The 255,214-nt window shown below is 41.6% G+C and overlaps 7 protein-coding genes across 10 annotated transcripts; 4 read left to right on the top strand and 3 right to left on the bottom strand.

Annotated features, from left to right (window-relative positions):
* Nucleotides 1-15,988: 15,988 nt before the first annotated feature.
* Nucleotides 15,989-28,648, bottom strand: CRABP1 (cellular retinoic acid binding protein 1; the record flags this gene model as incomplete). Its single annotated transcript, XM_084213384.1, has 4 exons — nt 15,989-16,039; nt 25,228-25,341; nt 27,974-28,152; nt 28,579-28,648. The coding sequence occupies 4 exons, from the start codon at nt 28,646-28,648 to the stop codon at nt 15,989-15,991; spliced, it is 414 nt and encodes a 137-aa protein (XP_084069510.1).
* A 25,835-nt stretch (nt 28,649-54,483) lies between these two features.
* Nucleotides 54,484-61,636, top strand: SKIC8 (SKI8 subunit of superkiller complex). The gene is made up of 10 exons (XM_084213379.1): nt 54,484-54,566; nt 54,673-54,700; nt 55,058-55,163; nt 55,958-56,130; nt 57,159-57,307; nt 57,626-57,719; nt 58,491-58,584; nt 59,244-59,336; nt 59,949-60,027; nt 61,403-61,636. Exons 1-10 carry the CDS (start codon nt 54,555-54,557, stop codon nt 61,490-61,492), a joined length of 918 nt encoding a protein of 305 aa, XP_084069505.1. The 5' UTR covers nt 54,484-54,554; the 3' UTR covers nt 61,493-61,636.
* A 402-nt stretch (nt 61,637-62,038) lies between these two features.
* On the bottom strand, nt 62,039-68,514 carry DNAJA4 (DnaJ heat shock protein family (Hsp40) member A4). The gene is made up of 8 exons (XM_084213890.1): nt 68,417-68,514; nt 68,189-68,329; nt 66,098-66,278; nt 65,106-65,210; nt 64,146-64,373; nt 63,824-64,054; nt 63,217-63,317; nt 62,039-63,132 (listed from the first exon to the last, which is right to left on the bottom strand). The coding sequence occupies exons 2-8, from the start codon at nt 68,318-68,320 to the stop codon at nt 62,914-62,916; spliced, it is 1,197 nt and encodes a 398-aa protein (XP_084070016.1). The 5' UTR covers nt 68,321-68,329; nt 68,417-68,514; the 3' UTR covers nt 62,039-62,913.
* A 7,359-nt stretch (nt 68,515-75,873) lies between these two features.
* Nucleotides 75,874-162,709, top strand: LOC311158484 (calcium and integrin-binding family member 2-like; the record flags this gene model as incomplete). Of its 3 annotated transcripts, XM_084213898.1 has the most annotated exons (19): nt 75,874-75,953; nt 84,682-84,764; nt 93,092-93,309; nt 93,953-94,041; nt 94,836-94,956; nt 96,677-96,757; nt 99,398-99,547; nt 101,900-102,076; nt 102,554-102,735; nt 103,349-103,582; nt 104,148-104,365; nt 106,087-106,226; nt 107,230-107,476; nt 125,399-125,418; nt 138,949-138,983; nt 148,099-148,210; nt 155,606-155,753; nt 155,842-156,037; nt 162,595-162,709. In XM_084213898.1, 19 exons carry the CDS (start codon nt 75,874-75,876, stop codon nt 162,614-162,616), a joined length of 2,553 nt encoding a protein of 850 aa, XP_084070024.1. In that variant the 3' UTR covers nt 162,617-162,709. The 3 variants fall into 3 exon arrangements, with proteins under 3 accessions (XP_084070024.1, XP_084070025.1, XP_084070026.1); XM_084213899.1 differs by lacking the exons at nt 75,874-75,953; nt 84,682-84,764; nt 93,092-93,309; ... (9 more) ...; nt 107,230-107,476; nt 125,399-125,418 and adding an exon at nt 129,603-129,653; XM_084213900.1 differs by lacking the exons at nt 75,874-75,953; nt 84,682-84,764; nt 93,092-93,309; ... (11 more) ...; nt 138,949-138,983; nt 148,099-148,210 and adding an exon at nt 129,603-129,653.
* On the bottom strand, nt 109,753-123,595 carry IDH3A (isocitrate dehydrogenase (NAD(+)) 3 catalytic subunit alpha). The gene is made up of 11 exons (XM_084213878.1): nt 123,438-123,595; nt 121,294-121,356; nt 119,530-119,613; nt 118,283-118,397; nt 117,202-117,389; nt 116,859-116,992; nt 116,164-116,266; nt 116,011-116,075; nt 113,815-113,899; nt 113,196-113,348; nt 109,753-111,392 (listed from the first exon to the last, which is right to left on the bottom strand). The coding sequence occupies exons 1-11, from the start codon at nt 123,462-123,464 to the stop codon at nt 111,309-111,311; spliced, it is 1,101 nt and encodes a 366-aa protein (XP_084070004.1). The 5' UTR covers nt 123,465-123,595; the 3' UTR covers nt 109,753-111,308.
* Nucleotides 162,710-177,815: 15,106 nt separating the features above from the next.
* On the top strand, nt 177,816-207,751 carry TBC1D2B (TBC1 domain family member 2B). Of its 2 annotated transcripts, none has more exons than XM_084213644.1 (13): nt 177,816-178,143; nt 184,921-185,074; nt 188,533-188,698; nt 191,886-192,043; nt 193,055-193,230; nt 194,680-195,072; nt 196,338-196,448; nt 197,400-197,593; nt 198,431-198,925; nt 199,984-200,101; nt 200,802-200,987; nt 201,330-201,451; nt 203,905-207,751. In XM_084213644.1, exons 1-13 carry the CDS (start codon nt 177,820-177,822, stop codon nt 204,098-204,100), a joined length of 2,793 nt encoding a protein of 930 aa, XP_084069770.1. In that variant the 5' UTR covers nt 177,816-177,819; the 3' UTR covers nt 204,101-207,751. The 2 variants fall into 2 exon arrangements, with proteins under 2 accessions (XP_084069770.1, XP_084069769.1); XM_084213643.1 differs by having other exon boundaries at nt 193,004-193,230.
* Nucleotides 207,752-211,309: 3,558 nt separating this feature from the next.
* DAPK2 (death associated protein kinase 2) lies at nt 211,310-246,413 on the top strand. The gene is made up of 10 exons (XM_084213645.1): nt 211,310-211,422; nt 217,699-217,795; nt 229,440-229,661; nt 235,067-235,205; nt 236,633-236,762; nt 237,891-237,939; nt 238,625-238,651; nt 242,265-242,417; nt 243,814-243,859; nt 244,748-246,413. Exons 2-10 carry the CDS (start codon nt 217,734-217,736, stop codon nt 245,381-245,383), a joined length of 1,464 nt encoding a protein of 487 aa, XP_084069771.1. The 5' UTR covers nt 211,310-211,422; nt 217,699-217,733; the 3' UTR covers nt 245,384-246,413.
* Nucleotides 246,414-255,214: the final 8,801 nt, after the last annotated feature.

The following is a 255,214-nucleotide window of genomic DNA, read 5'->3' as shown; positions in this document are numbered from 1 at the left end:
ATGAGGCATACTGGGGGAGAAATCTGCTGTGGGAGCAGACAACCCCAACCTTTCTCCTTAATAGTCAAACACACTTTTACTGGAGATGGGAACCTCAGCTGTACAAGAAGAGGCCTTCAACTTACACCCTAAAATAGGCAGGGTGCCTGAGCAAACTAATCTCCCCCAACCCTTAGACCCTGGCTGAGAGAAGTGGTTTTCATGCCACCCACCATGGCAGCTCTCTCCACAAAAAGGGGCTGTGCTTCCTTCCTGGGGTGCAGGTAGGGAGGCAGATGGAGTCTCTCTTCTGTCATCTCTGACTATTAGAATTAGATCTTCCCTTCGCAGCTATTGTAGCTTGCAGGAGGCTGGATCAAGTGGCTCCTGCAGATGGCATCTGCATCCTAGGGATGGAGTGAAATCTAGGCTAGAGCACGGCAGTGCATTAGAGAGATATCAAAGGAGCTTAGACAACTCTGAACCCTACTTTTGTCATTCTGTTGTTCAGTATCCCACTGGGATCACCCATCTGCAGCTCTTTAACAGAAGAGGAGCTGCTCCAGTTCTGCTGGCCTGGCTTCTTCTGCACAGACACTCTGAACTATTTTCTTTTAAATTTACACTTTCTTCCAAGTGCAGTTAGAGTCTTCCAACCCCTCTTCATCTCTACTTTGCTACCAGAGATTTCTGCACCGCTTTGTCCACAGCAGAGGCAGAAACACCTGTTCTTGCTGGTTTTACAGTCCTCACTAGCTGAAAGTTTCACTTCCACGTGGCATGTCCAAGGAAATAGCTGTCCTGCCTCTACTGAGCAGCTCCCTGGCACACAGGGGGATTTTGGCTCCAGCAGGGTTCACCTGTTTATCAGTGCAGGAAGAGCCAGGGAGAGCATCCAGTCCTGGTGCCCAAGCCCAGTGCAGAGGGGAGAGCAGAGCAGGAGTAACCTGGCATCTCTCACACTCACAGCCCCACTTGTTCTTGTGGGCAATTCCACGTCTTACTGGTAACCCCCACCATCCCACTCATCAATGTTGTGCTGAAGGTTGTTGCTGGGAAGTGCAGGGGATACAGGGATGGAGACTGTTGGGTCTAAAGCAAACACAGAGGGAAGGAGGAGGAAGAGGAAGGGGAGGAGGGAGTAGAAGAGCAGGCATTTGAGGTAAGCTAAGCAGGATGATGCAGCTTCCAGAAGGAGGGACAGCAACAGCAGGAAGTGGCATTTATTGGAAGCATTTTTAAAGTCAGTTGGGGAACAGCTGTGCTGATTTTAATCCAACAGGACTGAAGTGGCTCCAGAAGAGCCCAAAAGCCCTTTGATACCTACCGCCCAGGCAATAAAATGTTAATCACGGTTGAAAGTCTTTGTTCTCTTAGTAGCAGTATTTTTCTGTTTAGCAGAAATGTACCACTGCCTCCAGTCCCAGAGCCCACTGTAATAGGGACTGTGCCCATGGAACACAAACTGCTCCTGCTGCAATTGCCTCAGCATCTGAGGACTGGCAGGGAGCTCAGAGCACCAGTGACCATCAGGAGCTGTGGCACGGCCCTTCTGCCCCCACAGCCCTGCCCTGTGTGTCAGAGACCGCTGGGCACAGGCAGGTTTTCTAAGGATGGGTGATACTGTGGCTCTGGGGGTTTTGCAAATGTGTGAAAGTCTCAGAGAGCTAACAGGGCAAATTTTAAAAAATGCAGGCTGAGGTTTGAAGGTCAGGTGTGAAATAGATTCTCAAAAGTATTTGAAATGAATAATCAGTAGAGGAGAGGCCCTGAAAGGCCTAATTTCTAACCCATCCTACTGAAGTTAGCAGTTGGTCTCCCTCTGGGAGGTCACAGGCTCCTGTGATATATGTAAGTTCTCCTTGGATAAGAGATTAAACCTTATTAATACAAGCTGCCAGCTGCTCTTTCAGCACTGATCTCTAAGCACAGCTATTCCAATGGTGCGTGTCCCTTACACCTACAGCCTTGTTCTTACCAGGCCTTAGTGACAGCTTTGTATGCTTTGTACATGGAACAGGCCTGCCCTGCTGCTCAGGGCTCCTCAGGGCTCAGGCAGTGCCTGCATTATCATCCAGGAATGCTGTGAGGAGTTTGACAGAAAAGAACCAGGCTTCCTACTTCCCCAGATGGTTCACCCCATCCTTGAATTTTCTCAGTTCCCTTTTTGGCTCAAAGTATGCTTTTTCTATTCAGTTTAATTTAAATTATGTCCCAAATTTTCTTAAAAATCAGAGGAAATAACACAAAAAGACACTCCAGCCTTGCTGTGTTATCGGACAGCATTAAGTGTGAACTGATAAGGTGACCAGTATTCTGTTTTAGAAGTGCATATAGTTTAGATTTCTTTCTCTCAGACCTTTTCATCACTTTCAGGGATTAGGAGAATCTCCAGGCTGCCAAAAAGCTCTTACCAAAAGCAGGCATTTTCTATACCATCCGACTGAAGCTCATGGCATCATCTAAACAGGAAGAGGAACTTGGAACAAACTTTTCCGTGTCTCTTGTAATACTGTTGAGTGCCAAAATTACTGGGATGTTTTCTGTAACTGGCTGTTTTTCAGTAGAAATACTACCCTAAACCTATTGAGTTTTCATAGTTCATCCTCCATTGCTGACAGGAGAAGTTTGGGGCCTGACTGATGTTTCTTGACAAAAAGAAGTATATTTCTGAAAACATTCTGACTGTTTTCCACTTGATGCTCTTTGCTGAAATATCTCATTTTGCAGAGGACACTAGAGATGCTACTCCTTCTATCTGCAAATAAAGGTAGGTCATAAAGTATTTCTGATATTCATCATGACTGTTCATGCTTTCATGATCTCAGTGGTGATTTCCTGCCTCGGACTCTTTTGTATACATCTCTTGGAGATTTTAAGTAACCCTTCATCCTTGCAGTTTTTGTCTATTTCTGCCTCTTATTGTATTAATAGCCTCCTTTATACTCTTACCTTTGTTGCCACCAGAATCTAAAGCTGAGGTGAATTCTAGGCATAGCCTGTTTCCATTATTATCTTTATTTTGAAGGAATCATTTGTCTTCATTATCTGCAGCTGCATCCTGAAGGATTTTTAAAAGGTACATATGATATTTTCCACTTATGGGAGCTTGGGCTTTATGCAGGGATTTCCCCCTCCTCCTGCCTGTTAAAAAAAAGAAGTTTCCGCTCCACTGCTGGCGTGACAGTATAGAAAGTGTCTCACAGACAGACTGTCTCTCAAAGAAGCAAGAATCCCAAAACCCAGCAGATTCATGTCTAAACCTCATTCTTTCCTTGCTGCTTTATGAATCAGTGTACCCTGCTGCAGTTCCTTTCCCTCTGCAGTTTTCAGCATACTCCACCTTTTTAATTTCCTTTGTAGCTCTACCTACAGCTGGCAAACTAATCAGTTTGCCTGAGCAGTGCACCTCAAAATATTTGTTTATGTGGAATGAGTCTAGCTGCATTTTCTGTTTCCCATCATCTGCTGGTCATCTTAATCTCTTTCAATGTTTGGTTCAGGTACTAAGCTCAAAGAACAATTATTTTATTCAGGGCAAGGAAGTGACGCACTAGAAAAAACATAGCATGAGCTAGCTGTGAAAATGAGTGTTTGGCACACTTTTAGCATGAAGACAAGCAGAGACTTTTAGCAATAGCACAAGTAAGAGAGTTACGAGGTCACTGTGTGGATTTATAGAAATGCACAATTCAATTTCTTCCCACTATAGGGTCTACATTGCTACAAACCTCTGTTGCCATAGAATATTTAATGTTGCAAACATCTGGCTTAGACTTAGACAGCTGTTGAACATAGGCAATTTCAGCTTCACTCCTTTTGCCTTCAGACAATCCCTCCCACAGCCTTTGTTGCTGTGACCTACATTTTGAGCAAATGCTTTCTGATGGCATTTCAAAAGAAACTAATCTTGCACTCAAACTGAATCATGGCTGGATTGATCTGTGCTCCATATTCTGTGCATATGTAAGTTTATTTCTGCCTCCATCCCAGAGCAACAAATCCTTAATGATCTGTCCTTACACACAAGCTCACCTGCAAGGCACAACTGCCTGGAAGGAACACCTCCAGGGCTTTTCTTTCTCCAAAAGCTAAGCTGCTGCTGGCTACAGGCACTAAAGATTTATTAATGGCATCCAATACTTTTCAAAATTCCAAATGTGCAAAGGAAGATAAAAGCTTTAATTAATAACTTTAAAAACATGCCATGCTCCAGTAATTACCACATACGCTGGTTTTACCGTGCTAACTAAATTCCCTATCCAATTGTACTGTCAATAAGACACCATGTGGAGAGCAGGATACCAGTGTCAGTGTTTTCCTTGAAGTGAAGCATCCTCACAGCCTCCAGAGCTCTAGGATCAACAATGAGACAGAGTGAAAGAAAAGTTTAAGAAAGGCAGCTACTCAGAGAGCTCTTTTAAGTTCAAGAATGTCCTGTAAGATTTCTGCATGGAAATGGTGACATTGAAATGGCCATTTGAGAATGATGGATCAATATTAGTCTCCTAAATGTGTCATATACCTACACCCTATGAGGCAACTTTTTCTTTCTTTCTTTATTTCTCCAATGTCCAGTGCCTATTCCCTTCCTGTTAAAGGCGCTGAAGCATCTACTGCTGCAGTCCATAAACTTGTCCTTATTGTTTTTACACAGACACTGCAATTGTCCTGTTCAGGCATTATTCAAGCCTTGCTATTACAAGGGGACGGTCTGATTCAGACTTTGCTGGCACTGTCCCATTTACACAAGCACTCACTCCATAAGAGGGACTGCTGCAGAGAAAGTGCTACGTTTATGGACTTGAACCACGCTCTACCACACCCTCAGGTGTGGAAGGGTTTGAGTTTGCATCCCTCTGAAGCATCCTCTCATAGACTAAGAGCAACATATTAGAACACCAGTCTCTTCCCAGGACATCCCTGGGATTATCCCTGCACCCACAGGCCCCTTTACCCGAGTGAAATGCTTCACGCTGCCACCGAAGCTGCAACGTGGAAGCAAAGGGAAATGAAATCAGCTGTAATTCCTGGCACTGAGGCCCAGGGCTGATGGGGTTCCTCCCAGGGACATCTGGTCATTAACCCTCACAAAATAAGGGCTTTTAGATCCTTTCAGTCAGGACAATGGGCTATATGCTAGGAAACGGTAACTTTGTGCAGCAGAGATTTAATCACACCTTTTGGGACCTTAAAAGCTGGGAGCTATTGATTGAGGCAAGGGTGATGAAGCGCGGTCACAGCTGCCTTCATCTTTCACATGGGGTCCATGGAGACCACACGTAGTAGCATGCAGAGTTCCCCATTGATTCAAGTGGCTTGGCAATTAAAAAAAACTGTTTTCATCCTTTTGGTCATTTACCTTTCACCAGATGAAGCCAAGAGGCTCAGCCAACCTCAGCCAGTGGCTGCCCAACCAGGGTGGATGCACTCAGCTGTAACTGCAGATAAAGCTGAGCACAGCTTCATTTCATGCAAGTGAGAGTTGCTGAGACACACAACCCCCCAACAGATGGGGCAATGTTTCTCAGACACAGACTGAGGCCAAAAACCTGGTGAAGTGAAAATGGTGTAGCTCTGGAGAAGGGCTTTGCTCTGGGGAGAGCTGAGAGGGGAGGCACTGAAGCAAGGCTGTGTGAATGATTTTTTTTCTGTGCTGCTTAAATCCCCCTCCTTTCCCTCCAGCTCACCACTGAAATTCAAGAGATGACAGCCTCTGTGTGGATCATTTGAACCCCGTGGGGAAGAGGAGTGTGTCTTTCTGTCCCCAGGACTGTTGTCCCAGAGTGTTTATAAAGGCTGAAGCTTGAGAGGGCCTCAAACCATCTTTGTTCAGCATATAGCCCAGTAGAGTTGGGGGCAGTAGTCCTCCTGTGCACCCTGGTAAATACCAATGGTGACATCTATGGCAAAGGTGTGGCCTCAGCCCAGTCCATTTGGGGGCTTAAAGCACACATGGACTTTCCATCAGGGAAGTGGATGTGTTCTTTCATAAATCACTTTGCTGCCTAAATAAAATAAAAGGCCATTTTTTTTTTCTTAGCCACAGTTTCATAAAACAATAGACAAGAATGTCCAGTTTATCATGCACATGGAAGACAAGACAGCAGAATAATGCATTCAAGCTACAAAGATTCCCAGAAACAATAGAGGACTTTGCCATGTGTTGTGGAGAAAACATCTCTGGTGAAGGCTCACGCAGGCTGAATGCCTTCTGGCTGTTCTTGCAACACTGCGCAGGAGAAGACAGCAGTTATACCAATATAAGACAAATGATGCCCTAAAAGTCACATATAAGAAAAAGCACTGTTGCTATTTTTAGAGTTAGTGTCTCAGTTTGAGAGGAAGTGGGTTTTTTGGGATGCTGTGGTCAAACCAATAGGTGCTCAGGTTTGAATCCTGGCACCTGGTGTGGCCCCTGAGGACATGGATACGCCTCTGAGAACACAGGGGGTTAAAAGCAGAGAACTCCCAGGGGAAAACTCTCTTAGGTCTGTAGAAGAAGTCAGAGCTCGCCTGCCCGGCTCTGGGCTGGGCAGGGGAAGCCACGAGGCCTGAGTGAGGTAGGCCAGGCCTTAGAGAAGGGAGGAGAAGGCCCTGCAGGATGGAAGGGTGGAGGAACCTGGACAGCCATGGGCAGCCCCCCAGAGAGAGAGAGCTGGTGTCTGTGCCTGTGCCACCTCGAGATGTGATAGCACGGCCAGCCGAGAAGGAGAAGGGGGGAGTGCAGGGAGAAGGTGCTGGCAGGGCAGCCATGGGAGTTCTGCACAGGCAGAGCCTGAGACTTTGAACCCTTTTCTTGGATGATGGGAACCTTACAAATGCTGATTCTCCTGGAGCTGAATAAGAAGAGAGATAGATGAGATAACAAGAAATGAGCCATGAGAGAAGTTGAGAAGAATCCTAGGTGGGAGGAGATGACGGAGTGGCCTTTGGCTGGACTTCTCTTGTATAGCCATGGACAGAACCAGTTTTCCTGTGACGCAGAGATTCCATTTAGGGGGAGGCAGTAGCTTGGAGCCAAGAGAGTGTGGTGGTGTTATGTGAAGGAGTGGCGTGAACAGAGACGACGGGTGAGGAGGGTGGTGGTGCCCTCGATCTTCAGTGAAGAAGAAGATCTCTGTTCTTGAGACCCCTTGGCCCAAGAGGGTGAATTTGGGGGGGACTGGTGTCCCAAAAGTGAGAGACTGTGCTTTTTTTTGGAACTGGGCAAAGCATCCTTAAAAGGGGAACCCTAGAAGCAGCCCTGGTCCATGCACAGTGGTGAGAGCACTGGGCATGGAAGGAAGATGTCACAATGGCAAATGTTCTCTGGGTAGTGCCGTGTGTGACATAGAAACAGAAGAGGTTTCAACTGTGTTTCCTGGGGAAGCCCATGGTACAAGAGAGACTCCTCTCTCCTTGATAAACTGAGAATTGATTATTTAAAAGATGGTGATAGCCTGAGAGTTGATGATCGGAGGGGTGGATGTATTAGAACTTTAGTAGGGGGGGAGGAGGAGTGTTTTTAGAAGGTTTTCATTCTGAGTTCTATGTGTGTTTCTCTTTATGTATAGTTGTAGGTTAATAAAGTCTTTTTCCCTTTGATTCCTAAGCTGGAGCCTGCTTTGCTCTATTTCTGATCACATCTCACAGCAGGCACCAAGAAGAAAGTATTTTCATAGAAGCACTAGCATTGTGCCAGAGTCAAACCATGACATTTTGAAATGCAGCTGGCACTCTCCAAATGGACTTTGAAAGAAATCCTTTATGCCTACACCCGTAGTTTCCCTGAGCAGCCTTGCACCGAGATCTCCTGGTGCTGAAGTGTGTGTGCTTGGGCAGCTTTGAGCAAGGAACCATCTTCCTGTCAGGAGAGCAGCACTGAACACAACCTGCAGGACTGAAACCTCAGCTAGGTGGAGTGAAAAAGCTGTGTAAGACACCTTAAATGGCAGGACACCCTTGCATCTATTCTGAAGGGATAAAAGTGTATTCCACACAAACATCTTCTGTTCATGGGACCATTCCTGACCATTCACCTTCCTGTCATTTCCTCCATTCCTGAGCCTTATTCCTCGACTCAGCCAGAAAGGGATATCTGGACTCTGTTCAGGCAGGGGCAGAGGAGGAGCAGGAGCTGCTTCCTTGAGCAAAAGCAAGTTTTGGGCTGCTGAATGGCACTGGCTTTGTGCATTGCATCCCTGTTGCTCCATGAGCCCTTCTCACATTTTGTTGCCATGGATAACCCTCCAAAGCCAGCCAGCTCCTTCCATCTTCTGTTAAACTCCGGACAGTGCAGAAACTCAGTGGACTCCATTGGGATCATCTGCCCAAGCTACAGAGAGAAAACTTCATTTTGAAAAGCACCTTTACATCTATGTGGGTAACTATGGTAATAAAATTCTTGCAAAGCAACAATGCCACTTCATAGGAACAAGTGTAAAATTGCTGCCCAGAGTGCAATACAACAGGGTGATTTTGTGCCTCCAGGACTGTTAAGTGAGGGGGAGATTCACACTATTCCCAGCTGCTGAGCACTGTGATGTTTGTAGGTTCTCATCCTTGAGGCTGATCTCCTGTTTAGAACCAGCCATGTGAACTGTTCTCTTCACCAGCTGGGCTGCCATGAGAGGCTGGTGCTGTGCCCAGAACAAAGGGTGGTGGCCCCCTGGCATCCCCAGGGGCTGCCTCTGCCTCAGCCACCCAGCTGTGACGGCTGCAGCCTGCCAGGGCAACGCTGGCACTGTGGCTCTCTTGAATCAGCTCCAGAAACTTAACAGTTAACTCCTGTCGTGCTTATAGAGAAATGTATTTTAAATTCTTATCCCAATATCTTCTTCTTCAACATACCAACTTTTTCTCCTCAATTTCCCTCTGTATTTACTTTGTGTTATTAGATGATGAAATCTGGCTAATGGGCACCCTAATTATTGCAGCATCCGAATGACAGGCTTCAGGCAAAATGATAATTACTTATTCAAAAGTATTCATAAAATTAACATATCCTGAATAAATTCAGGTTTAATTTAACAGGCCACTGCACTTATTAAAAGCATTTAGCACATGCAATTGTTTAAACTTAGTAGAAAGCAACTTACTCTTTCAAAAAATATCCCGGTCAGAAGCAGATGTAACCGTAATTTGCCCTAACAAGAGCAAATGTCAAACAGTTTAGGGAGCTATTCAGCAATTTGTTCAAATGCTTGTAAGTTAAAAAGCCTACAAAGAAGCTCCTCCCAGGCTTTTAATTATGGCAAACTATCCAAAGCCTTCCTTAAATTTTGTTTCTCAGCCAAAATCATGAAGGAAACAAGTTATAGAAAAAGTTATAAATTCCCTTTCTCTCCTCCTCCTCCCACCTTGGAACAGATGCAGGGCTTTATGCTGAGATCCTTCTATGGTTCCAAGTATGATATTTGAGATTTATTAAACTTTGATATGCAATGCAGAGTGTTCCCCACTGACATACTAACACTAAGTACTAGCTCTGGTGAGAGGGGAAAGAGCTATTTGTGTTCACATGAAAAATCTTGTGTGCCACAGTGTCAACCCCCACGGCAAAATCCAAAAGCTTTGGGAAAATAATGGGATGGTTATGTCATAGCACCACTCACCCTACCTGCAGGAGTGTCCAGCGTTCCTTCTGTCACCACAACTGTGTCCCCCGTACATGTCTCGTATTTCAGCCTGGTTTCTCAAGACTGGGGGGATGTCTTTCAGTCATGCCATCTCTCTCTCATGCCATCTTTCAGTCAGGGAGAAGTGAATAACTTTTGAACAAAACGGGTCACTTTCCAATCAACAGAAAGAGAAGCAGGCAAGCACTGTGTTCATCGTTAGCTAGGGCTGCTAGAACTGTGTGACAATCAGGTCCTGTGGCATGCTGGCTGTTTCACACACAGACAAACACACCTACACCCTTCTTGCCTCCTCCTTCCCTTTCTTGAAAACACAGTTTTGTCCCATACCACTTGGGACCCTGACTGTGAGGTCAGGAGAAACATTGCAAGGTGTCCCCCATCCTGGAGTATGTCCTTAGGTATTTTTCCAGCAGGATGAAACATTGGCAGCAAACCAGTGGATTAAGGAATTCTCCTGTTACGTAAACAATGGCAAGGAAGAAAGCTCTATCCCTGAGAAAGATCCTTTTACAGCACTCTGACCATTCCCATAGCTGCCCTGTGACCTGTATTGAAGATTTCTATTGTTGCTGCAACAAAATCAACAGCAGCAACATTTCTGCATAACCTGCACTGGAAATGTATAACCTGTAAAGGAAACTATTACAGATCCTTGCTGTTTATTCCTCCTGTTCATCAGATAGTATTGATATCCAGTTCATTTAAAGAATTATGGAGTAAATCACACTTGAAAGAACAGGATACCAGTCAGGTCCAGATGCTTCCAATTTACTTCACTAAAATACTTCTGATTAAAACACATTACTGGTGACGTGTCTTAAAAGGAACTTGGACTTCAAGCTCCGTAATAACTGCAATATGTTCCCAGTCTCTAGCCTCGCCACATGCCTAAGCTCAGTGTTAAAAACTCCTGCAAAAAGAGTTATTAGGTGCTTCCTTCAGAGACAGGCTTTCTCACTGCAGTCATTGCTGATGTCCTGGCACACCCTAAGGAGGATCACACAAATTAATATCATTATTTGGATTTTCCAGACTCACTATGCATCATTATGGCATAGTGTCAGTTCTACACAAACTTCCACATATGGAACATTTTAAATATCTCCCAGCTCCAGCAAGAGAAATGGAAAGCAACAGCTTCAGCAATCATCAGCATCTTAAAAGCAGCAGAGTCTCAGCACTGACATGGACTATGTATTAGTGCTCAAAAGATCTTTCTGAGTAACTTTGATATGTAGGCTCCCAGAAGTCTCAGGCTCTGAATTCTGGAGCAGAGAGGACCTTTACACTGACCCACTACAGCTATTCCTATCTACACTTCTGTAAGAACACCAATTCCAATTGCACCTTTACCTCCCAGCACCAGCAGCCACTTAGACACGAAAGCTTCGGCACCTTGAAAACTTTCTGTGAACTCATCAGATTTATGATGAAATCGCTCCCCCAGCTTCAACATCCTGTGAAGATTAATGTCAAGATACTTATCTGCAGGGCTTTTAAGAAATCTGTCTCAGACAGTCACCTAGGCTGGTACATCCTTTCTGCTTGAGCAATTGAACTGCCTCTCCTCATGACCCACTGGTTTTTGCAGGAGGGAGCAACATCTGGCAGAAGACTCTGGTATTGTCTGCTGCAGAAACCATTCCTAGCCTCACCACCTTCTTTTCTGGCTGCAGTGGGGGACCATACAGCAAATTCTATGGCAAATCTTACTCAAGCTTGTAAAAGAGTTTAGCTGCCTTGTTCCTCTTTATTCTGAGAACATGGCCAAAGAACCGTGTGCCTGCCACAAATCATGTTGGCAGAGCGTCAGGTGGTCCCACTTCTGACATGGCAGTGCTCAGAGAGCATCTATTCTAAAAATATTCAAAGACTCTGGATTCTTTAGCCATGTGGGATTTGGGGCTTCCTGTTAGCAGCAATGTTCTCTTTGCAGTCAGTGTGCAAGAAGTGATCACTTGAGGTAAAGCAGCATAAGGTGTTCAGAGCATACAGCACCAGTGGGACAGCCTGATCCACACAGAAAGAGCTGGTGGGACAGATCTCTGTGAACTGAACTATTCAATGCAGTGCCACATTTCTGCTGAGACCTTTTTTCATATTTTGAGTTTCCCACTGTGGATTATTTTGATTCCAACTTCACTGTCTGATCTGTTTGCTGGTTGTTTATTTTTCCTGAAGAAAAACAATAAATGTTTTATGAAAACAGCTTAAGAATAAAGTATAGAAAATCAAAGGAAAATCCTAAAATGAACTCGTCTTGCCTTAGGGCAGAGAACGTGGCCGCTGGATGCTGGTGTTCCACTCATGTGGGCAAGAATTGTTGTTGTGAAATGTTCCCCATGGTGCTGCAGATACCCCCAGAACCCTTTCTTTGTCTGTAGCAGCTGCTTATCAGCATGGCCTGGGCAGAGCTCAGTCCCAAGCCTGCAGGCACAGAGGCTGGCAGCCACTGGCCCAGTCACAGCCACCCCAGTTGAGATTCCCTCAGGCTTTGTCCCTGCTCTCTTGCTGTCCTTCCAAAAAAGATACAGCTTCCCTGAGGATCCTGCTTTGGGCAGATGTCTTGGATACAGAGGATATCTAAACCAGCTGTAGACAGTTGTGTTTAGGCATAATACTGAATACTCACTTGTACTGTACCCATTCAAGGACTGTTCAATGGCAAGACAAAGCCTTTAAACTTCAAGGAGGAAGACTTTTCACCTTCTTATCTGCCTGTATTCTGCTGCCTTTGTGTGGAGAAATGCTCTCAAGCATAAACAGCAGTATGTAGTACCCCCACAAGGAAAGTTCCCTCATGCATTCATTTCTGCAGTCAGAAGTTCCTTGGCCATCAGCATTATCCTGCAGAGCTCAGGAGTTTGGCTTGCAGGGCACAGGGATGTGCCAGGCAGCAGAGGGGGGTTGGTGCTTCTGCACCCAGTGGTCAATCAGCACATCTGGATGGAGGTGGGCCACGTGTGTCACCAGCCAGTGCTCAGAACCACAGAGGGCTCCAGCCCAAGTGACAAAAGTGTTGCTTAGAACACAGAAGCACGAGGGGAAGGTCCTGTGTGAGCCAGGATCTGTCCCTGGCTGATTGCCTAGATCCACTGACAGTGTCTCTTTGACTTGAATCTGGAAGAAAATACCTGTGAAATCCCTGGGGGCCTTTTTCAGACATCCACAGCTGTCAACTAATCAACCAACTACCTATGGAACCCTTAGGTGCTCCCCTGTCCTTTGGTTTTATGGGCACCTTTGCCTAGAAAAGTCCCTCCCTCCTGTGCGCCGGGAGCAGCCGCCTGCAGCGTCCAGGACCCCGTTCTGCTCAGCAGCCATTGAACACTCAGACTTCATGAGACTCAATTTTTGTGGATGCAGCACAGTACAGTAACTCTACTCTTCTTCCATCACCTCATCTGTGAGGTGTGTGTGTGAATTCATTACTTTTTGCACAAAAATTGGATAACGCTGTCTCTGTTGGCTGCCGTGGCATCATTCAACATCCATGTTCCCAAAGGAGCTTAATCTCAGCAATGAAAAAAAAAAAAAAAGCAGGAGACAACTGCAAGGCTTTTGGCCAATAAATACACTCCAAATCCTTTACTGCCTAGATTTGAAGGCTTTTAAATCCAAGAGGACTCACAAAATGCAATTTGGCCTTTGCACTTTCAACAATGAGCCATAAAACTAACACCCTGGACCAGTTCTAGTCTCCGTTCATAGGAATTTACCCGGGCACCAGTAAGTTTATTATAACTTCACAAAAGTCAATCAAGTGGTAAAGCTTCCACACTGAAATTATTAAAGAAAGGAACTTCTGTCATGCCAGACTGCAAATGAAGCTTAGGAGAACAGCTTCGAGCCTGTAAGAAGAAAGTTCCCAGTTATTCAGGATTGCTCACGTCTCCAGAGCCTGTTTTTAATCATAACTCCTGCAAGCTCCTTACATAGCCCATGCTTTACTACTTGGATAGCACTTGCCAACTGGATGCAAACCTGCCTTGGGATTTTCCAGTTGATGGGAAAGTTTTCTGAAGGAACATTTGCTTGAGCAGCACAACAGCTCAGCTTGAGCCTTCCTAGAAATGAAACACAGAAATCGCTGCTTCTATTAAATGCCCTCACTGCCTTTAGACATTTTGAGGCCCATGCCAATACCTTGCTGAACCCTCCCAAACTGTGCAGTGGGGCTGTTTTACACACAGGTGGAAAAGGTAATTGCTAAGAGTGGCAATTTTTCTTGGAATGGCAAAACAGCCCTGCTGCTCACTTGCTTTGTCTCTACTTCTTGCCTCTTCAGCTTGTACCATCCTCTGCATCCACCACACAACTTCTTGGAGGTGGAGGCAAAGCCTTTGTGGTGTTGGTAGGCTCCTGGTGCTCTGGGATATGACTTGTGCCAACGTGTCCTGCAACACAGCGTTATTCACTGCTCAGCCTTGATGTGGCAAGACAGTTTTGTCTGCATCCCTGAGCAGCTTTGAGCAAGCTCAAAGCCTGGCACTTCTCTGTGGAGTCCCTTTGGCACAGCTGATTGCACAAGCAGATAGAGATACTCCTGAAGTGGAGCTTGTTTATAACAAAACACCCAACTATTTGAATTTGAATTTTAAAAGATGATAGAAATTAAAGACAGATCCCTCTCTTCCTCCCTCTTGGTTTTGTTCTTACAGGGGGGTAGTGTAAGAACAAAACCAAGAGGGAGGAAGACAGGGATCTATCTTTATTTTCTATCTTCTTCCAAACCTCAATGAACTAATTTCAGCCCCTGCCTCAGTGTTGGCCAGCATGCACTCTATTTAACTGATACCAATAGGAACAGGATTTGGCTTAAGGTGTGTGGAAGAAAAGAAGCCTCCTTTTAGATTGCTCCTTTCAGCTGCAATATGGCATCTTGAGTGTTGATGGCTCAGAAAGCAAACATGACCTGTCTGAGCAGAGGAGACAGAAAACACTGTGTGCTCCTCTCCTCTGGTGCTTCTGCAGGCCACACTGCAATAAACAGAACAGCTGGCTGATTTCTTCATGGCACTTCAGCAATCCCATCAGAGGGGATTTCTTTGCACAGCTATGTGAGGGGTGAAGAGACAGAGTAATTTTTCATGAATGTCCCAAGATGTGTAAGCTTTGGTCCTGTTTTCCTGTTGTGAGTAGTGAGCAGAATCCAGTGAACAGGGCATATATTCTGCTAACATTGAACCTCTTAAAAATCTTTTATTACTGTGTGACATGGAGCAGAAAAATTACTCTTGCATAGATAAAAGCTGGTCAGATAATACTGGATATTGCAGTGAAATAATTAGTGCTCCTAGTCTCAACCTCCAAACACTTCCAAGGCTGAAAAACTGAAAACTCTCTGGGTCATTAGTGGAATGTCTGCTCAGCTTGAATCTAATACTTGATAGTGCTGCGGCCAGAACTCTTGAGCCAGAATAAATACATTAAATGTGGTGGGTTTTTAATTCTTGAACTATGGCCCTGGTTTGTGAAACACTTAGTTGCTCAAAGAATTAAAGGTTGAATCAGCAGAAGTGAGAGGTGTGACACGGAGGGGGAGTGAAGCCATTGGAAATTCTCTTTGTCACAGGTGAGAAAAGCAGCATTCCATAGCTTTATTTTTTTATGGCCAAAACAAGTCAAGTCTGTCAGATTCTTCTGGCTCTCTGATCAGGCCTGAGGTGCTTGGGTGTGATGACAATGAGTGTTAGTCATGATCATGATGTTATTTGTCCTGTAGCAGGAAAGGGAAAAGATCTCAGCTTGTCTTGTCTGGTTCAGCCTAACCCCAGTCCCAGCAATCACAGCATACATGAATTATTTCTCAACAGGGAGGAAGGGAGGACAAGAGAGAGAGAGGAGGAAGAAGGAGAGAGGACAGAAAGAAGGAAAGAAGCAGAGCTCTGGGCTCAAGAGAGCAGCCTGCAGCTCTTTGAAAGGCCTTGCCATCCCCTTGCTCTCCCTCCCTTTGTGCTGCCCAGGGAGGGATTCCCTGACAGCACAGGACCTGTGCTGGCTCCCACAGCAGGGAAGCTCCACACTGACTTCAGCAGAGGGTAAAAAGTGTTTCAGTCCTAACCAAAGCCCTGCTGGGTTCTCAATTACAAACACCCCCAAAGAGCTGTGATTATGCCCAATACGTTTAATAACCGAGGAAACCATAGCAAGTGACAACTACAAAATACAAAGCAGACATGAAAACTGACGGCATAAAAGTGGAGAGGAACAGTGTCTGAAATGAAAACTGAAAGCAAAATACACTCAAGAGAGGATCTGGGTTCAGCTCTAGCACACACTGTCACATACAACACTGCGGGAGTCACAGCACACACAGATGCTCCTTGCACTGGGGGGGTTCACAGTTCTCCACTTCATCCCAGATGACAAGAACATGGATGCTTTCATTCTCTTACATAAATTCTTGTGCACACAACGTCATCAGCACCAAAGGTCTGGAAAAGAAATAAAAATCAATCAAAAGAGACGGAACCAGCAAACATTTAACAGCATTTCAAAGTGTTATTTTTACTAAAGCAACTGGTTCTACAGCAGAAATACTTTTTCTTATGTCTTTTGACAGATAAGAGTAAAGAAAGAAATCATTTTGAAAGAGGAATGCAATGTAAATGACCTGTTTTTCAAGGCAGGGTGGATTTTGTCAGAATGATAAATGATGCATAAATCCTCTTTTTCGGCAGTTTCTTGGCATGAATTGATAAATAAACATGAGAAAATAAAGTGAATTTGGAATGTACTGTTGTTATATTTAGAAACAGTCGCAGCACTTTGAACTAGAAATGCTGAGGGTGGAATTCAGCTGGCATGTTCCAAAGGTATCCTTTGATATTGGCAGGTATAAGTCCAAGCAAGCAAATGAAGTCAGAGGAGGAAAGATGAAGAGCAGGAGAACGTGCACCTGTAAACACAGCGCTGCTGCAAGCAGGGACTGCCCCTCCTGGGGTACCAAGGGCTCTCCTGCAGGCTGGAGCGTGGGCAGGGTCAGTGACAGCCTTCCTTCAGGACACTGAGCCCTGAACCAGGGAGTTTGTCAGCCCTGAGAGGGATCTGGAACGCCCTGGAGATGATCAGAACACGTAGGCAGGACAGTGGTTGTGGGGCTGTCTGAGAAAGCCACCTGAATCCCAAAGGGTTTGTGTGCAATCTCAGATCTGGTAGGCTAAAATTTGAGCAGTGAAGCATGAAGGAAACGAGAGGGGCAAATAGAGACTGCAAAAAACTTCTTCCCATTCAGCTGTGCAGACAGGAGGTTTTGAGCTCAGCACTAGCAAGGTCTGAGTTGGGATGTCTGGCTGAGGTCGCTGCCAAGGTCTCACTGAAAAGCATGCATTACCCCAGTGCATCATGAAAATTCAGCTGGGCTATTTGTCTTAATGCTTTCCACACCTGTTTTGGCCAATAATTTGAAAAGACTTGGCTTTAAAACTGACTCTGGCTTATAGTTTGTTCACTTTGTTGTGGACACAAGTCTGTTAGTATTTTGGAGACGCAGACTTTGTTTTTATGAATATCAATATCATATCAGTACTTAATATATATTTTTTGATGGGTAGCTCTCTAATGTTCACAGCACCAGCTGCAAATACCCTTATTATGGCTTCCTTCAACATTTCCAAATGATCCACAAAGACAAAATTATTTCAGCAGGAGTTTTGCCAGAGGGAGGAAGTGAGAGTCAGGAGCACCCAGGGCTCAAGGTTTTCTGTGTAAGATCCCTGCACCAGTGATTGTCTTTCACACTCAGGCACTGCTGAGCACAGGCAGGCTCGGGTCCCCTGCTGCTGCTCCAACACAAATCACAAACAGTAGTGAAACAATTCCTGTGATGCTCTCCCAGAGCTGTCAGAGCCCCAGTCTGAGAGCTGGAGCTGCACAGCCACACCGTGAGGTGGGAGTGGATGTCACAGCAGCCAATTTAACGAGAAAAGCTGCAGCAGCCTCTTGCCAAAACTCCCTGACAAATTTATGTCTGCTCTTCCAGGCAAGGTAAGAGAGAAAGTCCTTCCCCTACAGCAACAGCAGTTATTCTCAGAACAGCTCAGCAGTTCTGTTGAGAAGGAACACTGCAGGGAAAAGTAGATGGAAATAGATGTGAGTGATCCTGCAAGGGAGCCACTGTAGATCTGAGCTGCTGAAATTGCAGTGCCCAGCTCTGAGATTGTGCTCCTGGGCAGAGCTTGCTCCTGAGACATCAGTGTAGTCTGACTGGCAGCTTTCTTGGAAGATTTACAGGAGGGAGTGTGGAAATAAAGATTAAAATTTGTGGAGGAAGAAAAGAGACGTAAGAGTTTCTGGGAAAGCTCAGTAGCATGGGTGAGTAGCACCACAGACTGCTGGGCACTCAGAGAGTCACAGCTCAGCATGTTTGTGACTCAGGATCCTCACTTTGTACTTCCAGCATCCAGCTCCAGCTAGACTTCTGGACTTCTGAAAATTTCAGGCAAAGAACTACACTCAAATTACTCTGGACAAAAATGAAGTGCAGAAAATATGGACATTTTCAGGGAGTCCAAATTTTAAAAAATAGTTGCTACACACAAGGACTCCACAACACAGCATTCTCAGAGTCTGGAAAACCACTATAATTTAATACAATGATATCTTTAAACCTGGATTGCAAAGAGATAGAAACCATGCAAAGCACAATAACAACATGTAACCACTGTGCACTTCTCAAACAACCAAGACATCTTTTCCTTGAAGGGCCAGCTTAGGTTATGTGGCCTCTGACCTGTTCCAGGAATAAACTGCATTTTTTAGCACTTGGATTTCACACCTTATACACATTCAGATGATTAACAATGTAATTGGAGCACATAAAGGGCTTTATTATCATGATCATGTACAGGTCTCAATGTGGACTTACACAAAAGGTGTTTTCCTGGCTTATCATGACTCACTATCATTTGTTCTTAAAACTCCACTCAGTGTTACTAAAGAAAGCAAGGAGGAATATGTTCAAACCTGCTGCATTCTTTTTCTTGTGGTAACTCACAGAAATGTCTAATGTACAGCTGGGCCCAAGGTCAGGGGAGGATCCAAATCCAAAGGGTGCTACTCCTCTATTCTTCACATTTAAATCCTTGCATTCAATGGTAGGATAAAGCAGTTTAGTGTCCATGGTTTTAACCCTAGACTCAAAAGAAGAGATAGTTCCTGCCCCAATAGGCAGGACCCAAACAAGTAGAACTTCCAAATGAAAAGAGAATGAGCAATCCTGGCTATTTGGTGGTGAAGCTTCATCAGAGCAACTGAAAAAAGTGCAATGCTACCAGATTGAAATTCAGATGTAACAGGAAGATGCAGGATTTTCAAACACCACTTTCTCATCGGCTTGGAAAGGTCCCACTTCTTTCATAAAATGCTACAAGGCAAGGCTTCTATCTAAATCTAAAATAGGATTTTAAATGTGCAACAACTGCAAATTACAGAATTGTTTTCTTCGCTTAGCTTGTCATAATCTGTAGCTAAGAGTCCAAAAGCACACTGCAAACAAAGCCCTGTGCAGGGGATAATCCAATAAATTGACCTCTCTCAGTTCACTCAAAATCTGATGACCACTGACATCATGAGAGATTAAAAGAGAATTACAGGGTAGTAATATATTTCTGTAGGAGCAAATCTCCTTTTTGAAGGCCTTCTTTATAAATATTTGCTGAGGAGGCTTTGTGGTAAGTGGAGTACACAGTATAAGGAAGAGTGTCATTGAAACAATCACTGGGGAAAGATCACTCCTGCCAGTGTATGCAAAAATCCCTTTATCTGCTCATGACTGATCAAAATGCAGAGGCAACTCACAAAAGGAAGACAGAATCCATCAGCAAACTGATGGAGAAAAGAAGGTATTACTTAAATGAATCCTCAGAAAAGGCTTTGTCCATGTGCACACTTCCATGTTATCTAGAACAAAGATATAAATCTTCACAAAGGCATCTTGCCTATTTCCATTCTCCTCCTGACTCCCACAAAATTTTAAGAAAGAGGTTGATCCTTGCAAGGCCATAGTCACTGAATGTGCAGCTCCCACTTTCAAATTTGGCTATTAATAGCAAATCACTCAATTCAAAACCTCACATTCCCCAAGGTATCAATTGATAGCACCATGCAAAATTAGGTGATTTCTCAAGGGGCTTAAATGTCAGTATTTGTGTTTGAGCACTGCTATATTATACTTGCTTAAAAGTTATGGAGCAAATGAATGACAGAGAGCTGAGACAGTGCTGCCTCCCAGTTACAGCTGAAAGCCAGGGCACAGAGCACATCTCAGCTACAAGGGATATTACAAAAGGCTGCATGCAGGATGAGGTGCAGCCAAAATGCAAAGGGCTTTGGCATTGGCTTCTTTTTTTGTTTGGGATGTGATCCAGACAAGGCTGCAGTAATGAGCAGGGGCTATAGATCCCTAAGCCCCCTGGTAAATCTGCTCATGGCAAAGAGTAAATTAAAGCATTAGGCCCATGCAACACACACGTGTGCATTATTGCAGATTTCTGAACTGCTGTCAAGGCTGCCCTGATGGGAACAGCAGCAACCCCCTCAACCTGAGCTTGGGATGACCAGACCCTTCTTTTGATGATTGATTTTATATAAGATCCCTCTCCAGAACTTATAGAAAAGTTAAACACTTAGGCAGTTTGACACTGTTTGATACAAGGCTTAGGCACATCACACATTTCAGTATTCTGCTGCAAAATCTCTTTCCAAATCTGCATTGACCCTTCTCACATACTATGCTTAATTTCAGAAGTCAGCAAAATAATTTAAAAAATGTTTGCTCACTCATCTAGGCACCACAGTTCACTAGTTTTAATCAAGGATGGCATGATTTTTCTGAGGAGGGAATGCAGAATAGAAACCATGCTTGAACCCCCACCAATGTTCTGATCTTTGACCCTTGCTACAATTGATTCTGAGAACCCCTGTGTGACAGGTGAACTGTGTAAAATGTGCTCAGAGGCTGTTTTTAAAGCCCCTCTTCAGTAACCATCCACTTAAAAACGTTTGTGTGTTACAAATTAAACTTAAATCGATGGAGGCACGAGCAGCTGTGAAAGCAGCAATGCACCCAAGGTTTGAATATAAATGTATCTCATTTGAATAGCCAATATTTGAAAGCAGTATCCTTCAGCTTTGCAAAGAGCAGATCTTTTGTTCTGCTGACTTACATAAGTGATTGATAGCTCATTAATGTCCCTGACAAAAACACACAGCAACAACAAAAACACTGGGAGTATAAAGGGAAGGAAAGGCACTTCATTCCAGGTCATCATTTTCAAACAAATAAAAGAAATATATATTTTTTGTATTATATTCCAATCTTGATTGCTCAAATGTTAATCCAAGTACAGTTTATGAATGTAGAGTTGGAAATGCAGATATCCTGACTCCGTGTATGCATTACAAGCCCAAAGTGCAGCACAATATAAAGATGCAGTCAAGACAAATAAATGTGGACTTCGGTGGGGAATTACCCTTCCCACCCTCCCCTGCTTGCACATTCCATGTAATTTTTTTCAGCATGGTTCAGCATTCCAAAAATGCAGCGCTGAAATCCCAGCAAGTGCATCAGATGGGATTAGAATAAACAGCTCTGATAAAAGATGTTGCAGTGTTCTAGCTTTAGATCAATGTTCTGGTTTTCAGATCATCTTTTTACAACACAGAACTTGATCCTGCCCTTCCTGGGCTAAAAAAATTATTTTTCTAACATGACTTCAGGCCTACATCTGTCATTGTATGAGCCAAATATTATTTATCTACTAATAAGAGCAATTTTGTTCTCCATGCTGCAAGGAGCTAAGGAGACCTGAAGGCAACTGAAGGTAAGGAAAACCTTTGCTCACTAAATAGTGTGTTCTCAGCATCTGTGTATCAGAGGACATGATGTGACTTGCAAGGCCATCATTTTACTCCAAGGAAATATCTTTGAAGAACATAAGGAATTCTTCTGCCAGGATGCAAGAAAGATTGATAATTAGAGAGTAATATGGTTTCTATTTTAGCTCTGTGGTAGTCATGGCAATTAAACACTGATTTGTTTTAATTAAATGGGCTAATAAATCCTTTTTATTTAATAATGCTGCGTTGGAGAGAAAATTATCTCCTTCCACTAGGAAAATCCCATAATCAAATGGATTCCCGAAGCAATGCAGCATTTTAGATCAAAATTATGTGGCAATGATCCAACATTTATGGAGCCAATACCAACACAGTAAAACAAATTTCTTACCCCCTGCCTGATACCCCAAGCCTTTCTTCAACTCATGCCTCAGTCTAACACAGTTTACATTCTTTCTTGCAACTTCTTTTAAACTGGGTATGACTCTCCTTGATTTCTTCTGCAACTGCATCTAATAGTGATCAAGGAGTCTCAAGACTTCTTGAAATAATTTTTTGGATAGAGAAACAGAAACAGAGTCTTACTGAAGCACATCAGAGACATCAAAGGAACAGATAACATTTCTTAGGTAAGCAGGGAGATTTGAGAAGTGTGAAGATGGGAATTGTTAAATATTTGAAGCAATATGGACAGCAAAAGTGAATGAGATTTAATTTCAGGTCCTAAAGATCCCTAAAGAAAGCTCTGAGGGTGGGAGAAGAAAGAAATCGATTTAACTTTAATCTGTAACACACAAACATTTTAAAGTGGTTGATGAATGATGAGGGGCTTTCAAAGAAGAAGAATACAGAGATCTCTTCTTCTCATTGCAATCTTGGTTTTGAAGAAGTAAGATATAAGTGGGGGTTTGCAGACTCAGATCCAAAGGAATTCACCAAGCATAAAATAAAATAATCTGATGTCAAATCTTTGTTCACTGGAGTGATGAAAAACCCAAACATAGTGGATGGGCAAGAGATCAATAGAGTCTCCTCACTAAGGGCTTTTGTTCCCTTTTACATCTGCTGAACACACCTCAGCCAATCCCTCCAAATAGTTCAGCTTCTAAAGCCCAATTCTCTGAAGGAATGTTCTGGGGCTTTAAAATGAGGGACCACAGACAAGAAAATGTAGCTTCTTCTCTTCTGTCTCTCTCCAACCAGTAGAACCTTTTGTTGCCTCCCAGAAGTGTTAATTTTCAGCTTTTTTTTTGCTTTTGATTTTTTTTTTCCCCCAGAAGGGCCATTTCAGCTTCTGCAAAGGACCAGAGGTCTCACACCACCCTTACTCCCAGAAACCCCTCATGGCTGAGCTTTCAGCTGTCAATCTTGAACATCAACCCACGTACTTAAAACATCTGTGCATTCAGTCCCACCAAATGCCATGAGAGCTTGAAAATGCTTGTCCTGAGGATGAATTATTGTCATTATACTTTTTAAAGCAAAAGAGGTCACTATGCTCCAAGAGGTAGGAGAATGAAACTGTATTTCATATTGAATAGTAAAAGTGAAGAGAGAAGGATCTGGATCACTGGGAAACAAATAGAAACAAATACCAAATTTTCATAATGGCCACAGTGAAATCACACATTGCAACCAATGAATGCAATTCCAGCTGGCCTGAGACAGGAAGGGGATCAGTCTGGGGAAATGGAATCCAGAAAAGAGTTAACAAAGCCTTTGCAAATAAATCAGGATCATTTTAGATAGGAGTAGGGAGAGGAAATCGCTGTAACGTCAGGTGCTAGATCGCTAGCAAAACAGCACATTTGGGTTTTCTGAGTTCAGGAGGGAAATTTGTACATTGGACAGGTTAAAAAGCACTCAAGCAACAATTCAATGAAAGCTTTCTTTACATTGAAAGACTCGAGGTCTTCCAGTGGTTTAGCTTCACAGCCAGAAAGTTCTTCTAAGAGGTGGCTTGATTGGTGGTGTGAAGACAAGTATTTGCAAGAACAAATTCTAGGCATATTATTTAGGTTCTTTTATACACAATATGTAAGGACTGGAAGTTGAATCTACACATACATAGATATGTATGTTCTAATGGCAAGAAAATTAACCAGGAAACTAACTCATTGAAAGTTCTGAGTTCCTATAAAAGGACATATTTTAATAAGAGGCAGGTTGTTCTAATTTATATCCTAACTGGAAAAATAATTAATTCACAAAAGTTCAACAGACTGTATTAAACAAGAAAAAAGGTTAGATGGCTTTAAATCTTTGAATCCCTCTAGTTTCTTATCCAGGTTCTTTATTCCTCCCCAGCAGGGTAAGTTCACATCACTGCTAGCAGGAGGCAATTGTATTATGAGCAGCTTTCTTGCTTTGCTCGGAGCAGTGCACTTAATTTAACAGCTGCCTCTTCAGCTTGTTGCTTAAATAATAAACTACAGAAATGTACTGTTAGAAAGCTGGAAAAGTTATAGGAATAACTTTTAGTTAGAGAATATATTTTGTCCACTGCATCTCATCTAAATATGCAAAGAAGAGATCAAAGTACTCTGCCTCCTAAAGTTTGGTGATAATATAAAACATTCCGGTGGTTGAGTCAAAAGGAATTATGCAGCATTGGAGTATTCATTCATGAGAAACCAGTGTGATTTCACTAACAGCACATGTCCTCATGTGGGTGAACAGTTCCAAGATGTCTGGAATAATATTAACACCTTAGAAGCTTTTTGTTTATGCTTGGTTAGGTTTGGGTCCTGTTGTTGTTTCAGATACAATCTTAAAAACAGAACTCCATCTGCTTTAGAGAAACGCTCGGGAGGCTGTTTGCTTTTTAAAGTGCAGAGATTTAGTGAGTGTGATAGAAATAAAACCTCCCTGCTTTGATGTTTTCTTACCCACCACTCCAGGAGTCTGTCTTCCACGTCCAAACTGATGAAGCATAACAGTCTAATCAACGATTTATCCAGAACTCACTAGTCAGAACATGTGCAATGAAATGATTCTGAACTCGAGCTGAACTGTGCTACTGTGTCTTTACTCAGATGTGGATTAATCTGGAGTGACTACTGAGCAAAGGTGCAGCACAGGGAACTCTAGCAGAAGTGAGCACAATGTGAATAACAAACCCGGTGTGACCGAGGGTGGGCACGGCCAGGAGGGTGCAGAGGAGCTGCTCAGAAGCTGACACAGCCCTGGGGGGAGAGGGGCTGACAGAAAATGTGCAAATATCTGTATTTCTAAGAAACTCATGAAGGCAACTCTCAATCTGACTCGGGAAGTGGGGAAGGTGGCAGAGGTACGGGAGGAAATGACATGTTTTTCACAAACAGGAGGGATTAGAGCATACCAACAACATGCCTATCCTTCCTGCTATATGCCATGTGACCATGGATAAGAAGAAGTATTATGCACATGTTTAAAAAGAAGATTCTCCAGAAATGAGGTCAAATGGCTTGATCTCACTTTCACCAGAGAAAATCTGCAATAAATCAAGGAAATTCTTTGATGATGTTGTGAATTTACAGAGCAGAAGTGGCCAAGTTGTGATTATTCTACCAGTGAAAGATTAAACAATCAAATGCAAATCAGAACATGCATACATATCCATTTGCTTAAAAAAAAAAAAAAGAAAGAGAAAAAAAGCAATGTAGTAATTGTAAGGTAGAGGATTATAACAAAGGTAGTCTTCCAGATGGATTTAAGTAAGGAAAAATAATAACTCATACTATCTGTTAACAAAAAAAAATCCTGATAATATGGTGCACACATTGAGGGAGTTCAAGGTTCTTACCAAAATCAGCTCATCATTAGCTAATTCTCTAGTCCAGTATGTTTTGGGACCGTCTCCCTCAATGAGAGTTTGTTTGCAGTAGATCTTGTTTTCATTCTCCCAAGTGGCCAAACTCTGTAGGCAAGAAAACCATTAGGAAATACATTAATTATATTCCCCAGCAGCATGAGACAGAGACAACAATGAGCAGTGGTGAGAATAATTGCTCCACTAAAGGAGCAACACACAGATAGTCAAAGGCAGAGGGAAAAAGTAATCAGTGGAAAGTGGTGAAATAAAAATTTAGGTGTGATGGGGCATTTTGGAAAGAGGAATATATTAGTAACAAAGTAATTGCAAATGTGTCTTTTCAGTGTGAAGAAGCTCAGTTTCCATCAATGCTTGATGTTGGAAAGTGTCATTTAGGAACAGGCTAATGTAGCTCTACATTCCCAAGCATCTTTGTAAAACTGATTTGATCTGACATGTTATTTATCACTACAGTCCCCTAAGAGTAAAAGCATAAACAATGGTATATATCAAGTTGTAGTCATAAATAATGCAGTATTTGTCACTTACAATCTTTCCTGCTCTATGGCACTGTGCCAAGTTAACTGTGTATTAAACATGTTGAGCTAACAAACTAGAATAAATCACAGCTAAATTTAAAAAAATGTTGTCAGAACTCAACTGTTTGTGACATTACTTTTTTAAGGTTGTGAGTCTGAAGATTGAAATACCCTTGGGCATTTTTCAAAGCATTTGAATAACCACTATGAAAGCACTGAAAAATAAAAGACCCCGAAACAACATGATTTTGTTAAACTTTCACAAACAGGCAAGCCCTGACTCTGTTGCTTTTCACTTGAGCACTGAACTCTTACTCCACAGTGTAATGGAACAGCTGTGCAGAAGGATGCCCTGTAATGAATGTTCAAGTAATCACTTTATAACCACACAGGGGAGGCATTTATTAGTCTGTGATTCTATACATGCACATGTGTGTGTGCATATGTGTGCCTAAATTCAAGTTAACACTTCCCAGACTTTCCAAGGGAAAACCCCTTTACTCTGATTAAAAATCAGCTGTTTACTTTTTAAATAGATTTCATAAAGCAATAAGCCATCTCAGATGGCAGTTATAGAAGCTGTGCCTTGAAGAACAACCATACATGATGCCCTCTTTGTCTGCACAAACAATGGATCAAGTTAGTTGGCAGCACAAAACCCTCCACCCCATAAAGTATCTCAAAATCTATCACCAGTCAGCAGTTTTGCCAGATACTGCAAACTACATTCTGGAGTATTATTTTATTATCTGTCAGTTTCTGCTCTGTGGCCACATCTTGGTTATATATACGACTTATTCCTGAGAGTGGACTATAAATAATTTCACAACACATGGAAAAAATTTACTTCTTCACAAAACCCATTTCTTTCAGGTTTTTCCAACTTTCATAGCTTACAGCCATAATTATTGTTTTTCCATCTGCAGCAATAAATCCTTCTCCAGAAAGCAGGTCACATTTATTGTATATGCATTATGTATGACGACACTTTTGTCGAACAAGATAAATTAACAAAGCCTGCAACATTTCCTGGACAAACTGTTAAATATATGATAACTCATCCTAGAGAGCAAGTGGATGTTCTAAATATTCGCTGATTCCCAGAATCTGCTTCTTCTTTCATAAATTTATGTTGACACCAATTGCACTGAAGACAGTAAGTTCTGAATTTTTAGTGATAGAAACGGTCTCAAAAGCTGACCCAAGAATTAGGAGAGATCATATTTTGGAAAGTAGATTATTTCACCAACACTGGATACTTTTAAAACTGGATCCTCATTTGAGACTACCTTCTGATAATCTTTATTTGTACTCCTTTTATAAGATTTTATATATACTTATACATACTTCTTTATGAGAGTAAACTGTCTGAAGAAAGCATAACTAATCCATGCCCTCAATAATGGTTTTCAAAAGGCAGCTATGACCACAGCCCAGCTCCCCAAATCTCAGATTTCACATATCCACACCAGCAAGAACCTGGTGTCAGATGCTGCCGACTTAAATCCCCCTCCATGGCCACAGAAGTGGTAACAGAGGTAGAGGAGGGGGATTCTGTCTCACACACAGAATCAAGCCCAAAACACTCCAGGGAATGCCCTCTAATGCTCTTCTGCTCAAGGAGATGGGGTAACTGTGGCTGGTGTAACACCTGCTGAGAGCCTGTCTCACCCTGTCTATCAGTGAACTGGACACACGCACTTGGCGAGAGTGTGAAAGAGGATTTCAGCCCCAACCAACCAACAGTCTGTGGTCCTGCTTGAGAACTCATCTGATTCAATCTAAGACAAAAGCTATGTCAGATTTGTGCACTAAATCCTGACTCTTGAGGTCTCTCTTGCTCCACCATTTCCCATGCTTGTGTCAGGGACAGAAGCTGGGGAGAGCTTTCACTGCAGCTGAGGTCTTCGGGGGAGAGGAAAGCACAAAGAGAACTAAACCCAGCCAAGCTGGAAACCTGAACTCTGCTTTTGGGACCTTTCATGCCCTGTCGCCTTGAGATTTCAGTTTTATCCCAAAAGAGGGACAAGGGAAGGGTGACCATCAAGAACCCCAAGAGTGCTCCAAGAAGAGGGTGGAGGGCAGCAGTGCCCCTGTCTGGGGACCCGAGCGGCAGATGTGTTTGTCCCATCTAAAAAGCACTTGGTAACACACACGCACCCTCCACACACACGCACATGCCCCGGCTCTCCTCCTACCCTGCACTTCCGTCCATCCACCGTCTCCTCCTCAAAGCTCTCCCCGACTTTGAAGTTGATCTCAGTGGTGCGGACAGTGGTGGAAGTTTTGATGTAGAACTGGTCCCCGTCCTGGCGGATCTCCACGTGCGGTTTGGAGGCGGCCGCCACCGCCACTTTCCTGAGCATGGCATTGACACCTGGGCGAAGCGGGGAGGAAGCAGAGCTTGAAGTCGCCAGCCTGCCCCGGCCTGAGCTCGGCCAGCATCACACGGCTCAGGGAGCGGGGCGAGCGGCCGGGGCACGGCGCGGATCCCCCGCACGGCCGCGGTGCCGGGCGGCGGCGGCGCTCCCGGCCGGCACTCGGGGCTCTCGCCGAGATCCCTGCGGCAGAACCGGGCCAGCGGCAGCCCAGCTCCTCGGGCAGGACGGCCGGTGAGGCGGGGACCGTGCCGTGCCTCGGCCGCCCCTCCCCGGGCAGGGCTCCGGGCCGTGCCCCGCAGCGGCGGGAGGCTCCCCTGCCCGCGGCCGCCGCACGGAGCTCTCCCGGAGGCACCGGGCACCGGAGCGCGGCTGCAGCCGCCGCCCCGGGTCCCGTCCCGCTGCCCGGCTCCCCCGCCACTCACCCAGCGCCTTGAGCAGCTCGTCGAAATTCTCGCTGCTCTTCATCTTCCAAGTGCCGGCGAAGTTGGGCATGGCTGGTCGGGCGCTGCGGAGGGCGGCGGGGACGCGGCGCTGCTGCTCGCTCTCCGACTCAGGCACCTTGTGAGTGGGGCGGACCGCGGCGGCAGGGGCAGGGAGAGCCGGGCACACCCACCCGGCCCCCCACCCCTTCCCTCGGGCCAGCATCACACCGCCAGACAGCCGGCCCCCTCCCAGTCATGGCCATCCATCCATCCATCCATCCATCCATCCATCCATCCATCCATCCATCCATCCATCCCTCCTTCCTTCTTCCTTCCTTCCTGCCCTCCCATCCATCACCGTTTGCCGCCTGCCTTGCAGGCTCCCCGGTCCACATCTGCCCCTCCTGGGGCTGCCCAAGAACGAGAGCCCGATTGACATTTGGCGGACGAATGAGGCGGACAGCGAGGACCCGATGAGCAGCCCCGAGGCAGGCAGGGCAGGCAGAGGGCTATCCCCGCCAGTCTCCCCAGGCTCACGCTGGGCTACCCCAGCATGGCAGGGCCGAGCTCCGCAGCCCATCGCACCGAGCCCCAGCTGCCAGCCTGACCCCAGCACTGCTCCCTGGCACAGCCAGCGGGTCCGAGGGGTGGAAGGGAGCAGAACACTTTCCAGGACAGGGAACTGTTGTAAGGAAGCTGGCACTGCCCTGTGCCCAGTGTCCCCTTCGAGAAGGGTGAAGGACGAAGGGATACCCAGTGCCTGAGGCACTCCCTGCCATAGCCACGCACTGCCAGGGCTCTGGGCGCCACTGGCAGCAGGAGGATGTAGGTCCAGAACTTGCACCACAAAGAACAGGGCCCGTGGCAGACACAAGCTTTTATGGGGAAACACAGCAAGCTATTTCACACTTACTTAAATCAGCACCAGTGTGCTGAAGATTAGAGTGCTGTTCTGAGCCCCTCGTACTTCCCATGACCATTTCCATTGTCTTTGCTTTGAATCCCTCGGTTTCAGGTCAAAGATGCTAGATTAAAGTTCCTTATTGCAGCTGATTTATCCACATGATAAAATGGAACAGAATTTGCCAGGTTAAGGTTATGGAGTCTTTCTGCTGCTGTTATGCACAAGGAAATAGTCAAAACATTCAGAGGCCTGTGATTTCCCACACAGAACAGAGCCAGATGTATTTTAATTATAGGAAAACCTTTGCTGAACCAACTTCATGGTACGTTCACAATCATTCTTCACTTGTTAGATTCTGTAAAATGAACACGAAGGTTACTTGAGTTATGTATAAAATGTGTTTACTCCTGGAAAATGAATAGTTCTGGGAGTTACTTTAGTATGTCAGGCAGGATTCTATATATGCTGAAATTTGCTTTCATTTTTTATTACAGGAAGAACTTCACCTGAGTAAGAACCATAGAGCAGAACTAAGTATTTGTCTGTTGATTGTCACTCTTTTTCTACTGATTTTTGTTTTTTCCTTTCCAGAAGAACACCCTGGAGACCTGGCATAGCTCTTTAATGGAAATATTTTGATGAAAAATCTGGGTTTTTTCCAGGAAATGAACATTTCAGAGAGGAATATATGTTTTCAATAACAGGGATTGTCTAAAAAGAGAAACAGAGCAATACAAACCCAAAACAAAAACCAGAGCACAAAGCATCCTTCAGTTGTTTTAGTAAATGACAATAAATTCATCTCCATTTGAAATACTTTGTTTAAAATTTCAAATCCCCTCAAAGAAAAAAACTTCTGAAAAAAAAAAAGACACGCAAACCATTTCCTATTGCAAGTAGGTTTAAGATTTTCAAATGTAAGGCTGCAGGACCAACAAACACATACCAAGCCTGTAGATCGTGTGGAACACTGAAGAAAAGCCCTGCTCAGACCCTCAGTTTCAACTTCCCTGCTGCACAACTGAAAACATGCTACTTGCTTTGCTTCCAGAATCCTGCAGAATGTGCATGCCTGGAGTGGCAGTGTTATGGCTCACTCTCTGCAGGACAAAGTCCTCAGCTACCCACGACAATGAGTATGAGCAGCATAAACCAGATGGGAACTCCTATCTCTGCATGAGAAAACAAATCTGCTCAGAAGATTTTAAGGAAGGACAACTTCTTCTTTGAAGGACCATTTAAGCTCTTTTGTTTGCTGACCTACTGATACAAACAAGAAATATTCCAGCAGATGTGACCTCAGAGAGTCTCTAAGATGCAGGACCCACGTTCTAGGTGTTGCACTGTGGCCATTGACCTGTTCCATGAGGACCAAGAGGGAGCCTTCAAAATACCCTTCATCTAGAAAGTGGACCAGGCAAGAAGGCAGAAGTGCCTGCAGTCAATAAAGGCTCCATTCCGCAATGGCAGCACATTGAGCTATTTATCCTAAATACAGAGATATGAAATTACATTTTGATGTACGTTATGATCTTACCTAAATACCACGAGGCACTGTTCTACTTAGACAATACTGCTTCTAAAACAGAGCCCAGTTACACTCTAGGGTGTCTAACTGCCTCCCTGTGGCAATGTGAACGACTTCAGACCTTCTTCACACGGAGAGGCAGTTTCCTTCCAGCACTGCACAATGCAGACTTAGCAACTATTCAGAATTAGACTTCAAAGTTCAACTCCAGAAGAAGTTGCTCCCCTCTGAGAGTGAGGGTCCACTCTTGCCAGCACAGGCAGGAGACAAGCAAGTGCATTTCCAGAGCCAAGGACTTCCCTCTCACCCATAGTTCTCCCTGTACATGTGGTAGTTGAACTGATCACCAACAGTCATTCCCCCCTTAATCTTTGAGTTACACTTCTTTTGGTATCCTTTCTGCATGCTGCTTCTCTTTTCTTTTAAATAATTTATGGTTTTCCTCTTGATCTCAAAAATAAGCCTTCATGTTTCTCTGGCTTTACTAATTTATTTAGAAGTCACAATGAATTAAACTGCAAAGTCAAAAGGAACCTAACTTTGCTCCAACAAAAGTTTAAAAGCAAAACACCTCTAGTATTTATGTCCCTTAAGACAGCCAAAGCCCAGTGAGAAAAATGATCTTTCTGTTTTTCCATTTGGTGTTTCATGAAAGCATTGTGGATTGTAATCCCATTGCATGGTGGAACACAAATCCCACTTAGGCTGATAAGGCAACAGAGTGAGGTGTAACTTAAATGGCAACAAATTTCACACAGTTTATGCACTAGTTAAACCAATTTATTATGTATAAACTAATAAACAATATAAAAGTCAGGAAGAGCTGAGTTTCTGTTTTACAAGCTGTAAGCATATCAGTTAGCTCAATGCTGTGAGACTCATTTGCATGCTGAACTGTTAGAAGGAGATGGAAGGAAATATAAGGAAGAAAATATGGACAGAAGCTTAAAGGAAAGGAAAACAGAGGTGTGATGTAAGACCCATAAGCTACATAGCACCGCTGTAATAAAAAAAAATGTAAGACAGAATGTGAATTAGGATCAGTTTACTGCACATTGGACACTCAAAAGAAGGACAGAAATAACATCACTCTGGCAGACATGACTCAAGTCTCTACTGTTATAAAGTGAAGATCAGATAGTTATACTGATTTATATTAGCTGAGAATGTTGCCCATGGACTTTTATTTTAGCCCACTTCATAGATCCTTTTTCCTACCACAGCAGCAACAGGATATGTTTATCAGGTCATGCTGAAATAACCCAGACTAAATGACAGTTTTACTTTTCTTTCAATCTCCTTCTGTATGTAATTTCCCCATTAATGTTACGAAAACCAGTTTGATTTTCAAAACACGCCCCTCAGCACTTTTTCCCCTTGTCATTTATTTTATTTACCTGAATCCCTTAAGGCTGATCCTTTCCTACAGATGGACCTAATTAATCTTTCCAGCAGCGCCTCTAAGATAAAGGAAAGTAATATATGTACAGATGGGACCAGGGTACTCCATCATCTACACAAATAAGTGACCAGTAATGTGCCCAAAACTATCCCCTTGAGGTTATTGACTGACCACTGTGAAGTCACACAAGGCTCAGGGTAAACAATAGATTTTTTTTTACTAAGGTGGTACCCTAGGAAGAAAAGAAAAAAAAAAAGAAAAGAAAAGATTGGTTTAAGGGACAATATAATAAATTATTTCTGACATGAATAAATTGTACAACTGGAAGGCAAATTGCCATCGTAAATTTATCTGCCAAATTAATTTATAATGGGCTGCTAGCATGACAGTAGGTGAAATGTAATATGATGTGTGCAACATCAACAACATTTCTGCAGTGTTGCACTGTATATTCTACTGCATTCTTATTAAGTTGAAAGAACACTGACTACTCCCAAACTGAAATGCTAGAGGGATTTCCAATACCAAGCTATCCTTTTTGCTTTTGAGACCTAACTCATAGGAAAGTAAATGAATTCTTGCATTGTTAGGGCCAAACAGTAAACTTTTTGCCAGTTTTATGTTCAGTAAGAAAAATATATATTATTATCTTAATTCCTTCCCTGTAATATTCCCTTTCACGGGGAACTGGTTGATCTCTGTTCTTTCCCACAACCAGGCTTCAAGCTGGCCACCTGCTCTATCTTCTGATGTGCTACAAGGATACAATACAATTGAGAACTGTTTCCTTAACCAAAGTAAAATTTGCTTCTCCGACTCTGAAAACAAAGGGAGTTTGACTGTCATTTCACTTGGGCATTAATTCTGCAGACTGCTGAGCAACTTGATCCTGATCCAGCAATGTAGTAACACAATCACCATGAGCTGTGCTTTAAAGGTGCTCATGAGTGTGTTTTCCTGGGCAAGCACCAGAATAAAGCCACAAATATCAGGAAAGAGGAAAATCAAGATCACTCCATCTCAGACTATTGTTCTGTCTGTAATTTTTGGAAACTGTTTGGAAACTGCTTTGGAAAAAGACTTACAAACTGTTAAATAATTTTGTAGAAGGGCCATACTGAATAACCAACATCCAATATAGATTTTCAGTAGCTGGGCCTTTTAACATGCATTTGAGCATTTGTAACATATCGAATTTGAGCATTGACTGAGAGTGTGAGGAATGTTAGTGACATTACCTTCTGTCCAAACTGCCTGGCTACCACCAGCTGCCTTGAACAATTCCTGCCTCCTGAAAAGTCAGATCCTGCCTGTGGCTTGGCAGCTGAAAGGGAGTCATCAATCCCCGAGCCCCTCTGGTTCAGACAAAGCAACATGGCAGAAAGTGACAGCTTAGAAGCAACATTAACAATCAGCCAATTTTAAAATACAGTATTGTATGAACAGGAAGGAAAAAAATGTATTCACATGATTAAACAGAGATGTTTTATTGGGCAGAACAATGTTATTCAGAAAGAAAAAACTAAACCAAGGATTTATTGATTTCAGAATCTATGGCCTGAGGTGAAAGGCATCCTCTGGGAAGTGCATTACACATGTTTAAATGGATTTTTTTGTGGAACTCTTAGTCAAGGATGGCTCTCTGAATGAAGAAGGTTGTGGAAAGTCCCAATACGTTTTTTCACAATCTAGTAAATAAGACATTAGCGCTCTTTTCTCTTTCCTCAACTTTCCTTTTCTTTAGCTGAAGGAAGCTATTCAGACTGATTTGACTAATTTTGGGGGTGTTCCCCTTCAGCACAATACCTTCACAAGATAACAAACATCTCTTTAAGCAGTGGAATTACTGCACCTGCTCACAGGCAGCTTAAGACAAGGACTAAGCCAGGAGAGTAGAGGATCTGAGGCAGGAGTGAGGTTGGGATACACAGGTCTACATAAATCTCAAGGAGGTAAAATCAAGTGGGCTCCAAGCCAAAGAGTCCTTCATAGGTATGTCCAACAGTCAGGAGCATAGTTCCTGTTCCCCTGTCAGAGGCTTTTAAGGAAATAGCTCATAGGATGTATTTATTTGACGTCTCCAAATCTGTGCTTCAGTCAGGCAAAGAGCAGAGGTGATAAAGCAGCTCTTAAAACCCAACCTTTCCTTTGAGCTACGTCTGGTAGTTTCCCGATGTGGTCACTACAAAAATCTGAACAATGCTAGAAAAGTGAGAGCAGTGCTCTGGGTGTCACAGCCTTGCTTTGCTATTTCAGACTGTGACATTGCTGAAGCTGTTAAATTGGAAATGCTCCCCGTAATTACTAATACAGAAGAGTTGTTTCTTTTTCATAAAGGGGTTACCACGACATTTGAAACCAGGGATTTTCATAGAGGCTTTCAGGAACCCAGCAAGTCTCCTTTTCTTGAACAAAAGGCATTAATAAAGCCATAGCTGTCAATAGAAAAGTAATCAAACTGTGCCAGCTCTCTGAAGACAATGCAGGTCTATTAAGAGTGGCTCAGGCAGATGGACCGAACTGATGCGTGGTCATTAGAGATTCTTAAAGGACCTTCGTCTCCAGGGATAGAGTACCGTGGCATTTTTTCCAAATGTCCAGAAGAAGGATGAGTGAATTCAAAGGAATATATTCTCATTTAGGTCTGGACTGAACTCCCAACAGGGCTATGTCCTGAAGCTATAGAGGCCGTGCCATTTGCTCAACCGGAGGTTTTACTCTGGTGCCCTGACCTTTGCGTTTGTGCTAAATTCAAAAGCTTCCCACTACATCTGGCAGACAAAAAGAAGATGAAGAAACTTCATTTTCCCTTTCCTAGCAAAACAGAGTATTTAGCATTCCACATAAATTAGAACCAGGAAATAAGGATCTTATCCATTAATTCAATTTAAAATTCCAAATGTCTTTGAAGGGCTTTTCATCAGCTTATTTTGAAGCAATAACAAGTCTAAGCATTTGAGCTAGTTCTTACCAATACAAACAGCTATAACTGTACTAGTTTCAAGGAAGATACCACAATTTATACTATGAGAAGACGAGGTCCAGAAATATGTAAGTTGTAGGTGTTCTAACTCCTATCAATTCTTCTCCCAGCTTTGTTTTGTCCTGCAAACTTTGCTCAGAAAATGACCTTGAGTACAACTGCTCTTTCTGTTGTTAACCCTCTGACCTTCTAAGCTAACATCCTTTGCTCTTTCTAATTCAGAAGGTTTCTGGGGCTTATTAAGTGAACAGGCCAAGTGACCGTTCCCAACCGAAACCAGAGTCCCTGACAAGGAGGTCATTGTTTTCCAGGCTTCCTCCCTAGTACTAGATCTGCAGATTTCAGACTGAAAAAGAATAATGCAGACATTCTTTGTCTAAACATTATCTGGAAAGCATCAAGATAACTCAAGCCACTTCCTCGCTTATTAAAATTAGAGGGGTCATCTCTCGGGACCTAAGTGATTATGGCCACAGTTTTCAAACTTGGATGATGACATTTATAGCAAACTATATCATGAGGCATCTAAATAAAAGAACCTCAGTCTTCAGAATTAAAAAATAAGTTGAACTAATGTCAGTCAAAAGAGAGGGTACTCAGCATTCCTATCAATTGCATATTTTTACTTACGTCCCTCACTATATACTCCAATGAATAGCCAAAAGCAAAGCAATCAAATTTGGAAAGTGAAAACAAATTTTTCAAAAGAAGAGGCTGTAATTAGGCTTCTAAGTTTAGGTTTAGGATTCTTATATAATACATCCTAGAAAAACAGAAATTCTAGCCAAGACACAGGGGCATATCACTGTGGACTTCAGCCTGTCTGTAACAGCAGACCATATTCATGCAACCCATTAGTAGAAATAAGTCACTTTCTACAGCATTTGTCTCGCTTTTCCCGAGAGCCCCTCCCTCCCGAGAGGCCATTAAAAAGCTAACAATCTAGGGAATCAATTCTCTACGTTTTAAAACCTGTTTGAACCCCTCTAGTTCCAAAGGTGATGGCAGTAAGTGCGCCGGTTCCCCGAGGAGCTGCAGTTCCTCCCAGCAGCACCACCTAGTGCAGAGCTCGCTCCGCATCCCTGCGCTCCTCCATCTGCATCCCAGATGCACTCAGCCCTGAGCGGCTTCCTACCAGCGCCTCCCATCAATAATATTAACAGCAAAGACATGGCAGAGGGACAGGATGTAATTTCGAGACATAAACTCTCGAAGTAAGGCTAGGTGAAATACTGCAGTTGAATTCCAGGAGGGTATTTTTAGAAAAGCTGACAAATAGAAAGTTCATTACATAAGGTACGCTGTCAAAAGGGAATTGCTAAACTTTACACTCGGTGGTGCCTTTGCAATCTCTATACTTTTCAGAAGAGCTGACGGAAAAAGGGACCACAGTGAAACTGCAGGGATATTAAAATTTTTATTTTAATGTAGTATTGGTTTATTTTGCAAAAAACAGCAACATCTTTCCACGCCAGAAACCTAAACAGCAATCCCGAACCACAAATTTCTAGAGAAAAGTTAAACACCATTAAGTATTGTGGGTCACTGACTAAAGAGCACTCTCCTCATCTGAACTCAATTTCTGACTGCTGGGATGGCTGTGGCTTTCCAGCCATACAAGAGAGTCTCCCTTTAGAGAAGACAAAGAGAAAGGCATTGGTTTTTATAACATTTGGAGTGTTTGTGACTGGGCAGATAGTTTATAAAAGCAGAAATGTCATTACATGCACATTTTTAAAGCAATAGTCTACAACTAAAGAAAAAAAATTAATAGTTCCATGTAAACAACCAGACCTAAATCATAAAAGGGCGGAGGAGCACAGACAACGCTCATCTGTATCAACTATGCACTGCTCTCTAATATTGCATTTAAGAGGCCCTCCCAAGATTAAGGTCCCCATGATGTCAGATGCTATAGATGTGATTCTGCCTGCATTTTTCCATTTGTAAACAATAGTGAATGCTATTTTCTTGGTAGAAGCAAATCAGTGTGCATATCTGGGACCCAAGCTGTTAAATCTCTGCTAAAATGAAGGCTACAAGCCTAAGCAGAATCTCTAAAGAGAAATGCAGCCCATATGTCAGAGACACAACTTCAGATTATCACAGCTGGAAATGAAGAAACTGTGGTGTATTGATTAATTCTGATTTTGCTTAATGAGCTATGACAGAAAGCCACTAAGATGAATGCATCTTCCTTTCTGGAACAGGAGGGGTTCTGCTCATAATATCACTGACTTTGAATGGGGTCTCTCTAATGGTTTTTTGGGATTTGTTTCTGAAATTCCATGATCTGCTGCAGTAATGAATACAGACCAACCAACCTAAAGAGTAATGGAGGCTACTTTTGTGAACAAAGAGATGTTCCAGTACCAGAAGCAAGCTTGCTGGGAGGGCTATCTGTGATCTAAAACAGCAGGAAAAGTGAATAATATCAAGGCAATTAAACTGCATTCAGGAGCTTCTTGTGCTCCAGGAACAGGAACTCACTGTCCAGATTTCAGTAGACTCTGGCATAGGTGTAGCAAAGATGTGGCACAGGTGGCAGAATGCTTAAGCAACCTATGGGGTACCAAATACCTCTGCTTCCAAGTGCCACATATGGGAGCTGCAAAGCAAGAAACTGAGGAACAGAAGCCTTGATCAAAGGAGGGAACTAAGGACTGGATAGGATTCAGCACCTTGGATGGACTCACACTCTCCAGACCAGCACACAAGGACAGATTGTGACACCAGCTATAGTTATGTTTGTGCAATGTTATATACGTGACAGGTTTGTTGGTCTTTTCAAGCAAAACAAACCTCCCTGCAAAAGAACAATACCTTGCTGCTTACAATTTTGAGATGTCCCAGTTCTAGAAGCAGTATTTGCCTTTAGGATGTGGGCTAAACATCATGGACTTAATAATGAAACACTTCACTCATTAGAACAATTATAAGGATGAAAAAAAAAGTTTACCCTCCCTTTGAAGGTAAACACCACATAAACTCCCAACTTTCTGCTGTTAAATAGGACCTTCATTCTGATGATTTATTTCTTGCTTTGGAAAGACACTGCCTGTAGCTGTGATTAGACAGAAAATACTTTCACAACAATCTCTAATGTGCTTCCCATGGTTTTTAGACTGACTGTGGCAGCATAGTTTGCTGCTGGCTAAAGGTTTCCAATTCTGTTTTATCTGACAGTTCTAAATGCTTGGTTATACCACACTCACGAGCAGTGAGGGGTGTGACACTGGCTGTATACACTGTGGCCCACAACAAGTCACTCTGGGGAGGAAGGAACCCCACAAAAACATGTATTAATGGCTTAAGCCATTCTCTGCCCCATCTGAAATGACCTCTGTGCCCAGCTCAGCTCCACCTTTCATGTGGAGTCCCCAACCTTGGGAAAGGGTAGGCAGGAAATAGGTGAAGTATTTGACCAGTAATATTGTGTGATCTTGATGAGGGAAGCAGTCTGTGCAGTCAGCTCCAAAATGTCATTCCTTGCTGTGGATGCTGTCACACTAATCACATGTGACAAGAAGAGTAGACAGGCCACCATGTTAAATACAAACAGACTCACGATAGCAATGAAATTGAGAAGGGAGCAGGAAGGATAAGTGACAGACTGAAAAGACAGGCTGACAGCTGACTACCTGTGTGGGATTCTAACAGAAGTTGTACCCAATGTTTGCCTTCTGAGGCAAGAACTAAGAGCCCTCAGTAACTTGCAAGATCTGTAAAACTTGATCTTTTTTTTTTTTTTGGGCACAGATCTTAGCTCTTCAGAAAAAACCCACCAGTAAACTGGAAAAAAAGATCTACAGCATTGTGTCCTGATTCTAAATGTGCACCAAAAATGCAATGTAAGGCCAGCTAGAGCTCATATAGCACTAATTAAGTGCATGACAGTCCTTACTATTATGTCCAGAAGCCTGTTTATTTCTGCTTGTCACAGCCCAGCAGCAGCACATCAGCAACCCTTGTTTCAGAATAAATTAGAACCTTTCATTTTCTGGCCTTGGGCACTGACAACAATAAAAAAGAGAAGGTCATTTACTCATGATACCACTACTTGTTTTGGAGTAGCTGTGCTGTACTGACTCTGTGGTCTCTAGACACCATGTAATGTTGTAGTGGATGAGTATATGAGGAGAACACCACGTGCATGTGTAGAAAGATGATGGGAGTGTTAGAAACATTTACTTCACAAAGCCACCAGGCGTACAAACCAACACATTGAAATGGTTTTTAAGTTCTTGGCATCTCCCCCAGGCTAATTGTTTCACTTGTGGGACAAAAAGAAATAACTGATATTTGGAATCTTATCAGAAGATTATGAAGAAAAATCATGTCCCTTTGTCTGCAACTTAGAAGAAAGCTGCTGTAGGAATCAAATGCTGTATTACTGCCTATCTGAGTATTATGCTTGCATAAAGCTGACACAATTTAGAGGCGCCACAAACTAAGAAAACAAATCATACCTGTCTGTGATTTTCTTGCAAATTCCTGTAAATGTAGAAAAGCAGAGAGAGCATTATTCTGATGTTCTTTACAACTCTTTTACTCTGTGAGCTGTTGGCTCCAGTTAAATTCTGGTGCTTTGCTCAAATCCTCTGTGGAGGCACCTCAGCCCTGTAGGGTTAGTTTCAGTTTGGAGATGGGAGGGAAAACCTTAGCCAGGACTATGAGTGTTCACTATGGTCACCCATGAGCATGCAGGAGCAGTGTCACAGCAGTCAGGTGTTCCACATCCCCTTTTATAGCTTTACCAAATAAACAGTACAGAGAAAAGCATTTAAAAAAATCAGAGAAGTATTAACAGAACCACAGACTTGCAGGAGGACTCCCTGCTGCACCTACTTCAGTTTTAAACTCATTGCTTTAAATTGATTTGGTTTTCTGCCAGCTGTATCTCACTAGGGTGCCTATTTTCAGCAATAGCATGAAAGCAAGCTCACACTTTTAAGTGAGATGTCAGAGTTGGATTTAGTAAGGAAAAAAAAAAGGGAAATTAAAATTTAAAACTCCTTGTTATATCCCCATCTTCACATGAAAGTACAATGTCAGAATAAGCCTCTGGGTCAGGCAAAAATAGAGAATAAAGATGAGACTACTGCACTTCACACTTGTAGAGGAGCCCCTGTGGCATAAAGCTCTGTGTGAAGAATGTGGCAGAAACACAGACTCTCCCTGCAGATGCTGATATGATCTGCTGCTTTAGGAAATCATTATTTCTCTACCACTTGGATCAGTTCTATGAAGATTAACTCATACCAGAATGGACGTCACTGTACTGATATCTAAGAACTTCATCTGACAAAACCCTAAATTTATGTCTTTCACATATATAAACTTTTGTAAACAGCACCTCCTCGCCATTTCTCCCTAATACACAGAAGAGTGCACAAGAGAATAATAAAACTTTATCTGTGAGACTGATTGATGCTCCTCACTGGAGATATTAAAAATCTGAATGCAATCCTGTACAATATTCTCTAGAATGACCCTGCCTGAGCAGGGAAGTTGAACCAGATGACCCACTGTTGTGCTTTCTAACCTTACCTATTCTGTGATCTGGTGATCTCACTGTTACACAAGCTTTTAAGAAAAGGCACTGTTTTATCTGGAGCATTATGAAAAGTCAGCCATTTGCTATCACTTCCATTAAATGCATGTTACATTCATACACAAAGAATATTTTCCAAAAAGCTTAGAAAGGCACATGGATTTAAAATACACTCCTAAAGTAATTGAAAATGGGGGAATCTACTCCTGGGGAAAGATAAGGAAAAGCAGGAAACTACTTATTTATGCCACTTTCAGAGTTTTAGACATACTTTTTTACATCAGAGTCTACATAAAACATGTTTTTCACCCTACAACATTTTAAAAATAAACTATATGAATCTTCAAGTTTTTAGTTATTATCCATTCCAAAGCAGTCAAGTGCTAACTTTCTGATAAAGCATAATACACACAGAGAAAGACCTCTTTGGAAAGACACACAAGACAAATAGACAAACAAAACAGAGAAGTATTATTCTTCATCATCAATGAATCTCAACTGCTATTCTAGGAAGGTCTAAATCTTGGACTTGAAAGGAGCTGTTTTGTTCACTGAAACTGTTAAATCAAATAATCTCTCTGTGACTGCATGTTTCTCTGTGACCACAAGAGATATTTCTAGTTTATTTCAAGAGATATTTCTAGTTTATTTAATGATAATTAATTAGGTCTCCATTAATGCTTGTTCTAAAACAGCTTCATCATTACCAAGAATGACTGCTATTAACTGCAAAGAGGGTAGCCCTGGGCACTGAAAGATCAAAGAGTAATAAATCATCTTATTGCTTGTGCAAGGCACTTTTAAATCTGCCTATAACTGTCTTTGAAAACTTTCTAAACTTGCTAATGGTGCAGTATTATAGTTCTGATTGCATTTGAGTTTATTTAATTATGGTAATTATTCACAGTTTTCTTACCCTGGTTGTTACAAACCATGAGCTGATCGATGTTACAACAGTTGGGGCATTCATGCACAGGCAGATATTTACTGCATTTCTAATGCATGCTAACATGCTGATACATCTGTTCTTGTTACTTGACTGTTTCAAAGGATACTGATTTTGACATAGATCCAATTATTTCATCTGGAGATTATTTATTATATAATAATAATAATTCAGAGCAGGTCTTCCTACCGGACAGACTCAGGCTGGGCTGTCTGCAATCTCTCAAGTGTGCCCAGTGAAACCAAAGAGGCTGCTCCAGGAGTAATGTACTCCTGCATGTGAAAAAGAGAAGCAGACTCCAGCCCATTGTTACAGGATTATTGCAGAACCCATTGTGCTGAGTGCCAGATGACAAAAGGGAAGCTAGGAACAGTCTTGAGAGTGAAGACAAGCAGCTTATGCTTAGCAAGATACAGTTACAAAAGCAAGTGAGTCTGTGCAGATGAGTCAGAATTGTGATAGGAGAATTGTGGATAGAACAATCCAAATCATCGAGAAAAAGAAAAGACTATTACAGCAGCAGAGACTCAAGTCCCAGGATGAAAGTTTAGCCCTGTGGCTCTCATTATCATCGAGATGTTACAGAGAAAATCTTTGAGGGCTTTAGAGACAGGCTGATAAAAACACAGGAAAGAGGCAAGTCAAAAATTAAGTCTAAGTCTGGAAACAGACCTGAGAAATACGCTGAATTATGGTGTTTTCCTCAGTGACTGGGAAAAACATAGGGAAGATAATGAGCTCTTTTTGGCTAGCTTGAACTTCAGCTGGTTGTGAGGCCTTAATGAAAAAAGGCAGGAACAAGTATAGTGATTCCAACTGAAATTATAGGGGGAAATTACATTACTCAGAGATATGCAAGAAAAGAGATTTATTTCAACAAATATGCTTTGATAATTACAAGATGTTATTAATTTTGCATTAATTTTACAAGGTCACTTCTACCTACAAACACAACTGAACAACTAGAGCTACACACAGGATGTATTTCCCTTGAAATAGTGGGGAATCAGAAACATCAAGGGGACATTGACCTTTACAGAGATCTTCAGAAGAAATCTACAGTCACCTACTAGAGTGGGGTCCTTGGATTCATTCTGAACCCTCAAGTCTGTTCTTGCTTTTTCAGGTATATGCTTAGAGTTCTTTTTTCTGCAATGCTTATTGTCTTGTGGTGCAGACTTCATTTACACTCCACATGACTCCTTTATCACACACAGCCTGACATAGGATACAAAGGGATGCCAGTTCCACATTTCTGGACCTCTCATATCAATGTTTTTCATTATAACAATTTTTCAAGAGAATAGAAGTGCTATTTACTATAAACCACAAGTACTATGCCTAAGGCAAGAACTTTTCTGAGTATGTGTGTTTGCCTTGAATGCATGGCAATGATGGGATAAAACACTTCTGATCAGAATTCAGTACACAGATAATGTTTCAGAACACAGGACATGGAGATTGGTTTCATCAGAGATGAAAACAAAATATAGCCATTCTTAAAAGGAAAGGTTATAGCTGTTCAAGTGAGGAGTTTGGCATGACATAAAAAAAAATTGTTGTCTCGATTGGATTGCATTAGGGCAGGATGCTCTAGGAAACACAGGGATTTCTCCTCTTTTGTAAGTAAATACATGAAAGAGTAAAGAGGGATGAAGGAAACTCTGGAAAAGGGGTAAACACATTCCCCAGCCACCGTGTATGCAGCACCATCAGTTCATGGAGAGCAAGAAGCAGCAATATCATGTAGCAGAGAGCACTCTCTCTGCCTTCCCCTCCAACCTTCCTCTCCACCAATAAATGTGGCAAAGTTCTGGCTCCCTGGAGACCAGAACCTGCCTATACTGCCCAGTTTGTCTCCTCTTGCCTCAGCAGAGAGGTTTAAATGGCTTGCACTAGCTGGATTTCACCACAGGGAAGCTGGTAAAGAAAGAAGTAGACAGGGGCTGTTTCCTTTCTTCTTGCACAATGCAGCAGTCTGAGAAAGTTCAGATCAGCCTGGCAGGATGGGCTTTTCCACAGTAACTTGCTGTGTATCTCAGCTCTCCCTGCTCGTTTTCCTCTTTGCTTATGCACTGCCTCCCAGATCTCTTTACCTATCAAAACATAGTCCAATTAAGTTTTCAGCAGTTTGCTGAAAAGTCAGTCAATGAAGAGCCTGGAAGGACTCGAGACTGTTTTCCAATAGATTAAATTCCTTCAGGGGCAGAGCCTTCCTTGGCTGCCTCACACCTCCCTCTTGCAGACATTGAAACATTTGGGGAACTGTCACATTGGATATTGCTACCATGCTCTAATGCAAGGAGACTGGAAAGTGACCTGATTCATACAAAAAGAAAAAACCTCAACAGACCAGCAATAACAAAATGAATTTGTGCAGACAGCAATGCAGAGATGGCAAAACAAAGGGGATTGTGTTTACTTAGCAAGCTGATATTTTCTTGAAGGAGCTAAACAATGTAAATCCTCAAAGGCAAGCTCACTGTTGAAAACTGGATTTGCCCATTTGCATTTGGCAGAAATCTAGCTCTCAAATTCAAGATGATCATTACTCAAGGCAATCAAAAACACTTTTGCTTTTGTTCAGTCTCTCTAGGGTAAAACTGTCCACTGAGACCATGTCATACAGTCTGCAGTCTTTAGATCAGCATCTTAGCAGAAGTTACTATAATATATTTTTATTACCACATGTAATAAACCCAAGAACTTCCTATCTCTGGCAAAGAGGCTGTTCCTGCTGTGTTTCTGCTGTGATTTGCTCAGAAGAGGTTAATACACAATGTAGCATCACTGGCCAACAGCTGCCCTTACACTGGGGACAAACAGCCAGCCAGGTTTGCCACCCTGCCACACGGGCTCAAGAGGATGAGGAGATTCTGGCTATGCAGAGCTTAGGGCTCCAAAGGGTACCAGAGTCCATCTCACATTACTGAGTGTCTTTTAGCTTTTGTGCATTTCTCTCCCAGATGAGGCCTTTTCCTGAGCTTTGCTTAGTTTCTCAGAAAACAAAACCTGGCACAGGAAGCAGTGTATGGAAACAAGAGAGGACTGGTCCTTCATACTTACACTAGAAATCTGTAATTTGTTTTTTCTTCACATTGTAAATTATTCCAATTCTAAACACGTGCTGGAAAAGCTGCTTTTCAAAATCTAAAACTGCTGCAGAGGATCATGTGCCAATGTTTAGACCACCAGCTGTGAAGCTGAATTTTCCATTTTCTCTTCTGGTGTTTGATAGACCACCTTTTATATTGAAAAATGATTCTTCTCAGAGAGGGCCCCATAGCACACACATCTTTTATCAAAATGTATGGAGACTCTACTAGGAGCAATCCCATCTCAGGAACTGACAAATCTGACCCAGGCAAAACATCAGTCTATAATATCTCCTTAAAACAAATTCTTCATGATTTGTGCAGCAACCTTTGCTGAGACAGTCTTCACTGAGGAGATGGGAGAAGGCTTTTGTTACCTTCATCTCCTGAGAACCAACAAAATACTTAAACATCAGGATTCCAAAAATTTGTATTTCAATGCTAAAACACTTAGTGCATGCTTAATACTGTGCTGGCTCAGGACTGGAGCACATTTGTGTGTACCCAGCTCAGCAGTGCAAAAGGGCCAGACAAACCCCTCCACCTTCTGAGCACTCTCCTGTAAAATCCCTGTTTATAACGTCAGTCCAGACAGGACCACTGCTGTCCCTTCTCTGGGCCAAAACTCTAGTTCTCTGCTTTCTAACACTGTCTTTATGTTGTCTGTTTGCACTAGACTAGTCAGTGCTATGCTGTCCAACTCACATATTTTTACCACTACTGTGCTTGGTGTTCAAACTCCTATGATAGAGCTTTTGCTGCCAGTTAGGGGCTTGTACCCATCCCATACACCCCTGCTGTGATCATTGCATGTCACAGGAACATTCAGTGGTGGCACTCAAATTCAAAATATCCCGGTAATTCCTAGGACTGTAGCACTTGGAACGATAACCTGCTAAATCTCTGCCTTTAAACAACCCACTAAGACTAATAAATGAGACCTACTGACTGCACTTTATGGAATCTGGTGGTGCCTTGCAAGGGCCTAAAAGATCACTCCCTCCCCGACCTCGGAAGTGTAGGGGTCAGTGTGTAATTGTTTTCATGCAGGATCAGCTCTGGCCTAGGTGTCATTACTGAGATGTGCATGACTTCCCTCCATTAGGCAGCACCAAGAGCTGCAGCTAAGTGGGTCACAGATGCAAACAGAGCTCAGTGCAGCTGCTTAAATTCGTTGTTCTCTTTCAGCTGAGCATGGAAAGCACTGACTCCTGTGCACCAAAAAAGCCACTTCACTAGCACTTGTCAAATGTCATATGATGAACACATTTAGGGATTCCTCACTCTTAGTTCCTCTGAGTCTACCCTCAAGGGCCAAGACACCACAGGGAAAATTGCACTCTGAGTATTTTCAACGTATCAATCTCTGCAAGCAAGCCTTTCCTCAGCAGTTTCCCAATGTGGTTTTTGAGGATTTGCAACCTCAGTTTCGAAGGGACACTTGCATTTTAGACAGCATTTCCAAACCATCAAACCTGAAAAATCAAAAAGCACAGGGTTCCAGGTGCCACTTCATAAATTAACTCAAATATCAGAAGTGTAAAAGGGAAGGTTTTCTTGCCCCAGAAAATACAAAGAACTGAAGATTTCCTGGTATCACAGCATCCAAATTCCTTTACAGTGTTATGTGATTTCAGCAACAATCCTCCAGTCATGCAATTGTTCTGAAGTTCACAGAAATCAGGAATTGTTTTTCCTCTCTTTTTTTTTTGGTTCTATGTCTGACTTAGAAAGCTTGAAACCCAGAAGACAATTACCTTACATACAAAACCTCTTATTTCCTCATGCCATGTCTCTGCTAATGTCAGTAACACATCACTAAACATAGGGGGACCACAGCAGTCAAACAATCACCTCGTTACAAGTCTGAAATTTTTTTTCATTATATGAAACACCCATCACTGATCCAATGTCAAATGTGAATGAAGTATGTATGATGGGAACTCACAAAAGTGTCTAGCATTTTATATGAGGTATTTATGGAACCGATTCAGTAGAGATTTGAGTATGTGTTCAGGAGCCAGTGAAATCCATGAGACATGAACACATGGTCCTGCTGTGCAGGAGCAGAATGTTGAATCACCACTGTAAAATGGGCTCAGCAACAACACAGTGATTTAACCAACTTGTATGGTTTGAGTCAAGCATCTCATCCAGAGGTAGCTGAACATAATGCTTTATGATGTGCCATACTTAGTCCTTCTCCCTCTGACTTCCATGAGAGCCAGAGCTTGCAGAGCACTGGCATTTATCCTGCAGCACAACTCCTCTGTGGAAGGTTAATACCATCAATTTGATTCACAGAGGTTTACGAGCCAGACAGGCAAACTGAAGAAGAAAAAGCCTCTCTCACAAGGAGACAAGGACACGTAAGAGGTTGCCCAGCAAAGTCATCAAAGCAAACAGCATGAATGAGACAGTGTTGATGAAGACAGAAGTGGCATTGAAGGCTGCAATAACAAAGAAGAGCAGTGACATGAAGATAAGTGGCAAAGTAATTGTCTGGTTGAGCCAAGTGTATCCATACAGTCCATCTGCCAGCAACCCATGCAAATGGACACCAAGCACTGAAGATCTGAGCACCTATTTATGTAAATATATTCCAAATGGTGACACAAAGATACATAGGAACAAATAATTAGTAAACACAACTGAAAGTTTTTGAGAGTATTTGAGCTAATTATTATGAACAGTCTTAGCATCTACTGCCAACAAATAAAGGGTTTTCTTCCTGGTTTTTCTTACTAATTATTCTAAAAAGCCAGAGCTGTGTCCTCAACATTTGATCCTGTAAAAGTTTAGCATATAAAAAAGACTCTTGATGTTACAAAGGTGCCACATTGCCAGGCCAGTTTCTGGATCCCCACTCCAGCAAAAAAATTGTCTAAAAGCCAATTTTAGCAGCTAAGTGCATTATCAATTTCGAAAGAGTCTCTCTAAGAAGAATAAAGTTAATAACATTTTACAGTGGAGTAAATAACATATCCAGAGACTGGATCCATGGTGCCTTCATTTCATCCTTCATGAAATGTAAATAGCTTGGTCAGGCAGAGAATGTTACACAGAAGATGAAGAAAACCCTTCCCTCCTCTCTCCCTCCCAGTTCATCAGCCTATTCAAGCCTTTATCTGCATGGATCAGAAAAAGAAAAAAAAAAATAGTGCTTTCTCTTGTCTTTACTACCACTCATCATAAGCTCAGGTGACCCAGATGCAAGTAGAGCCAGCATTCTGGGTAGAGAAGGGCAGAACACCCCCCCATGCCTTCCTCCTCCTACTCTGTGACAGCAGCATCTCCCTTCACACAGGCAGAGACTGCAGACATTCACTGGCACTTGGGGGCTGAACAGCACTGGGCTGAGGATGGCACAGAAGAGCCTTCTATCACACATTATGTATGGATGCCAAAGTAAAAAGGACACAGTCAGGCTTAGAAGAGAGCCTTAGATTATGTGGTCAATACTTAGTAGCTCACAACTAAACAGCCAATTACTAATTGACAGCCAAAAGTGTTTTCCTAGAGCTCAAGTGGTTCAGTTTTGGGGCATAAGGTCATCAGGTCATCCCCAGCTGTCATATATATCTGAAGCCACAATAGCAAGGGACATACATTAATTTTGGTAAAACATGTGAAATTCATCATCCTGGAGAAAAAAGTTTTACTGCTAGTCTTGATGTATGGGTTGAAACTTTGTGCCTTCTGTAAGTCAGTCCCAACTACATGCATGATATTTTAAAGGGCCTTATTTCAATCCTGACAAATGAGCACCAGATGTTTCTTTTATCGTAGTTGCATTCTATATGCAACTATATATTCTATATATCCAACATTTTGGGCTCATGTTAAGGTCTGAGAAACTCTTTCTGATCTATCTCTTGCTCCTTAAAAAAAGAAAGCTGTGCGAGAGAATAAAATAAAGAATAAAATATTATAATTCTGATAAAGTAAATAAATGAATGAAGAACTGAAGTCTTCTCACAGGGAGAAAGAGAAGATAGCTAGAAAAAACCATCTGGGTTCAGTTATCATCAAGCACAGACCAACTTTTCGTTAGAAAATCTCTCATGAAGAACAATTACTTCTGCTCTTTCTTTTGCTTATCTCATTATTCCTTTCAAAACAACTGTACTCTGAAAGGTTCTCTTTGACCTATGCATACCATAAACAGGAGGTTAAAAGGCCTGTAATTACATCTGACCATTCTGGCTTCTCTGCAGATGACAGTGGGGATGAGGTTCCTTCCACGGTGAAGAGAGTCTAGTTTTTAGGACTCTAGTCTAATTTATTTCTTTAATTAACTGTTTTATTTTCTTCTTTTCTTCCTAAAAGCAGCTGCTCATCCACTCCACTCTCACTTATCCACTCCAAAGGACCCTGATCCATCTGAAGGAAAGTACCCTCCAGGCTAAGCTTTCCCCTGACCAGAAGCCTACCAGGACACCTTGGGCTGGGACTGCATAGTGCCAGCCAGAGAAAGATTTGTTCCTGCAAGTGCTGAGTACTATTTTCATCCCTGTTAGGCCGAGTCTCTGGAAGTTTTAATTTTCCTCTTCATTTTTGTCTGTCTCAAGTGCTTTTCCTTGCTTGTTGAATAAATACATTGAAATACTTCCTTTCTCATTAGCACAACAACGTAGTATTTAAATGCAAACTTAAAGCAATGTCAGTGTGTAAATACACACTGAGCTGGGGCACATACCAAGAGGCTGAGAAATTGGTTCCATTCCTCAACCTACCACTGACCAAATTAGTCACCTTGCTTCAGATTTCACCCATCTGTGAAATGGGATAATGATCCTTCCTGAACTCATAGCGCAAGAATGTCATTAATATTTGGTCTTGGTTTCAGATTCTTGAAGAGCTTTTCCATTATATCATTTCCCTGTTTTGGCCAGCCCTTGGACTCCAGTTGTGACTGTAGTTCCAACTCTACATCCTGTAAGGTGTGATGGCTGGGTTTGGTGCCACCACTTGCAACACGCAGTGCCCTTACAATGAATGTTTTTCTAAATAAGACAAGAACTTTTTTAAAGCAAAGCTTTTGTTTGAAACTCTTCAAACTTCAGGAAAGTTAACACTTGACTCCAGATCCCAAATCAGCTGCTTGGGACCATCAAAGAGAAACCTATCAGTGAAAAAGTCTATGAAGTTGCAAGAAAAGGAAAGAAAGGGAACAGCAGCTGACAAAAAGATATAACAAAGAAATAAGTGAGCAGAGGAAAACCAACAAAAGCTGAAAGTCCATCAAACCTGCATGCAAGGAACTGGACTTGTTTCCAAAGTGGAACTGAAGACTGTATTAAGACTCAGTTTTCTGTGGCTCCTGTCTTTTGCCTCAACTGCCCCAATGCTAATGCACTACAATACTGACACATGCTACACAAAAAGCTGTAGATACTCTGAGTGACTTGGTGGAGCAGTCAGAGATCTGAAATGAATGAGCAAACAGTGCAAATGCCATTCCAATTCACTCCCAGGAACACAGTCCCTTAAGTGTTTCCTAGGGACACAATAAGCAACAGAAGCAGAGGATTCTTTGCTCCTGCCACAACTGTTCAGAGTCCCCGGACACAGAAGGATGTGAAATGATTAATGTTTGACTCTAAATGCCAGCCTCCTGGAAAGAGGATGGAGATGCTCTTGCTGCTGCTGCCCCACAACAGGGAGATGGTGTACATATGTATATATATATTTTTAAAAAACCCCCAAACGTACATACATACATACATACATACATATATATATATATATATATATATATATATATATATATGCACACAGGCTCTGTCGCAAGTCGCCCTTTGTTTCTGCAGCACCTGTGGGTGACCAATCCTACGCTGAACCCTAAGATGGAAAAACAAACCCAAAACTGATGGATCAGTCCTGAAAGAAGCCTGGAATTGAATCCAGCTCTCCACAGGCACAGTTGTAATACACAGTCACTTTTCGAAACTGACATGGCCTGACGTTAGTCACCACAAAAATGCATATCCCTATATTACTCACTTTGGCAAACACCACCACAAAACTTAAGTACCATTCTCATCTTCCTCAAACTCACTAGCAAATGAATGATTTAGTGTGGAGCAGGGAGAGAAGATGACAGGTCTGGTACTTGAATGCTGCAGTGCTCATGTACCTGCAGGGCTGGAGCTCCCAGTTAATGATCTAGCTTTCCTGTTTCGTGGAAGTTCATGTGTCTTCAAGACCTTAATGAATCAAGGCTTACTTGGCATTCGTCTGGTGTGTGAGGCTGGTGTTGACCTGTGAAGGCTGATCTGAACTGGGGCTGTAGTACCAGGCCACAATGGCACTCAGCATGTCTTCTGAAATTGTCTTGCTCTCAGTGTGTTCTCTGCAATTGAACTTTGGGCTAGGAGGTGCCTTTTGCAATGTTCATGTGGCATCCAAAGTCATGACCCAATTCACCTCTGTGTGTAAGCACAATATGAGGGTGATCACAATGATCATTTTAATGCATCAGGTTTCTTCCCTGTTACACTGTTTTAAAAGCTATTATTTGAACCCAGAGGCACTCCAAAGGCACTGTTGTGACTGGGACTGAAATAACCATACTGACACAGTGCTCCACAACAAGGACAGACAAACAGAAACCTGCTCTCAGTTACTATTCCACAGAGGCAATTTATCTGTAAATCAAACATGTGACATACTTTGCTTCAGATTATCCTCTTGATGCACCAAAGCAGCATCTAATCAGCTCTCACTCTATCAAATACAGATTTGTGTCATAAGTGATGTAGGAAATAATGCACAGTCTCACTCTGCCCTCTCACAGGAGAACAGGAACAATCTTTTCCCATGAAGGCCTGAGGTGTTCACTGCAAAGAGTAAATACCAGTGCACAGAGAGAACTTTGAAACCTCTGGAGGGATTAGAAACACTTTGTCTGTCAAAGATTATGTTACAGTCCTGCAGTACTCTATACAGAACTGCAAGCCCAAGCTCGATTATTTGAACATAAGGTGAAAGTAGTACATCTTAAGTGCACATTTAAATGGAAGAATTCTTAGAAGAACCCTGGCAAGAAATAGAATAACTTCTTTTACTTTTGGAGAATGTTTACCATTGCGTCATTACAAATGAGAAAATGAGGATTTCTGAAATTCAAGACATTGAAACTGTATGCCTCAAAATCTTCTCAAAGCTCAACCTAATCTGAGAAGTAAGGATTCTGTAATTATATGTAAAAGTCTGTAATTATGTGTAAGAGTTTTACCCAGATTTTCATTCTTGACTGCAGAACTGTGTTAAGACACATTCAGAATTCCTGTTTTGGTTGTTACTCTGCTTACTCAGACAAGTTCCATTGATCTCAAAGAGCTTTGTGTACATATGAAAACTGATTAAGAGCTCTGAAAGATCACTGATCCTTTGTCTTTAGTTTTAAGCCTCAGGGAATCTGATTAATTCTCCTGAACTTAAAGTCTGACATTTTTTGCACTTCTAACTCAAGCAGAGACAGCAATTTGAGAAACTTCAGCTTCCAAAAGAAAAGTCATACCTTTTCTTTTTTTTCTTTTTTATTTTTTTATGATCTGACACAGATGATTAGCAGGGAAACTTCCTTTCTGGAGCAGAAGGAGTGGCTGAGGTCCCTGTGGGGGCTCAGCCTGGAGGAGGCTTGGGGGTGTGAAAAATGCATACTTTATGATTGGCTTTTCGCAAATATTAAAATGAATATTATATGTGTTGTGTTAGAAAGTGATGCTGTATTAATTCTCTTAAGTAGTGTGTTAAATATAGTTTTGGGTCATAACAAAATGTTAAAATAGAAACTATGCTATCTAAGATACTTTTTTTAAAGAAAGGACTTGCAGTGAGCTAGCAGCCACAGGACACCTCAATCTTTCAGAGAAAAATAATTTATTGCCCTCTTATCAGAAGGAAGGAACTTCTTCCTGCCTCAAAGGCGCTGTCAGGACTCAGAGGAAGAAGTTGAGGATGACCAGACCAAATCCTTTGTTTGAATGGAATTGATGCATCATGTATGAAGTGTATGAATATGCAACAGGTTATTGTTTTTAAGGGTTAATCCTTGTGTCCTTTTTCGGGCTTGTGCTACCCAGAAAAAGGTACCCGGATGTCCGTAACTCTTTGTTTTTTGTTGTCTCATATTGTCCTAATTCAAGTTGTCCAAATTATTATTACTCTAACTGTATCACTATTTCTATAACTATTACTATTAAACCTTTGAAATTTTAAAAAGAAGTGATTGGCATTTTTCACAGGGGGACCTTCTCGCTCTCTGTAGCTCCCTGACAGAAGGGTGTAGCTAGGTGGGGATCAGGCTCTTCTCCCAGAAAACAAGTGACATGACCAGAGAAAACAGCCACAAGTTGTGTCAAAGGAGGTTCAGGCTGGACATCAGGAAGAACTTCTTCCCAGAAAAGGTGGTGAGGCATTGGAATGAGCTGCCCGGGGAGGAGGTGGAGGAACCATCCCTGAAGTGTTCACTTCGTGCTCTGGCCTGGTTGCTAAGGTGGTCAGCTTAGGCTGGATTTGATCATCTTGCAGGTCCCTTCCAACCTTAATGACTCCGTGATGCTGTGGTTCTGTGAAGTTAAAGCCCGTGCCGTGGTGAGAGCCATGGGCTGCGGCCCAGGGAGCGTGGGGTCGGTCGGTGCGGTGCCCAGCCTGCCCCTCAGGCAAGGGGCAGCCAGCCCAGCCTTCCCTCAGGAGCTGCCGGCACGGCTGGGCCGGCGGACCGGAGCGCAGGGCACGGCCACACCGTCACTGCAGCACCGCAGGGCACCGCCGGCACCGGCACCACACACCCGAGGGCTGCCGACACCGAGCACCTGAGGGCTGCCGACACCTGAGGGCAGCCGACACAGAACACGTGAGGGCTGCCGACACCTGAACACCTGAGGGCTGCCGACACCTGAACACCTGAGGGCTGCCGACACAGAACACCTGAGGGCTGCCGACACCTGAACACCTGAGGGCTGCCGACACCTCAGGGCTGCCGACACCGAACACCTGAGGGCTGCCGACACCGAACACCTGAGGGCTGCCGACACAGAACACCTCAGGGCTGCCGACACCTCAGGGCTGCCGACACCGAGCACCTGAGGGCTGCCGACACAGAACACCTGAGGGCTGCCGACACAGAACACCTCAGGGCTGCCGACACCGAGCACCTGAGGGCTGCCGACACCTGAACGCCTGAGGGCTGCCGACACAGAACACCTGAGGGCTGCCGACAGCGATGGCGCCGGCCCCGCGCCCGGCCGTCCTGTGGGTGAGCGGGAGGGGACGAGCGAGAGGCGGCGGTGCAGATGTACACTGTGGGACGCACCTGCGGGACGCGGGGCCGGGGGCTCTGTCCCGCGGTCCCCGAGGGCGCTGAGGGCAGGATCGCCGTTCCCGCCGGGGGATGTGCCCGCCCGTTCCTCCCGGCCGCAGGGCGGCGGCAGAGCGCGGAGCCGGGGCCGGGAGCGGCGCTGTCGCTGGCACCGAGCGTCATCAGGGCGCGACGGCGGCGGGAGCTGAGCCCGGCTGCTCTCGGCGCGCTCCCCTCGGGATTGTTTTCAGACAGACATGACCACACAGGTAATTCAAAACATAGCCTTAGCTAGGCTAATTTCTGCCTTGAGGTGTGTGTATGTGTATGTATATATGCTGCTCGTGTGTAATATGAATTGTTTTTTCTTTCTAGTACGGTATTCTCTTCAAGCAAGAGCAAGGTGAGCAAGCGCTAACGGGTACTGAGCAATATTGGTGTTCTGGGATGATGTAGAGTTGATAATGGCAGGTATCCGTGTGAGGAGACCTGGTTTTGTTTATATTAGGCATGAATCTGAGTAACTCAGAGGTAGCTGTGCTGCTTTTTCAGCGGTGACGCTGGTCACACAACACCTTGCATATTTTGGAACAAAGAAGACAGTGACAAGGCTCTCAGAGCGCTCAACAGGCCTGAGGAGCAGGGCAGGGTCTATTGCCAGCATTGCAGCTAGCCAGTTCAGCATGACCAAAACCAGTTGTGATCTTCTACTAAAAGAAAATACTTAATTTTTAATTAATGTGCTTATATTCTCCTTTAGCTCACGATGATGCCATTTGGTCAGTTGCTTGGGGCAAAAATAAAAATGATGGTTCTGAAACAGTGATCTCTGGCTCTTTGGATGATCTGGTAAAGGTCTGGAAGTGGTAAGTGCCCCACATTAATCTGTGTTAGGCCTTGGAAGGGGTCAGTGTGGAGCAGCCTTGAATTTCCACAATCTGCAGGGATGTTAGAAGAATGGCACACAGAGCTGCTTCTTTGAGCAAGTTTATCTCCACTGGTGTGCTTTCTCTTGGAGTGGTGGCATTCTGGTATGCTTTCATAAACAAAAATAAAAATGGAATCCTTTTGAAAATGCATTTCAGAGAATACCTAATGTACTTCTAAACCAAAGCATGAGAAACGCATCTTTTGATGAGACAGTGCATTTGGACATATGTGTTGTGAAAGAAAAAATGGGAATAGTGAGAAAGAGGAAATGACATCTTCCTTTTTTATTGACAAAAAGATCCTGGTCATCCTTATGGAAGTGTGCTTTTGCAAAGAAGTTATTGTCTCTTAGGCAAAGCAGTGTGAAGGATGTGCTTCACTTCAGCAGTAGGTTTGGCTTGGGTGGGGTGGCTGTGAAGGTGTCAGCCATGGTACTTGGTGCTGAGCTCACAGGTCAGCTCTGTGAGCACCCACAGACTGGTGTGTGATGCACATTTTTTGGTGGGATGGCTTCCAAACTTAGGATGAAACACCTGCTTGGCAGGAAAATGATAAATTATTGATTTGTCAGTTCTTTAAGTGCAGAGAGTTTGTGTAGCCCTTTACATTTCACGGGAGGACTGGGATTGCCGTGTGTTGAACAAAGGGAGGAATGTGGATTGTTTGTTTTGTGTGAGGCTGGGCATGCTCAGCCCTTCCCCACGGGGCTTTCCTTTCCCTTGCACGGCAGGAATGATGAAAAGCTGGATCTGCAGTGGACTCTGGAGGGGCACCAGCTGGGGGTGGTGTCTGTGGACATCAGCCACACGGGTGCCATTGCAGCCTCCAGCTCCCTGGACGCCCACATCCGCCTCTGGGACCTGGAGACTGGCAAGCAGATCAAGTCCATAGATGCTGGTCCTGGTAAGACACCAGTGCTGAGAACAGGGTGACTCTTCCTGGCAAATACTGGGGTACATGAGGGCATTAAGGTCTTGGGGGGGTTTAATCTTTCCTGTATTTGCAGAAGTCTTAAAAGGTTTTATGAACTCAACTCAACACAAAGCAACATCAGACAGTTTTACATTTATTTTTACACGCTACTTGTGCTTTCTCAGGTACACGTGTAGGCTTTTTGCTGCATGCATAAAGCAGAAGCTTCTCTTACACATGTATTGGTAAAGGGATATTTGGAAGAAAGAATTCAAGTGCTTATTCAGATGGATTTACAGAGAAGCTCTGAATGTTCTTCATAACGCTGCAGTGAATTTGAGCCATGCATGTGATCCTTTTTTATCCAGCATGTCCAATCCTGAGCAAGCAAGTCAAAACAGCTCTCAATGGTAACAATGCTGATGTTCTCCAAGCTGGAATTCAGAGCCTACTTGGAATTCTTATTCCAACTGTTTCATGAGTCCACTGGAACTCACAAATTTAAGAACAATCTTGCAGTGTTTTAGGCAATTAATATTTAACTTTTAGAAAAAAAACTGCAGCTTACATTGTGCCAGATAAATACATTGCACTGCTATGAAAAACGATGGGTTTTTACATTCAGTCACAGGAATTGTTATCTGTGTTACATTTGTATATCTACATTTCTCCTGCATCTTCTGTGCTTTGCTACATACTAGTGTTGCTTTTTTCAGTAGTTTCAGTCTTTTGGTGCCAGGAAAAAAGTAAGAATTTTGACTCAACTGGTGCAGTCTTAAATTCTAAATTTATTGTTACTCAAGGGTCTCATAAGGTCAGGGTCTTACAAGAAATGTAGTCTTTTACAAAATGTAAGTAAATAGCTCAAGATAGGCTCCATTAGTTACATAGAAGGGTAACTTGATGAGCTTGTACACTCTTAGAGGGTTACACATCTAAACAGATGCATACAGAACTGACACTGTTGAATAAGAACCAGGAACAGGATCCAGCTAACTGGTTTTTATTTTTTAATACAGTTGATGCTTGGTCCCTGGCTTTTTCACCTGATTCCCAGTACCTTGCAACAGGAAGTCACGTGGGGAAAGTAAATATTTTCGGTGTTGAAACTGGAAAGAAAGAATATTCTCTAGACACCAGAGGAAAGTTCATCCTTAGCATTGCCTATGTAAGAAGCACAATTGATAATTCCTTATGAGAAATGCTATTGCTGTAATATGTTGTAAATAGGTATTTTTGTTTCCATCTAGCAGTTTATCTCTGCAATAATACTAGGTGACAGCCATAGTTCCAATACAAATTGTGTGACATTTCCCCCTGCATATCTGGAAAATATATGTGGATCTTGTTTATAGTCCTCAGGATTTTTGGAGCCCAGGTATCTTGCATAGATCACTATTTGTGAAAAGTTGCCAAGGGACTATCAGGGCTTACACAGCATAAATATATACAGATGTTGAATCACACTTTTTGTGTTTTATTACAGAGTCCAGATGGAAAATACTTGGCCAGTGGAGCAATAGATGGCATTATCAATATTTTTGATATTGCAACTGGAAAACTTCTGCATACGCTAGAAGGTATGGTTTGGTTATTTGCAGTTCCTAATTCTGACCTAATTTCTGACAAAATTAAGGGATATAATGCAAGTCAGAATAAGCTACAACAACCATGGCAAAAGTGAGTTGACATATTTGTCCATTAGACAGTATTTAGTTATTTAGTGTGCTCTAACCTAAACCACTTAAAATATTAGAGGCAAACTGTAAACTCAGGCTTGCATCATAAATGACTTCTTTAAAAGATACAGTCAGTAATGCTTAACTAAATTCTTAAATTGGAGCTCCTTGTATTGTAGAAAAATACAAGGGAATGAAGCCAAGCCAAATGTGTGCTGCCTTGACATGGTTTTTCTTTTTCTTACATTATTTGTTCTAAAGCAATTTTTTGCTGGTCTTAAAAAGTAACTGAACATTTTATTTTGTAGAATACATGCAGTTTTTTAACAGATAAATGGGCTTTTCATGTTCATGCAGTTTCTGCCCAGTTGTAACCAAATACAACTTAAATACAAATACAGCCACTTAAATATGCAATCATACTATAAAATATGACATGATTTCTAATAGAGATCCCCAGCTGAAAGAAACCAGATAGTCTTTGTGTTGCAGACATGCCTTAACATTCACAGTTGAGAAGTGCTGTTTCCATTTTCTGTTGTGGGAAGAAGCCTCTAGAGAGAAGGAGGCTTCAGAGGCTGCTGTCTCTGAGCAGGCAGAGCTGCTGCAGCTTGCAGGGTGCTGTGTCAGTGAGAGGAGTGCCAGTCCTGCCCTGTGTCCCTGTCCCTGCAGGCCATGCCATGCCCATCCGCTCGCTGACCTTCTCCCCTGACTCCCAGCTGCTCGTCACCGCCTCCGACGACGGCTACATCAAAATCTACGACGTGTGAGTGGGGACTGCCAGCACTGCTGGCAGGACAGCAGCTGCTTACAGGGGCTGATGCTGTGAAACATAGATCAAACCCTCGGCTCTCCAGAATTCCTTTCAGCTTTTGGTGACTTTTTATGTAATAAATAATCTTAAATCATAAAATACTACATCCTTAGATAATTTTTGAAAGTGTAGAGATAGAAGAAAGCTGTGAATTGAGAACAAATTACTTTCCTCATATTTACCTGTAGGTAGTAAGCTAATTCTTCTGTGTATCTGTCATGTGAGCTTGTGTTCACCCTTCCTAAACATCTGTTCTGTACACAGGAAATTATATTTATGACCCATTTCTGTTGCATCTTGCAATACCTTGCAAGACCCTGGGGAGGAACTGGCCCTGCTTCAGTGGTCTTCACCCCCTAACCCTGCACTGCTTTGCCCTTAGTGAAACTCTTTGTCCTCCAGTCCATCTTCTTAGTGACTTCTTTTTATGTTATGTTTTATGTATTTGAAATGGAAAAACAGAATCTGCTGTAACACCAGTTCAGCTTGGATGAACAAATGTCCAGAAGTCATCTTCTAATGAACCATTCTTGATTGCACTAGCGAGAGTATGTTTCTGTTGCTTTTTCCCTGGAATTCACAAAGCAAATGCTAACGTGTTCTTTCCACAGGCAACATGCAAACTTGGCTGGCACATTAAGCGGTCACGGATCCTGGGTTTTAAATGTAGCATTTTGTCCCGATGATACCCATTTTGTTTCCAGGTATTGAGGATTTTTAATTGTTTATGATTACTGAAAAAAAAATATGTGTACAAATTGCAGTGGGATCTGTAATGAGGTAACATAACATTTAAAGGCTCGAGCCAATCTGTGATGTGATACCAGCTGTAGTGAGGGCATTTTACAGAGTAAGTAATCCCATTGCAGTGTAGTTCCTAACAAGTGAAAAACACCTAACCCAGGAGAATGGCAGTTTGATTCTAAATAGCTGAAAAATTGCTCTTGAATCAAGAATTACAACCTAAAGTAGTAGTACAGTAATCTACTTGAATTTTAGTATTAATTCTTAAAACAACTGAGGCAGCTGGGGGGACCAAGTATATGTAACAGGAATTTCCTTATCCAAAGAACTTGCCTCAAAGAAAGGCATTTGGCCAAAATGGGAATCTTCATTTTCACATTGCAGATGTTGGAACAGTAAATTTATTTTAAAGGTGGAACCTGGCAGAAGATGCGGTCCTTTGCTACTTCATCCCTGTATTTGATAGGTGAAAGAGGGTTTCTTATGTCCACCATATGAGACCCTTTAATGTTTGCATTAAACTTTAGTTAATGTATTAATTTAATCATTAATCAGTATTATTTTGCTTTCAGTTCATCTGATAAAAGTGTGAAGGTTTGGGATGCTGGAACGAGGACCTGTGTCCATACTTTTTTTGACCACCAAGATCAGGTAAGGCTGCTATTCCCTGAGTCACCACGTTCCCAGGAGAGCTTGTGTAGTTGAGCACATTTGTGCTTCACCTTGGTGCTGCAGCTCTGGGCATGCAGTAATGCAGCTTTAGCCTGCTATAATGACATTTTAGAAGCTGTGGTTATTTAGCACTTAATATTGAACTAGTACTCCCAGGTGTATATGCTGATCTCTTCCAAGTAATTAACATTTTTCAGGCCCAAATAAAGGCAATCCTGAGTGGCCTAAGTCTCACCAGACTTTGTTACCTTTGTCTCTGGTTTTACTTATTTCTGTGATTAACATAGCATGTGCATGTGTAAGGGTGAAAATACTTACTTAAAAGGATGGAATTACTTACACAGATGCTTGAAAGGAGCCTGGAAACTTGTGGGTTTTTCCTCCTTCAGTGTCTGTAATACTGTGGGTTTTTAGTTTACTGTTCAGTGATAGCTGCTTGTGAGGGAAGCAGATAGGTTTCTACCCATTCACTCTTTGTCCAAATGTTAGGTGATAAACAGAACAGTGTTGTTATATTTTAATGGACCACTGAGCAAGAAACAAAGGATCTTCTTCCAGATTTTATTTCAGTGTTTTCTTTTGTAGTGCTTTCTTGCTGGTAACCTTCTTTTCAGTTACCTATAGTTTTGGGGGTTTTAATATTGAAGTACCAAGTGGGACTTGATTTCCCCTGTTGTTCTAGCTTTTGTGTATCATCTCATTTAGTCTGTGGCAAACAGAGATGTGCTAGTTACTGGGAATGCTGGGTTTGGTATTAATGCAAAATAGTGTACAAGATTACCCAAAACATACTGTTGTCAACACAGCCATTCTGCACTCCACATTAACGTGCTGGGTAGCCTTCACCCTTCCTGATGTCATTCTGATGGAGATGGCTGTCAAGAGCTTGTGTAACTGTCTTAGATCAGAGTGACCTGGATTTTTCTGTTTTGTACTGGCAGGTAAATGGTTCTCTGAAAGAGCTCAAGGATAAACCCAGTCGTTCTTCAGTCTGTCATGATGTCTCAGTCTGCATGACAAATACTCTCTTTCTTTCCTGCACTGTAAAATACCCTTTTCAGAAAGGGCTGCAGGATGGGCAGGGGTGAAAATGCTTGGGTTATTTATGCAAACTGGGGCAAGCACTTTTCAGCCCTGACCGAGTGTCTCCAGCCAGTGTAAGCAGGAGTCAGTGGGAGTGGCTGTAGGAGCTCGTCAGGCTCCTAGAGGGCAGTGTCCTGCTCTGCTTCGGCAGCCTTGGCTGCTGGTGAAGCAGAAGCCAGAACTCCACCAGTTCTAATTAAGTGACTTTTCAATAATTTTTCCTCTACTCCTTTGTTCTCTCTGGATAAACTTGCATATGTCTTATTTACAGGTTTGGGGAGTGAAATACAATGGAAGCGGGTCCAAAATTGTGTCCGTTGGTGATGACCAAGAAATTCATATTTATGACTGTCCAGTTTAAATGTCTTGACTCAGATGCTTCAGTAAATCTCTTGTAGCAGTTTCAAGGGACTGCTACTCTCCTATGTAATTTTTTAATATGATAAAAGCATTCATACTGATCTGAAAAACCAGATCTAAACTTTGATTTTGCTTAGCACGACAGAGAGCCTTACTTTTTTAAAATAAAAGCTACAGCTCCAAGTCCTTGTGTCTAATTCTTGGGAAAAAAAGTATTTTTGGAAATAGGTAGTCATGGGTGAAGTAACTGCTCAGTTAATCACCCCTGCTTTAAACATAAATAGACCAGAGCTGGAAAGCATGGGCTAAGTGTTACAGCAGCTTATTTTAGCAGAAGGAAAATGACTGAGGCTGTGTTATGGACATGGGAAATGACAGCCCAGCTTGTCCTGGTGCTAGAGCAGTGAGTGCAAGAGGATCACTTAAGCTGAACACCTGTTTCAACAACTAAAACATGGACATAGAACATTCATCCTGGTTTCATTTCACTAAAGGGGACCACTTGTTTTCTAACCCTGACTTAATACAAACACTACCAGCAAATAGGTAAAGTGGAAAAAAACTTTAATGGGATTGCTGTACTGTGGTATCAGGTACATTACAAAACAGCAGCAGTACACCCAGTGCAGGTGGTTTTGGTTTATTCATTTTAGTTAAGGCACAAGTATACAATGCCTAGGAGGAAGTAAAAACCCTTTCTAGGGAAGGCTGAAATACAAAGCTTGAGCTTCTGAAAAGTCAAACTTTTATTTGCAAGTATTTGCTTGTATGTAACACCATTAGAGGACAGCTTGTAACCTTAGGTCACACACAGAGAAGCAGCTGAAGGAATGCTACTGTAAACCCACAAAACACAGGAAGCGGGCTATGAGGCAGAGAGGAGGGCATGCACAATATGCTTCTGAAATACAAACTGGACAGGTTTGAGTGGTGCAGTGAACACAAATAATCTAGACTAGATGACAGGAGTCTGAGCTTAGAAGAACTTGTTTAAATAAAGGGGGCTCCAGAATGGCTTAGAAAGTACAAGAGAAGCATGAGAAAAGGTGAAGTACTATTTATTAGAAGTTATTCTGCTATGTTTTATTCTATGAAATTAATTTTCCAGTATGAAAGTATTTACATAAGACACTCCACTTAGCCTCTACTGATATTGCCAAAGTCTTATAGAAATAGCACAGGTGAATACATTGAGAACCTTCACAGCAAGGAAAATGCATACCAACTTGGTTCTCAGCTGTATGACATTTGCTTTATATAGAAAGACTACAAGAACACAATATAAATTAGTTACAAAAAGGTGATACTGACAGCGCAGCAACTCAATTTGCTGAACACAAAAACCACAAGCAGTGGCTATTACAGCCATGCAGTTTTCATTGTGAAAATTTACATCTTAGATGACATCCGCTTCACCTTGCTTTAAGATGCCTGACATTGTACTCCTGTTCTTGGACCCTCCTCATCTTCTTCATATGCTTCTCCTGCACTGTTACGGTAGGTTTGCTCATTTGGATCAAAATCTTCAAGGTCTACCTGATCCATCTCATCTGTAACCATAACATCTTCTCGGGAAGGAAGCAGAGCCTCCAGCAGAGACAGTTTCTCCCTTGGGAGCCAGTAGTGCTCTGGAAACTGGACCTACAATTTTACATATTTTTTAAAATTAGTATTTATTCATGTGCAAAAATGAATATATTGGCTACAGAAAAGCATGCAGCTTACCAAAAATTGTATGATCAGGCTGCCTTTGTCCATTGGAGATTTGTAGACAGGCATCCCTTCATTGTAGATACACTTCAGGTCACCATGTTTTATGACTTCACCTATAGAGGCAAGAGCTGTAAGTGGGCTGCTGGGATGGGACAGGCATTTCACAGCCACACAAGGCAGGGCTGTACACTCACGGCACCTCAGGGAGATGGTAACCAATTCACAGCAAAGACCTAAACCCAAGCTGTACACAACTAAGGCCATTTAGACTATTTCCCCTGCTATAAGAGAAATCAGCTTTTCTTGGCACTGCCTTCAGGCTGAATGAAGACAATTTAGTAGAATTAAGATTCTTTCCTCTTTAATATCTTCCTGGCTATCCACCAACTGGGGCTGAGGTTTATTAAGAAGTATTTGACAGCATTAGGTATACCTCTGCATGTTTTAGAAAGCATAACAACAAAGAACCAACTAACATTAAGTGACTGCCTCATGAACCTGTTGCATCATCTGGTTAGAAAAGAAAACCCCAAATAAAACCCAAAAACTCCAGTCCAGGTACATTTAAACAGGCAAGCAGACATAGTATTACATAGTATTAGTACTCTTAACGACCTACCTGGCCTAGTAGATATGACAAGAACTCTGTTGTCCAGAGTTTCAATTGTCTTTCTGAAACCACATAAAGCCTCTGAGAGTTGAATTCTCATTTTTGTGATTAAGTCATGCCCTCGTCTCTGAAAGACACTGTGATCCTTTTGATCAAGCACAATTATAACATCACCAGGCTCCAAGTCAGGCTCCTGGTCACCTTCTCCATGAAATACTATCTTCTGACCATCTTTCATACCTGAAGAAAAGAAACCCATTTATTCTCTGCAGAACTATAGACTATTATTGGCATTATTATTTGGGAACCAATACAAATATACAGTCCTTACCTTTATCAACATGAACTTCTATGATCTTTTTCTCTCTTACAACCTTACAGCCATTGCAGTTGTCACATCTGTCTTTCGGATTTATTCTTTCACCTTGGCCTTTGCATTCTGGGCACACAGTTTGGATTTGCTGCACCATGCCAGGTCCAATCTGCTGAACTATAACTTGCATCCCTCTTCCTTTACAGACAGGACATTTTTCTACTGCCCCTCTCTTCCCGCCATAACCTTTGACAAAAGAATTAAATTGCATCTCAGTCTCAAAAAATTACAGTAGTCAGGCTGGAACTCGCTGACTGCAAGAGCATATTTAGGGTAACTTAAGAGTGGTTCAGTAATGGAATTTAGCTGCCATCACAAAACATACCCCACAAGCTGGAGGTTTCTACAAACAAATGTTCATACAGCTTATTGTATTAGTCTCTGCCCCACCCCCCAGTAACTCCTGGTTCCCAAGGAACTGTCAGCATACCAAATTCAAGACATAAATATTCCATTAATACTTGGAAAAGAATCTGCTTACTAAATATTTAACAGAGTACTAAGATATAAAACCTTATTAAAATTTGCCTCAAAGGGGACCAATCTAGGGAGTACTTAACTGTAAAATTAGTAGCGTTAACACAAGCTGGTCTTCAATCCGCAGCAATTAAAGAAATTTTACAGACTAAACATTTACATCCAAGTTCTGGGTGAAGATAATTTTAATTTAGGTACCCCTAACTGCAACTCACAGTGAGTTTTAGTTTGCAATTAGAACAATCACTTTGTAACACTGTCGAGAGACTTACTTTTGGATAAGTGTAAGTAAGAATTAAATACCCTGGCAGACTCTCAGGGATCAGGCAAAGAATGAAGACAGAGAAAAGTAAAAAAGCCTTCAGACTTTCTTCTCAGCCTCAGACAAGCCACACAAACAACTTGGAAGAGGGATCTGAAACCACTACTTGTGTTTTTTACCTTCACACTTTGCACAAATAACATTCTTTTGCAGTGCCAGTTTCCTTGTAATGCCATTATATAGGTCTTCAAGAGATACACCTAACTGGTGCACCACATTTTTGCCTTCAGAAAAAAAAGAAAAATATTAATACTTATTCAGCTCTTGTGAGGACAAATGTTCATGCACAGTCTCACTGAAGAAATGCAGAGTTCATTCCAAACTTTGAACACAACTCAGCCCCCTTAAAAGCATTCCATCAGCTTCCACTAAGCTCCACCCATTTATTTCCAAACATAAAGGCTGAGCTGTAATTAAGCAAAGCATCATCAAAGCCACCCTATCCCTGCTCCTCCTCCTAATTTTATAAGCTTAACTGAAACAGCAAGATGCAAGGACACTACCAGCTTCACATCTGTCAATTTAGAAGTTGCTATTTATGCCTGCCTATGAATTTCCATGCCACTTCATAGCATAATTTCAGTGATTTTACAGCAAGTTACTACTTGCTCCTTTAACAGGCATTGGGCTTGGAAAAGACAAAAATCATATCATGCTTTTGGCAATACACTGTACTCAGTTTCATGTAATTTCTCCCAAATATTTTAATGGGATTTAAAATTACTGAAGTTTAAGTTGATGGTGTCCTTTGAAGCAAGTTGCCCAAAAGCATATGAGCAAGTGAGGCACAGACTTGGAAAAAAGGTAACTTAAACAGGTCTAAATCAACTGCTGACTCACTGATGTTTCCCCCTCCCCTACAGACTACCCATTTCCCCTTCAACAAAAAATAAATAGAACTTAGCAGAAAGATGGCTATGGCTAAGCCACGTTATCTACTTTATTAGACTCTTCATGCTAATATAACTAGAAAAATCAGTTTACTTATTCTATTGTTGCAACAAGTAATATCCACGCTATGTGCACTCAGCAGAACAGCAGTACCATAGCACAGGTGTTTTATGCTTAAGTGCATGGTTAGAGTTTCTAGAACTTGTTTAGAACTGTGTACCTCTTCTCTCTCTATTCATTCGGCCTCCACCACCAAAGAACATGTCAAAGATGTCCATGGGTGAAGAGAAGCTGCCGCCACTCAGGCCTCCTTCTTTAATAGCCTGCTCCCCACCCTGGTCATAGAGGTCCCTTTTCTTTGGGTCCGACAGAACTTCATATGCCTGGGATATAAGTTTAAACTAAAAAGAAAAAAGAAGCTCTGAACAACTATGACCAAGAGGAAAAGTAGCCCTCTCATATACAGCTCCATCTACAGATCGAGCCACTACAACACCCTCTTGTAGCAGGAGGAAACTCCCTGGGTAACACACTATAATAGTACACTTTTGTCCAGGAAAACCACCCCTTTCCTCCCTCTCCCCCCTCCTCCCATGTTTTAAGTGGGCTTAATTCAGTCACACCCACCTTACAAGTATATACCAACTACATTTTGCTGATTGTGGTAGTTGCAACAATCATTATAACCTCTAACAAATCCATTTAGAAAGGAATATGGTGCTATCCCTGAAGTCCTGCAGGCGCCCAACTGCTCATGGCCACAGCAATGCTAGTCAGCCTAGAGCTACACAGAGATCCTCCATGCCTGCTGAGCTGGTACATCCAGCTACAGCAGAGATTTATGTGACCAGACACTGGTGTTGCTTACTCATCACAAACACAAGGACTTCGATACAAATCAAAACAATTAAGGAATTCTCTTAAATAGCTATGAAGAATTTCCTATTACTAAAATTGCCAACTGAATTTTTAAAAAGAAATTGCTATTACTGGAATGACCCCTTCAATTTTAAATTTCATTTACTCATGGCCATGTAAAGTGGTGTAAGCAAAAAAAGCAGGCCCAAAATAAAAGCAGAAAAGGTGAACTAAAAAAGTAAGAGCAGAAAAGGTTGCCTTTGACTAGGCTACTGTTTGAGTTCTGTAAGTTAGTATTCTAGACAGTAATGTAAGGTAAATATGGACCTTCTATTCCTATATTAATGTATTAGTAGACCAGCTTTTAGATAAGCTATCCCATCATTCACGTTTTCCTTTGTTCCCCAATTGTGGTGCTTGTTTATCATCCAAGTCAACACAGGCAGCTGAGCGGGTCTGTGCTGATATCATGTAAAACAGTTCTCCTGTAAGCAGTACAGTCCAGTGATTTCCCAGGTATAGTTACCTTGGACATCCTCATTAGCATTTTTGTCTGAAGAAAACCCATCCTATTCAGGGGCACAAACCCATCGAGCACAACAGTGCTGGCAGCTGGATCCACCACCAGCCTTTTAAACATCTGACAGCACAGTGGCCACTGGCACACTAGAAATCCTTCAAGCTCTGCCTGTTTTAACCAGCTCCTCTAAGGACGATCTTCCACTGTAACTACAGGGAAACTAATACACGCCACATCCAAAAAAAAAAAAAAAGAAAAAAGAAAGAAAGAAAAAAAAAAGCTGCATCCCCTCTTCCACTTCTGGGCCATCAGACCAGCTGCACAGATCTGAATAGAGACCTGGAAGCAGGGGGAGCCTTCACGTACCGGCACTACACTCCAGGAAAGGCAAAGCAGAATTTGAGCTGGGACTCAGGGCACGCTGGCCGAAACAACGGCCTGTCTGTGGGGGAGCCGCAGTGCTCCCGCGGGCGGCCCTGCGCCAGCCTCCGGTTCTCCCGGCAGGGCCGCCCACTGCGCGATCCGGCGGCGCCTGCGGTGAGCCCGGCTCGGCCCCGGCCCGCCGGAGGGCCGGACGGGGCCCGCGGGGAGCCCGGCTCGGCCCCGGCCCGCCGGAGGGCCGGACGGGGCCCGCGGGGAGCCCGGCTCGGCCCCGGCCCGCCGGAGGGCCGGACGGGGCCCGCGGGGAGCCCGGCTCGGCCCCGGCCCGCCGGAGGGCCGGACGGGGCCCGCGCGGAGCCCGGCTCGGCCCCGGCCCGCCGGAGGGCCGGACGGGGCCCGCGATGAGCCCGGCTCGGCCCCGGCCCGCCGGAGGGCCGGACGGGGCCTGCCCCGCGCAAGGGCCGTAGGTGTCGCCTGGAGCGCGGCCGCCTCACGGTGGGTAGGTGGGTGGCCCACAGGCCTCGGCCCAGCCCCGGCCCCCACCCCACGTACCCGCTCGCCCTCGCTGGGGTTCTTGTCGGGGTGGTACTTCAGCGCCAGCTTGCGGTAAGCGCGCTTGATCTCCTCGGAGGAGGCATTGGGCTTCACCTGCAGGATGTCGTAGTACTCCGTCTCCTTCACCATGGTGGGTGCCTGTGGGAGGACGCGGCACGTTACCCTCGGGTTACCCCCGGCTTATCCCGCCCAGCGCCCCGCCGAGCGCTCGCGGGCCGCGCTCACCGCTGCGGTCGCTCCGCTGCACAAAACGCCGCCAGCACCGCCGCCCGCTCGCCAATCCCGGCGGCCCCGCCTCTTCCGCAGGCTTTATAGCAGCCCCGGCCGAATCTTCTGGAATGACGCCGCGCGTGACGTCACGGGGCTGGAACGGTCTAGAACGGCGGCGCGTGACGTCACCGGCGGGGCGCGCGGGGGAGGAGCCCCGGGCCGGGCCGGGCGGTCCGTGGTCAATGTGGGGCGGCCCGGTTCCCTTTAATCGCCCCGGCTGCCTTTAACCGGCCGGGCTGTGCGGCGGGAGCTCCCCCGGGGCCGCGCCCGGCGTTCCCTGAGTACAGCTCCCACACACTGTGCTCGGGCAATGGGCTGCCCAGGAGTTGGCATTGGATGGGAGCTGTACATTATTATCTATGCTAATGTGGTAACGCGCGTCTATTCTTTCCTCTTGTTTATTCCTTTTAGACTTACATGTAATACTATTTTTCAATAAAAGTTCCAAAATAATAATAGTTTTATTGTACGGAAGCTTTAGATGCGCTTTCCATTGCAGTAGAAGTGTGGCTATTTTATAGAGCTAAAATATATTTTATGGAGCTAAAATTTTACATCTTTGTGTTGTAGACACAGTCTTTTAAATCTAATTTAGAAAGCTTCTGCCTGTGTCAGCTTTAGGCAAATCTGAAATGCCGCGGGCCCGGCAGGGCTGAGAGCTCTCCTGAGGGCCCCTCATGGCGGCCGCCTCAGCTGGGGCCCGTTTCTGTCCCTGCCCTGTGAAATCTCACAATTCACCTCCGAAATCTGATAATTCACCTCTGAAATCTCACAATTCACCTCCGGGAGAGGCTGGCCAGCGCCCTGGTACAACCTGCCCCATGCTGCGTGTTAGATCTTGTTCTGGTTAATTAATAGAAGGCTTTCCTGATGCCTTGTTCCTCAGTGTTTCGGGCCTTTTCAATTAATTTGGCTCATGTTGTACCCCTGCTCCGTATCTGTTATTTGTCTTTTCCTCAAGCCAGCCTGCCTGGAGCAGACTTGGAAGCTGGGCTAGTTTCCATCTTTCTCCAGGTAACCAAAGGTCCTCAAATAATTATTTACTGCTCAGGGGAAAGGAGATAACTGGTACTTGTGTGGATCTGAGCAATAGCGTATTTTCCTAGAAGATGGCAACTTAATCTGAAAAATCTTAAGTGAAAAATGCAGAAAAGCTGCATGACCTGAGAACAGATTTTGCTCAAACTTGAGTTGAATAGGAATGTATATGAGCTGCTTTTTTATTCCAGGAAACAGTTCCGTATTCCTGGGAATAAAAAAAGCAGAGCGTCTCCTGTGATTATGATAACCCAAAGGTTCCAGTGCCCTGCCCTGCCAACCACAGCCTGGGTAAAGGGTCAGGATGACTGAAGGAGAGGGCCCTGCTGTGTTGTCTAACAGTGGGAAATGGGGAAAAAGAAAAAGGGGGAGGGATCCGAATGAAAATTTGTCATCATTTAGAGCTCTGGTGCCACTATAATGACCTTCCTACTGTATTTCAGCTAAATACTATTAGAAGATTGAATTAGTACAATCTACTTATATTCAGCATGTAAATTTACTGAAGAATGGGCAGCTAATTACAGGAAATCAACAGAAAATGTCAATGAAAGGAACAGTTCAAAACCACAAGAAAGATATCAGTGTTGGTAACTGTTATTTTCTCCAAGTGTAATTATCAGCAGCTGAACATGTAAATCTATGTTTTGCAATTGTGAAATTATATTGACAAGTAAATGCAGGAACTCTTCTCTAGAAATATTTATGGTAAGTTACTCTGTAAACTTGTAGACCAGGAACTAAATATCTCCTTTTTAATGCAAAGAAAAGGTTCATTCTCAAATGGTCTCCAACTTAAATTACCTATAATCTGTTGTCCTGAACATAATATTTCCTTTTAAGAAGAAACAGTAAATCAGTTTGTAGCTTTGTAGTAGCTGAATGCTTTAGTAGATGAGAAGCTTTCAAAGCACATAATGAATTTTAGAGATCCATTTTTAGTGTGTCATACAAAGAGTATATCATTTCTGTGAGTAGAAATCCTCCTGTAGGTGTGTGTAGGTACTGGTAACTATAATAAGAACTCACACTGGTGGATGGTTTTTTACTGTTAACATTTGTTACTTGTAAAAACAGCCAAAAACTTGGCTGGTTTGAGTCTTTGCTTAAGAGGATTGAGCCTCCTACGTCATTTACTTTCATTTTAGTAGGGCAACCTATCAGGTTATGTTTACCTTCATATGCAGTATTTGTTTTCTCCGTCTTTGGTTCCAGTTGGTGCAATAAAATCGTTATTTATTCCAAGAATTAGCGGGAAAAGTAGTCAGTGTTGGTGTTTGAGATGATAAAAACAGGAGGTACCACTCAATGGATATTCTTTGCATCATCACGTGCATCTCCTACATCACTCTTGTCTGAGTGATGCCCTCATTCTGACACCTGAGGAGAATACAGTCCTACAGCTGTCTGAAGCAAGACTCTTCCTATTTATCAATACTTTATTGATGTATTTATGGAACAGAGTTAGAATCCTCAGCAGATGGTTTTGTCATGATCAGTAATAGATGTGATACAGCCTTTACACGTGCAGACACATTTCTCAGCAATTACAGTCGTGGTTCCTGTACTCAACCAGCCTGGTGATCAAGGCTGTATATTCTGTGTCTTGTGGTGCACACCTTGCCTCCTAAAGTTTGTGGTTGTTGCTAACCAGCAGTTGCTCACCCATTTTTCAGATGAACAGCTAATTTCTTTTACTGTTCTTCCCCTTTCTTCCCTCCTGCCACACGTAATGTGAATCACCTTGTTGCTTCTTACTTGCCCAGTATCAAATTAGCGTGTGGGTGTCAACAGGAAAACAAGCAGAGAATTTCTGTTCTCTGCAGGGAGGCAGGAATGGACTGGGAATGGGGAGTAATTAGATCTGGAGCCTGTTTTATTTAGCCACCAGAGGACTCTGCTTCTGAAACAGGTTAGCACAAAACAGGAGTTAAAACTGCTCCCCCCCTGACCTTGGGACCATGCAGCATCTTTATATCCCACAAGGATTATGCATTTATCTTTGAATCCCATTGTACAAATCACTGCTTGAATCTGATTGTTTGCATTTTTTTTATCTGGCTGTATTGCTATTTCTCATTCTTGTTGAAAGCAGGATCCTGGAGACACAGGTAAGAGAACAAGCTGCTGAACTGCAGCTGCAGCTTCTTGCAGCACCCTTGATTTTTGTTGAGTATCAAAAATAAACTTTTATTACAAACACTGGGAAAAAAAACAAGTCAGGAATCTGAGGGATTGTGTCTCATTTCAGTCACTAAATCTACTTAAAAGAGCTTCAGTATTTCCTCTATAAAGTGAAATTAGAATCACAGCAGACTTTCCTTTGTGCTGAGCTGGATTCTTTGAAACATCCAGATCTCAAAAGTTAGCACAATTTCTACAAACTTCTTAGGGAAATATCCTTTAAGTAATGTTTTTTAGGCTATGATTTTTAGTCTTATTAAAAATATATGTTAAACAATAAAGTGTGAGAGTTTCATTGAATGAAGCTTTAATGGCCCTGGGCCCATAATTACGATACGAAAAGGATATTTTCTACAGAAACAAACTGTTAGAAAAATCATTTTGCTATAGATGAAAAGTAAAAGATCGGTATCTCCAGGAAAAATGTAAATGATGGCATTTGTTTTGAGCTATTTTAGGGTAGTGTGTAGTGAGTAAGTAGCAGTCACAGGTTTGTCTAATCTGAATTCCTGCATTAGAAATGAATTAGTATAAAAACCGTATGTGAGTTTAAAAAGCTGTTGCTTGCCTGAAGCTTTTCATTCTGGAATCTGCCCTCAGCATCATCTTCTTGGCCCAAGGTGGCATAAATTGGTTGATCCTTAAGGTGTGTGTTGAGACTCACCTGTTTAGTAAGATTTAATGGAGGCTTTGGCACTAATATTTGAAGACATGTTTGGATTTAGAATTTTGCATAAACCCTGAAAACTACTCTCATTTAGTAGATCTGTGGAGCTTAATTTTTTTTAACTTTAGCTAAAATGTTTTAGACATTGCATGAAATTCTTAATTTTATGAGAAAGTAGGAAAAAGAGAGCTGTAGATAATCACAATAAATGTATTTAACAGAACATAGCTGCAATTAGTAGCAAGCTGAAAAGCTGACAGGCTCTAAGAAAACTGATATGAAATAAAAAAATATTAGAAGTGGTGCAATTTATGTAAAGAAATGTAACAAAGCCTTTGAAACAGGCTTTGAATAAAGGTTATGAGATGTTCTCCTGGTAGTGGTTGTGAGGTAAGTTTTGGTTTTTTTTATTTGATTTGGATTCAGTGCTAGAAGATGGGAGGAACAATAGGACTACCAGTTTAATGTTTGCACCAAAAAGTATTGTTTGACACTATTTGTTACCAGTTATATGACTAAAAAAAGGGGCCCTGTCATACAGTTGCCGAAACTAACTGTGATGACTAGCAAGGAGCATCCAGAACTAGTCCAGCCCTCTGTTCATTTTAAGTAAATACAGTTTTATGGTGAAACATTTCACTTTCTTGCCTTACAAGTAAATAGATGGGGGAGTACACATTTCCATAGTCATACTGTGGGGAGTTTCATGTTTCCATGGTCTTACTGTGAATTAAACCTGAAACATCCTGTCCTGTGACGGTGTTTGCAGGGCTCTCAGGATGAAGGAAGAGACAAGAATGTTGACTCTGTTTTAAAAGGTTTGATTTATTATTTTATGATATGTATTGTATTAAAACTATACTAAAAGAATAGAAGAAAGAATTTAATCAGAAGGCTGGCTGAGAATAGAAAAGAATTAATAACAAAGGCTTGTCATGGACCGAGACAGTCTGGACAGCTGGACTGTGACTGGCCATTAATTAGAAACAACCACATGAGACCAATCCCAGATCCACCTGTTGCATTCCACAGCAGCAAATAATCATTGTTTACATTTTGTTTCTGATGCTTCTCTGCTTCTCAGGAGAAAAAATCCTAAAGAAAGGATTGTTGAGAAAATACCATAGCTGCACTGTCCCAAGCATGCTCCACCCACACCAAGGCTGGTCTGCCTTGCAGTGCTGTTGGTCGCTGCTGGACCTTAGTAACAACATGGCTTTGGTTTGGCCTCTCTGATATTTCTGTTTGGGATCTTGTGACTGTGCAAATTGTAATGACAGTGTCTTCAACTCTGAGGTTGCAAATTTCTGAAAGATACCAGTCCTAATTGCAGAGCAAAGGATGTGAACAGTATGGGAGTTTTATTTGGCGTTTATATTCTTTTATTGCTTAGTGAGCCTGTCATGCCCAGAAATCTTATCCTGTAGCTGCAAAAAGAAGCCCATCCCAGCTCAGATATTCTGTCTGGGTCTAGTGCAGGCTTGTGCAACTTGCACGCAGGTAGATTTAGGCATAAAAGAAAAGGATCGTAGCATCTTGTAAGGTGTAACATGTAAAAACCATTTCAAGATGAAGGTTTTTTCTGCTGAACTCCATGTAAGTTGCTGGCCTCATTTGTTAGGATTTATTTCTTGAAACTTGAAGTCAACCTAGAAATGTAGCAGAACTGCAAAGGCAGGTTCTGTGTAGAACTACAAAGGCAAGTTCTGTGTCAAACTATTACAGCTTGACATTCATGAGCCTATTGTTCAAGTGACAAGACCGTAGCTGACAGTTGCAGGAAACAGTTTATCACAGTGATGTGAGTTTTCTGTTACAGTCACACCATAGAGAGTCCAAAGCAACTCTTCTCCACCAATTCCCACTGATAAATTCCTCTTACTTCACAGCCTGGCTTCCCTTCTGGCAGTAACAAACCCTTCTGGCAGTAACAAGCTGCCCTTGTTACTGGAGGAGTGATCTGCCTCTGGAGAATGCTTGATTGTGTCAAAATAATTTGCTAGCCATCAGCAAGTTTAAGGAAAATCATAGGAAAAACAAAACAAAAAAATCCTTCATAAACACAGTGCACACAGAAGACACGTAAATTTGAGGTTATCTCTTTATTCACTGAAAGTACAAGACTTAGAGAATGAGCAGCCATTTCCTTCCAGGAGCCCAGCCTGTTACCCAGCCACTAAACACCCAAGATAACTCAGTCAAGGTAACTAGCAGTTCTCTAATTGGTTTCCTTCATATAGCATCTAAAACACTTTACATGACCTGAAGAAGAAAAAGAAGAGTATTATGTTACTGGAAAGTTGGTTGCAAGGGAGAGACCTTGTGGCTTTCTGCAGAGAATTGTTGGAACAAAGCCTTTGGAGAATTATCCCAAAATGAAAGAGCTAAGTCAATCCTGACAAATAGAGTTTTGCTGCATATGATCACAAATTTTTACCATTGAAATATCCCCATTTTGTGTTCAGAGATTTTCAAATCTAGTTTCTGGTGTTGAGAATAGATTCCTTAGAATCTCACTTGAAAGTTTATTTCATTTCAAGTTGCACTGTCTACAATTGTATGTTTGGATATGGTACAAGGCACTCTGGAATAAAATCCACACTTTCTACAAAGTTAATATTTGCTATCTTAGATACTCCTAGTCGCTATGACTCTCTTTGTACCATGAAGTAAAACATTTTAGATTATGTTCTGTGGCTGTGAAGGCCGTGGCACAGCATGGCTTGCATCTCTGTCCCTCCTCCAGACAGGGCAGTCATTGAGATCATCTCCAGTGACAGCCCCTGCCCTGCATTGTCCCAGGCAGGTGCCAGTTCATACAGAACCATGCCAGGGAAGGTGCTCACAGTGGGTGGCCTGAGCCAAAATTCTCTGGATTTTGTTTAGTTTACCAGTATAGAAGTAGCCTAAATAGCTGAACTGGTCTCTCTTACATCCTGGGAAGTCATTTGTTCAGTCATATGTAGAAACTTCCACATTATACCATAGGCCTGCTCTGGTGAGGTGCAGAAGTGCTGCTGTAGTTGTGGTGCTGGAGGAGGTGCTTAGCTGTTGCAGTGCTGGGTTTCATAGGTAGAGTTGACTTTAAGATATTTCCTAATGTAATTAGTCTGTGTTTGCTTTAAGAAAATAGCTTCACTGAATGTTCTTTTTCGAAACTAGACTTAGTAAAATTAGAATTGCTTCAACTTGTGTGAATGAATTTGTGGAAATCTTGGCAGAAGAAAAGATTTGCATCTTAAAGCATTGTGAACTCATTAAAATTCTTCTCATGGATAATTAAAGTGAATTAAAAAGAAAGTTTAACAGTAAGCAGCTCACAGGCACTGCGACATTTCAAGCATGTTAAAATCAGAAAGAAATAGCTTTTGTAGCAGTAGTCTCCTCCTCTTGTATTACGTGTTGTTTTTTCTAACAAATAACCAGTTACTGTTGGTTTCTTTGGTTCTCCAAGTAGCTCATTTATGCCTGATCTGCACAGTTCTTCAGCATATTTGTGACCAGCTTTGCAGGGTTTGTCAGCATGCCTAACAGTGGAGAGACTCTCACGAAACAATTGCAGACTGAAAATGCAAGGAATGTTTCAGGAAGCTGTGAAAATGGGTAAAGTAGCTTGAGCATTTATTTTAACAAACTCATATACCAATTTTTCCCAGCTTAAGGTTCTCTTGTACTACTGTGCAGATCCACAAGAATTTTTCCTGGCATATCTACTATCTAATGAAGAATAAGGTGTATCTTTTGAAGCTGGAATAAGAGAAACTTGTTAATGAAGATTATAAATAGGTTTATTCTCCTATGCTAAATCCCACTTTGACTTTAAACCTAACAGCATCATTGAGTCGGTAATATGTTGCTTGTATCTTACTGGCATATAGGATACACCTGTATAATGTTTATCTTATAGCACAGAGGCTATTTAGCTGCTTCTCTTCTGGATTTGGGGGAGTAATCCTCAGGTAATAATTGATCTTTTTGACAGATCATCTTCTTCCTGTCAAAGGCAACAGAACTTAACCAGGTAACCCATCTCTTACAGGTGGGAGTGGGGAAGTGAGTTTTAGAAGAGTGTATTTGATGTTTATGTTACCTTTTACAAAAGTAATCCTGCTGGGCGCTGTCTCCTTTCTGTCCTAGGCAGCACAGAAAGAACACATTGTTTCTTCTACCTGTTGATCTATCAGTGGAATGGTATCTTCTGAGAGAGAAATCTCCCCAACTCTCGGGTTTTTGGAAGTACTTAAGATAGAACAAGACATCTCATGGGAAATATTTTATCTTCTGGTTGTTAGAAGTTTGTCAGTATTGCTAAGGACTAATATCCATTTCCAGAGACTGAATTTAGTCTTCTGTTAAGTGAAATCTAACTTCACATTTATTTACAGAATGACTTGCATGTTATGTCTCTGGAAAGATTTGTTTGATCCTTTCAGGGGAAGGATTGGTTATTGGGGTAATTGCTGCGACAATGGCTTCTTCTGTTCTGGGCTTTGTAATCCTGGATAAGAATCATGAGGAGCAATCCAAAGATTGAAGGTTTTCAGAACAGGAAGAAGTTTTAGAAATCTTTGAAAACTTTTGAATGTATTGTTGTTGCTTCTGGAATCCCAATGTAGTTAGTAGTAGAATTGTCATTTTTTGGTTTAACCTGTTCAGAGATCAGAAACCACTATTTGACTTGTGATCCATATAACTATATGTACACTCTGATTCATGAAGGTTTGGATTTTGCTAAGTTAGTAATAATGCCTCTATTTTAGTTCATGCATGCTTCCATTTGTGACATACTTAATTAAAAAAAAAAAAATCTGAGTTATTGTTAAAAAAGTTAAAGGAGAATTTAAAAGTGCAGTGGTTTGCATCCACTGCCAACAGGAAGTTTAAGCTTCCTGTATTAGAAATACGTTTAGCATTTGGGTTTTTACTGAATTTCTATGAAAGAATATCATACCCTAGAACTCAAAATGCTTTTGATGCTTTCAAAGTCTTTGGCATACATCTGTGTTTGTGTGTGTTTGAACATGCCAGTGTGTGTTACCATGTTAAATGCTGTTGTTTACCTGGTGTGGTTTGAAGTTAGGTAGCAAACTTCTGTCCCTTTTTTAGTATGCTATGGAAGTAGGGTTCCAAGTAGAAAGGACTAGACAAAATAAAATTGTATCAAATGGAAATAGGAAAGGAAGATCTTTTATAAGGCTGAAATTGAATCAGTATGACCTAAAAAATGAGGTAGAGATGAAATAATGAGTTCTGTGTGACCTAACTTTGCTGCATTCCCTGCAAATAGCCATACAGATACTGGGAGATTTCTGCTTCAGGTCAGGGTTTTTGCTGGGCAGGGGAGGACAGAGCCAGAAAATCTGTACCAAGGTCAGGGCAGGGTTGTAGTATGCTCCCAACTGCTGAATAGAGCCTTTTTGGGGGGAGAATAAAAAAGGCTCGTTACATTGTTTATTTCTTCCCGTTCAGCCATGAAGTTCTCAGCTGTCCCTAAAACTGCTCTGCTCACCAAAATAAATGACCTGATTTTTGAGGATATTTATTCTCAACAAGAATAAAATGATTCAGCTCTGTTTTTTGCAGCCAGAGAACAGCCAGAGAACATAATAAAGTAAAGAAATAGGTTTTACTAGAAGGTGTGTGCCATCATATGGTAAAATAGATCTCAGCTGTTAACTTTATCACTAGTATTTTGTTCTTTATTCAGCATTTGTTTAGCTTTTAAATCTCTCTGTGAGAGAAGAGGTTGTGTGAATAATTTGACGAAGACTGGTTTCTTGTGCTCTGTGAAAATCACAGCGATTGTTGAATCAGCTCAGCCTTTTTGCAAGAATAGGATCATATCTGGGCTGATCTATGGCCCTGTTTTTAAGTCTCATGAGGACATGGAAACCAATTAACAGCTAAATCTAACCTGTTCTTCAAGGGCAAAGGGGAGCTTTTAAATAGAATTAATAAGGAATGTATTATAATATTGGCCTCATTTGAATAGAGGAGTAATTAGTAAATAAGATGACCAGTCCTAATAGACAGCAGTGTCCTGTAAAGGGCCATGGGGACTTCCTGTGACTCTTTACTCATTATAGGAAAAATATTACATTACAGAAAATGAGGGTTTAAAGAACTAATGTGGTGTGGCATTACTGTGGGGGTTTTTTCCCTTATGTCATAAAAAATGAGAAAACTTCTTCAGAACATCTTGGGTAACAGTTGGCAGCACCTCAGAGTCTGGAGACAGAGTATTTTCTTGGCTATTTCTGTGCCAGTCTCTTTAGCTGCTGATCTATCAAAGTTGTGGTGCTATGTTGATTTAAGTCAGAGTGACTTTATTGTCTTTGTCTAGGACTCTAGGTCAGATCTGTGATTCTGAATTTACTGTCTTGTGCTCATTTCTAAAATCTGTCCCTTGAGTTCTGTTTTAACATACTGGATTTGGTATTTTGGTCTCTTCTGGGATGCATGGGGATTTGGGAAAGGATTTCTCATGAATGGGATCCGGATGAAGATATTTAGTTTCTGAAGTCTCTAGGCGAAATACCAGAATCATTAGTTTTCAGAGGTTACCCGTGGGTAATTTAAGCCATTGCTTTTTCCTGCCAGAAGAGTTGGCAGATGAATACTTAATGATTCCCTCTTGAATTTAAATGCCCCAATGAGCTGTTGAAAATGCCTAACACCCAATGAAAAATTTTTAAGAATGTGCAGATGTAGACCCAAAACACTCCCCAAAGCAGCTGTAATGCAGAGTAAAGCTGGTGGAATGTATACAGCTGGGCTGGCCTGGAGAACATGCAGCAAAAGCTTGGAGGGGGGAATTCCTCAGTGTTGGAACAGAGATCAATACTGAGGACACTTGTCACCGAGATGGAAACAGCACAAGATGGGCACTTGATTAGCAGAAGAATGTTTTATCATCCACTTTATAGTGGATTCCTTAAATAATCAAGCCACCGAGATGCAGGAGTTTAGAGAAGGAATTCACTAAGTTCTCCTCAAGAGAAGCAAGCAGTATAAGATTAAATCAAAATTTATGAAGAAGTTCTGTCTTGGAAAAAGGCATATTTTCCACTCCAGCCTATTTTTTTTTTGTATTTATTAAATAGGATTAATATTTAATAGTTAGGAAAGCCAGTTCAACAAAGAAGTGTTTGAGAAAAAAACGCTTGTGTAAATGGGGATCTGCACACATTGCTCCGTGAGATAAACACCTGTGTCTTACAAAATATTTCTTTGGGCAAGGCAAGCAGAAAAAGAAGTTTAATTAAAAGGTGAGGACTTTGTTGTAAGAAGTATGAAGTAACATGGCCACTGCCATGAGAATGCAGTCTCTGGTGAGCTTGTAGGTGAGGAGGAGCAGCAAGGCAGAGGAAGGAGCTGCACTGCTTTGGATCATCACAGTGAGAGCAGAACAGCACTGAGCCTTCCTGAAGGCCACCGAGTCTGGAAGCAGTGCTGTCAGAGCATCCCCAGGAGAAGCTGAACGGGTTTGCTTTGTGGAAAAAATCATGTAAGAGACAGAGAAATTGGATGCACTCCGCAGACACTGTAACTGAGCATTCCCTCCCTACTGGCTGTGTTCTCTGTTGCAGACAGTCTGCAGGATCATTTATTTTGACAGGACAAAAGCTGAAAAATCATGTGAGTTTTATAATAAAAGCTTAGGAAGTTAAGTAGACCTGAACTGCAGTAACATGGCTGACCACAGCCAGAGCTTTGCACCTTGAACATATTGTTCTTCTAAACACAGGCAACACATCACAACCTCAGCTTATCCGATAATGAATGCAGCACCTTCAACAATGACCATGTCTCATCCATTAAACCAGAATAAGAATAATTAATTAATAAAAATATTTTGCTGCATGGTGATCTCACATGTGCTACACCAGTACCAGGATGAGGGTGGGAATGGAGAAGCTGTGTAATGAAGAAGCCTCTGCAACAGGAATACCAAGAAAGGGAGGAGGAGATGATATCTTCGTTGTGAATCTGACAGCACAGGTCTGGAAGCTCAGAATATGGCTCTGAGTGAATGTGTGGTCTGAACTACCCTCTGGTTTCATGAGGAAAAAATGTTTGAGTCTTCTTTGTGAGCAGTTGTCAATGTGATTTCCAAATGTAAAAGTACTTTGGCTTGCTGTATGTGCGTAGAGGGTTATGAGTAAATGTTCTGCCACCTAAAGGAATACCTTGTCCTAAATAATGTATTAACAATTTATGTATGTGATTATTTGTTAAACAGCTTATTTTTGCAACTTTATAGAAAGCCCCTCTGTCTCTCTAGAAAGGTTGATCTTCTAAATTTTTGATAATTCCTGTATAGAGCTGACTGGTAAAAACTTAACATTGACAAGATTGCAGGAGTTGAACAACAGGAATAGGATAAGGAATGGGGGATACCAAAAGAATGAGATGTCTTTTTATTTGCTCCCATATGTAATCTGTTTAATGAATAGGTTCCCCTTAGATTTCATAATATGGTGGCTGCATAACAGTGTTCATATTCTCTTGGTGCAGTTTGTGATAGTAGAACTCAGTCTGCAGAAACAAGGCCAAAATGTATCCTAGGACACTCAGTGTATTCTGTAAGGCTTATTCAAGTGTGAATTTCTGTAAAATGTTTTTTCCAAAGAGGAAAATTATTTATTATCATATTAAAGACTGACTTAGTAGATTCTCTTCAGTTTTATTGTTTGTAATTTCACCAGATTTTACTATGAGGAAACAATTTAGATGACAGCAAATATCTGACTGTATCTGGCCTAGAGCGTGAGGTGTAAGCAGAAATTCCAATTGCCAGAACAGGAAACAGAGCCTGTGGAAGGGAAAGGCTAATTCCAAAGTCCCTTAAAACAACAATAAAAAAATATGGAAATGAGTATCACGGTAAGTAGTGCCATTAATCACTAAGCATCATTATGGTAACAGAACAAACAGTTTTTCTAGTGGGCAATTAGCAAAAGAGCACTCATTTTGTAATGATAAAAGCAGAGAGATTTAGCTGTGGCATTTAGTTTCTGTTGTTACAATAAGAAGTGATCCTGTATTCAGTGGTTGCCATCAAATACACTCAGATAAAACCAGTAATTGCTATGACAGCAAATCCAGATTGGATGCTTCTCCTCTGGCGACTCACACCCAGCAGGAAGGGCTGTCAATTACATCAGTCATTACTTTACCTCACACACACCTTGCTCCCTGGCTTGCAAAGATTAATCTCACTCGAGCTGGTACAGTCATGGAAACACAGAGGGAAAGGAAGCTCTCCCTTTGTTAATAGTGCATGTTCAGGTTCTTGCTTTTCAGGTTGGCCTGGTGTGTGAGAGCAGCATCCGTGTGGAATAGCATCCAGGGAGCTCTGGGTGGGGTGGGCAGTGCTGGGCTTTGCCCCAGAGCTCTGGATAAGCCAGCCAGCCTGAGCTGTGCTTTTGTCTCAGGTGAGAGCAGCGTGTTGAATTCAGGCAGCAGGTGAGGTCATGTTTTCCAGAGGGGTACCTTGAAATTAAAGCCCAAATTACATCAGGAAATGCTGTCATTCAAAAATCACCCATGTTTATGGAGTTATACAGAAATATGCTTTGGTTAGTTCTAGCTGGTCAGCGTTTTGGAACTGTATCTCAGTTTGTCCTAATTGACTTGTTCAAGTGACCTCTACTGTTAAATTCTTGCTCCGTGTGATTTGTAGAGGTTTTTGCTTATTATCTTTGGAATTGTAAACTTGCAGAAATCAGATGCAGAAACTCCACCTTTAAACTGGTGGTTGGATTTTGGAAGATGCCGGCCCTGCACTAATAACGCTGAATAATTTATGCAGAACCTCAGTCTTAATAAAAAATTTAAGAGCCAAAGTCCAGATCTCTGAAGCATTTTGGTTTTGCTGGGGCCTCTTGGCACCATGCCATGGTTCTGCAGTGCTTTTTCTCCTTGCTGCAATTTATGCTTGGTGAGCTCTTGATCAGGCAGCCCCACCAATTCTGCTCAGTTCAGTCTTGAACAATTCCAGATACCATAACCATTTTTGGATATTTACTTAATTTTTAAAGGAATAACTCCTAATAAAAGGTTCAAGTAGAGTCATCAAAGCCACATTCATTCTTTCACTCAGAAGCAATGGTTCTGAATATACACAGAAATTGCTGTTGGAAGAAAAAATTTCTTGATTGTACTTTCAGGGCAAAAAAACCTCTCTCAAATGAGCTGCCTGATTCATGGGGACAGGTAAGAACTATGTAGCATGGAGTGTTACCAACTTTAACACTCACAAAGATACTTAATGTGTAGGGGTCCTCCTGGAAGTTTTGCACATTGAAGCATTACCAGAGGAAGTCCAGAAGTTCAAATGTTGGTTGGCTCTTTTTCTATAAAGAGAATATAAACTGAACCAGTGTGCTATGATAGATAAGAATAAAGCAAGCTAAAGAGGTATTAATCTGGGAAAAGTCTTTAATAATGTTTATTATGTTCTGAGTATCATCAAATGAGGCTCTTCTGATGCATTACTAATCAGAGTTGTTTTATTCAGAAGGCTTTTCTGCTCTTTGTTTTCATCAAAAAAGTTTCAGTTATCTTTGGACCAAGACTTCAGGTTATTTGTTTTGTAAAATAATAGAAAGCTTTATTATTCACAAGATATTTAAAGGAAAAGGTTCCACTGGATTGTTAAACATCAAATATAGTTTTTCTTTAAAATAGGAAAAGAATCAAGAATTATATCAAGTGTTTTGAGATGGCAGACCACCATATGTTCTTATTTCAGATGGGGATTTTTGGTTTATTCCTATAGAGATCTTCCTGGTCTTTCATTCTGCCTTTGCAATCCCACTTCATTTTTTAATTAAGTCACCATTTCTTCCGCATATCAAACACAGGCTTACCTTTCAAAATGTGGGATAACCCATTTCTATATTTAAATTACTCAGTTTCTCATCAGCATCTGCCTCCACCAAGCCAGTGACTATTTTCAGATCCTCATTTTGTTTATCAGACAAGCCCTTTCATGTTTCATGCCATCATGCCATTAACAAGAGAGGAAATATCCTCAGAGGCAAGATTAGTGATGACTCCTTGTTTTCCTTCAGCTGCTTTTGGGCCCTGCTCTGAGGGTACCTGTGGGGAAGAGTGAGGCAGGAAAAGAACTGTGCTTGTCACTTCTGAGGTGTGAAGAGTTCCCTGGTCTGCTGCATCATTGGAAAGGAGACACAGCTTGCTTAAGGCTCTTGTGACTAACAATAATAAATTCTAGGAGTGTCCCACATATATAAGTATTTTACAAGTGTGGTTGTTAATATGAAATGGGAAATAGTGCCTGATGTAGTGTTTGGTCCTGCTGATGCTCCCTGTCACCGCTGTATAAAAACTGCTTTTGAGGTTGTATTTATCTGAAAGCTGTGAAGGGTATTGTTTCAGCTTTCTTTTTCTACATTTTGAATTAATTTATTACACTGTGGAGGGGAAGGACTTCCTGAGCTTCACTCAGGACTCTTCTGTTGTCCTTATGGAGAAAGAATGAAGGAAGTCCTAGCTTCTTCTTTGCCTCTAAAGGCTTCTGATTCCCACCATTTGTTCTAGTAAATGAAATTAGCTAAATGAAAAAATCTTTGTGCTGCTATTCTTGCATAAACTGTAGTGCATTGCTATATTTGGTAATTTCCAAATGCTTATTGTTTAGATATTTTGCACATGGAATTCTTAGCAGTCTGTCACCTTGCAGACTCTTTGGGTTGGAGTTTGTATTTGTACTTTAAACTCTGTCTGTTTACTTTTAGGAAAAGTTAATTTCATTCATGTGTTAATGATCATTTGTTGTGTTGGTGACATTGCTGAGAAACTTTATTATTATTATTATTATTAGTAGTAGTATTTTTAAAATTGCCTTCTCTTCCTGTTATAAAAACAAAGCCCTGACTTCAGAGCTTCAACAGGTATCAAGAGTGACAATTTACAAGGTGTCATGGTAGCAGTGTCGGTATGATCAGGGTTAAGATTGGTAACTCATTCTTCACACTTGTATGGTTCATGGCATCTTTGTGGAAGTTCAAAGTTAGTGTCTTCATCTGGTGTATTCCATGATGTTTTAACCAAAAGTGTGAAATAAAGAATGTCATTCTTAGGGCGGGGCATTTCCATTTCACTGGGTCATAGTGGAGTTTGCAAGAGTCAAAATGTATTTGATAGCTCTGAACTTTCTAATTCCACCTGCTTGTATTTCAAAGTGCTTGCAAGCTGTGTTTTTGTTTACCTTTTCATATCTATTTTGCATATTTCTATGTTGATTGTAGTAGATCCTGCTAGTGTCCCTGGATAACATCTTAATAGTTCAATTTTCTTTTAGAACCTTTACAGATGCAGAGACTGTCTGCAGGGATCTGCTGCCTCATTCAGAGGAGACCCAGGCTGAAGGCATAGAGCCAGCAGGTAAACATGTAAAAGATGATCCTTGGAAATTTGAGCTCCTCTTAGTTTTTGGGGTTTTTTAAATGTAATTTTTATGTCTATTCTAGCAGGTTTTGACTGACAATTTCTCAAGGCTTAGTTCATGAAAGACAAAATTAAAACTGAAGTGAGTCAGTGCAGCTGAAAATTCTTCAGGAGTTGCCTGAAAATTGGCATGTGTTTCTGCCAGTGTTTGTCTGTATTTGAAATGATGACTAGATAAAAATTAAAAATAGATTGATCCTATTGAGAAACCTGCAAATTGTTGTGTTACCTTTGGCATCACAGCCTACTCACCAGCTGTCACCTGGGGGGGATTTGGTGTGCAGTGAGGCTTTAAAGGAATATCTGTGCTTTGGTCAATTCTGTGTTGCATCAGAGCATGTGCACACTGGTGTCATTTCATCCAGCTGCAGTGCTGAATGGCTTGCTGAATGTACTACCATGTGTCTTAAAGGAGGTTTGCTACCAGAACTTTCTGAGGTTCTTTGGAAGGTTTGCAGCCCTAAGAGAGTTCCCTGTTGCCTTGGAGAGGCTGCTACTGGTATCTAAATGTGCTCATTCAAACAAAATATTTGTTCTAAGAGAAAAGTGAAGCAGTGAGCACGTAGCTATCTGATCTATGTAGGAATCTTGCATGCAGACTTTATAGTGTGTATAAATATTTATCTGTATGGATATATAGTTACTTTTCAATAGGCAGGTCTTTCATACACAGCAGGGTTTTGTCCAAGTGAACTGCTGGGTGTATGCTTTCAGTGAGCAGGAAATAAATCTGGATGAATGAAGGCATTAACAAACTCCTGTTTTCAAATTTCCAGGGTATCTTATTGTACTGTTTGAGCTACATGTTCTCTGTGTAGATTGTCACAGAGACTGATTCTGCACAGTGCTTGGGTGCTTGTGAAGGCTCTGACCTATTTTCCTAAGCATTTATCTGGGACAGTGGTTAATGCTGTCAGCTCCCTACCTGCTTCTCTCCCAGAGGCTGCTGCAGTTTAGAGAAGTGAGCTGGGCTGTCAAGCAGTGCCCCAGCAGGAATGCACATGTCACAGCCCCTCCTGCAGGGGTGACCACAGCTCTGCCACAAAGGGGAGGTGAACAGATAAGGATAGAAGCCATTCCAGCTGTTCCATCATCATTTTCCTGCAAACACAGGTCACACCTTATCCATTTTAATTAAGCAGTTCCTTTATTGGTGTTTAGATATGTTTCTAGTTGATGAATCAGGAGCTTACAATTTGTTAGACTTTGACTTTGGGAATCTGTTGCACTGCTTGTTATCCATTTAAATGGGAAGCAGTGTTTAACTTGGAAACAGATGCTGAGTGGTGAAGTGAGGGCTGAATTTCAAAAACTCCTCCCAAAAGATCTTTCATGAGAAGGAAGTTCAGTGACTGGTTGCAGGAGGTCTACATTGTATGTAAAGAGAAAAGGGGGAGAGTCTGATATTTTCTAGTTGTTCAGAACTGACTTCCTCACTTTATAATCGATACTTTCTGCAACCTCAGGAGTAAATTTATCTAATGAGGACCACAGGTTGTTCTGTAATTTTTCCCCATGCCTTTCTACCGATGTATAGAAGCTCATTTCTGTGGAAGCAGGCCAGATTTGGGGTTTTCTAATGCATGTGTAAATCCAGAGTACCTTTACTGTTGGCAGCACGCATTATATTGACTTAAAACCAGTGTGAAGTTAGAAGAGAACTCATCCATGCTGGTTTTATACTGATGGAATTGAAAAAATAATATATGTCAGAAAAGAGCACAGGAGAGGAACTAGGACATCTTTCTGCTCGTAGGAAGCCTTGTGGCTTTGTTCAACTGAGTTTTGAAAACCTCCAGGGAAATTGTACAGCTTCTCAGTACCTCTTCTGGGACTGACTCACCTACATTGGGAAATTCTTGATCCAGCAAGAATTTTCCTTGCTGCAGCTCATGTCAATTGCCTCTTGTTCTTCTGCTGTGTACCTCTGAGAAGAATTTTGCCTCGTAGTACCTGCTTCAGTGTTTGACAAACTGCAGGTGGATTCATTTTTTATCTTCTCCAGACTGGAGAAACAGTTCCTGCAAGGATTCTTGTACATGGTGTGCTCCAGGCCCCTGACTGCCTGGGAGTATTTTATTGGGCTTGTGCCGGTTTGCTTGTCAGGATCTCTCTCTTGCCCACGGTCTCAGGGGCAGCCTCAGGGGCACTGAGTAGGGGGAAATAATCCCTTTCCTTAGTCTGCTTAATCTTGCCAGTGCAGCCAGGGGTGTAGTTAGCCTTCATCTCCATTGGGGCACACAGCTGAGTGACAGCCAAGCTGTTCAGCAGAACCATGGGGGTTTTCCTGCTGAGCCAGCTGGCACCCAGCCCATGCTGTGCCATGGGGCTGTCCTTCCCAGAGTGCAAGACTTGGCTTCACCCTTTTCAAGCTTTCAGGTTGGGTCAGCCTGTTCACCCAGTGTGCTGAGGTCCATCCAGATGGCCTCCCTGCCTCTTGTCCTGTTTATCACCTCCTCAAGCTGGCTCACTGAAGCTGGTGAGGGTGCATTCTCTTGTCCAGGACAGCAGTGCCATCATTGCACAGTGTCATTCTCACAAGTAACCCCTGGAGAATGTCACTTGGAATTTACTGCTCAGAAGACTTAGAATTGCTGACCACTGTTCTTAAAGACTACTTGTCCAGTCAGTGTTTTGTCCACCTGTTCCTCCAGTTGCAGCTGGTTCAAACCCCTTCCAAGGATGCTGGGCCATGCAGAAGTTGTCAAAGACCTCGTTAAAGGTAGAGTAAGCAATGTGGTGCTGCTCTCACTGTGTCAGAGCTAGTCAACTCATCTTGGAAAGCAGGTGGGTTATATTTACAGGGCCAAGTCAAGGGTGGCTGGTTTCAGTCACCATTTTATAGCTCAAAATGATTTCTAGGAGAGTTTGTTCTATAGCATTTCCATGGGCTGAGGTGGGGCTGATTGGCCCTTAGTTTTCTGCATCCTCTTTCTTCTGCTCCCTGAATACAGGTGTGGCATTTACCTTTTTTCTTGTGGTGGGGACCTCGCTGTGCTTTCTCAAAGATGACAGAGAGCAGCCTTGGGATGGCTTTGCCCTGGTTTCTCAGTGTCCACTCTGAAGGAGCCCATCTGGTCCCATCAACTCTTGTATGTGTCCAGTTTGTGTAAGTGGTCTCTCCTTTGATGTTCTGCTGCTGTAGGTAAAACATCTCACCTTCCACTAGGCATGGAAGCTTGCCAGTAAATACTGAGGTGAAGAAGGCACTGAGAGCATCAACCCTCTGCCTGCCTTGTGTCAGTGAGCTGCCCACAACATCACAGCTTCTCCCTCTGGTTGTCACTGTACCTGTCAAAGCCCTTCTTGTGACTTTTCACATTACTCTCCAATTTCAGTTCTGAGTTTTGCCTTTCCATTCCTGCATGCCTGGGCAATGTTTCTGTGGTGATGTTTCCTCCTGATTACACCCTCCCCACGCTCTCATTTTGGTGCATGGTAATCAGTTTTAGAAGCGTCAGGATTGTTATGAAGCTTGTTTTGTACTTGTCCTGGTGCACCACTCCCTCCACGTCAGCTCGTGGAGGCATTCTTTGGAGGATATCTTATTTCTCTGGTCCACACTGGGGTTTACTGATGTGAGGAGGGGTTTACTGGTGTGAGGAGGAGAATGTTTTATTGTAATTAACAATTGTTCCCTTTTTCTGAAGTGGAAAAAGTAGAAGTTTTCATTAATTGAAATATTTTTGTGTATTTTGGCTAATTGAAAAATATTTCTTCTATTTATTGTCTTTTCTGTTAGAGAAGGTAAAATTATTTGTTTATTGTGGAAAACTGGTAATATAGCAGAAAACCCTTTTCTTCCCCCAGTTGTGGCAAGACAAGCCACAGGAGCTAGTTTGTGTGTTTCATTAGAAGAATCACTGTGTGTTTAGGCTGCCTGAGACTTTCAGGTTCTCTTGAAATTCCAGAGTTCTGTACCTTTGTTTAATCTGTTTACTGGCACAGACGCCGAGCTTGCAGACTCCAAACAGTGTGTATTCAGCTCCAGCTCTTACTAAAATGAAATTAATCTTTCAGGGTCACAGACATCTTGAAGAAAAGTGAAAAATAGTGGGTGAGAGGAGGAATGGTGTATTTCTGTTTTCAGCAGAGTGTGGTGGTGTCATAGCTGTGGAATCTTGGATGATGATTGACAAGAATGCCTCCAGCAGAGAGCTGAATTCCTTCTCTCCTCATTAGGGCAGAGTGATGCTTTGCAGCATCCAGCATATAATCAAGACCCTGTTTTGTGAGTTAAATCTGATTAATTTTCAAGCAGAAGTTAAATTACTGGTTTACTTCTTGCTTTGCAGGGCATATCTATGGAATATCACTTGGAGTTGCTCGGGTCATGCAGCAGGGCCATTCCACAATCAGCCTGTTTATCTGTCTGAAAGGTGACCTTGGGTCTTTTGCATTTTATATGACTCTCAGTGCTGTTCTTCCATAAACATCTGAATTAATTTACATTCTCAGATCCTTTCTGGCAGTCACCAGAATACTTGCAGGTCAGGTAGTGAACAGAGAGAAGGTTTCACTAATGATATTAGCTTTAAGCCGTAGGATTAGTGTATTTCTTTTGATTTCTCTTGACCCTTCATGTATCCCAGAGGTCCAGCAGTTTCAGCCAGACTGATTATACATGGGGAAAAAAAAACTGTTGTTTGTCTTTTTGAAGTAATTTTTCATATCTGGGCTTGTACCATGTCAGAACTTCCCATTGTACATGGTGGAAGGAATAAACTGGCTGTTAAAACCCACAAAATGTAGTTTTTACACAAAATGTGTATGCTGTGTCCAATTTCAAACTTGGTATAAAATATTTGAATAACAAATGTACTTTTATAACACAATATTCACATGCAAATGGTTCATAAGTTTAGGATTATATTGTAAAAGATCAGTTGAAAACTGCAAGTGTGTCTTGTAAGGGATTCTCAACTACTTTTTTCCTCCTGTTAAGTTTCTTGTTGAAAATTTATGCTTTAGTTCCCATCTTGGTGGGAAAACTGTCCTTCTGAAATCCCAGGTGTTCAGATCAGCTTTTCTTAGAACAGTTCCCAAGGCAGGCTGCAGTGCAGTGATGCTGTTATAGCTGATGAATGGCACTACCCCAAGCCATCTCTTCCTTCAGCAGGTGAGGCAGTGAAAGATGGAAAATGAAGTCTGATTATGGGCTGACTATGGTAGGAGAATGACACAGGGAAAAAATGTCCTTCCAGAGCCTCAAACAGTGACAGTCCAGATTCTATTACCTGAATAAAATCTCAGTTCTTCTTGTTTTATCTGACAATATAGCCTTCTTTAAGCAGAAATCTTTTTGCAACATCTCTGACCTTCAGAATTCATATGAAGGACATGAGCCAAGGTCACATAGTAGTGGATGAAAAAGCATTTTGAGTATGAAGTATAATGCAGGTAGCAGGAGTCAGTGGAAGAAAGAGGAAAGGAGCAACTACTCTTTGCTTGCATACAGAAAACTTTCAGTGGCTTTGAGCTGGAGTGCTGGGTTTTTTTCCTTGTACTCTGTGAAGCTACAATTATATAATGTATCAATGCTTAGAGTTCATATTGAGGGTTTTATTCTGATCTCCACTTTGGTTTCAGGAGGTTCTGAGTTGATTTCCAGCCTGGACATTGCAGTTTAAGGTTCAGATGCTGCTGGGGCAGAACGCCTGTTTTGCTTCTCCCAACATTTGTAGTTGGTGCATTCAGTATTTAGCCAGGCATTCCTTCCCAGACACTTTCTATGAAGAATGAGCCCTCTGCTCAAAATCCCTCTGCAAATTGACAGAGGAATATATTGTTCATGTTCCCTTTTTTTACTAACTCTGGGGACAGACAAATTAGATTTTTAGAATTATTTGCCTGAGATTTCAGAACTGTTTTGAGGTTTAAGTTCTACCTGCAAACACATGCAAAAGCAGACACCTGGGAATGGGCATTCAGGTTTATATTTGTTTGCACTGTATCTTGAGTATTGTTAAGGTGATGCACAGAGTCTCTGAAAGTGATTCTGTTCCTTGTCTTTGATATGAATCAAAGATGCCTTTTTAACAGCAGAAAAACCTGCATAAGAAAAACAAAAGGACACCCAGTTTTCAAGTACATTTTGGTTTCTATGTATAGATATCTCAGGGATTTGATTGATTTTCATTATTCTCTGGGAGCAGTGCTGTTATCTGCTGCACATGTGACGTGAAAAGACACTGTTAATGCAACTTCTGTAATGTTACTGTAGTAATTTTGCTAATATTTTCTGTTTCCTTCAAGAGAGGAACATCCTTATTCAGGAACATTTTTAGTATATGGACCAGAATGTTGTATTTTAGCTCTGTATGGTATGACTTTGCTTTGAACAGAGCAGTCACCTACCTGTGTCCAGGCACACCTGCAATCCCTGATACCTTTGTTTTGGAAGCCAGGACATCCATCCATCCATCCATCCATCCATCTATCTATCTATCTATCTATCTATCTATCTATCTATCTATCTATCTATCTATCTATCTATCTATCTAATTTTTCATCTGTGTCACTGCATACAATAAACATTTGTATTAACAATAGCTTCTGTCTCTGACAGCTCTTACCTCTCATCCTTTTCACACCTGCTTTGGGGTTAAGTGCAGAAACAGCTGCTTTGCCTTCTCAAATCATAAAGTATTTATTGGGTGCTACTGCTTACACTTTGATGAAGTCTGTCTATTACCTAAGCTATTTGTTTCTAAACCATCTGGATTTATGATGCCCTTTCTCCACTGACCTAAGCACAGCTGGCACATATGTTTTGAAAATCATTATGTGCCATTTACACATGAGAAAATGAAGGTGTGTGGAGATGAAGCAGCTTAATTTATGCTTATTGTTGTCTATTAGCACCTTCTGTTTGTCAAGAGAACGATGCAAATCTGCCAGCCAGGAGCAGGAATGGAATGAAATGTTTGTGAGCTTACAGTACTTTGCTCTTGGTGCAGGCTGCAAGTGTGTTCTGAAGCACTGCTGTGGATCCTGTAGTGCCACAAGTGCTCAGAGAGGCAGTTCCCAGACCTCTGAAGCAACTTGAATAGCATTGGAGAGGGGTGTGATCCATGTTGTACTTTTGAACACTCCAAAACTTCTCTTTTCCAGACACTGAGGTAGCGGGAAACATCACAGATACTGACTGAGCTTGCTTTACATAAGCATAGTAAAATACAATTATGCTTATTAACTTGTATTAGGAATTACAAAAAGCACTGTTTTCTGTTACTCTTAATTCTTACAAGTCCAAGCACTTTGGTCTGAAATTTTTTCACCAGCTCACTGTAGAGTATATCCGTTTTTATGCCTATGCTAAAAATATCGCTTCATTTATGTAAATACATCTAAGGAAAAAAAAATTCTTTAAAATGTTCTTGTACTGTTTTGTTCATAAGTATGGGAACTGTTTGATGGGGGGGTCGTGGGAGGGTTTGTGCTTTCCTTGTGAGAATTCACCTGAATTTTGCCAACTTATAACCCCTGGATCCTCTAAGGAGTGCATTCAGGGTTTGCAGGCGCCAAGGACGGTCTTGGAGGCAGACATTTCTCGTGAGTGCCAGGGACTGTCCCAGTCCTTGTCACCAGTGGTGGGAGCCAAGTGGCATTTGTTGGTGCTCTGCATCTTTGTCCTGTCAAAGAAGGGGAGAAAAAAACACAGGGAGAAGCAAATGGATGGTATAAAGACAGGGTGAGGAGGACAAGGACAGAAGGTGAAGAATGGAACCATGGAACAAGGGCAAGGCAGGAGTGAGTGGAATGGACACATCAGAACATGGGACAGATGACCAAGGGAGAAACTGTGGGAAGTAGTGAGGAGCAGGGAGAGGATGAGGGAGAATAGCTGGAGGGGCAGGAGGGAGGGAAGAGTCATAACACTCAAAAGGAGCTCGGATACTGAACGGGGGCGGAGGTTTTGTGTCTTTTGGGTCTCTCCAGCCTTCTGATTCAGCAGAAGGCTGAGCACAGGCACACAGACTCTTCTGGAGCTGGGGGTGTGCCTGCAACACACAGATCATCAGCATAGTTCTGTGTGGCACTCTCATTCAAGATGCAGAACGAAGTACAGGAAATAAAGATTTCTCTTTCTACAAGGTGTATGCGATAATAAGAAAATTGGAAAACCCTTCTCTCAAGAGCTGGGAAGTGCCAGAGTTGTGCTTAGTCCTGTGGTCTTTATTCAGTCCTCTTGTCTTCTGGTGCACAGTCACATGGTATTTTTCAATTGCAGATTACCTTGACCATGGTGCTTTGCCTTCCAGAGTGTCTGTGGACTTCTCTTGCTGATGGCAGAGTCAGACTGAGAATAGATAACTCGTGCCCACAGACTCCCATAACGGTTCATCAGATGTTCAAGGAGAGCCTGGAAAAATATGGATCCCTTAATGCTTTGGCCAGCAAAAAGAATGGAAAATGGGAGAAAATAACTTTTTCAGAATATTATTGCCTCTCTAGGAAAGCAGCCAAGAGCTTCTTGAAGGTAGGTGCAGGAAACAAAACCAATGCCTTTAATCCTTTTGTCTCCTTTAAAAACCCAAAAAAGAAATTAATAAAAAACCCCAACCCCAAACCCCACAATATATAAGAGGTTTTTTGCATTACTTGAAGATCAGTATTCAATATTCTTTATTGAAATGATAATGATGAAAATGACTCTTGGTCAGAGGTAAGACTGCTGTCAGGGAGCCTTGACTGCAAGGGAGGAGCTGCTGTGTTGCCCTGTGTCTCTGGGACATGGGTGCAGAGCTCAGAAGAGCTCAGCAGCCTCAAGATCAAAAAAGAAAAATAAGGGAAACCTACTGAATTTGGTGAGATAAAGACAATCTTTAAAACATCATAAATATAGGGTAATATTAGTACTTATTGTGCTCTTGTTCATATTGAAATATTCTGGGTCTTGGGATTTCTGAGCAGCAGAGTTCAAGCAGACAGGAGAAGGGAGTGGAAAATTCACATCCTATTAATTGCTGATAAATACCAGGTGTGCTATGGATACCAAAACATGCCTTCACATGCCTTGTCAGTACTGTGATAATAAATCAAAAGTTTTCATGTTTTTATTTGTGTGTATGTTTCTCTTCAGTGGGCCTATGTTATATAATCTTACGTATATTATTTTTAAGCTTGGTCTGGAACGATTCCATAGTGTAGCAATCCTTGGATTTAATTCTCCAGAATGGTTCATCTCAGCTGTTGGAGCTGTTTTTGCTGGGTAAGATTTTTTGGGGGGGAGTTAATTTTTGAGGGGGATCTGGGGATTTCTATTTTGCTAGGTCTGGGAATGTATCGAGTCAATATTTTGTATCACATCTTGGAAGTTGTCTTGCTACTGATTGACACTTTCAGCAACCTGCTGGAGTCTTATGTCCCAAATAGTTCAGACACTCATAAATGGATCCTGTTTGCCGTGGGTTTAAGCACAACAGTCACACAGAAGCTGTTGTACAGGATCTTATCAATGGAAGATGTGGGAAATAGATGAGAATCCCAGTTTTGTATTAATGATAATAATACAGTATTAATGATATCTACAGTAAGATATATTCAAGCAGGTGATGTAACATATGAATATTAACTGCCCTGATTTCTTCTGTCCTGATACGTGTTAATTTGGATTTTGCTTCTTGAGCTGTCCTGTACCAATGAAATCCAAACTGGTATCTGTGCACAGCTTGAACAAAAAGAGGACATAAGTGAGGATTTTTTTACCACTTCCTGAGCTAACTCCTGTGTAACCTTAAGTGAGTTAAAACACTGAGTCCTAGCATCTTCTACTGAATAGTTTAGAGACTGGTTTTTGCAATGAGCATAAATCAGAGATTCATGTATAGCTGAATATGTGAATCAAACATTAGAGCTGTCCTGCTGTTTGCTTCCACATCTTCACACCCCTTCAGGTTTCATTTGATCTTTGATTATTATTCTCTGTTATTATTCTACATGCATGTGTATGTGTGTGTATGCATATAAGTGTATGTTCTTATCTATATAAATGTTTTGATGCAGAGGAATTGTCACAGGGATATACACAACCAATTCTCCAGAGGCCTGTCACTACATTGCCCATGACAGCAAGACTGATATCATGGTTGTGGAAAATCAGAAACAGCTGGACAAGATAATGCAGGTACAAGGGGGCTGAATGATTACTGAAAAGCCACGGTTTTTTATGTCTCAATGCTGTGTTGGTCCCAAATGCCATGTGCACTCTGCATCATGAAACCTTTCTTTGTGAAGTGTGTGTTGTTACTCAGAAATCTGGTACCTGGTGTCAGAGCTCATGGGTGGCTCTGACCCTCTGCAGTGTCAGAGAACTCACTGGATGGTTCACTGCAGGCTTACCTGAAAAAACTCATCTTTTGATCCCATATTTTTACTGTCACCATCTGATTCTGTTTGGAAAAACACAGTGCACTTGAATGGAAGAGATTATGCTGATGCAGGTTTGTAAAGGTCTGCCATTTAAATATGAAGGATGTCAGTGTTCAGAATCTTCTCTTTGCAAGGTTTTGCTTTTTCCTGCTTGTAATATCACCATTAAGTAAGTTCACTGCACTTTGGTTAACGTGAGACAGAGCTTGGTGAGAAAGCAGAGCCTCCTCAAGTGAACAGTCTCAGTTGTGACAGAACTCTTGGGCAGCTGGGCAACAGTGCCAGATGGAAAGATCAATATGATGGCAAGGTGACTTGGGAGAGGAGCACAGGCAGCTCTTGAGAGGGGCCTGTCTGTCTGTCTGTCTGTCTGTCTGTCAGATGTTAGGGAAGCCTGTGGATTCATGAAACTTGCACCAAAGGCACCCTTTGCTGAAGCAGGAGGGCCCTCCGTGGTGGAGCTTTCTGCCAAGGCCACATACCTGCAAGAGAGAAAATATGCAGGTTTTTTTTTTCAAATGTATTTAATATAAGTTGTTCATGAATTACTTTGTATTTTGTAGTTGTGTTTTATATGCAATATGGAGGAAGAGAGATTTTTGTAAACATTCTGTAAAAACACACAGATGAGCCTCCTTGCAGTGTCATTGACACAATACCATGTTGTGAACGTGGAGAGAAGAATCCAAATGCAACAACTCAAGGGGTTTGGTTCATACTCATTATGTAGAAAAAGGGAGCTCTGGCCAGCACTGCTTTATCCAGCAGAGGGTTTTTTGGAAACTTTTTTTCTGGAACCCAAGACTGAAATAACAACATCTCAATTGCTATCCTTCTAATAATATGTACATACTGGCTACCATCAAGCCACTGCTTTTGTGTTGGCAAAACTCAGTTCAAAAATGTGATTGATTGAAAGGTGTGTGTGAGGCAAGGGCTCTCCCAGAATTCAGTGAAATCAATGCTTCCTATAGCACACAAAGAGCTGCTGAAAGCAGCAGCCACTGCTGTCTGCCTGTAAGCCTGCAGCTTTATATTTTTATTTATCCTTACAATGTGCATGCAGCTTCCTTTGATTTTTTTCCTTAAGGAAGTAGAGCTTTTTTTAGCACTTGAACATCACTTTTTGCTGAGGGACTTTATTGGTAATCCCAAGCCTGGGTCAACTGTTCCTTTATGTGCCCTTCTGTGCATTGTGAGAAAGGATGCTGAGGAGCCATTTCTGGTGGATTTTTCATTTTTTAAACCTTTTGACTGAAATGAGATTTCCTGGGGCAGACTGTGTAGTTCCCTTCCCTACCCCTCGCCTCTAGCTGAGCTGGTTGGTGATGAGTTTTGGGGAGAATATTTGGAGGTGAAGGAAAAGGAGAGGTTTTTGTGCCTGTCAACCCATTGCAGTTTTGGCAGCGTTAGAGGGGATAAAAGCCCACACAAGATGTGAATAATAAATAACTTTGTTTTGAAAAATGCAACAGATCTGGAATCGGCTGCCCCACCTGAAGGCTGTGGTGCTGTATAAGGACTCCACTGCAGAGAGACACCCAAATCTGTACACGGTGAGTACCAGAACAGAGGCATAACCAAATAATGCTTGGGGTTACACCCATGTGTTACCAGTTAATATGTGGGCTGTTATTTATTTGATACATTTTTACTGTGCTTATCTGCCTTTAGAATGCATTGCTGTGCTCCAGCAAACACACTCAAAAACTTTATCAGCTTTTTCTGTTCAATTTACCTTTGATACTTCACATTTAAGAAAAGAGCTGCCTTGCTTTACTGTCTGTCTTGTGTCATCCTAATTTTTAACTTGACCGGGTTATTAAAACACCTGTAGGTTTTAGGTGGGAATGTGTATGCTCAAATGGTTAATAATAAAGTTGCTCCCTGGTGCCTGTGGGTTCGGTAATTTTTTAAAAAAAATCCAGTATTTTAACTGGACTACAGACCAGATTTTAGGTTGAAAAAATACATTGAAGAGAAATATAATATATTCAGTATATAAAAATATAATGAACGGTGAACAGCATAGAAATATTTTTAAATACTTGCAGTTTTGATAATCTGATAAGAAAAAAAGTCTTCTGTGCCTTTTTTTAATATCTTGCATATAACTTAATATTAAACTGGTATTGTTTATTGTTCCAATACTATGCATACTGGTATAGAGCATGCCTTCCATCTTGTGCAATAAAAATGTTAATACAAAGATGATTTACTATTTTAAACGATTAGCTGCTAGCATTTAATTCTCGAACAACTTGCACTTACTGAAACCTAAATGTGTGAGAATTGCTGTCTTTTTAAACAGTGGTTCAGGTGTCAGGTTGGACATTTCTCAGACAAGCAGGGAGCTGTGAGTGTCTGACAGGTGCCGTGGTTTGTGTCATCTCAAGATAAAGTGAGAGCCCAGATGAGCAGAGGCAGAAATGCTTGTGGTGCAGAGCACAGCCCAGCCCAGCTCCAGGGAAGGGATTTGTGCCATGAGCAGCAGCAGGGGCTGAGCCCCCTGAGCAGGGCGTGTTCCAGAAGGCCAGTGCAGAGTCAGGAGTGTGCTGGGACTGTTTCTGTACCTTCCACACGTGCTGGAATGCAAACACCATCTGCTGCAGGTGCTGCTCAGTAAACAAAGCCTGCACAACAGATTCTCAGCCATCAGTGCATTCCACGGGGAGAGGACAGTATGGTCAGGAGAGCAGGAACAACTGCTTGGTGACATACAAACAGTGACATCCTTCACACCACCAGGCTTTCCAGGGGCTTGGGAAACTGAGGCAGCCACATTCTGTGGGGCAGCAATAGAACGTATTGTAATCTGACTGACTATTGTAATCTTAGTAGCCCAGGGCAATGCCAGATGTCTGAAAGAAGAAATTAGCTATCCTCAAGCAGAGGGTCTCCTTTTTGTGGAGGAATGGCTAAAGGACAGAGGTCACTCTGACATACTTTTGTTAGCTGTCCAAGGAAGGACTGGGAAAGTACCAAACCCAGCTAATGTGAGTTTCTGCACCTGCAACACCATTGTGTCCTTGAGCATAGCAGTAGTACGGTAACAGCAATGAGGATGAGATGGGAGAAGCAGAAATGTAATTTCTCAAGAATGAGGAAGAGCTGATATTGTAGTATAACCAAGAGATTGTTTAGCTTACAGAATATGCATGAGCTTATTACATGTTGTGTATAAATGTTTGGTGCTTATCAATAAACTTGGAGCTTGCTGATTCTTACATTAAGAGTCCCAAGACTTCCCTCACTGTGACACCTTTTTTACCTCTGTTTTTCTCATCATCCCCATTACTGCTTTGTGGTCCCAGATATAGCTCCAAGAAATTGCTGAAAAATGAAGGTGCTGCACCTTGCATTTAAATAGTACACTTCTGTAGCACAGCATGGATCACATGATTGCAATGGGAAACTGACCATTTAGTCATCAATTTTCTTTTAAAATTCTGGGATACTCTAGTTTCCAATTAGCATTGCAAGCCATGTCACACCTAAGACCACATCAGGGGTGTGGAGGAGAAGTATTGGGGAGCAGCCCATATAATACAGAGGAGCAGGTTCAGCATTCTTCTAGGCCAGTTTGTGTGGCACAAAAGTCCAGTGTCATAAAAGTTTTATCTCACTCTAGAATGAGCCAAATTTGAGTGGAAGTTGTGACCAGCATCATCTCATGCTGTTTCCTATAAAAGAGCACAAATTTGGACAAACTTTCACACACCTAGATAATGATGCTTTTGCAAAGAAGCTTTTGTTCAGTTGCTTTATAGTTATATTTATATAGTGTACAATGAATGATAGATGAGCTGTCACAAATGTACCCTTAAAAATGATGCATCCAGGTTCCTTTAAATAATACTCAAAATCATTCTTACAGTGTGAGAACTAACAGAGTGTTAGCCTCCGTGACTTATGCAAAGTATCCATGTTGGAGGAGGAACAGTATTACTATTCCTTCTCAGACACTGGAAAGACTCATGACAGCACAATTTTAGAGAATCTGTTTGCAATTCCATTAAGCTCTAAGATGGACTCACCATATTTCTCCCATAGTCAAGGTCTGGGGAATCTTGCCATGGACATGTGTTCAGAACAAGGCATTGAAACGTTCTAACATTTTTGAGACAGGAAAGATACAGCACCATGTCAAAGTAGGAAGCCATTTGGTATCCTGTGCTTTCTGTTCCATGTTCTAGATGGAGGAGTTTCTGGAGCTGGGAGGTGACATCTCTGACAGCACTTTGGATGACATTATTAACTCCCAGAAGCCGAATCAGTGCTGTGTTCTGATCTACACCTCCGGAACCACGGGGAAGCCAAAGGGAGCCATGCTGAGCCATGACAACGTGGGTACTTCAGGCTGCTCCTGCAGCAGAGAAACAGCAAAGTGTGGGGATATTTATTCCTGTGGTTTGGAATGGCTGGTTAATCCTAGAGCCCTGAAATGCTTTTGCTTTTACAGCATGGATAAGGTACTGCAAAGGGCAGTCAGCTGTTTTCTGGTAAAGTACACACAAGGTGAAGAATGAAACTCCATTCAAACAGACCTTCACAAAGCTGAACAGTTCTTTATGAATATGAAATTTTTATTCACTGTATTTCTTGTGAGATCTAATGCATGAATTCATAAAGACATTTCACAGACTGCCATAAAGTCTCTCTAGTGGATGTCATAGGTCACTGTGAAATGAGCAGATCATATACATCAGCCAGCTACTATCAGAACAGCCTGATGGACTGCTGCTGCAGATTTTATTAAAATGGGGGGGGTGGGTGTGTGCATTTTTTACTTTGGTGCTTTTTGTTCCTGAACTTGTGTACAGGTTTCTATGTCTGTCACTGGAGGATAATACAGCTCTAGTGCTTAGTGCTGGTGCTGACAGCAACCCCACCTGTGTTGTGGCAAACAGAAAATTTCCAGTTATAGACAAAAGCAAAGTTGTTAGCTAAAAGGATTTTCCACAGAGGTTTGCTTGGAAAGATACATGTTTGGTGTCTGAGCTGGAGTGGAAGGAGGTAGGAAGCCTTTCTGAATACATAGAGAATCTGTGCAAAGGGATGGTCTAAGTTGAGGCCTCACCCCTTAAAGCAGAAATTATTGCAGACGTGCAATGTGGAAACAGAAATTCATCCAAATGCAGGGAATTAGTGCACTGGTATCTGGAAGCAGAACATAATGAACTTGGGAGACAAAAAGACTGATTTCATGTTACAAATCTGTGTTCTTTTATATCAAAGGAGTCTGGTCTCATTTCCATGCCAGCTGACAAACTATTCTTGGCTGCTGATCACAAACAGGCTATTTTTATGTTGACAAACAGTGGAAAGCATGCCATGCCTGTAGCTTCGCTGCTGCCTTCTTTAGTCAAAGATGTTTGCTACTGTTCATGTGCAAAACCAGGGCTGAATCAGTCCTGCATGACCCTCACAGATCTGCTGTGTGTGCCTGTGTGCTGTGAAGCTTGAAGTAAAAGCAATGAGTGCAGACACATCTTAAAGACATCCTGTTCTTCCTATGTGTGAGTCTCCCCTAGCTGCTTGTCCAGTGCTGCCACCTAAACTTGGATGGCCTGGCCTGGCAGCACACTGCTCCTTAAAACCCTCTCTTGAGAATCTCTGTTTCTTTAGGCCAAGCCTTCACTTGTACTTTCTAATTTATTCCAAAGGAGTGTGCTGTGATAATAGGAATACCTGTGGTTTATGTCTGTACTCTGCCATCTTGAATACTCTCGTTTCTCTGTCCTGCACTACCCAGTTTAGGTTAAAGAGTTGTCTGAGAAAGAGCTGTTTCTTTTTGTTGCTCGGGGTTTTCTGGTTTTTTGGGGGGGTGTTGTTTGTTTTGGTTGTTATTTTTGTGCACGTATATCTTCTCCATTGTCTCTCACACCATCACATATATTTATGTGTCTTCCATATGCTATGTTCTGATAATGAAGAAATGCATATTTAGCATCCTTGAACTGCATCTTCTGAGATAAAGTGGGAAATGGGAAGAAGGAGGGGGAAACATCATCCAGGTTCACTAAGAAGTCAAGCAACACAACTTCAAAACAATTCATGCATGTGCTGCCTCTCATGAGAGGGGTGGGTGTGTGTGTGTCACTTGGGAACCACTGCAGTGAACATCCCAGAGGCTCCCAGAGGAACAGAGTACAGCTGCTGTCTTCCTCCTGAGTGCTTAGCCAGGGGATGATCAGTACCAGGCCAAGAGCTTGTGGCTGATTCTAAATTGTCCTTTGAGCTCACTGATCACTGAGTATTTATTGTTCCTTTTCTACCTTGCAGATACAGCACTGGTGGAAGGTGCCAGTTTAATAGAAAGCCTACAAAGGTGGAGAGGTGGAAAGGAAGGGACAGATCAATTTGTTTCTCATCCATTCAGTGCATGGCTGCCTGGCTGAGTGTGTCACTAGGTCATGGGGAGCTGCCACAGCCCAGGCAGGCAGCACAAATGCTGTATTTACTTATGTTATCTGCTCTTCTGTATTGCTGCAAAGGTGATCTGTTTTTGGCAGTGTCCCCAGAGAACTGGCAGACTGGTGTGTGGTCAATACTGCAGTGTCTGTCTGTGAGCACAGATTTTTCACAGTTTCATTAGCATAGCAAGAGGATAACAAGTTTGTGTTAAGGAAGAAGGGAGAAAAACCCAAACCAAAATCCCGACCGTACCTAATGTGTTGCACTATTTATTTCAACAGATAACTTGGACATCAGCCCATTGCAGCAGAGCAGGAGGTATGCAACCTGCAGAGGTGCAGCAGGAGTCTATAGTCAGTTATCTCCCACTCAGCCACATAGCTGCACAGATCTATGACCTGTGGACTGGAATCAAATGGGGAGAGCAAGTTTACTTTGCTGAGCCAGATGCTCTAAAGGTACCTTGCATTACATCTAGTTAAGATTGCACTTCTTTCTCTTAGAAAACATCCCATGCAGAGAATATGATATTGGAAAAGTTGTAGAGGATGAAGACTGACAGTCCATTGTTGTAAGAGTTATGAAAAAATAAAGCTCATTGTATTTGTGACCCAGTGCTCTAGATTCTAATTAAAATATATAACTCATATTCGTAAGGTTCTTTTAAGGCAAAAGAAGTATAAGCAGTTTTTGGAGAAAAGGGAGGCTGGAGGAGCTAACCATATGTGTTTTTCTCCTTGTGTACATCCCTCCCCCAGTGTGTCAGACTGACACACATCAGTGCACATGGGTGACTGAAGGGGGCTCAGCAGCCCTTCTTTATGTTCCACATATTTAGTGATGTTCCACAGACTGAAACATTCAGGTTTTACTTCACCAAAACTCTTTCTCTCTGCTGCGTGCCTTTTATTGAAATTATTTCTTTATTATAACAGGGCAGCTTGATCAACACACTAAAAGAAGTGCAGCCAACATCTCACATGGGAGTTCCCCGAGTATGGGAGAAAATCATGGAGAAGTTAAAGGATGCTTCTGCTCAGTCAGGATTTATGAAGAAGAAAATGCTTTCCTGGGCTATGTCACTTAGCTTGGAGAGGAACCTGAATGGCTCAAACAGGTGTGTAGGACAGAGTGAGATTTCCAGCAACCTAAAAGTAGCAATTTGCTTTTAATAGACCATGAAGGGAGACTCTTGGTGTAAGTGGGTAAAATCTGGCTTGGCAACACAGCAAATATGGTGCAGGGGGGAGGTGTAGTTATCGATTGCTATTGATATGAATGATTTTACAATTAAGTGGGGGAAATTTCTTATGCAGAATGGTATTCCAAAATGTCATTCCATGATATTCCTTTGCTCGTCTTATCATTCAGTTTCTCAGATAGATCTTGCAAATTTCAGATTTCAGTGGTGTAGGCTCTCAGAGACACAATTAACTGATAAAAAAATCAGGTATACAAGGGCTGTGTTGTATAAAATATGTTTTTATAGATTCTTTATGTATTGTTGAATTCAGATACCTCAGGAGTTGGAAGTAGGAAAGCTCCAAAGGTAGGAGAAACACAAACACCGAATAAATGAGAGAAGGATGAATGTGTCACCTTACTTATGTTCTAACTTCTGTCAACACCCAAAACCAAATGACAAATACATGTCCAAACAAAATCTGTGCCTGATTTTGTTTTGAAAACTTCCTGGATTGCTCTGACTTACTTGTGTATTTTGTACTCAGCAGTGATCTAAAGCAGCTCTGGACAAGATTAGCAGACTACTTAGTGCTTGCAAAAATCCGTGGTGCCCTGGGGCTTTCTTCCTGCCAGAAGCACTTTTCTGGTGCTGCTCCTCTCAATACAGAAACACTGAATTTCTTCTTGGGTCTGAACATCACCCTCTATGAGGCCTATGGGATGAGTGAGACCACAGGCCCACATTGCCTCTCTGGCCCTTACATTTACAAGCAGCACAGGTAATTTTGCTTTTATTACTATTTTTTAACATGATCTGTTTCATTTTATCGGTGAAAAAAGTATTTATTAAAGTCAGCCAAGATACTGCAGGTTATTTTATTTTCACTGAGTGCATTGCCACTCTGTTGTGACTTTGGGAGTCAGAATAATTTCCAGGTCAGAATTTGAACAGGTTGACTCCAGAGCACACTGTGCCAGGAGCACTGAAACTGAGTTGCAGCATTCTAGCCAAACACAGTGACTACCATCTGACATAAACCTTGCCTCCCTTGCCCAAGGGAGGAATGCAAGACCTCAAAAGCAAAAATGCTTTTATGCCTGCAGATACAGGGGGGAAAAGCAGCAAGCACAGGCCAAGACAGACTGCCAGAAAGTGCTCAGACACCCTGACAAATCTGCCTTAGTGAAGGAGTATTCCGTGGCTGCTGGACAGTTACAGCATGGTGATAATTGCAGCCATGGATACTTTGACAGGTTCAGGGATTTGGCACGTTGGCCAGCTTATCAATATCATGTTTGATGTTTCTGTGATCCTTGTGGGGTTTTTCTGCTCTTCTCTGGTAGCTGTGGTAAACCAGCACCTGGATGCAGAGTGAAACTGGTGGACAAAGATACAGAAGGCAATGGAGAAATCTGTTTCTGGGGAAGGACTGTTTTCATGGGTTATTTAAATATGGAAGACAGAACAAAAGAAGCCTTTGATGAGGAGGGGTGGCTGCATTCTGGAGATTTAGGAAAGCTAGACAAGGATGGCTTTCTCTATGTCACTGGAAGAATTAAAGGTAATAGGCAAAATCTTGCTCTCTGTTGATGGTAAATGTTCAGCACTATTCAGTCATCTCTCAGTTGGAGTCCATCTAATGAAGTGTCTTTCCTCTAAAACCACAGGAAGGTAAAATAAACTTTCCTGTGAGAAAACCACAGTGTGCTCTGTGTTCAGGGAAGGTTTCCCTCTAGTCTGTAGTAGGTGGAGATGATTCAGTTCCTGCAACCAGGCTTTTCATCTCCCACACCTTTACTCAGTATTAATTACAATTAGCAATATAAACTACTAACACGGGTTTAATGTGTCGTGTTTGATTTGAATCACATCGTTAATCTGTCCAGTCTCCCTCTGAATCTTGCCAGTGTCTTTCTTAATTGTGCATTAAAATGTTTAGGGGGTAAGGAGAGGCATGCTCTGCTGCAGAGAAATTGCTGCTGTAGGTCAGAGGTTGGTTCCTCTGGTGCCTGAGGGGAAGTGTTTGCAGAGAGCAGAAGGGAAAGCTACAGCTGAACAATGCACCCAGGTGTTACTGCAGGGCACTGGCTGGAGGCTCATGAGACTGAGACTGGTCACTTGCTGACTTGGGGGCTTTCTTCATGATCATGTTCAGACAGTGGGATTGGGCACAGACAAGATGTAACTGAGGGAGATTCAAGAACTGAGTAAATATCATCTTAGAACTTCAGATGAATCACTAGGGAGGTGACACAGAGGAGTGAATTCATCACAGGTGGCATCACGTCCTACTAGGAATCAGGACTGTAGTTGGTAGTATGCACCAAATGCAGCTGTCTTGATTTTAACTTTTTATCTTGTCTGACTCATTTTCCTTTAGCACAGCAGTAACAAACCCAGTATCAATTCATAACATTTGTGTTTCTCTTATATCTGTCTGGATTGCTGAACTACTAGCAGTGACTCTAAATTACAGGATAAGTAGACAGCCTGAGATAAAATAACCATATGTCCAGTTTCATTCAAGTTTTAAATCCAAGTCCTAATAAGGACAATGAAGAATTCAGGGCCAGAGAGATTGGTGGAGGATCTGAGACACAGACAGGACTATCACCAAAGGAGGGTGGAATGAAAGGAAAAGATAGACTGAGAAAAGTGTATCTCTGTCATTTGTTGAAGCATGTTCTCACCTGCTGCAAAGACAATTGGAAGTCACCAATATAACAAAAGCAAAGAAATGCAATTTACTTAGAGAATACTCAAGTTTGTAATAATTTCATGGAATATATATACTACACTTCAGAATAAATATTGCTTTCATCAAGCCTTCCTCCAGTAGCGACTTATTTTTGTCTGACCCCTCTTGGTGGATTTAAGAATTGGTTTTAATCATAATAACAATGAACTTGCTTTTTGTTTGGTGAGATAGCAATTATAGAATAGTGGGTGTATCCTATGCTAATTTGGAAGATATGATCTCTCCAAGAAAAATTCCAGTTATGTAACAGTCCCTTGAGAATGAGCTGTTACTGGATAATGTAAAAAATATCTGGAGCAAATATACTGAGGGACATCTGAGAACTTGAGCACACATTTAAATAATAGTAGCATTTTTGTTTTGAAGATAATTAATAGGACATGTGGTATTTGAAAAATATTATCTTGGGAAAAAAAAATCTCGTATTTTTTATGTCAGAATAAGAAGAGCAGGTTGAGCCAGATATCAACCTGATCTCTGGAATTTATTTGAATGCAACTAATAGCCTTTCTTTTTTTGCCTAGATTTGATTATTACAGCTGGAGGTGAAAACGTGCCTCCAATTCCAATTGAAGATGCTGTTAAAAAAGAACTTCCAATTGTTAGTAATGCTATGGTGATTGGAGATAAAAAGAAGTTTTTGTCAATGTTCTTGACCCTAAAGGTAAACCAGTTTTAATATTGCCTTCAGTGAAGTTCTACACCTGCACCTAACAAAAAAATAATAATTTTGAACCATTTGTAAAGAGACCTAAAATTAGATAGGAAGATGTTAGCAGGGGGGAAAAAACATGTAGCAACTACAGACAAATCCTGCTGGGTCTAAACCTAGGGTTACCTGATCTGCTAAACATCCACGTATTTACTGCTGTTTCTCCTACATGTACAATAAGAGCTATTTTCTATTTAAATACAAATTTTTATATAAGAAATGCTGGAAGATCGAGAAGTCTTTGTAACAGAACACAACAATAGCTTTTATGCTTACACATGAGCAAAACTAACAAATGTTTCTGTTATGGGCAAACTCAGAAACCTTCCAACAGAAACGTTTCTCTACAATTTGTTATTTTTATAACACAAGAATGTTGACTGTGGAACAAAATAATTAATAGCCTTGCTGTAGTATAAGCTTCAATTGAAAAATCACTGTTCTCTTGAAACATTTGCACTTCAGTTCTGTGAACATACCTAGTGAATGGCACTTAGGTGTTCTGAGGTTGTTTAACCTCTATGACTGATACTGCCGATCTTCAGGTACAATAGAAATACTAATTTAAGAAGTCCAGGAACACTTCTATCTCCAGCTATTTACATTACACCATAATAATTCCATTGAACATGAGCTAAATGTTTCCCTGTAACAATGGAGTCATTTGGAAAATATGGCAGAAATTCAAGGTCAGAGATGGACTCTCTGGCCTAATTCATTCACACGTTTTAAGTCTCTTCATGACATCTGCATATAAGCCGAAAATATTTGCATTTGGTAGCCAAGTGGAAAGTAAAGCCCTTTATGATTTGTAGGTGTTTCTGCTTTTTAAGGCTTACAGAATGTTTGTGTGTTTATCTTGAGCCTTCTTCCCAAGGGGGAGGGCCTGGTCAGAGAACCTGTTAATGCCTTTTAAGAGAGAATGTTTAACGATTCACTTCATCTGATATTTTAGAATGTGCTGGACCCAGACACATCTGATCCTACTGACATTCTCACAGAGCAAGCCAGAGACTTCTGCCAGAGGAGTGGCAGTAAAGCCACCACAGTGTCTGAGATTGTAGCTACAAGAGACGAGGTGATCTACAGAGCCATCCAGGAGGGAATCGACAGAGTCAACAGCACTGCTACCAACAGGGTTCACTGCATCCAGAAATGGATCATCCTGCCAAGAGATTTTTCCATTTCCGGGGGAGAACTAGGTAAGACTTACTGATTTATCCTGAGGTACACAAAGTTAAGAGGCTGCTGATCTAAGAATATTCAGTACAGAAGGAAAAAATGGTTATGCAGTGTGTGGTAACCAAACATTGGATAGTTTTTGCTGTGCACACATTTATGAATCTGTGCTCGTTTGCATGTAGAGCTCTTCAATTTCAGATTGTTTTGGGTAATTAAGCCATTTTGGTTAATTCCCTGTGCATTAAAAGTATTAATAACTTCCAGTAAAATACTGAAAGTGCTGCCTGGAATGGCTGCCTAGAACAGAAGCTAGACAGAGTTAAAAGGAAAGTATAGGTTTTTATTGGAAGGCCTTCACAAGGTGCACCTTGGGCAGTGCAGGAGTGTCTCAGAGACTACACCCAAGATGGACAACAGTCACATGCTGTTCAGGCAGATGTGAGTTTGCTCTATTTGCATATTGGAGGTTAATATCCAGTTCCAGCTTCAGGTAGTGGAGTCTCATTCCCCTAGTTTGTCCCCCACCACTTCACTGTAGTTGACATTTTTCAGGGCCTGTGAAAATAATGTAACCTTGGCTTTCAGGCCTAGAGAGAAAGTGTTTTTTCTGAATAAAGTGGGAGAACAGTAGCTGATAGACTATGGAGTTTGGGAGCTATACAGTCCTGATCTGGAAAACATAAAAGCTAAAACTTTACGCATCAAAAGTTTCTATTTAAAAGAAAACAAAAAACAAACAAACAAAAAAAATCAGCAAGATAATGGAAGGCTGATAATGGAGCCCAAAGCACATTACCAGGCTCTTTGAATAAACTGGGAATTGTTTAAAAGCTTCCAAAAACATATTTTTAGAAAAAAATAGTAGCCAGTTGCCATCTTCTTATCTCAGCTCCCTTTGAAGTCCTCATGCTTATGTGGAGGCAACCTCATATACCACACTTACTTCTCACTTTTAGCATTTACCTGTGCTTAGGGGAGGGCATGTCCTTCCCAACAGGCTCTTCAATAAAAAACTCAGGCACCAAAGCTCAAACTGAGTAGGAATTTTTGTTCCTATTTCTGGAATTGATTCTCCCTCTTTTAAGGTCCCACAATGAAGCTGAAGCGGCTCGCTGTGCTCGAGAAATACCGAAATGAAGTAGACTCCTTCTATAAAGAATAAAAAGTGTTTCCTCCAAGCATTAAGAAAAATCTGTGAACAAAAGGAAGTATTTTCTCATCAAAAGCATTAACAAAGATTTATGCTTTTAAGTTTGTAGCCTATTGAACCAAACCACTAGACAGCTGCTGTCAATTTAATTGTGCCTGATACTCACTTCATCATTTGTCCTCTTTTTACAGAAGCATTTTTCTACAGTGTGTCCATTCTCTAAGACTCCTTTTACTTTATGACCTTAACAACTAAAACATCTTTCTGCGTTGTATAAAGCAGGTATAACTAATTCCTCTAGATTGAAACATAACAAGTTTTTTATACAGTCTTCCATTTTTCTTTTTTTTTTCTTTTGTTTTACAGGATGTTTCCTGTAGCTCACGATATATTTTGCTAGATAGCAGTAATGCTTAATGAAAATGTCATACCACTCCAGTAGTAATTATTTTTAAAAATTTTAAAAAATCAGAAGGGCTGGGATGTTTTTTCCTTTCCCAGAGAACACTTTCTTGTTCACTAACACGTTTCAGAACCTGAAGACATTCTTGTTTCTGTAATGCCTAGAATTCAGACTTCTGTGAACATAGCAGTTCACTTCCTAAGTCCATGCTGGAATAAGCATTACTATTTCTCATAAAAACAAATAATCAGAAGAAGTAGGGAATAGCTCCCTAAGACTGAAAGGCACAAAGAAATAGCTTCAGGAGCTCTCACATTAAAATGCTATTACAGAAACTTCTTTAAAATTGTTTACAGTGCTATTCTTTGAGCAGTGTTTGTCTGTGTGTATCTGCATGTTTCAGTATTCACATTGCACTAATTCTGACAAATGTGGGCTGCATTCTTCTCACCCATATGCAAAATAAATCATACTATGAGAAGGAAATGCTTGGTATGAAGTTGTCCAAAGGGTGTGCTGTAAGTGATCTCTGGCAGACAGCTCTAGTAGCTCACACAGACAAGGCAGGCCACAGCGCCTTACTGAGACAAAGAAATGATGCAGAGCAGGATAAGGTTTCCATAAAAGTTCCATTACCAATCTCACACATCTTACAGACCTAGGATTTGTTGCAAGTATCAATAATCAGCTCAATATATAAGACAAAGCAGCGGCCTAGGATTATAAAAACAAAACGAGCGATAGGACTTTGAAAAGTTTATTCTTCCCCATTTTGTGCGCAATGGTAATTCAGAATTTCTTTAACAATATTAATCTGAAGGAAACAAGGAAGCAGCAGCTGGGAAAACACAGAAAGAAATGTTGCCCTATTCACAAAAAGCTGAGTGTGGGAGGAATAAATCTCCTCCAGCATGTTGTTAGACCGTATAAAAAAGCTGGGATGCTTACTTTAGAGAGTGACACAAGAAGTTGTTACTCTAAAGTCGTTTTACTTCTGAAACACCCAGCCCTAAACAGTCAGACTAGATATTACTCCACTTAGTTACTTTCTATTAATAAAATGAAGCTGTAAGAAGTCTGCTTCTGGCAGGAGGGATAATCCTGTGCTATACTAACAAGTATGAAAATACACATTTACTTGTCAGGTGCAGGAATGGAAGCAATACCTTGATAGTTACAGATCAGAATGACCAGAGTGACAATCTGCATCTGATGGGGAGGGGAAGGGAGGGCAACGAGTTGCTTTTGCACCCATTAAGCTTAGTAAGCAAGGAAAAAATAGATTCAGATCCCCTTGAATAGGGATGAAATGTATTTCTGGAACACAGGCACCAGAGCCAAACCGCTGATCTGTCTTAATCCATTTAGGACTTGTCTCTTACATTCAGGTTCTAGAATAAAATTACTAGTCAATACAGCAAGACACACTGAACAGACTGTGCAGAAACTACAACACAAAAAGCACTCTAGCTGAAGTCATGAAATATTTAGTGTAAATTTGCAAAGTTTATGCTTTTTTCTCACAATATAAGGTGGAAGTAATTTTGTATTGTTTGCCCTCATTAGAACTCTATTGCAAAGTGTGTTTCAGAGAGGAAAACTTGTAGAATTATTTTGGTATATAGATTTGAAAAGTAACTTTACTTCAGCATTAATTTTCACCCCTTGTCAATGGTTGTAGGTTTTTTTAAAATACAGAAATAGATTAAATCTCTAGAATTTTGTATTTCTTAATTCATGCCTTTTGTGGGCAGGGCTGTATTTCATGAATCACCAGAGTATTAAAGTCGTTTTCTTGTTGCTTCTAACACAAAATTGCTATTTTAAGTTATTTTATACCCGTTTCTGTGCATGAAGATCATCTTGTGCTACTCTTAGGCTGGCAACCTATCTTTTTAATTTCAACAAGATCAATAAAGTAGGTTTTAAACATTAAGGTGCATTGATATTTCACTAATCTATTACTGGTTTGTTTGCGTAATTTTTCTATGAGGAAAGTAAAACCTCTAATTAAAATGGAAAATATTAGACAGTTACAGTGCCAATAAAGGAATTCACTTACATAAAAATGTTCACCAAATAGAAAAAAATAAATAAAACAAAGCACTTGGAAAAGTGCACCGAAAGCAGGCACAAGCATCATTTGTAGCCATTTGGACTAGATTTATTAATGGAGAGGCCTCAGCTAAAAAGTTTGCTCTCAAGAGATAAGCAAACTCTATGCATGTGGATATCAGGTTACACATATTGTACTCTGTGACATGTCCTTCCAGAGTCCTCAGCAGCAGCAGCAGGAGGTTTAGTCTTTGTCCTGTACTCGGCGGCAGATCTCCTCTGTGAATTCCGAACACTTGGCATTGCCTCCCAAGTCTTTTGTCAAGACCTGAAAGAAAGAAAGAAAGAAAAAAATAATGTTACTGAAATGTATTATGGGGCCAGTCTTGTCTCTGAACAATTCTGGATGCTCTCGCGATATCTTGTCTATGGATGGTAAATAAGGTGAGCAGGAATACATCAAGTTTGAGTTCTGCATAAAGGACTGTGCAGGGAGAGAAAACCTGAGTATCCATCAGGTACTTATAATGTTACCAGATTTGAATGTGATTTTAACATGATTTTATCCTAACTACAGGAATAAAGTGTGTGTGGTCAAAGCACTAAAGAGTGCTTTAACAGTGTAATTAATGATTAAGTATTTACATCTTCAGTAAGAAGTTTGTCCTTAGGAAGTAAAATTCATATATGAAGGCTCAGCACAAGGACAACTAATTGAGAGTAATTCAGAAATATTTGGTCATTTTTCTTAACAAAACCGATGCAGAACAAGCACACATAACTCTTAATGCTGCATGTTAACAATTCTCAAAATTTGCTTTATTTATTTAAGAGAGAGGAAATGTAGAGTTCAAAATCTCTTTCATCAAGTACAACTCCTGTCTGGCATCATGAAGACAATAAAATAAAAATTAAAAAGTGGGCAATATTACTTGTCCAACCTAGCTAGATTAAAGCACTCTAGGAGATAATTAAAATTATTAGTTTCCCTCCCATACACACATATCTTAATTAACTTGTTGAGGGGAAGGGAGGAATAACAAGCAAGAGAAGCAATCATGGTTACTATTTTAGGATCTCGTAATTTAAATTGCAGCATGGGGCTTTTCAATTGAAGAGACTGTCTCCATTGTGAGCATATCATCGCAACATTGTAAGTAGCCATGTCACAAAACTTGCACTGTTATCTTCCATGGAATTACTGACCTGCTGATGGAGGATATCATTTCCAGAGCAGTGAATGGGAACTTTATGGGAGCACCTCTTTAGAGTTTTTTTTTAACTGGCTCCTACATACAGCAAGATAGCTGCAAACTTACAAAATGATGACAACTTTTGGTTTCAGCATTCTTGTTACTTTTAATTACAAAGCAGCTTCTCATGGTCCTGCCTAAAATAAATGAACCAGCATGACTAGCTAATCCTCTTTAACTGCAATCTTCAAAATCTTGACAACTATGTTTTTAAGAGATGGACATGAATTTAGAAGAGTGAACAAATAATGGTAAGACCACAAATTTGTCAGGTTTCAGAGCATAAGCACCCTCTCCCCCCAATATCCCATTTGAGTCACTAATCTGAAGACACTCTCTTCCAAAGAGAAACATATACAATCCTCAGAGAAAAAAGTTAATACTGGATAAAAACTGTTCTTTTTTAGTCAAAAATGAGTAAAAGCAGTAAGAATGAAAAAAGAAAATAATTAAGCTGAAAAAACAGAAACAGAAGTATTACAGTCAGTACTGAAATGCTATAAACAAAGTGGAAGATGAAGCCTGTGAAAGGCAAATGAGTGTGTAAGTGAAATGCTAAGAGTTACTTAAAGCTCTGACCCCTTTTTGAAAAACTGCCATCCAGTTCACTATTCTGGAGTTCATTAAGCAGTGGAAATCTAAGATAAGCATTGCTGAGACAAAAGGAATGCTACAGCCTGTCCCCTTATTACAGCAGGGCATATTTAATATCACCAAAGATAAAATAATTACGGTCAGGGAAGGACAGTGGCACTGCTCATGGAACAGGCCAGCTCAGCAGGCCATCCCCCACCCCGCTGTGAATCTTCCATCTTAATTCTTGCTTTGATACGATATGATTTGAATTCAGTGCATTTATTTGCACACCCACATGTTACCTTTCCATCTTTAATTGTATCGAAGCAAGCTGACTCAATCTTGGAGGCATGTTTGTGCATTCCCATGTGGCGCAGCATCATCACAGCACTCAGGAGGAGGGCAGTTGGATTTGCCATGTCTTTTCCTGCAATGTCTGGTGCTGTTCCATGAACCTGGAAATGACAGTAAACTGTTATGTCATTAGGGCTGATTAAAATGTCCTAGGCAATTGTGCAGGCAACCTGAGCCCCCGGTCTTCGTGTTAAAACAGGACTTATTTGCTGTGATACAGTCAGCAGAAAGGAGATACCAAGGATCAAAACAGTTCAGTTCAAAGATGTCATCTAATACCTTTAAGTTGAGCCCATCAAGTTCTATTTCATAGAGGGTATTTATTATATGAAAAAGTGGGAAAATAAAGTATCGGCCAAAAAACGGATATGCAAAAAACCTACATGGAATATTTACTTTAACCAGTCTCTCAGGGTAATGCTTGAGTATCTTCACAGTAAAAAAAAAGAGTTCTGAGAAGATCTTTGTTAGATAAATGTCAGCCACATCGTATGGCATGGAAAAGTTCAGATTCTCAAGGTGAGACAAAGTTATTACCGATCTCCCTTTGTGTGTAACAAGACTTACGGATTCAAAAATGGCCACGCCGTTGGCACCAATGTTTCCACTGGGTGTTACTCCAAGACCCCCAATGAGTCCAGCACACAAGTCACTGAAAAAAACCCAACCACCAAATTAAACAGTCCATGAGTTTTTCCAAATACAGTTTCCTCTCTGCAAGATATTAAAATATTTTTTCAATCAACTGCAACTATAACTTAATTTATACACCTGTACAGTTTGAGAATAATACAGAAAAAGAACAGACGCTGTCAGCCACCTGTACCCATCAGAACACTGGAAAATTCTTAGAACTTAGAGAAGATAATGTAATAAAGGAAAATTAAAAAGAAATTCCAAATACTAGAATAGAGCTGATAAGACACGGGCCCAATAAGAAGTACTAGAAGCACAGCATTTGTGTAGAAGTCTCAAAAACTAATTGTTATGTACAGTTCCCTGTAACTAAACAAAATCTTACTTCCTCTGAAGGGGCCCAGAACTACTTTTCATATGTAAATTCCTTCTAAAAATGTGGAAGAATTTTGCTTGGGTAGGTGTATTACTGGTGGTTTTGTGGTGTACTGTGTGCAGCTTAAAGAATGTTTTCACCAGACTAGCTTTTCACCTCTTTACTCAACAGCCTGCAGGTCACAAGTCTGACATTAGCAGATCATCAGATATAAGCAATTTGCATTTGGTTTGCACCAAAATTACCATGGGGAACAACAAACCAACTGTGCCTGTTGTCATCATACTGTAACTCCTGAGCTGAACACACTGATTAACAAAGCTCTTAAAACTCTGTTATTTTCACATCCCTACATAATTATTGCCTACAAACTTGGCTCATACTAAGCTAAGTTAGTCCTTAGCTTAGGACTAACAAGGCGAAAAGTTTGGATGACTTTGCAGAGCAGTATTTTAAGCTAAAATAAAGCACTTAAGTTACAAAGAGCCTGGGGAAAAACTGAATACAGTCTGCATTTTTCACTCTAAGTATTTAATACTTAAAGAGAAGAGATTGTCTTCTACCTATTCAGACCTATTCAGTCTAAGGAATCTGCTTGGCATTTTGTTCATACTTTTAGAGCAGCAGGTGAGACCTCACCCAGTGATGACAGTGTCCTCTTCAAGAACAGACTCAAATTTATTGAAAATTTTTAGAATGATGAATTTTTTAATGGCATTTCTGTGATAACTTTAAAATGGTTGATAATGAACTCTCTGAAATGGTATTGATGATGAGAGTCCTCTGACTTGATCTCTCTTAGTTAATACTCACAAGAGCTGCTGTGAGGGCCCTGTGCACACCTTCCCCAATTCTTAAACAAGAGGCATTAGTTAGAAATCTAATTTTTCTTAGTGTGCACACTATCACAGAGAGAGTGCTGTTTTAAGAGAAACGTAAGAACCATTTCTTTTTATACATAAGTTACCTCTAAATTTATTATCTGTACAAAATCAGGAGATGGATTCTAACATGTGAATAGTCAAACTCCTAAATAAAAATTCCAGTTCAGGATCTTTTCTCAATCTCTCCTTAGAGGTGTGAGAAGAAACTATTTTACATAATACATTTAATAGTTCAGATTAAAACACTTCATTTTACAGGTGTTTCATGGAATTTACACTCTACCTGATAATTTTACAGATGGAAAATGTGTGCTGATAGGTTCTGCCTTCAAGACACGAAGACCTCTAGTTAATGAATGTTATTCAAATATAAAATTTAATTTGACAGTAAGGAAAAGTAATACATAAACCAAGAGCTGGCAGAATATTAAGAGGCCACACATTCAGTTCTTCAGTGAACATGCAGACTGATTTAAATGTATGATGAGCTCCCTGTGTACATCATAGTCCCACAGTCAGCCTACACAATCTGTTTTAGTGCTGAGGATGAAAAAGTTTTTCTCCAATATCTAACCAGGCATTCATTCTCTATTACAATGTAAGCCATTATATTCTTCACACATTTGGAGAAATTTCTCTCTGCCCCATCTGAACAATATTCATAGCCTCCATAAGCAGAAACAGATTTGTTAAAATAAAAATACATTCTCATCATATAGCCCCTCCCATTAGTATATTAATAACCGAAGCAGTTAATGTCTGTTAAGAAGTCTGAGTGCATAAGATGATCTGGCTTGCAGACCTCAATGATTGTTGGGAAAGCAGCAGTATTTTACATGTTGGGAGTTGAAGTGAAAATCTCCATACCTGAGGATGTCACCGTACAAGTTTGGCATAACAAGCACATCAAATTGAGATGGATCTTGAACCATCTAGAAGGAAATATATTTTAATTCAGGTTAAGAATTTAAACTAAAAAAAACCAACAAACAAAACCACAACTAAAACATAAATACTCACATTCAGACATACAGTATCCAGATACATTTCATTAAATTTAATATCTTTACAGTTTTCTGCTGCCTCCCTGCATTTTCTCAAGAAAAGCCCATCAGACATTCTCCTGCAATTAGACAAGCAAGAGAATATTGCAGTTACTGTAAGGAAGCATTACTGGAGATAAGGAAAACTGCATGCAAGTTTAATTAGAATTCAGAAACTTGATTTGTGACTATTTATCCCTCCTAAAATACTTCTGTATCAGTAGTTTAAACAGCATACATTAATTCTCAGAATGACTTACATTCATTTATGAAAGGCTTAGTGAATTTGTGAAGGTGATGTCACATAATATCACATGTGTTATGACTCAGTTCAGTTTTAAGTGGTGTGGAAACTGCAAAAGACACCAGCCACTTTCATCCTCAGTTTTAAAATTAATTTTCCTTGTTTAAAAGTTTCTAAAGTAAGAGGTTTGGGAGGATTACTACAAACTGTCTAATAAGAACATTGGTACACTATTACCTCAGCCTTGTCAATACTGAATCAGTATTGCCCATTTTTCTTAGGAGGCATTTACTTGAATTTTTTCCATTTTACTGACTCCAAGTGCCATCAGCAGAAGTTTCACATTTGAATAAGACTTAAGCAGCTATTTATGATTAAATTTTGGGGGATTTTTTTTTTTGTTTCTCTCAAAAGAAGTGTCAACATACATAATATTTGCCTTGTGCACAGCAGTCACGTGGCTTCTCTGATTGTTTCTGGCATACTCAAAAGCAAACTCTGCAATGCGCTTGCTGGCTTCCTCCGTGATCAGCTTGATGCTTTGCACAACCCCATCAACAATCTGAAAGACAGAAGTGCATCAGCAGTGCAAGTTCATTCTTCCATTCGGAACCAAGCAGCAGAATTCGGAGTGAGGCAGAATGCATTTCACAAGGGAGAAACTTTTTTATGGGTGCCAAACGTCAAAAAAAATCCCACTGAACTGCAGTGAGATGGGCCAAGCGAGCAGTGCTGAGGCAGAAAGGCAGCAGAGGCAGCAGAGGCACCCACCACGTGCTCGATGCCGCTGTACTCGCCCTCGGTGTTCTCGCGGATGGTGACGATGTTCACGTCCGTGTAGGGCGTCTTGTAGCCCTCGATGGACACGCACGGGCGCACGTTGGCGTACAGGTCGAAGGTTTTGCGCAGCAGCAGATTCATCGATGGGTGCCCTGCAGCGATTGGGGTCTTCAGAGGCCCTACAGGGGAAAAAAGGTACACAGGATGACCGAGAAAATAAACCCCGCCATGGATCTGAGAGCTGAAACTAGGGAAAGCTGGACTCCTACAGAGCATCTCCAAATTCCTGTAACCCTTATGCTGGGAATTCTCTGTTCTGTCAACTACTGCACTGTGACCGGGTTCACAGGGGTCTCGGGGGAGGGAAGAGACGAGAAAGTTGACTCTGTGTTCAGAAGGCTTGGTTTATTATTTTATGATATATATTATATTAAAAACTCTACCAAAAGAATAGAAGGAAGGATTTTATTAGAAGGCTTAGCTAAGAATAGAATAGGAATGAATAACAAAGGTTCAGACTGACCAAAACAGTCTGAGACAGGTGGACTGTGATTGGCCATTAATTGGAAACAACCAGATGAGACCAATCCCAGATCCACCTGTTGCATTCCACTGCAGCAGATGAGAAAAGTTTACATTTTGTTCCTGAGGCCTCTCAGCTTCTCAGGAGTTAAAATCCCAAGGAAAGGATTTTTCATAAAATATCATGGCTACGCCGCACAGGCACATTCATCAGTTGGGTAAAGGCCAAACTGTGAGCCTTACATGGAACAGATTTTACAAAATGTATTCATTAAAATATAAAAAGGTACTGCTCATTAGTAACGCAGTCATTGCATACTGTTGTGTATCTTAGGAATGCCTTCTGCAGAGAGTCCAAAGGTTGTTATGTACCGAATTTCAACCACAATAACTATCAAACTTATGGCTTGGAAATTGCATGAACCTTTCCTGCAAGGACTGTAGCAAGACTACACACAAGTGCCTGACAGGCTGTCCCCCAGAGGAAGAACTTTGGCTTTACATCAAACACAAGAGTTTTTTAATATCTGTGTATTAACCCCTAAAATACCTTTTAATCCCATTTTGTTTTTATCCATGGATTCTTTGGCTTCTGGGGGTATCATCCACTTCCCTCCTGGTCCTTGGATAGCCGTAACATTCCTCTCTTCCCACTGAATAGGTGCCTAAACACACACACTCTATGTTAACTTTAATGTCATGACTTTGCTTTAAGTTTTAACTATCACAAGAAGGTGTGTAAGGAATTTTGTCCAGGCCTTTCTAAACAGTATTTTCTCTGGTGAGTGAGGGCTTGAACTAAAGTAATTTTTGAAAAATGTAATTAAGTGGAAATTAAGTAGTGTGAGCAGCAAATAATCAAAAATGTGAATACCACAATGGCACCCTAGGTGTCATATACACAAGTGCTATTTCTTGAAAGGTTTTAGAGCTATTGAGCTCCTTGTATACAAGAGACAACATTTTAAAGCTGAATTCATGGAGGACTCATCATCCCCACTGACTGGAAGACTGCGTATGACATAGATGTGTATCGGTTATCTCACTGGAAATCTGCATGTGCTCCACAATGCTTTCTGAATTTGCATTCACCACAGGACTCTTAAGTGGAGACAGGCTGCCACCCATTCATTTCATCAGGAATGACCACAAAAGAAAAGATACATCATCAAAGAAACTTTGCATTTTCAAACCCATGCTGGATAGTTGTAATACAAAGGGAATATGCCTGAGTACTGTTAATAATGTGGAACAATTTAACAGGCATCTTGCCTGAAGAGCTGTATTTCCTTTCAGGGAAACTTGACAAGCTCTGGTGAAGTTTCTCAGATAGGTAAGAGAAGAGTTCCTGGATACAGTAAGTTTTCATCCCACTGAAGTGAATGTGTTTGGCAGCACAGCAATTGGATTGCTAAAATGAGCCAGTCCTTTCCCACACACTTTTGACCTGCCCTTTAAGTCATAATAAATGAAAGAACATCCTCTGTCAGTTGCTCAGGATTACTACATCAACAAGGTGATTTCACATGACGCTGAGTTCGTATTTCCAAAAATCAAACACAGCATTTGCTTTCAAGTCTCTACTCTTCTGTCAGCTAACAGTTTCAAGCTGTGCCTTGCTATCACATTCCTGTCATTTATTAGCTGAAGCTTCAAACTCTTTCTAGTGGAAAGTTTGAATAGCTTAAATATGATTTAATCTCTTAAAAGAGATATTAAGCTTTTTTAAATATGCCTAATTAATATTTTTTCTGTAGTTTAATTTGCAATGCTTATAGCAAGACAAATATGACTTACTTTGGCAGCATCAAAGATCTTCATGACAGCAGCAGAAATCTCAGGTCCTATGCCATCTCCTGGGATTAAAGTTACTGTTTGTACCTAGGTAAAGAAATATCAGTAGTACAACAAATGAATGTTTGTTTTCTACATAGAAAACATCTTCATGTGTTGTAGGAACCAAATAACTACTAGAAAAGAAAATAAATTTTCCTTTACCAAATATTCACTATGAAGAACAGCAGTCCTGGACAAGAGAAGGACTGGCTTGCTTTCCAAGACAGTGTGTAAATGTTTTGAGAGAAATGTTTAAAAATTCGCCTACTACCTATTCCTATTCCACAAGAGAGGCTGAATGTGAAAGGCAGATTCCTGCTCAGTACTCCTTAAATTAACGTAGCATGCTTTCCTCTGGAAATCTGGAGAGCAAGTTGAACTACCTAGTTATGGCTCTGTTCCACATATTTCTACAATATTATCAACATGCTGCATGATACTGACACATGCTAGAAATGATTATGTGTATGAAAAGCTACATTCACCTTATAAAAAGGTCATGCCAAGCTAAACTTCTCAAGTGACCTCCTAAAAATCTCAGACCCATTTTAAACAATACCAACTTATTTACCTCTCATATGTCCTCAGTTTTGTTTCTTTTATCATTATCGAACAAGTAAAAAAAAATGCACAGCCGAGGCTCAACAAATAGCAGGGGAAGAATGTATTCTTTTTTGAAGAAAAAAAAATTATGATCACTCTTCTAAGGGTACGTGCTCATTTTGTTTTATTTAAAGAGATCCAACAGCTTTTATGGGCTCATTATTACCTACAGAAAAGGCAGTTCACATACATTATTTGAAAAAACCCCAACAGAATCAACTCACAGGCCAGAACTTCAATATATATTGACTGATTAATTTTTTAAACTTTTGAGCCAAAGAAATTCACTGTGGACAACAAAAAAGCAGAGCTTCAGATAAAAGAACACTGCTGCTGAGCAAGCTGTCCCTGATGAAATGCCTCGAGAATACCACAGTGCTGTCTGTGAGCACTGCAGGGCTCCACCTGAGCCTGAAATTTGTGTTTTCAGTAGAACCAGGGGTGCCTCACCTTCTGATTTTTGTACTGTATATGTGATTCTTCAGTTTCTTTTCTAACTGTTGTACATGCTGTTCTACAAAACTTATCATGAAAAGCCACAGTTCATCTTTAAGATTAAGTCCTGCTTAAGGGTGCTGAGCCCTGTCCCTGTCTTCACCAAAAAGAAGGCCCATGGGCACTTCAAAAGGTACATACACAAAAAAGGTAAAATATCTACAGGGAAATACACTACGTCTAAGATAGTTTAAAGAGGACCTTGAAAAGGCAGAATTTTAGATGCAAGGAGTTCTAAAAGAAGCAGTAAAGTAAATCTAATGCTTAGAGGGAAGTCTGCAAAAGAAAGAAAATGAGAAGCTTCTCAACAATCTTTCTACTTTGCCCAATATATATTTGCTCATTCCCAGATGAATTCCAGAAGACTGGCTTATGTCTGTATTTTGTGAAAACTTTCCACACCACTTCTATTTTTTGCTAGAGCCTTTTATATTCTCACATTGATGTGCAATTGCCAATGACAGTGATTAACTGATATAAATCCAAGATGGCATTAAGAGCATGCATGTTCACTTGTTTGGCCCTTATTTTTTGGGAACGTAAGAATAACAACAGTGATCTTATAAATTTCCAAACCCGCTTATTGAGAAACTTCTTAAAAGAAAAAAATGGGACTATTATACTCACAGCATTACCAAAACTTCTGGTCACCTTTTTTTGGCTTTTGAAAGCACCTAGCAATCGAGAAACCTGCAAAAATCCAAACCAAAAAGATGCTTTTACTGAACAAACGTGATTTTAAGAGTTTAACAATATTGCAGCAAATCTTCTTTTTAAAGTCATATTGCTTTAAATCTCCTATCTCGAACTTGTATAAAAATCCCAGTGAAACCAGAGTACCCAGTGCTTTGCCAAGTTGCAGTGGTGGGTATTCTTAGCACAAGGTGAGCCCAGGACAGCCGCGCTCTGCCCCACGCTGCTGTCCCGCCTGGGGCCCTCACACACATGTGTTGGAAGCAAACATGCAGGCAAAGCAGGAACTCTAACTAAATACATCATATGCTAAGGACAAACATGTGGAAAGCAAAGTGAAAAATCAAATATTTCACTGGCAGCAGCTGGTTGGACAGTATCTTTACACATTTTAGGTGATGTTTCCAAAACTACTTTACATTTTAGCGTCACTTCCATTCCAACTGTGGTGAATTTTGTTCTACCTTTTATACCTGTAGGTGTTGCACTGTTGCCTTCTTCATGCCTGACAGTTTTTTAAGTGGAACCGAAATGCACATTGAAGACAAAATTCATCATACCAACAAGTCTACACATCACACTCAAAGAATTACATTTTCTGAGTATTCTGAACTGGCATTAAGTTTCAAAACTAGGATGGTATCTAAGCTTGCACTCTTGTCCAGCTGAGCACCATGGACAAAATCACTACTCTGCAGAAAAATCACAGCCTCTCAATCTTAACTTCCTCTCTAGGACTATTGATGCCTCTGGGACTTAAGTGCCAGAAGATTTCTAACTGCTCACACTGCTTCAATTCTGCCATACCCACATATGCAAGCTGTTTGTAGCTATCAGGCTAGAAATTACTTTGACAATTCATATTCCTCTCCTGTCCCACTTGCATTTGTTATTTCTTTACTGCCAGAATGGTGTGTAGCAAAAGGAACAAGCTATGTTGGTACCAACAGAAACAACTAGAAATAATATAATTCCCGTATTGTAATGATAATATAATAAGTTAATATATTATAAAATAATATCATTCTCATAATGAACGCTGGGCGAGAAGTAATCTAAGATAGATCTATTTTTACTTGTAGCCCCACATGAGATGTACAAGGTCACTGCAATAGGCAAGCAGTGTTTACCAAAGCAGGCCCTATGGTTGAGGATGAAGGCAGAGCAATCAACTGAAAATGTAAAGTTGACTGTACAGGGTAAGTGTTCTCATGGTACAGGTCCTGCATATAGAATCAGGATTCACATTCCACAACAGCCATGGAAAAGCACAGTCTGTCGTGTCAGAAATCATGGGCCTAGTACAATATACTGAAGTTCAACATGGGTAACACCAACAAATAATCCACCCAAGGAAAACTGATCCATTCTGACCTTAAAGTCACGTGTCATGATTAGCTCTTGAGAGTTCCTCCTTACTTTAGCAGATAAGGTTAAACGGGGCGGCCCGAATGACTTTGCCTCAAGCAGGCTATTATTTAAAGGTACAAAATAAATTTCATTTACTCAAGGCAAAAAAACGTATTTCCGTGACAGCCCCGGGATAACGCCCGTGTTTCAGAATGGTTCAGAGCCGTAAATCCCAGAGGGCAGGTGTGGGGGCCAGAAAGCGGCCGGCCAGATCCCAGCAGCAGTTCTGCCCAGCGGCTCTGCAGTGCCCGGTGCCGCGGGCTCCTTGCGGGAATGGCGTTTCCCGGCTGTGCTGCCTGCCGGGCGCGCACCCGGAGCCGCCCGCAGCCGCGGTGGTCCCGCCGCTGCTGTGACCTCTACGGCGCGACCTCTCCGCAGGCCGCTCCGAGGGATGGTGCGGCGCCCCCCCGGCCTGGCCCGCTCGAACAACGGCCCCTACGGCCCCTTCCCGCAGCCGCCCCGGGGAAGGGGGAGGAGGAAGGAGAGAACCCGCCAGCGCCGCGGGGCCGCCATTCGGCCCGAGCACCGCGGCCATTCCCCCTCGGAGCACTGCCAGGGCCCGGCGGCACCGCGACCTTGCGGCCGGGCGGCCGCGCCTCAGGCGCCACCAAGCTCCGGGGCGCGTCCCAGGCTCCGCGGCGTAGGGTCCGGCCCGTTCCCCTGCCTACCGTGGGCATCCATGCGGTCGCGGCCATGACGCGCCCGGGCACCGCGGCTGCCAAGGCCCGAGAGCTCCGCGGCCGCCGCTAAACCGGAACCGGCGCGCGGGGAGCGGCGGCCCCGCCCCGCTCCGCGAAGCCCCGCCCCGGGACCGCCGCTGCGGCAGCGCCCGCGGCCCTCAGCTCCCGCCCGCCGCCGCCTGAGGCGGTCCGAGCCGCCTCCCCGGCCCCTCGGCTCCCGACCGCCGCCGCCTGAGGCGGTCCCAGCCGCCTCCCCGGCCCCTCGGCTCCCGCCCGCCGCCGCCTGAGGCGGTCCGAGCCGCCTCCCCGGCCCCTCGGCTCCCGCCCGCCGCCGCCTGAGGCGGTCCGAGCCGGCCCCTCGGCTCCCGCCCGCCGCCGCCTGAGGCGGTCCGAGCCGCCTCCCCGGCCCTTATCCCGCGGCCCGGTGGAGGTGCTGCCGGAAAGCTCCCGCTTCGGGAGTGCCGAGGCGGACGGCCTGGTGCCGCCGGAGGATGCAGGTCGTTTATGGGAATAATAATAGTTGTTAGGAAAGACGCCAGATTTTTCAGAAGCCTCCTAAGCTCATGTACTTTAAAGTGTTAAAAACAAAGCTGTTGAAATTGGGACAATTTAATGCTTCTTTTTGCCCCCATTTCTGAGGTACTCGGCTCGATATTTTTCCAAGCTGCTGCCGTGCCAGCTGGAGGAGCGGCCGGGCAGTGAGGGGCCCCGAGGGCGCGGTGTCCCTGAGCCGCGGGACCGGCCCGCCCGGGGCGGCGGAGAGCCGGGGCCTTCCGGGGAGAAAAGCACCGAGCTCCAGCTAAGGCCAGAAGTAAAGCAGATTGAGCTCCTACCTCTGGGAATGGCCGCTTTTAAAAAGTTCTCCTACCTTTCTTACAATTGGCAACATTAAAATTTGATGTTTGTCTCAGACTAATTTCGTACCGGTTTTTGGTGATAGAATTAGATGATGATTAGCAGCCTTTCTAGTTACTTAGCTCAGTATTGGTAACAATATACATAGCGAACAGATAGATTCATGTTGCTTTCTTGTGTTCGTGACTGTATCTGTATCTACATTGTTAGGTTGCGCTTGGATTGAAAAGTGGGGGAAGGGGAGATATTGTGGAGAATTCTTTTACACGTTTTCAACACCCGTTTGTCTAGGTCTTGTGGTGTTACTATAATAATGCTACAGTAGTAAGGCGTTAACAGTGGCTGGTTTGGATCTGAGAAGGGCTGCACAAGACAATAATAAACCCATGAGTGGTTATTTTGCGTAATAATGCCCGTGAGGATACAATACTGTCTTTCCCCTAGTGATCCCTATATTGTCACTCCCTATGGGGAAATTAATTGTATTACATTTAGCCTGCTAAGGAAACCATTACTTTTATTATTATTTTGTCCCTGAGGCAAGACATTGACTTGTGTAAAACAACTTAAAAAAAAAAAAAAGGTAATTTCTATTTATTATGCATAAATTAGGCTTAACAAAATGCTCTCAGAAACGTCCCTTTTCTAACATGGTGCATTTTAAAGCTAGATAGATAAGGTCATAAAGCCAACACATTGTCACACAAGGTTTTCCTTTTTGTTTATTTTCTTTAGCATTAAAACTCCCTAGAAGTTCCCGCTCCTCATAGCGAAGTCGGCAGCTTTCCCTGGTTTGAGAGACGTGAGTCTTGCATGTTTCTCAAGCTGTTTATTCATTCCTCAGACAGAGCTCAAGACCATGAAGCCTTCTCTTACATATCACTTCCAGACAAATTCAGTGGGGTCTGAGCATCCTCCCATCCACCGTGTGTTGGAAAAACAACTTTTTAACCCATTGCAGTAGCAAAAACTGTCGTTTTTCATATATTTTAGGTTTTCATAACTGTGTATTTACAGTTCATTTTTTTATTTATAGTTCGTGCAATCGTATTTTTTTGTAGCTCTGTAGCGTCTTTAAGGAACTATTTTTTTAGCTCCACAGCAGCTGGATAAGGTGAATGTTATTATTTTTCCTTATTTTATGCAAACAGAATTTTGATTAGCTTTCCAGTAAATAAAACAAATCCTAAAACTCAGGGGGGATTTTTACAGCATCAGTGGAGGATAGAACTTCTCCCATTGCACGTAGTGATCATGGTTCCTCACACCTGCAGTAGCAGTGGGCCCTAGGGACTTGTGCAAGGTAACAACAGAATAAATGCACAGGCAGCCCCTCTGAATCAAAACTGTTCTTTTTGCTAACAGAGTAACTGTTTATGAACAGTTATTCTGCAAGGAAATGTCTGTGTGAGAGGGAAGTTTTTGGCATACTTGTGTAACAGGCATGAAATTTCCTAGGTTCCTTTCTTCCCGACTAAAAGCTGTAGCAAACCAGTATGTGAGAGCAGCAGATCTGCGACGTGATTGTTAAAACTCTGTGTGCATCCTCTTGTGGTGAAGTGGGCTGTTCAGAGCAGCTTGAGCCTTCTTTGGTGAGGGCTTTGCATTCTCACTGCATAATTTACAGAGGCCACTTAAGGTACTCTCACCTGTCTGTTGGAGGCCATTAAGCTTACACCTCTCCTAATAAATGAGATCAATCATCTGCCGTGACAGCCGGGGCTTGCAACAGTTCAGAGCAGAGAAATTTGCACCAAAGGCTGTGTGGAGCTGCCAGCCTGGCACGTCCCACTGCCTGAGCTGTGGCTGTGGAAACAAACTGCTGCAGCTGTGGTCAGCCGAGGCCATGGCAGCTGTTATATATATAGGGAGAGAGTTAATTCATGCTATTTATATATAGTGTATATAAAATAGTGTCAAATCCAACTCATGTCTTTGACCACCCTGGCTGGGAACAGAGTCTTATTTCTAGTCAATTAGTTCCCGGACAACGTTAAAGAACCACTGGGGAGACGCTGGCACTCTGTCAGTCACATCCAGGTTCACCCAGCGCCAAATTCCAGAGTTGACGCTGCCTTGACTGTGGTGGGTTTTTCGAAATTATATTTTGTTATTGATCTAATAAATCTTTGTTAAATTTTTTGATAATTTGGCTGCAGATTTGATTGTTTATAACACAGCTGACAGGCATCTTGCTGTCCAATACTACACTGGGTGCGTGAATAACCGTGTATTTCCTGCTCGGGGATTTAAACTTTAAAGCAAATGAGCAGGGGCTATTTAACCATTGTCTCTGGTTCAATGGGCAGTGAAATGGCAAGACTATTCTAGATATCCTTACAAAATTTTATCAGCAACCTATTGCAAGATGTTTGTTTTCTATTTCTAATAGCTTAAAACCACTTGATTTGGCAAGTAGTTTTTTAAAAACTGAAATGTAGTGAAATGTGGTGGTACTGGTAGTATTTAAGGTCAATTCTTGCTGTGCACACTGAAAACTATAGATTTGTTGCAGCAACATGCTGGCAGTAAGTTTGCTTAACACCCAACTGGCAAATAAGCTAATCTTTGATAAACAGGAATAGACAGAAGTCCAGAAGAGTAAACTGGAAGATCATCTGAACTTTGACATGTACAAACAAATAGGAGTGGAATAGACTTTGTGTATTATATCGTCTTTAAATTTTACCCAATTGGTACAGCAAGGTAATTGTGCACTGGGATGTAGTTACCACTGTGATGCTCTTGAGAAGAGCTAGCTGGTACAGTGTAAACCTTACCAGTTATATCTGAGTCCTCTGGCCTACACTGTAACCACAAGGAAGCCTTTCCTAGTTAATGCTTCCCATCAAGCTCTGCTGCTATTTTACTGCTGTTATTTTGATTCAAAAGATAGAGACTTTCTGATGTATTTGATATCTAGGGTGCAGGGGAAGCAGCCAGGGATATAAAAGCAGGTGAAAAATGAAGAGATGGATGTCAGCATTTCACTGTAGGGGTGTTGTTAAGCATACAGAATCACAAGAATAAAAGATACTGAGCCATATCCACCCCTGCTGATGATTAACTCCTGTATAATGACTTTAGAGGTAATTTGGCCATTTATACTTAATCTGATTTGCAGAGATAGGCAGCTTGAAGTAGGTGGCTGTGAATGGAATGCCATTTCATGCAAATCACTTGCCTCAGTATTGGCCTGGTCTGATTGAGAGCAGCTGTTATCTCTTGTGTTTTAGTAGCACTGGATCAGCGATATTAAACACGCTTAATTATACCTATAACCCCTAAAGCCAATGATGGAGCTCATCCAGAGTTGAGGACAGGTAAGAAGTTTCAGAATGGTGCAAGTTCTTATAGAACTTAATGATTGTTGGTGTTTTGATTTAACAAAAAAAAATTGAAATACTGTATTTTGCAGACTTTTAAAAATCCTTTTAATGGTCTGACTTACCTGTGGAGAACTTTTTGGAATATAATAGGAACTCAAAGCCACTACACACCAGGGAAAAGGAGAAAAAAGGCACTAGTGGCTGGGAAAACAGAGATCGGTTTTGTCATGTGGTAGTCAGTACAACTGTGTGATATTTGAAGAGATGCTTGCTGCTCTCTTGGTGTGATGGTAAATCATTCCATTTGTATTTTCCTTACAAATGTAGCTTCTTCCCTCTTATTTTGAAACTGTGCTGCAATATGCTCTCTTACTAGAATGCATTTCTTTGATGTTACATTCTAATGTTTGCTCATTGCTAATAAGTCTTTTTGCCTACATTCTCATCCCAAGGCATTTATTTTGTATATGGGATATACCTTGTAATTTTTGCAGCTCAGGGCAGTGCTGGTTTGCAGCTAATCAAACTTGTGTGATTTTTTTCCAATATAATTAAAGACTTTCTGTGTAACCTGCATGCATTTCTAAATCTTATAATTTGAATAAGCCATCTCTTACAACAGTCTATGGTTCAGCACTTTTTAGAATGTTTTTACCACATATCCAACACACTTCATAGGATGTTTTTACTACGTATACAATATATTTGCTTTCACTATTACTTTTAAATGTTTGTTGTTACATGCCAAGATAAAGTGAACTCCTATTATCCAATCCTGCTATCAGCCCAGGATCATTAGAGGCTGTAGGGGAAAGCACACAATAATTCCGAAAGGGTTTTTATTAAACTTGCTATCTTGATGAGGAAATAATGACCATTGGCAGACTACAAATAAAGAAGTTGGAAATTTTACCCTGTTCTGTTCCAATGTGCCCGAATGGAAAGTGAGCTTATAATGGATCTTTCTTCCCCGTTGCCATCCTTTCTCACTCAGACTTCTTCCTGCTGTTGTTATAAGAGCTTTTCCTTCTGCAGATGTTAGATAATATGATTTTGTCTGTCTGCTTCTCATAGCCACTTTTAATTTTTTTTACTTTCCCGTCAGTAGGGTTGTGGTGTGCTAAACAACACCGTGAGCCCTCTACTGGCGCTTCTGCTTTTGCTTTAGGCTGTGGTAGAGGTTTTTCCTTGCCAGCTGTGCTTGCTTGAGCCTAAGGAGGCAGGAGAGCGTCCGTTTAACTACTTTAATCTTGCTGACTTTTAAAAATTTATTTAATGTGCGAGGGAGTCCTTGTGTCCAGTGCTGTAATGGGCAGTTTGGTACCTTTGGGGCTGAGCCCGCATCCCCGCTCGGCGCGGCGCAGACACACGAGTATTCCTGGGAGGGAGAGGGGCCGTGAGGAGGCGGCGGGGCTCCCCGGGCAGCGGTGCCCGTGCGCTCCCCCGTTCCCGGGTAGCCCGGGGCAGGCAGGGCAGCGGTGCCCGTGCGCTCCCCCGTTCCCGGGCAGCCCGGGGTGCCGGCAGTACGGCTGCGCTGCCCGCGCCGCGGCTGACGCAGAGCCGCTCCAAATGCTGGAGGTGCCGTCAGGGGCGCCCTGAGTGAGCCCTCGAGGGAGGAGAGAACTGCGCTCTGCTGGGAGCGGCCGCTCGGGGTTTGGGTCAGAAAAGCTCCGTATGCCTCTTAGAAAAGCATCTGAAAAGGGGCAGATCGGTATCCCGGGTTTTGCGCGACACCTGCCTGTGATTTTAACACTTTCCTTCCTGGCACACTCCGGTGAAGCCTTTGCAAAGATTTTCCAGACTGTGTCCTTCCTCACTGGGCAGGTGCAATCCAAAGCAGTTCAATGCAGGCTCTGGGATTTTTTCAGCACGCTCACGGAGTATACATGCTCTAAATGCCTACAATACAGAGGAATCCAGCTACTTCTAATGGGATGCATTTGCCGAGAGGGAGAATTCCTCATTTAAGATGGGTAATAAGCAAACGATATTTACTGATGAACAGTTAGATGCCTACCAGGTAAGATATCTTGGTTTGCATTTGGGGATGAAAGGGAGTAATCTACGTATGTTTATGATTTGGGTTTTTGGGGAGTGATTTTTTTCCAATATAATTGAAGACTTTCTTTGTAACATGTATGTATATATTCTACTGTTCCTTCCAGCAGCTGTAATAATATTCTAAGGCTGGGTTGTTGAATATATTAATTTAATTCCCTCTCTGTATAGAGGAAGAAGGGTCACATCCTCAGTGTCTGAACTAGGAAGCAGAATAAAGATTGTGACTAGCTTGACAAGAGTGTAGCACCTTCTCTCCCCGATGCCTTTTGCTGGCAATAGAGTGGAAAGGAATAAAATAGATATTGTCTAAATTCATTTCTCCTAAGGATAAGTCAGAGAAATATACTTAGTGTAATTCCAGAATAGGTGTTGTTATACTTGTATCTACTCCTGGAAAGCAGTTTCTTACCTCATCATAAGCAAGTGGGCATTTCATGTCAGGGATAACTTGGTACTTCTTTATTTACTTAACATTGCATAAACTGCTTTTAAATAGGGTAAAAAAAAAAAAAAAAAGGATCCCCTGTTTTTAGTCACGTTTCAGCACACTGCAAATCTCACTGAAATGGATTTCAGGAAGCTGTCTGCACAGTGGGCATCTTGAACAAGTTTCTGAAAATACAGTGAAGCAAAGCATTGAGTAAAAGTGTGCTCAAGAAGGAGGCAGCTGACTACTTATTAAGAAAGACAGCCAGGGTTGGCTGCATTGCTCTGTTCTAATGAAGTGATAAACATTGAATTAGCAGCCCAGGAAATCAAGATTTAGTTTATCTTGTGATAAGCAAGGGACAGATACAGACCCTTAAGGGACGGGGTAACTTAATAACATTTTACCTGTGTAAAACTATTGAAGTAGAATCTATTATTTTAGTTACTAATTTTATTTCAAGTCCCTGCTAACATGGACTTGTCACAGGTGGAAATACTGAGCCATGGAATGAGGCCAGGTGTATATGCTAAAATGCTTTCAGCTGTTATCCCACGCTGAAAGTAAGGCATAAACTAAATGCTTTTATAAATACCTAGCGGGGTTTTTTGTCATTGTAGGAAATGTGACAGTGGGCCTTCTTAATTTCCACTTTGTCACACTTCTCACCAGCAGTCTGTAATGTATTAATCTAAGTTAATGATCTTAGACTTAGCAGTCCAAGATCCAAAAAAGCTTTTTCACATCCCTGCTGGATAGGCAAGAGAGAAATCAAAGATCTGTAAAGCACCAGTCTTCCTACTAACAATAGAAGTGAACACAGAACAGAGCACAACTGCAGTGAAACAAAACAAAATCCAAATGTAATTAATGTTATTCCTCTTGACATAAACTGGTAAATGCAAGAGCTGAAATGTCATCCCTAATTCAGTGCTCTTCATGTAGAAATTGCCTCTCTCTAATGGCTTTTGCAGCCCCTGCCTTTCATAATGCTGGGTAATTGATCTCAAAGCCTGGCAGGAATTTGGCTCAGTGGATTGAGTCACCTTTGGGATTTCTCTGTTACAGGCAGACTTGCAGTTCATTAGTGTAGAGCTAGACAATTTTTGACTGTGTTTGGCAAGTACCATAAAATAACGGGTTTCAGGACAATAACTGACCTGCAGAATTTGTCAGGAAGGAGCATTAGCCTCATGCTCTGAAGAATCAGAAAAAGATATAATTTTGATGGAGATTTGCCTCTGATTTATTACTTTTGCATCTCTCTCGAGTCTTTTAATCAAAAAGATCCTGAGCTGACTGCTGGAGCCACCCACACAGAGAGCTCTTGCCTCTCCTCCCCATCCTGGGGGAGACGGCTCTTTGTATGTGTGTGTTTGACTTGGAATTTGTCCTCTTGCCTGCCTTCTTCTCATTTGTGGCATTTCTTCAGAATAGAAAAAGGAAGAATGGGGCCATGTTTGCATAATTATTTTAGTGCAGGTTTTTCATGTCTCGAGCCAGCAGCTGAGTTACCAGGGCCTCTAAACCATGGGCCAAAGTAAAACACTGTGTACCACAGTCCACTTTGCAACACTCTGTTGTGCACATCTGTACCCCAGTGACCAGGAAGGCATCTACATATAAATTGCTTTTATAAATTGATCATTGAGTCCTTTTTTTTTCCTAAAGCAGTGGATTTATGTGTCTTTGAGTTAGTTCTGTACTCCTTACAACAGTGGTCCAGTGATACTGTGAACAGTAGTGCAGTGTTCATAGTATCAGCATTCAGAAGCAAAAGTGTAAATCTTTTTTGTAAAATATATCTTGGTTGTTCTTTTTTTTTACTTCCTCACAGTTCCTATTGGTAGACTGTTCCAAACCTCACTCATCTCATGGTTAGACTTATAATTTCTTTATTGAAATCTGTTTCTGGACATTGTATTATCTGGTTGTACCTTCTATTATTTCTGTCTTTCTAACAAGTTGCTTTGAGCTTATAGCACCTAATATTGTTTCAGGTGAAAAATTTTTATAATTGAAAAAAATTCATTGTGTTTTATGTGCTTGTTCCATAAAATACACTATGAGGTGAAAAAGTGAGAAGTTCATGTGCCTAAAGTATGGTAAAACCTATGCAAGTGGCTTTGGCTTTAGAGAGTGAAGATTAAGCTGCAGAAAAATCACCTGCATGAAAAGCTAGCATACATAAATCTCAGGGCATTAGTGTGATATTAATGAAATAAATCAAATTGTTTAATTATCTAAAACTTTCTGAAAAGCCTATGTATGCACTTTATTTGCATGTAAATTATCATATTGAAAAGCCAGTTGTTAGCAGAACTTTTGACTTTAAATTAAAGAATTGTAAATGTGGTCACCCAGGGGATATATACACCTCAGTGTTTTCAATGGACAATTTTTAAATGCTCTTCATGAAGACTGGTAGCCAGTTGAAACTGTTTTTACAAGAGACCTGTAATAGAACTTGATAATACTAAACCATTCAGGTTTTTTGTTTGTGTGTTTGTTTTTTAAATTCAGGTAGGTAGAGGCAAAGTAAAGAAAGGAGATTCGCAGCTTTCCAGGCTAACACCTTGTCCTAACACCTGCTCTTAAGATCATATCACCTGTTATTATGATAGTGTTCTTGTTGGCAGCTCTTTACATTTTCAGAAGGTTAGTGAAATGTTTTCCAAATCAGGCTGTTATGGGTTTCATTGCAATAAAAGAACATTTTAAAATGAAGATTTTAAAAGCTGCCTACAGATTTTGGAGGTCAAGTCTCATATTGAGAAAAGAAAATTAACTGAAATTTTAGGGTGTTTTGAGTGTGTACAGATGCTTGAAGCAATGGAAAATACAAGTATGCTGCAAAGCAACTTATTTATTCATTCAGAGCCATTTATTCACCTCAATGCCATTTATTCACAGCATTTCTAACTGTAAAACAATTGTATTGAGTAGGAAATGCAGAGAAATTCTACTTGGGTTGTGGACAAACTCCTGCACTGTTCAGTCAATCTCATTTCCTTTTCTGGGATTACTTGAATCAAGAGATCTGAATTCAGTACAAATTCAGTGATCCTTTTGTTTGTTTGTTTTGTTTGATTTCCCTTTGAGAAGTTAGAGATTATAAAGCATATTACTGATTTTATTGCAAGCTATTTGTACTTGTTCATTAATGGTATTATTTAATCTAGTCTCAAAACAAACTGATGTTTCCCCTGGCAGTAAACATTATAGTGTTAGTATTATAAGTATTACAAGTATTATAGGCAATATTGCAATACAGTATAGTACTATGAAGTAATGCCTTTCTTCTTTTACACAAGAATTTCTCTATTACAGAGCTCACTTTTTTCCTTTTATCAAAATTGAAGTCAAAGTGCAATTCAACTATATTTCATGAGAATTATGCAAAACCAGATTAAACAAGTTATGTTATGATCTGTCAAGAAAGACCATTTGTAAAGTAAAACGGGTTCATCAAGCTGTCTTTTAAAAAGCCATCCGGACTTCATCCAGGGTCTCAGAAAATTAATCCTTTGCAAGAATACAAGAAGTGCATTCATAGGCTCCCCAGGATCTTCTGTAAAAAGTATTTTTCATTTGATACAGTATTGCTGTTATTGTGCAAGTAAAAGTAGCATAATAATAGAGCAAGGTTTTAGTGACAATATCCTTTGGTCGGGTTCTTGTTTCATGTTACCATTTGATGTATCTGTAGATTGAGCAAAATTACTCCTGTTGGCAGTTTGCTTTTTTTCAGTCCTTGCTGATGTCTCGCTTGTTTTTACTCCCCTGTTGCCATATGAATATGTAAACAGGTTCTTACAGATGCAGATTTTTTCCTTCTGAAACTCAGCGGGTGTTTTGGTTGGTTTGGGTGGAATTGTGAAGAATATATGATAACAAGTATGGATGAGCTGTGTGGTAACATTTTCATTAGTGTTCTGATGCAAACAGCGTTTTTAACTCGTTGACTCTGGTAATTCTTTATGCACTACCAGTGATGAAAATACATAAATATCTTGCAGACTCAGTCTTGCACAACTCTATGCCTTAGTCTTAATCATGTGGAATGTAGAACAAAAGTATTGCATTTGTAAAACATTGCTAGAACAGAGTTAATAATAGATCTGATATAAGAGTTCATTTGCTTCTGTCTGGTACCAGATTCTTGGTTGCTTCACAGGACGATATTTTGATGGTGTTTTGATTAAATGCTCTTACACACATTTTGTACTTAGGCACCATACAAAATGTCATTTGCAATTTTAAAAATGAAACCTTTGAAGTAAATTTGCTTTGAATATTACCTTTTAAGGTGCTGCAACATCTAATAGCTAGCATTTTTTAAGAGCTGCTTTCTCAGATAGCTATATGGCTTACATTATCTGCATTATCTTTGAGGCTGGTTTTTGTTTTTTAATTTGCAGTAATTTTATAAGACTGATTCATATTATTCTTGTATTTACAAAAGTTTCCAATTAACCTGTTCCAGGATCAAAGTAAACCTGACCTTATGAAACTATACATATACAAAGCAGAATATTCATGTGTTTTCTTAGAAGAGAAATATGCATTTAATGGCTTTCAGAAATACTGTTTCACAGCCTATTTGAGTATTTCTATTCTTTCATTCTGCTGTTCATTTCTCCAGTTTTTGTTCTGTAGAGGAATGTTTTGCATACCACCATGAAGTTAGTTTTGTGTCAGAGCTGTGCTTTATGCACAGGACTTGTTTCTGGGAGTGGTGGTTGGTAACTCCCATTCACTGGACTCTGCCATTCATAAGCTGTGTGCTGCTCTGGGAACTGGCAATCCATCCCCAGAGCAGCTGGCATGTGGGCTGAGTGGAGCCACACCTCCTGCTGTGCTGGATGGACACTTACAGACAGTTAAGTAGCAGCATTGTCAGAGCATCTCTCTCTCCTTTTTTGCTTCGTTCAAATCACTGTAGAACTCGATACAAAGCAGAGCCAACCAAGGTGTTTGCAGTGAAGTCCTGCAGATGACTGGACAAGGTGGTGGAGCACCCATGTTTCAGTCTGTTCTGTCCTAAATCTGCATTCTTCTGACATAGGAAATAAAAGAATAAAACTAACAGCATGTGCATGCTGCTCTGCTATAAAAATTAAGTTTTAAGCGCAGAGAATGTTAACTGCACTTTACAAGCAATGCTGAGTGACTTGCAGAAAGTCCAATTACCAGCCATGAGCCAAGCTACCTGTGGAACCTAAATACACCAGCTGTCTGCCTATTCTCTCTGCAAAGTATTTTAAGAAGCATTTAAGCCATCTAAATGCTAAATTTGAGAATCAAGTCCCATTATACAAGATCATCATCTCATGGAAATCAATGGGAAATTTATTTTCTGTTTGCTTGGTTTTGTTCATTTTGTTACAAGATGTTAGGTAGATAACTGTGGATTTGTTTTAGTGGTATCTTCCCTCCAAACAACCATCAGTGATCCCATGTTGGACTTGTAATTTACTTACTTGATTATTGTAAGTAAATACATGTAAGTAAGTCCATGTTGGACTTGTAATTTACTTTACTTGATTATTAAGGGCACGAGGGCAGAGTGAGCAGGAGAGTTGATCTCAGAAAAGGTGCATGTTTGTTCTCAGGGGCTGGAATAAGTGACCTGTCAAGGCAAAGCCTCTGTTCTCAAGAAGCTAAAGCCCCCGAGGGCCTGCTGTTAGCAGAAATCTTTCAGGCCATTGTATAGCACTAGAAATAAAGGCAGTAATTCCCAGGATCAATTCTTGCTGTCATGATAAGAATTGAACAGATAAGAATTATGAAAACTCTGGTAATGTTTATTTGTTTCGTATTCAGTTTCTGCTTTTCTAGCAGGACTCCCAGACATCTTAGTGTCCAGACAGAACAGACAGGTTGCTTTTTGTACTCTTAGTAAACTCAAATACAATCCACAAAATAGCAAATGTGTTCCATGATATCTCTGGCTTGCAGGAAAATCAAAGTAATCATTTGCATAAATGACAAATGCTTTCCAGAGCCAACTTCACCTTTCCTTATGAGAGAGTGAATTTAACATGTTAATTTACTATTTATTGTCCTTCATTATGTATATTTCTGTATGAATGAAGTAGCCAGAAGAAAATTGGATGATTCACCTCTGTGTTTCTTTGGCCAAAAGTCTTTCATTAAATTGGAATTAAATTGCTGAAGTTCCAGCAACAATAAAATGTAATTATGTTATTTAGACCTTTTTTCCATCATGATTTTAATCCAACTGAGGGCTGTGATTTAAAAAAAAAAAAAAAAAAGGAAAATTAACTCAGTCCTGCACCCCTTTCCTGCCATCAATAGCTACTTGTTTCACCTTTGTCTCTTGTACTAGCACTGCCAATGCTATATTCCAAGTCACTAAAAGGAAATGATCCAAGCTGAAAATGTGTCCATTATTGCTAGGTTCATTTACAAACACATTAGTTCCTTCCTTCAGAGCTCTCTGATAGAGGTATTCTGTTCATCAAGGTGAAGTCTGCAGGAAGGAACAGGCAGAAATAAAAGGCTGGGAGAAGCAAGAGGGATGGCTGGACTTGCCTATCAGAGGTCACATGGAGCTGTGGTTTTGCACTTGCCATTTGACACCAGACAGGTTTTTTTATGGTAAATTGTTTCATAGCTGGTATCATCCTCATTACTGTTATTGTATTACTGCTATGCTCAAGGACACAATGGTGTTGCAGGTGCAGAAACTCACATTAGCTGGGTTTGGTACTTTCCCAGTTTTGGGTCTGCTAATGAGAGAATGTCAAAGTGACCTCTACCCTGCATCCATTCCTCTACAGGTTACATTAGTTAAAAACTTCTTGATCAAAAACCAGGCAGGCAGCAGTGTTTATTGTCAGCTTCGTGAAGCAACTCAGAATAAAATATAAAAAATGTGTGGACTGTCAGCAAAAACAGTTCATGATCTGACCTAATTTGTCTTCCAATAGCATTTTTTTCAGGACTTCTGCAAGGTAAAGGGTAACTTTTCCTTTTAATCTCTCTCCATTGGTATATCGCTTTCCTGTCAGCTCTCTAGTTAAGTGGCTGCTGTTTCCCCTGCCTGTATAATTACAGATGATTGCTGCTGAGGGCATTACAATTATTTGTGAGATTACACCTGCCCTTTCTTAGTAAATGAAGCATCCTTAAGTGCCAGTTTGACTGTGTTGATTGTGTGGAATTTAAGGAAGACTTGACCAGCTGGCTCCAATGTCACTTTGTGCAGTTGCAGACAATGTGACATCGGTGTCAGCAGTTCCCAAGGCGCTTCCCCCTGGGCCTTGTAGTGCACAATCCCCTGAAGGAAGGAAGGGCTGCTGCTCTGTATGGAGGAGAGCAAGGCAGCTCAATAATTGATACCTGCGGGACTGATCGCGTTCCTGGACACCCGAGACAGGCTGTTTGCTCCTGCCAGCAAAGGATCCTTTGCTTCTCCCCTCCTTGGGAAAAGGAGGCATTTAGCCCCAACAAGTCTCAGCTTGAGAAAGAAATGCTTTTTCACTGGTTGACTGAAGAGCAAGACTTGTAGAGACACAGTACTTGTATGTACCCTTTAAGTATGATTTACCAAGTCTGATGCTGTTGTCTTGTCACAAGCTGATTTTCAAAGATGATATATTCTAAATATCTTTCCATTAAAAGGGGAAAATTACAAAGAGCTGAATGGTTAGGCAAATGCCCTGCCACATCACATGGGCCTGTGAGGGAGGTGGGTAATGAGGAAGAATTTTCTGTGTTGGTGGTTGTCCCCTATATATACACCCCCAGGAGCTGGCTCTAAGATCAAGTTCCATATTCTCTGAATTGATGAATGATGTTCTCAACTGATTATCAAATATTTCATTACCACTAGTGTTCCTAGTCTTGGATGCAGGGCAGGATTTCCATTAAATAAATACTAGGTAAGAGTGGAGATTAGGGGATTGTTTCTGAATGGGATGGCACTGATTATTGTTTCCTCACAGCACCTGAAATTATACCTTTTTTTGTGCCTGAAGTAGAAAGGCATGAAATGCAAACTCTGCCACTACTTATATTCTGGTTCTTTGGTGAAGTGTTTGAATTCTTGTATAAAAGAGGTGTTTATAAAGTGAATTAAACCAATGTCAATTCAGTCACGTCACAGAGACATTTAGAATGCAAGGGAATGCTTGTATGCTCTTCTCTCAAGTTCAGCAAGCTCTACTTTTGCATTTTAGTTATTTCCAGTTCTGTGATAGCACAGGGAGAGCTGAATGGTTTGCTGCTTTTCAGGGCAGAGGCTATCCACTTATCCATGCTCCTAAAAGAGAGGAGTTTGCAGCCTTCAGCCAAGTGATCACAGTGCAAACTGATTGTTAGCAAAAGTGGTTAGTAACTAATAAATAACTACATAATTTTATTATTAAACCAGTTGTCTACAGCAGGGGGATACTTAAAGTAAGAAGACAGTTTTTGTCATCAACAACAGATTGTTGTTTGTAGTTTTACATATTCTTTTAATGCATACTTTTGGCATATACCTTCTATTTTAGATTTAATTTTGTTTCTGCTCTGGTCATTCCACGTTGGAGAAGTATCTCAGCAATCTGGCTTTTCCTCCTGAGCTATCACACTATCAATATCTTTCTTTTTGCTGATAGGATAGGCCTGTCCTTGAAATATTTCTGTTATTTTATAGTGTATGTTGCTTTCTGAGTCAAACATAGATGGCACCCAAACGGCATCGTTAATGTTTCTCTGTCAGATCTGAGTTTCCTTCCAAAAGGTTGAGAAATAACTCTTGACAGTTGTTTTCAATATTTCTGTAGTACAATGACATATTTTGTTTCTTTAACAGGATTGCACGTTCTTCACTCGGAAGGAAATCCTTCGGTAAGCAAATTCTTTTAAATTTCTCCTTCATGATCCATGTAGAAGGGGCTAAATCTTTTTATCTGACTTGTGGGGAAAACAGATAAAGCCTGTTGTTCTGCAGGAATCAATTGGATAGAATAGGATTGGATTTTAGATATACTTATAATGTATAAGGTCATAAGGTGGAGATTAGCTTAAAGTGAGTATCATAGACTATTTTAGGGTTGAGCCAGTGACTTGTATGAAAGGGATTTGCTGCTTTTCTGCTCAGTGATACCAGTGAGGGCACATGCTGCATTCAGTGTAGAATCCAGAGGTGTTTCTACATGTCTGAGGTGAAATTTTAGTGAGCAGGAATAAAATGGGTTATGACTCCCTGGTTAATTAGCATTTACTGATTTAGCATCTCCCTGTCCCAGTGATTGGGCTGCCAGGTACTGCTGGGCACTTATTTACCCTGCAGGATGCTCACAGGGCTGATATGGAGGAAATGCAGGTTGAGTCCTCTTTAGGCTGAACTGAATTTCTTGTGCAGATGCCCACTTCAGTGAGATGATCCAACAAGGAGCATCCTTACAAAAAGGAAAAAAAAAGAAAGCTCTGTCTGTCTCACCATCCATTTGCATGGCTGTTAATGATTGTTGTGTAGGTGGGGATGAAGGGATGAATATGGCAGCTTCAATTTAGATTGCTATAAACTGATGTAAAGCAGCGTGAGACTGCAATTAGGTGAAACGGGCTAAGTGTTTTTATCTGTCCCTACAGGGAAAGTAGCCCATCAAAACCCCAAACAACAGTAAATCTATTTTCTGCTGGTTTAATAAGCTGAATCAGCTCTCTGAAGGATGAGATGAGTGCCAAAGCTGGCAGGAGAACCACAGTGAGCAAATGCAACTGAAAATGAGGAGAGCATTTCCCTACCAGTAAGCTGTTAGAGTGACTTCCACACTGACTTTAGAGGGCAAGGCTTTTGTGTCAACAGCAGCTCAAGTCAGCACAAACACAGGCTGTGGTCAGAGGGGTTGAAGACACATTTTTTGATTAGTAATCCGAGTGTGGATAATGTGCAAATGATTGGAAAATAGTATATCTTATTAACTTAAAGTGAAGAAAAGTTTAACACAAATTGCTGAAAATGGATCTAGGAAAAAATATAAAGTAAGAACTGCAGCAGAGGCAAGTGTGCCTGGTGAAAGAGAAAAATAGATAGAAACCATAGCTCACTATTGGTGTTTGATAGCTGTTTATCCCCAGAAAACCTAAATACACTCCTAAGTCTTGATCAAAGATGGTTAATTTTTGGAAGCGCTGATCACTGCTATGAGCATTCAGTCATGGGCACAGGGCAAGAACATAATTAAGAATGTTGGTTACTGTAGACATATTTATGTTATCACTGACTCAAAACATTACCTAAAATATTAATGGGACAGTTGACAAATTTTTAGAGCTGTTACTGGCTGCTTTGGTGGTATTAGGGCTTTGAAAACATGCCCCAGTTTTCTTAAGGAGAATGTGGAAATTTAGACCAATGAGTGTAGCTTCAGAACACAACTTTTCTGTGTGGAGAGATGCCAGAACACACTGCTAGACAATCAGTCTGTAAGTGCCTAGAACTTAATACATGCTCAGAGGCAGCCACTGCAGATTTGTTAAAAGCAAATCTTCCTGTGAGTATCTGCTTTTGTAAGTCAGAGAAAAGAAGCAGCTGCAACATGTGATTATTTTAGTAAAGACTTCTACATATTCCAGTAGTAGTACATATTCCAGTAGTAGTACATACTTTGTAGTAGTCCTTTTCTACTTGTGGAAGTCCACTGATCTCTTGGTGAAAATACTCCTGAACAGAGAAAATTGGTGAGAATGGTGAGAAACATTGAAGTGAAGTGAGTTGCAGATGCTATGAAGATCGAGATTAGCTTTTTCAACAGTACTTAGTATGTTAGAAAATTACTGGAGTCAAAGTGAGCAAAAGAAAATTCACACACTCAAGTCCTAAGAACTGAGAAAAAATTTGCAAGTGCAGAATAGCAAAGTGAGCACCATTTTAACAACACCACCCCTACAATGCTCTTGCAAAAAAGAGAAATGCATTTCTAAAATGCATTAGCCTCAGCAGTGTTTATAAAATGGGAGAATTCCAGTCAGCAGTACTGCAACCTCAGTTGGAATAGACTGTCCAGTTTTGGGCATCACAATTTGAAAAAGAGTTGTTATCCTGGAAAACATCCTGCAGAGAGAAGCAGGAATAAAAAGGAAAAAAATGACATGAAGAAAAGTTAGGAAAACCACTTTAGTTATAGCAATGAATCTGTTTGTATAACGTGCCTCTCGTGATTGCAAATGGGAACAAATGGTTGAGTTCTCTCTCAAAAAGCATTATTTCTCTTAGTCAGTTTTACAAATCTGATTTTCTGGCAGGCAAGCTTTTACTCTAGCAATAATGCTTAACTGTTCATCAGCCCATTGTTTCTGCTCCTCCCTGTAGACTGGTACAGTTTGGCACCCAAACAAACACTCAAATGCAGGTGCTTTTGGATGTCTGTCCTAGCCAAAAAGCACAAAAGTTGCCAGTTCAAGTTGTATTGCTTGAGAGTGACTTAACCTAGTTAGCCAGCTGCCAGGGGAATATGGCACTAAATGACCAAGCTGGGCACTGTTTGGGACATCAGCAAACCTTTGAACCTTTTGGTAGAAGAAAAATAGTTCTTCTGCTGCCTTCTCTGCTCCTGGCTTGTGATTCATGGCTTGTTCTTGATGGCTGAAAGGTGAGCTGACGTGAGCCCTTCTAGCCAATCCAGCTGAATGCTGGATTTTAAATCTGAAATCTGCCAGAGAATTAAGCAGTGGTTCCTTCAAGAGTCTGGAAAGCTTCCTTATAAGGCAGCAAATGCAGCAAACTGCTTGGGAGGCAGCTTGCTGTGGAGCAAGTTGCTACACAAATGGAGGGAGGAGTTAGAAAACAGCTCCTGTTTTTCTTTTAAAGAGTTTGAAGTTTTGTATGCAGAAAGGGGAATTGCCCTATTGTCAGCTTTGGAGGAAAAGGCATCAGCCAAAAGAATTAAATTAGTGGCTCTGTACCCTTGGGAATCTTCCTGAGTTTCAGGCAAGAAACTATATACACAAAGAACATATATCCTGGAGCTACTGTTGATCTTCTTGATAATTACGTTACCATTCTTGTTGTTAAAAATATTTCTGTATCCTCTGTGAATGAAAAGGAAAAAAAAGGGTTTTAGGCAATCCTTGTATTTCCATACCATAAGCTTTTCCTGTATTATTTTTAAGTCAGAATGTACCTGTTTTGCTAAGGCTTGTGAGAGGAGAGCATCCCTGTCAGTGTTGATCTGCATGGAGTGCTGCTGTTCTGTGTCCAGCTCTGGGCTCCCCAGTACAGCTGCTCCAGCTGAGATGGACAGGGGACTGAGGACCCTCTCACGTCAGGAAAAGCTGAGAGAGCTGAGATCTGGAGCTGCAAAGGAGACAGAGGCCATGCCAGGAAAAGGGCCAGTGGGTACAGACAGAAACACAGACAGTTCTGGCTGAACACAGGGAAGCACTGGGACAGACTGCCCAGACAAGCTGTGCAATCTCCAGCTTTGGAGACACTCAAAAGCCATCTGGATGTGGCAGCCTGCTCCTGGTGCCCTTGCTGGGCAGGAGGCTGCACCAGTTCATCTCAGGAGTTCCTCAGTCACACTGTGATTCTTGGAATCACCAGCAGAAAAGATGCCTGTGAGCAGGGGTTTGAGTGGCATTTCAAGGAAGGAAAAACATTATAAAGTGTTCTTATCTATACTCACTATGCATCATGTAGGTGTGGGAACAGTAGGGTACATATACTGGAAGTCAGAGTTTTCATAACTATAACTAGATTTAGAATAAATGTATTATAAATTGTCTGCCAAAAACATTTCTCACAATTTCTTTTTAATTTTACTGTAGATTATTTGGGAGGATATTTTTGTAGTGTTCTCTTAAATGAATTTGTGCTGCTTCATTTTGCATTGCAAAGATGAATGCAGGCTACTAAAAACCAGCAGAAGACTCATCTATCCACTTTTTCTCATCGTATTATGCTGCCTTTTTATAAATCTGATTTCAATGCCCAGTTATTGTATTTTATTGATACAATGAAAATAACTTCAACTGGAAATCATAAAAGGGGAAAGGCATATCAGTAACAGAATTCCTTCAACTTCCAACTCTTTCTGCTTGTGTTTCTCACTGTCCATTGTTCTTTATCAGTTTGTCAAACTGTGGCAATTCAGTGAGTTGTGGTTTCAGTTTCTGACTGAATTTCCTTGTATCACGTTTCCTGTCATTTTGGTTTCAGCTTCACATGGTAGACCACATTCTCTGATAGACTGTTCTAACCTCTTGCAGTCCTTGGAAGCGATAATTCACGGAGGAACTGGTGCAGCACAGGGATTTATGCCTCAGTTACAATGTGTAACATTGTACATTTATTGTTGCAAAAACAGTTTGTTCAAGTGTGGCATAAATCTGAGACCCTCCAAGTACTTTATCAGTTGCCCCGAAGGCCCCTCCTTCCTTAGCTTCCCAGCCCCAGATTAAAGAACCCCCTTCTTTTTGAGTTAGAGCAGCTTTTTCTCCCTGTGTGGCAGGTCTGTAGGTTTTTGGTCTGCCTGGCTCTGTTCCCCAGCTGTCCATTAAAGGACTGCAGGACAAGAGAGCATGTGCAGGTCACTGATTTGCATCAGCACACGGCTACAGCCTCTGGAGCAAGGCTTGTAAATCAGTTCCCATCAGTGCATTCTGTGCTGCATTCTGTGTGGTCTCATCTTCAATGCTGCTGCTTCTTTTACTTCCAGCCATCTCAGCTACTTGGAAGGGCTGGCTGATGAGACCTGGCTCTTTCCAGGGCTTTATGTTGACTTGTCAATTCTCTGCTGCTCTCTGGAGTGGTGAATTCTTCTCTGTGTATTACACAAAGTCCTTCTCCAGCTGTTCCATTCAGCTCTGGCATCTGGACAGGAGCCTGTAGTTCTGATTGTGGTGAATAACCAGAAGTACAACTGAACAGAAGCTGTGCACTTGTGGTCTTGCTGCAGGCACAGGTTGTTCCATCCTGTACAACGAGGGTGTAGTCAGGTCATGCCATGGCTCCTGTGAACCCCTGGTGGGACTGACATCAGCACTCACTGCCTGCTTTCATTGCTCTAGTTAAGCCATTTGCTATTTTTTTTTTTTTTCTGACAGTGCAGAACAATGCTGAGCAATCTAGAATTTACTCTTTGAGATGGTCTTGAAGTGTAATGTACAAGTCTTTGAATGCATCCCTTTTACTTAGGAATAAATAGGATATATAAAAATGTTTCTCCCTTACAACATAAATCAAGTGACTGTTGCTGTGGGACCCAAACTGGGAAGATATTTATTCATATCTAAAGGCCACTTTAAAGCCTCTACTTATTTCTAATCAATGAGCCATTGCAAGCTTTTATCTCTTGTTTTCAGCACTCCTTCAGTGCAGAGTTCCTGTTTAAAAGGCAGCTCAGCCAGCTGTTGGCACTACATTTAATGATGCAGATGAATGTACACCAGGCCAAGGAAGGACTGCTCTGTGTTTGAACACACCCACTGGTGACCTTGGGTACAGTCTGACTCCCTCCCAAAGCTCAACAGTGAATTTAAATGATTGCTGCAGGGTGTAAGCTTATAAATGCCTTTTTTCAGATCTATTCAGGTAGAGCAGGAGGCTCTGTTTTAAGAGACATCCCAAACTATATCCAGCAAATTCCCACAGTGTCATCCTTGCTGACTCTAGGATGCTTCACCCTTGAGAAGTGGGAACAGACTCTGACCTACCTTTTGCCATGTAAAAGACCCAAAGTAGTAAAATGAAAGTTGTCATCAATCAAAAGTAGGCTGTGGGGACAGAACTGTGTTGTGGGCTTTTTTCTGAACACAGCACTTTTGGTTTTTGCTGGTTGATGGGCAGCTGAGTGATTTTAAAACTACGCTGTCAACAGGGGTAAGTCTTGTTCTGCCTTTATTGATTAATTTAATAGAAATTAAACCCCCATTTTCTTCTGCTGCTGTCACAACTGCTTCAGTAACCTCAAGGAGCTAACTGTGAAAAAGTCTTTCTTTTCAAACACATCAGTTTCCTGAACCTCACTGCACATTCTTGAATGCTAGTGCTTATACAAGGGACATGAGTAGCTGGTGGGCTTCAAATTTCTGCAAGGGCAGATCAGCAGTCTGGGTTTAGACTGGATTAAAATGATCCAGAATCACAGCCCTAATCACTGAATGTTGTACATGAAGCATAAACATATACCAGTACCTGTGGGGACAGAGCATCATCAGTTAATGAAATTTGCCATTAAATTTATCACCATATTCCCTCCCACTCTCATTTGTGGCAGGGAAGACACTGCCAATGTTTCATTTCCTACTTCCATGCAAAGTTAATAAGGAATCCTGCTGAAGAGAGCACATCCAGGAATGGGAGAATGTTTCTGCATGCATCCAGAAGAATCTTTTAAAGGAAATGCAGCTGTAGTAGTTATTGCAAAGACAATGAGGTTGGTCTTGGGCTTTTAAATATATATGATGGTCTTTGTATGATGATGGCTTTTCCAAATCTGTGTGTTCAGACAGCACCGCAAAACCTTACATTACCTCCCTGACAAGACAAATGTTTCTGTGTCTAGGACTGATTAAGAGGTTTGAAGTTGTTTTCAGACATGCTTTTTGTGAAGGGCATGCTGAGTAAAAGGACAAAAAGCATTTCCTCTAGGTCCCAACTGCTCTGATGTGTTCAGGTCACCTGAAGAACCTTCTGCTTCTCCAAAACAGGAGAAATATCAGAGCCTTTACCAGAGCTTTGGTTCTTCTCTATTTGTAGTTAGAAATGAATGTTATTGAGAGATGTGAGAGAACAGTCAGTAATGAGAGCAGTGTTTGGGAAGTGATTACTGATTTGTCACAGTGCACAACACTACAAGGTGTAGTGAAGTATTGCACACAGGCAGGAGGATTATGGGTGTAAATAACCCTGATGTCTACTGAGCTTTACATCATGTAGAGTAATTGATCACACAGGTATTGTTTCCTTGCCAGACAGTAAATATTCTCCCAATGCAACAAAAGTGATTCAACTGAACGGGAGTTTTGGTGGACCTCCAGCATAAAGGACTGTGTTCCTTATGACAGGTGGTTTTCTTGGGATCCTGTTAAGAGGCTGAAGCAGGTCTGTTATTTTTTGTACAAAATCCAGTATTTGATACTGGCAATCCAGTTGATTATAAAACAGTACACAGTGTCCCTGAAGAACCTTCCAGCATCAAGATCTTACAGAAGGAAAAGGTGTTACTGTCTTTGGTGGTTGTTCGATTGGTTGGGGTTCTTTGTTTATCATTTTGAAGGATAATGGATTAAGTGCAACATACTGTATGTTTGGTATAGGGAAATATTATGGCCCTTTTCATGGTCTTAAAGGCTAATCATGCCATGTGATAAGGCTATTACAAATTGCTGGATCCTTGCAGATAAAAGCATGTGGAACATGTGTTTTATTGCTGTAATTCAGTTTGCAGGAGTTAGATCAGAGCCACTTCCTACAGACTCATTTGGATGCCTTAGTGTGAAATCCACTCAGGTAGAAAGCTCTTACATCCAGAGATCTTTGACCAATTTGGTGAATTAACAGAGTTAGTTGGGAGAAGACAGGATATGAGAGCTGCCCTCAAATCTGCAGTTAGTTGCCTGCATGTTTCTGTGTCCAGCACCTGCCTTCCAGACAGTTCTGTCAGTCTAGTCTAGAGTTGGGAGCTGTATCATTCTTTCAGCTGCCAAAGGGTATGGTTGAACTTCAGAATAAATAGATTGCAATTTCTGTGGACAAGAAAGTGAATTCTGCCAGCAAGAAGTGACAGGGTTACTATGCACTGAAATGGCATGTTATAAAGAGACAAGTCTAATGTTAGATAAAATAAAGGAAATATTGGCAGTTAAAATAAGCAGGGATTGTCAGCTCCTGAATTTCTGAATGTTGTCCACAATGGTCAAGTTTTGCCAATAAGGAGTGCTTAATTTTCTTGAAAACTAGAACACCATTTCAGTATTCTAGCTTTTAAAAAAGTAGGTAACCCATAGATGGACACTGGACTTCAAACTTTTGTTTTCTCTGAAGTTTTTCTTTTTAAGTGCTTTTAAGTTGCTTTTTCTGTTGTATTTAGAAGCATCTTTTTAGCTGCTGTTTGCAACAGAGAAATCAATTGCTAGAGAGGGAAATGGCTATTGCATCTTGAATTACACAGTATTTATGAAATGTCAGGGTGAGCTGTGGTAAGCAGCTGAAATGTGCTGAGATAGTGGATATCCAATTTCTGGTATGGCACAAACTATTGCTGTGCAGGATGAGGACATCAGTTTCCTACAATGCAGAAAAAATGTGTTTCTGGGTTTCATTTTATGTGATCTTTGTGGCACACCATAATAATGATAAAACAGATGCCTGTAGATTATTTTACCCTAGTTTTTGAGTTTATTTACACACAGGAACCTGAAGTAGTTCAATTGGGTGCAGAGCTGCTGCAGGTAAAGCTGGGGAAATGAAGGGGTTGCTCATATTCTGCTGTTAAAACACCCGAATCTTTATATATAATTGTTAGTATGCCTAGTGAGCAAGCAGGATTCTTTGTTAAAAGGAAAGTAAGTCACAAGATACAGCTTTATAATGTATCCAAGTAGTACAAATGCCCCACTGAGAGATCAGAGTACACTGTGTTAGCACATAACAAAGGGGCACTTTCTGTCCTAAGCAGTTTATGAATTAGGTGTGAGACTTAACTTCCACACATGATAAGAATTGCATTTCATAGTGCATGCCTTGGTTCAGGCCTTCTGTACACATAGCTGGCAGTGCCTAAATGTTACATCCACACCGTGTGAAACTCTGCTCAGTTACAGACCTCGAGAAACACAGGACTGTTGGTAGCAGTTATGCTGGATGCTGCATCAAAACCCCCTTTTATTCAGAAAGATGGGAATTTGGTGTGCTAAAACCAATGATTGGAGCTTCAAGACAGATTTGTACATGATTGAATGGAATTGGGTGTTTGAAGTTGGTTACTGGCTGTTTGTTTCTGCTTGTTTCCAGGTTGCACGGCCGATACCATGAAATGGCACCGAACGTTGTGCCCATGGATTACACAAAGGACCCAGATGTTAAACTACCTATGCAGCTTATAATAAACATGCCTGAGCTGAAGGTATTCCTTTTGACTGCTTCCAAACTGTATCTTAACTTCTGTAGCTCGTCTGCCAGACTTTTTTCCAAAATTGATATCCAGAAGCACTGTGGCGTGCTAAGATCTTCCTCTTCCTGTTATTGTTCAAGGGCAAAACCAGCCTCAGAAACTGGAAAATATCAGGTGAATGTCTTTCTTGCAGAGATAGTTAGGGTAGATGTTAAAGGAAATCAATAGGAAATAAATTTAGCAATCTTTGCTTTTTGTGTATACCCCACGCATCCACAGGAATCTCTGTGTGAAGAACTGGTTAGAAATCTGAAGTTCTTATCTCAGTCTGTAGGAAATTTGCTATCAGTGTGCAGAATATTGCTAATAAAAAGTCAAGATTTTCTCCTTTTTTCTCAGCTACCTAAGCACAATAAGTATTATTTTTCTTAATTATCGGGAGTTTTCATTCTCATGGGAGCATTACATGGTAGGAAGTGGAGACACAGTCCATGTCCTGCAAATGAGAGGAGCAGTAGGTATAAGGCAATCAGTGCAAAAAAAAAAATAAAATATTGAGACATTATTTGTTTTTATGCTCAGTTCAACAATTTAATAATTTATGGTTTTAACAGGACCAATGTGGACTTTTAGCATTTATTTTTAACCACTTAATTGAATTATGTTGTGTTTTGTCATAGTCTATTTTTCATGTATGCTAGTCAATTGATGTCCATAAATTACTATAATGTGGAAACAATTATGTGCTCAATCTGATAGTTGGATGAAGCATTATTAAGCTTTTTAAGAACAATGCTATAAAAACCTTGTAATTGATGGCTTTCCACTTAATTTTAATGATCTAGAAATTCTTCCTTAGTATTGATTTTTTTTTTTTCAAATATCTGGTATTTTGCAAGCAGAAGCCATGCTTTAGACATTCAGTTGTAGAGGATGCTAAGTCAACATGGAGTGAAAAACATTTGAATTAGATTTCAAGTTGAAGGTCACAGGACTCTTTGTTCCTTTAATACCACACTTGCTGGATGTTTGATTCTGGGATGATATAATTTATTGAACAAGAAGCATGTTTTGTTAATGTATGTGTGTTAAAAAGTATTCGACCAGCATTTCATATAAATGGAAACATTAAACACATGCAAGCATTTAATTCAATAGAAAACCTTGGGAAAATTTTTATCCTTCAATTATTCTTCAGACTCTGATTTAGCAGATGCCTATGGACAGCTTTCTGAAGAAGCTGAGAGATAATTTAGAATTCTTTTTCACAGTAAGCATGGACTTCTGCAACAAAATATACTTAGGCTTTTTCTAATGGCACCAGTACTCCTTAGGGTTTATGTTATCATCTCTGAGATCTTGAAAGCACAACATGAATCCTTTGCCACAGTTCTTTTTAACTGCCAGACAGCTGTTTTGTGACAATCAAGGCTAAGCTTAGAAAAGGAAGTGAGAAATGATGACCACACAGAGTCTTTTTGGCTTCAGTGACAGAGGATTGAACAACTTAAGGAACAACTCACTCTATGAGAACTTTGGTGTTAGAAGGCCTGGTACTGAAGCTGACATACAAACCAGAGATTTGATCCAGGATTGTATTTAGATTGAGATACAGGAGCGTCTCATGCCAGCTCAGCAAACTTAGGTGGCAATGACAGACTTCCTAAGAGGCTTCCATGTAAGAATCATAATCATGTATAGATCATATATGGCTCTTAATGTATCTACTGGCACCACAAGGCTGTGAGGATTTTTCACCCTGCTTTAGAAGATGTTTCTAGGTAATGGAACTTGACTTTATGAAAGTAATGGAACAAACTCAGTGCTGAATTTTATACAAATTCTCTCTCAGGTCTCATCAGTCTGTGGAAGAACCTTAGAAATATTGGTTGCAAACAACTCATTTGATTTCAGGAATCCTGGGAGCTCACAGAGAAAAGTGCTTTCAATAGCTACTGAGCTTGTTTCCAGTAAAATCCCAGTAGGAGGAGATTAGGTGATATTCCATAACTCTTTCAAAGCATTGACACTAAAAGATGTTAAAATGCCTGGGATCTTTGTTAGAAACTGGGGTCCATCTTGCTCATGAAGCATCTTGTGGGCACCTATGCAGATGGGGGTGAGGGGGAGAGTATTTCCTCAAGAGTTTATTTTTGAAGCCACCTAGGTACTAACTTCAGCTCATACACTAAGAAAAAAATCTTTGACCTTTGCAACTTGACCAGACTGCCTAACAAATCGTGATGGTGTTTTCTTTCTTTGGTAAATTTTCATCAAGGTGAAGACAAAGACAACATTTACTTCTTAAAATAGAAATAAATGACCTAAATGTCTATTGAATTCTAATAAAATTAGTGCTAATTTCAATGCACCTGGCTTTTTTCATATACACATTACATTTCTAGTTACTGGCAATGTTGAGCTCAATGCCACTGCAGGTTCTGACAAACGGATAGAATCAATAATGCACTTTTCTAAATTAGATTCTGCTAATATAAAGAAAGATCTTTACCTCATGCATTAAAGCTTTGAGCCAGGTGTTTTGTGTTTCAAGGGAAAAAAAAATGCTGATGGTCATTCTCTTTAATTGATAATTAATTATTCACTAACTCCTGATTCTGAAAAGTTGAAAGTTGGGACAAGAAATAAATAAATAAAGAAGGGGAAGGTACTTTCAGTTGATTAGGGCTACCATTACACTGAAGTTAACAGAGCTACTTTATTCCATCAGTTTCATTGCAGTCTCTGTTCTCTAATTTTTGCAATCTTTGTTACACAGGCACCAGTCTAATAAATTAACTTTGGGGCATCTGGACACCTGTGAGATGGCAGTAATTAATATAGCAAAACTGTAGCCATGATATGGACTGCTCAGTGTGGGACCATAGAGAAAGCAAGAGTGATATTTTTTTAATTAAAATAGATTTTGGTGACATTATCACTGTCATTGCCGCAGAGCTGCAGGTGGGAATGTAACCGGGTGTCAGAGGCCCCCGTGGTGTCCCTGGCAGTGCTGGGTGTCCATGCCCACATCCCAGATTGCCTCTTTCCTAGATTGTGGGCTCTCTGTGGGCACTGCAGAGCAGAGAAATCCTTCTCTCCAGAGCTGGGCAGCAAAGGGCTGCTGGAGGGGAACCACTTTTGTTTCACTCACTTTCCAGTCTGTTGCTTCCTGCGTTTCGGCTCACACAGGAACTTCACTGATCCTTGCAGGCCTTGTCATAAGCTGCACTGGGGAGGTAGGTAGTTCATAAATCCCCTGCTGAAATAGGATGGGCAGCAGGCACAGGAATCAGCCAGGAGCCAGCAAGGACACACAGGGAATGGCGACTCCAGCTCACGTTTCAGAACCAATGTCAGCACCCTATTTGCAGTAAGTTTAAAAGTGCATGCAAGCGAGTCGCTTCAAAATAAAAATACTTTCCACAATATTAAAAGGATGAGGTTTTAGATGGGATTTCAGTGATTCTTCAGGTTCAGAGCTTTCTGTGCATTGGGCAATGACACCTGGGCTTTCCCTCTAAAGGGCAATGGGTAATGCCAGAGCAGGGGGGTTTTCCCAAGCCCCAGCCCTGCTCTGGCCGATTTTTGCCTCCAGCTCATCTCAACGTCCTTGCTGCATTCTGTTAGTTGTTCCTAGTTATGATGGGATGTTTTACTCCCTTCAGAGGAGCAAAACTTTACTCCAACCACTCCCCTTGCTTCTCTGAAGTCTCATTATCAAGCGTCACAGGGGAGGGCTGTTTTCTCTGCCTCAAACCCCATCCTGCAGCTCCCCTGCAGCCGTGTCTGTGCCCTTCCCTGCCACTGCTAGGAATCAGTTCTTGCCACAATGCCTTCTCTTCCCATGAGGTGCTGCTAGGTTCTGTAATGTTTAAGCAATTCTGTATACAGCTTGAATCTTTGGGTTTTTTGTTGTTGTGACTCCAGTAAAGAGTCATTGTTGAACTTCGTATGCTTCTGCTTTCTGACAGAACAAAATGGTCTTTTCCATTAAGACATAAATGCACCAGTTTGGCTCTGTCTTAGCCCTGGTTTCTACAGGAATTTCTTAAATAGTACCCTGCAGGCACTGCAGAGGAGTTTGATGACATTAATATAATCATAGACACATAAAACCCAAGCTATTGATTTTGAGGAAGAAGAAAATTAAGGAAAAAACCCTGCAAAGAAACTTGCTTTTTTCTGCTCCAGGGACTATTTGCTGTTGCACTTATTATGCTTCCCTTCTGAAGCACCAGTCTTTCCTATGGACCTTTGGTAATGAACAATTTAGCTGCTTTTATATTAATGTTTGTCTGATGGCAATTTTTTCCCTCTGTTTTGGAATAACTCCTGAAATTTGAGAAAGGCTAATTTTTACCATTGCTGAAAAAGCCCTGATTAAAGCATCCAAAAGGATTCTGACTTGCAATAGTCTGCAAATGGACTGCTTTGTGCTTTTAAATATATTCTCTAAAGTCAGTGGGGATTTATATTCAAATACAAAAGTCATCATTGTGTTTCTGTGGATATAAAAATTAAGCAGCATTTTGTTTTGACTCTCTGGCATCTCCAGACCTATCTTTGAACTTCACTTGCAACCTCTTATCTCCAAAATGCAGTCAGCCTGTGGGAATAGGATTGGATGCTTGAAATTAATTCTTCCAACTACAAAGCAGATGGGGCAAAAGGCCACCAGAGTACTTTTCTAGAGTCTGGGATGGAAACTAGAGGACAGAAGACTCTAACAGGTGACTTAGCTGCAATGCCAGGAGTAAACCCTCAAATAGTTTGTTAGAAAACTAATGGTTGTGTTTTATTGTAAACTGTTAAAGGTCTGAATGTTGGTATAGGTGCTGTGTGAGACTTTAAAATGCACAGAAACACAATTATCTGAGTACAAGAAGCGTTCCTTGCAAAGATGGATTGCACATTTAGAATTCTCTTGAGCCACTAGAGCAGCACCATCAATCTGCAAAACAGCAGAGTTGGTTTTCGGTTGTAGTGATTCTTTATTGTTCCTGTCTCCCCTCTCATTTTTAGCATGAGACTACAGAAAAAGCTTTTTAAGACAAGTGTAAGTTTCTAGTTTTAAAAGGAATCTTTTTTCCAACAATTAGTGCTTATGGGAAAGCAATCTAGGAAAAAACAATATAATTTTCCCTTTTACTCCCTTCCCCCATGGCTCCTCCTTTAAATATGATGGAACCCTAATCTGTGCTCTTTAGAGTAGAGGTAATGAAATTACAGAAAGGATGTGAAAAGTATCTGTGAAGGTAAGCTAATACTTTCCATTGTGTAAGCCACAGATATACTGCCTGAAGACACATAATATGAGAAAGTTAAAGGAAAGAAATCAATATGAGGAAAGATTTTATTTTTCATTTTGGTTTTAGAGATCCATTTGGCAAAGAGTTACTTAAGAAGTATGCTTAGGTTCATTTAATTCTTTCTTAATTCATCTGGATTTTCAAGACCTCTGACATGCCAAGTAAATAACTCATCTTATGCAACTGCAATATGCTTATTGAGTCAGTGAGATCCTGGCCCAGCCTTTCTGAAGCACAAAGTCCTGGGTTTGATATTCACTGCTGATAGGGATATTTGCATCTGTCTGCTCCTGGTTTGTTACCCAATGCTGCCTCTAAGATGTCAGTTTACTACTGTTACCATGACACTTACTTCTCGTCACGTTTGTTCCAAAGCTATACAGTATCTTAGAAATGAAAAATAAATTTCTAACATGTTTTGATGCCCATTCTAATGTTTGGCATTCTCAATTATTAAACATATAATGCACTATTTTTTGGTGTGCTTTTAGGAAGAAAGGGGGCCTTTTCATACATTTCAGCCCAAATGAATCTTCCTTTGGCTTATTTATAAAGTGGCAGTTTGAAACAATAGAAGCAATTGTCCCTCCCTGCATGTCTGTGTGTGCATATCCCACAAACAGGTATATGTGTATAACCACAGGTAAATCCTACAAACAGGTAAATGTGTATTCCAGGAATATTTCTAGGGACATTTCCAGGCATTTGAGTGAGATACTTTAAGCTGAGCAGTACCCACAGATGCACACCTGCTGTACCTACACATCATTCATGAGACATGAGTGATCACTACGTATCCTTTTACAGTGAGGTTCTCTCAGCCATCTGCCTGTGTCTGGGGTGTTATTTTTCATTCTCATGCCCTGGAGAGATGTGACCCTTTTGCTTTTTGAGGCTGCTTTTTATTTTCAGGAATCCCTCTTTTCTATTCTATTTAATTTGGTTTTGTCTTCATCTAACAGTGAACTCATTAATCTCCTACCCTTAAATCTGTAGGCCTGTTCCCAATTGTGGATTCCTTCAGTCATCCAACCCTGCAGGAGAATTTGTATTTAGTATTGACTGCTTCAATGGGCTGTCATTTGAGCCTAAGGCTCTGTGGTCCCTACTTCATCTGTCCATAAAAACAGCCTTGCTCCTGGTCATTACTTTTTTAGTCACCACAGTTATGCCAAAAATGCCTTCTATCAATGCTCTATGTGTGAATTATCAAGAAAGAATTCAAGTAAATTGAAAAACAACATTTTCTGGTTATTTGTCTCTCAAATATAGCTAGTTTTTGAAATTTCATTTAAAATAATAGGATGGTTTATGAATACCTGTTAGGTAATTAAATTTACAGGAAAAAAAAAGAAATTAAATGGAGATATGATTGAACTTCTGAGCTTTCACAGTACTGCTTCTTTAAAAGCCAAACAAAATGCTGCATGCATATTAAAAATAGTGAACCTGATCTGCCACCACCACAGCTGTATATATTTATGGGTCAGTATGTTAATCAGGATCTTGGCTTCAGATAAGATCTGTTGCACAGCTTTGATGAGATGCTGCTCACAGCCCATGTTTGTGTTCTGTTCATATTCAACTGAATTGAATTGATTTTCCAAGTTTTATTGATACAGCTACAAATTAGTGTTGGGGTTTTGTACAGCTCTGAGGAAGACAATGGGTTTTTACTGTAAAAACATTTGTTTTGGATTTCATAGTGATACAGCCGTTTTTCTTATGCTTGCTTGTGTGTTTATGGTTTTAGAATATTGTCTAATTCTAAGGTGCTGGAAATGATTTCAGAATCATCTCCAGTGGTGATTACATTTCATTTAAATCTCTGGAACTTTTAGTCAACCCAACCACAGGTTGGACATTGACATGTGTCAGTGAAAATAAAAGGCCAGAAGTGGTACTATGCAGCAGCAAGGACTGCTGAAACTTCTTGCTAAAGCATACAAATGTAAGTTTTTTTTGATGCATTTTTGGGGGAAAAAAAAGAAAAAAAAAATCTTTAAAGAGCCAACTATGCAATTAAATTTTCATTATCAGGGAGTCTGCAGGTTTTTTCATCTTCCAAATACCAGTCTATGTATGTCTTTCACAGGAGAATCCCTTCAAAGAAAGGATTGTGGAGTCTTTCTCAGAAGATGGAGAGGGGAGCCTGAGCTTCAATGACTTTGTGGATATGTTCTCCGTGCTCAGTGAAATGGCTCCCCGAGAGCTGAAAGCAATCTATGCCTTTAAGATTTATGGTACTGCGGGGAGGGGCTCTGGTGTGCTTTTTGTGTTTGGAGGAAATGAGTGGTACACTTTGTGATCTCTGGTTCTCCTATTGTTTAGATTTTAACACAGATAACTTCATTTGTAAAGCAGACTTGGAAAAAACCCTCAATAAGCTGACCCGGGAGGAGCTGACAGCGGAGGAGATCACCCTGGTTTGTGAGAAGGTGATAGAAGAAGCTGACATGGATGGTGATGGGAAATTAGGATTTGCAGATTTTGAAAACATGATTTCCAAGGCACCAGACTTTCTCAGGTATTATTTTAAGAAAAACAGAGTCTCTTGCATGCTTGCAGGGATGTTTTAGGATATCACTGTGCAGTCTAACACAAGAAGTGTCAGACGTAAGTATTTTACTAGAGAACTGACCAGGGGATGACTCCTTACCTGACTCAGTTTACTTTTCCAGGGCATATTCCAGTTCTCTACTAATTTAAGACTAAGAGCTCAATGACTTTTAATTATCACCTTTCCTGCTCTTCCACCCATCTTGGTGCAGTTCAGGGAAATATTTTGATCCATTATGAGCTCAAATTCAGCCTATAGCAAGGATTAAGCCTATAGCAAGGATGCCAGCTGTCTGCATAGGAATGTGTGTAAATATTGCATACATGCTACAAATACATATAGAAAGACATTGATCTCTTTGCTGTGAAAGTGTTTTTTGAAGAACTGTAAAGAGTCCTGCAGAACACAAAATAGTATTTCTTTCATGAATGAAACTTCTGAGGAAAGAGGTTAAAAGCGATTCAACAATAAAGCAGGAGCAGTGATTCCAGTGAACCTTGAGAAACATCAGCTTCTAGAGAGGAGACATTCCATGTGAATGTCTTTTATACATTTCAGCTATTCCTTGACTAATCGAGTGTATCAACAGAAACCCCTTTAGAACAAGATCTGTATCATCATTATGGTGAGGCTCAGCTCAGTAGGTATTCTAATATTTTGTTTACAGATACTTCCAGCTAAGAAAATATCTTCTTTATACTGCTGTGCTTGTAGAAGCTGCTGGGATCAGGTAGGGCTTCCTTTAATCAATCAAAAGGCTGTACTGCTCCTACAAAGCTGGTAGAGAACAGTGATCAAATGTGAAGAATTGAAGACAGATCTGAAGATTCAGTAGAAGCTGCAGTTACAGAAGTTTCCTGTGCCATGACTGACTTTACTGCTGTGCTGTGGAGGCTTGCAAACTGCTGACTGAGAATTCCAAGCTGAGGATGCTGTGCAGTCCAGTCATTTCCTGAGAAAATTGCAGAGAGGAATGTTTGCCAGTGTAGCCATTGGAAGGACTGTCACAATTATTTTTCTTTTCCAGTTAGGTGATGTTTTGGGGAGATGAGGAAATGAGTGAAAATCACTGAGTGCTGGGTATTCCGCAGGGCAAGATGACGAGTAAAAAGTGGGATGAAGTGAGGTGTGTATTATAGATTAGGTAAGAGAAATTGGAGAGTACCAATAAAATCAAAGGACCAGGCTAACAAGTATTGAAAGACTGAGTGTCCAGTCGCTCAGTTTCAACACGTCTTCTTGGCTCCGTGTCTGTGACAAGACATCTCCTTCAGGTTTAAGATGGCAATGTGCTTATTTAAGGTAGTGTTGGTCATCCCTGGCTTCCAGAGGAATCGTAACTTGCCCCTCCAGTCAGGTTCAGGAGTTTAGCTGGGCAATAGGATTCATCTCTGAAGTCCTCAAGCCTAAGAGCTCCTGGTGATATATAGAAGGGTCTCCTTCCACCTCCCAACCAGAACACTGGTTTAGAGCCTCTGACCAGGCAGTTGCTATCTAAAAGCAGTTTCTGTGAGGATAACAGTACAAAGAAAACAATTTCTGAGCTGGAAATATATGTAAAGAAAATATTGGAATCCTCTGAAGAATCCTCTGAAGAATACCTCTGACCAGGCACTTTCTATATAAAAGCAGACTTCTGTGGGGATAACAGTACAAAGAAAACAATTTCTGAGCTGGAAATATATGTAAAGAAAATATTAGAATCCTCTGACAAACCTGATGTTTCTTATGGTTCAGCAACATGTGTCTTTGAAGCTATATTGGAAAATGAGAGTGTAATGGAAAAAAGCCTCAGAGCTGAGAATGTGTAGGTTCTCTAGTTTGGATTCTGTTTTAATTTTAACAGCTGCAGGAAAAGAAAGTGACAGGGTCATGAGACTACTTTTGTCCAAACCAATTTACATGCAAGATTTGATACCTCTGCCTTACTGTGGTTTACTGTTCATTTTGTCTGTAAAGGTATTTTATTTTTTTTGGACATTGTTAGTTCTATTTTTCCTGTATGCACTGCATCGCAGACTGGCATACTTGTTAATACTGAACTTTGTGTTCTGAGGAACTTATTCTAATTTTTTTAATACTGTGTAAATACTGCATTCTAAAGAGAGATTTGACTTTTGGAATGGGATTCATTGAAGTTTAATGCCACAATAGGTTCACCAAAGTCTGACTGGGACTGAACCTAAACAAGCACGCTCCACCAGGAGCAAGGGCCTGCCAGCATGTGACAGACTTTGTGACATGGGACAAGAATGCAATTCCTGTAGCTGATCTCTCACCACAAAAAGTCCAGTTCTTTGTGCCATAACAGTCTTGGAAGCATTACCTATTCATTTACTGAAACAATGCTTTCTTAGATCTTTGTGAATTAATCTCCAGCTCTGTCTCTAGCCTCTCATTTTCTTCTGAGTTTTCAGCTGTAATGGTTGTCTTAAATGATAGCCTTGGGCTGTGTGCAGCCAAAGGGCAGGCAGGGCTGTGCAGCTTCACTGGGTCATCTACTACAGAGCATGCAAAGCACAGGAAGTGTCTGAATAGCAGATCACCAAACCTAAATGCCAGTGGAAAACTGAACTAGCTTCTTACTATTGCAAAAAGACATAATAACATGCTTTCATCTAAAATAAATTGGCCATTTGAAATCTTAAGCAGATGTGTGAAAGAAATACCAACCCATCAATGTCCAGAGGCAGTCACAATTTCATTTGGTTTTGCTTATCTCCACTTTTTGTGCCCAGTTGAATGCATTCCAGAATTTAAATTCAAGGAAGCCCAAGAGTCCAGTGATTTACACTTCCAGCTGCTCAGCAACTGTGAAAATGGAACACCTAGGAAGGAAAGCAATAGCCACATTGAAAATTATTGCCAGTGAGCAATTGCAGGTGCTGGCTAACTGCAGTTTTAGGGATTTTGCTGTGAAGCCACGGGCAGTCAGTATTTCTGAACATCTGACCCCAGAATACCATCCTGGCATGTGGTATGAGAGCCTTGTGAAAATGCTGAATAACTCGCAAGGCCCCAGATGCTTTTTATCTGTATCTCTGTTGTTTTCCTTTTGTCCCCACCAAAGCCACCTCTTCGTACCATAAAAGAGGGAAATGCAGGATTCCAGGCAGTTAGGTTTTATCCCTGTCATTCCTCGAGTAGGTGATCTGTACAAAGCCAGAGAACACTTTTTTCTCTCTGCTCTCTGATGTGGGACCAGCGCTCACCTGACTTGTGACAAATGTTGAGAACTCTCATTCAGCTGCAAATGATCAGCAGCAGCAGCATGAGATGTGAAGTTACTGAGGAGGAATGTCTTCTTAACTCTGTGGAAAACCTTTGAAGGCCAGATTCTAATAGCAATATGCACTCAGGTTATGAAGCACATGTCGGGGTTTTTTTAAGCTGTCACATTATCACACCTACTTAACTTTGAGACCACGATCCAGGCTTTGACCTGCTATGAGCTGAAGTTCATCCACTCTAGATTGACTTATTTTCCTTATCTCATCACTCCTTTCTCAAACCTTTACTTAATGACCCTGTGTAGGTTTAATCTCCTACAGATCGCCTTTGCCAGCTTTGTGCTGCTGTCAGGCAAATGAAGATGCAGTGAAGTCTGTTGCTTGATTTGCACTGCTGTCGTTGAGGAATTTTTTCCAGACCAGAAGAAAACACTGTTAATCATTAACCAGGGAACATCTATGCAGTTGGCTGTTATCCCAGAAGCTGAACTAAGCTGTAAGTGATAACGACAGTTACTAGTTCAGAAAATTGGATCCCAATAGTTTTATTTCACTCAAAATTGTTATCATTAAGAAACTGCTTGTAGTTTAATGGAAGCATTGGCAGACTGAGCTGGCACTAGCTAAGTGTTCTGTTCTACAAGACTGGTTACGTTTTCCACAGGAAATTGTTTTATAAATCATCCTGGAAGTTTCAGCTTATTTGAATGCCTGAGGGTGAAGCCTGATGTAACAATAGGCAATGGGGTTTGAGAGGAATATGGCATTAGCAATACCTGGGAACTGCCAGAACCAGACAGGGAAACAGCACATTAAACATTGGAAATGCAGTATTTCTGAAACTGCTGTGGGCCTTTGCCTAGCCACTGGGTGATTTTGTGACCCCAATCCTACCAAATGCTGAAGTAAAGGAAGCTCCCTTAGAGGAAATGTGTCTCTCATAAGACTGTCCCAACATCAGGATTAATTGGTTCTTAAGGACTAATATTAGAGCTAGTGACTAACTGGCAAGAGATGCTTAGCAAAGAAACAGTGGAAGGGAATAATTTTTGTCAGTATTTTTTCAGAGTATTTTAGGTGCTCCTTAGCTGAATCTTCAAAGGCCAAAATGGCACTCTGATAAAACCAGAAATTCTTCTAATAAATTGATTTCCAGTTAGGTGGATTTGGGTGGATTTTTTTGGGCAATCATGCCTCAAATGTTTTCACATACAATGTGATGGATTTTTAGCTCCTAGATATTACCTGCATGGGAGTTAATTTTTTAACACCTTGGGTTTATATAGTCTCTAGACAGTTCTTGAATTGTGAACAAGATATTTATAATTCTTTTATTTAAAAAACCTTAGTGCCAGTAAACTATTTGAAACACTTTCTATTTTGTCTCACAGTGCTTAGGCTGCTATACAGCATATCTTTTACTGTCACCCAGATTGAATAAACTCCTAGAGACAAGGTTCCTAGGGACCATGGTGAATATGAAATTTTATCTCCTCCAAATACATGCCACAAGCTTCCTTTAGCGAATTTCTGATTCAAATCTAATAGCCATAATTTAGTTGGAGTATTCTTTTGGTAAAACAAATTCCAAAGAGGGGGCATCTAGAAAGTCTGCAGCCTCTCAAATGTTCCAAAAAGGTTTTCTTTCAGTGTAGGCAACAAACTTAGAGAATTTACATACAAAAATACATAATAATCTCTTCTCCTTTCAGTCAGTCAAGAAAAACAGTTGATACTGTCATGACATTGAACAGATTGCTACCCACAGAGAGTGAGGTTTCAGCATACCATCTGTAAATTGTCTCTCCCTGCCCTGCTGAGATGCTCATGAGCTCTTCTGAAGCCTGCTAGCAGCTGTAAGCCATGTTGCTTGCCTGTAGTAAAGAGCAAATAGAGGGTAACAACCAGAATCTCTTTGGCCCAACAAGAAAAACAACTTTATCGGCCTAATTTGTCCTGGTTAGGACCCAATTACTGTGCCATAGCAAAAGTACCATCAGGAAACACGTAGCTCTGCTCTGATGCCTTAGGTTTTAGCTTTTATATTTTTCAGATTCTGTACTGCTTTGGTGTGTAGTTCTGAGCTTCATAATATGGGATGGTAAGCTGTCATCACAGAGTAGGGAGACAAAACAATTTCTTCTCTAGGCTGGGGCCAAGGACAACCAATCCAAATTTCAGGCCCAAGAGCATAAACAACGTGGACTGAAGAGAGAAAAACAAGAAAGATGGGACTTCATAATGTAAAGCTATAACTGGACAATTAACTCCAATGTGCAAATGGAACAGAACTTATTAAAGTGAGAGACCTCATGACCCGTTGTCCATTTTGGTTCATCTTGGGTGTAGCCCTGGCTGGGCTTTTGTACTGCTCAAGGTGGATCTACTGAGGTCTTTTAGTAAATCCCTACTTTATTCTTCAGCTCCATCTGGCCAGGTCTGCTGTGGTACAGGATTTCTTTGGCCCCACCAGCTCCCGACACCGCCGGGGGGGACCGGCAGCGAATCTGGGCTTTGGAATCTGGGCTGAGGCTGTAAAGGAACAGGGAGAGGTCTTCTGTATGTTTTCCAAGGAAGTTTATTCCCTGGAAGGTCAAGGACAGAAAGACACTGACTCCAAGGCATACATCAACACCGGGGGAGGTCCCGGGGAGGATACGATCTTTAACCAACTGGGAGAAACTGGGGATGGAACACAAGGCGGGGAATACAATGTTTAAACTAATAGGGGACTACAGGGGAGGAGAATAACTTAAGCAAACCAATGGGGTTTTGAAGGATGCAACATTGATAGGGAAGATTCTAGAGAAAGGGGCAGGCTTGGGGAGGGATTGACATTCAATGGGAGGAGGAACAGGGAACAAAAGGGCAGGACTTTGGGGAGATGGACAACTAGGGCAAAAAGCAACAATACAGGGGGGAAAGGAACAATCCGTTCCTAATAAAATATGCTATAGCAGCACAAAATAAGGGAAGGTTCTAAAACTGACTACTAGGACTGAATTACAATCAAAACCACACTCCTTAACGTAGGTCAGCCTGCACAAGGCATCAGCTCTACAGCCAGTAAATTGGGCAATTTAGACTTGATTTAATCCAGTATTGAGCTTGGCCCCTGAGCTAACATTTTTAGAAGATGGAATTTTCTCCCATGAGATTTAAATCTTCTTGAAGCATGAAAGAAGAAAGTAATTTTTTTTTTCACATAGCACCTTCCTTTTTGTGCTTAAAGGAAAATTTTTTGCATAGTGACAAATGTGTTTGTATGTCTTAATCTTTTTCTTTCTTTTGCAGTACTTTCCACATAAGAATCTGAAGATGTTTCTGCCACTCCAACCTTTCTGAATCTCAGGCACTCCAGGGATTTTTGTCCTCTAATGAGGACTTCCTAGAACTCATCAGAAAGTACTGAAAGAATTCTGGTCCACAAAGAGACAGAAGCATCATGTGATCTACAGGATATTTGGAACAGTCACATTTTTATCTTCCCTGCTGGCCAGGCACTCTGGCGAAGATGGTTGGTTGCTAGATTGTGGTATTTCTTTTTCCCCCCCTTTTTTTTAACAGTCAGAATCAGAATATTATTAAAGGTATTTCCACAGAGTTTTTATATTTATGAATATTTAATACTGCTCTTAATAATGAAAAAAAAAAAAAAACAAAAAACTGAGATATTAGCTTTGGTGTGTTTTCCAAGAGCATTTGAAAGAAAGCACGGGCCTTAAATAAGGAGATGCCTCTATCACTGTGTTGTACAGCTGGGATCTTGCATGGAGAATAGCTGAGGTGAAAGAACTGCAGTCAAGATCAAGCTCCCAGTGTTGAAGACAGCCACAGCCCAGGTTTGCCTTTCAGCCACTAAAATGGCAACTGCTGGGTTTGGTGCTTACCTTCAACCAATATTTTATGGATTGTTGTGTCCTTATAAAACTTGAAATATTTGCCTTTTGTATATGATAACTGTGTACATGATTAATTTCTTCCCAAGATAAATGCTAAAACTGTGTCCTTATTCTCAAAGGGGCTCCTGCATTGTACTCATTCTGTGGGCTGATAATGTTCTTGAACAGAGGAACATGGTCATCTGTAACTCATGAAGAAGTTGAAGAAGCACAGAACTACTATTAAGGACATGAAAAGATATTTTCTTTTGAAACAAGCTATGCAATCTCTCCCATAAAATGCATGAGTGCAGTTATATCTTTTTCTTTCCTCTCCAGCTGGAAATCAGCTAGATTGTTTTTTTCTCTTTTTTTAAAAATAATTTTTACTTCCAGTATTGTTTAGGTACTGCGACCTGAAGACAATCATATATGTATTATTGTTCTAACAGTCAATAGAAGGGCTCTGTCACTTACATGGCTTCTGTATCAAGGTCATCACAATTAAAACTTTTGAAGCATTCTGTTGTGCTTTGAGAATTTTTAGGCTGACCACATACTAATTTTCTTTCTGATCATTATTCCAATTACTATAAAGTTAAATCTTTCAAAGGATGAAATGTGTTATATATAAAGCTGTTAAAGTAGAGAACCTAACCTGTTTGTCATTTCTGTAGGGATGGTGATGCCTGTCTACCTCAGAAACTCTTCTGTGTGGTGAGCTTGCAGGGTAGCTTGCTGTTCAGATTTACACACTATGAATAAAGAACTGTTTCTCTAGCAGTATGTGTGTACATTGAAAGTTTCAGTGGAAATTTTGGATATTCAAAGTATATGGGACAGACATGTCTAAGATTGCACAGTGAAAATGACAGTCATTTTTACACTTATTTGTAATATATATCATACAGCTATCCTGCTCATTGATGTTTATAGCATTTTAATGCTTCCTCCTACTGATTTCTGTTTAGATAAAGAAATTTAAACCTGAATTCCGTTATCCAAGTTAAAATTAACAGAAATCAATCCTCATATTAAGTTCTGATTGAGTAAAAAGAGATTCAAGCTTGTTTTTCATTTTGAGCAGATTAAGTTAGATGTATCAGCTGATTCAAAATATTTGCAAGATATTGGCATTAAGAGAGATTATGTTAAAGTTACTTCCTCTTAATTGAAGGATCAGCCTAATTTTATAAAAGTTTATTTCAAGACAGACATTTAATCCTGGGAGCCTTGTGAGGTGTGTAGGGAGATATGATTATGATGTATTTGTAAAATACCAGGTTACAAGATTTGGGATTATCCAGATAAAAAGGGTCTGGTGCTGATGACATAGGTCAGTTCCTTTTGGCATCAACGTTCTTCTGTGTGTTATGATTGTTATGAGCTAAAATTCCTGTTTTCCTGACAGTGTGTGTCCTTCTTGGCTCATATCCTACTCTGCTCTTCAAGGATGAGTGGCCTTGGAAGTGCTCAGCCTGTTGTTTCCCTGGGTCCTCCCTGACCAAAATGTCACAAAGCCCTTAGGAGATATGTGAGCTTGCAGCCAGATGTTTGACCTTGGAGTCATCCACCTGAGCTGAGAAACAAAGAGAAAAATAAATTAGGAGCACGTTGTGGAGAAATATTCCTGTTCATAGAGACGTGTTCTTGCAAAATGCTGCAGATACAAATGTGTGCAGCTGTCCTGACTGCCTTTATTTTTTTTTTTTTTACTTATATTCATGTCCTGTAACAAAAACCAGAGCAACATTGTGTGTCCCTGTTTGAGAGAGATCTGTGCACTCAGTCCTTCAGCACTGCCTGGTGGTGGGTGAGTATTTCCAGCACCTGATGGCAAAGGTGAGGGACAGATTTCTGAAGAGCTTTGCATTGGTGCTGTCACATTGTCTGTCACTGGATGTCTTGTGACTGGCAGTTTTCTTACAGCAAGATTGTTGAGTGAGTAGTTCAGTGGGATGCACATTTAATCCTGTCACAAGGTACCAAACCTGCTGGATGTTGGCAGTTGTATTACTGGCACAATCTAGCAGATTCTCTAGCAAGTGTTTCTTCAACCAGCGTTACTCTAAAAGAACTATCAGGCCATGTGGAAAGAAACTGGAACAGTAAAAAAGGTTTAGATGAAAACAGTTTTGGATTTGGCCCAAAAGTAAGAGGACATACATTTTGAATTGCAGAAAAGCGGTAAATATAAACAGTCATTACTATATTTTTTCAAAAATGGACAAAGAAAAATTACCTAAAGCCTCTATCAAAACAGCTGTGTGTGATCTCTCATTGATATACAGTTAAAGCATCTTGGGGACAAAAAAAAGAGTGATGAAAGTAAATAAAACTATCAAAAAGTAAGAAATAACTTGGTTATTTTAATTGATCGTTGTTTTAAGGAAATACTGTAAGCCAAGATTTGCAACAGCCTGCAGGCCAAAATCTGATTTGCATTACTTCCACATGAATCTGCAGTAACTGCTGGCTTCAGTGGAATTAACTCATGTCTGTAATTGGATCTGTGTTGGGGAAAGGACTTGAGGTTTTGCTGCAGTTCTTTGTGCCCTCTCATGCCCTTTAATGTAATCTTAATATGCTGAACGCTCTTTTCTTAACCAATAACCAAATGCTTTTTTTTGTCAACAGGCTCACTGTTGGAATCTCTTGCACAGAGGAACAGTCTCCTTCCCTTTTCTCCCTAGGACTCATTTTTATCTCCTTGTGCAGGCTAGAGGCACTTACGATGAAACCTCACAAGGTGGCACCACACCACCATAGCGAGTCCTAACTTCACCACTCCATTTAACAGTTTAAATGTCCCTGAAATACAGGATGCTCCATAGAACCTATGATGCCACAAACAAATTAATGAAACTGTGATTAATTACTGGTTTTAAAACTGTACGTAATTACAGAGAAAGTTTCGTGTTTCTCAACAGCATATCAATAAAAATATGTTTTGATAAAGTCCCTGAAAATTGGAATGTACGTTAAAAATTAAAGAGGGATTTTCCTGCTGAAACTGTAAAAAACCCGTATTCTAGACACTTGAATTGGTTGAGATTATATTCTAAAATAACAGAATATAAAGTAGAGTAGAGTTTTTGTTGTGGATGGGAAATATTGAGCTTGTGAGCTCAGAATCCCCAGTAAATCAATTTGGGCTGAAATAACAGCAAGATTAAGAAGAGTTGATAATGTTATTGCCCAATACACCTTGTCTGGGACAGACAATGGAGTGAAATTTGATGAGGAAGACATTAAAGATAATAAAATTATCATTGTTCATGTCCTTAGGAAGATGTGTGTCTGAGACAGAAGAACAGAACACATGAACAGATGTTCTCCTCTTTTGTCTGTATAATTTTGCAGGTTTGGGTGTCTTGTAGAGGTGTCAGTGACACTGAGTGACTATCACATTCTCTTTGGTGGGGAGAAGGAGGAAACTGTTCTTGGTAGAATTCAAAGACCATCAGCATTTCAGATTACAGTGCCTTTATTAACTCTCAGTTCTGCCATCCTTGCCTATAAGACATTTTCCAGTCTGATCTCCAGGTGGAATTCCCCACTGTCCTTTCCCTTGGACTGGCTCATGTCAGCCAGAGCCGTGAGGAGCCCAGGTGTGCCAGCCCTGGTGCTCTGCAGGTGCAGTGTAGGTGAGTCCTTGAGTCCTTCCCTCTGCTCTTTCCCCGAGGAGCTGCTCAGAGCCAGATGTGTTCCTGCACAAGCCCTGGTTGCCCTGTGCCACGCTGCAGGTACGGGCTCCGTGGCTGCTGGTGCTCAGAGCCCTGCGGCACAAGGCACCGTCTGTACCCTGCTCTCCAGCTCCTGCTCTGCCAGCCTGGGGCCAGATGTGCCTGCAAATGTAGGGCAGAGTGGTTTAACTCTGCTGAAGAGGGCTGTGGGCAGGAGGCCAGCCTCCTCCTCTTTGAACTGTAACTTTTCTCCGCTGAAATCAGCGGAGGTGGCAGCCTGCCAGGAGCAAGGCAACTCATTGCTGTGGCTTGATCACAGCTTGGGCAATTCAGCGGGGATCAAGCTTGCCCTGTGCTCTGCACACTGACGAGCTCTGGGAATTGGTAGCTGCTGGTTGAGGGGTGGTAATTGAAGACTTTGGTCTGGTCCCTCGTGTAGAACTCTGCTTACTTGATGGAAATGGTTTCCAGTTTAATCTGGGAAAGTATTCATCAGAGCCAGCTTTTTCGCAGGCCTCTCATCCCCTTGGTTATGGGTGTTGTGGTTATGGGCTGTTTCTCACATCACCCTGGAGGCACCACTTCACAGACAGTGAATTCATGTGGATCATTAGTAACCTTTTATTAGCAATTCAGGCTTACTTCAACTCTAACTTAGACATCTGCTTATCCAATCAGAGGATCACAGAAGATGCTGAGTTGACCCGTCAGGATCGTTGAGCCCAGCCCCTGGCCCTGCACAGGACACCCTAAGGGTCACTCCAGGTGCCTGAGAGTGTGGTCCAAACTCATCAACTTTGTCTGGTTTGGTGCTGTGACCACTGCCACTGCGGACTAGTAGGAAAAAGAATATTAGTATTTTAACCAAAATGGTATTTTGGGTTTCCTGAAAATAATGATGCCTTTTTTTTTTCTTTATACAGTTAAAAAGTTTTGCATACAAAAGATTCAGAGAGAATTCCCTCTAGAAGAAGTTTGAAACTGAAAGACTGTTACTGTTCTGCCTAAACAAATAGGCTAATTGATGTATATGTTCACAGAAATAAATTCAATTCCAGGAAATTCAGTGAGGCATTTCATATGTTTAAAAATTTTCATCTCTTGTATGGCCATTTTAATGACTATTGTTCTTCTAATGTTAGAACCAAATATGATAAGGAAGAATATAAAAATTCCCTATTGTAATTTCACGCATCCTCATAATGACAATAGCATTAGAATTTGCATTCACAAATCCCTCTTACTACACATCTTAAAAATTTGGCTTTCTGCAGAATGTGCTTGTAAACATTCCTAGTGAAATGACTTAGTCCCACGTGACTAATTCTCAGTATCTTTTTCATTTCCAGTTGTCTCCTCTCACTGAAAAAGCAGAGGGAATAACTGATATCCAGAGAGGTTGATGCTTTTTGAGGTATTTTCATTCCCTGAAAGAAACTCAGCAAGTGAAACAGGGGGTTATTAATGCCACATGCTCTGCCAGCTTGGCTTAGAGGGTTTTTTTTTCTCACTGTGATAATTCTGTAGTAGGCAGGTCTCCTTTGGGGCCAGATCTCCACAGGACTCCTACTCACTTCAGTAGACAGGCTTCAGATCAGGTCCTTCAATAATATTTTGCTTTATTCAAGCGTGGAATGCGCAAACAAAAAAAATGAAAACCTGCAGATAATAAATTATTCTGTTTCTGAAGAAATACTAATATGCAGGCAGAGATGGAAAACAGATTTACTGCAAGTATTTTTACTGTCTCATTCTCTATGAGACAGTATGTAAAATGGAAGAAAACATTCAAACTTTGTATGACAGATAAGTGAAGAGGAATTGTAATTGTCTTTAGTATGTCCCTTTGATTTTGAAGAGCTTATAAAAACATGAATAGCTAATCTGAGAGTAATGAAAAATGCAAAAAAATGCAAAAAAACCCCTTGCTTAGCCATGTGTCTGACACATTTTGTTTGAAAGTCTTGGCTTTACTGCAATAAACAAAGAACACTGGAGTTCTCATAAAGAACACAGGCATTAGAGTTCTCACTCTATTTTTATTTCCTTTGAAACTGTACAGAATTCAGCTAACATTCCCTCTCATTTGCTTCCTTGAAATGAGGACATTCTGTACACAAAGAGGCTGCAGACTTCCTACTAATGCCACTGCCCCTGCCACTGTGAGTAAGCATTTCACAGAACAAGTTCTGGTAAAGCCAGAGGAAATACTTTGCACAGTATCTTCCTACTCCTGGGAAGAAACCTGATATTTGTAAATCCTTTTGAAAATATCAGTGTGTCCTTTGAAGATTCATTTATTCATGTCTTCAGCAGAGATGGGGTAGAACACCCACAGTTTCTGCGGTGTGGAGAATAACAGTGCAGGGAAAATTGAGTCTGTTATCTGAGAAGAGCCTAGCAAAAACCTTGAAATAGCAAAAAGAAGCTGGGGGGGTTATGAATGCTGATGAAACACAGGCAGCTTGATTCAGTGACCTGGATTTGGAACCCTACAAAGCCTTCTACCTTTCCTCATCCAATTTATCTAAGATATAAAGCAGGTGGAATTATTTAATTGATGTCTGAGCCAATAACCTACAGATGTGATTCTTTGTGGCCTTTAAGTCTTTTTATATTTCACTAAAAAGGGGGAAATGGAGGGTTTGCCGAAGAAAAGAGAGTCAAGGGCATTTCCCTGGACATCTGGTGATTTGTTCTACCCCCACGCACGATCTTCAGTCACCTCCACAGCTGCTGAAGTCACCAATTTCTAAACTTTTTTATCTTGGAAGGCCATTATAGGGGCAGGAGGAAAAGAAAATCCTGGCAATAATTTTAAATCAAGCTTGATAGGTGATTTCATTTCTGTGAATGGGATTTCCTTTCTATTTAAGACCATCCTTCTTTTATATTTTTCTACTAACAGTGTTGCTGGCTGCCTGCATTATCTTTTTTTTTTCTTTTTTGAACTCATGAAACAATTTAAATCCTTTCTTTAATGATATTTTGTTAGCTCACAATAGAAGTTTAGGGGGTTGTTGTCAGTTGTGATTTACAATTGTCTGTGATGCATAGCAGGGACTTATGATTTGTTTGGTTTGCATCTCGTATCTATGGGCATAATGAGCTGCTAAAAAGAACTTGTTTAAACAAACAAACAAAAAAATGTATTCAAATGCTAGTACCACTGAGAATGGAATTTTGGCCTGATGCTCCTTCAAATGTGCATGGTCAGTGAAAGCAAATAAAGAGAATGGAAATGGCTACATGTGCTTCTGGAATACTCACACTTCTTTGGGATCTGGAGGATAGAAATTCCTCTTCATTGCATTACTGTCTATAATCCAGTTGAAATGCAAAGGTGCAGAGTACTAGTAGATTTTTTAAATAGAGCTTTTCTGAAGTTCACAAGAAGATACAAGATATTTTTGTCAAAGTTTTAGATAGACTATGGAAGATGAGCCCAAACTGCTGTGTCACCCACTATTTTTTTCATGGGTGCATGATTCCAGATGTTTTTATTCTGAAGGGTTATATTCTGAACTAGAACAAGATATATAGTTTGTATCTTTTCTTAGTTAAAAAGTTATTCCACTTTAAGTACAGTTATTTTGTCTGCTTTAAGATTAGTGTAATTAAGTGTAATAAAGTGTAATTAAGTTTGTCCCAAAAAATGCTTGTTTTGGGGTGTTATTTCTGTTCTTCTTTTATGAAAGCTTGTTTATTCAGCTGTAACCACAAGTGTCTAACTTGAGGAGGTCTGAACAGAGAAATAACAACTATCAAACCATACCTTGGTGTAAAATCCCACCAGAAAGCCTTGGTGCTGAGGGTATCCTCAGTCCCAGCAGTACAGCCACAGCAGCAAAACCCTACAGTACAGGTACAAATTGTGTACCTGTACAATTAGGTGTAATTATCCTCCCAAAACATTGTACCAGAACTGCCAGGCCAGAGCTGGTTCTGCTTCCAAGTCAGGCTGCATTGTTCAGTGGATCCCTTAGTTTTATTATTCTTAACAGATGTTTCTTGTCTCTTGATCCACTTGGTATTAGAGCTCTCCACAAGAACTGCCCATATCCTTATCCCACCCTTTTTCCTCAGGTAAATTTGTCACTCCTTCAGGAGCTGTGTCTCATTTGGGACCGAAGAGTCTGGGTTGACACTCAGTGCACTGACAGTAAATAAGCCATCTTGGTTGTCCTCATTACTCCTTACTTTCAATTCTTCCAACAGCCTTCTCCCAATGCCCTCCTGTCAGCCCTCTCTCCTTTCTCCTTCCCTGGCAGAATACAATACTTGAAATACTCCTTTTCTCACTCTGCTTCTGTGTGTAGAGGTTGCATGCAGGAAATAGCTGGGTTATGTCAGTACACAGCAGTCTTGTGACTGGGGAGCTGTTCTGGTAAATGCTTGAGGTTAACTTGGTGAAGGCCTCAGAAGATTGTGAGTGATTGCTAGAGCTGTTAATTGCTTTGAGTATGGTATCCATTCCCTCACCTTTGTGAAGCCTTCCTCAGTACCCCAAAAGGCAGGAGAATGCAGTCCTGGTGGTATGAACCGACACTCCTCAGACTGAGCACACATGGACGGTGTTTTCTGACTAGTACAATTTCAAATTTGGCATATATGGTTCTGGTAACATTGGATACAGGAGAGAATTGTCTAGATATGAGGGATAATTTTCTCCTCACCTTTTCTTAGATAACACTGCTCTTCAGTATCTGCCTCAGTGGGGCAGGACTTGGATGAGTTCGGCTCCAGATTTCAATGTTGTGACTTACTCTTGAATCTGTATTTCCTCAGCTGTCCATGTGCTTCCTGTCTTTCTACAAAGCCAAAACCAGGACTTCCAAAACAGAAAGCTACAGGAAAAGCTGCTCTGGTAATGTTTGTCTTGAGCGGAAACAAATAGCAACAGAGATTTCCTGCAAAATAATTTTCACGTGACAAATGTAGCCTGGATTATAGACCAAATAGTCTGGCTAAATCTCTCTATATTTAGTTCAGATTATATCTGTTATGGCTTTTTTCTATTTTTAAAAACACGTGTCTTTCAGTTAACCATCTGCAGAGTTTTAAATCCCATTCATCTCTGACAAATACAATTACCCTTTACTAGAATATTTGGTTCATTCCTTGAAAAGTGATGAATAAACTTGTTATACAGTTAAGAATTCAAGAATTGGAAGGATTTGAAGAAAGCTTATTTGCAAAGAGCTGGTGTGACTGTTTGATGTAACTTTCAGCTAACACCTCTAAGTGTGTTAAGCAGTTCATGGTCTACATTGAAAGAGAAGTTCCTGCCCAAAGAATTTAGGCTGGAATTCTTTCAGTTGAAGTTCAGACACTGCAATGATTTGCTCTCCATCATTATCTGCTGCTTTCCCATTGACACTGGATGGAAACTGGGGGGAATGGACTTCTCCCAGTATACCCTCCACCTGTGGATCATACTGAACTTGTCACTGCAGCATTAAATATCTAAAGACTGGGGAGAGGAATCAGCTTTCAGTGAGATGGATGTTCAAACTGAAAATAAAATGGTAAGAAACAAGAAGAGCATATTTGGATAAGAGTTACAGCAGTGGTTGCTGGTGGCACTGGGGTTGTGTGTAAACTGTAGCTGTAAGTACAGAACCATCCACTGAGGCACACACATTGTCTGGGCTTGTTCCTACCTTCAATTCCTGGAAAAACAACTGGAACAAGACAGTGAAAGTTTCTCAATATTCCCATGACTGCAATTATCTGACATCAGCACTGAGCTCCAGCTATGAGCTGTTCTCTCTTTGAAGAGGTTTCTATTACAGTGTAAATGGAGGGAGGGAGTGGTCCACGACCACTGTACATGAAAAGAAGGAAGTTTAGGAGCTACTGAAGAAATGCAGTTTCATGGTTGCAGTTAATACAATGGAAAGGTGTAAGCCAGGCTACAGTGTCCCAGGAAATGAGTCAGAAATTCAGGAAAAAGGCCACAGTGTGATTGACAGGTGAGAAAACTGGCTGGGCCTCTGAAATATTGTGCTGAGAGTAAACACAACTTAAGACACTTATGGGCTGTATAACTGCTATTTAGCATCACCTAGTATCACCTAGTAAATTTAGGTGTCACAGAATCTTTCTTTTTACTGTGTGCTTCTGTAAGTCCCCATTGTATGAATATATTTGGTTCTCCAAAGGAATGAAGTATGACATGGAAGTATATCCATTTATGAATTAATATAAAGAAAACATTTACAGAAATGGAAGTAAGTTACACTGAATTATGCAGCTGAAATAATTGTGTTTTATTAATTGTGTCATTAGCTTTGGTTATATCTCTTACCCATTAATCATTTAATTTCTACAACAGTACTCAAAATTCTGCTTTTCCTCTTCAGCATGCCTCCCAAGCCCTGTAGCAGCCAGTTGGGATCCACATGGATGCTGACAGGCCAAGGACTGTGTGCATATGGATTGCTCAGCTTCTTGCCACAGTTAAGTAATTCTTGCTTTTCTATTCATAAGGGGTCTAGTTTGACTCTTTCTCTTCTACATGACTACCAACTTGCCTGGATATCTTCACAAGTCAGAGTACAGATTCCCAGCTAGAAATCAATGCTGCCATTCACTGAATTGTATATTGCTGTTTTTTCATTGTGAAGAGTTCTTGCTAAAATACAGTGCAAGAACAGGGGAAAAAAGTAAACTCAGGTATTAATGTTGTCATATAGTCAGCTGGTGTTAGATGAGACAGTTACCTGAAGTTAAATAAGATCTTTCCTACTGAATCAGAAACTGCAGCTAAGCTTCCCTGCTTATCCACAGCTTGTATCTTTTTCCATTTTGAGAGGGGAACACAAATGGTGAATGTGCAAGAGGAATGGAGCACCATCTAGTGCATAAAGAACAATGCTGGAAAATGAGACCTTGCTAGCAGTTAGAACAGCCCATGTAATTGTTTGGCTGACTTGCTTGCATAGAAGGAAACAGTATATTCTGGAAATGCAATAGTGTGATGTTCTTCATGGACCTTGTGGTGGCTGAGAGGCAGGGGGATGTAGAATGGCATGTCAGACTGCATCAGAAACAGACATTTGAAAAAATACTTTCTTTGTTGGTTAAAGAAAAAGCTTAGGAAAGTTTTTCTCATTCTCCACCTCCAAATAATTTAAATAAAGGTAGGCCAAAACCATTCAGCCTTCGAAATAATCTGTGATAGAATATGCAAGTACTGTAAATAGGCTATAGCAGGGTGACTTACCTTGGCAGGGACAGTCATAGATAGGCATTTGTTAAAGTAACAGTTTAGCCCACACCTCAGCATGCAGGTTTGGGCTGACACTGTGGGGGAGAAGAATGGAGAGGGCAGTTGTCTGTAGTTCCATTGCTCTGGAAAGAAAAGACCAATGGATATTCTGTGTGAGCTCTGAAAAACTCTTGGGTTCATCTGTAATGGAACCCCTATTTGTCAGAAGGTATCAGACAAGAGACAGAGATTTTTGCTTTTCTAAAAGATAGGCTGGAAATAAATCCCCAGAGACCAGTGTCTAGGGAGCAGGTATTTGTTTATTGCAGAGCTGGTGGTGGGGGGGATAGCTCCACCTAACTCACCCACCCTTGCCAAATGCTGGGGTATATTTTTTATAGTATTTCTCAGTATTACTGTGTCACTAAAACATCATCACATACACACAGGAGCTAATTTACATAGTATGATCTCATGGTTGTTAGATTTTGCTCTGTGCTTGCTCCTCCCCAATTTGGGGGCCATGGGGGGTCTTTGATGAAGGCTTCCAAGGTGTTCTTCCCCTCTGAACTTCTCAACTTTGTCTGCAGAGCATGCGCAGTTTCAGTGTTCCTCAGTCTGTCTGCTCCTAACTGGCCTAAATTCTTTGGTTTGTGGCTAATTGACTTTACATTTGCCAATTTCTCATTTGTACTACATTTATCTACCTCTAAAGCTATCCACCTGGTGAGTTTTTTCTGCTTTTTTTTTTTTTTTCTAGTCAGCATTAAGCAGCTAGTTCACTTTATACTGATCATTGCATTGTATAGAAAGTTATTTCTATCAGGTTATAGAGGTGTACCTCAATTTATGATTGAGGTTATACAGGTACAAAAAGCTATGTTTCGGGTTATATAGATATATAAAAAGTTATTATTTAGGTTATATTGATATCAGGTTATATAAATATATCAGGTTATATTGATATCTTGTAACTCAAGCTATATAGGCATCTTGTAACTTTGATCTAAGTTATAGAGGCATCATCTGTTTTCTGGAAAGAAGCAGTGTATGCTCTCAGCCTCTCTCATTTTGGGGCTGTGATCTCACTTTAATCAAAAGCACAGTACAGATATGCTGCTTTATTTATCCATGTTTCCTGCAATTCTGTAAGCATGACAGCATGAGCCTGGCACAGACACAAGCTGTCTCACCTCTGCCTCCATACTGATGATAGAATTCCTTTTTCTTGCCTATTTACCTTTTTTCAAGAATAAATGAACCATGAATGCTCATATTCATTATAAGATAAAGTCACTACAATTATTACAAGTTAGACCAGTCTCAACTTTTTGAGAGTAAAAACATTTTTATTTTTTATGTGGAGTTATTTGCCTTGTAAGCCAAAAGTGCTATAACTAGAACACTAGTTCACTTTTAGGAGAGAAAACCGCAGCAGAATAAAAGGGAATTTCAATTATTTTCATGTTTGACAAGATTTGTGGTCCTTTTAGGAGAATAATGACTGTCTCACTGTGTATAACATTGGCTTGCCTGTTGCATTATGCTTAGGAGTTATGTGCACACCACAAGCTCCAGTGGCCCTGGCCCCTGGGCAGGAGGGAAATCTCGCCGTGTGATACGCTATTTTTAGTTGTTTTCTAGACATTTGTTAGCAACAGAATGTCATCTGTGCATCCTGGGCATGAAAACATGAAAGGAAAAAGCAGGTAAAGGTATTGTTTTCATTTAATTCACCACAGCAACTCAGAGATAAGTTGCTGTTATTTGCCAGTCCACATCTGGATCTGGTGAAAAAGTGCATACATGAAACAAGGAACTTAGTTCCCAACAAGGGGAACTGTTTGCTTATCTGTGAAATTAGGGGATTCTCCTGCTATGAGAGTAGTAAGGAAGCTGAACAGAAAATTTAAAAAGAGAAGTACTGACAGCAAAAGTTTTGAGGATTTGGCATCCAGTGATTATTTGCTTTGCTGCAGGATGTAATCAGTGATAGCCAGCAGGAGCCAGGGGTGCTTAGCTCACAGAGAACAAGGCCACACTTCAGTACACTGATGAGATAATGGAACAGACAGGGGCGAGTGCTGGGGCACTTCAACTTGTCTAATGGCTGAGATAAGGAAGCAGCAGCTTCCAGAGGGAATCAGTGTTTCTTTCCCCTGTGTAACTCAAACTGCAGCAAATGACACTTGCCAACAAAGAGCATGGTGAATACTTTATTTGGGGAAGAAGAGATTGAGCAGTACATGTGGAAGAAACATTATTGACTTGTGATTAAAGCAGGATCAACCCTTCTTACTATCCACGTTTACTAAAAGAATCCTACAAGAAAATTGTCTAGCCTTAATTTTCAGTGTGTAATCTTTCAGTAGCTCCCACTTATGTCATATGAGTTGACTGGGGAGGGAACTTCCACACCTCATTTTCTGTAACAAATCACTCATGTTTTCCTGCTAGCAGAACACTGGCTATCTCCTCACTTGGCACATTTCTGGTCAGGAGGTGACAGCCATAGGGGAGGACTTGAGGAATGCTGCAGCTCCTTTTGCCAACATCCAAGCAGAACCTGTGGACAACCATAAAAATACCCAGGTGCTTCATATCCTTTATATGGTTTACCATAGAATGAAAATATTTTCTGATGAGACAGTTACTTTTTAATGACAAATTCATCAAGGCATTTAGAAATGAGGACAGAGTGAGAAGCTCTGGAGAACTTGGGATTTCTGGGTAACTGGAACTTCCAAATACTAAGGACATCTTCCAAATACTATTTTGACATCTGTCAAAAATCAGCCAGATGCTATTTCATAAATAGAATTGTACTAATAAAAACACCACAGCACATATCAGCTTCAACAACTATTTTGACAGCAAACCTTCCTTGCTGTATTTAAGGGTGAGAATGAAAAGCTCTATGTCATTAAACACAGAACAGTCTTCTCCCATTTTTGGATGATTATGCCTCATCAGACTGTTTTCTGTATTAGTACCAGAGCATTAGGCATGTTTAAAGGAAACACGCATATACCGTGCTCCAAACACTCAGAGGAATGAAGTTACGTGTACCTCCCTGTGGTAGCCTGGTGTCTTCACAGTCAAGTTTCCTATGTTAGAAGTTCCTTATTATTAACACCAGAAGTTCCCTAGAGCCCAAAACGTGCTGGGCGTTTCAGTGGGGAAAAAAAAAAAGAAAAAAAAAGAAAAAAAAAGAGGCGTTTGGTCTGTAGTCTTCACAAGCCTAATCCCTGTAAAATACAGCTTTTTACCCACTGATGCGCCTGCATTTTCCATACATTCTTTGCACTCCTTCGGCGGCTGCTGCGATGCCAGGCAGGGATAGGATTCAGAATAGGAGACTACATGAGACTACAAGAGAAGGGTTTCAATCTGATCATAGGCCAAGTTATGATTTGGAGAGCTGTATTAGATTCGCTCAGAAAGGCGCTGGAAGCCGGCAGCCGGAGAGCCCGGCCCGGTGCGTGCGGAGCGCGGCAGCGCCTTCCCACGTCAGCAGGGCCGATTTCCTGGGGCAGGGCCGGGCCCGCGGCGCGCAGGGCTCGGGGCAGGACTCGGTGCCGGCCGCGGGGGCCGCGCTCGGCCGGGGCGGGCGCGGTGCCGGCGGTGCCCGGGCCGGCGGGGCGGGCCCGCACTACAAGTCCCGAGAGGCGGCGGGCGCGGGTCGAGCCGGCCCCGCTCCCTGCGCGGCCCCGGCGCTGCCTCCGCGGCGGGCGAGGCGATGCCGGCGGCGGGCTCGGAGGGGGAGGAGGGTCTGGCCGCGGAGCAGCCCGGCCCCGGCACCCCCAAGCTCTGCGGGTACCTGCAGAAGCTGTCGGGCAAGGGGCCCCTGCGCGGCTTCCGCAGCCGCTGGTTCGTGTTCGACCCCCGCCGCTGCTACCTCTACTACTTCAAGGGGCCGCAGGAGCCGCTGCCCCTCGGGCACCTGGACATCGCCTCCGCCTGCTTCAGCTACCACCAGCCCGAGGCCGGCGCGGCCGCCGCGGGGGACGAGCCCGCCGCCTTCGAGGTGCACAGCCCCGGCGGGGCCGTCACCGTTCTCAAGGTAGGCCCCGGGCGGGCGGGACCCATCGCCGCTCCTGCCCCGGCCCCGGCCCCGGGGCCGCCCGTGCCCTCCGCCCGCGGTCCCGCCCCGCCGGCGGGGCTCCTCCGGCGCGGCCGTGAGGGCTGGTACGGGAGGGAAGGTGCTGGTACGGGGAGGAGGGTGCTGGTACGGGAGGGAAGGTGCTGGCACGGCAGGGAAGGTGCTGGTACGGGAAGGAAGGTGCTGGTACGGGAGGGAAGGTGCTGGCACGGGAAGGAGGGTGCTGGTACGGCAAGGAGGGTGCTGGCACGGGAGGGAAGGTGCTGGTACGGGAGGGAAGGTGCTGGCACGGGGGGGAAGGTGCTGGCACGGGGGGGAAGGTGCTGGCACGGGAGGGAAGGTGCTGGTACGGGAGGGAAGGTGCTGGTACGGGGAGGAAGGTGCTGGCACGGGGAGGAAGGTGCTGGCACGGGGAGGAAGGTGCTGGCACGGCAGGGAAGGTGCTGGCACGGGAGGGAAGGTGCTGGTACGGGAAGGAAGGTGCTGTTCCGCAAACGCCGCGGAGATCGGCCGGACCGGGCTGGCCCCAGCTCTCTGTTAGTTGCGTCTTTCTTTCTCCTTTACGATTTCGTGTTTACCGTGCTCCTCTGAGGAGGAGGAAAGGCTTCTACTGAGCACGGGCTGAGTGGGTTCTCTGGAATCGTCTAGGCAGAAAAAACCTTCTGAGGAAATCTGACGGGTTGGGGGTTTGGAGTTTGGAAGTTTGGAGGGAGTGGTCGGGTTTCAGTTTTGGAGTGTTTATTTTGAAAAGATGATGCGTAGCAGGAGTCTGCGTCTAGGCTGCTTTGGGAGGAAGGAAGAGGAGGGAGAATTGTTTCCTCATAGTAGCAGAGGCTGCTTATCGCATTGTCTGTTCAAGGACTCAGATTTTCCTAGGACAAGAGGTAAATGTTTGGATTATTTAAGATACCTTTCCTTTATTGTCATGCCTAGGAAAAAAAAAGCCAACAGGGAAACCATTTTGACTCAGTAAAGAAGAAATAAATTATTCTGAGCATCCGTTGTTTTTGAATTCTGTTAAGGCAGATTTGTGTCCTTCAAAGAACGTTCTTCTGCATAGAATGTAACTTTTCACGTAAACTCTGTACTTTCTGAGAAACATTCCTAGTATTAGAACATAATCCGTTAAGTGTTTAGCAGTAGAACTTCCTATTGAATACTGGAAAATACCTGTTACACACTTACTTAACAGCGGAGATTTGAGCAGTCATAATACCTGCTGAGACTGTGGAGCATGATTGTGTCAAGCTCTTCAGCATTCTGTTTTGATGAGTATAAATGTCAAAATACAGACTCATACTTTACTATAGAATAAGAAATTTATTTACCTAGGAAACGAATACAGTAATAATTTTAACAGTATTTGCTTAGGTAAAAGCAGTGTATTCAGTTGCACGTAAAAACTACCTTTGTATAGTTGTAAAAGATTTTACTGCTTTCAATGAATCTGCCTTTATAGCCCAAGCGTTCGTGTTATGAACATTAAAACTGCAGACTTGGTTTAAGCTTTGCTTTCAATAGTTTGAGGAGTTTTGTTTGTTTTAATTAGCATCTAGTGATTTGGGGGTTATTTTTCTTCTTTTTATTGGTATCTTTTGGTCTGTGATGTTGCTACTCTGCCCATATTGTATGTGTTAATTTTTTTCCAGTGCTCTCTAGGAAAGAATGGGCATAGATTGGAACTTTCTTCATGTTCCCCTTATGGGGATTGAGAAATGGTGCCAGTTAAGAAAGTCAAATTAATTTCTGCAATTAGCAGAAAAAGGTAATTTTGTGTTGTGATGCCCTAAAGCGGCCACATGGTTGTACATAAAAATGATGTTATGTTGTAGGTGTTTATATAGTAAAGAAGGAGTTAATGAAAAGGGATATTGCAGGACCAGCTGGTGTTTTGTGTCCCTGTCATTCACCAAGGAGTAAGGTTTTTGCAGCTGAAATTAATTTTCTTCAGTCCAGCATGATAGTTCTTTAAGGCCTTTAAAAGCATCCTTCAACTAACTTGGGTGGAATTGTAAATGAATTCAAGGTGGTAAATGAAAAAAACCAAACAACCTATCTCCTCTCCCTCTGCCTCCAATCCAGCCCCTGTTAAAAGCAAATGTGATTTTCTATCAAGAAAACATTACACACAGAGCGTGAGAGTAAAGTCAAATGTATTTTTCAGCCTGTAATTCACATGCTTTGTTTTCCTCAATTTGCTGTTTGTTCAAAATTTCCACGTCTTGTGATCTGGCCTTTCCCATTCAGTGTTACAGACTGTGAAGAGCAATAAAAAACAAGCTGCTGGAATTCCAGATTGAAATGATGATGCTATTGAGGAATGCATTATTTCTTATCATTCCTCAGTTTCGTGTTAGGGCAATGATTCCATCATCTTGGTTGCTCAGCCTTTTGTCAGGAATGGGAGCTGAGAACTCTGTGATGTACTCTAGCTTTGTTTCCCAGATAAGAATTTTGGAAAAAATATACTGCAGCCTTTACAGCAAATAAAGCAAAATGTTCATATTTTAGAGCTGTAGATAATCACACAAGCCTGCCACTTGTGTGATTGTGGTTTTTTTGTACATTTCCAACAGGCGCAGAAGAGGCTAAGTGTGTGTAAAAATCTTTTCCATTTAAATATATAACAGATACCTTTAGGTAAAGGAGCACAGAAAATAGTGTACTTTATGAATTATGGATAAATTATGTTGGAGAATATTTTCACAGAAAGGCATGCAAATACTTTGAGCCTGCAAATATGTAATACAGAATGCTGCTAATACTATCAAATGAACATTTGGCCGTGTTTGCACGGCAAGGTCTTGCATTAAGGGGGGAAATAATGAACATTATGAATATATAAAAATGAACAACGGCAGCATTTCTCATTTATTTTTAAAGCAGTGTCTTGTAGTGATACATTTTGCTTGCTCTAGAACCAAAGGTACTCTGGCCAGTGATTCTGGACTGTCTGGTCACTTATGAGTGGGTGACTTCTCTGTGAGTAGAGGTGAATTGGGAGCAGGACAGAAATTGCACATTTGTGAAAGAAAAAAACTTTCTGGGCTGTTGGCCAAGTGTGAGCATTCCAGACACTGCAGAAGGGCCCTGATGCTGGAAAGTGTCGGACACCAAACTTGCTGAAGTGAGAGTGGCTGGGGAGCAGCTGCTGTAATTTGTCAGTGATCTCGAAGGATGCAGCAGGGATCAGTGATGCTCAGCTTGAGCGCTTTTGCTGCAGGCTCTGACACAGCAGAGGAGGGAGCTGGCACTGAGGGTGGTTTGTTGTCTGAGCTGATGCTTCTTGCTCAAACCTTTGCTGGTTAGTGTTTGCAGCGCTTTAGTTAAAAGTTGGGCTGCCCTCCAAAAGAAGCCATCTGGTTCCCGATTTCCTGTTTGACCATAGCAGGAATAGTAAATCTTAAGAAATGCAAACTTTCTGGTGATGTTCCTTTTTACAAAGTAACTTGAGGGAGAGTTTGTCTGTGTTCAGAAATGTAGCAAGAATTTTCATGAGATTTCTCAAAATGTGAGGTCTGCTTGTTGCATTTCTTTGGACTCTTCCTTTAAAGTATTTAATGTTGGCATATGTGTTCCACCAGTGTGTCCAGTGACAGTGCATGGATGGTTTCCTCAAATAATTCTTATGTGTCATGTCTGCATCAGAAGGGCACAATTCTACATCATTCTTAGTGGAAGAATTTAGGGGAATATTTTAAATTAAATTACAGTAATTTTCCATTGCTTAAGTTGAGAACTACATGGTCCTGTATGGCTCTTCACTTAAGAATGTCTTTTACTCCTCCTGTTGCCTGTAAGTTTGCAGCAGTACGCTTACAGTAATTCCTCATTTCACCAGTTCAGGGGACATTCATGGGAGTTTTCCTTCTCACAGAACTGCATCCATTAAAATGTGACTGCAGTAAGAAAGCACCTTAGGAATACCTTAGTAGCTATAAGGATTTTTTGTGAAATTGATTGCTACTCTGCTTAATTAAATGTTTTGGCTCTCGTGGTGGGCAGTAGCCAAATACTAGTAAAAGTCATGAGAAATGGGCAAGCATGGAAGTGTTCCTTTCTTTGACACATAAAGGGAATTTAAAAATATGTTTCGAAATTTGTGCTTTTTATGATTTGGGGAAGATGAAAACTTAAATATTCTATGTGTGGTTCTTGGTTTTATTTTGTTTTTTTTTTAAACAGTCTATTTCAAACAACAGCTTAAATGATTAATTTTGTTTAAACAAAACTCATTTTAACAGAGATTTTTAGGGTGCTCTTTTAGTTGTAAATAACTGAAATGCCTGTAATAAACTCAGCCAAAACTGTTCAAAGGGAGAGGAAGACTCCAGAAGAGTATGGGGGGAAGGGAAGGCGAGGTGACAAGCTGGGAGCAGCGGGAGGGCACGGAGTAATTCTTGGGGAAATTCCTTAAAGCAGGGCCGTGAGAGCCCTGTGCTGCTTTGCCTGGGCACTTTGTGCTGGAGGGTGGGCACTGCTGCCTCCCTGCAGCTCCACAGAGAACAAGTGCAGCTGGGAACTGAAGAGCAGCCAGGAGCCACTCCAGGAACTTTGGTTCACTGTCCTCTGAAGGTGATTGTGATGGTAGCAGGACAAATTGTGAGAGAGGTTCAAGAAGTGATGGGCAGAAGCTCATTGTAGGTATGACTTAGATTGACTGCAGGTGGGTTGCCTCATTAGCTGTGTTGTGGTAGCAAAGAGAACCACGTAAGCTCTGCATCCTGTGTTCGTGGGAGCTCTTTGAATTGTTGGTGGTTTTCTGCTGGAGGGAAGTAAAACGTTGCTGTACATGGCCTGTGAGCAGGTGGCTCTAAAGGAAGTATAAGCTCTCAAATTTGCCAGAACTGAAGACTTGTTACTGGATAAAGCTCCAAAGGAAATACTTCAGTGCTAGGAATAGAAGGGGAGATGTTTACTCCTGGCAAGAAGTGACTGTAGTCTGTAGACTTAAAAAACCTGCTCCTGTGGTGGTCATTCCCAAACTGCCAGAGGTGGCTGTGGGGATTGGCATTTCCCAGAGTCCAGCTCTTTGATCTTCTGAACTATTCTTTACCCTATGTATTTTTTTATGAGGGAAATGATTTTCTCTGGTTTCCTGTCAGTAAGCAAGAAAGAATATATGAAGCTGATTTCCATGTCAGATTAGAAGTATCTTGGTTACATATCTTCCTTACCAACTGACTCTGCAGTGTCCTTATGTGTTACTTGTTTGTTTCACTTCTTGATTTATGAATGTTTATTTGATTTATATATCCTGTATCCTGCCATGTGCATAATGTACTGAAAGGAGCTGGAGCAGCAGCTTCAGGAATAACTGAGTTTTCTGCTTATTCTCCTTGAATGGTCCTTTGGAGCCATTTGCCGTAGGGTATCACGGATGTTAAAGCTTGTAGGGGTACAAAGAGCCAAAAGGTAAAATAAAAATCCATCTCTCTCATGGTTAAACTGAGATTACAAATGGCTGAACCAGAGAGAGCACCCTGGGGAAGCATCAGCTTTTGTTTGCCGTGCTGTTTATGCTTTGTCTTGTCATTACCTGCTCTTGGGGCCAAAATATAATGGCCCATGAATCTTCAATTTTACTAGACCAGAAGTGTTTTTATGTGAAAAATGTAGACAATTCTGTGCCATTGCTGTGCTTTATGCAGCACTTACTGCAAGCCTTTGTAAGGAAGTGTGTGTTGTTTGTTGCTCTCCATTCTTTTGCATCTGTGCCTTGCCCAGGTGCCCTCTTAATTTTTGAGGAACAGAAAAAAACCTGTTTGAAATTAGGTTGTCTTTAAAGAATAGACATAGTCATCTTTTCCACTGATAATGCCATCGTGCACTTTGGGAAGAGGTAGGAGGAAGGGCAGGTAAAAGATGAGCACTCCGTGTGCTAACAAGGCAGAGGAGTTAGGGGAGTGTCTTCTCATCAGTGTTAATTTTTTTGTTCCTAAGCAGTCCAGGTTACCAGCTCACGTGCTTGTCCTAGACTGGCAGAGGTATGTTGCAATAACAGTAACTTCTCCATGAGAGCGCCTGAAGTGTCAGATACCTTCACTTGTCTCTTCTTGGTATTTGTATATTGTCATTTCGCATGCTTTGAAATTACTTAGAGCTCTGATTCAAGGTATGTTTGAATTCTTCCTCACTTACTGCCCATTCACATTTTTTACAGTGGTCTTGTAGGTTAGGCATTCATGTTGGATTTTGGTATTTTTTTGTTTTAAATATGATTTTTCTATAGAAGCTAGTTAGCTATGGGATCATCAGGAAATATGGTATGTAGATTTAGCCATTGAAGTAAGAGGCATTGTCTCAATGCATTATTCATTTGTTGGTTTCTGCTGATAAGAAAGCAAATTAAAAGAAAATGGGAATCTTCCTGAATGTGTATGGGATTTTTTCCAATAATATAGATTTGTAGTTCTACGTTCAAACAGAGCTTTGTGTGTAAAATATAAGATGCTGCTGCATTTTCTAAAGTTTGAGTGTAAAACTGAAGAAAAGGAATGCGTGAGACTACTTCTAAAATGAAAAATTCTGGCGTGAAAATCACGGATGTGCACGTGATCACAAGGTGCACCCGGTGCGTTGTGGCTATTCCTTTAAAATCCTGCTGATTTGGAGTGATGGTGCCTTGGTGATCTGCTGATGATCTGGGTGGGCTTTATTACCGCCCTTGGAATTGCTGTGTCCATGCTCCAAGGGCTTGCAGGGATCTCACCAGCGCTCTGCTCCCCTGTCCTGCAGGCTGCAACTCGGCAGGACACGACCTACTGGCTGCAGGAGCTGCAGCAGAAGAGGTGGGAGTACTGCAACAACCTGGATGCAGCCAAACGGGACAGCCGCACCTCGCCCACGCCCAGCGACTTCTCCAAAGGTCTCGTTGCCAAAGACAACCCTGGTAGGTTGGGAGCTGGGTGGGAACAGGAGGCACAGCTCTCCTCAGTGCCAGTTCATCCATGCAAGGTGTTGCACCGGGGTAGGGAACAGCCTTTTTCACATCTGTTTATCAAGTAGCTCTCTGTAAACTTTGCATATGCTGCAATATTTAATATAAATGTGATTTTGTATCCTTTGCAAAAGCTGTTGATTTGTTGAAAAACAGAATTTTAGGAATGAAATAAAATTGAGTAGTCTTCCTACTAGGTTTCGTTAAGTTGTCTTTTAGTGGTTGCAACATCTTAAAAAGTTAGTATGGTAAATATCCTGAGATGTAAGCTCCAGTTTTTAGTGGGAACATGTGTATTTTGCATTCTGAATGACCATGCTTTGTGACTGAAAAGCTGTGGTGTGGTGGATCTATCTGACTTTGACAAAAATGCAGTGCCTTCAAAACTGAAAGTCTGCACTGATATTACGTAAGTGAAGTTCAGTCTCTGAAGTACCTTTAGGCAAGGAAAACGTAATTCTACCCCAGTGTTAGAGTTATCAAAATGGCTGTGCATTATACAGAGTTACTCTGCATTTTTTACTACTTTGCACAGGCACTTGTTTATTGTTTTATTCCTCAGTCCCTACAGAAATGGATTCCTTGCTGATTTCTGTTATCCATGAATAAGACTGAGTAAAATCCAGTTCTGTGCCAAGTTAGGTATTTGTAAGGCTCTCCTGGGTTTAAGCACTCTTGAGGTCAGGCATGTTTCATCAACAGGTTGGTTGCTATCACTTTGCTCCTGCTGTAAATCCAGCAGTGTTGAGCTGTTGCTGTCACACCTGGTCCCCTGCTGAGGTTCAGGTCCTGTTTTAGTGTTGTCCTCTAACCCATTCCCTCCTTTAAGAGAATGTGCTGCTTGCTCAACACAGCTGGCCTCACATGTGTTTGCTGGGGGCTCAGAGCCCAGCCCTTGAGCTGCTGCAGGGCTGGCCCTGCCATGTGCCAGTGCAGGGTCTGCCCGCAGCAGCAGTCAGCCTCTTCTCCAGATCAGTTTTTTGGCCAGTTTCCAGAAGTAGCTTACTGTAGGGACAGATGAGTGGCAGGATTAGCCCAAGGGAATTGCTGGGAATGTCAGGTGGGATGGTTTGAGACTCCTTTTTTTGGCAGCAGCCAGTCTGGGTAGCAGCTTTCCAAACCATGTGCTCCAGAGCACGTGTGCTGGTGGGCAAAAATCTAAGTGCTGCAAAAGGGAGCAGGTTCTGGCTCTTTCAGCCCTTTGTCTTTCTGCCTTCAGCCCCTTGTTCTCTGCTGCACAGGCTCCCTTTTTTTGTTGTGTTTAACTGGCCCTGTGCTGGGTAGGTTGAGTTCCTGTGTTAGCCAGAACAGAGCCCTTTTTTTTCATTTCTGCTAGATTGATAGTGGAATGTGTTCAGTGTGCAATCAGGTGATTGCACAGCTGGTGCACAGGAGGGAACAAGGCACAGACAGGAAGGCAGAGTAAAGCAGCAGACAGGCCTGCCCTCTTGGCAGCAGTGCTGGATCACATCAGCTGTAAGGGGTACCTTGGCCACAGAATCTGTTCTTTTTTGTGCTGCTTCCCTCAGAGTTGGGTACAATGTGAAACAAGCCTCTGTGACCAGCGTGTGCAGGTGCTGCAGCTTCACACCTGCTTTGCATCACATCCAGTCATTTCATCATTGAGCTGGTATTTTTCTCTAAGTCATTGGGGGCTTTCTGGATGAAAGCTGAACCTCTTCATGTGATTTTTTTTTTTTTTTTTTAATTTAAATTACTATTGTTGTTATATCCAGGACAAGGAATGTCAACATAACATGCATGGGCTGAGTAGGCCCATCCCTTTCAGGGGTAACATGCATGATGTAGAATTTGGAGCTGCACCTAGAGTATCTCATTTTCTAGGACAAATCAAACTCTTATCATCAACTGAACTATTTAAGTAGGGGTTCTTTTTGGGGAAAATGCAAATAGCCAGAATGATTGATGCTTGTTCCTTCTTTTTAATCAAGTACTCCAGGAGTTTCTTCTTGAGTTGGGGGATTCTGTAAGGCTCTGGTTTCATGTTGATGACCAAGATATGTGTCTTTTGGCTTTTTTTTTTTTTTTTTAAGAATTGAATGTGCATGCAGTGTTGTGCTTTATACCAGAGCATAGAAATTGGTTTATTTTGCTAGTGCTCAGGTGCAGATGCTATCACTAATGTTTTAAATGGGGAAGTAGTCTGCCTTCAGTCCAAACCCAGAACTGCTTACTGCAGCCTTGCCTGTCTTCTCCCCTCCCTGTTCAGAAATCTGGACTCACTGAGGCATGCATGGAGCTAGGTTTCTGCTTTGTGGATCAGCCTTGAAAGGTTTTTAAGAACATTCAGCATAGTGAAAAATGCTTCAAAGTATTTTTCAGAGTGGGATGTGGGAAATTGAATATTAACAATAATTACACTGTAGGATTTGTCATGGACTCAGCAGAATCAAACAGGTAGAAGATGAAACAAGCTGTAAGTGTAAAGGCAGAATGTTAGTATTCCACCCTGGCTTTGAGTTTCGTCTTTGTGTTGTGGGTTGTTTTTGTTTGTTTGTTTGGTTGGTTGGTTTTTTCCTTTGGGATGTTTGGGTTTTCTGGGGGGGGGTTGGGTTTGGTTTTGTCTTTAATTATTATTTTGTAGTTAAAACCTACTTGTTATCTTTCCTCTTCATTAGACAGTAAATATAATCCCATGTTTAGTTTTATCTAAGCTATTTTAGCTGAACTGTGCTTAGTTCAAACAGCCACAGTGCAAAAGAACTTGGAATTCCCTTTGGCTGATAAGGCCCTGAAGTATCTGTTCATAAAAATCAAGGCAGTGTAACTTGTACCTCTATTTGAAACATGACATGATACATTTCTGTGTCAGACACCAGTTTTCAAGGGTTCGAGAGATTCCTAGTGTCAGAGATCTTTAATATTTCATGTTCTTTATCACAGAACGTTCTTTCTACCTCTAATCTTTGATACTTGATAAAAGTACCCCTCTGTTGAGTAATTGGAGGGTATGGTTTGCTTAAAGATGGACTCGCTGCTGGTGCCAGGCAATTGTCAGAGCAAAGGCTGAAAGACTCATCAGTGATCAAAGAGGGTATCATCATTTCCTAGGGTTTTATTTAAGTCAGAGCCCACCCAATGTGTTACTTTCTAATATGAATGTTGAATCAAATCTGAGAGTGTTGTCAAAAAATCTTTAATCCACTTCAGTACTTTATGAATTATATCAAGACTCTGAAAATTGCAGTTGGGTTTGTTTAACTTGCCTTTTCAGAGGGTTTCTAGAAGGCTGGAAACCACTTTATGCTTTTTGCTACTCATAGTATATTGTGTGTTCTGGATTTTGTACTCCCCCTGCCTGCTGTGACTTTTCATAGCCAATATTCTTTTACTTATTGAAAGTTATGTTTATTTTCTTTCTCTCTTTTTTTTTTTTTCTTTTAATATAGATTTGAGTATCCTAAGTCAAAATGCTTCAGCAGAGAGAGCTAGGAATATTCTAGCTGTGGAGACTTCTCCTACAGACCTGGTGGGGGAACAAGCAGCTTCCCAGCCTGCACCAGTCCAAGGAAGTGCCATCAATTTCTCACTTAAACAATGGAGTGCTGAGATCAAGTAAGTTGTGAACCTGGGACAGAGTTCCCATGAGATTGGTACTTCTTGACCAAGACTATTTCCTACATCAGTGTATGGTCATTGGAGCTTCTTAGAATGATGGGAGGTGATGGGGGGTGTTTGTTTGTTGTATCTCTTCAAGTAAACAGGTTTGTTTGAAGGTTTAAGGGAACATTATTGTGTAGCATCACTGATGGCTGAGAAGTCCTGTACAGCACTTCCAGTGATGGCTTTCCTCTCTGAACCCCAGTGGTTATTGAGGCTGGGTTGTATTCTCAGCCACTGCTGCTTTTTCATGGAGCTGTCAATTCCCAGCAGTGTAGTGGTCATAGTACTCAGTGCATAGGAACTGCTTTTGGTGATGAAAATCAAACCAATATAAATCCTTGTTTAAGAAATGAAAACACATTTGAAATGGGCACAGTTTTGAAGTGGATGTAGTTCAAATTCCTGAGCAAAAATGTGGCAGACCCCTTCTCTACAACATCAAAACCCCTCATTCACAGTGAATTTACTCTTTAGTATTAATTGCTTGAAGGAAAGCAGTCCCATTTGCTTTCAGCTCTCCTGTTGGGTTTCTTTCTCAATAATTTTGTGGTTTGCTTTGCCCACATAGATGGGTTTCCTACTTTTGCTTAAAGCATGTTGCAGTGCTAATGCAGAGCAGCTCACAAAGCAGAGCTGTAGCTTTGGTTAAAAAAGCTACAGCATGTAAAGCATGTCTTTCTTGAGCTGGGAGGAAAATGTTCATTTTCATCAGCATTGTGAAGTTAAACAGATCCCCTTTAAAGCTTTCTGTTTAGTGCAGAGATCTGAGAGGTTACCAGATGGTTTTGGCTGTGAGTTGTTTTGGTTTTTTTTCCCCCAGTGTTGTGGTTGGTTGTTTTCCTCCCTTCTCCAGCAGTTCTGTGCCATTTGGGATGGGGGAAGATCTGGCAGCCTTTGGAATATGTGTGCCCTATCCAGTGTCTAACTGGATTGGGATTGGTTACAGCCCCAGTGTTAGAGAGTGGATCAAAGTGTGTCTAAAACTGCAGAGAGTTTCCTCTCTTGCTGTGAGCACATTTTTGGTTTATATTTATGAATTTGTATTAAGGTGTGTAGATGTCTCAGTAAAAGCCTTTGTCCTTCCTCCTGAACCCATTTATACACACTTAGAGTGTGTAAATGTGTCTGACAGAGAAGATATTGCTATAATAGCTGTATTCTCATCCTAGGTAGCAATTGTGATGTGATAATGGGGGAGGGGGGAAGAAAAATGTGTCTTGGAGTTAAGCAGTGTATATGTTTACAGTAATTAAAGTTGAAATGCACTTCTGTACTTTTAAAAATACACTATCAAATACTTTGATATATACAGACACTTAGGCTTGATTTTCTTTTTTTTTTAAATAATTTTCTTGCTCTCACCTACTTATTTATGCAGAATATAGATTTGGAAGCATACTGAATTACCATAACCTCCAGTTATATAACCATAAAAACAAGACTTAAACCCCAAACATTTAAAAATAGAGACTCATTAGATCATATGACTGGCTCTTGCGTAAGTTGTCCAACTGTACTTAGGGAAATAAATGCTTCAAATAAATGTTTTCAAATTTATCTATTTAATCTTTCATCTTACTTTTATCTAATAGAAAGCATTGGAGGACTGCTGCTTGAGTGCCCTGAACAAACCTGTGCAAAAGCTTTACAAAACTCAGCATCAGCTGTGATTTCTCATGGGCCTAACAGCAGTTGTTTAAAAAAGCTGTTCTGGAAGTCACTTGACTTGTTCTTTGTGGTTTTTTCAAGCTTTAGAAGGTGGTGTTCAGGCTTTTAAATATTGAGGCTGAGTGAGTGCAGAACAGGCACAGGGAACAGAAGAGAGAATGTGGAGTTTGGAGGTGCCTGGTAAGAGATCAGCTGCCATTTGGAGAAGAGGTGTGGAGATGCCAGGGAGCACTTCCTGAGACACTCACTGATATTGGATGTCCAATCCACCATTGCCCAATTTGATCTACTTAATTTGTGTGGAATGTCTGAACAAAGAAATTAGACTTCTTGCCCCCGACAGGAATTATGATACTTCTGGAAGAAAATGAAATCTGTAGCATAAATAAGTCTCTGCCAAGCTTGTAAATTGATTGCTGAAATAGTTTTGTTAATAACCATTAGGATTTTTTAAAAATTGTAAATATTTATCAATTAATCAGATTATAAAAGTTGTGCACTACTTAATAATTGGCTTAGAGTTCATGTTGATAAGATGTTAAATCTCTTGTGAAGCTGAAAGACTGGCTTGGATCATGAAATGATCTTGAAAGTGTAATATGGGTTATTGTCTTCTTAAGTTTTGAAGAGAGAATGGGGATGATTGAGTGAAAGCATCTTAGTGAGCTTGTACAGACTGCGTGGAAAATGCTGAGATACTAAATATATTTCCAGTTTTATGCCTAAAATATTAAACTGGTTCATAAGGGTTGATTTGGAATGTTCTGATGTAGTTGAACAAAGGCTTTGCAATACTGAGCTGTGTTAATACTCATGGATGTAAGAGTGGACATTTCCTGAGTGCCTGATGGTTGTGGGGGAGCTGGGTCAGGTAATCTCATCCTGCTGGGAAGTGTATTTGTTCTCCTATAGAATTCTCTGGCTGGAATTCAGAGGCTGCCCTGAAATGTTCTTGCAGATAGTTGGCCATGTTCCACCGTAGAAAAGAAAAACTGCAAAGGAGTCTTGTCATCAGCATTTCAGCTGCAGCAGGTCTCTTGGATGATCCCAAGTTTTCTGTTAATCCCCAGTATGGAGCTATAACATACACATGTTTTGACTGCATGCTGTTCAGTTTAATGCTTGGCAGTTACCCTAAAATTCTAAACTACAGCTGATCAATAAAGAGATGCTGCTTGTAAATCCTAATTTTGTTTTGTACTTGCCCGCTACAAAAACAAAGCTAAAACTGGGGGATGCAAAAGACCGTGGCATTAAAGTAAAATAATTCTTCTGTTCTTGGAATTTAACTGTTGATTGCAAGTGCTATTTGGTAGTGTGTTTTTTTTCTTTGAGCTTTTATTTGGTATTGATTTTGTCTGTGTTTGTAGCTTATTTTTAGTTTGCACTGTTTGAACTGTGAAAAGCCCCTTATAAAAATAGTGCAAAATGGAGAAATATTTGTCACTTTTTCCTGCTGCCTTTTTCACAGAAATTCCATGTCCTCCTTAAGAAAAGGAAGTAACGAAAATCGCAGGAGTGTGTTTTATACCACTGAGGAGTGGGAATTGCTGGATCCAACCCCAAAAGACTTGGAGGACTCGATGGCTCTGGAAGAAAAAAGGAAACACCTGGCAGAAGGAAGTAAAGGTAGAAGTGGAGGAAGGACGGGGATCATATGCCTTGCCTTGTTTAGCATAGAGTACCTTGTTATGTCTGTCTCTAGGAGATAAGTGAAAGCTTATCTTTTTCTTCACAAACCACATCCAGAGCTCTGTAAACAATTTTTTCAAAAATCAGTTTCTTAGGATGTGTTTGGGGTCCTCTGCCACTCAAATACAAGAGAATAAAGACAAAGCCTTGTTAACCCCTGGTTTGGGTTTCCTGAGCACGCTACTGGTTTGTTTTGTCACATGAGTTGCAAAGTAACGAGGCAAAGGGAAATGCTGATGTCTGTAATTACTCACTTGAGTGTCACCCACTGAAGCAGAATTGCCTTTAGACTTTGCATATGTACCTGTTACCTTGGCTTGCTTCTGAAATGGGGCAGAAGCAGGGATGGACATGAGGCAGCAGCTCATCTGTGTATTGGAGCTGGTTCTCAGAGTTGACCAGTGTCTGGAATAACCTTGTCAAGATGTTTTTACATCTCTTTAAGAGCACCTTAGGTGACATCCAGGAGATTTAATCCGTTAGAAAATATCCTGTGTGTGGAGGTGAAACTTTACATTGAATGCTCTTAGAGGAGCAGCAGGCTGTGATATCAGAGATGGTTTTACTCTGCTTGTTTGAAGCAAAGTTTACTTTGCCATAGTTATGGGTACCTTTTATTTTCCATAATGAATTGTAAAATTCTCTTCATGTCTTCTATGAAAAGTGTTAATTTATGAGCCAAGTCTTTTATCTAGGAAGGGGAGAATATTTTTTGAGCTTTTTTTTTCCACCAAAGGAAGCAACTTGGAAAATGAGGCACGTTTAGCACTATTGTATTGTGTAGTTTGAAAGCTGCTCAAAGTCTAATGTTAATGAGTATATTTTTTAAGGAAATCTGAATGCTTTGAAATGCCCTTTTACTAAGTGAACCGAACTAGAAGAAATTGTTTCATGCAGGACTGACTAGTTCAGCTTTTCCATTTGATTTTGGCCGCATTCCGCACAAAGCGAGGCGCCCGTTGAAAGATATGATTGGATCGAGCAGAAACCGCAACAGCAGCGACTCTTCCCCAACAGAGTGCTGTTCTGGCAACGGGAACAGACTGCTCTCTGAGCTGCAACTGAAGTATCAAAGCCAGCAGGAAGAGTTGGAGAAGCTGAAGAAAGATCTTTTGAGCCAAAAGGTAATTAAACCTTCAGGCAAAGTGCACGAAAGCAAATGGGTCTGGCAGGTGATTGGGAGTTGAACCTCTCTGCTCATCTCACTGTGTTAAGACCTCGTTGGTTGTTATAAAATGATGGTTCTAAACAAACTTTTGTGGACAAAAATCTTGAAACGAGAAGGACCATCTTTTACATCTGTTGAAGATAAGAGCCCTGAATAACAATTCCATTTGCACACTTCATTGAATTGGTTTATCAGTCTTCCTTGTTCTCTGAAGTTAACTTGTTTGGTGCCTGCCGGGACCCTGGCTGATAGTCAGAGCTTCTTTTTCCATATGTACATAAAATATCTTGGGAACTTCTCCGTTCAGATTCTCTTTGTTTGTCTTTTGATTCTTTCAGTGCTAGTGCAGTGGGTGGCAAATAGACCTGGCTTCTTTCTCTCCTCAGGAGGGGTTTTGTAAGATAACCATAATGTGTGTATATAGACTACACTCACATGGTGGTCATGCTTGTGTGCCCACATTACTCCAATTTATTCAATACCTTGGTTTTATCTAAAAGAAATTCTACCCATTTTAAGAAGAAAAATGTTTTAGATCTTGTGTGGAGCTGCTGCTTCTGCTATTTGTGTTTTCCTTTGTGTGAGGAAACCAAAGGAGGAGTCTGAGCCCCATATTTATACTCATTTTAGGCATTATCTTTCCTAGGAGTACGTTTGAGCTTCTGGGCCTGCTGCTGTGGGAAATCTCATTGGTCTTGTGCAACACTGCATTCAGAGCTGCTCCTGTTTTAATAAGAAGAAAAACTGTGTCTTAGGTGGTCATTTCTGTGGCAAGATTTTCTAAACAGCCTTTCGTAGACTTCCTTTTTGACAAAGCAGTGTTTGTTTTTTACGTCCTTTTATTTTCTCCACATCCGTTGGAGAAGTGAGCTCTCAGTTACCTTTGCTTTTTCCATTCTGTAATGATTTCCTGTTAACTTTTTGGGCTTGAGCCTCTTCCTCTTCACCCTACAACAGGATGCCTTTCTTGCAAGCAAGGCTTTTTTCAGCTTCCAAGTAACTGCTGGGCCTCAGCTGTCCACTCCTTTCCCTTAACCTGTTACAGCCATTTCAGGCAGGGTCCTCACTCAGGGAAGGACACTGAAGCCATCTGTGTACACCATGCATTGGAAGGTGTTAGCCTGCTAGAAATCATGTCATAAAGTGTTTCCTTTTCTCTTTAAACACCAGCATGAGGTCTCAACCCATTGCAGGGTTAAGAATGGGGATTGATGGCTATTGAGTACAGTTCAGTTACCAAGTCTTCCACTGCTCTTATCTTTGTGAAAGGAAAGCGCCAGTTTCTCTGTTACACAGGTGATCATTGCAGAAACTTTGTTTTGCTTGACGTTAGATTTCCAAGCTATAAAATTTAGAAACTGAAAATTTCATCACTTTTTTTTTGCTGTTGTTTTTTAATTCTCAGGAACTTGTTCGACTTCTGCAGCAAACAGTCCGATCTTCCCAGTATGATAAATACTTTGCAAGCCGCCTTTGTGAGGGGGTTCCCAAAGATACATTAGAGCTGTTGCACCAAAAAGATGACCAGATTCTGGGCCTCAATAATCAACTTGAAAAGTTAAATCTGGAAAAAGATAATCTCCAGCAGGAAGTCAAGAATCTGAAGTGTAAAGTTGGAGAACTCAACGAACGGCTGGGAATGTTGATGGAAACTATTCAAGCTAAAGATGAAGTCATCATGAAACTCTCTCGTCAGCTCAGTGAGTGTGAGGACAGCACATCCTCTCAAAGTGGAGCAATAAATTCCCCCACGGCCACCTGTACTAATAAGGAACTACAGGAACTGGACAGACTAAAAGTAAGAGCACTGTCTCTGTCTTGATGCATAGGGGAATTTCTTCTGTCTGTAAAAGTACTTTTTGATCTGCTGTACAAGATCACTACAGCAGTTCCCTAGGACACTCATCAATGGAGGCTTTCTCAGCTTGGAACCTCCACTTGGAGCTATTGTGTGACAATCTAACCAGAACTTCCTTTGGGCCATCTCTAGTGCAAGGCTATACTTACAGTAAATTAATCATTGGTGTGGAACAGAAGAGATGTAAGAAATAATGAAAGGAGCAGGAAGGATTAAGGGTAAGAGGAAAATACAAGCATGGAGAATACAAACAGAAAGCTTGCTTTGGTTTTTTTTTTATTTTAAATATCAAAAGTGAGGCAACAAAGAGCATGTGGAAAAGCAAATGGAAGCTCTGAGGAGACAAAATAAGAGGGAGGGGAGGAGTATAAGAACCTGTTTTACAAAGGCTGCAACAGCTGCTATTAATGCTTTATTTTTATTCTGTAACATACCTCTCTGAATTTGCCACGAGTTCTTTATGGAGTTACTGAAGTTATCCACTTTGCTCTAAAAAAGGCTTTCTTGCCTTTGGGTAAATGTTGTATTGATATTTCAAAGCATTTAGAATATAAATAATTTGCATAAAATATGCTTAAACATATATAATTTTATTTCTTATATGTGAGCCTGGTAAGTTTTAGTAGATGAAGTTGAAACTAGAGGTCAGTGCTCTTGGCAGAAAGCAGTCAGAGCTCAGGGATGCTGGGGAGCACCTGTGAGAGTCCTGTGGCTGCTGGGGGGTACCAGCCTCACCCGCAGGCTCAGCTGTCAGAGGCAGTGTTTGTAGGCAGCATCTGAGGGGATGGGGCAGGAACATCATGGCTAAGGATTTATCTTTCTGGGAAACAGACATGAAACTTGTACTGCTAGTGAGGGTGGGGAAAACCCCAGGGGCATTCATGCCCCTTTTTTGTGTTCTGTCCCCTCCGGGATGGGCTCAGCCTGCGTGTCCCTGCTCTCCCTGCCTGTCCCCTGCAGCAGGCAGCTGCCTGTGCCGGCAGTGGAGCTCGGGGAGGGATGCAGCTGGGGCACAGCACCACCCTGTGCTCATGTTTGGCATGTGTGTTTCATTTACATGAAGTCCAGAAATAATATTTGACTTGTGCCTGATATTTTTAATTAAAATCCTATTACTAGCTGCTGTTTCTATGCTCTAAGGTGATCTCTATCTGATATGCATAATCCACTTTGTTTTGTTTTTTGGTTTTTTTTTTTATTAACAGGACAATCTTCAGGGTTATAAGACCCAGAATAAATTTTTAAATAAGGAGATTTTAGAACTTTCTACTCTACGAAGAAATGCAGAAGCAAGAGAGAGAGAATGGCAGGCAAAGGTCAGCATGTTCTCACTTGGCAACGTCTAAAGCAATTTTCCATACTTTAGCTGTAAATCTACCCAGGAAATGGAACCATTTAAATGTATTAAATATGATAGCTTGGGAAAAAAAAATGCCCTCTCAGTCCTTACACACCAATCTTTCTGAACAGGTTCTTGAAAGAAGTAATTGTTTTTAAAATTGTGTGGCCCGGTGGAACATTTTGATAACTTATGAACAAAGGCATGTACATGTCTGAAAACATTGTTTCTTCAGAATTAAGGCTGTAATGATTTTTTTAAAGGTCAGTGACAGGCTGTGTAAGGATTTGATAGGTCACTGTCGAGCTTTCTCCTGAGCACAGAGGATGACTGTGGTATGGTGAATGTCACTTCTGTCTGGGTGAATTTGAGTGTAGAGATGTTGCAAGTAAATAATGAAGATTTCCAGTGCTTGGGGTTAGGGAAGATGCACTCATCTGTTACTAAGGTTAGGTACCTGTAGCTTTGCTTCAGTAGGCTTTGCTTTTAGTTGTTTGGAAGCCATGCACTCAGTGGCCAGGCTTAAACGCTGTATTTTTGGCACAGAGGCCACAATTGTGTGCTTGCAATTCTTACATGCTATTACCTAACTCATGTGCCACTTGAGTTGTCCTTGTTCAAACATGCACAGATTAAAGCTGCTACAATGCAACCATTTTGTTCTTTTCAAGTATTTCATACAATGCAGTGATAATTAATGTTTGCTCAGAATTTCCATATGCAAAAATACGTGTGGTGGAAAACACCTAGTCTGCTGTGCTGCCTTATGTTTCCTGGTGTTACAAAAATGGGAAAGTTAAGCTGGCTGTTCTTGATTTAGATATTTCTAAGCAGCATAAACCAAGAGAATAGCATTGAGCCGGATTTTAAAAGAAGCGTGGTACGAAGTAAGTGTCTGAAGATTTGTATCATGTATTGTTTTCTGCAGTATACCAGCTTAGAAGCCAAACTCTGCCAGATTGAAAGTAAATACTTGATCTTGCTTCAAGAAATGAAAACTCCTGTTTGTTCTGAGGATCAAAGTCCTGCTCGTGAGGTTATCACACAGTTACTGGAAGATGCCTTGAAAGCAGAACCTAATGAACAACCAGAACAAGCATTTTTCAAACCCCACCTGGTCAGGTAGTTTGGTCCTGTTAAAATTAAATGTGTGTGTGTATTGGCCAGTGGGCACTATTACAACACTGGAAAACAGACAGTGAGAATGTATTTGCAGGTTTGGATTATTGGTTGTATTTCCTTTCATTAATGAGGGAATGGTCATGAAGTGCTTTTGGCTGTATAAAAACATTGTCTTGGGGAAGCCATCTGGTGCAGCTCGAGATGCAGATTGAGCTCTGGGTGGTCTAATCTGGAAGATGGGGCCACAGGCCTGGTGGCACCAGGCAGGTGAGGGACACTGGGAGACACAGGGAGGGCTCAGGAGGAGGAGGAGGAGGGCTCTGAAGGCTTGGGCTGTGAGGGGCTGAGACCCCGGGATCCCTTTGCTGAATGAGGGTGCACACTGTGTCCCTGTGCCTTGGGTAGAGTGTTCAGGGGTGCCTGAGGCTCTGCCAAGGCTGGAAGCTGTGAGGAACCCCAGCCTGGCTGTGAGTGTGGGGTGTGCAGGAGCTGGGCAGGGACTGGCTTTGGGGGCTTTGGCAGTGCCATCTCTGTTGGGAGGGTGGCTGCCAGGGAGAAATGGTCCCACTGGGAAGTTTCACTGGCATGTTTATTCATTAATTGAGATGCAATATCAAACTTGTGTAGTAATATATACAGGAACATGGGCACAAAGTCTTTTGTCTATGGAATTGTACAAGTAATTGTTAAATAAAGAATATACTTCAGAAAAATGTTGAACAAGAAGAACTTGAGAGCTAGGGAGAATGGCTTTGAAGTAACTTTATGGTGAGAACTTGAGAGCTTCAGGGCTACTGAACATATTTTTAAAACCTTTTTTCTTTCTCTCCATTACAGTGAATATGATATATATGGTTTTCAGACTATCCCAGAGGATGATGATGAGGAGAAACTAGTAGCAAAATCACGAGCTTTGGACTTGAGATCACTTTCACTCAGTGAAAATCGAGAGATCTCCACAGGAGTGAAATGGGAAAACTATCTTGCAAGCACGATGAACAGAGAGATGATTCGCTGTGTGGAACTGAAGAACCTCATTCGCTCTGGAATTCCACATGAGCACCGGTCCAGGATGTGGAAGTGGTGTGTCAATCTCCATGTTAAAAAGTTCAAGGACAGTGCAGTACCTGGCTACTTCCAAATCTTGCTTCAAAAAGCTCTGGAAAAACCAAATCCCGCATCTAAACAAATTGAGTTGGATCTCTTGAGGACTTTGCCAAACAACAAACATTACTCCTCCCCAACGTCTGAAGGGATCCAGAAGCTGCGAAATGTGCTGCTGGCATTTTCCTGGAGAAATCCTGATATAGGATATTGCCAAGGGCTCAACAGGTGAGATTTTGCTTGTCTTGGTTAATAACTATGCAGTAAAACACTTAGTGAACCTTTCAAATCCCATGTATAGCAGCATGGTTTTGAACAACAGTTTGCTTTATGGGTTGTATGCTCATAATTTGTAATAAACAAATAACTATCTGTAAAATTCTGTAAAATCAACTTGGCATCAAAACTGGAACTGGAAATAACTCTTAAGAAATGAGCTATTCAAATGTAGTTTTACATTGACTTCATGTCAGTTGTAGGGGATTATGTTGCTTTTTTGTGCAAGAATTTGTTAGGTTCTTTCTTCTTTTAAAGCAAGCAGAAAAAAATGCTTGAAAGCTTTTTACATATTGTTAAGGCAACACATTTCAGCATTTTCCACTGATGTTTTCAATCAGAATTGCAGAATTTAAAGGGGATTATTGTGTTACAATGCTAAGAAAAATTCTGATTCGTTGCAGTTGGCCTTTGTCAGAATAGCTTTGCTACTTGGAGATCTATAGTAAACAAAGGTGCTTCTTGGAGCAGGTGTGTTGGTCTAACCCCCTGTCTCATCCCCATGATGTAATACTGTAGATGTCCACTTGTGCACTATTTTATGTCCTAGCATAGGCTTTTGAACTTAGAGCAGCTTTGTCTATTGAAAAAGCACTGAAGTAGTAGAATTGAAGCAGTGAGTCATGTAGCAGAGGTGGTGAGGTGGTGGTGGTGGTAGCAGTAGCAGTAATGTGTAAACCTCCACCTAAGACCCTTAGGGTAAACATCTCCTTTCTAAACTAGACTCTGTGCTTAGAGAGCTCTTAAAACTGGCAACACCAACACTTCAAGAAATTTTCTGAGCAAGTTTTTGCCTTTTTCTGTTTTCTTATTTAGCTGAATACAAATACGTGGTGTCGCTGAGAAGGCATGGCTTTGCCTCATCTTAAACTTCATCAAGTTTTGCTGTTCAGTGCTCTGCTGTTAATACATTTATTTCTGCTGAACAGAAAAAAATGCTTTACTGTAATAGTTCTTACTGTAGTTTGTATCTTTAATAACTTTCTCTTCCAAAAAACCACTGTTTACAGGTTGGTAGCAATTGCACTTCTGTACTTGGAACAGGAAGATGCTTTTTGGTGTCTAGTAACAATAGTGGAAGTTTTCATGCCTCGTGACTATTATACTAAGACACTACTGGGATCCCAGGTATGTGCTTTGCTGGGATAAAGTCTGTCCTGTAAACTGCAGCCAGTCCACAGCTTTCCTCTGCAACTGTCTGATAAGCCTTTTTGGAAGGGGATGGCAGTGGAGCTGACAGGGCTGCGTTCCAAGCCCGAGGACCCTTGTTTGGACAAGGACTCTGACAGGGAGATAGCTGTTCAGTGTCCTGCTTGGAGTCCTTCACCCCCCTTCTCACTGATAGCTTCACAACCCTGAGCTGTATTATGTTCCTTTTCTCACATTTGGGGGAGTGGTGGTGCAGGGCTCTGGGGGAGGGCAGGGTGAGAATGCGTTTGCAGTGCTGTGGGGCAGTAGCCACTGCAGCATTCCTGCTTCCAGGTGGTGCTCTGGTCCAGGCTGCCTTCTCCAGCCAAGTGTTTGCCCAGCATTCTCTCTGTTCCTGTGCTCCTGCACCAGTGCAGCACTGGTGACCAGCACTAGAAACATCCCACCTGTGTTGGAGGAGCCTTGTGAGACTGGGGCTGCCTTGGGAAGCAGACAAGGGCAGTCTGCAGTGGGGTAGCTGTCTGTGCTTTGGGTGGATCTGGCTTGGAAGTGTGAGGTAGACAATCCTGGGTTTCCTGGTTACCTCTGGAAAAACTTGCACTTACAGACTGGTAACAGCCTTGTTCTGAATGATGTGCTGGAAAATTGGAACAATAACCTCTATTTGTCATCTCTTTAGGTTGATCAGCGAGTGTTTAAGGACTTAATGAGCGAGAAGCTTCCACGACTACATGCTCATTTTGAACAATATAAAGTTGATTATACTCTCATCACTTTCAACTGGTTTCTGGTGGTTTTTGTGGACAGCGTGGTCAGTGACATCCTTTTCAAAATCTGGGACTCCTTCCTCTATGAGGGACCAAAGGTGAACTTAATGGGCTGAGTTTGTTCATTTGTTACCTGGTAACAAAGTACTGTGGTGTTACTGAGTGCGGGGCTAAAAGAAGGTTGCTTTGCAAAACTCCTGTTAGTTAAAATGCCATCTAAGAAAGAAACAAGGGAGGAACTGTGCATAACCATTCAAAACATTTTCCAGCTTTTGGAAGTGGGGTCTGGGGCAGGGAAGGGAGGTAGGGAGAGATGTGACTGTAGGGCTAAAGTGCAGCCTGTGCATGAGGAACTCTTGGTGGGGGTTTATAAAGATGGTGATGAGACTCAGTGTATTCTGTACTTACAAAGTACCAACTATTATATGTATTCTTACCAGGTAATATTCCGATTTGCCCTGGCACTGTTTAAGTACAAAGAAGAGGAAATCTTGAAGCTGCAAGATTCAATGTCTATTTTCAAGTACCTTCGCTATTTCACACGCACCATCCTTGATGCCAGGTGGGTAACTCACACTGGGGGGGCACTCAGGGACTTGGAGTGGTCCATGGGAGGTGTCTGTCTTGTGGCTTTGGTGTTGTTTTCATCTAGATCCTAATTTGTATATAAAGCAACTAGAGATGCAATCAACTGCTAGGATTTGTCATGAGCTCTTTTATCTAGCAGAGACAAATCAGAAGTGATGTAGGCTTAAATAGTAATTTTTGCTTGTGAAGGAAATGACCTTGTTTAGGTGTTATATCATGGTAGCAACAGGTCAGAATTTCAACCATAGATGAAGTTTCCCTCTGCATTGCAGATGTAACTTGTTACCAAAATGTTTTATGATAAATAAAAATACATCCTGGCTCAAGCATTAAAGACGTGACCCCTGTCCCCCACAGCTTAAATCTCTTATGTGTGGTTAATGCACAGGCTCCTGCCAGATAGTTCCAGCTGGTTTTCAGATATACTTGGAAGCAGAAGATAAATACATATTAGATACTTTTCTTGTCTTCAGTCCTTGCATAGGACTTACAGTTTGTAAATTAGGAGCTATTCAAGACTGTAGAGCAGCAGGTTAATCTTAAAAAGAAAAGTCATATTGGGATTGGTTTAATGTCTGAAAACTTTTTGCACGTCTTTTGAATCTCACTAGCTTTCAATTTAGAGAAAAACTGTATATTGAAATCTGAGATTTTTTTTTAATGTGATAAACTCCACATAAATTGAGGCTTACGCTTTGACTCCGGCTGCAAGAGTGCTATTATTTTTACTTCCTGTGTTTCAGTTTTGACTGGAGAGAAGTTAAAGCTGAATAAGCTTGTGCTTGAAAGGGATTGCTGGGATTGGTGCAGAGAGAAAAAAATTAATTCTTTTTGTTCTTACCTAATCCAAACAAAATTTTAATATTTAATCAGAGTTGAAGGTTTGGCTTTCCATTCATTTTCCACTTGTGGAAATCATGTCTTGATTCTTCTGTGTAAAATTTCTGGTGCTGAAATAACCTATTTTAAAGATTTATAAAATTGCTGAGTTTGGTGTTAACAAAATGAACTAATTAGGGATCACTGGGGGATGGGGAGTTCAAGTGAGGACAGAAGGAGAGAATTCAGTACATCAAAGATACTTGCAATACAAATATGCTCTGTGCTGATCCGTAAGACTCTGTCTTTTGGGGTTTTAAGAGTGGAAGCAGTGCAGTGCCATGTAGGGAATATGGATTTGCCTGCTAGGACTGACAAGACAGAATTCAAACTGCCTGTTTTCTCATTCTGCCACGTTTGTACTAATTTTAGATCATCAACATTTGAGCAGTACAGAAACACGTAGAATGAGGCCTTTCTTGATGGACAAAAAATGATCCTGTTGTAGAGGAAAAATTCAGAAATATTTATTTGTATAGAATTCATGGATGTTCTGAATGGTTAAAATCATTCTGCACAGAGTTTCTAAGTTCAAACTCTGTAGTAAGAGAGAGATCTCTACAGACACGTGCATAATTATATTCTAGTTACAGGATGTCATAGCTGGGTTTTTCTACAGAGCCATGGCATGTTGTGCACAGGTAGAGAAGCTGCTGGAATATCTTCTGTGTTGAAATAGCAGGAAACCATTCCTTGGTCACTCAAAAATGCAAACCTACCATTAAATAAACTGTCCAAAGAAGTTTTCTTAATATTTATTTCTGATAATTCAAATAGAATGAATTAAATATTCCTGTTCCCCTTTTTTCCTTAGTAAACAAAGATGGTTTTGGGTGTAGGTCAGCAATAATGATGTAGTTGGACTGATTAGACTGACCAGTTGCTGGGTTTGCTGGGACTGCAGGATGGTATGATGCAGTGTGACTCTGGAAGGGGGCTGGATCCTCTGTGGTGCTTCACATTGTGCCCTGACAAGTTTGGCTTGACGCTGGTCCAGAGATCTCTGTGCTCCAGCCAGCAGAACCCCCAGAGCATTCTCACTGTGTTGGAAACTTTGGCTTGTCCGTGTTCTGTATTATCCTTGTCTGTGTTGTCCCTGTCTTTATCTGGTCTCTGGATTGTCAGGTTATCTTGGTTAACTGGAGAGCTGAGGGCTTGGGATTGAAGGAGCTGCCATGGGTTCTCTGGAGGCAGTTATCCAATCCGTATGGGTAGCTGGATGTACCGAGTACCCAAGTGTAGCCAAGCAAACTCTGATGACCCAAGCTTATGACTTCTGCTCAGCATTTCAAGGCTGTGATCTTTGTAGCAGAGTTTACAGGCACCTTGAGAACTCTTGAGCATTTGATTACATTTTATCTATCACTTGAAGTAACTTTATGCCTGAATGCTTTATAGAAATTTCTAGAAACACCAATAACACCTGAGACCTATCAAGTGTGAAAGAGACCAGAGATATGTCTCATGATAAGAGTTGATATGGATGAAGTTGAAAAGTTGAAGTTGAAAATACGAATGATTGTCTTCTACTGTTGTGTGATCTTGCAGGAAACTGACTGCTATTGCTTTTGGAGACCTGAACCCTTTTCCCTTACGGCAGATCAGGAACCGCAGGGCCTGTCACCTGGAGAAGGTGCGCCTGGAGCTGACGGAGCTGGAAGCCATCCGCGAGGACTTCCTGCGGGAGCGAGAGACCTGCGTGGAGAAAAGAGACCTCATTAGTGATGATGAGGAGGATAGCTGAAACTGCTTAATATAAACTGTTCTTTGGGATCGTGACCAAAGTGAGTTAACCTCCAAAACACTTTATTAATCCTGTGAAACAGAATGTAAACTCGTTGCTTTTGGAAATATGCAGGACAGATTTCCAAATCCCAGCACTTTCAGAAATACCACTTAGTATGGAGGCCAAACACTTCTGTTTACATTTATGTTCCTGGAATCATTTGTAGAGCACTTAATATCTGTCTCAGTTTAGTCAATCAGCTGAATTGACAGTTGTTTTCCCACAGTGCACCATTAATGCCTGGATGTGAAGCAATAAGAAAAGTCCATGCTCTGTTACATTCATTGCCATTCTGAGTTTAGGGGTTTTTTGATGTAATCATGTTTTTCATAGTGCAGTCTCAATGTGAGAGGACATCCATATTTCTTGGGCTCCATCCAGCCTTTCTTGGGTAACTAACCAGAAGAGATGAAGATTCCTTTGTCTTTTCCTGAAGTGTCATGCAATGGATCACCAAACAGAACTCTTGAATATATGTACTCTAAAGTAAAGGTAAAATAAGTACCTATTTCTGTCACTGCCTGTCAAGTGTGTACTGAAACAGTGGTAGCAAACAGAATTTCTACTTTTCAGAGCAGCTGTGTTGATAAAGATTCTCATTAATAGAAAGGGGTTTATAGATCAAACTCTCTTTAATCAATTTTATTTGTATTCAGTATTTTGATTGCAATGGTTTAAAAAGGCCACAACCAAACTCCAGATATTATGGAAGAATGGAGCTTGCCACATGAGTACCATGCTTTAGGAGCTAATTTTTTGCATGTCTGTTTTTGTTTCTGTGAGGGATTTTTTGTTGGGTTTTTTTCCTTTTCTTTTAATGCTTCTTCCTCTTCAGGACCTAAGGTGAAGTCTTGCTCTGTAGGAAGAAACACAGCGTTCTTTCTGCATGATTGTAGAGCTATTGTACAATAGTGGTAGTGACTGGGTTCATAAAACAAATATTTACCAATCAATCAAAAGAAACCTAAAGGTCACACCATACACACGGGAACTGAAGATCATTTTTCAACAGAAAAATGCAATATTCTCCTGATGTACTCAGCTTTACTGTGTGTTGGATGCGCTTCCTGCAAGACAGCTGTAAGGGGCAACATCTGAGCTGTTGAGCTGTAGTGTTTCTGCTGTGGAAGTGTTCCTTGGGACCATTTTCTCTCCTTTGGTGACTAGCAGTGTTCATAAGTGCTTCCTGGGAGAAGGAGGGTTTCTTTCTTGCTGGCTGTTCTGGGGACTTTTGCAATGTTTTTTCTTGAGCTGTTGGATTTTCAGAATGTTATATTGACTACAATGTGTCATGATAAAACTAGGATTCAAATACCAGGCAGCAAATCACCAAGCTCTGGGGAAGTGGTTAATTAGCAAAAAAGAAAACAAATCGTTGGGAACAGTCAAGTGCATCATGCTCATGTTTTATGTGTTTTGATTTGGTTTTCTAGAAGTAGTAGTACTTTATTTGGTATAATCATGTAACTGTTTCAGTCAACTTAAGTGGGGGCAGAGAGAAATCCTGCTTCTGTTTCACAGCACTTTTTAAAAAGAATTATTTTAGATAATGTAGTTGTAGCCTTCTCCGAGTAAGCATATTATAATTTAGTTTATATGGAAGGGAACTATTTAATCAGAGGTAAAGTTGTAACTTAGAGAACTACTCTTGATCTAAAATTTATGCTTCCTGTATGACACATAATTTCTACCTAGCCAGCAAATCCTTGCCAATAAGGAATGGATGGTGTGATCATCTTGATTTGTATGTTACTAGTCTTCTGAAATGTCCCCTATGTTGTCTGCAGTAGGCAATAGCTAGGGATTTTTTTTCTAATTCCTTAGCTACTTTTGGTTGTGTACAGGAGGGCAGGGTTTTGATATTATTGCATGTACTGTATTCTTTTTCTACTTTCAATCAGTATTTGAATACAAAAATGGGACCAGGTTTTCTGATTTTCTAGTTATGCTGTCTTGGTTTTGAAAGAGCTGGTCTCTAAATCAATATGTAATGCAGGCTTTTTGTTTGTATGTGTGTTTTAATGATGTTGTCAAGTGTTAAATGAATTTTTTTTAAGCTGAAGATCTTCCTTTCAGTGGCCATAAGTGAAATATTAAGGTGAAGAATTTAGATACTTACACTTACCCTGTTCATACAATCCATTTTTCTTTGGTTTTGACTCTTCACTATGAACTAGTCCTGTGACTTCAGGAGATGTTTTCAGACTGATTCCATTGGTGTGTTTGGGTTGTGAAGATAAAGCTAAGTTTGAGGCCACGGTTTGGGAAGTTCTTTAGCTGACAAAACACGACCTGCAATATTACAAGAGCATTTCTGTTAGAGTTGTGCTGATGGTTCAGTTTGTGTGTGCATCTGTTTCATTCCATTAAGTTGTTTCCAGTTGTACTGGAAAGCCAAGTAGCTCTGTTTCTCCTGCCATGGTGTGACTGTTACCCATGAATATTAGGAGTCCTGTGGAAGTTGTGTTGTCTCTGGGTATTCTGTCAGCTTGCAGATAAGAAGTGAGCCAGTGCCATTTTGCTCAACTTCCCAGCAAGCTGTTGGCTTCATTTTGTTAAGCTTTGTTACTGATTTAGTGATGAGCAAAAAGGTCAAAAAATTGCCGAGGCTTTTCTCACCTCTGGCCACTAGAAGTCTCTGTGGAACAAAAATAAGATATATAGCAGGAACTAACATCAGGGAGCTTGCCTTACTTGCTGTTCCAAATGTCATTGTGTGGCTTAGTTTTCTAGTGGTGCTTAAATCTGGTTACCTTGGAGAGTAGTAACTCATTAGGGACATGCAGGATCCACAGGTAGTATTGAAACCTGATTAAACCAGGCCAAAATACAGTGTGCCTCAGTGGCCTGCCAAAGCTGAACTGCATGGAGCCCAAGAGTTTGTGCTTGTGTGTGAACCTCTGAGGTGGTGCTTGAGGTTTACCATTCATGCCAGCCAGATAGTGGGCAGGTGACCTGTTCATGCACTTAAGAACTGCCAAGCAAATATTTTAACTTCAAGGCCTTGCACGTAACGTGCAAAGAGTTCCTCATTTGTGGTTCCCAGAGTATGTGATGTAACCCAAACCACTAAGTGGCATTGTGCAGAATATTCCTCCTTCTCTATTCATGTGTGCATGGCTTCCTGGTGAAACTTTTTATTAGTTGTTTAAAAGGGTCTATTATATTCTGTTAAATAGGCAGAAAATTGGTGCACTACACCTCTAGTTATTAGAACTGCACAGTATTTCAGCTTGACCTGTACATGTTTACAGGTAGTGTTATCATCCAGTATTATCCCATTGTTTGGTGGTCTTCTTTTTACCAGCTGTGTAATCAATAAAAAGGATTTTTCTGTTGCTCTTTTGGTGTCTTCTGTCAGAGTCTCCCCTTCCCTTCAGTGTTTGTAAAGATGGTAAGATATTTCAGCAGAAAGGGAAAGATTTTTTTTCTTAGTTATAAAACATCAGAAATGAATGAATGGTCTAAAATTTGACAGGGGTGCATGTTCAGACACATAACTGAGAAATGGCAAATTGATTAATTTAATGAAATTGTACAGCTGTTTAAGTGACTGTTCCCTTAAGTGCCATGTTAAACATCAGCAATATGCGGTACAAGAAATTTGAATCACAAACATAAATGATGTTATCTTCATGAAGATTGATGTAAAGAAAGAATAAATTGTTTATTACTTTATAGATTGCTCTGGTTCTTCTTTTTTTCCCATAACAGATGGAAATATCTGCAGGTGTCATCAGAACAAACCAGTGGTAGAGCTTGCATTTTTGTCTGATAATGAGGTGTGAGAGAATCTCTGTAAAGGAACATACATGTAAATTTGGCTTTGAGGCATGAAGATGTGAGCCACAGACATGTTGCATGCAGGTGATGCTGACTGGGTAGACTTGTCATTTCATTTCTTGGGAGAAGAGGGGGGGAGACAAAATTTGCATGAGTGTTCACAGGAATTTTCTGAGTTGACACGCTTTCTGGGAAACATATCTGTTTAATATCTCCTGACACCACCCCAAAAGCTTCTTTAGGAGGCTTGGTACTGATGTTCTGACACAGTCTTTTGTAGTCAAAGAAATAATTCCAGCTGCTTTGAAAATTTAACCAAGTACTCAATTAATTTGGAAATCAAGTCTCAATATCTGTCTTTCATATATGAATTTTGCATTTTGGAATTGCTTGAGTCCCTTAAAGAGGGAATACCTCAGCTATTTCAGATATGTTACTTAATAGCTAAGTGTAAGGGAGGAAGGAAGAAGAGTTAGGACATGACTGTAATTGCATATCCAAGCCTGTCTTTGGTATCAGAGGTGAGTAGTGTACAGTTCTTGTCCTCTGGCTCTGCTACAGAATGGCAGGCTGTTATAGGAGTAGATATTGGCACAGGTGGAAATCTGTTCAAAGGGGTTGCAAAACAGGATAGAGATCAGCAGTTGAGGCAGAACAAACTATGGCCTAAGGACCTTGTGTCCTGTATACTGAAAATTTTAAATCAGAGAAATAAACAGAAAATTCTGGGAAGAGAGTGCATGGGGAGCAATGTCCTCCCATGGATACTTGGCATGTTTTGTAGGGTTGTATTGCCCTAAGCAGCTGCTGGGGCCTGCAAAGAACAGCTGAGACTCCCATTTGCTCCTTAGAACTAGGTTTGAAGCATCTGCTCTCAGTGGGATTGCAATAAGGATGTGAGTGTAGCTGATGTATGTTAAAACCCTGGTTCCTAAAAAATGCATAGCTTAATATAAACACAACTGCCCACTCTGAACCGAGACCAAACACCTGCTGAGTCTCGCTGCTCTGGCTGCCTCAGGGATGCAGAGAACAGTCTGAAGCTGCTGGTATTGCAAGGTATCAGGTGTTCCTTCTCTGGGATTTTCAGAAGTGCTAAACATAGCTTCCTTATCTGCAGCTCCTTGACCTCAACAGAAAGCAGAATCCACATAGTGCTGAAGCTTTAAGAATTCCCACACATGAAGTATGTTCCCTCAGATAATACAAAGGAAGGGTGTGCTCTGCTTTGGAAACTTGCCCCCTGGAAAACAAGGTAAAAGGTTCAGTCAGAAGTTAGCAGAGTGGTATTTTCACTGTGGTGATCAGCTGTGAAAGCCACATTTGTCTGCAGCTCAAGGATGTCCCCCTGTAGTGCCAGCTTTTCAGACCACGGGACTAGAAAGTAAAACTCAGGACTATATACTGAATGTGATTTTAAAAAACACAGTTATTAAAAATATATCTCTCCAGTGATTATAACATTCAATATTAGAATATGCCTGGTAAATTAAGACGACTTTGGCCAACTGAGATTCCCCCCGGTCTTGAGCAGCTGCATTCTGCCTTTGTCTCTCAAATGCAATGTCCCTTTGGTGTGTACAAACCAGCTAGGTTGTGCCCCTAAGATGTCAGGTTTGAGCTGATGAATGGAATCAGTGATGTCTTCAGGCACTGTGATTGGGGATTAAACTGTGGAATATTGCTATCTGCCTTTTTTAAAAAATGGAAGTGGTGTTCTTCTGGTTTTTAATCCTGGAGCTCCCCCTTTGGAACATGTTGGGAACCCATAAGGTATGGGTTTCCTACTTTGTCACTTCTGAAGGAGGCTGGCAAATGTGTGGCTGCAGTGTTTGCTGGTGCTCCCTACTTGAAACACTGCTCAGGTTTGAGTTTTTTTTCTTGCCCTGTATGCACATAAAGGCTTTTACCTTCATCCAAAGAAGTCTTGAGTTAATATTTTAAGGGTGAATAACTACAGAAGCATGAAAGAGCAACATCCTACTTAGGCAGAACTTGTATTTGGGCTTACAAACCCTATGGGCATGGCAGCAGGGGTGGGACTCAATCTACCTTTGCTGCTCTTGGAAACCTTTATTCAAAGTGAGGTTATTCTCGGTCTAGGGAGAGCTTGTCTCAATTTGAAAAGCAGCTGTAGCCTCTCAGGGTATTTTGTAGTATGATTGCTGTGACTTCCACGTGATCATATCCCGTTGTAGAACTAAAGATGAAAAATTAAATAACTTTATTTCACTTTGAGAGAGTTCTGAATGCTTCCACTGCCCTTTGAAACATTTACTATTGCTCCCATTTCCTGTTCTCCACCCTGTGTACTATCAGATGCAGCCACTTTCCTTTTGGAGTTGGGAGAGCTGGCTGGAACTGCTGGGCTGTGAACACCACTCCCAGGGCAGGCAATCAGGGGCACAGTTCAGTTCTCTTGAATTGGGACAAGCCAAGTTTCTTTTTAACTGCGGTAATAAAAACCACTTGCCTAGAATAAATCACTCTTACATTTACCTCTCTTCACACCATACTGCCAAGGAAAACATCCTGCTTATTTATGTATGATAATTTGCCATTACTGTGGTGTTACCTGAATCACATAGAGGATTGGAAGAGAAGGCAACCTGGTACTTGTAATTTATTTCAAACGTGTGAACAGTCCCACTTTTTTTTTCATTAGCAGATGATGGACTTGCCCAGAAGAAATGTAAGGAGACCTAAGAGTATTTACTGCGATAACTGTGTGTCAAATAAAGCCAGAGAAAATCTAGTTTTACAGGTTTTGGGGACGTCTTTATGATAGGAGAGTTACCAGATGAAGGATGTCATTGTTGGAAGGTAACACGAGGGCTACAGCAGCTTGGGAAGCAGGATGGCAGAGGATTGTTACAGCAGTGCGTGTGGATGCAGCTTGAGCTGCACGGTGAGACCTGGACAGGAGCCTGTTCTTTGTCACAGCGGTCTCTTGGAACAACGGGCAATTTCACTGGCAAATGGTGAGTGTCAGACCACGCAGTAACCAAATCTAGGCTTGTGTTTCGGCTTGTAGAGAATACAGAAACAAGGCTTCTACAGCTTAAGTGCCTCTCCATTGGATTTGCCTCCTCAGCATTATTTTCTTAGCACTGCTTTCACATGTCCTGTATGTACTAAAGCAAGGAAATGGGATTCTGAGCTGTTTCCCCAGTCAGCCTGGGTGAGCTGTGTTGGACCGGCCCAGCTTGAGCTGTCTGCATCCCATCCATCCCTGTGCAGGTCTGCCACAGTCGGGTACCCGCAGGCTGCATCGGCCCCACGCTGCCCTCCGGACAGCATCGCTGCGGCCGCACGATGGTCCCGCCGCCCCAGCAGCCGGCCCGGCCCCGCCCGCCCTCTGCTCGGGGGCTGCCCTGGGTGGAGCGCGGAGCCGGGCCCGTCCCTCAGGGCCCGCGGCGGGCGGGGCCCTGCGGCTCCTCCGCCCGGCCCGGCGGGCCCGGCCCGGCCCTGCGCGCTCCGGGAGCCCGGCGGACGCGGTAAGTGGGCGCTGCTCCCTCAGCTGGCGGCGCCTCCGCGGGTTCCCTTCTCCGTGTTCCTCTGGGTCTGTCCCTTACGCTGAGCCGCCCTCACGGCGGTGCCGCTCCGTGTTCCGCTGCGAGGTGTCGCGGCTTTGCAGCCCCTGTGGCCGGGCAGCTCCGGGGCCGGCGGCGGGTCCGTCCTGCGGGGCTGGGGGCGCGGACCCTCGGCCTCTCCACGGTGTCTGCGCCGGCTCTGTGTGTACCCGCGGCCGCCAGCCGGGGCAAAGGCAGCTCCCCGCAGCATCCCCGCCGCCAGCAGCCGTCCCCGAGCGGGTCCCGCAGAGCCCGGGCAGCGCAGCGGCTCCACAAGCGCCCCGCTGGTGTTACACGCCGCTCGGTCTGGCGCCGCTCCTGTCCGAGGCCATCGGGGACATTCAGCGAATGCTGTGCTCTACTTGCATGGTTTATCCGCAAGTTTCTTCTTGCCTTTTCCCTCAAGCATCTTTACTTGGGTTTCCTTACACCTGTTCCTCTGGCCAGTGAGCCGGGGATCCTGGAGCGACACAGCGCGGTGGAGGGGACTGGTTTGGCTGGCCTGCATGCCAGAGGACAGTCAAGAAGGAAAATGTGAGTTAGAGGGTGAAAACGCGTGGCAATTGCTCCTGCTTTGGCTGGTCAGTCACCACTGCAAAAGGACCAAAGTCGCAGTGCTCACCTGCTTCATGTGTGAGGCAAAAGCTCATCCTGACCCTTTTTTTAAACAGCCGCTCTCAGACTCTCCCGTGCCTGGTGCAAGACCCACAGATTGCAGAGGCGAGGTCTCCTTGGCTTGGGGGCAGTGATGTGAGTTATGTGCCGCAGTAATCCTGGAAGGCGCCCCAGGGACGGCGGGCAGGGCTCTGCCCGTGCAGCGAGCCCGGCCTTGCGGGCTTCCCCTCTCCCCCAGCTCATCGCTCAGGCACGCCGGCCTTTGGGATCCCGGCCCTGGAGCTGGGCAGCTGGAATCGGCTGCAGAGCCAGTGTGGTTTGTACGTGTGCTTGAAGCGGAGGCTTGGAAAAATAGCCTTTGGTCATTCGCCACACATGTAATTACTGCGGGGTAAATTTGGGAGGCCAGAAAGGGAGCCCGTGAGAGCTGGCGGCAGGAGCAGTGATTCTGCACTGCTGGAATGGAACGCTCAGATGATCGGTGTGTTTTGTGTTTTTTATAGACACACAGTAGTAAGAGTTGCCTCGATTTCCTGGCAGAAGAATTTTTAGGCTGCTTTTGTTTTCTGACAAGGAAGTGTTTCAGTGAAAATGAGGGTTTGTTGAAACTGATAGAACTTTTAACTGTGCTAGGCTTATTTGAAAGTAGAGGGAAAAACCCACTTGGGTTGTTTGGGTTTTTTTTTTTTTTTTTTTTGCTGTTTGGAATTGCTTAGTCTTTTGTGGGATAAAAGATAAAGAAAGGTGAAAAAATAAATGAAAGTGAAAGAAGAAAATACTTAAATCCTTATAAAAATCTGTTTACTTTTAGCATAAAAAACCAAAACTAGAAGACAATATAACTTTAATTTGTTTAATGGGTTTGTTTTTGTGGTTTTATTTTGGTGGGGTTTTTTTTCTTCTTTTTTGTTTTTTTTTTTTTCCCTTCATTTTCCCGATCATTAATTAAAACCAGTCCTGTTTTGATTCTGATTTGGTTTTGGTCATTTTTCAGTATTATAAAACAGTCCATACAGGCGGTTTTTACTTTGGTCTGTTCTAATGGGTTTGGGATTTTGGTTTAGTGTAACTAATGTTTTGTAATATAAAAGTATACCAGGGGAATGCTTCTGAGTTTGGCAAAGGGTTTAATGATTCAGCTCATGTCAGGTGTACTTGAGAAAAGTCAGATTCTTCAGCTGTTACCTCAGTCACTTGAAACTGGTTTCCTTAGGACAGAAGAAACCCTAAGGGAAAAAAATGCAGGGCTGTTGGCAAGGGAAGTGCTCCAACAGTTTTGTTTTCACCTCTGAATTCTGTATTCTGCTCTTGTTTACTAGTGGGTGGACATTTAAGGTGGTTTGATGTGTATAAACCAGTCACTGATTGTCACATAATTTGGTAATAACAGGCTAATAACTTAACCTGTGCAGGGAAAACTTCATTAGAGAAGAGAAATAGAACTTACTTTCTTCTGCTCCCCTTGAGAGGGATACTGCCACTCTCTACAGAAGAGTGGATTTCTGTACATTGATGTCCTTTACACATGGGCACAAACTGCACTAAAAAGGCTGTTCTGTCTGCAGTAAGAATGTCTTTATCCAGAAATTGTACTGATGTAAAGCATGTGTGTGTAAAGATATGCCTTAGATCACAGTGAGAAACTGATTTCTTAGGGTAAATATGATTCTATTTTATGTAGGGCAAAGTTTAGGAAGAATGTGAAGAGATGAGCCAGGACATGTTTCTAGTGCCTGAAACTGCCATCTCAGAGCCTGTATCCTATTTCTGGGTTAGCTACAGCTTTGTTCCATGTCTATAGTAAAATCTTTCACTCAGGATAAACAATATTTTGCTGCCTTGTGGTATTTGGCATGTTTTAAGGAGTGTTGGATACAGCAATAAAGGTGAAATATTATGTTTTTATACTGTACTATACTATGGAGTATAATTATGGAAACACAGCAGTATTAATGCTGAGTAGTAGCTGGCCTTCATATGAAAATGCTCACTGTGAGGAATCCCAGAGCAAAGAGACAAGGAGAGGAGAGGTGGGCCCAATGTGGGATGGTTGAGGAATAGATATGGCATGTTCTGGGAAACAGCACAGAAGCTCAGCTCCTCTGCTGAGCTTGCCTTGGAGCCATAAAGCTCTGGTCTGGTTCAAAACTCACTGAAGCAGATACCTCATCAGCCTGGGTTTCATGAATTCTGGTGCAGCTCTTAAGCGATGGCAATGGCCCTGAAGTGTTAGCATAAGGTGTGTATCAGGAAAAAAAGTTGGCTGTTGCTTTTTCCTCAGATCCTGATCAACTCTTTTGTCTGCGTCCAAGATGAATGTCTGTCCATCTCTAATTCTGCCTGCCTTCACTGGCCACCATAAGAAAAACCACTACCTGACTAGAAAAAAAAAAAACCAAAAAACCCTCCTTCCTGCTTTGATGTACTTGATCTCTGTGTTTGTAAAAGGTGTCCAACAAAAACCTTAGAGTATAAGAAATCTTTGAAAGCGTAGTCACCTTAGTTTCCTAAGGTGAGAGAAGGGTAACATTCGTGCTTGTGAATGGCACTTCTATTTCAGATGAATTTTAAGTGTGTGAAGCGTATCTTTTGTTGGCTTACCCTCTTGTGCTGTGCTAATGACAGTTGCTTTGGATCATCAAGTGTATGATCTATTTTGGGCATTTGCTTGGTGTGACTGTTGGGTGAAAGCCAGGGAGAGGTATCTGTGGAAGGCAGGATAGGATAACATGAAGTGATAGACATGGGAAACACCAGTGCATCAGAGGTACCACTGGGGGTCTGAACATCATGCAAGAGTGTTGTCTTCAGCCTTCAAAAACAAGACTCTGGGCTTGGATGGGTCCTTTATGGGAGATTTAACTTAGTGCTTTGGTCTTTGCAGAAATGGGTGTAAGTTAAGAAATCAGCAGAAGGGATAAGAATTTCCTGATTATTTTTTACATGGATTCTACTCACCTGCAGAATCAGCTGTGTTCTTTGGAGGTTGCTGGGAAATGAGTGAACTTTTCAGTCAAACATTAAGTGATTGTGTTCACAGAGGCACTTTGGGTGGGTTCCCCACTCTCAAAGCAATCTTTTTAACTTGCTCTTCTGAATGGTGATGAACTCTTTCATAAAACAATGACTTTTTAGGTGTATTTGAATTAATGTTGTTTATAACTGTGTACCTTGGATTCTGATGAAGGGAGTAGTCAGCTTGAGGGATTTACAATCTTTGGGCAAGTCTCAGCAGCATCTCTTATTACCTGGGCATTTTCCTGTACTTGTGTGTGCTCAGAATGTAATTTTGCAATTCAGGGTGAGCAAAAGGTTTGGATTTTCAGCAAGGCTTGGCTTTGTCCTTTGCTTGCTTTTTTGCAGTCTGTAGAGGCTGAACGCAGCCAACACTTAAGAAGATTCTGCTTTGAACAATAGCAAGCAATATTATATAAACTTAGGAAGGATCAAATAGCTCAGACATGTCCTCATTCTTGTAAATATGGCTGAAGCCTCTATTGACTGTAGTTTCAAGGTCTGAGCAATAGGAGTCGGTGATCTTCCCGTGAGATGATGAAAGGTTACTTGAAGAATGCATCAAGTATTTTTCACTTTGTGTAAATCACTTTGTGATTTGCTTACAAAGTGAAATTTGAGTTGCTTATTTTCATTGAAAAGTAAAATAGATATTTTCATCCCAAACATGAACATGGTTTTGGGAAGGAAATTACTGAGCAACAGAAGAGTTAACAGAACAGTTCACGTGGCTTCACCTTGAAAAACTATGAAAATATCAACAAAGCCAGTATAGAAAGTGCAAAAATAATAACACTTCCAATAGTGCAGGTCAGAGATGTCACCCCACAGCATGCCTGTCACCCCAGAGGTGTGCAGATACATACCTCCAGAGAGCACTGGTTGCAGTTCTGATGTATAACTGAAGTACTCCTCATCACCTGACGTCATCTGTGGCTGTAAGGATTGATGTAGTAGCCCTTCTGCTTGACATAAAACAATCAAAGAATTTTTCTCCTAACTAAAACCTAAAAATATTTACTTATGTAGAAGCGCCAGGACACTTTCGTTCCTTTGAAGTAACAGAAGGAGCGTATTTGGAAAGGAATTGATACTCAACATGCCACCCATGTATTAGAAACCAGTGGTTTGTAAAAAGGGCTGGGGCAAACAAAGCAACCAATCTTTTTATTCTGAGGTGAGTGAATGACGAAAGCTTGGGTGTGTATTGAGGAATTGTTAGATTTTTGCAATGTATGCTCACGATACCCACTTTTGTTGGAGAAAAATCTTCAGTTTGTGTGCCTTTCACTTTGTCAGGAGTACTGCAATTGCTCTTTGATACCTAGTCCTGTTTTATAGGTCTGCTGAATCTTCTTGCAACACTGAATTGAACTTATTTCCAAAGAATCAAAATAGAGCTTTGTTTGCTTGTGAAATATCCCTCACAATATGCACCAGTCAGATGCCAATGACTGCAATTTAAAAATCTGCAGCAGCTGTATAGAGATAAGGAGCTTGGAAGTCCCCAGTGCATCTGAAGGAAGCAGCGTCTGGGATTCACAAAGCAAAGCACATTGCATTGACAAGACAGGCTGTTGAGTGTAGAGATGAGTGAGAATAACTGTATGTTTCAATGCAGTTAGATTTTATCGTGCTACTAGAAGCCTTAAGCTGTTTTACATGTTCTGATCTAAAAGGTGGATATTTGGGCCCTTGGGCATAGCACTGGTGTGCATCTCCACAGGAAACAGCCAATAGTTCATGACCTGACTGGCCAGTTGCTCTGTTCAAATCTGTAACCATACCACACATTGCTGTGGAGGTGTGTCCCAAGGAATAATGCCAGTTCTCATCTGCTCCTCTTCCAGAAGCAGCCCAGCGTAATGCACAGATGCTCCAGTGCACCAGCGTGAAGCTTGTGTTTTCAGAGCTCACAGAGATGATCAGTTTAAAAGATTGTGTTTAGGAAACAAACTGCACAGTTACACAGAGTAACACCTGTAGCAGATGCTGCTGGTGTTCTCATTTGAAACATCTGCTGTGTGTGATGGAAGATGGCTGATAGCTCTGGAGAGGGAATCTGCACTTTTTTTCCGGCAGTAGTTCAAATGTCTGTGTGCTGTCCTGCCTGTGTGCTTCAGGAGCACGGCCTGACCTGAGAAAAAGGAAGCTCTGCCTCCTGGTCTCCCTGGCTGAGGATCTGTCTGAGGGAGTCTGTAATGCTAGTTCTTGTGCTCACTCTCTTTAGTGTTGTGTGGAGGCTTTATTGTCCAGAACCTTGTCAAATTATTAATTAATTTTCCTTTCATCGCATTTCTATTTCTTGGTATGTTCTGTGCTTCCAGTTGTGTTCTTGGGTACATCAGTGGTGGCCAAGAATCCCCTTCATTTAAAGGTGCTTATCTCTTTCCAGATTTGAGCCCTCACTATTTGGCTTGGACTGTTGAATTAGTTATTTTGATTGATCAGTGGTAACTTTGGCCATGAATGAGCTGCAGTGGATCCAAAGTGCCTAAACCACAAATGTATGTTACTGAGACTTAGCCTCTTGCAAGATATAATGAATGTCATTCTTCATTAATATTCTAGTTGCATCATCCTTGAGTATCAATGAAAGACCAAGTATGGCTTTCTTCAAGCAACAGAAGGTGGAGGATATTTATGAAATTGGGGAAGAGCTGGGAAGGTAAGGTCATACTGGTGTCACCACATGATTGTAAAAGCTGACACGTGAGGATATTTGCTACTTTCCTCTGTGGGATAGCCTAGATCAGTTATAATATACTGCAGTAGTAAGACACACCTTGACAAAACTGCACTTCGGATAGAAATTTGTTGTAATTTTTTGGGTTTTTTTTTTCTTTAGATTATATGTCCTAACTGTTTTTTCTGTTTCTTTTCTTGCAACTAGGACAACAAAAGGTAAGTTTACGTTGTCTTTTGTAGGTAGGTGTCACCTGTGTCCGTGCTTTAGACTTGAGTTCACATGCCCATTCCCAGAGGCAGCTGGGAGCCAGGAGCTGTGGTGCTGTCACCACAGACACAGCACTTTCCCTTGTCCTGTTGTTTTGAGCAGCACTCCACAGCAGTGTTGTTTTCAGCTGGCTCCAAGCACTGACATCACATGTTCATATGGGCCTGCAAAAAAAAGGAGCATGTATTCCTGAAAGGCTTTACCTCTCAAATCTTCAGTTGGACTGGTTAATGTAGGTAGCCATTAATTTATAAAGGCTCATCCGCAGGTATTAATTACAGGTGTAATTACCAACTGTTACCATGCTTAAGCACTGCTGGGTTTGTGAACTGGATACCACAGGGTACTGGGTACTCAGTCTCTCAGCAACATACAGTGCTCTGGGTGAGCATGGCTGGTTTCCATTCAGTGTCCAACCCTCTAATGTTTTTTGTTTTAATATGCAAATGGCTAAATTAGTGCTATACACAGGTAATGAGCTCCATTAAAACACCTCAGTTGATGCCATGTCCATTCAGAATTTTTTTTCACTCTCAGCTATTTAGAGTCACTGAGAAGACTTCTAAGGGGAGAGGGGTTGAGGTTTGTTTGTTAATTTGTTTTCCATTCCCTTCCCTCTCAGGAAGGCCATAACTATTAAGTTTCCTGTAACTGCTTACTTTTAAGTATTGCTTAGTACTGAGAGTATCGGTCTGACAGTGAAAACCTGACAACAGTGAGCAGTAAAGAAATTCAGTGTGTGCATGGAGGGTGTAAGAGGTGTGGTTTTTAACCAATGAGGTCCTCGGTTAAGCAGTCACACTACTAAAATGAGAAACTGGAGACTGAGTAATTTATTTTTACTTTGGTTTCCGAATTGGTTTTGGGAGTCTTTTGAGATTATGAACATCATTCTCCAAGCTGATGGATGTTGGGGATTTTCAATGGAGAAGTGTAGCTGAAACAATCTGGTGAAGGCTGGCCATTGCTTCTTGGATCAGCCAGAGAGGCTGGTCAAGGTTTGTGTGGTCACAGCAGCCCTCCTCCTCTTCAGGCGGCATGTATGATGTCACACTGCCTTTGTCAGTGTATTTTTACTTTCTGGTTTTGGGGGCCAGTGACAAATGGTATTTTCCTTTGCTAGAAGGAAGCTAACACGCTGGACAGATTGCAGTGACTAATCTTTTCCAGTGCTGACTGATGCCCTTAGAACCTACAGGTGCCTTCTCTTAGTTAAGTTTGCAACAAGCTGTTAGTTATTGACAGGTAGAGGTAGGTTAAAGGATTCATGTATTATCATTCTGGCAGCAGAAGTCACAAAATAAATGTTTTCAAACAACATCTGTGAAGAGCCTGTCCTGTTCTTGTCCTCCTCACTGAGTTTGTCGCTTCTTGAGAGCAAAACTAGTTGTTAACATAGACCTAGTGCTTGTTCTAGCTGGGATTCAGCCATGAGATAAAATAGAGTATCTCACTGACAGAGCCAGCACCTGTTTATCTGAAAGTCTTTGCACAGCACTCAGCAAAGGTTGATCCCACCACAGACTGCAAAGCCTGAGCTCTGCTCTGGTGATGAAAGGAGGCACTTCCTGTCACCCTGCAGCATTGAGGGTGACCACAGCAAAGCTCCCCAGCTCCCACGGTGTAAAACCCTGCCCATGGAGGATGTGGGTGGGCACTGCCTGGCCAGATCCTCCTCGTGGAGCTGGAAGCAGCTCAGAGGGAGTTGTCAGTGCAGTTGTCTCGTGTGCCAAGGCAGGGGTGTGAGGGAAGGCTTTTTGCAGAGAAGGGAGCAGGTTTTCCACAGCTGCAGCTGTGTGCTCTCACCAGCTGCTTAGCTCCAGCATTCCCTCAGTCTTTCAAATATTAATCTTACACCAACCTCTGTTGCTCAATTTCTCCAAAGGGTACACACAGGGAGCAATCTGTCACACATGTGGCCTTGCAGACAACTTGCTGATGGCCTTGTTTGTTATAACAGCTCTGCTTAGCTTAGCATGGCCTATGCTGAATGTGTGCAATATTTCAAATATGCATATATAATTGTGTTGCTTCCCTGAAGATAGTATCAGTCACTTTCAGGTCTGTGGGAGCTGAGGTTCTCTAGCCATAGCTGAATGGAAGCTTAAAAAGAGGACTCTTTAAAGTGAATTTAGCAAATTTCAACATGATAAAGAAATAATATGGCTTTAACAAGTTGTGCTGTTTTGAGGAGGGTCCTGGCCTAATCCATTTGCAAGGATGTTAATGGCATGACAAATCAGTGGAAATACTCCTTGAAAAATGTGAAGAAGTGAAGACTAACTCATGTTCTTGGGAATATGCAGCAGGTCAAATAACTGCTGCTTCTTGTGGCAAGGGGGGGTGACAGCTGGAGACAGCCAAGAATGGAAAGTCTTAAATCAAGGGCAAAGTAGGCCCAGAGAAAGAAGAACTGTCCTGCTGAGCTAGGGATACAGTTTCCAGGAAAGTGGCAGCAATAAAGCTCACTGGAAAGCCTTTAATATAATCTTTCAGTTGTTCTGTTTTGTCTGGGTAGTTGTGGCTTTTTACAATGCAAAAAGTGTTGTACAAACATGCAGGAGCCCTTTCCAGCTGTACTAGCAAACACTGATGGTGCTGGTAGCTGCTGGAATTTGAGATGTGCAGTGTGATTTATAAAAGGATGTCTCATAGAGTCATTGATCTATCACCTAAATGTGGTGCCACGAGGCTGTGAGAGCTGTTGACATTTGTGCCTTCTGGGCAGTGTCACTGTTACATGCCAAGGTGGGGCTGAGGGTAGGAAGTGTCATGGAGCTTTTCCCGAAGTGTTTTTAACAGTGTCCATTGAAAAGTGTGCTCCTTCAGGGTTCTGTGTGCTCCTTCTGGCACTGCTGTCCTGGGCCAGTGTCCTGCTCCTGCAGCTCAGCTCTGCAGCATGCAAGGACTCACACTTAACAGAGACAAACAAACCTTGGAGTGATATTTCTGAGCATGGAAGTCTCCCCTTTCCTTCACTCTTGTCCTTTCACTGTAGGGAAGGGGCACTCTGCCTTCCCCCACAGTGTGGGCCAGCCTTACCCCCTGCCTCTCCAGTTTCTTGCCTGTTTCAGTAGCTGGGAGCTGTGCTCATTCCTCATCTCCTGGGCCAGTCAGTGCCTTCATGCAGAAAATAATCACCATGATTTCTGTCGATCAGTTTGGGCATAACTGAGCCTCCAGTTTCTCAGCCTCTCCCGACCTGGGCTGTGGTTTCATGGTTAAAGCCAAGCTCCATCTTTCATCAGTGGCTTGTCATGCCTTCTGTAGTTCCCCATATCCAGCTACAAGTTCCTGCTTCCTCTGTGCTTCTGTGGGGAGGATTAACTGTGCTCTCTGAGAGAGGAGATACCCCATTTTCTGGGTGAAGCTTTAAAGGACAGCAAATGCAGCATTTTACCAGTGATAATAGGACCTTGGAGCCTGGCACAAGTCACTGTTCTGACAGTGTAACTAAGTATTTATTTATGTAGTGAAAACAAAAAGCAGAGATAACCCAGGTGTTCTTTGCAGGGCAGGAACCTGGAAATCTATAATAAAAAAGTCATGGCCCCCAGCTAGTTGGAGTCTCCCTGCTAAACAGAGCTGTGGTTGCAGTTGGTGAAGTTACCCTTAACTCACACCACACAGTATCTTCATACCAGGAATGTTTTTTTTGTAACTGTAGAAATTGCTCAGTACTGTGCTTTCTCTGACATGAACTTTAACTCTTTTCTTTGATTAGTTTAACTCTGTTCTTAAATTAGTTCTTTCAAATTTGAAGAATAACTCTGGATTATTTTGTTTTACAACACACACAAAGATGGCCTTTGTGTTTGATGCAAAATGTTAATTTAGTTCCTGAGGACTACCCAGCACTTCTGTTAATGTTTCTTGTCACAGATCTTGTAAGTCATGTTTCATGTATATGAATCTTCTGCTGAAACAGTTTTGGCATCTGGAACTTGGTCGCAATCACTGTGATTGTTATCAGCTGTCTGATGCAGTCACTGTTCTTCAATTTTTTCTTTTTAGTCCTTCTAGCAGGTTTCCCTATTAGTTTTCAGTGCTACCTTAACTGTTTCCAAAATAAAACATTTGTTATAGAAAGTGCAGAGAAAATGGAAGGTTTTGGTTTTTTGGATTTTTGCTAATAACAAAGTTGCTCTACCTGGCCTTGGCCTTACTTTGTAACAGAGTCACGAATTCCTTATCATCAGCATCCACCTTGATGATGGAAATGATCTCAGTGTATCTCCTCAGTCCATGTCTGGCTTTGAGAGTATAATTAGAGATGATGGCCTCTGTGGCAGTTCTCACAAAGCTCAAATTTTGTAATGTATTTAGCTACTGAATAATAAGCAGAATGTTAATCCCAGGAAAAAGACATTGAATATTAATCCCAATCTTTGTTTTGCCATTTCTGTAAAAATAAAGCTATTTTTTCTATTTTGCATTGGAGTAGAAAGCAGATGGAAATTTCAACAGCTGAAAAAATATACTGTGTATAGTATAGTATATAGTATAGTATAGTATAAAGTATACTGTGTATAGTATAGAATAAAGTATACTGTGTATAGTATAAATTCCATACTTTTAAAATGAAAAATATTACTTATGAGTAAAAATGCACATGAAGTAAACATAGTGCAGGTCAAATTCTATCTGCTCTGGACAAATTAAAGCGCTGGACAGATTGTTAACATTGATGGAGAATAGAGCTCACAGGTACTTCTCTGATGGTCAAGGTCTCAGGTGGCATCTGTTAGTCCTTGATAACACTCTACACCAGTTTGAACCAGAGTGAAGACCTTTTGTAATAGCTGAGCAGTGAAATGGGAATTTCAGCAACTCTCTGCACTTTTGGCCTTACAGATAATTTCCTAAAGTCTTGAATGGAATGCCAGCATAGTTTCCATCTGTTTGACACATGGGGAAGGAGAAAAATCATTTAACTATTTGACTGTAATACTTCTCCCCTCTTACAATTCATGTGCTGCTGGGCCTATGACTCCCAGTCCTTATCTGGGTGTATTTGGACCTTTGCACACCCAGGTGCAATGTGCTAACCTTTTCTTGTGCACATTACGTCTGTCCTGCTGTGGCTCCACACGGTGAGAGGAACAGCTTATCAGATCAGCTATCCCTGCTGAGCATGAGTCAGCTGTGACCTTCCCTGGCTCTCTGCACTCTGCTCATTGCCACTCCAAGCACTGATACTCAATCCAAAAGCTAAGTGTGATAAGCAGGGAGAATTTTTCATCATATGCATTTTATTCTTGAGCTTCAGATTACACAAAAAGCTTGTCAGAGCTGCTGGGCTCATGCTCTCTCCCTGCTGACTCTGCACCTCTGGTCTCAGGAGGAGCTGATAAGGGCCACATTGATGGCCACTGCAGGATTGGGACATTTCCAAAAGCATTGAACAGTTTCAGGAGATGCTGTTGGCGATTCAGGAGGTAGCACGATTTCTTGTGACTCACGGCTGAGGACCCCCAACCTGTTTAAGGTATTAATTGTGTTACTGTACTGAAAGCTTGTAATAATACATAGCACTGTTCAGAAACATTAGATTTATCAAACTTGCTTTGAATTTCAAATGAGCTGCTCTCTACTTATTCTAGTAAACCAGATCCTTCTGTTAAGAGTCAATATTCTACTCTTCTTACTCTTTTCTGGCGCTGGACACAGAAATCTCCTTTGGGTCAGGGTGTGTAGGTTACCCTTGTGTGAGTTCAGAGAGATGGAGATGAAAGTGACTTTATCAAAGACAGGATATGTCCAAAGGTGCTCAGCACTTCCCTTCAGGAATATTGAAATTTATCCCCCAAAGTCACTTTGCTCTAGAGCATTACACAATCAGTAAAATGTGAGTTGTGAGCGAAAATGCCAGTGTGTTTAAAAGTTGCAGCTGATTTTTTTTTTCTTTCTACTGCTTTAGTAGTCTAGCAAAATTCCTGTGAAATGCCCTATTTAAAAAAGTTTTGGATCATTCTATTATAATCTGGCATCTGGTAGTTTAGGTTCTGTGTAGTTGCTTTAGGAGAGGTAATCACTTCCTTTGCATTTTGTTTGGGGGGGGCGGGGGGAAGAAAAACAAACAAGTAAACCAAAATTCAGTTTTATCTGTAGCATAAACAGAAGTACAGTGACGTTTGTGACAGTTTTATTTTTAAAACTCTTTATGAAGTTACAAGAGGTGCCATCAGAGTATTGAACAGAAGAAGGTTTTGGGGATTTTTTAGTTTTATTCCATAAAGCCATACGGAAGCAGTGAAACACTTTCCCTTCAGTGGCCTTGCCATAGAATTTCTGATTTTACTGTTTCAACTGTCCTATTCTGATTTCTTTATAAATGCTGTGCTATTTGACTTTCTATTTATTTACTGTGTAGATTAAATTTCTGCTGTACCAAAATCCTGGTTTAGCCTAAATCAAAAAGTCTATAAAAAAGAAAATGTACTGCATATTATTGTCATTTATAGAAGGCTTTTACATCTTTATAGCTGTGATTACAGAATTCCTGCAAAACCCCTCCATATATATATGCTTTTATGCATATATTTTGTGAACCTTGCATGGCCTTTGGTTCATCTGTGTTTAATAAATGAACAGAAAGCATAAAAATAAATTCTCTCTGTTGTTCCAAGTAGACTCATGTCCTCTCTGCTGGGAAGAGCACTCAGTGCAGTTACAAATAGCAGAAGTTATCTCTGAAGTGTAAGCAAAGAGGGAGGAGAGTATTTAGTTTCATAAAACTATGGTTGAGCAACTGCTCTGATCACTTAGAAAAACAAAAAAAGCTGAAAAATGTGTTTGCCTCAAATTCAGCAAGAATTCTCCAGGGCTTTGCTTTGAAAGTTAGCAAAAAACCCAGCCATAAATGGATAAGATTACTCGTGTATTTTTCCAAGAAAAGTAAATAGGAATGAAAGAGATGGAAAAGTAGTAAGGTGCAGACTTTCTAAGCTTAAGGTGACCAGTTAAAACCAGTCAGATTTAATAGTGGCAAAAAGGCATGATGAACAAAACTGTTGACATTCTAACAATGGAGGTAAATGAGAATGAATTACCCTCTAAACACACCAGCCTTGAATGTAGAGAAGCCTGTGTTTAGGTTGGGTAAATACTATTGCTGTGCTTATGTTTATGTCTACTAACTCATGCATGTACAGAGGATGATTTCATAATATATTTTTAGTATTCTTAAACTATCATGCAGTCACAGTACTGCCTGTGAATTTAAGCAGTTAAAAACTGGTCTGGGTGCTGTTTGGTTTTATTTTAGCCTCCTTTCAGGTCATGTATTCTTGTGCAGGAGCACCTAGTGAATAAAATATGCATTATTATAATTGCACTTCTAGTGATATCTAGTGACGTGAAATTAATTTGTATCCTTACCCCATATAACGTTATTTCATTTTCCAGTAGTATTACCTGCATTTTACAGACTTGGTGAAATTAGGTACAGAAGGGCAAAGGTGTTACTTTTCATCTGGTGTGTAGAAACCTAATTACTGCTAAAGTCAGTGGGAGGCTGCCTAAAATCCCTTGCAAATCTGTTCCTAAGTAAATTGCCCTGGCTTGCATAGGGAGTTGTGTCACCTCTTGACTGGCAGAATGCCAGAGCACTGTCCTTTGCCCAGGTTCATTTACTTTTCAATGAACTTGTTGAAAATATAATTCAGTCTAAAGTGTATCTGTCAGTGTGTTCACATATATCATGTCTTTTATGGGAATTTCAAATTTTAACAACTAAAGCATCATCATCATATTTTTTAGAATTCTTTAATGAATGAAATGAAGTTGAATATGAACAAGACATTAAAAAATAGACTGAACATGAAGAAAGGGAACATATGTTTGGTATTTGGGGAAGAAATGGTTTGCTGTTCTCAAATGATACAATCAGCTTCCTGACTTCTCCCCACTCAGGCCTCAGAAAGCCTGACTGGAGTCAGGTAAAGTGTACTGTCATCCCAGAACTTTTCTTATATATTTTCAGTGTTTTGAGAAGAGCTCCTGAGCCATGCAGTGTTTCAGGAGCATCAGAGGAAGACTGGAATAAACCTGTACTTGTGCCAGCAGTTGCTTAACAGCTCTCTTTATTCTAAAGCTGTGGAGCAGCAGCACTGCAGGGCACTGGGGCATTTCAGACTGGCATCTGCACTGCTCTTGCTCTCAGGTGACATTCTGCCCCAGAGCATTACCCTCCAGAACCAGGATTAGAAGGAAACTTTGACAAAGAGCAAGAAGTTGTCCTGTTTTTCTGGATTGTCCAGCTTCGCTCTTCCCACATCCTCTCCTGAAGTGCATGAAGATTAAATGAGCTGAACTTGTGCTCTTCTAAAGCATGCTTCTGAAAATAGACTCAAAAACCACCCAGCAGTATTGTCTCTGTGTTCTTATTCAGTGACAAACCTCCTACATGATAGTAGCAATGCAGATGATAGGTTGTCTTCATTGCTGGGATAAATTCCATCATGACTGATGGACAGATTTGATGTTGTAACTGATTATATTATAACTGACAGGATGCAGCTGCCATTGTTCATACTTGTGAGCTGTTTCCACAATTAAGGATGCTTAGCATGAGACAAGGCTGTTGCACAGCTGTCCAAAATATTTCTGGAAGGGAACAAATGTAACTTACTAGAAAAAAAAACATTTTAGAAATTAGGAATCGTAGTGTCATTAAGTTTGGAAAAGATTTCAAAGACCAACGTCAAAGCCATGCACAGCCAGTTTCTCCAGGAGAATGCTGTGAGGGACAGTGCCAAAGGCTTTACTGAGGTCCAGGTAGGCTCCATCCTGAAGTGTCAGCCTCTGAGCTTATCCTGCATGTGTTGGAAATACTTCTGTTCATGATCCAAGTGATCTTTGTTTCAGCACTGTACTAAAACCCATGAATTCTGGCAAGGTCTTTTGGCTGAAATTTGGATATCTGAGCTGTGAAATTCAGTTTCAAGTCTAAGATCAGGTACAAATGCCACATGTAAAATTATCTAAACAGCTTAATTTCTCAGTGCTGTCAGCTTGGGTGTCAGGAAGACATACTTTCCTTTCTTCTACTTTTTTCCTAGCCTAGGTCAAAAGTTTTGGAAGCTGACAGAGTTTGATACTTATGGTCTGAATGCAGATGCATGAGAAGGCACAAAGCCACTGTTGTCTTGCTCCTGACCTTACAATCTCTGTAGCTGACAAGGAATCCCAAGTGTCTGACTGTGACTGTAAAATGCCTGTGAGGCATCCTCTAGTTTCATAGCTGAATGGGCCTCCAGGAGCTGTTCATTAGTAATTGCATTGTAACTGTCTCACAGGATAAGAAACTGAGCATTTGTGTCCTTCCCTGTCACTTGTAACCTCTTCTCCTCAGTCCCAGACTCTCCCACTGAAGAGTTGTCTGCAAAAGCCTGTTTTTAAGGTAGATGGGAAATGGCATGAATGCTGGGACAGGAGCAGCAACAGTGTGTGTTTGTGACCACACGTGCAGGGGAGCAGTAGTAGGTTACAAGAGAATTGGTACTGTAATAGTTATAGTCTGGGACAATTATTTATGTCAAAGGAGAAGACAGAAATTCCTATCCTGTGTCATTATTACTTTTGTAGGCTTTTGCATCAACAGAAATGTACAAAATCTGCAGTACCACTGGAATTTCTAAATGCAAAAGTGACTGTGTTTGTTCCCATAATCAGCACTCATAAAAAAATATTTTCTCCTGAACTTTGACCAAATTTGTCCCTAGAGAGGATTCAAGGAAACAAGCACAGGAACATGAATACCACGTTTCTTCAGAAAGTCTGAACCGAGCAAGATGCATGTCTTGCAAAATATGATCAAGCAAACAAGAAAAACATGAAAATCATGATTTACACAAGCAGCTCTCAGCACTACAAAACAAACTCTTTTCATAGAATGTTTAAGGCAAGTTTGGGAATTTTGTAGTGGGAATTTCTCTAGGGTTTGCAGGTAATGATAAAAGCAGGAGAAATATGAATTAATTGAAGCATGTGACAAATGGCCGTGGTCTCAATTCCATTTGTGAATGATTATTCCCAAAGGGATAAGTTCACTTGTCCCATCTGTTCCTGCCTCCCTTCTGGGAAGGGTTTAGGATATATTATGAAAATGAAAGACTAAAAGAAATATGTCAGGCTGCCTGGCATTTGTTTGAACTCTGAAATGAGAGGCTGCCTCTGCCATAGGGTGGGAGCCTTTGAGCGCAATTGAGCACCAAGTGACAGCCCTAATTTTTAATTTCTACGCCTTTGTATTTTTAAGACAGACTCCATTCAGATGTCTGTGTTGATGAAGCACTAAGTACAGCATCTAATGAGGTGCTGAATATAATTGCTGTGTATGCTGCATAGTTTAAATACCAACTTGGTAAATTCCTCATTTACCAAGCCAGTGAATGATATAATAATATTGAAAACGGCAGCTCAGTGCTTTTACAGTGTAGTCATGGCAGGATGCACTTAATGAGTTTGTTTGTGATTCTTATAAAGAGATCCTATCCCATAAAATCACAGTAGCTAAAGGTTATAGTTACCTGAAAGATGAGTCTTTTCCTTCCAAGTTTGGATATAATGTCCTGAATAAGGAAGTATCAGATACTAAATGTGTATTCTGGGACTGGAGATCTGCCAATTCCTAGGAGATAAGGCGGGAATTTTGCACTTGGAATACATTAGGAGCCACAGTGAGGAGAGTTTTACTAGCAAGTTGCAAGAACATGCCTTTTAACCTTAATGCAGCCACTGTACTATTTGGTATAGTAGGAAATTCTTTGTCCTTGAGGTGCAGTGAGAAACCTGCACTTACTCTATTTATATTTACACCCAAATTATCAAGTGAATGCATAAATATGAATAAACAATTTTTTTTTAAATTTGAAAATTGGTTGCTGGAGGCCATTTTTGCATTTCCAAAGAGTTATCATTCATTTGAGTTCTTCTCTAGGGACTATTCTTAAGAAAAATATTTTTATGTATGTGTATTCTTTCAAAACACCCAGTGGTATGTTGCAGACTTGGATGTCTTAAGAATTACAAGTGAAGCAGTGGTAACTTGAACCTTTTGAGGCGGATCTTACTCATTTAAACGTGAACTGGTTTTAGAGGTTTAAACTCCTGTTGTCAGTCATTGTTTGGTTTTGCTAAATTTCAGACACAGTAGCAGGTTACCTTGTTATGCTCTACTGCCTTTGACAGCTGAGTCCTGACAGTCCTCACTCTTGTACCAAGAACAAGCTTAGTAGTGCTCAGCGGTGCTGCTTGGGGCTCACGGGATCAGGCTTTGTTTGGGACTGGCTTATTTGGGAAGCTGTCATGTAAAAGCTTTAAGAGCATCTTTGCTGTCTCCTTGTCCTCGCAGTGGCCAGTTTGCCATAGTGAAGAAGTGTCGAGAGAAAAGCACAGGGCTGGAGTACGCTGCCAAGTTCATCAAGAAGCGCCAGAGCCGGGCCAGCCGGCGCGGGGTGAGCCGGGAGGAGATTGAGCGCGAGGTCAGCATTCTGCAGCAGATCCTGCACGCCAACATCGTCCAGCTGCACGACATCTATGAGAACAAGACAGACGTGGTCCTCATCCTGGAGCTGTGAGTAAGGGCCCCTCCCTGAAGAGATGGCTGAGGGGAATAGAAACCAGAGAGCCCTGCAGAGGCTGCTGGAGTGCAGGAGCACTGATAAATGGAGCTGTTGCATTCTCAGGCTCCACAAATCTCAGCAGGAGCGCTGAGTGAGGCTGGTGGTAAACAGCTTCCCCAGCTCATCCCGGTGCCCTGGGGTTACAGGTGCACCTGAACATCAGCTGACGTCATTTGATACTGAGCCAGGGAACCTTGTCAACTTGAAAACAGTTTACTAAGGGAGGGATTGCCTCATGTCTGCTTAGGGCTGCCCTGAAATAAACCTTGGAGGAAGTGCAAGTGGCCGCTGGGTGCTCGTTTTATTTTTCTTCCTGCTTTCATCTCTTTCAGTATGTGTGAGGCCATCAAGCCTTTTCCAAAATTTGCAGCCATTCTCACTACTTCCATATTTTCCTCATTTAGATCAGCTAGAGGAGAAAAGGGGAGGAAAGCAAGGGAAGAAGGTTTTTTAATGCCTTGGCATTGACTGTTGAGGGTTTTTTAATCCCTTGGCATTGACTGTTGAAGATGAATAGCAGCAGGATGGGAATGAAGAAAAGCTGTTTACTCTTGTGCCACCATATGAGGGGGGCAAACCACTGCAATTTAGGTCCTGCTGACAAGTGGACCTCCTCACCCCTACATGCAATTTTTCAATGTGTATGGGGCAGGAAATACAGTCACCATCCTTGAAGTTAGATAGACCATGTATTCCCTAGACACCAGCCTGGACCTTGTCTGTGGAATCCAGGCAACAAAGCTTTTATCCCTGAGGGAGCTCTCTAGGGGAAGCTGCATTAAGTCAGGGAGCATTCCTGGAGATTAGTATGACTGCTGGAAGATGGCGTATGAGTGACAATGAGATCTGTAAACTTTGAAGTATATGTCTATGGCCAAATGTTGGTTTCTGTAGCCAACCTCTGGAAGACAGGGAAGGAGCTTGCTCTTTCTCACTGGTGACTACCTTGAGCTAAAGCAACCTCCTGTTTCATTACCTTCTGCTTTTCCCTGTCCTCATGTGGCCTGACATATTTTGTGTGTTCTTTTGTCAGGCTGCAACATGTTGCAGTTTGTAAAAATCTGCATGCAACAGAAATTTGATCTGATAAAGGCCTCTGCATTCAGCTGCTGTATACAAATTGAGGATGATGATAATTGCTAATAAAGATAATTAAATTCTCTCTGTAAACAGATAATCTCTTCCCCTCTGACACTCTGCTCTCAGAGTATCATATTCCCTGCTGTTTATCAAAGTCAGTGTAACAGCACCTGGCCAAGTAAGTATGGTAAACTACAGTGAACTTCAGCTTCAAAAGAATGGGCCCCAGTATTGCTGGGTAACGGAAGAAGCTGCCCTGGTGTTTTAAAGAGGATTTGTCTGAAATGTTGACCCTCTCCCGTACTCACAGTACCTGCAAAACCATCTCCTCATTTCAGAGAGGTTAGTTCTGCAGGTGCTGGTTCTCCTGTTCAAGAGGGTGCCAGGTCCATTGCTGTGAAGTGCAGTTTGGCAAGTACATGGCTTCTCTTTCCTTCTGCACATGGTCCAGGGACTTGCCCCCCAGCTTTCTGTGAGGCTGTTGTTCTCTGTGTCCTGGGCCCTGCCTGGAGCCTGCTTTGCCCAAGCAGAAGCAGCCTGGAGGCAGGTTGGATTGATACACCAGTGTCTCCTCTACAGGTAAGTGTCAGGGTTGTGCATACAAAACAGCTCTATCCAAGAAATAAGGCAGTGTCGTTGTTTGTCTTTTACTGGACTTCAAAGAAAAAGTAAAGGTATCATTTGCCTGCTTCCTTGCCATGGTATTAGGTGACATGGTAAAAGGGAAGGAATTCCATAACAGTTGAGAAACAACCATTTACAGGTGATGATTTAGAACACAAACCTCCCTGGCTGAAATGTAACTTGATGCAGTTATGAGTGTTTTACTGCAAAGGAATTAGTGCTTGAAGTGTGTGTTTTTTTTCCTGGGATTCCATAGTGTCTGGCTTTTGGGATTGCTCAATCTCTTTTGCTTGTGAGTTTCTTTGAATTCAGGTGTATAACTTAGATAAGAATGGTCTTGGAAATAAACCACTTACCACTCTCTAGGTACAGTTTACTGAAGCCTGGTTTTAAAGCCTGAGTCTTTGTTAATGGGAAATCATCACATCTCTTCTACTGAATTTTCCTTTAGATTACTCTTTTAAGAGCTCTACAGCTTAGGCTAATGTGTTAGGCTATACCTCAAGAGACTGGAGATTAATGTAGTGTTTTTCATGTACGCCCATCTCTGATCTTCAGAGATGCTCATGTGGTTATTGTAGAAGGGAATCTTCTGTTGATAAAGTAACAAAGAGACTTGGAGCTCTCTGAATCTTTTTTTTTTTAATTGTTTCTTTTATTTTTACATTGTATTCTGTAGCTTGAAAGCCCCCTCCCTAGCATCATTCAAGGTTGGTATGCATTAAAGAGAAGTGGGAAAATACATCAAGGAGCTCTCGAGTAAAGATCCTGTGATCTTTGTTCTTGCAGGCTGCAGTTTGTTCAGTCATGTCTTGGGCATAGCTGGTTGCCTAGGGTGTTGGTGAGGTTGCCATTGGAGAACACTCCCTGGTGAGCCCTGAGCAGGTGACCCAGCCAGTTTAAGTGCCCACTGCTGGAGGCAGCAGGAGAGAATAAGAATTGAGTGGCTCCAGTCTGTGCAGCTGAACTATTTTCTGACATTGCTTGTGTAGTAAAGGAGGTTGCTCCAGAGGGAGTTGCCAGTCTCCTCCAAGCAGGAATGTATCCTTGAACACCCTGAGCAGAGCAGAACAGCTCTGCTGAAGTGGCTCAGCCTGGGAGCTCTCCTGAAGTGGAACCTGCTTCTGCAGGACTTGGGCTGGGCTGTCATCTGGCCTCAGGGAGATTAAAGTGTCCAGTTTAAGAAACAAACACCAAGGGGATCTTGCAGGGTAAAAGAGAAAGAGAGAACAGTGTGCATACATGCTTACATTCCAGAACAGTACAAGAGCCTATCCTGGTCCAGCTGGCTTCCTGATGGATGGAGTGTCTGCCAGAGGTGATTGCTTACGTGCCCTCTGAATAGAAATCATTAAATAAATGGGAGTCGCCTGCTCACTGTACACAGATTTCACCAAGAGACTACCAGGTTTTTCTCACAGATTCCTGTACTGGTTTGTCACTGTGGTCTCTAGTAATTGGTGCACTACTGAACAAAGGTCTCTAAACCTACTATGATATGGAAAGGAGACAGTGTTCTCTGTTGTACGGGGTACAACAAAACCTGTCCAGAAAAGCTGATGGTAGTGCTGAGACCCTTGGTAGGTGTCACCTAGAAAAGAAAATCAAGAGATGAATTAACAGTCTCACAGGTTGAAAAACTGAGATTAATAGAAAGGAGAAGGTGGCAGCTAAAGACAGCAGTTGCAATACATTTCTGGGTCATGTAAGCTTATTTTTGTTTGCCAGGCATATAGTTGTTACAATTAAAGTATCAAGTGACTTCTGCCCAGGTGAAGAGTCCTGCTTCACATGGGTTAGAAAAGTTTCTGACTATGTGAGAGGTGTGAAAAAAAAAATCTGGTAAACAATGGGCAAGTCACTATGCCCAGAGTAAGTCTCTGGAACAACAAGGCACCTTGTCACCCACAGGAGCAGCAGGGGAAGCTAAGACACAAACCCAATGTCTTTTGGGCTTTGGACATGCTGTTCTTGCTTGCAGTGGACTTGTCCTTGCAGGTTGTACAGCTGTTGACAGTAGCTTCCTCTGAAAGAGGCAGCGTAGGTGTCACAATGTGTCCTTACGAACGGGTTTCGTGATGGTTCAGGGGGGATCTCAGGGTGCAAAAAACAGACAGGGTACAAGGGGGTGTGCAGTGATAATCAAAACAAATGCACTTTTATTGAAATAACCACAGCAAAAATGTGTTGGGGAAGGATTGGGGAAAAAGAGAAAGATAAGGAAAAAAAAAAAGGGAGGAAAAGGAAAAGGGTATATAGCTACCAAACGTGGGATGGCGAAGGAAAAGTCCAGCCAGGCCAGGAACTGGGAGAGGAAAAATCCCAGAGCTGTTGTTGCAAAAAGGTCAGAATGTCCTTTCTTCTTTCCTCCTGAAGCGCAGTGTAAAGTCACCTGTGGAGTAGCTTAGCAATGCTCTCTGGTCAGCAAGCTCTCCTGGCTTACGAAGCCAGAGGCCTGTGGATGGGGGATCTTCAGTGGTCCCTCAATGACAGCTGTGGGGCAGATGAGGGATATTTCGGACAGACTCTCAGAGTAGGGAATCACCATGTTGTCACCACCAGTGTTGTGTTGGAGCCTGGAGTCAGAGGAGCGATTCCCCAAAGACCTGTGGAGCACCAACTGGGATCTGACTTGTCTGTGACTCGCAGCACCTGAGGAACTCAAAGCATTTTGACCTGCCAGTGCTTTGACAGGCCAAGAGCTTGTTTTCCAAAATGACTATAGGGTCTCTCAGGCCCTCTGCTTGTACTCTGAGTGCAGGTGGTGGTGCACCAGCACCCAAGAGTGACAGCTGTTTTGTGGGTGCCCCCTAAACTGAATCTGAATGAGAATAAAACCACAATATTAATGACAGTGTGAACTGGCAACAATAAAAGTAAGCATAATAATGGATATTAGCTGCAAACAATGCCTAATTCAATATTTAGGTGATCTTGTTTCAGATAAACAGAAAAATAGCACTGGAACTCTCCGTAGAAGGCACAGAAATGAAAGTAAGACTTATTTACTAATAAGAGTGGAATGGATTTCAGTTTTGATGTGAAAAGTCATAGTAACTAAGAGCACTTCCTTGATTTGGGAAAACTGGTTTTGGTACCTTCCAGTCTGCTGCAATCAGCTTTCTTCTTAAAAAATTCAGCACCAAAGAAATGCTTTCCTGTTAGTTATGTCAGGCAAGAATCTGTAGTAGAACAGGGTAATGTCTGTTCTGTAAAGAAAAGAGATTGTGTTGGCACATTTTACTACCTCAGGTTCTGACGGGAGCTGCTAAGAAAAGTAATTCTTCAGCAGTTGTTGACTCTTACAACTTGTACATACAAAAAGAAAACATTGAAAAATAGCAGTTGAAGTGATTAAGTTGACCTTTTGAAATAGCATGTCTGGGGGTTCAGCAAACAATGTAACTCCAGACCTTTGTGATCCTTGCAGCATCAATGGAAAAGCCGGTCCTTAATTTACAGGGAAGAGAGCTGAAGCCAAAAGAAGGTTTGGGCACACCTGGGACCAGAACACAAAACTTGTGGTTGTGTGCATGAGTAGACTTTTTCTAACTGTATTGAGGTTCTTTGCTGCTTTAGTTTTCTTTGCTTGCATTTATGTTATGGATTACAGTGCAGGAGTTAACAGGATGTTTTTTGGTGTGTTTTGCAGGGTTTCTGGAGGAGAACTTTTTGACTTCCTGGCGCAGAAGGAGTCTTTGAGTGAAGAGGAAGCAACCAGGTTCATCAAGCAGATTTTGGATGGTGTGAATTACCTTCACTCTAAGAAAATTGCTCACTTTGATCTAAAGGTAAAGATGTTGATTTAGGCTTTGTCTGACCTGTAGCTGCTAATTTTGATATTTAATATGGGTAAGGTCATGTGGTCACTGAAGATGTTGCAAGAATTGCAGGATAGAAATCAGAAAGCATAAGTAAAGACTGGCAGTGACTATCAAATGACCTATGATGTATTCCCTTAATAACTCTCCTGGGTTTTAAAGGACTAGGTGTGGAGTTTAGAAAGTGTTAAATTAGAGACGTATTTTTAAGCACTGATCTGATGAGATAGAGGATGGTTCATAATTATCTCATCATTTGACAGGGCTCCATTGCCTGCAGTGGAGCTGTAATGGTTTATACCACCTAAGGAATAAAACAGTCCTCCACGAGGTAGTGACAGTGACTTTTTCTATATCAGTCTGTTTTGTCAGTTCTGTCTGTTCTAAAGAAGCTTACTTTATGTGTCTGTGGTGAACATATATGCTCTGATCCATGAAAGAAAAGCAGGCTTCTTACCCTGAGGCTAAAACATGGTTGGTCCAATGCTCATGAGAAAAAATTCATATGCTCTGTTTCCCAGTGCAGCTCTGACTGAGAGAATGTGTTAGCAGGAGCAAGTTCCACGTTAGATTCTGCTGTGGAAAAGCCAGGCAGCTGCCAGCAGGGAATCAGACTCTCTTACTGCTGCCCTGGATGTTATGATTAAGTTATGACAGATTAATGCATTAAAGCTCATCATGGGAGATAAATTGAACCCATAGTTTACTCTGAAACCTGTGAATTCGGGCCATGGTAGGGAGTAGGTGAGGCTGAGAATTTTAGTTGAAGGAAAGGACTTTATGAAATATGTTGGATCTGGTAAAAAAGTAAAGTCTCTGGTTAAACATGTTAGTTTTGATTTCACAGTTCAAGCTTCAGCTTTTTCTTACAATGTTGTGAGAATGCCACATGTTCTTTTAATAGCTTGGTATGATCCAGGACCTCTGATCCCAACTGTTTGCATTTTCTGGACTGTTCAGCTGGTAAATCCGGAATCTTTTCTTGGCTTTGTTGCAGCTGTGAATTCAGTCTCATAGAAAACTTGGGTTTTTCCTTCCCTGAATAGGTTCAGCATTTACCAAAACATCTTCCATTGGCTTACAGTACAGTATAGAGTCAACTGGGCAAATACTGTGAAGTGTAAATTCCAAGAACAGATCAGTAAAATTGCTGTCAGCAAAATATTGTGCAGTGCAGCTGTCACTCATGGCTGGGCAGTAGCATTTTGTCTGCAAACACCTGAACTGCTTCAGCTGCCTGCTACCTCAGTCAAAAGAACTGTAAATGGCTAAGCACAGGGATGTTTTTCTTGTTCTACGATGATGTATATGCAGAGGAAAAAAAGCACTTGAAAACTCCGTTACTTTCCAAGATATTAATATTTTAACAACATAAATCTATCTTTTGTCATTTTTAGCCTGAAAACATTATGCTTCTAGACAAGAATATCCCTATTCCACACATCAAACTCATTGACTTTGGCCTGGCTCACAAAATAGAAGATGGAGTTGAATTTAAAAATATATTTGGAACCCCGGAATTCGTAGGTGAGTGACATGTTCCTTTGTCTTACATTGCAAATTTCAGAGGAAGCTGAGACATCTTGTCAAAGTTAAAAATTGAGGGATAGAAGTAGTTTTGATCTTATTTCTGTCAAGGCCACTTAAATCTAGAGGTTTACATTATTTTTCTGGAATAAGCAAAGGTGCTTTCTGTAAACCAGATGTCCTACTCCTGTGAGATTAGGCTGCTGCCAAATAAATATTTAGAGATGTAAATTCAGGATTGAGATTGTGAAGCTCTGCATATACAAATTATAATCTTTTTACTTGTTGCCTGGGATAAGTAGATCTCTGCATAGTGGTACATGAGTACACAATTACATGGGTATCTGTCATTACTTTGTAAATAAGAGCACCTCACACTGTACACCTGCTGAGTACCCTCATCTCCCCTTACATTTTTCCATGGGGTTCTCTTTTTGTTCCTCATTGGTCATAATTCTGATCTGTCTTGCCTGGATTTTGGGTTAATCCTGCTCCTTTCTACTAGTTTCTATTTTGGGGTTTGTTTGGGGGCTGGGTAGAGAATTGTAATATTCCAGTTAAACACAGCTGTTACAGATAATTTTTTTCAACGTATTTCACCCTTGTTCTTTTCTCTTGCATGCAGTCTTATATGGGAATGTTTTCCAATGAGGAAGTGTTTCTTGTAAAGATAATAGGGTTTGACATGGATAGCAGTGTAGTCTGGCAAGTAATTTCAATCTCTTGCTCAAGAGCTCTTTCTGACTGGCATTTACCAAGTTGCTATAATGGCACCAGTTAAAAAACAAAACAAAAGTTCATGCTTAGGGGCAGCAGCATTCTTGGGAGGTGAAATAATTTGTTATTTGTTGCAATTTGCAGTATAATTATTATATAATATATAATAATTACTATACTATATAATAAAGTCTGTTTTACCCTTATTCTTAAGTTGCATTATGCTCCAAGTTATGCTACATAATCTCCTCTGAACAGTTGTGAATTTGAACTCCTATTTGGGCTGTAAAATTATAAACCATTCCATAACTAACTTCTCCCTCTTCCCCTTGGTAATTCTTGGCCTGCTACTCCAGCCTGGTAAAAATTTGTTACCTAAGTTGCTGCTGTTCAATTAAATGTTTCTTACAGCTCCAGAAATCGTAAACTATGAGCCACTTGGACTAGCTGCAGACATGTGGTAAGTTTTATAATGTGTTTGTGCTTTCTTTTCCTGGGTACTGTACAATTACTTTTTCCTATTTTGATCTTCATAGAATCCATTACACCACAACAAATTTAAAAAAAAAAAACAACCAAACAAAAACTTAAATACAATTAATGAGACTTTGTTCTGTCATTCTATTTTTATACATTCTTTTAAATTAAAAGATAAGCATTTAATTTCTGCAAAATTACATTGAAAAACTGGAGTGATGGCAGTTCCAGAGTTAACTGTTTGCCACTGTCCACACAGAGGAGCACTCTGAGAAGGAAACATGTTCCTGCAGAGCTTGTGACAGCTTTATTTGTAAGAGCCTTTCATGCAGAGGAGACCTGTGTACTAATGTAATGGGAAGGCAGGCAAAAGAGGTCACCCCAAATCCAGCATCCTGTTTCTGCTCCTCTGTGTTTCATGTGTGCACTGTAGTAAGTACCCACTAAGTAGAAATACACAGAGACTTCCAATGTACACATTACTTGATGTTATAGGTAAAATTATTTTTTCCTCAAAACCCCATTCTGTAAAAGATATTAGCAGTTATCTAAGGTCACAATGGCTCTCCTGCCTCTATTGCAGCTACTACTGACTGTTGTGTGTTCTGCACATTAGGAAGAATACTGGTCATGTAGAACCCCTGCAACTAATGTCCTTTGTTTTTTAGGAGCATAGGAGTCATCACCTACATACTGTGAGTACAACAGATTCATCCCGTAGAACTAGAAATGTTCCTAAAGGTCTGTTGCACTAGTACAGAACAGTTCTTCCCTTCAGCCATTTAGAGACCTGCACATGTGGGGTGGGCAGGGGTTTGTCTAAAAGACAGGGCTTATCCCACAGCCTTTTCAGTTTAAAATAAGGAGTAAAAGACGAGGGGCATTCTGAGCAGAAGAAAAACAAATGTCCCTGGCAACACCAGGCATTTCTGCCTTTTATGGGATCTCGTCAGTTCCAAATGGTAGAGGATGGAAAAGCCGAGAGGATTAATAGCTCCTGGAATGACTATGAGCTACAAGCACGAGAGCAGAGAAACAGAAAGTGTAACAGGCCCATTTACAAGTTGGATTATTTCAGTTGGGAACGGTGAAGTTTTTATTTGCTTGTAAAGGCAGCAGTCTAGATTATTATGCCTAAATAAGGTCACCCATTTCAAAAAGCTGAATTTAAGCTCAAAGAGGAGCAGAGACGTTGACCCTGGAAACTAATAATTCAACTTACAGAAGAAAAAAAAATTGTTAAAGCTAGTAAAGTAAAGGTTGGTTGGAGAGATCATTATAGCAAGTAGGCCTAAAGGAAAAATAGATCACAGAATACTTTTTAGATACAGATTCTCTTTAGAAGAAAAGTGTGTCATCTGGTGGTGAATAAATAAAAGGAGGGAACTATGATGTGCTCAGTCTCTTAAAGAAATTAGTTTCTGTGGGCATCTGAGGACAAGCAGTTGAGAGTTTTATGATGGAGCTTGACAACTTGGGAAGCTGCTTGTGTGACAATGGATGCATGCAACAGAGGAACAGCACTCCTTGCTTTTCCTCTCATTTGACATGAGAATTGCAGAAGTGGACAGTGATCCTTGATCTAACTACTTCCATGGAAATCCTGTGACTCCTGGGGAGCAGGAAGCTGACACTGCTTGCTGGGAATGTCACACCTGTGGCTTTGGCTGTTCCTTGTGATACTGAGAGGAATAACTTGCTGCCAGACTTGAAGAAGGTGGACTTCTGTGTTAGATTGATTTGCACTACACGTTTCAGGCATCAGGACAAGTACAGAGCCTATGCATAAGGATTAGACCCCAAAAGCTGTAAAAAAAAATTAGGGTCTGAGGAATCAGATTCACTGCAACAAATTCCCTTCTTTTTTGCAGTGCAAAGAAAATTTGGGGTATTGGTTGAGCCCAAGCTCAGGTAAAGGGATTTAAAATACTGTCCAGGCCCTTGTTTTTTATCAGCACTCTGATCTGCGTGGATGCACCTGTACTTGCCAGGACATTAAACTCTGTGAATTTGTAAAATGGGTGTTCCTGTTTGGTGAGAGGAAAACTTAGGAGTTGAGGTCAAGCAGCAGGTGGGAATATGTAGCATGTGATTAGAGATGCACAGAGCCAGCTGCTCCTCAGGTCTTCCTGTTGTACTGAGGGGTCTGTGCTGGGACAGAGTAAGGGAGCAGTTCCTGTACTGCATCCAGCACAGGAGATCTGCTTTACCTGCTTGGCTACTAATGATTGCTGTGGTCACTAAGGTGGAAAAATGTCTCCATACAAATGATCAGAAAGAAAGAGCACGCTTTTTACAGTGGGAGGGATCAGCTTGCATGATAGGCTATGGACGAGAAATTTGCATGCCTTCAACTCAATATTGCCTCCTTATTTTAAAGCCTTTTGCTCAGAAGTGTTCTGAATACTTGGGGCGTGTCTATGATACCACCTACTTTAGCAAACGTGGCAGCAATCAAATGGATCATCAGGTGTAGAGTTCAAAATGCATCCAAGTCCTCAATCCAGGAACTCTGCAGTGATTCACTGGGTTATAAGGGCAAAGCCTTTATTACTGAGGGCTGCTGGTACATGTTTGCAGGCACTGAGTCAGGATATGACAAAAGCCAGTTGCATTGGATATTAGGATTTGAGAATCCTCCCATTTCGCAGATTTCAAAACTGAGGCCCAAAGAGAAAAAAAGAAAAAAAATCAGAGAATAGAGGACTGTTGATTTTGGCTTCCAAAAAAGGGCCAGAAGGTGGAATTACAGCTGCTTCATGGCATAACTTGGGGAAAGAGAAAAGAAGTCAAGGTCCTAGGGCAGGTTTCCAAGTTTCAGTTTTGGAGCAAAGCTCATGGTCTGTGGAGAGGTGCCTACTTGTAGCCAGCAGAAATGGAACCAAGGCTTAAGAGAAAGTATGTAAAACCCCTTAAGAATTGGGACTGACTGTGGTTTATGGGATGAAATTTACTGCATCAAAGAAAACTGAAGAAGCTCAGTCATGCTCTCTTGCCTGTGTCAGATGCTTTGGTGGTGTTGTGTGATTGTAGATAGGTGAGGAAGCAGTTTATGCACTTGAGTGTTTATTCTGTGGATAAAATCACATATGGTAGCTGGGGATAGGGCTGAAAGGCTTGGGTGGTCCCACCTAACTTTCTGCTCATCCCCCAGTATTCCCAGTCAGCCTGGTGGTGGCAATACAGACAAAGGTAAAGAGTCTGAGAGTGGGATCATGTAAGCAAATGGTTTAGTATTCAAAACCTCAGTTTAGTTCCCTGGAGTTTGCTGCAGTCCTGTTTTGAGCCTGCTGCATCCTGAAACTGTTATCAGAGCTGGACATAATAGATAAGCACAACAGCCCAGAAGAATATAAGAAAAGGGGTGAGATCAATCTCCTTGGTATAAATAAAATTTCCTGTAAACCAGACTTTTGCAAGTCAGCATCTCTTTGTGTTGGGGGGGGAGGAGCCTGGAGGAAAGGCAGGGTAGGAGGTGTGTGGGATAACTCTGTTCTGACACAAGTTTTATGGAGCAGAGGTACAGAGTCATCAAAGATGAAGGTTGACAGTCACAGCTGAGAGATAGGCAAAGCAGGAGGAAACCTTTTTCTTAAGTCAAGAATGGCATTTTATTATGATGTTGTCTCCATTACATCCTTGCAGTTGGAGCAGGGTGCCAAGAGAAAGAAATTTTGTGTTGTTCTGAAACACTTGGATGTTATTGCAGCCAAAGCCCTTTTGCTTGTGGATTCCTTTTACAGAGCAGCATGGCACTGCCTCTCCGGTGGAGCTGGCTCCTAGGCAAGGCCATGTGCCTGGCTTCTGATCACATGTTGTAGTTTGCTTCCAGCTGAGAAAGGTCTCTTGGTTCAACCCACTGTGTAGAGAACTCAGCAGCAGCTTTGCAGAGAGAAAAGAAGTAGGGACAGAGCTTTTCCTTCCTGAAGAAAATTTATAGAAACTCTATCAGCTTGAAGGTTATAGAAGCTGCACCCTGGTAGTCTTTGTGGGCTCACAGGGATAGAGACTCTCCTGAGCTGAAACTTTTTCTAGTTTGATTAGCAATGACTTAAATGAGATGCTCAGGAGAGGGGAATCAGTGCATTTCTCTCTGTGTGCATGCATTAGTGCTCCACTAGCCACTTTCAATGCAAGTCAGGCTCAGCTAAGTGAGCCAAAGCTGGCCATGTTTTTTCCTACATGGCAGAGGTGCTTCAACACAAAAGCCACAAATGTCCTAAGAGTATATTCCATGGTGACTGTAATTTCGTTAGGGGACTTCTGCTGTTTATTTTACCAACTGATTCCTCTTTCTGGCTTATCTAGGCTTAGTGGTGCATCACCTTTCCTTGGAGAAACTAAACAAGAAACACTTGCCAACATCACAGCTGTGAATTACGATTTTGATGAAGAATTTTTCAGCCATACTAGTGACCTTGCAAAGGACTTTATTCAGAAACTACTGGTGAAAGATACACGGTAAGCAAATATTCAGAAAGACCCATTTATCTCTAAAATAAACCTGCTGAAATGTGGCTTGGCAAGTGAAAAAGCTTTTCTTGCAGTGTGTATTGCCAGTCAAGAGTCAGACAGGAGGATGCTGCTGTGACCCTGGTTAATCACTGCATCCAGAAACCCTGAGGAGAGCTAAATGCAATGTTCAGGACTGAATTCTCACCTGAGTCAACCTGGCACAATAGGGTGTAGCTGAAGGGCTGAAAATGATGTACACAATATTGAGTTCTGGGTAATAACCACTCCACAATTTCATTTTCTTACGAACTGCCTCCAAGGAGGTGATACTATCCCAGAATATGTCCCCAGTGGTGCAATGCCAGAAAAAATCAGTACATGTGCTGATATGGAGTTGTTCTAAGTCTCTGTATCTGTGGCAGTCACCTAGGGTTTGTGTGACAGCTATGCAGGTCTTTGTTCCCAGGTTACAAGAACCACAGGTTTTTTGGTTTTTGTTTTTTGGTTTGGTTTGGTTTGTTTTATTTGTTTTACTTGCTTTTAACACAGTGCACACCGAGGTAGCATCTCCTTCCCTGTAGCCTTCTTTGTCCTGGAGGAAAGTCAGACCATTGGGATTCTTTCTAATGGCTTCTTTAGGGGAGAAAATAGCCACGAGAGGGAAGGAGCTGTTCAATGAAGATTTCTGCAAATCATCAGGCCTCAGTGTGGGGTGGAGTAGGTGTTTGATGAGAGTTTTGCACAGGTGTAGCAGCTCCAAGGAGAAGTCAGTGCTGTTGGTATTTGTCCCGTGTGCAGGCATGGTGCCTGTGCAATGCTGTGTTTCTGTCTTTGATTCTCAGTGCTCTTAATATGCTGTTCACCAAACTGCTGCAAGGCAGAAGGAAGTTAGGTTTGATCCACTTTGATTAGGTTGGCAGTATTCCTCTCAGAAATGTTGCTTTTAGGAAACAACAGCTCCTGCAGTGCTGTAATACCGTGTTCCAGAGGACAGCTTTGCTGTAATTACTGTTGATGATCTCTGATATAATTACTGTTGATTCAGACACAGATGTATCAAAGATGTATAGCAAGAATGTATTTTCTAAGCACATCGGATGAACAAAACAAAGGAATGTTGTATAACTTTTTATGGAAGGGTGCACAAAACTACAGGTAGATTTTGATGAAGTAAGAATTAAAGTTGTGTGGAGAGCGACCTACTGAAGTTTAGAACAGTAACTAAACTGCACACAAGCGGTGTGCCTCAGGGAGAAACATAACCTTGAAATTTGAGGGTTTTTCCTGAATTATCCTGTTGAAGGCTTCATAGGAAGCCTGGGAAGAGTGTGAGTCAATGGACTTCTGTACCAAGTATTTATCATTCAAGTCTTTGGGGTTTTTTTGTGTTGTTGTTTTTTAGGAAGCGGCTTACGATTCAGGAAGCTCTGTCTCATCCATGGATAACGGTAAGGCTGAGTAAAGAAAAAGACCTTGTTGTTTTTTCCGTGAGCAAAGCAGAAATCATATTCTCATTCTTACTGGCGTGTTAAATGGAAAACTGCCCCCTAAGTACTTTGTGATGCTGGTTGGCTCAAAAAGATGGACAGGGAGAAAATTGCTTGGGTCTGACCAATCCTTGGATTTCTGCAAATTATTTCCTTTATTATGATAACGTTCAGAAGGAGAGTAACAAAGCTCTGATGTTTATTGCACATTACAGTATCCCATACTGGACTGAGCTTTGCATTTTTCCATTCCTCTCTGTTTACATGGGCATATACTGTGTGTTGGCTTTCTTGAATTGAGAGTTGTCTGCAAGCAATATAGAAAATATGATTTCTCTGGAGAGAGAACTGCTGTGCACCCCGTGTTCTGGTTTGCTTACATTTGTGTGTCTGTATGTATTTGTTCATAAACATTGCTTGCTTATGGGGATTAGTCTCTTACTGAAAATACATTTATCTAGTCTCAGCATGACTAATGAGGATTTTTGAAATTCATTTTTTGCTTTGCATTGCACAAAACATTCGTTGGAGTGGTTTTAGGATTGTTGGTTTTCCTTCTACAAATATTGATAGCTTTGACACTGTTAATTGCTAAAAATTAGCATGAAAATAAATTGCAGCCATGTTGTTTGCACTTACACATCGGAATGAAAGCACTTGTCACATTCAGCTCTGGTGTTTGGCGTTTGTTTCTTTTAATCAACTGCACGAAGGAAAATCTTTGTGAGCAAAGCATCTCCCAGCATTGTGGAAGCCCTTTGTCCCTGCATCCTTTGTGTAGAGTTTTTGAATTGCTGCAGTCTCGTAAATGTTCAGTAACATTGGTTCCTCTGTCTGACGACTCACCAGCTGAAAGATGAAACCAAAGTGCAGGAAAACAAGAAGGTGGAGAATGCGCAGCTGAAGACGAAACGCCTCAGGGAGTACACCATAAAGTGCCACTCGAGCATGCCCCCCAACAACACCTACATCAACTTTGAGCGCTTTGCCCGCGTCGTAGAGGACATTTCCCGTGTGGAGCAGGGTTTCGGCACCTTGGCTGCATCCCACAGCTCCTTGCAGGAGGACATGGATGCTCTGCTTTCCATTTATAATGAGAAAGAAGCTTGGTACAAAGAAGAGAGTGAAAGCGTGAGGCACACGCTGTCCCAGCTGAAGTATGAGTACCGTAAGGTGGAGTCCCTGAAAAGGCAATTGCACGATGACAGCCAGGCTGTCGGTGCCAGGCTCGCCGGCATCTGCGGGAAATATGCTGAGCTGCAGAGCCAGTATGAATCCCTCAGAGAGGAACTTTCAGAGGAAATCAAGTGGACACAGGAATTAATGAGCAGTTTTCAACTGGAAAATGAAGCCTGTGTGAATGGAAACTTTCACTCTGTTTTCAACAAAGATATTAATGAATCACTAATGGAGCTGTTAAATAGATCTTGCTGTGAAGAATTCCTTGCAGGGTTGAATCTTGATGTGACAGAATCCCATCAGTAACACTGAGATCAGGCTAAGTGCAGGGTTTGTTGCTTGTTTCAATGTGCATCAGTTTAAAAAGGTTCCAGGTCATAGATTCTACACAAAAACATGACCTAGAATTAAAGTAGAAGTTCTGATGTATTGCACAAGCTGCTGACCAAGGCCATAATCTCCCAGTGGTTTGTAGTGTTGAAGTTCTTTTGTTTTGTTCTTTTGTTCAGTGTCTGAACTTGCAGGAACAAGATTATCACAGTGGTATGGACACATCTAACGCCAAAACCTTTGGTGTTGCCTGTATTTTACTCTGCATCATGTATTACAGTTCCTAAAGATTTCTAGGTAATCAATGTGGAATAAAGAATAAATCAGTCTGTACTTCCTAGAAACTGGGTGCCTGGAAACAAATAAAAAGTCCCCTTATAGCATCTTTGGTGGCTGAAGGAAACAGTTGGATAGCCCTGCTGCAGACAGTTCTATACACCTTGTGATACAAATATTTGCAAAGGTTAAATCTGTAAATTAAAGCCAATGGCGTAGCAATTTAGCTAATGTTGTGGAAATTCGCTGTGAAATGGCTGCCAATGAAGAATTTTAGGATTAGTGTTTAGGCCAATTGTGCAGAGTGAACTCTTTTACCATCAAAGGTAAGGTGAATTTTAAACTAAAGGATTAATGGACAGCTGAGTTTCCTGTCCTGTACCAAAGAGATCCTATTCAAAAGACACCATTGGGAACTTATAATGATCAAATGACTGTGTAATTTTGCAGCGCAATTGTCAATTTTAGACTAAGTGATAATAAAGTCATCTGGTTTGTTTTCTACAGTGAAGAAGATTACAAAGCTACAACTAACTTAATCTATGGTGTGGCATTTGAGACTAGAGTTCTTGCTATAAAGATTTCTTTCCTTAGGTTTTACAAAGTAAAAGAGAACCCAACCTTGAATCATGCCCCGCTGTCTTGTCTTTCAAAGAAGTCTCTTGGTTATACTGTATTAATATGCACAGATGTACCAATCTTGTTTTTGAACACAATAAATAGTTATTTATGCAGGATGCAGTTGTTCCCTGGTGGTTAGTGACTGAAAAAGATGCCAAGTTTCTGTGGGCATTTGCTGCATGGTGACTGTTGTGCAACTGCAAGAATCAATGAGATAGTAGCTCAAGTCCAGCTAGGGTGAATCTTCACATATATGTATTAGAGTTTATCTTTCACTGCCCCTCCTCCTTCCTCCTTTTGCAGAGAAGTTAATGGCCTAAATAAACTGAATTGTTGTTCTTCCTAATATGATTAAGAATGTTTCCTGATTTGAGATAAAAAGATAAAAGCATACTCTCATCTAATTTTTGGAGAGTACAGTTGACCCATTTACTGCCATGTCCTCACAAAGATGTGCAGAGGCTGATGCCAATTCAGAATTGTGAAAACAGTTATTCACTTGGGACATTGTTGCTCCCATCATTGTACTTGAAGGAGGATGGAGACTGGATGTGCTCTCTGTGGCATTGTTCTTGGCACAATATGTGAAATTTTCCAAAGCTTCTCTCTAGTGTAGATAGCCAGGATGTGATCCTGCCAAGCTGGCGCTGATGGCTGGGGAGAATTGGGCTCTTCTGTGACAAATAGTATTGAGCATTTTACATGTGTCCATTTTTATTGTTTCAGAATGCTTCTGCAGGTTCCTTTGAGCTGGAAGACCCATTAAAAACTGTCCAGGAGAACTGGAACACAGGATTTTATTGTCAGGGGGAGAGAGCCTTAATTCCTAAAATGTAACCTAAAGCCTAGTGGGAGTTAAAATTTGCAGAAAACACTCTCAAGAAAGAGAGTCTGCCTCCCCTCAGCCATGATCTCATATTCTTTGTTCATATTGATTTTCTTAATGAACAAATGCACTGGCACGATGAGAAGGAGCATTAAAGGAGGCCACCTTGTTCCTGAGTATATTTGGGTGAGGGCAGTGTTGTTGTGACTCTGTCCTTGAGGCTAATCACACACTGCTTTTGAGAAGAGATCCTGATGATTTGAGAGAATGACAAGGTCACTGGGTTGCAGGGTACTTAAAATGAAGAGGTGGTTATTAGCAGTCTGCAGGAAAGTGAGTTATTTAGAGTCGGTGATGGTTCGGCTGCCGAAAGGGCACTGGGAAATTTTTCATAATGATTGTACAGCTGACATTTAGCCAGTGACGTTTTTTCCACTTCAAATTGATTTCTGCTCGCCTGTTGCACCAAGCTGGCTGTTTGCAGCGTGAGGAAATTATATTTAATGCTTAACGGTCCCAGTTCTGTTGAATGCAAGTGGTGTGTACATCTACATGAGAAGGGGGCCCAGCTGATCGCTTGGCTCCGTGAAGTGCTGCTCAGAAGCTGCAAAAACGCTAAACCTACAGCATTTGATGAGAAGAGTGAATTTGTTGTCTCAAACATTTTAAATTATTTTGCTGAAAAAGATGTTTAAGTCCTCACTGATGTGTTTTCCATTTTCCTTTGGTACTCTTGCTGTTTCAGGTGCGTGGCTAGGCTGCGTTCCAGTCCAGTTCAGTACAAATATTATTGTGTTATCCACCTGCTGCATACGCAGATCAGAGTGGCTGGAATGGGTGTCATTCCATACTCTTTGAAGGGCTGATTCCTGGCCTTTCTCTTTTCGCTCATTTCTGATCTGGTTTTGAACCATTCCTTTCTTGCAATCTGTCAGATTTGGTTTTAAGGTTTATGCAAACTTTGAGGTACTTTTGGAATTGAAATGTGCTTCATTTTCAGAAGGACTGTGTCAGGATTTGTGGAACATCTGCTCCTTAACACCAGGTTGACATCCAAAGTGCTAGGCACATATCTGAATTCTGATCTATATTCTTCTTTATTCCTATTTTTCAATCATCAGGTACTGCAATTATTTTATTGCCTGGGTGTCAATGCCTTGTGCTCTCATACTCTGGCTATGGTTAAAGGACAAAGCCGATGGTTTTTCAGATAACATGTATCCTTATCACTAATACTACAGGACAGCTACCTTTGTTCCATTTTATTACAGTGATGTCATCTAGAGAAAAGGGAGATGGGGCAGGTGTGCACGAGAAGCACCTTAGCAACTTTGCAAAGTGAAAGCATAGCCTGAGCTGTAGCAGGCTCCAGGCCTGCTAGGGTCCCCTGGAGGGAAGAAGCTTAGAATGCCAAGTCACGGGGAAATAGCAAAAGAAGCCCCTCTCCTCCGCCTTTTGGACCCCAGCTTCTCTCTGTGACCCCATAGCTCACTTCTCCTTGACCCTGCTATTGGACAATTTCTGATCCCCTGTGGCCCTATATAAGGGGCTGTTTTAGCCCATTCTGGCCAGAAGAGCCATCACTGGAACCCTTCACAGACCCCCCAATAAAACCATCCCTGTGGAACTCCAGGATGAGCCTTCTCCTCTCTCGCGTCTGCTAACCAGCTAACCTGGGCGCCTTAGCAAGCAAAGAGCTGGAAATTGTATAAGAGCTGATGAATCTCTAAGAGCTGAGATCCTTTGGGCTTGCTAAGGTTGCCTGTGGCTGAGAGTGGCCTGGGTACTTGGACAGTCTGTCCCCAAAGGACTGAGCTATCCGGCCCGTGCTGCCTGCTCGGGGGCAAACCAGCCCAGCAGGAAGTCGGAATGCTTAGCACCCACTAGTTTTAGGATTTTATTTGCGATCAAAAGGGTGCTGTCTAGGCCCAGAGTGAGCTAGATTTAATTATTTTTCTTCTGCTTTTGCCTGTATGAATCCATAGCTTCCCCAGCTTACTTTCAGCCAGCTCCAGTGCACATGAGGTATCTTGCATATTTTATGCACCAAAGGGAGCTGAAAAATAAAATTGCTCTTTTATCTTCCAGCCCATGGACAAGCAACAGGCTTTGGTTCGGAAATCATCTGTTGTTAACATGGAGAACTTCAAAAGGCAATATGCTAGAAGGCGATGGAAGGTATGACAATGAGCCTTTAATCCTTCTCACATGTGGCTTCCCAAGCCTGATGAGATCAGAGGGCAAGATAGAGCTTGAACGTAAAATTGTAATAGGCAGTAAATGAATGAAATGTGCTTGGGTATGTCTGCACTGGGTATGTGTGATCAAATTGGTTTTCCTCCCTCTCTGCACAGCTTTCCTACCGCATTGTTTCACTGTGCAATCACTTATCGCGCTCGCTGGTGAAGAGGGTCCTGACACAAGATGAGAGTTCGGTAAGTGCATTCCTCACACGGGAAGAAGAGGAGAACCCGTCTTACTGTGCAGTCATCTTTGCTGTCCTTTCATGGATGCACAGCCCAACAGGACAGCAGTGGCTTGCAGTGGGAAACCAGAGGGGACAATGGCATCATTTGTGTCTTTAATGCTGCTGTAGGTTCTGTTACTGTGACGGGAATCTTGTGCAGGGAGAGCCAGTGACTCGATAGACCTTTTAGGGGCTAAGCACATGATTGTGTAAAGGAGCAGAAAGGAGCCTGCAGATGATGTCTGGATCCCAGGCAGTGACCATGGGGTGTGACTGAGATCTGAGCAGTTGCAGGGGAGCTCACTGCTCTTGTGCCCAGCTCTGTGATAGAAGGTGGGGTGTGGAGGAATGGTTACAGGGTAGAGGTCACTCTGACATACTTTTGTTAGCTGAACAAGGAAGGACTGGGAAAGTACCAAACCCAGCTAATGTGAGTTTTTGCACCTGCAACAACATTGTGTCCTTGAGCATAGCAGTAGTACGATAACAGCAATGAGGATGAGACATGAGAAGCAGAAATGTAATTTCTCAAGAATGAGGAAGAGCTGATATTGTAGTATAACCAAGAGATTGTTTAGCTTACAGAATATGCATGAGCTTATTACATGTTGTGTATAAATGTTTGGTGCTTATCAATAAAGTTGGAGCTTGCTGATTCTTACATTAAGAGTCCCAAGACTTCCCTCACCGCGACAGTGGGGGACCCTGGCATTGCCTGTGACCTTCTGAAGTGAAACTTTAAGGGCTCTATTAGCTCTGCTCTTCGCAGTAGATGATGCTGATAATATTGGAATAGCATGTTTAAGAGCACAGTATCTCATTTACATGAGACTTTGTGGCCTTTTTATTTCAGAGAAACTGTCAAAGTGACAGTGAGGATCTTCCACAAAGAAAAGCCCCTCTTCAGAGGAGAAGCAGCATATCGTAATGGGATGAGAATTCCATGGGCAGGAGACAGGAAACTTTCATCCTTGCTGAAGCAAGCAGCCCTGGCAGCCGACTTGGACTTCTTGTCTGAGTCCTTGGTATGATGCTTCTTGCTTCTCAAACTACCCCAACAACTGGATGATGGTCTTAAATGCCTACTAAGCATTTTAGAAATCTGGGACTCGAGATTCCCAGGAAATGCTACAGCACAAGCACCAGTTGGAGTGCTTTTCTGTGTTGAGTGTTTCAGTGATACTTCAGTGATACTGATGTCAACTGCACTCACGGTGTAGGGTTTCTACTGACAATCTTTACTGCAGAGTAATTCACATTCTGCCCAGTGGTTAAGACTGTGGACATTATTATTTCAGTCAGGAAATTGCTAGTGAGTCGTAACAATTTTCTTTAAATTTAATTTTTATAATTGTTAATAGCATAACTATTTGATGGCAGGTATCTGACAGGTTTTGTTAGCTGTGTGCAGTACTCTGTTATTGCTGCCACTGAAAAGAAGATCACAATGTCATTACATATCATAAACTTGATCTGGTGAACCTGGCAGTAAATAGCTCTGAAATGCAACAAGAGCTGTGCTCTGGCCGTGGTCTCTGCCTGAGGATTAGCACAACTCTCATTGTTATTGTGAGTGCAACTGACTGTGGCACTGAGGTTGGCCAAGGCAATTTTTGGATGGAAAGGAGAAAAAAATTCTGTAGTGAATTACATGCACCCAAAGACAACATTTTCACGGAATGATGACAGGATGCCTCACCAAAAAGGGTGTTTATAAACCTAAAGCATGTGAAGAAATAGTCTTTATTAGACTTTGTTATTGCTGTCAATATTATTTATTTTCAGCAAATTGGAGACTCTTTAACACCTATTTGTATAGGTGCTGTTTACATGTAACCCAGACTGCAGACATCTGTATTTTATTCAGGGAGTTGTATCCAAAATTGAGGAAATAAGCACTTTGATATTGATGTAATATCTTTGCACAGGGAAGTTGCATCATTTAAAATATATTAGTTTCTAAGCCAGTATTGTTCAATTGGTACCAAAAAATGTGCACAGACTAGGGTATTTTTTCATTGAATGTATTTGCTGTTAGAAGTTCCTATTTATTTTGCCATTTATTGAATTAAAAATCAGAAAGCAAGTCAATTAGAAACAAATATAGACGGATGAGGAGACTGATTTTGTTTGGCTTTACACTTGTCACCTCTAGGCTGAGGTTTTAGAGCAGAAGGTGTTGAAAACTACTATCAGGTTAGTTTTGATGGCTTCCAGTTTCTAAGAAAGAAAAAAACCTATGCTACTTATATTTGCAGCTTTGTATCCTAGCTTAGTTGGAGTCTAAAATGCAGTTGATAAGAAATTACTTCTGTGAAAGGAAGGAAATGTATGAGAAGCTTCAGAGGAGAGAGGCAGAACACTGGATTTGATGGAAGAAACATAAAATGAAGGAGGGAGTGGGAGGAAAAAAGTAGCGGAGAGGAGTGAGTATGAGAGGGATGTGGAACTGATCCTGGACTGGGAAAGTTGGAGGAAAGGAAAGAGAATGTGGATCTATGAATTGTGGAAGCTGGAGAGTGAATGTTTCTGCAAATATGGCACTGCATTTTTATACTACTTAATTTCTATTTATTTTATATCTTGTGCTGCCATAGCCTGTGACATGTATTGGTCAAGGGATGAGGTGCAGGGCATGGGCTCCTCTTCATGTTCAATTAAAAGGTATATTTCTTGAGACAGAATCGCCAAAAAGTGTCACAGTAATGTATGTATTAAGAGGGAGCAGTATCAGGGAAACCTGAAGTTTCAGTGTATCCTAATTTCAGCTGGAATAGAGGTAATTTTCTCCTTAGTAGCTGGTACAGTGCTGTGTTTTACATTCAGTATGAGGATAATGTTGGTGATAATATGCTGGTGTTTTAGTTGTTGCTAAGCAGTAGTTACCATAAGTCTGGGCTTTTCAGTTTCCCATGCTCTGCTGGTGAGGAGGTGCACAAAACGCTGGGAGGGACCACAGCCAGGGATATCTGACCCAGAATGGCCAAAGGGATATTCCAGCCCATGGAATGTCATGCTCTGTGTGTAAAGTGGGGTGAGTTGGCTGGGAGCCACAGGTTACTGCTCAGGGATAGGCTGGGCCTTGGTGAGCGGTTGTGTTGTGCATCACTTGTCTTTCCTGGGGTTTATGCCTCTCTTTTCCTTGCCATTATTATTAATTATTATTATAATATTTTTCTTTGGTTCAATTACAAAACTGTTCTTATCTCAGAGTAACCCTTGAGGTTTACTTTCCAATTCTCCTCCCCACCAGGGCCAAGGAAAGGTGAGCAAGGGGCTTTGTGGGGTCTAGTTGCCAGTGAGGGTTAAACCATGGCAGTGTCTGGAGGGAATCTTTCATAAACAGAACACTAAAAATATGTATTTGGATAAAAAGTCACCCGGCTTACCTACCAAATTTTGCTTTCTGCTTTCCCAAGGATGTGGAAAACCAAACAGACTCCAAGCCAGTTGTATTTTTCTGAACTTCTGGACTTTGAAAACACCTTTGGTTTCCAAATTTGAGATTGTGGGATGTGTATGTAAATTACACTTCTGAAAATTAAGCCCTGGTTAAAATAGGTGTTAGGTTGTTGGATCAGGATTGTGCTGTCATGGAGATGGGGTTATTCTCATGTAAAATCCTAGCAACTGCTGAGAAAGATGGGACTCGGCAGAAAGGCAGACAGAGGGTGCAAGGCTGTGTCAAGCTCTGGCTTATTAATCCTACCTTTATAAAGATGTAAGGTGGTGTTTTAACAAAGACATTACAGACAGCTCACTGTTCAGTCTTCAGTCATCTTTGTGCCCAGGTGAGCTAAGGCCAGGCCTTTCTCTCTGGCACTCAGTCACTGCACAGGGCTCCCAAGGAACTTCATTGCACAGAAAGCCCAGCACGCAGCACTCGTGTCCATGCACACTCTTCCCTGGCTGTTCCAGGTAGGAGCATGCTGTGAGGGTAGAATCTCTTGTACTCAGGACTAACGTTGGTGGTGATGCTTTAGGAAGCTTTACAGTGTTTTTCCAGCTGTGGTGTTCCCTGCGTTCATCGTCCTGTCTGTCCCATGAGGACCACCAGTGGGTTTTGAACAACAACCTAAAGTTCCTTTCAAAGGGCCAAAAAAACCCAAAAAGAACTGCATGGAAGGAAAGGAAACATTAAAAGAATTTGCATTACAGAGTTACAGAACCTGCTTTGCTGGGGGAAAAAAAAAATCTATTTTCTATGTATTATTCTGTTTTGCATTAGGGAACCTGGAGAGAAATGAAGTGATAGTCTGGGAAAAAAAAGAAAAAGCACAATAAAAAAACCCACAAAAGCTCACAAGTATTTTTATTAAAGTATGGCTATTTTGCTAGTTTTATTTTAGTGGTGATGTTTTTTAATCTACATATATTTTTTATTATGAGAAATACTGATTTTTAATTTTTTGTTTGTTTGTGCCTGGAAATAGTACAGACAGTCAAAAATACCAGAGATATTTGTTATTTGCTAATAAAATGTTGGAAAGCTGGACGGGTGTGTGTCTGTTTCCCCAGCCCGAGGCCGGGCCTGAGGCGAGCGCCCTCAGCCGCAGGTGCGGGGCCCACGAGGGCGAGAGGCGGCAGCGCCTCAGGGCAGCGGGAGGGAGCGGCCGGCCCGGGCGGGTTTGTGCCGCCCCTGCCCCGCAGCGACGGCCCGCTGGCGGCGAGGGGCTCATCGGGGCGCAGGGGCCGCTCTGGGGCTGCGGGAGCCGCCACCTTGGCACCGGCTCGGGCTCGCCTCTTGGTCCGAGAGGGCTCGACGGGCCCACAGCCCGCGCTTCCCCCTCAGGAGCGCGGCCTCCACAGCTGGAGGTGCCGCAGCCTCGGCAGCGGGATCAGCCCCGCGACTGCCACTCGTCTGTGCTGCCTTACTCCATTTATTTTCACTTGCTTCTTTTTTCTTTTAATAAGAGGTGTTGTTCCTATCTATATTTGTATGTAATATCTATATTTTTATGTCAATCAAGGAATATGAATGTGCAGGTGTTACATATGAGTGATTAATTCATGCTGTTAATAAATATATGTATGTATAAAATATTATATTGATCTACCACATGTCCTTGACCACTCTGGCCAGGAGCAAAGTCTCATTTCTATTCAAGCAGTTCCCGGAACATGCTAAAGATAACATCAAGTCTTTAGCTTATGAAAGGAGCCTCCTGGACCGTCCATTCTCTCGACCATTCACAAAGGCGACACCAGGAGCTGATAGACAGCTATACAGACATCGATGGACTCGGCCATCCATGTGAAAAGAACATCCAGGAAGGACCGAGAGGACTGTGGAAGCACTGGGAGTGAATCTTTGCATCCCTAGGTTCAAACTCTACATATGAAGAAACACAAAGGACATCCTGTGTTATGCAGGCCTCAGGGAGAATATAGGGTATATAAGCGGGCAGTGCGAAGCAAATCGGGGTGAAGCTCCGGGGAAACGCTGGCACTCTGTCAGTCGGATCCAGGTTCACCCAGCGCCAATTTCCGGAGTTGACGCTGTCTTGGCTGTGGCGGATTTTCTTCAATTTGTAATTAATAAATCTTTGTCAATTTTTTTTTAATTTGGCTGCGGAGTCAATTCATTTATAACACAGGGAATATATTTAACAATGTT

Source organism: Fringilla coelebs (assembly GCF_963513975.1).
Source record: "Fringilla coelebs genome assembly, chromosome: 12".
NCBI lineage: Eukaryota > Metazoa > Chordata > Aves > Passeriformes > Fringillidae > Fringilla > Fringilla coelebs.
Note: the sequence above shows the minus strand (reverse complement) of the source record. Positions and strands in the feature narration are given on the sequence as shown.

Excerpts from the sequence above, each read along its gene's own strand:
- IDH3A (XM_084213878.1), bottom strand. The coding sequence starts at position 123,464 with ATGGCCGCGACCGCATGGATGCCCACG. Across the intron at positions 118,398-119,529 it reads AGATCTTTGATGCTGCCAAA|GCACCTATTCAGTGGGAAGA; the intron begins GTAAGTCATATT and ends GTGTGTGTTTAG. Across the intron at positions 116,267-116,858 it reads GTGCACAAGGCAAATATTAT|GAGAATGTCTGATGGGCTTT; the intron begins GTATGTTGACAC and ends GTCTAATTGCAG.
- SKIC8 (XM_084213379.1), top strand. Across the intron at positions 57,720-58,490 it reads ACTTCTGCATACGCTAGAAG|GCCATGCCATGCCCATCCGC; the intron begins GTATGGTTTGGT and ends CTGTCCCTGCAG. Across the intron at positions 60,028-61,402 it reads TTTTTGACCACCAAGATCAG|GTTTGGGGAGTGAAATACAA; the intron begins GTAAGGCTGCTA and ends TCTTATTTACAG.
- DNAJA4 (XM_084213890.1), bottom strand. The coding sequence starts at position 68,320 with ATGGTGAAGGAGACGGAGTACTACGACATCCTGCAGGTGAAGCCCAAT. Across the intron at positions 65,211-66,097 it reads AATGAATAGAGAGAGAAGAG|GCAAAAATGTGGTGCACCAG; the intron begins GTACACAGTTCT and ends TTTTTTCTGAAG. Across the intron at positions 63,318-63,823 it reads TGTCATATCTACTAGGCCAG|GTGAAGTCATAAAACATGGT; the intron begins GTAGGTCGTTAA and ends TTGCCTCTATAG.
- TBC1D2B (XM_084213643.1), top strand. The coding sequence starts at position 177,820 with ATGCCGGCGGCGGGCTCGGAGGGGGAGGAGGGTCTGGCCGCGGAGCAG. Across the intron at positions 196,449-197,399 it reads AGAGAGAATGGCAGGCAAAG|TATACCAGCTTAGAAGCCAA; the intron begins GTCAGCATGTTC and ends TGTTTTCTGCAG. Across the intron at positions 198,926-199,983 it reads TATTGCCAAGGGCTCAACAG|GTTGGTAGCAATTGCACTTC; the intron begins GTGAGATTTTGC and ends CACTGTTTACAG.
- DAPK2 (XM_084213645.1), top strand. The coding sequence starts at position 217,734 with ATGGCTTTCTTCAAGCAACAGAAGGTGGAGGATATTTATGAAATTGGG. Across the intron at positions 229,662-235,066 it reads GTGGTCCTCATCCTGGAGCT|GGTTTCTGGAGGAGAACTTT; the intron begins GTGAGTAAGGGC and ends TGTGTTTTGCAG. Across the intron at positions 243,860-244,747 it reads TGTCTCATCCATGGATAACG|CTGAAAGATGAAACCAAAGT; the intron begins GTAAGGCTGAGT and ends ACGACTCACCAG.